The sequence below is a fragment of the Dipodomys merriami genome, unplaced genomic scaffold, assembly GCF_024711535.1.
Source record: "Dipodomys merriami isolate MVZ:Mamm:240054 unplaced genomic scaffold, mDipMer1.0.p SCAF_8, whole genome shotgun sequence".
NCBI lineage: Eukaryota > Metazoa > Chordata > Mammalia > Rodentia > Heteromyidae > Dipodomys > Dipodomys merriami.
Genome location: NW_027206401.1, coordinates 1,708,645 through 1,965,099, shown reverse-complemented (window position 1 = coordinate 1,965,099; position 256,455 = coordinate 1,708,645). Strand labels below are relative to the sequence as shown.

The window sequence follows — 256,455 nt, the reverse complement described above, 5'->3', positions numbered from 1 at the left end:
CCGAACACCTATTTGTGCTAAATCTGGGAACACGTCACGCTCGGTGTGGGCTACCGGGTCACCTGCTGGCATCTTTAATCGCCTTCAGGTGAGGGTCCTGGCCCCAGGGCGGCGGCAGAGCGCAGCTGAGGCGCTGGCTTTCCAGGGCTGTGTCTGGTGGAAAGCAGGGACCTGAGGCCGAGGCTCCTGGGCAGCTGTAGGCCCTTTCCTAGGCCTGGGCGCGGGGCCTTCACCACGTGGAGGTGCGAGCACGGGCGGGCCGGCGGGCGGGCCGGCGGGCGGGCCGGCCTGGCTGGGCTGCCAGCACCCACACCTCAGCCAACGCCCCACAAAGCAGCCACACACCTCGAAGAACAAAACAGTTCTTCACAAGGCCATGGACAAGATGGATGCACTAACCATTTATTCCAAGTGCATAAAAAATACAACACTTTTTTTGGTCATCTTAAGCTTAACGTTCCATAAAAGAATCTAGGGATTTAACTTCTCTCTTCTCTGGGTCTTTCATGAATGCCTTGGGAGTCCACTAGCTGCCCCTGGGGCTTTCCCGTCCTGGCAGAGTCTGGAGAGCTGTCCAGCTTCCCATCCCCGCAGGACATCCGAGACCATCCATCAGCGCCGGCTCACGGGCTAGAGTCCTAGAGTTCTTTTGGCGCATGCATTAGGGCTCTGTGCCCGGGGGCCCCATGGCTCCTAGGCCATGGCTGGGGGCGGGGGCAGCGGTGGGGTACCCGTGGTAGAGTGGGCTGTTCAGCCTGCCTCTGAGAAGGGGGCATCCCCAGGCTGAGACCGCCACACTCTCCTGGAGACCCTGCTTTCAGACAGAGGAGGGTTTTAGGGACTCAAATGGTCCATTAGCGCTAGACCCTCCCACACCCAACACGCCTAGTTTCGGTGGCATGTCCTGTTTTCTACAAACCAAAGAATCCTCAAACCAATTTTCCTTCCTCTCACTGTCCGATGCTTTTCTCGTGTGTGAAGTTTCAGGTGCGCGGGGCTCGGACCTCAGTCATGGGACGGGGTCCCGGGCCGTTTCCTGGCAGTGGGCGGCGGGCAAGGGGGGGGACAGGTGCGTTGCGCAGGTGGATGGCGTCTGGGCTGAGTGCATGTTGTAGACGGATGTAGGAGCTTCTCGTTCCAAACAGCTGCGGGGCGGCGCGGGAACCGTGCACGGGAAGGGTGGGGCACTTGGCACACCCGGTGCCAGCTACCTGCTGGCCGGGGCGGGCAGCACAGGGGCACCCCCCATGCCCCAGGCCCCGCATTCACCCTCACACCTGGACCATGATGTGACAATCCTGACTTGGGGTGTCTCCTTGACGGCAGATTGCAGGGGTGTTTTCTGGGATGAGCCGTGGCCGCTTTGGCTGGACCTGGAGGTGGTCAGCCCCGGCTCTCTCCTCCGCTCGGGGGCTGCAGGGCAGGGACAGCAGCCTCCATGGCCTGTCCCTTCCGGTCTCTTCCCTGGTCCTGCTGTCCCCAGCCCTGGCCTTCTCAGAGGTGCCCGCTGCCTCCGCGTCCGCCCTGAGTGCAGCCACCGCCCTGGGTGGAGGCGGTCCCCTCCACGGCCCCTCCCCCCCGTGACTTGGTGCACAGACCCTTCAGGGTATTTGGCTGTTTTAGGGTCAGGCAGAATTTACCGCCATGGACTCTGAGTGTGTGTGGCTGGCTGGGGGCACGGGGCCCCCGCAAAGCGCAGAGAGCCAGCCCAGCCCCCCCTGCAGCGGGGAGCTCAGCTCCGATGTCCCCATCCTTCGCTGTTCTTTTCTCATCTCCTGTTTTCCTAGCCAGTAATTCTGGGTCCACTGTTGGTATTTTCTCTGGCCCTCCAAGCTCCATCTGTGTGAGTTGCGGGGGGAGGGGGGGAGAGGATGGGGGGGTGGGAGTGGGGGTGGGGTGTGGAGGCCCTAACTCCGCTGCTGTCAGTGCAAACAGATGTCTGAAGAAGGTGCTAACAAGGTCCCAGCCTCAGGAAGTGTGCTCCAAACAAGCAGTCAGAGGATCTAAGTGGGCTCCCTCTGGGCTGGCCACCTGTGGAGAGGGCCAGCTGTGACAGGACAGTGCCCCAGGGACCAGGTATGGGGTGACTGGCCTTGGTTCCCCAGGGGGCTCCCTCAGCCTCGGGGAGGGGGCACACTGAGTGGCACAGTGGCGGGTGAGCGAGGCCCTTTGTTTGAAGTGTCAGCTTCTCCCGTACCAGTACCAGCACCGAGTGTGTCCTTTGTCCCTGCCCATGACGCCACGGTGACGCCAGGGGCCACAGACAATGATTGTCTCCCAGCTGTTTGGCTTCATTGTCCCCAAGGGGCACTGCGGGTAGCCAAGCAAGGCCACACTCCAGAACAAGCCAAGGGCTAGACCTGAGGGTGAGCAGTCAACGGGACCACCCACCATGAGCCCAGCCCGGCCTCTGCTGGGGGGGGTGCGAGGGGGGAACACAGGCAAAGAGCAGATGCAGCCCACCCAGTCTCGTTGTGGAGATCCAGGTCACCTTGCGCCTTGTCGCGGGACAATTCAGCAATGGATGAATTCAACAAAACTGCCGCCGCTTACATACGTGACACAGACAGAGGGGGTCCCATCTTCTACTGACCCCAATGATATATTTTTTCTCTACAGGAGCTCAAAGATTTAAAGACAAATTACAAGGGGCTATGTCTGGTGGTACATGTCTGTAATCCCAGCTATTCAGGAGGGAGATTAGGGAGATCACGGTTCTAGCCTAGCCAAACCAAAGTTAGCACTAGAGCTACCTGAAAAACAAAACTAAAACCAAAAAAGACAGAGGTGGAGGTAGGCATGGCTCAAGTGGTGGAGCCCCGAGGGAAGGAGGAAGAAGTTACATTTAAGTGATCATCTTACTTAGTGATCCACTAATTCTAGCTGTTATTCAAGTGGATTCAACTTCTGATTGGAGTCACCTGCCAGTTTGAAACTATTTTAGGCAAAAGCAAAGTATTTTAGTGAATGCACGAAGGAGACGATCTCTGTCCCTGAGCTTTTAACAATAAACATGAATTCTATGCAAACTGTTCTTGGTATGTGATATATCTTTTTAGGACTATGTTGCATACAGCTTCATGAAAAGTTGCAATCCTTCGACAGCTCAGAAGTCACTGTCCAAGATCTTGAAGTGGTTTGGATGTGAGGTGTCCCTCTGGCTGGTTCCAGAGGGGCACTCTGGGGGAGGGGCCTGCGGGAGGGAGGAAGGGAGTCACAGGCCCTACCTGCCGGCCCTGCTTGGTCATTGATCCTCTCTGCTGGTCTGTCGGGGTGAGCTCCGTCACATGCCTTGATGGACCCACCTCTGAAAAAAATCTTTGTTCCTTTTTAGTGTTTTATGTCAGGCATTCTGTCACAGTAACAAGAAAACATACTTATCAGATACTATTTATATTAGAATTCTTAAAAACCTGGAGACTTTCCAGTAGTGATTAAAAAAGAAACCAATTAATCCTTGTGGTCCCTGGAGTCCCAGTGTCCTGGGGGAAAAGCACCCTCGTTTCCACGCTTCCCCAGGAAAAAACACAAGTCATCAAATTTCTTTTACTTAAACATTAAGAAATTGCAGCACAGTGATTTACAAAATGTTCTCAGGACATCGCGACATCAATGAAGATAAGCCCTCTCCACCAGGCACAGCGGCATTCATCAAAGCAACATCAACAGTCTCATCTCTGGCTGAAGAGCCAGGCAGAAGAGCTGCAGCGAATGAATGCCTGGAAACAATGTGCTTAGCCTTGAACGCAGCCAGTAGGAAAGGCACAGATAAAAGAGCAAGAAAAGGAGATCGAAACAGAAACAGGCAGGGACAATGGACAGAGGTGGAAGAAGGTTCCAGAGCCGGCTGCTTTGGGGGTCCACCATGAATGAAGCCTTGCTCCCGTTGCGTCTGTCTGAGTACCCAGGGCAGAAGCGTGGGCATCACTGGCTGGTGCGGGCCAGGTCAGGTTGGTCTGTTCCCTGGGGCTCAGCCCCAGCTCCGTCGCATGAAAATGGAGTCACTCCACGGGGTATTGTGGGTTTTTTGGTTGATCTAGCTTCCACTGAGCTAAATACCCTACACCTCACTAAAGTTGTGCCCAGAACATGAGAGAAAGAGAGAGAAAGGCGGGGTCGGAGGCCGAGAGAAAGCAGAGTGAGAGGCAGTGAGGGGGAGCCAGAGAGCGAGACAAGCCCACCACAAGAAAAGGACAAGCTTTTAAAAAGCGTAAGGCTTCAATTGAAGGTGTAATTAAAACTTGCTACATTAAAGTCTAAAGATAATCGTTAAAGTGGTTACTGACGTTTATAAAGTAAGTAAAAAAGGTTGAGGTGACATGCTATTCTTCTGTGGCCCCCAGCTCCCATTGTGCTGCAATCCGCTCAAGAGGCCTGGAAGAAGCGTCTAGAAACCGCTTCCAGCTAGTAGAAAAGGCATGGCTCCTGAGACAGTTTTACCGTTTATTAAAATAATAAACAGAAATTTAAAAATCATCATTTGCGGTTTCGGGCGCCACCTGTCCGGGCCGTGCCAGTGTCACCCACGGGCTCCCTTCTCCTGTGTCTCGGGCTGCTCTCCCTCCCTGCCCAGCACGGGCGTCGTGTGTGCGCGTGTGCTTGTGCACGCGTGTGTGCCTGTGAGGGATGTGTGTGTGGACGTGTGTGTGATGGATGTGTGCATGTGACGGACGGGGGGTCACTGTGTCCACAGCGGCAGGTGTGCCCTGGCGTGGGTGTGGACACACCTGCGTGCAGGGCCGGAAGTGTCGAGGTCCCCCGGGTGACGCCAGCCCTTCCCAGGCCACACCCGGTGCAGCCCGCGCTCCATTCCTGGGCTCTCCAAGACCCAGCGTGCTTCTGGCGTCTGGGAGGACGGATCACTCTCAGCCCCGGGCTGCGGGGTGGGCGGGAGGCTGGGGCGGTAGGGGGCCGGCCTCATGCCCACCTGCGGCTCGCCCGGCCCAGGCCACGGTCCCGGGGTGCCCAGGTGCGGGGGGCCGCGGTCCCGGGGTGCCCAGATGTGGGGGGCCGCGGTCCCGGGGTGCCCAGGTGCGGGGGCCGCGGTCACAGGGTGCCCAGGTGCGGGGGGCCGCGGTCCCGGGGTGCCCAGATGTGGGGGGCCGCGGTCCCGGGGTGCCCAGGTGCGGGGGCCGCGGTCACAGGGTGCCCAGGTGCGGGGGGCCGCGGTCCCGGGGTGCCCAGATGTGGGGGGCCGCGGTCCCGGGGTGCCCAGGTGCGGGGGCCGCGGTCACAGGATGCCCAGGTACGGGGGGCCGCGGTCACAGGGTGCCCAGGTGCGGCAGCGAGCCCAGGCGCCCCGCGCGGCCCCGCGCCGCCGCCGCCTCCACGCCGCGCAGCCACTCGGTGCAGCGGCGCACCAGGCCCTCGTCGGGCGGCGCCTCCCGCGGCTCCTCCTCGTACTCCAGGTCGTCGTAGCGGCGCTGCTCGTTGAGCAGCGACACCCGGACCACCGGCCGCGGGTCGTCGGGCCAGGGCCAGGCCCGCAGGGCCCCGGGCAGCAGCTGAGCGCGGGCCGGCGGGCGGCGGGCGCGGGCCGGCGTCGGGGACGAGGCGGGGGCGCTGGCGGCGCCGCCCCTCGGCGGGCCGGCGGTGCCGGCGCGGGGCGCGGGCCCGGGGGGCGAGGGCGGCCGGCCGGGCCGCGCCTGCTGCCGCCTCTCCGGGTGGCGCCTCCGGAGGACCGGGGCGGCCTCGAGGGCGAGGCTTAGGGAGAAGCGCGCGGGGTCTTCGGGCTCCGCCCCGGCCCGCGCGCCCGCGGACGCCGCTCCCGCGGGGCCCGGGCCGCAGCCGGCCCGCCGGGGCGCCGCGCAGGTGGCCGGGGCGCGGCTGGCGCGCGCGGGGGGCGGCGGCTGCGTCCGGGCCGGGCCGGGCCCGCGCCGCGCGGGCGGCCGCTTCAGGCTGGCGCAGGGCCAGGAGCTGGACAGCGGCGTCCCGCGCTCCGGGGCCCGCTTCCTCCTCTCGGCGGCGGGCGTGGAGGACGGCGAGGGCGCGGCCGGCGCGCAGGGCCTCGGGGGCGGCGGCCGCGCGGCGGGGACCCCGGCAAGGACCCCGGGGGCCGAGGCCGGCGACGGCGGCGGCCTGCGCGGGAAGGGCATGGCGGGGCGGCGGGTTTCAGCGGCGCCCTGCGGGGAGACGGGCGGCGTCAGCGGCACCCCCGCCCCCCGGCGCCCCGCACCCCCACCCCGCACCCACCTGCGTCCGGCCGCCGCATCCCCGGCTTCTCTCGCCGCTGGGCCCGGGCGCAGGACTCGGGTGAAGGCGCCCCCACCTCGCCTCCGCGGGCAGCGCTCCTCCCGGCCTGGTCCGAGGAGGCGGCCCCGCCCGGTCCGCACCCGAGACGCCGGCGGGACGGCGGGAGGAGGAGCCGCGGCCCCGGCCCGCCGCGCGCCGCTGTCGCTGCTTCACAACCGACTGTTGAGCCCGCGGCCCGGGGCGCAGGGGCGAGGGCGGAGCGGGCCGGCAGGGCCCGGGACCTGGCCCCCCCGCAACCCCGGCTCCCCGCAACCCAGGCCCCCCGCAATCCCGTCCCCACGACCCCGGCCCCGCGACCCCGGACCCCGCAATCCCGTCCCCACGATCCCGACCCCCCGCGACCCCGGCGCCCCGTGACCCCGGCCCCCCCGCAACCCCGGCCCCGCGACCCCGGCCCCCCGCAACCCCGGCCCCCCGCAACCCCGGCCCCCCACAACCCCGGACCCCGCAATCCCGTCCCCACGACCCCGACCCCCCGCGACCCCGGCGCCCCGCGACCCCGGCCCCCCGCGACCCCGGCCTCCCGCGACCCCGGCGCCCCACGACCCCGACCCCCCGCGACCCCGGCGCCCCGCGACCCCGGCCTCCCGCGATCCCGTCCCCACGACCCCGACCCCCCGCGACCGCGACCCCGGCCTCCCGCGACCCCGACCCCCCGCGACCCCGGCCCCCCGCGACCCCGGCCTCCCGCGACCCCGGCGCCCCACGACCCCGACCCCCCGCGACCCCGGCGCCCCACGACCCCGGCCTCCCGCGACCCCGGCACCCCCGCGACCCCGGCGCCCTGTGGCTGGGCCAAGAGCTGCGGGGACGTGGGGCGGCCCGGCCCGCCGCGGAGCCCCCCTTCACCGCGTCACCGGCGAGGCAGATGGGGGAGGCCGCGGCCGCTTGGCTGCAGCGGCGGCCGGAGCGGGCGACCACCTTCCCCCTCCAGCCCCCACGTCCAAACGCGGGCGGCCAGCAGCCCCGAAGGCGCAGCGCCACCGCGGCGGGCAGCGGCCCGTGACGGTGGGCGGTTACGCTGCGGGGTCTGCAAGGAAATCCACGCCCACGGGCCGGCGAGGCCCAGGCTCGCGGGGGGCCCAGGCGGGCGGGCCGCCGCAGCGTGTCCATCTCCACACTCACTGGGACCCGTGACCACCCCAAACTCGCGGGGGGCACAGGCGGGCGGGCCTGGCGAGCGCGCCCCTCCCCATACCCACTGTGACCGGTCACCGCCCCAGAATCGCGGGGGCACAGGCAGGAAAGCCTGGTTGCAGCGTGCCAGTCACGGCGCCCACTGATGGGTGACCGCCCCAGACTCGCGGGGCGCACAGGCGGGTGGGCCTGGCGAGCGCGCCCATTACCGCGCCTGACACGGCCCGGCCCGCATGCCCACCCCGGGGAGCAGAGCAACACCGGTAAGCCTGGGCACAGGAAGCACGGGCAAGGGACGCGGGGGTGGAACAGTTCTCACCAGAACCTCTGGAGTTGGTTTAGGCCCCCCCCCCCCCCGCACCTCCCACCCTCTGTGGGCTTCACCCTCTGTGGCGCATGCCAATGGTTCCAAAACAGACCTCCAGGGGCTCTCTGGACCGCGGCAGGGCCTCGGGGGCGGCTGGCCTCGGTGGCTGCCAGCAGAGCATGTCTAGGAGAGAACTCGGGGTACAGGGCCAGATGTGGAAGCAGAGGATGGACATGTGGCCGCGGACATGGACCCCACAGCTGGTATCGGGACATTGGGTCTGGTGTCCCCGGTGGGGTGGGTGGAGACGGTGTCGGAGGCACGGGTCAGGGCACTTCTGAAGGCATGGTGGTTAGGGGTGGTGAGTGTGTGGCTGTGGAACAGGAAAGGCTATGTACTAGTGATCCATGGTAGCAGCCACCAGTGTGTCTCAATCACACCCCCATCTCCCCCACTGTTTCACTGAGAAACTGGCATACAAAGGCAAGCCTCCCCGCGCCCCCCCCCCCCATCACCCGGCAACAGAAACAACCCCAGGCCAAGTCCAAAGGCCCACAGGACTGCTCAGCTGAAGAGAAGGAAGTGTTGCTGGACGGACAGACTTCCTGCCCCAGCTCTGCAGCTAGATGTAGGCATTAGCCATGCAGAGGTCAGAGTTCACTGGGTGATGCTCACACGGACCAGCTTGGGGATGAGGCTGCACATCCTTCCCTGACAGTCCCCGCTTAGGGGATGGGGGCCAGGAAGACAGGAGCCTGCTGCCCTTGGGGAGGCCACAGAGTGCCCAGGACTCTGGTCCCCAGGGTGACGGAGTGGGTTTTTCTAAAAGACCTTCCCACCTTCTGGCGCTGAGAGGGGCAGGGCCCCTGCCCCCACCCTGCTCCTCAACACCTTGTAAGCTACAGGTTGGGGGGGGACTGGGAACGCAGCCATGCTGCCAGCTGCAGGCTGGGGCAGTGCTGTTGTAGGACCCGCCACACCCCCTGACAGTCACAGCAAGGTGACAAGGTGACCAAACCTGCTCTCATAAGAGGTGATTCTCAGAGGGGCCATTCCAGCATCAAGGGTTAAACTTGTAACCTACCTCTGAGGGAGTCTGCCCCGCCCCGCCCATAGCACAAAGCCTACAACTGTTTGAGGATCAACAGTGAAACCTGAGATCTGGGACCTCTAAACACACAATTACACACCACTACCTGCTGCCCAGAGGCCCCCAACTTTCCCGTCTCAAAGGGGCTGACTGGGACCACTCAGGAAACACAAGTGAAAGGCTCTCTTTTTTTGATGATTGTCTTTTTTTTTTTTTTTTTTGGGTCCAGTTGTGGGGCCTGAACTCTGGGCCTGGGCGCTGTTCCTCAGCTCTTCAGCTCAAGGCTAGTGCTCTACCACTTGAGCCACAGCGCCATTTCCAGCTTTTATTTTCTGCTTATGTGGTGCTGAGGAATGGAACCCAGGGCCTCAGGCATGCAAGGCAAGTGCTCTACCACTGAGCCACCTTCCCAGCCTGATGATTGTCTTCTTTATGTATGGTGTAATCACATGCATAATTCTGGGAGGTTGGGGAGGGCACAGAACTGGAGGGAAAAAGTGCAGCAGTGGGCTCCCTGGACGCTGATGGAAGAGGGTAGAGACGGGAGGGAGGGGCGGGCAGGAGGAGGGAGAAGAAGACACTGCGCAAAGCTAGCTGTCCCCGCGGGAGCACATCACCTGAGTAATAACAATGAAGAATGTAAAATCAAACCAGAGGCGGATACGCAGAACTGTCCACCTTGCTCATCTGTCATTTAATTTTCAAATTTCAAAGATAACAGTATCACAATAATTATTCAGTCAAGAATTTTCCTCCTCATGATTCTATCAGACTAAGTGTACATTACAGCAATGACTTTTCATACAATAACCCTTCAGACATTTCCAAGGGCCGACGTGAGAGACCCTGATTCAATTCCCAGTACTGCTCCAAAAAAAAAAAAAAAAAAAAAAGCAGGGTGCTGGTGGCTCATCCCTGTAATCCTAGCTCCTCTGGAGGCACTCAGGGACATCGGCCAGGCCCTGAGTTCAAGCCCAAGACTGGCAAAAAAAAAAAAAAAAAAATGAATAAAACGCTTACGGGAACATTTCAGTCACTAATGTATCAGTAATCATTCATACACTCCTATGTCCAGACCCAACCAACACAAGAGGCAATCACAGATACAGATCCGCACTGCCCGAATGGACATCGCCAGGCTGAGTGCGAGGCCCCACCCCACTATGTTCAGGTCAACCGGCCATCACCACCTGTGACCAGGAAGTTAGCCATGATTGGGTTTTTGCTTTTTTTTGTTTTTGGCAGTTGTGGGGGGTTGAACTCAGGGCCTGGTCACTGTCCCTGAGCGCTTTCACTCAAGGCTCAGGCTGTAACACTTTGAGCCACAGCTCCACTTCCAGTTTTTGAGTGGTTAACTGGAGGTAAGAGGCTCATGGGGACGTTTCTGCCCAGGCTGGCTTCGAACCATGATCTTCAGATCTCAGCCTCCTGAATACCTAGGAGGTAGCAGTGCCCAGCCAGCCATTATTCTTTAGAAAACAAAAAAAGTTAAATCTTCCTTTCATGAGGCATATGTAATGCATACAGAAAAACTTCAAAACATCCTATTCTTCATGCTGTTTCTGAACTTTGATTCGATTAATTAGACATGATACGGTGATAGTCATCTAATCTGAACTTAATTTTTGCCTGAATCTGTCTTGCTTCCTTGGCTAGTGCTCAACCACCTGAGCCATGCCTCCAGGCCAGCTTTCACCCTAGAGCTCCTCAGACCAGCAGCAATGTGGTGGCACCAGTCCATTTCAGTACCTGCAGCCCCCTCCACCGGAGCTCCAAGTCCCAAGTCATCGTCAGGTGTCTTGAGGTCATAAGATGTGCTGAGGTTTCACCCTAGATCAGCCGTCGCTGCAGAGAATCATGTCCTGAGCAGCCACGGCGCTGGACTCCACATCCTAAGCGAGGGTTCCCTCCCTCACTGTGCTCTCCGGCAGCCACCACGGGTCTGGACACTCACGTGTGACCTGTTCACACCGTGGGCCAGGACAGACGGTGGACGGCCATGCTAAGGACTGGCCCTCTTTAGACGGGCTTGGAACCCCCACATACAACAGCTACAACTAGAAGAAAAGTGGCTGGGGATGCAGACTGCCAACACAGCCTCTCCCCACAGGGGACCTGGGCACTGCGTCTCCAGGGGAGGGATGGAGCAGACTCAACCAGATGAGCGTCTGGGTGCTGTTAGGCACCCCGTCCCACTGCCCACAGCACTGGAGGCCCCAGAGCAGCCAGCAACAAGGGGACAAGTACGAGCCTTGTGTGCCTTCTCTGTCTCTTCGTGTCTCGGTCCCAAGGCCATGCGCACCCCATGGTGGACGTCTTCTCAGCATTGCTCTGTCCTGGCATGACCCTGAGCCAATACAGAGTACGCTGGCGACGCCCCCAACCTGTGCTCTTAAAAGCAGGGGTCTTTGTGAAGACAGGTCTATGTGCTCTGCGCACATGACCCTCAGCAAGGGCACTGTGTGCCACGTGTGTGGCCTGGACTGCAGGCTTGCCAGCTGACCCCTGCCCCTGCTGCTGGGGGTCAAGCTGAGTCCAGCCAAGGAAGTGGGCAAGGCCGGCAGACAGCATTTGAGTTCCAAGAATCTGGACAGGAGGCTGGGAAGGTGGCTCAGTGGTAGAGCGCTTGCCTTGCATGCCTGAGGCCCTGGGTTCAATTCCCCAGCACCACATAAGCAAAAAGAAAAAAGCCGGAAGTGGAGCTATGGCTCAAGTGGTAGAGTGCTAGCCTTGAGCTGAAGAGCTGAGGGACAGCGCCCAGGCCCAGAGTTCAGGCCCCACGACCGGACCCAAAAAAAAAAAAAAAAAAAAGAATCTGGACAGGAATGAACGCAAGAGGCATTTCTCAGTGGGCTTGCAGCTCAGCTTCCTCCACCTCCAGTGTTCCTGCAGGTGCCCGGTCAGGGCAGGACGAGGTGACATGGGGCTCGTGGAGTGAAGAAGCCAGCTACAGCGAGACCGCAGTGGGGTCCCGGGAGAGGTGCCCTGCCCCCTGCTGTTGCAGTGCCGAACGCCTTCATCATGCTGCCATCCTCACCTGCTAGCTGTCCAAGGCGATTTCAGGATGTGCGCTCTGCAGTGACCACCTCTTCCTCTGCCCGCCTGTCCTGCAGTCTCATCCTGCTGCAGCTGAGCTGGGCCTCACACCCGTGGCTCCTGGGAACCTATCTGCAGTGCTCCTGCCCGGGCCCAAGCAGGACCACGCATGGCGCGGTGAACGCTCTGCATCGCGTTTTCCTGCACCAATGCAGAGGATGCCGACCGGCAGGATCCGGAGGCCATGGTACTCAGGGCAGGACGCTGGATGTCCTGCCCCTCCAACCACATTTGAACCTTGGTGACACCAAGCCACCTGAACTCCCCACGGAGCCCGGCACCGCACTCACCTCCATGGTGATGAGAAGGGCAGCCAGCTGTGGCCAGGTCACTCCCGCCTCACTGGGCCAGTGAGCTGCCAGAGGGGCCCTGCACTGCGGCGCCTGCTCACCGGGCGCGCGCTGCTCCTCACCCCTCCTCTGCTGCCACTGGCCACACAGGGCCAGGCGGGGTGGGGCACCAGGACGCAGCGGCCCCCACTCCTTCCCAATTGGGAGCCGACAGTAAAGCTCCAAGGTCATCTTGACCCCCCGTGATTGCTTGAAGGCACGTACAAGAAGCTGGCTTACTTGAAAGACACCAGGTGCCGGGATTGCTTTGCTATGTCTGCAGAGTCTGTTTACTTTCAACCAGTTGACCTTGTCTTGTTTTTACTGCACTCTGTTTTTACTGAAATTTTCCTTGTTTTTCTGGACTATAGTAACCTTATGCTACTTCTTGACTTCTAACAGTATACATTAGGGAAAGTTAAAAGTAAAAGGTGCTACAGTCTTGAGCTGCAGACCTCCCGACCCCATCCTTTGTCCTGTGTCTTTTTTTTTTCTCATCCTTGCCCTAAATCAGGATTCCCTTTCGTTGCTGGCAGGCTCCGGCATGTCCCAAAGCCACCCTGGCCCCTCCCTCCTCCTCACCTGCGTCCCCTGGCCCCTCCCTCCTCCTCACCTGCGTCCCCTGGCCCCTCCCTCCTCCATCCTCTGCACTTGGTGGCCTGGCCTCTGCCCCCTCCTCCCAGGCCCTTACCGGGTCTCCTCGTGCGCAGTCCTCAGGGTATGGCTGACACAAGCCCTGCACCTGCACCGTAGTCTACAGAGATTATAAGAGTACTTGATACTCACTTTTATTAAACTGAACCACTTAAAATAAACTTAATTGTAAAAATTGTTATTTTTCCAAGAGTGGGTTTATTTTGAAATTGTAAAGATATATATTATTTTTATTACATGTAATAAGCAACTTTAAGATATAAAGTTTCACATTTTTAAAGTTAAAAAAAGTCTTAAGAATGCAGACATTTAAAGAAAACCAAGTAAGCTGAATGCACCCTGCAGCACAGATCTGGCTCTTAGATATTCACACCTCAGAAGCTGTTCTGGGAAAAGTATCTACAACTGGCAATGATTAGGCGCCTCCTATCTTTGGAAGCAGGTTGACAACACAGAGTGAATGCAGGCCACCGGCAGGAACGGTTTAGGTTTGGAAGCAGGTTAACGACACAGAGTGAATGCAGGCCACCGGCAGGAACGGTGTCGGTGGTGCGTGTGTTCACCAGTACAGGAGAAGGTCTTCAGCTCCAGAGTGCTGGCTCTGGAGGGACTGACAGCTCTGTTGGGAACTGTGTACTTCAGACACAGCACGTCCACGAGCACTATCTCAAACACAGTCTATCAGCACGCCAGTGCTTCCGTCCTGTAAAAGCACGCTAGGACACTCAGCTTAGGAGAGAAGAGCAGCACTTAAGAACAGCATCCCTGGAGAGGAGGAAGGCAGGAGACAGTCACATTCCTCAAAAGCACAACTGCAGGGACAATCGGACACTACTGGGATTCTGATGAACTACACAGGTGGTATCTACAACTTGAAAGTAAAGCTGAGGCGGAGGTATTTGTACTGAGGCTTGAACTCAGTGCCTGGGCACTGTCCCTAAGCTTCTTTTGTTCAAGGCTAGCACTCTACACTTGAGCCACAGCACCACTTCTGGCTTTTTCCGTTTATGTGACACTGAGGAATCGAACCCAGGGCTTCATATATGCTAGGCAAGCGCTCTATCACTCAGCCACATTCCCAGACCTGCCAATTCTTGAATGGTATTTGTCTCTAAAATCTTTACCATCACATTTGTTGATCAATATAAATAAATAAATTCAACCTGGGCACTGGTGGCTTCTCACCTATAATCCTAGCTACTCAGGAGGCTGAGATCTAAGGATCTTGGTTTGAAGCCAGCCCAGGCAGGACTTCAGTTAACCACCAAAAAAGTGGGAAATGGAGCTTTGGCTCAAGTAGTAGAGTGCTAGCCTTGAGCATCTGGACAAAACCCATATCCTGAGTTCAAGCCTCAGGACCCACATGGAAAAAAAATCAAAACTAATCTAGTGAAAGCATAGATTTTTAAAAGAGCTAATGCACTGTACACTTGCCTACATACCCATGTTTGACCCTAGCCTCAACACTGTAGTCACAGAATCAAACCAGGTGCCCATCAATGGTCAGTGGATAAGGTTACTGTGGTATATATACACAGTGGAATATCATTCACCCATTAAGATATGTTTGCAGGAAAACGTTGGAACTGGAGATCATCATGGTAAGAGAAAGTTGAACACACATGTTCTCTCAGATAAGCCTGGCTGTGCCAGCTCTGTGCATCCAGACGCTGTCTCTGGCCCTCCCTTACTCTCTTTTGTGCTGGACTGGCCCGACAGGGGGCACCCGGGAGAGCTTCCTCATGGCCATGGCCTCCAGGTGAGGAGGCAAAGTTCCCCAGGAGACAGAGTGCACCATGGCGCAGGGCTGCTTGCCTCGTGGTGCCAGAGCAGAGAGAGATTTTGAAAGCAACATATTTATCATGGACTCCTATGAGTTCCAGAAATATTAATCAATGAGAAATACCGATCGAGGTGATAAACCACCTTTCATAACTTCTGTATGTTTACACTATTACATAAAGAATACTCATTAAAAAACCAAACAAATCCTTTTACCCATCAATAACATCTGAGACTTGTTCTGCATGTCACAAGTTGCTCTCCAGGGAGGACTGGGGGGGGGGGGCGGGTCATGTCTCACAGGAGGTGAGGAGACCCAGGCCACTCCGAGTGGCACTGCAGGAATTGTGACAACACCTCACACACTTGTTCTGCAGCTTTCCTACCTGTACACTGCAGGAATTGTGACAACACCTCACACACTTGTTCTGCAGCTTTCCTACCTGTAGGGGACTGTTTTTATTCTCCTTGTAACTGTTCATCAAAAACAATTACCCATATATGATGGAACAAAGAGGTACTAATTTCCTTCATTGTTCTTATTTTGTATACAATTTTGCCGTGTTTTAAAATATACATCATATCTCAAAATTCCAGAGAAGCACAGCCAAGTCTCACCAGAATCTTTTCCCCAATCTATCAGTCTTAAGACTAGAATTAAGTTTTGTTTTTACTCTACTAGTCTGGAAAGAGAAAATGACAGTTGCCTTTCAACATACAGACTATATACGTTTCTGCTGGCTAATAACATTTATGTAGCACCACATTTTCCTAACACCTCCCCAACCCCATTTTTTCAAAAGCAGAATTTGTTGCATTGGAGCTGCGTCCTGTTACTGAGCTGAAGAGCACAGGAGGGTCCACATCGTCCTGACTGACTGCAGGGCAGGAGTGGTTTACAACCTCCCTCACGTGTGTCCAGATTTGACATACAGTGCTTTTCATCTCATGCAAAAAAAAAAAAAAAAAGATTAATTCCATTAAGTAAGAAAAGTCAACTGAACGAAATACTATTTAAACCCAGGTATCTGTATAAACACGCTGAAAGGACAAGAAGTAAAGAACTCAAACAAGCTCACCGTGCATAGGGGATGTAGGACAGACTGTACCTGCAAGAGATTCAGTACATTGTCAGCTGCTCTGCACCAGCACCCCTGCAGCCCAAATGGCAGTGCCTAATACCATCACAAACGCAGTAAGACCCAGACAACAAGCCATAGCAAGCCTGCCCTCCCGGGCAGGTGATCCACCTCTGACCACCCGCGTCCCACCCTTTCAAGTATGCTTGTTTTTGAGACGGGTCTTACTTCCTGCCAGGAATGTATGTGCCTGGACCACAGTCCCCCTACTTTCTGCTTGCTGCCACAGCTGGGATGACAGGCGCCTGCCACCATGCTCAGCTGCTTGAGCTGAGACGCAGTCTCATGGACTTTTCTGTGTAGGATAGCCTCAAACCACAGGCCTCTCAATCTGCCTCCTAAATAGTTAGGAATATAAGTGAGAGCTACTGGTGCTAGACCTACATTATATCATTTTTCCCTCCCAGCATGACACCCGCCCTCCTGGACCCCACCTCCAAAGGGCAGAGGCCGGCCCTACACCAGAACTCAGACCTCACAGCAAGTGTGGCCTAAGGCACAGGATTCAAATCCCCGATTCTAGGGCTTTACAGGTTACAGGCATGCCAGCCATTTTATCTTTCTAAAAGCTGTTTTAAGAAAAACACTTACCACGTCATGGACAAGAACTGCAATATGCAGAATAACAAGGCCAGTCCCTTCATGTTCCACTAACAAGAGCAAAAACAGAATAATGCATGTAGACTTAAAATAATACTTCCTAGAATTAAGTCCGATTTTTCCCCTTCAAAAAGAAAATAAATTCAGCAAAGAAAAGCATTTCTTAAATTTTAGTATGATACACTCTAGAAACTCAAATGTCCAGGAAGTACATTTCCTTTCAATAACCATCTATTCATTTAAATATTGCAAAACACGTGACCTTAAATGTGTCTGAACAGCTGTGCAGAGGCCGGAGGCAGTAACTTCTTGGGTCAGGTCTTGAACTCACCTAAGCCTTCCTAGCCTCTGCTCCCCTCAGACCCACACCGGCTGCACCGCCCACTACCTGACCTCACTCCCTCACCTACAGTCCTGCTCCCCTCTCTCAGCTACAGACTTACCCCAGCTCCTTCTCTTGACTTATTTTTGAAAGAAAAAGTGCCTAGAATAGTGTAGTTTCTATGAGGCTTTAGCACAACCTAGTTGACAACTTCTTTGCATACTTCTTTTCTGGTACCAGATCAAACCCAGGCCCTGCCCTGCCAGGCAGCCCACACCACTAGCCACTTGCACAGACCTAGCCTTTTCTTTGGTTATTAATTTCTTCATCCTTGATATTTACAAACAGGTTGCTAGATTATCCCCAAAAGAAACCAATGTTCCTTCAGTATGTACTACAATTATTTAAGGATATTATTCTAAAATTATTGTAAGAAAATAAAGTCTATATGTCATGAAATTAAAATTGGTCCAAACATAAAAGCCAGTATATTTTGACAGAATATTTTTAAAATAAATTATACACTTTATGTACAACACACACACACACACACACACACACACACACACACACACACACACACACACACACACACACACACACACACACACACACACACACACCATTAAGCCCCTTTCTTCTTCTGTGGTGCTGGGGATTGAACCCAGGGTCTCACCCATGGGCAGGCAGTTACTCTAGTACTGAAATGCATCCCAGCCCTTGCCTTTCTTTTTCCCAGTGTACAATCTGGTTGCTAGTGCAAGAAGTGCCCAAGGCCTTTTGGAAGCAGGTAAGTACAAACACAGGCAGATCTAATGAAGAACCCGAAGCCCCAGTTAGTGACACGGGCTGTCATTATGTCCCATCCCCAGAGACTAAAGATGCGGGTCCAGTGTCCACAAGTGGTCCGTGGCTGAGGCTCTCTGTACCCTTCCTACTGGTCTGCTTGGTTCCCTGCCTTCTCTCCCCCAGGTCTGAGCACCCTGTCCCACCTGTGCCTGCCCTACGGTGGCTCAGGAGCCCACGGGGGAACCCAAGGGAGGACACACATTAGCACACCGTGAGAAGCACCAGCCAGAGACAGCACAATGCTGTTACACTCACACACGGCACCGTCCTCTCCATCTAGCCAACGGGTTGTCCGTTTAACTTGTGACCCCTGGGAGCCTTATAAAATAAGACGGAGCTATTTTGAAGTGATGACACCTCAGGAGGAAAGTAACAGCTGGCAGGAAGCCTGCACAGCGCACACTACTTACCCACAGAGCAGCACACAGGGTAAAGACCAGGCACAGCTATGGAGGAAAGACAACAGACAGGGTGAGTGGTCAGAGGCCCTCTACAAGCCGAGTCAAAGCACACAGCTATCCTGCATCTGCCCCAGGGGACACACTGGGGTGGACTGTCCTGCATCTGTCCACGGGAACTCACTGGGGTGGACTGTCTGTCCTGCATCTGTCCACGGGAACTCACTGGGGTGGACTGTCCTGCATCTGTCCACGGGAACTCACTGGGGTGGACTGTCTGTCCTGCATGTGTCCACGGGAACTCACTGGGGTGGACTGTCCTGCATCTGTCCGTAGGAACTCACTGGGGTGGACTGTCTGTCCTGCATCTGTCCACGGGAACTCACTGGGGTGGACTGTCCTGCATCTGTCCACGGGAACTCACTGGGGTGGTCTGTCCTGCATGTGTCCACGGGAACTCACTGGGGTGGACTGTCTGTCCTGCATCTGTCCACGGGAACTCACTGGGGTGGACTGTCCTGCATGTGTCCGTAGGAACTCACTGGAAGAAAATCTAGTTCTACCAAATACCCGATTGTTTTCTCAAGTGCATGACAGCAAACTGAAGCTTGGTGACTAGTGTGTGGATTAAGTGTGCAAGACTTGAAGAGTGTTCAGTGACGCTGCTCTTATTACAGATGCTTCTGCTAACGGTGGTCACTGTGCCCCACGCCTGTGAGCTCACTGCAGCCCCCTGCACTTGGCTGTACAAAGTACGTGTAAACATGCTTCACACAGAAAGCCTGTGCACCCCTCCATGCCAAATGCTCCCCCCTGACCCCCCCCCCCCCCCCCCCCGTCTCAGGAAGCAGGAAAGGCCGGGTCAGAGGCTGCCTGACCCATGACCTGGAGAGACCTTGGCTCCATTACAGATTCTGTGTAGACCCTGTCACCTTTTTAGCATGAGACATGCACTGTCTGCTTGCTTAACGGTCTGCTACAATGAAAACTCAGAATGTGGATTTTCTGCCATACAACAGAGCAGGAGCTGGCTGGCCCAAGAGGGAAGCTGGTCTCCACCATCGCTCGAGCAACTGTGCCGTCCGACTCCATTCTCCATGAAGCCCGGTGACAAGCCAGGATCACGGTGGATCATCATGCCCCTGAGATTTAGGGAGGTATTTTGTACCTCCAGACATCCTGACAGACAGCTTCCAAGGTTAATGATAAATGCCAGAACATCTTAGAACAAATCTTAGTAAAGTATCATTGGAATGTACACTGCCAGTAGAAGGTAATTTACTAATAATCCAGGTAAACATACTGATACATAAGCTAACCTATGTAAAATAACTACAAGAGCTATCAATACACAGTAATAACATTCACGCTGAATAAAGACATAATAAATAAAATGTCAAAAAGGGAAATTTTTTTTCTGGTGAGAAAATGTCTGGCAGACAAGCTAGTGATAAACATTTTTTACCTGCAGGTTAATGTTGTGTATAGTTAATAGTAAAATAAAAACTAAACTGCTAGTACTGCTATGTATATTATGGAAGCATCAAAATGCCTCCAGACAAAAGAAATCGAGTAAAGAAGCAGAGGCATGATGACAGGGGAAGAGAATGGGGCCCCCTCCTCATGCCCACCTCACACAGAACACTGACAAAACAACACCCACACCCTGCCATGAGGAAAACCTTCTAACCACAACCATAAGCCTTCTCGCCGCACCCCCAACCCCAAGGTAGAGACAGCACTTAGAGTCAGGACAGAGCCCACTGTGTGAAGAAGAGCTGCTTCAAGGTATTGACACAGAAGCCACATGGTCAGGATGGCTTGTCAGGCAGGACAAAGCCAGAGGACCCCTAGTGCCAGCTCACCTGAGACAGACGCAGAGAGACCGATCAGAGCAACCTGCCGCCGTTCGCCGTTCCCTGCTTCCCCCAAGCAGTACAGACAGGCCAACAATCTATAGGTCTTAATGAAAACACAGCCAGATCCTAGCAGCTCTTGCCTGTAATTCCAGCTACTCAGGGGGCTTGAGATGAGATCGTAGAATCACAGTTTGAAGACAGTCCAGGCAGAAAAGTCAGTGAGACACTTATCTCCAGTTAATCAGCAGAAAGCTAGACATGGAGCTATGGTTAAAGTGGTAGAATGCTAAGCCCAAAAAAGGAAAGCTCAGAGATAGTCTCCAGCCCTGAGTAGTTCAAGCCCCAAGACAGTACCAGAAAGAAAAAAAAAAAAAAAGAAAAAGAAAATACATTCAGCTGTAGTTACACATGGCACTGTACCACCCAAAATCTTTAACACACAGCCTTGAGACACATCCCTTTTTATTACATTGTCTTGAGCATGATAAGATAGCAACACTCATAAAGTGGTAGTAAAAATACATTAATAAAAGTATTTTAAGGCTGGGTGCCAGTGACTCACACTTGTAATCCTATTTAGACAGCTGAGATCTGAGAATCACATAGGAAGCCAGTTAGAGCAGGAAAGTCTGTGAGACTCTTATGTCCAATTAACCACCAAAAAGGCTGGAAGTGGAACTGTGGCTCAAGTGGTAGAATACTAACTAGCCTTGAGTACAAAAGCTAGGGACAACACCTAATCCCTGAGTTCAAGCCCCATGACTGCCCCCCCAAAAAACTTAAAAACCCCAAAACCCATAGCATTATTTACTTACAAGCATGATAACTGTTGCAAGCAACCTTGTGGTTTCAAACATCTTCTTCAGCTGCTTCACGGGTCCCATCAGAAAGCAAGTACTATGGGAAACAAATAAATAACCGAGAAGGGCTCTATGAATCCCTGAGACTATGCAAAAATAGACCACCTTTCAACCAAGAAGCTATGCTAGTTTACTTAATAAAAATCTTCCTCCAGAGACCTTCCCAGACTCCAAAGCCTCGATCATAGCATTCTCGGCTTCCAGAATTATAAATAAATGTTGGTTCTTTATGAACTGCCCCCTCTTGAGTACTGTGAAAGCAGTGGGCTGGGGGGCCCACTGTAGGCTGGGGACCCACTGTCCACCATTTTAGGAGGAAGCCTGTCCCCACCTGGCAATATGGTACAGTGATGGCACCAGCAGCTACCTCTTGTGGCCCAGCCCAGCCCGGTGCACAGCACCTACTGCCAGTGTAAGCCCTCTGCCATGGTAACTGGCACACAAAAGAGGCCAATCACTGTACAGAATGAACAAACTGCTGAATCTGCAAGATGTAGGGAGCAAGGTACTCATTAGAAGGCAAGTCTGGCAGCCAAAGATATATACATACCTGGCTAATGCAGAAAGATTCCCAAGGGTGTAAAACATGGCAAAAAGCTTTATGTTGGGAAGCCACAGCAATCCAGTTCCCTAAATTAGACATTACAGACACAAGTAAGTTTGTATTGGCTACAAACACAAACGTGTTACTGCAGCAGCAATACACAGACTCTGTGAGAAGTATGTTTAAATGCAGATACTTATAGTAACATCAGTTACTTCCCAATGGTATGTACTAACTTGACTTTTTTGCCAACTGGCAAGAATATACATAAATGAACTGCAACTTTAAAACTGTCTTTGTAAATCTTACTCCTGAAGTTAAATGTTCATTCTGACTGGCAAATTAAAACAGGCCATAAACACACCTATCTCTGCCTTGCATTCTCTTATCACACACTGGTTTTTAAAATAGAATTATTTCAACCATTCCCCATATCCCCAAAGAACAATTTCTACATCTATTTATTTTATTATTTTTATCTATTTATTTATTTGTTATTTGGTTGGTCGTGGGGCTTGAACTCTGGGCCTGAGCGCTGTCCCTGAGCTCTTCAGCTCAAGGTGAGCACTCTACCACTTGAGCCACAGTGCCACTTCCGGTTTTCTGGTAGTTAATTGGAGATGAGTCTCACAGGCTTTCCTGCCCGGGCTAGAAAGGTCCATCCTCAGACCTCAGCCTCCTGAGTAGCTAGGATTATAGGTGTGAGCCACCAGCACCCAGCTTAATTTCTACATCTTTTTTTTTTTTTGGGTCCAGTCATGGGGCCTGAACTCTGGGCCTGGGCGCTATCCTTCAGCTCTTCAGCTCAAGGCTAGCACTCTACCACTTGAGCCACAGCGCCACTTCTGGCTTTTTTCTTTTTGCTTATGTGGTGCTGAGGAATCGAACCCAGGGCCTCAGGCATGCAAGGCAAGTGATCTACCACTGAGCCACCTTCCCAGCCCAATTTCTACATCTTTTTAAAAATCAGTCTCTACCCCTTTACGTCAGGTGGTATGTTCCATCAAAATAATCTAACAGCACGTTAAAGTAGACTGCTTTTTAGTACAGAATAGGATTAAATCTAATATAAAACAAAAATTTTGATCAACGTAAAGCCTTAACTCACAAGGATAGAAAAGAAAATGCCAGCCACGAAGCATATCACAAAACACTTCAATCTGGTGCTGAAACTCAGGGATGTGGAGTCCAGGACCTTAGGAAAGAGACGGACAATTGAGAATGTGTTCTTAACTCAGCATTGGAGAATCTGATTCTTCAAGCTCTGGTAAGGCAAGCTTTAGTTTAGCTTATATTCAATCTTTTGTTCTGCACACAGCAGTGTCACTTCCTGGTTGTAGGGGCTTGTTGTGGCCTGGGTGTCAGGTGACACTGGAGGTTACTGACACTGTGAGGTCTCATTCTAGTACTGTGTGTGCTTTACCACACACTCACTTGCTACCAGGCTTCACAGGATTTGTGTGACACGGTACAGAGTGAAGGTCCCATGCACGCAGGCACACTGGCAGGCAACGGCTGCTGGCTGCTGGGGCTGGGCAGGGCACACAGGGCTCAGCAGACACCCACAGCCTGGTGAGGGAAGCTGGAGGGAGGGGTGGGCGACACGGAGCAAGGACATGGCTTGAACTGGAAGTGAGTCTGAGTCTGCAGAGCTGGTGAGGCCCAGCGAACCAGGCCCTGAGGACCCTCCCTTCAGCCATGCACTGGACCCAGGCTGGGACAGCGGGACGGCTGGACAAAGGCTGGGGACAGCGGGACGGCTGGACAGAGGCTGGGGACAGCGGGACGGCTGGACAGAGGCTGGGGACAGCGGGACGGCTGGACAGAGGCTGGGGACGGCGGGACGGCTGGACAGAGGCTGGGGACAGCGGGACGGCTGGACAGAGGCTGGGGACGGCGGGACGGCTGGACACAGGCTGGGGACGGCGGGACGGCTGGACACAGGCTGGGGACGGCGGGACGGCTGGACAGAGGCTGGGGACAGCGGGACGGCTGGACAGAGGCTGGGGACAGCGGGATGGCTGGACACAGGCTGGGGACAGCGGGACGGCTGGACACAGGCTGGGGACGGCGGGACGGCTGGACACAGGCTGGGGACGGCGGGACGGCTGGACACAGGCTGGGGACAGCGGGATGGCTGGACACAGGCTGGGGACAGCGGGACGGCTGACAGAGGCTGGGGACGGCGGGACGGCTGGACACAGGCTGGGGACGGCGGGACGGCTGGACAGAGGCTGGGGACGGCGGGACGGCTGGGTGATGACCAGAAGCAGCAGCAGAAGACAGGACAGCTGGAGGAGGGGCCTGGACAGGAGCGCAGCACAGCTTCCAGTCTGAGCAGTTCATCCAAACCAACTCAAGGCGGGAGCTGGGTACTCCTCAACCATGGTAAAAACAGTGTTTGAAGTAATTTATTCTAGCACAGTATACAAATTCTAGCCACATTATGTAGGAAAAAGTACAACTCACAATGCATGCTTTATATACAGTGAAGACTAAGTGGAAACGCTCAGATGACTTAGTGTGCTACTAGTGCATACTTGTCCCTTTTAGCCTAATGAGGCTAAAAACAAATGTTTGAAAAAAATCTGGAAATATACAAGGACTTCTATTCCCCAAATATAAATTTCTACCCTATACTACCACATACACTTAAAAAATAAAACCGCAAATGTGGGAAGAGTTAACAATGACCCCCCCTTTATAACTGATATAAGCCAATAAATAGATAAGACCACAAGCTTATGATATGCATTAGAAGAGAAACAGAAGGGGGGGGGTGCAGAAGCCTCAAGCGGCAACACCTTTGGTTCCACCACCTACCTGAGCAGCCAGCTTGGGTCCTTACGCAGCATGAAAAGCAGACAGAATGTAAGTGCTCTAGCTGAAACACAGACCACTTGGAACATCTGTAAAACTGCTGGAATTCACCCATTCTGATTTCCAGTAATGTCAAAACTGATTATCTGGTTTAAAATATGGAATAAACTTTCCTATTACCTTGCCCATGTAATTTTAACCCCTCTGTATGGTATTTTCACAATAAATGAAAAAAATTAAAAATTAAAAAAAAAAGACCTAAGTTGCCTGGCACAAGTAGTTCACGCTTGTGATCCTTATCAGGAGGCTGAGGTCTAAGGATTGTGGTTCAAAGCCAGCCCAGCACAGGAAAGTCTGAGAGACTCTTATCTCCAATTAACCACCAGAAAACCCAAGTGATACTGTGACTCAAAGTGGTAGAGTACTAGTCTTAAGGAGAAAAGCACAGGGACAACACCTAATCCCTGAGTTTAAGCCCTAGGAGCAGCATGCACGCACACGCGCGCACACACACACACACAAAGACATAAGTTTTGTCAGAAATAATATACAGTATGTATACTTTAATAATACAGAACAAAATAAACCCTAAAATTTTCACTCAGCACTTAATAAATGATCTGGTCCATTTTAAAAAACAGGACTGTTAATTAGCTTGATTTTGCTATTCTACAACCTCTATCTATAAAAACATTGTGTATCATAAAGTATGTGTCCAATTTTATTTGCAACTAAAAATCGAAGTGGCTCACCAGTGAATGGAAGTATACAATGATGAGATTGCCTTCACTTTTCCTTCTTCTACAAACCTAAATCACCCTATTGTTCCTAAGTTAAATGAATGGTGCCTTTTCAATAGAAAGTTTATTTCTTTCAGCAACAGAACAGAATCGTCCTCTGTATAACAGAGATCTTTCTCCTTCTATTTTGATCTTCCATGAGGTAACCTTAAAAAGGAAAGGTTATGACACATGATTTCCATTTGCACATAATCAATCTACCAACAGACGACTTGTGCCCTGGGCACAGAAACAAATCACAGATATTCACGATTCCTGAGAAAACTCTAGAATGCTTCCAAATGCAAGGAAGCCTAGACCAGACTAGCTGGCGGTCAAAACCCCTGACCTTCCAGGTCTGCCACCAAATGTGCCACTGCTTCTCCAGCAGGAGGAGGAAACCAACCAACTGTTCGTCTCTTAAGTTAGGTCTCAGAGTAAAAATACAGACACATTAAATGACCACCTCCCCTCCAAAAAGAAAAAGCCAGAGGAAGAGCAAGTCCCTGGGGGCAAGGTCACCCTTTGAGCTTCTTCTGCCCTAGTGTATGCCCCAGTGCCTGTCCAGGCCACGTGCGCACGCGCGCACGCGCACACACACACACACACACACACACACACCATGGATGAATGAGGAGATCCACCTGGGCATGTCCATGAGCGGGCCCCAGGACCGCTGCAGTGCGCCACGTGGAGCCCAGGCCACTGCCAGCAGGAGAAAGGATCACATTAAATCCAGTATCCCCTCCTTCCCTTTTCAAAATAGTAGTAGCATTCAGAAAGACAAAAAAGCAGGAAAGCCGTTCCACACTCACTGCCCCCTTTCCCTGCTCTCCCCTTCCCCGCTCCTCCTGACCTCCACACACTGGAGACACTCAGAGGTCACATCTCTTCTACTTACACACAGCACAGTCACTCCCACCTCCTGTGGACCAGGGGCCGACTAACATCTCAGACACAGCATCTGGACCAGGCATCTGAGTGATCCAACCATATCCCACCCCCTGCCCCGAGGGGAGGGCTGCACTTCCATCCCGAGATTCACGCCCAACCCCAAGAAGGCAGCTTTCTGCTTCACAGGTTCAACCTGTCAAGAACTCACCAGCCGGCTCTACCGTCAAGCCACTGACAGACCGGCCAGCTGTCTTGACATCACTGACTCACGCCGCCCATCAGGCACCTGGTACAGAACCACTGCACTGATCACGCATTCAGCCTCTGCAATCCTACCCTTGCTCTGCAGGTTCTCTTCACAGAGCAGCCAGAGCAGTCCTTTAAGACCTAACTCAGTAGCACTTGTGTATACTTTTGCTGAATTTGGGAACAAAGATCCTCAAAAGTATTTTGCAAAAGTTAAAAGAAGTTATTTGGCACTGCAGCACTCATTGCTCAGTAGGAGTCGTGCTACACATAAGAAGGAGCGTCACCAGACTTGAGAAAGGGCAAAGGGAATGGCGACTGCAATCGGTGAGTTGGTAATTATAAACAGTGTTCACATGTTCCTTGTGGCTCACGTCTATAATCCTACACACCCAGACTGAGATCCGAGGATCTCAGTTTGAAGCCAGCCCTAACTACCAAAAAATAAAGCCACAAGTGGAGCTGTAGCTCAATTAGTAGAGCATTAGCCTTGAGTAAATGAGCTAAGGGACAGTGTCCCTAGCCTGAGTGCCAAGACCCAGGACTGGACATGCGCACGACTGTGCGCGCGCGCACACACATGCATGCATGCACATGCGCGCGCACGCACGCGCGCACACACACACACACACAATGTAGATCACAGCCAGCTGTGACACATCATAATCCTAGCCCAGTTTTATATAGCAAAACCCTGCTTCCAGAAAAAACAACCACCTCAATATGTATGTGTGTGTCTATGCTGAACAAATGGCTATATCTCATATATATTATATATAATGATAGAAATCTCAGCTACATTGATTGATTCAGTCTTCCAAATAATGTGGTTTGTAATTATGAAGTCTCTCTGATCTGTGACCAATTAATGAAGGTGTGTGTGTGTTTGGTTGCTGTTTTTTGGAAGTACTAGGGATTAAACTCATGCCCCCTGTTTGTAGGTAAGAGCTCTACTACCTAGATTATCCCCATTGCCCTATTCCCACCCACCCCCCTTTCTGTGTGCCCATCTGAGGCTTGAACTCAGGGCCTGGAGACTGCCCACAAGCTTCTGTGCTCAAGGATAATGCTCTACCACTTCGAGCCACAGTGCCATGTTAGGCTTTGCATTCCTCAGATCTCAGCCTCCTGGGCAGCCAGGATTATGGGCATGACCACCGAAGCCCAGCTCCCACACCCTCTTCATAGGCTTCTTAAGAACAAGATGTCTGGAGTTGAAGGTATGTCTTACTGTGACTAGTCACATGTGTTTAAGTGTAGGAACTAGAATGTTATCAGACTAATGTAAAGCTCTTTAGTTTTGAGAACCACCACTATACTCAAAACTCAGGACAAGTCAGACACTGGCGACTCATGCCTGTAATCCTAGCTACTCAGCAGGCTGAGATCTGATGATCACAGTTCAAAGCCAGCCAGGGCGGGAAAAGCCATGAAACTCTTATCTCCAATAAACCACCAGAAAAAAAAAAAAAAACAACGGAAGTGGCACCTTGGCTAAAATGGTAGAGCACTAGCCTTGAGCTGAAGAGCTGAGGGACAGCTCTCAGGCCCAGAGTTCAAGCCCCATGACTGATGACAAAAACAAAAAACAAAGAAACTCAGGACATTTCTTCCCACTCTCAGCAAAGACAGATGAAAATCCTTCCCCCGGCCTTCAAGACAGACAGGGCAGGATAGGAATTCAGCTTTCAAACTGACCAAGCTTCGCAGGCTAGACAGACAGACAGAAAGACAGCCCCCCCCCCCCACACACCCCAGCTCAAGCCACCCTGGCCTCCTTGCTCATACACACACCACACATACCTTGATCCAGCTACCCTGGCCTCCTTGCCTAGCAGCCTTCTTTCCAGACTCTCAGGGCTCCTAGACCACTACATACAGTATAGTAACCCCAAGCTCTACAACCCAGCTCTAACTTCCTTGTGGCACTTTTCTGCTGGACAAGTTACAGACTTGTTTATAAAGTAACTGGTCCCAGGGGTCAAATGTCAATTGTGTGATCTGCCCAATGAATGAATAATCATCCCAGCCAAAACCAGCCAGTCACTCTGATCTTTCTCCTCTCAGGGCATTGAGTAGCCTGGCATATCACCTTCACATTCTCAAGGCCTAGAGTGACACCCGACAGCTCTTCCCACGGCGGAAATGACTCTCACAGGCACTGTCCCTGCAGTGGCTGCTGACCACAGGTTGACTCAACACTTAGAATATGGGCCGTAGGACTAAGAAACTAAACAAAACATTTAAATTGAACTTAAATTAAGGTTACCTGTGGTCATGGCTGGCGCAATGTAAAACACAGATCTACAGCATAACATGGAGCACAAAATAGCCACTAATAAAATGTCACTGGCTGAATGTCTGACAGCTGAGACTCCCAGCTTTCTGTGTTAATATTACAAGTCATAGATTCCATCACAAGTAAACACTAGTCAAAAGGCTACCGGTGAGAAGTGCTGATTATGATGCAAAGAAGGAAGTAAGGAAAGTGAAGGAGGAGGGCAAATAAAACCCCCTCTGGGGATACAACTCAATCTTCAGGGTGGTGTCTGACACATGCATATAATAAAAATGAAACCCTTACGAAGCAGTTCTCGCTCCACTCCTATTTCCAAGAGGAAGTAAGCCTTATCGAGTCTTGGGCAAAGTGCAAGCACAGGAGTTGAAGCTATTTTTATTTTTTATTTATTTTTATTTTTGGGTCCAGTCGTGGGGCCTGAACTCTGGGCCTGGGCGCTGTCCCTCAGGTCTTCAGCTCAAGGTGAGAGCTCTACCACTTGAGCCACAGCGCCACCTCTGGCTTTTTTTTTTCTTTTTGCTTATGTGGTGCTGAGGAATTGAACCCAGGGCCTCATGCATGCGAGGCAAGCGCTCTACCACGGAGCCACCTGCCCAGCCCGCCGCACAACTTTTCATTACGTGACCCCTTCACCGCATGTCCTCCCGGGGTCTCCAGGGCGAAGGCCGGCCACGCACCGGGTGCAAGAACTGGTCCTCGGCAGCAGGTATGAGGGTGGCTGACGCACGCGTGCAAGCGACACCCCGCGGGCGGCGGGTATGCATGGCCAAGGTGCAGCCCAGTCCGGAGGGCCGAGAGCCGGCGGGCGGGCGGCCGGCGCCGCGCCGCCCCACTCCCCCGCGCCCCGCCGCCCCGCTCCCGCGCCGCGCCCCGCTCCGCTCCCCGCCCCGCAGCGCCCCGCCCCCCGCTGCGCTCCGCCCCGCAGCGCCCCGCCCAGCGCTGCGCTCCGCCCCGCCCCGCAGCGCCCCGCCCCGCTCGCCGCACCGCGCTCCGCCCCGCCCCGCAGCGCCCCGCCCCCCGCCCAGCGCTGCGCTCCGCCCCGCCCCGCAGCGCCCCGCCCCGCTCGCCGCACCGCGCTCCGCTCCGACCCCCCCGCCCCACGCGCCGCGCCCCGCAGCGCCCCGCGCCGCTCCGCGCACCGCGCTGTGCTCCGCCCCGCCGCGCCCCGCCGCGCCCCGCCCCGCCCCGCTCTGCGCTCCGCCCCGCCCCGCAGCGCCCCGCCCCGCTCCCCGCAGCGCCCCGCCCCGCAGCGCCCCGCCCCGCTCCCCGCGCTGCGCTCCGCCCCGCCCCGCCCCGCAGCGCCCCGCCCCACGCGCCGCTCCCCGCAGCGCCCCGCCCCGCTCCCCGCAGCGCCCCGCCCCGCAGCGCCCCGCCCCGCTCCCCGCGCTGCGCTCCGCCCCGCCCCGCAGCGCCCCGCCCCACGCGCCGCTCCCCGCAGCGCCCCGCCCCGCTCCCCGCAGCGCCCCGCCCCGCTCCCCGCGCTGGGCTCCGCTCCGCCCCCCCCGCCCCACGCGCCGCGCCCCGCGCCGCTCCGCGCCCCGCCCCGCCCCGCCCCGCCCCGCCCCCCGCGCTGCGCTCCGCCCCGCCCCGCAGCGCCCCGCCCCGCAGCGCCCCGCCCCGCTCTGCGCTCCGCCCCGCCCCGCAGCGCCCCGCCCCGCTCCCCGCAGCGCCCCGCCCCGCCCCGCTCCCCGCAGCGCCCCGCCCCGCTCCCCGCGCTGCGCTCCGCCCCGCCCCGCAGCGCCCCGCCCCGCTCCCCGCAGCGCCCCGCCCCGCTCCCCGCGCTGCGCTCCGCCCCGCCCCGCAGCGCCCCGCCCCGCTCTGCGCTCCGCCCCGCCCCGCAGCGCCCCGCCCCGCTCCCCGCAGCGCCCCGCCCCGCTCCCCGCAGCGCCCCGCCCCGCAGCGCCCCGCCCCGCTCCCCGCAGCGCCCCGCCCCGCTCCCCGCAGCGCCCCGCCCCGCTCCCCGCAGCGCCCCGCCCCGCTCCCCGCGCTGCGCTCCGCTCCGCCCCGCCCCGCAGCGCCCCGCCCCACGCGCCGCGCCCCGCAGCGCCCCGCGCCGCTCCCCGCACCGCGCTGCGCTCCGCCCCGCCCCGCAGCGCCCCACGCGTCACCGGGCGGAGGACGCGGCGAGGCCTCGGGGCCTGGGCTCCGCAGGGCTGACCGGCCGCGGGGCTCGGAGACTGGGGCTCCCAGACGACCCGCAGCGCCCGGCCCCCCACGCCCGTCCTTCCCGCCAGCCCTCGGCCCCGGCTCGCTACCTGCGCGGTCAGGCCCAGCTCCTCGTCGTCCTGGCCGCTCAGGACCCGCCGAAGCTTCTCCATGGCCCCGTCCGCGGGCCGCCCCGCCGGCCGCTCGCGCCCACCCGGAAGCCCGGAGCGCGAACCTCGGCGCGCAGACCGGAAATCCGGGGCCGCTACTTCCGGCGCGCGCGACGGCTTCTACCCGCCCCCTCCCTCGGGCCGCCGGGCGCGGAGAGATGGAAACGGAGCCGCCTGGGCCCCGCCCCGCCCCGCGCCGCAGCCCACGGCGGGGAGACGCCTGGGTCCCGCCCCACCCCGCCGCCCGCACAGCCGCGGGGCCCCGCGAGCCCGGACGCGCCGAGCGAGGGCCCGCGCTTCCGGTTAGTGCAGCCGCGCATGCGCTCCGTGCACGAAGCGCTTCGGTGTTGCCCTAACTCCAGTAACGGCTGGAGTGCCTCCGGGTGTGGGTGGCCCACACGAGCGGCCGGGCCCGGCCCGCTCAGCGGGGCGGAGGCGCGCGGCCCGCCCCTGAAGTAGGAAGGCCGAGTTGACGCACGCGCACGGGAACATACACGGACTTGTCACCGCGGTCCAAACGTGCGCGTGCGCGCGTGCGCGCGCGGCGCTGGGAACCGGGCCTTGCAGCCCCGCCGGAGCCACCTCACCGGCCCGTCTGTGTTCTTGAAATAAGGCCTTGCAGACGTTGCCCCCACCGGCCTCAAACTCATCCCACTTCTGCTTCCTTGAGTAACTGTGACTTCGGTGTGCACCACTGTGCATTGCGCGTCCATTAATATTATACGAGCCCAGAACACAAGTCATGGAATAGGATTCCTAAAGCGTTACAGAAGTGAAGCGCTAATTTTAAGGTACATCTCTCCCTCCCCTTTCCGTAACTCTTAAGGTCACGTTCACCTGCCCCCGGTCCTGTATTCAGAACTGCAGTGTCCTTAAATGCAGGTACCTAGCAAACTATCACTGTATGGGATAATAACAAGAATTACAACAAAGAATGTTGTGTGGGCCTTTTATACTTCTCGTACCCTAAAAGCCATACTTGGGATTTCCTCAAAAATACTTCACTCAGGTTATTGGAGACTTAATCCTCCTGGAGATAGGAAGTGTTTGGGGCTCAGACTCTGGAGCTGGAACCTAGTTCTGTCCTGGGACAAGTCTGCCTCAACTTCTACTTCATTTGAGTGCTTATGTATGTGTGAAAACAGTTCCTCCATGGCAGACCTGTTTGAGGACCAAATGTGATGATAGCCTGCAGGCAAGCCTCTCCTTATTTACTGGTTCTGTGTTTACAAATGCACCCCCCCACACACACACACTAAAATTTGCCTGAGTCAGTCAGGCACTTCAAGGTCATCTGAGGGCTAGAACACTTAGGCTCTTACACGTGGTGGTTGGAAGATGCATGCCTTTGGTTGTCCACAGGGAGGCTCATGGCCTGGCAGCTGGTTTCTATTAGAATGAGCAAGCAGAAATAGAGCAAGGTGCTAGCCAGCAGTTCTGCAACCTTAGTTCAGAAGTAACATATCACTGTCACCATTCACTTCAGGTGAGTCATGGTCTAGAGCCACTTCGGGGCAGTGGGCAGGTGGTGGTGATGGTGGGGAATCACACAGTATGAATGTGGAGAGGGAAAGGGCTTGGGCCATTCATGGGCTGCCTGCCACAGGGGTGCTGCCAGGTTGTCAGCAGTGTCTTCCTGAGGCAGGATCAATCTGGTGTATGAGTACAGTGTCTAGGGGCTTGGCTAATGTTTCTTGCACTGAGGATGCTCGGGAAGGTTGAAGGGGGATACAGTGCTATTCTGCATCGGACTTCAGGCAGAGGAAAGCTTCAGATCCATCATGTCCATACACAACCACAGCTCTTTTAATTTACAGGTTCATTTGACCTCATGGTAACTCTTGCTTTCTGATTTAGGTTAGTGGTTTTTCTAGGCTCAGCAGTCAGTTCTGGACCTTTTTACTTCCTCCAAAGTTATGGAATCCTCTAGTTGTCAGAGTGACTGTCACCCTTTTCATGAACTTCCACAGCACTTTTAACAGTTGCTGGCAAAGAGCTTCTAAAAAGGTCTTAGAATAAAGCCAATCAAAGGTTTAAAACAGAGGAATCATGAGATAAAAACGTGACAAAAATATTTTTGAGAAAATTGATCACTAATTTTCTAATAAGTACAAAGTTCCAGGAAAATTCCATTATTCAAACATTACATCACATTTGTTTTTGTATCAGTGGATGTTCCGTGCCAATTCTCTACCATGAAACTTACACTTCCTCAGACCGTCCACAACTCACTCTAGTGTCGCCCTCACCTCTCTTCCTCTTTGGCACCAGTGGTTCTTTTGAGGCAGTTTACTTCCTCCTCCTCAGCACTGCCCCCACCCCAAGCAGCAAACGAGGAGGTGGGATGGAAGAGGAAAGAAGCAGCAAAAGTGAGGCTTCAGCTCAGAGCTATCTGTAGGCATTTGACCTGGAGGGAGGTCTTCTTTGCTAGCCTGTGTGCCTCTAAGTGCTGTTGCAAACAAGCCTCTCATTTGTTCAAATTATGTGTGCAGATAAACTCATGTGGGCAGAGTAAAGGTTCTCAACAAGGCAGTCTTACCTTTCCTGGGCTATTTGGCTCATTTACAATCAATGATGGAGAAGGAGCCCCAGGTGTTTGGTGCGTGTGTGGGGCTGCTAGGCTTCCAGAGGCTGCTCTGTGGCACTGCTTTAGAAACACATTCTCTGGGGCTGAAGAAGCCCAGCATGGAGGCGAGGTGTGATGCCATCCCCATCAGGCCAGGGTGGTGTCCTGGGATAGAACCACACCTCAGCAGCCGGCAAGGAAGTTCTCCACCGCTACACTTTAAAGGGCATTTAGTTGTGGTCTGCGTTTTGACTTTGAATAAAGATTTCAAACAAGTTCCCCAAGAGCTCAGGTATGCATGTAATTAAAGTCCACCACAGGAAAATTAAACACAGATTCATTTGAGACCAAAAGAAAGTCCACTTTGCTGAGTGTAATGGCTCATGCCTGTAATCCCGGCTTAATTGAAAAATGGGATCAAGAGGTTAAGGCCAGCCCAGACAAAAAGTGAGACTCGTGTAACCATCAAGCCAGACATGTTGCACTCATCTAACATCCCAGCTGTTCAGGACACATCTCCTAAGGACAAAATTATAAGACATCCAAACATATTTATCTGTGTTACTGTCTGGGGTAATAGTTATTACTCTAAACCTTTTTCTAGGGTAAAGCCAGGGAGAATAAAATGCCTGTTTTTAAAAAAAATGATGTCATTTGGTTTAAGAGGAAGGGGTTCAATGATAAAGCCAGACATTAAGCAGAAACATCCAGAGGAACTGTGCTTTATTCTTGAAAAGCACTGAAAGGGCCAAAAGCAGAGTCCTGTGGAGCAGACATGTGCAGGGTGGCTGCGACCCATGGAGCTGGGTGTGCTGGGTGGCTGTGCCTGGCAGACCAACATGCACATCCCTCACAGCCTGAGCTCCTTGGTGGGGGTCTCCTCTGAGCCTTGGGCAGTGGAGTAGGGAGATGAGGGGGCATCTTGTGTCAGAGAACGTGGAAGTTCTCCAACATCAGTAGGATCTGGGCAAAGATTATCTGGCCAAAGGCATGACATTTGACCAACTCCCGAGTAAGCTCAAGAAGCAAACTTCCATAGCATCATCTTATCCCTATGAAAACTCATGAGTCCATCAGTCATGCTCAATGTAGAAAAATATTCAAAATAATCACTATAACTGAAACAGCCACAGCACCAGATCCATAACTTAGTTGGATAGAAAAATATTGAATAGAGCCTTTAAGTAGGCCCGCGTTTGTAAGCTGGTTCCATGAATGGAGCAGAAGCCACCACTGAGCCAGCCCTGATAGAAGGCGTTACAGGGGTGGCCTGAGATGCACCACCCTTTCTGAGTACCAGAAACAGACAAATGAGGTTCTGCGCCTGTAGGCGAACAAATATTGGCCAACTACAAGTCAACAGTCAGGTAGATTTTGACCTGTGGCAAGCTTTCACAAGGAAGAGGTCTGGGACTACTCTTTTTGCAACCACCAAAGCCAAAACAGAACCTTGGGAGCCTAGGCTTCTAAACTGGCTCAAGTCACTTCTCAGGAGTCCTCCTCAGGGTAAAACCAGGACTGTGATACTCAGCCTCTCCAGACATTTCAGCAGGCACCATGCTCTCAGTCGGGAAATGCCAGGATTGACATCAGAGCTGTGCTGCCTTTGCTTGTGATGGTGCAGTCTTTTAAGACTTTAAAACAGAAGTCATTATTTTTGTGGCTACTGTCTTCCCAATGATCTGATAAAACGTCAGTGTCCCCAGGTACTTGCCCACTTGCGCTTATTTTCTCATTACTGTCTGTAAATTCTGCATATTAGGTAAGAATATTAAAAGACAGAAACAAATCATTGCACTCGGCCTTAAAGAGGCAGCGTTGCATTAGGACAACACTGACTAGGAATAAGGCTGAGAAACCTTAGGGAAGGGGCTCTGGGCCAGCTGCAGATCAGAGAATTACAAAACAAGAGCCCACTGATTTTTCCTCCCTCCCACCGGCGGCAGCTGTGGCTGCCTGGAGAGACTCCTTGAACAGGCGTGTGCGCATGGGCCAGGCCTCACCAGGCAGTCCAGCATGCTTGTTTGTGCAAGAAGGCTTCTCATCAGCACCTCTGCCCCCAAACTTATTAGACCAAGGAAATGCCTGTCAGGGAAGCTGCAGGCACACAAACCAACTGAGCCTGGAGTACTGACCACTGGTACTGGGGACATCCTAGAAGTTAGCCCTGGAGTACTGATCACTGGGGTACTGGGGACATTCTAGAAGTTAGCCTCAGTTCATTTCAGTCTTCATACTGTTTGTTATTGGAATGAACGTACTCCTTAGGTTTAAAATGACTTGGGGGTGATTTAAAAATTTAAATATACACGGATGGGCTTATAAAGCTAACAGGTTTCCATCATGCTGGCCCTTGGTTTGTAGTTTCTACTCCAGCCATCACTACTTCAACCCCAACCCTCTTGTAATGGGATTACACTGCCCTTAGTGAGCTCCAAAAACACAGAAAATAGTAAGGAAAGACAAGACAGGCAAGACAGTACCTAAGCACTGGGACCAGGGTTTTCTAGTCCTTGGGATTAAGCCACTGCTCTCTTGAGTCAGACCAGAAGTTCATTGGGCATTGCTAATCGAAAGCGATCAAGGACAGAAAAATACCAAAGCCAGCCCCGGGGAGCTGCTAACTCTTTGCCATGCTCATACTCAGTACACAAACCAGAAGGGCAGAAACTGGCATAAGGTTTGAAAGAAAGGGAAAGATTCACAACCCTAAAGCCTGACTGACTAGTGTGGGGAGATGGGGAGTTGGGAGGGAGAAGTCAGCTGGGCAGAGAAGCCCAGGAGGTCACTGCTGTTCCATTCTGTGTCCTATGTGTGAGAAGTAACTAAAGGAGAGAAAACAGTACAACGTAATAAACACCCATGGCTCCTCTTGGCTCCTCCACTAGGGTCTCTGCCTTATGAGCCTCTGGGAGCCACGTGTGGGCACTACTCCTGCCAGTCTGCTTGGCCACAGCCCCAGATGCAATCTGGCAGGCAAGGAGGGGGCCAAGGGCTGGCCGGGCCCGCAGAGTCTGTGCCCCACGCCTCCCGCTATAGAAGGGCCGCTTGCTTCACAAGACCGAGAGAGAGAAGATATGTGTGATGGGGCACAAGCAGTCTGACAGTGGGGCTATGGAGGTTTCCAGAAGAATCTACCCCTCCACCCAGCTCCTCACTTCCTCTAGTCACTAGTTCTCTTTTTCACTTGTCAGTGAATTTTGCAATTTCCTAACAAATATAGCAAGATATTTAGCCTTAAATAAATATTTAAGTCATTTATTGCCTTTACGTTACAGCATCTCAGTATACACACTGCATGAATAAGAAGGTACTTCTCAACATGGAATTCAGATTTTAGGTATATGGCCAGCTGTTGGGTGTCTAGGGTCACTGAAGTCAAGAATTCCGAGTACCAAAGTGTTAGTACTTACACAATTTTGTTTTTGTTGATGTCGATTAAGCAAATCCCAAGAGAGGTATACATATAGTACTCATGAAATCCTCATCAGGCATGATTAAGTCAGCTCCCTTTTTGGAGCTGAAGAGAAATAAAGCATTCAGCACTGGGAAGGCAGAAGAGTGGGGGTGAGGGAGTCTCCACCACCTCTACACGATGGTGTGAGAGAGCAGGAGTTGGGCACTTTCCCCTTGGCAAGGCCATTTCCGTGCAGGGGATCGGAGACACGCAGTGGGGGCTGGGTGCTGTCCGGCAAGAGCAGTTCCATGGTTATGCAGAGGCCTTTTGACCCATCCTGGAAAAGTTCAGAGAAACTGTTGAGAAACAAAATTCCACTGTGTCTTGTGGAAGACACTATGATGCAACTTTTTTTGTGCCAGTGGAAGACACCATGATGCAATCATGGGTCTTGTACTTGGCAGGGTCTCAAGCTTTTCTTTTTGCTCAAGACTAGCACTCTACCAGTTAAGCCACAGCTCCACTTGTGGCTTCTTCGTGTTTAGTTTGAGATAAAAGTTTCATGAACTTTCTTGCCTCGGCTTCCTGAGTTAGCTACGCTTGTAGGTACAACCACCAGCTCCTGGCTGATCATGAACCATTTGTTTCAATTTTTGATTTTATACAAATGGTTAAGGTCCTACCTCCTATTAACTACCATGCTGAAAAAACCCAGTTTCCACAGGCACTCACACTGCAGCTCCCCTCCACCACGTAAGCCGTCTCAGCTTCTCACCAACTCCTCCACACAAAGCAATGGAATTATTATCATTATTATTTTGGGGGGGTCCGGTTGTGGGGCCTGAACTCTGGGCCTGGGTGCTGTCCCTCAGCTCTTCAGCTCAAGGCTAGTGCTGTACCACTTGAGCCACAGTGCCACTTCTGGCTTTTTTTTTTCTTGTGTGGTGCTGAGGAATTGAACCCAGGGCCTCATGCATGCAAGGCAAGCACTCTACCACTGAGCCACCTTCCCAGCCCCCAAGCAATGGAATTCTGCTCACTGGTATTGGATGAGCCGTCCTCCCTGGATGAGCTGGGCCACCTCATTGGTGGCGTGGCACGCAAACAGCAGCCAGTTTCGAGGCTGAACTTTATAGGCAAATCTCATGAACGTCAGAGAGTAACAACAGAGCGCTGCGGAAAAAAATACCAAATCAGACAGCTGAGGATCCAGGGAACGCGGGCTAATGGTCCACTGTAAAGATGGAGCCTCTTGTGCCAGACCCTGGCACATGACAAGAGGCACTGCCACCACCTCTGACAGCGGCAAGCCCACGGAAACGCTTCTTACCATGTATGGGCGCAATGTTAACAGGAATATTCTGGCCAGTTTTCCCCCCTCCCCCCTCCTTCGAGTTACTTACAACCTGTTCTCTAAAACAAGTTCTGTTTATCCCTTCAACATTGGTTTTAGGTTCAAATGTTGGGGTTTCAAGTACACTGGATAGGTTTCCAAGTCAAGTTTCGAACAGAAACGTCAGGCTGTCCTTGAGACTGATTCAGACCACCCTTTTTCAGCAGAGTGCACTAAGTTTGGAAGGCACCAATTGTTATCAACTACTTCAATCCCGATTCTACTCACCACAGAGAGGGCGCTCCTCAGCACCACTCTTCTTTTTTTTTTTGGGGGGGGGGGTCTGGTCGTGGGGCCTGAACTCTGGGCCTGGGCACTGTCCCTCAGCTCTTCAGCTCAAGGCTAGCGCTCTACCACTTGAGCCACAGCGCCACTTCCGGCTTTTTTCTTTTTGCTTACGTGGTGCTGAGGAATCAAACCCAGGGCCTCATGCATGCAAGGCAAGCACTCTCCCACTGAGCCATCTTCCCAGCCCGATCACTCTCTTCTTTAAGTGACATTCTCATAGCAACTAGAGCATCGGTTTCTACCAACTGCCACGCCCACGGGAGTCTCCACCTGCGTGACCTCCTCCCCAGCTGTGTCCTCACCAAATGTCATCCGCCCGCTGATGATGTCTGGAGACTTCTTCATGTCATTGATGGCAGCAATGGGGAGACCCCAGTTGGCTACTGGGCCCCAGAAGTGCTACAGCGAGGGGCAGGGAGAGAGAGGAGGAAAAGTCAGGTAGAGGATGGGCAGCTGCCACTCCTTTCCCTCAAACAGTATGAATATGGGAAATGAACCTTCATGTGCACAGATTGCAGGCTTGCTGGGTTAAGTTTTGGATGGTTTTCACAAGTGAGCCAGCAGTCCAACATCTTCTGACACAATTCTCTCTTGCTTGGTTTAAACCTTGTTAGACTCATCCTCCATAATGCATTTAAATCTAGCAACTGTATTTTTTCAAGTTTTCATTAAGTTGGTGATTAATAACTCAAAATGTAGACCCTAATTTGGATATTTTCTGGAGCAAGTAACTTAGTAAATTATTTTTGCTCAGAGGAATTACATTATGATCAGAGGACTTGGAAATCTGAGCCAGGATCGCAGATGATGAGAAATTAAGATTGGAAAATATTTTTGAAAGGCAAAACCTGATAGTAAAGATATGGACCAACAGTTTTTCATTACACAACTATCCCCATAGTAACTTATCAAGATAAAGCTGTATTTGAAGAGCAACTATGTCCATTTTCATTTAACTGCTAAAATGAAACAAGGCTAATGACTTGTCCATTAGATCAAAATTGTTTCTTTATGTAGTTTGCAAATATTTTAAAATCGGAAGGAATCTCCGCATTGTTGACTAAATGCCCATTTTAGTCATGAGAACTCTAGCCACTGAAAATGGCTGACACTGGATGTCTTCCAATAGTGTTTAACATAGATCCAGACTCTGGATTTATTGAAATGTATTTTGAGACTTGCTTTTTATATTATTGACTGGGGTTCATTAAAACCTGTTTAAAAATACTGAGAAGTGGAAACACAAGAAAAGTAAATGAGAATTAAATTTGGCATGAAGTAAAAATGTTTTGAAATGTTTGTTTGACATGCTTCAGTATAAGCCAGGAGGCCCAAGATTTAAACACCTCTACCAGTGTTCTCATTTAGCCAGCACAGTGAAGGGCTTTGAGAGTCAAACTGGCTATTATCTGAGTTACATAATTAGCCAAGGAAGGCCTTCATTCCTTTTATTTCAATGAGATATGGCCCTTTTTTCTTATTCCTCAGATCTCATAAGAAGAGCACCTATGAATTTTTTCTGCTCACCCTATGATGGTCACTCCCTTTTCACCTCTGTGTTTCCATAGTGAACTTCCCTCCTCTGCTTTATCTCCCTATTTAATCTCAGATCCTACTCTGCATGGTGGTCTCCATATACAGACCCATCCCAGAGCATGAGGCGCATGCATCAACACAGGTTTATCTAGCGCCAGGTTCACAGTCTTCCTGCAGTGGTGACAGGCAGTGGCACTGAGCCTGGAATGGACAGAAACACTGTGCTCACCGTGCTGTGTCGTCAGGAAGCACCAGGGATCACAGAGGTTCCGATCCAGAGACATAGGGGAAGAAAAAAGACCATCAGAGGCTTCCAGTAGCTCTTAGCACTCACCACTCACGGTCCACTAGCAGACCTCAGCACTGGTCAGGGACATTTTGAGAGTTTCAAATATCACATCTAATAGCAACTTTGACCTAAGGAAATTAAATCTTAATTCCATTGAAAATAACCTTCATCTTTTTTTTGTGGAGGGGGGAGGGTCTGGTCGTGGGGCCTGAACTCTGGGCCTGGGCGCTGTCCCTCAGCTCTTCAGCTCAAGGCTAGCACTCTACCACTTGAGCCACAGCGCCACTTCTGACTTTTTTCTTTTTTCTTATGTGGTGCTGAGAAATGGAACCCAGGGCCTCATGCATGCAAGGCAAGTACTCTACCACTGAGCCATCTTCCCAGCCCCCCAAGCTTCATCTTTTAAAACAGAGGTATCCAGTAAAAATATAAAGCCACACACACACACACACACACACACACACACACACACACACACACACACACACACACACACACACACACACACACACACACACACACACACACACACACTACAACTGGGTATAGTGCTTCACACATATAATCCCCAGCACTCAGGTGTTGGGAGCTGAGGAAAAAAGATTGTTTGAGGCCAGCCTGGGCTACATAGCAAGTTCCAGACTAGCATATGACAAACAAACAACAAGAAAAATATCTCACAAGTCATGTGGGATTTTAGAATTTGTACAAGTCACACTGAGAATAGTAAAGAAGTATCAGGGGTTGGGAAGGTGGTTCAGTGGTAGAGCGCTTGCCTTGCAAGCATGAGGTCCTGGGTTCAATTCCTTAGCACCACATAAGCAGAAAAAGCTGGAAGTGGTGCTGTGGCTCAAGTGGTAGAGCACTAGCCTTGAGCTGAAGAGCTGAGGGACAGCGCCCAGGCCCAGAGTTCAAGCCCCATGATCAGCAAAAAAAAAAAAAAAAAGTATTAAATTTATAATAGGTCAAAATGTTTTAATTTGAACACACAATGAAAGCAATTGCACATCTTTAGTTATCTGCACTGATTCTCACACCCTGCACTCTCAGATGGAGCTGTGCCCTGTGGCTCTTTGGCTGATAACAAGACCTTGAGGGGAATCCTTCTTGGCAAATGCCAAGTTGGGAGAGGCACAGGCTGCTGGGTTTTAATAATGATGGGCTGGTTTACTTAGCAGCAGCAGGTTACGCCTGAGAGGTGTGTTACTTCTGTTTTTTTCTGTGTCTCTTCTGTGTTACTTGTCTCTTCTGTGTCTCCTTGTGTCTCTTATTACTTCTGAACTCCCTACAGTGGTACTTGGTATCTACAGTAACGGTTGAATGAGTTATGAGAGCTTTCAATGCTTTCTTCCTGAATGTTAAATGTCTGATTAAAAACAAACAAACAAAGGGGCAGGGAATGTGGCTTAGTGGTAGAGTGCTTGCCTAGCATGCATGATGCCCTGGATTCCATTCCTCAGTGTCACATAAATAGAAAAAGCCGGGAGGGGTGCTGTGGCTCAAGTAGTAGAGTGCTAGCCTCGAGCAAAAGAAGCTCAGGGGCAGCACCTAGGCCCTGAGTTCAAGCTCCAGGACTGGCACGTCCGCATGTGTACACACACACATGTACACGTATGCACACACATGTACACGTACGTACGTACACACACACACACACACACACACACACACACACACACACACACACAGAAGCCAGGTGCTGGTGACTCACACTTGTATTCCTAGGTATTCAGGAGGCTGAGATCTGAGGATCATATTTAGAACCCTGCCTGGGCAGGAATATCCACAAGGCTTATCTCCAACTAGCAAAAGGCTGTAAGTTGAGCTATGGCCCAAGTGGTACAGTGGCAGCTAACAGACAGTGCCCAGGTCTTGAGTTCAAGCCCCTAATCCAAGCACATACACCAAACAAAAAAAAAAAAAAACAAAAAAAAACCACTGCATGATCTAGGTTCTACTTTAAGAAAACATCCTTGCATGTATACCAAATAAGTGTGTGGATACATGTGTACATTTACCTCTATTCTAACAAACTTGATTAACTCAGTTCTTAAGACCTACCTCAAAACTGTATTGTTCATTCAAATTTAATCTTCCTAATCAAAAGTCCAAGAGGAAGAACAAGAAGAAAGTCAGAGGGAAAAAAAAAACTATTTTGTTAGTGATTCACAATAGGAAAGTTTTTTGTTTTTGTTTTTGTTTTTTTTAAGAAAAAGAGGGCTGGGCATTTGGACAAGAAGAAAGCTTGAGACACCAAAACCCAAGTGTCAGTTTGGGGTTTAAGGAGAATGCTAATGCCTTCAGCAATGGTTTCAGACACTCTTCTTACCTTCTTTGCCCGCATCTCCCTGCTCGGTTGTTTCCCACACCTTGTGTGCAGCCTGAGCATCTCCCGCCCTGTAACTTTAGACCACTGAAAGTCTAGTGATGCTGCAGGTGGACAGGACCAGCCCTGACAGTCTCGATACCTCGATAGTCTAGTTTACAGAATTCCTTACTGTCATTTCATTTCATTTTGACCAGCTAAGTGTCAGGCCAAATTACTCTGTTTTTTTTGTTGGTAGTGGTGATTGTGGGGCTTGAATTTGGGGCCCAGGCACTGACTCTGAGTTCTTTTGCTCAAGGCTAGTGCTCTATCACTTTGAGCCACAGTTCCACATTTGGTTTTCTGGAGGTTAATTGGAGATAAGAGTCTCACAGACTTTCCTGATGGGAATGACCTTGAACTGTGATCCTCAGATCTCAGCCTCCTCAATAGCTGGGATTGCACGAGCCACTACTGTCAGGCAAGAGTCTGACTTCCTTTTCTTTTTTTTTTTTTTGGGTCCAGTCATGGGGCCTGAACTGTGGGCTTGGGCGCTGTCCCTCAGCTCTTCAGCTCAAGGTTAGTGCTCTACCACTTGAGCCACAGCGCCACTTCTGGTTGTTTTTTTTTTTTTTTTGCTTATGTGGTGCTGAGGAATTGAACCCAGGGCCTCATGCATGCAAGGCAAGCGCTCTACCACTGAGCCACCTTCCCAGCCCGAGAGTCTGACTTCTTAACGTACTCTTCAGTGAAAACCAAAAACAAAACCCTTGAACAACCAGCATTTAAAACCCAAGCAGTAACCTACTTCAGCAAGAAAAATTGTCTTACTCATAAAATGACTGAAAAAAGTTTATAATCCACGTGAATTATTTTTCAGCACAGTTGCTGAAAAACTAAGCAAACTTATTATTTAACTCTGGAAGCACTTTAGTGTGGGAAATCTTCACACTCCTTCTATAGGCGATAAAGCAACGCAACGCATTGCAGGTGCGCAAGATGTATGAGCTAGTGATGAGGAGAAAGAAAGACTAGAAACTTTTTCTTTTTCTTTTTTTTTTTTTTGGTCCGGTTGTGGGGCCTGAACTCTGGGCCTGAGCACTGTCCCTCAGCTCTTCAGCTCAAGGCCAGTGCTCTACCACTTGAGCCACAGCGCCACTTCCGGCTTTTTTCTTTTTGCTTATGTGGTGCTGAGGAATCGAACCCAGGGCCTCAGGCATGCAAGGCAAGCGCTCTACCACTGAGCCAACTTCCCAGCCCCACTTTTTCTTTTTCTAAGGGAGAAAAATGTTGACATTAAGAGCTTCCAGGAAGTTCTGATGTCTGCCTACAATGTGGCCTCAAACACTGTGTGACAGCCCGATTGTGAGATCCTGCTGATGTCAAGAATGGTAGAGAAAACAAGGCTCATGTCACAACCCTTTGCACCTCACCCTTAAGATGTTAACTTTCTTTGTAACAGTGAGCCTTTACGTGTTTCTGCTCTCAGGAAGCTGAAGTCTAAGGATCACAGTTCAAACCCAGCCCAGGTAGGAAAGTTCCCATGCGACTCTCCTATCTCCAATTAAACACTCAAAAGCCAGAAGCGGTGCTGTGGCTCAAGTGGTAGAGTTCTAGCCTGAGCACAGAGAGGCTCAGGGACAGTGCCCAGGCCTCGAGTTCAAACTCAGGGCAACTGACACACACAAAAAGCTTCTGCTTACAAAAGCCAAAACAGAAGGGTAGATTAGACATACCATGATTTGGCATTTGCAAGTATTTCCACATCCCCATGTAATCTCACTTTTAGCTTTCTGGACACTCCAACAACAGAGACTACTGTCATTTTACAGGTAACTAAAGCCTGTTGGGAGTGACTTGCTGGGGCCCTAACTAGGAAGTTATTCTTCTAGTCCCATTCTGCTGTCTCTGAGCTTTCTCGGCACCATCTTCCCTTCTTTTCCTTAGTTAACCAAGTGTAATTCCATTAACATGGGAGAAAGCAAGTATAAAAATGTTTGAGAACCAGGTGCCAGCGGCTCATGCCTCCTATAATAATCCTACCTACTCAGAAGTCTGAGATCTGAAGATCTTGGTTAGACGCCAACCTGGATGGAAAAATTTGTGACCATCTCCACTAAACTACTATCCCCCCAACAACAACAACCAGAAGTGGAGCTGTGGCTCAAGTGGTAGAGTGCTAGCCTTGAGCAAAATAGCAAAATAAGCTCAGGGACAGTGCCCAAGCCTTTAGTTCAAGCCCCAGGACTGACACCAAAACAAACAAATAAATAAATGGAAAAACAAGTGTCATAAGAGATTAATTTTCTTAATCTTGAAAGTAAAAGGTTGGACGATGTAGTCTGTTAAATACATTAAAATTGAAGAGAACGGGGTGCATCTCTGTATTCTCCCTGTAAGAGAGGCCTGTCGGGTGTCAGGGGGGTCCTGGCCAGGCCCGAGAGCCCTTCTTTTGGAAGGGCGGGTGAGGCGCTGCGCGTCCTCATCTGATCGCTTAGGGAGCGGACGCTAGCCTCACAGCCGGCCGAGTCCTGCCCTTAGCCCCAACATTATCTGAACGCAAGGCGCCTTCGCCCGACGCCCTTGGGCGGTGGTCGCGGGCTTTCTGCCTTCCTGGCCTTAGCTGTCCACCAGGGCTGAAGAGGGCGAGAAGAGCAACCTCTCCGGTTCTCGGCCCCCCGTCCCCCCCCCCCCGTCTCCCCCGTCGTCCCCTCCGTCCCCCCCCACCGTCTCCCCCCGTCCTCCTCGTCGTCCTCCCCGTCGTCCCCTCCGTCCCCCGCCACCGTCGTCCCCTCCGTCCCCCGCCACCGTCGTCCCCTCCGTCCCCCCCACCGTCGTCCCCTCCGTCCCCCCCACCGTCGTCCCCTCCGTCCTCCCCCCACCGTCTCCCCCCGTCCTCCCCCTCCGTCGTCCCCTCCGTCCTCCCCCCGGGGCGTCCTCCTCGTCGTCCTCCCAGTCCTCCCCCTCCGTCCTCCCCGTCGTCTCCCCCGTCCTCCCCCGGGGCGGCCTCTCCCGTGTCCGCAGCCCGCGGAGGCGGGGGGGGGGTAGGGGGCCTGCGCGGGCTCGTCGGGCTCCTCCCGCCACCGCGCCTTCCGCCGGGTCCACGGCGACCTGGTCCACGGTCCTCTCCTCCCGTTCTCCGCGTCCTCCGCGCGAGCGGCCGCATCCCGGCCCCAAGCCCGCCTCACCTCATGAGGTAGTCCCGGAAATCCTTGCTCCGGACATAGTCCGCCGCTCTCCGCACCAGCGCCCCGGCCATGGCGGAGACACAGCTGCTCGGCCCCGCGGCGCCGGCCCGGAACGCAGACTCCACCGTAGACCCTCCGCGGCCCGCCGCGAAGCTCCAGGGCCCGCCTCACGACGCTCGGCCACGCCTTACGGCCGCCCAGCTCCCAGCCTATGGGAAGGCGCAGCGCTGAAATAGGCGTCTCGGATTGGCTCGCACCGGCCACACACCTTCCCCGCCCCTCGGCGCGACGCGGGGCGGGACCAGCTGTCGGAAACGGCCGGAGCGGGCGGGGATTGGCCAGCGGTTGCTAGGCCCTCGCGGGCGCGCGCGCGAAGGCCCCTCCAGTCCAGTCCGGGGCGGACCCCACGTCGCTCGGGCTCTCGGGGCCGTCGCCCCGCCCGCGGGCCCCAAGGTCACCTTGGCGTCCCGGCCCGCCCTTGGCGCGCCCCGCGCTGTGGTCGGGGGCGCTGGTGATGCTAGCCGAGGGGCCTGAGGGGCCCGGGCCTGTTGCGGCTCAGGACGGACCCCGACGTGGCGCAGTCAGCGCGCAGGGCCGTTGGCACCGAGGCGCCGAGCCCCGGACCGGCGCACGCGCACGCGCACGGTCGGCAGCCCCGCTGGCCGCCGCAGCCGTTTCCCGTCCCGCTTGGCGCCGGCTCTGGCGCCCGGGCTCTGTGGCTCGGCGGGGCGGGGGGCACGGAGGTAGCCGGACCGGCTTGCGCAGGCCGGCCCCGGCCCAGGCCAGCGTCCCCGGGCGGCCTACGCGGCCGGGCGGGCGGAGGGTGGAACCCGCCCGCGACCTGGGGCCCGCTGGGACGGCCCCACGCCGCACCGGGCGCCGCGAGCTAGACGCGGGGCCCCACGCGAGGAAGGCAGCTCAGCACCGCCGGACAGACCGCCGGGCAGACAGACAGGCGCGGAGCCGCCCAGCCTCCCGCTGGGACCGGGAGCCCTGCGGGCGGGCCTGGCCGGTCCGGGCGTCCCCGGGGCGCACCTCGCTTCCTGTCCACGCGTGCCCCCGGGCGCACCTCGCTTCCTGTCCACGCGTGCCCCCGGGCGCACCTCCCTTCCTGCCCACGCGTGCCCCCGGGCGCACCTCGCTTCCTGTCCATGCGTCCCCGGGGCGCACCTTGCTTCCTGTCCACGCGTGCCCCCGGGGCGCACCTCGCTTCCTGTCCACGCGTGCCCCCGGGCGTACCTCGCTTCCTGTCCACGCGTGCCCCCGGGGCGCACCTCGCTTCCTGCCCACGCGTGCCCCCGGGCGCACCTCGCTTCCTGTCCACGCGTGCCCCCGGGCGCACCTCGCTTCCTGTCCACGCGTGCCCCCGGGCGCACCTCGCTTCCTGTCCACGCGTGCCCCCGGGGCGCACCTCGCTTCCTGCCCACGCGTGCCCCCGGGCGCACCTCGCTTCCTGTCCACGCGTGCCCCCGGGCGCACCTCGCTTCCTGTCCACGCGTGCCCCCGGGCGCACCTCGCTTCCTGTCCACGCGTGCCCCCGGGTCGCACCTCGCTTCCTGTCCATGCGTGCCCCCGGGGTGCACTTCGCTTCCTGTCCACGCGTGCCCCCGGGGCGTACCTCCCTTCCTGTCCACGCGTGCCCCCGGGCGCACCTCGCTTCCTGTCCACGCGTGCCCCCGGGGCGTACCTCCCTTCCTGTCCACGCGTGCCCCCGGGCGCACCTCGCTTCCTGTCCATGCGTCCCCAGGGCGCACCTTGCTTCCTGTCCACGCGTGCCCCCGGGCGCACCTCCCTTCCTGTCCACGCGTGCCCCCGGGCGCACCTCCCTTCCTGTCCACGCGTGCCCCCGGGGCGTACCTCCCTTCCTGTCCACGCGTGCCCCCGGGCGCACCTCGCTTCCTGTCCATGCGTCCCCAGGGCGCACCTTGCTTCCTGTCCACGCGTGCCCCCGGGCGCACCTCCCTTCCTGTCCACGCGTGCCCCCGGGGCGTACCTCCCTTCCTGTCCACGCGTGCCCCCGGGGCGTACCTCCCTTCCTGTCCATGCGTGCCCCCGGGGCGCACCTCGCTTCCTGTCCACGCGTCCCCCCGGGGCGTACCTCGCTTCCTGTCGCTGTCCACGCGTGTTCCTGAAGCTCCTGAGATAGCACACAGTTCACATAGCCAGAGCTGGAAACAACCGGTGATATCTCTGGCAGGTACACATGCTTATCTTCACACAAGGCCAGTTCCACGTCTTAGCACTGAGTTTTCCAATGACTCTGTGTGTGTGTGTGTAAGATGGACGAAGATTATTTTTTTCTTTTCTAGTCAACCCCAGCTCAGGCCTGGATAGCTTGCACCACATCATTTCATCTCTCAGTGATCATTCATTCTTCATCACCCCCCTTTCCCCCCCCACCACATCCTTGGACGGCACCCGGTGCCAGGAGGTGCCTGGGGCCAGCTGAACCCAATAGATAAGGTTTCTGCTGTGCTCACATTCCCACAGGAGACACAGGTGAGGAGAGAGAGGGAATGGGATCCTGTGGACTGGAGAGATGGAGTGGAGCTGGGGCGTGTGGGGTGGCTCTAGTCAGCAGGGCCATGGGAAGCTCCTGGAGAAGGTGAAAATCCTGATGGGCCTATGGAGGGTGGGGAGGGAGGGGTGGAGGATGGGAGGTTAAGGCCCGGTGTGGATGTGTGTGCAGCCACCTGTGTACACACACACTGCACACTCCTCACCCACCTGTGTGCACTCACACACACACTCCATCCTCACCCACCTGTGTGCACGCATACACACACTATCCTCACCCACCTGTGTGCACACATACACACACTATCCTCACCCACCTGTGTGCACACATACACACACTATCCTCACCCACCTGTGTGCACACACACACACTATCCTCACCCACCTGTGTGCACTCACACACACTATCCTCACCCACCTGTGTGCACTCACACACACACTATCCTCACCCACCTGTGTGCACTCACACACACACTATCCTCACCCACCTGTGTGCACTCACACACACACTATCCACCCACCTGTGTGCACACACACACACTATCCACCCACCTGGTGCACACACACACACTATCCACCCACCTGTGTGCACTCAGCCAGGGGTTAAGGCCAGGTGTGGACGTGTGTGCATGTGGTCAGGGGTTAAGGCCCGGTGTGTGTATGTACACAGGTGGCTGAGGATAGTGTGTACACAGGTGGGTGAGGATAGTTGTGTGTGTGTGTGTGCACAGGTGGGTGAGGATAGTGTGTGCGACTGCACACAGGTGGGTGAGGATAGTGTGTGGTGTGTGCGACTGCACACAGGTGGGTGAGGATAGTGTGTGTGTGTGTGCACACAGGTGGGTGAGGATAGTGTGTGTCAGTGCACACAGGTGGGTGAGGATAGTGTGTGTGCACACAGGTGGGTGAGGATAGTGTGTGTGTGAGTGCACACAGGTGGGTGAGGATAGTGTGTGTGTGAGTGCACACAGGTGGGTGAGGATAGTGTGAGTGCACACAGGTGGGTGAGGAGTGTGTGTGAGTGCACACAGGTGGCTGAGGATAGTGTGTGTGCACACAGGTGGGTGAGGATAGTGTGTGTGCACAGGTGGGTGAGGATAGTGTGTGTATGTGTGCACAGGTGGCTGAGGATAGTGTGTGGTGTGTGCGTGCACACAGGTGGGTGAGGATAGTGTGTGTGTACACAGGTGGGTGAGGATAGTGTGTGGTGTGTGAGTGCACACAGGTGGGTGAGGATAGTGTGTGGTGTGTGAGTGCACACAGGTGGGTGAGGATAGTGTGTGAGTGCACACAGGTGGATGAGGATAGTGTGGTGTGTGTGAGTGCACACAGGTGGGTGAGGATAGTGTGTGGTGTGTGTGTGCACACAGGTGGGTGAGGATAGTGTGTTCGACTACACACAGGTGGGTGAGGATAGTGTGTGTGTGTGCACACAGGTGGGTGAGGATAGTGTGTGGTGTGTATGTGTGCACAGGTGGGTGAGGATAGTGTGTGTGAGTGTACACAGGTGCGTGAGGATAGTGTGTGCGACTGCACACAGGTGGGTGAGGATAGTGTGTGTGCGACTGCACACAGGTGGGTGAGGATAGTGTGTGTGCGACTGCACACAGGTGGGTGAGGATAGTGTGTGTGTGCACACAGGTGGGTGAGGATAGTGTGTGTCAGTGCACACAGGTGGGTGAGGATAGTGTGTGTCAGTGCACACAGGTGGCTGAGGATAGTGTGTGTGTGCACAGGTGGGTGAGGAGTGTGAGTGCACACAGGTGGCTGAGGATAGTGTGTGTGAGTGCACACAGGTGGCTGAGGATAGTGTGTGTGAGTGCACACAGGTGGGTGGATAGTGTGTGTGAGTGCACACAGGTGGGTGAGGATAGTGTGTGAGTGCACACAGGTGGGTGAGGATAGTGTGTGTGAGTGCACACAGGTGGGTGAGGATAGTGTGTGTGTGTGCACACAGGTGGCTGAGGATAGTGTGTGTGTATGTACACAGGTGGGTGAGGATAGTGTGTGTACGCAGGTGGGTGAGGAGTGTGTGTGGTGTGTGTGAGTGCACACAGGTGCGTGAGGATAGTGTGTGTGTGCACACAGGTGGGTGAGGATAGTGTGTGTGTGAGTGCACACAGGTGGGTGAGGATAGTGTGTGTGTGAGTGCACACAGGTGGGTGAGGATAGTGTGTGAGTGCACACAGGTGGGTGAGGATAGTGTGTGTGAGTGCACACAGGTGGGTGAGGATAGTGTGTGTGTGTGCACACAGGTGGGTGAGGATAGTGTGTGTATGTGTGCACACAGGTGGGTGAGGATAGTGTGTGTATGTGTGCACACAGGTGGGTGAGGATAGTGTGTGTGTATACAGGTGGCTGAGGATAGTGTGCGTGTGTGTGTGTACACAGGTGGGTGAGGATAGTGTGTGGTATGTGTGTACACACGTGCGTGCTGCTTGTTGCTGTAGCTGGTCGGGCAGTCACCGAAGGCGGAGCCGGGCTCTGGGGTGTGTGCTTTGTTAGGGCTTGTGGGGCCCGGTGGCCAGGCCCAGGGCCGCCCTCGGGTCACCTGTCTAGCTGCACCCCAACTGGACACCACCTTCTGCCAGCACCTGCCCCAGTCCACACACATGCTCCACACTGAGCACACGCCCCACGCTCCGGGCCCACCCTCAAATGAGCATCGCACAGTATGTACATGTGTGCTCAACTCACATGGCCACATGCATGAACACATGCACACGGTCACATGCGTGCTCACCTGTAAACATGAACTTACCCACACATGCATGTGTGTATGCACACACGGCTTCCAGTGTGGAGCGACTGTGCTGCGTCTCCGTTCCCCACGAGACGCGCCTGTGTGCACATGCACACAGTGGAGCAGCCGGGGCACCGTGCCCGCACCGAGGCCTGCCGCGTGGGGGCAGGAGGGCGGCAGGGGTGGAAGGCAGCCGCAGGAGGAAGAGCCAGGGGCTGGCCTCCTCCTCAGTAATGACTGAGCGCAGAGTTCTTACGCCAGAAAAACAGTACGCTTCAGAAAACCCATGTTTATTCAAAAAAATCTCAGAAATCTGGAAAGCATAATAAATATCTGTACAGTGGCCACCCCTTTCGCACACAACACAGAAAGCGTGGACGCCAAATGAAGTGTAAACCTGGCTGCAGAGCTTGTAAACAAAGTGGGGGAGGAGGAGAGCGGCAGGAGGAGGTGGGGAGGGACTGGGCCTGGCGGTTGTGCCCCTTGGCCCACCAGGACCAGGGCACACTGTACCCCAGCCCTCCCGCATGCTCAGGGACCAGCGGGCCCCAGCGGGCCCCTCTCTAGTCTAGGGGTCTTAGGCCTCCTAGGAAGGCAAGGGGCAACAAAGCGTGTCAGAAAGCGAAGGAAGCGTGAACATGTTGTATCGTGTGCTTCACAGAACCGGAAAGGCAGCCGGTAAACCCGGGCAAACATCTACAGGAATAACACCGTGGGACGAACAATACTGAGCACTGCCATCTTGAAAAAGGCTCACACTTTGCCACCCGCGAATACATCCTTTAAAATCATGTACAAGTCTGACCATCATTAATGAGTGGAAGCCTCCCATTTTGCCTACTTTGGGGTCGGCCTGGCGGGGCCCTGGGTGTGTGTATGTGTGCATGTGGGGGGCCAGGGCCTGGCGGGGTCCTGGGTGTGTGTGTTTGGGGGATGTCAGGGTCTGGCAGGGCCCTGGGTGTGTTTATGTGTGTGTGTGTCAGGGTCTGGCAGGGTCGTGTGTGTGTGTGTGTCAGGGCCTGGCGGGGTCCTGGGTGTGTGTGTTTGGGGGATGTCAGGGTCTGGCAGGGCCCTGGGTGTGTTTATGTGTGTGTGAGGTCAGGGTCTGGCAGGGTCGTGTGTGTGTGTGTGTGTCAGGGCCTGGCGGGGTCCTGTGTGTGTTGGGGTGTCAGGGTCTGGCGGGGTCCTGGGTGTGTTTGTGTGTGAGTGTCAGGGCCTGGCGGGGTCCTGTGTGTGTGTGTGTTGGGGTGTCAGGGTCTGGCGGGGTCCTGGGTGTGTTTGTGTGTGTTGGGGTGTCAGGGCCTGGTGGAGTCCTGGGTGTGGGTGATCAGGGTTCCTCCCAGCACAGGCTGCCCCTGGCAAGCAGCCCTGTGTGTGTGTGGCGGCCCTGGGTTAGAGGAGTCTGGGGCGGGCTGGGTTTCCTCTGGGGGCGGAGGGGGCCGCGCTGCGGGGGGGGCTCGGGTGCAGGTGGCCTTCACAGTGGATGCAGGTGGCCCTCGCCACATACCCCTGCTTTCTAGGAACAGTCAGCAGCACCTTCACCCGCAGCCGGCCAGCCGGCCTGACGCGGGTGGGCGGTCCACGGGGATGGAGCTGGGCCTGGCAGCCTCGCGGGGCCCTTTGGCAGGACATAGTTGTGGGCAGGCCCACAGACCAGCCTGGGCCCACCGCCCCGCGCCTCCTTCCTCCCCGCCTCCCCCTTTAGTGGGACCCACAGCAAAGGCGGCCTGCCCGTGGGCTGGACAGGGACCTGGGTGCTGGGGAAGCCAGCTGGGCCCAGGATAGCCAAGCCCTCAGCTCTTCCTTTTCTCCCTGATGGTGCCGGGCTGCAAAGGCGGGACTTGCCTTGCCGGGCTCGTGCCCTCCCCCCCCATGGCACCCCAGCCCTTTGGTTATTTTCTTTTCTCCTACATCATGAGCAGAAATGAAAGAAGTGGGACCTAAATCTCCAACCGATCGCGTTTCCCACCGAGGGCCGCGGCTGTGGACGGGCTGGTCCCCGCGGCATGTTCCCTTAGCCTCATGGAACAAGGACTAAAGCTGGCAAAGTAACTTTGTTTTGGGCTGGGAAGGTGGCTCAGTGGTAGAGCACTTGCCTTGCATGCATGAGGACCTGGGTTTGATTCCTCAGCACCACATAAGCAGAACAAAGCCGGAAGTGGCGCTGTGGCTCAAGTGGTAGAGCGCTAGCCTTGAGCTGAAGAGCTGAGGGACAGCGCTCAGGCCCAGAGTTCAGGCCCACGACCGACCAAAAAAACCCAACAAAACTTTGGTTTAAGGTGCCCAGAGTTCAGGCCCACGACCGACCAAAAAAAACCAACAAAACTTTGGTTTAAGGTCTGAAATAATTAGATCAAGCTAAGGACTTAGTTTCCATACTGCGGTACTTTTTTTAAGGGGCAGAGGCTGGGCCCTAGAGTGACTTGAGCTGGGGAAAAGGAGCGGCGTGTCTGGTGTCTTTCTGGCTGGAGAGACCCACCAGGCCGCTGGGGTTCTCAGGGCCTCTAGGGATGTGTCCCAGAGCTGCTTGTGACCACCGGCCCCTCCCCAGCCCTGGGGTGGGGGAGGGGGCTCACCTGCCCTCAGGAAGTTCCTACTCCACTCAGCCCTGCGCCACTCCACTCTCCCGTGCACACACAGAGCAAAACACTGAATACCACAGAAACGCCTCATACAAACAGCTACAGAACAGAGACACAAAATACGCGCAAAACCACACCACCACGGCATCGGTCCTGTCCACAGACACAGAGTCCCCGGCCTTGCCGGGGAGAGGGGTCTGCACACAAAGCCCCTGGCCTCTCCAAGGAGCGGGGTCTGCACACAAAGCCCCCGGCCTCTCAGGGGAGAGAGGGGTCTGCACACAAAGCCCCCGGCCTCTGCGCTGCCCTGCGGACCAGAAACCGCAAGGGTGCACACCAAAGCCACCTTTGGTGTCCTGGCCAGCGGCAGAGCCCTGGCTCCCCAGAGAGATCCTGTGTGTCTGTGGCCGAGGGCGGCCACAGGCCTGCGGGGCAGGGGGCCTCCGGAGGGAGCCCAGCATGAGTGGACCCTGGCCGGCACTGGCCGGCACTCGGCTCCATGGGAGGCTCTGGGAACAAAGACTGGGCTGCCCTGACTTGGGGCTCCCTCTGGGGAGGGGTGGGCGCTCTTTGGATGATCTGGGGCAGGACCCTTGGTGCGGGCCCGTGGCGTGGCCTCTGGGGCCTCCAGCTGCCCCGTGCGCCCGGGCCTCGCGGAGGGCTCTGCGGTCACCTGGCCGGGACCTGGCTGGCCGTGGTCCTGGGCCCCGTCGCGGGCTTCACGCCCGGTGGGCGTCTCCTGACAGGGAACACCCAAGCCTTGAGGGGTCGCGCCCGCGGCACGGTGCGGTGACTGCGGCCATTTGGTTTTGCTGGGAGGAAAGGAGAGCAGGCGGCAGGTCCACGTGGCGTGGCCTGGGGTGTCCAGGCCAAAGGGGCACAGAGGAACAGCGAGGCCGGCCCAGCGTTGTGCGTGCCTGAGGTCACCGGGAGCCCACAAGCCGGCCGGGCGCGGCGCCTGCAGGGCCGAGGACGCTGGCAGCGTGACCGCAGCGGCTACAAGCGCGTGGAGGTCAGTCTCTTCATGCCCCTGCGCTGGGCCAGGCCGGAGGACAGCACCGGCTCCAGCCGCGGCGCTTGCGGCGTCCTGTTCAGGGCAAAGTAGGTGGCCGCCATCGCACCCTGCAAGAGAGGGGGCGGGCGGGCGGATGTGGAGCCCTGCGCCTGGCCTACGGCTGCAGCCCCGCCGTCCGTGCCTCCGTCTCCCCAGGAAAAGCGTGGAACCGAGGGCCCCCCAGTGCACGAGGACACGGTGAGCCGGTGACCACGAGTGCCAGCTCCCCCTCCCCCAGTGGGCCTGGAGGGCACGAGGGGTGTGTGGAGCCCTCGGGTCGGGCAGCGTCTGGGGACGGGGTCACACCCAGCCCCTGGCTGCTACAGGTTGCCAGGGCGGCTGCAGGCCGACTTCACTCCCAGGGCGCACCTTCACCAGGTGGACGTCCTGTCTGCTCAGCTGGCTTTGGGACAGCAGCTCTCTGTTGACGATCCACGGGTGTTTCAGGACTTGCAGGGTGGTCAGGCGCTGCTGGGGGTCCACATGCAGCATCTTGGACACCATGTCCTGTCAGCGGGGTTGGGGGGGGAGGGGCACAGGCTGCTCAAGGCGCTCGGCAGGACATGGTGGGGCATGGGCTGGGAAGTGCTGTCCTGGCGGGGCATCTGCGGCTGGGAAGTGCTGTTCTGCGGCACTTCTCTGTGCGTTGGGGCAAGCAGAGGCTTTACAAGTTTGTGAGCATGCGAATGTGAAGGGAGCTTTTAAAACCTGGGGTTTGGAACCCAGGGCTCTCTGCGTGCTTGGCGGGTGCTCTACTACTTGAGCCACGCTTCCACTCTTGAGTTTTGACTGACTAATTGGAGATGGACTCTGTGGACTTCATCTGCTTGGGCTGTCCTAGAACTGTGGTCTACTGGATCTCAGCCTCCTAGAGAGCTAAGATGATAGTTGTGCACCCCTGGCACCTGGTTATGAATGACTTTTAAGTTTTAACTATTATAACTATTTAGCAGTTGTATCAATTTGCCTTTCATTCCATGTTGTACATTCAAAGGGAAATTAAATGGGCAAATAGCAAACGGTGCATGTAAAACACGAAGTACTATTTTAATATAAATGACCGCCTTCCAAGGGGAGATGCTGACATAATAAATACTGTACAGATGCACAATGTGTCTGTCTGTCTCCTGTAGCTCTCTTTGGAGAAAAATGAACAAATAAATTGGGACATGTCACCATTTGCCATTTTTCGGCGGTGAGGTACAAACCCTCTCTCTGGCCGCTGCCCAGAAGCCATGGGTAGCTTCCTCTTGCATGGGGGGAGGGGAGGAGGAATGGAGCGGCGCTCACCTTGGCCGCGTCAGAGATGGAGTCCCAGTTTCCCCCGGAGAGCGCGTACTTCCCGCTGCCAACTCGGGCCAGGATCTCCTCAGGGGTGTCGTCGGGCCCGTTGGCAAAGGGGGTAAAGCTGCGTGGGGAGCCATGGTGCTGTGAATACCACCATCGTGGGGCCTTCCACCCAGGCCAGCCACCCTGCATGGAACACTGAGGTCTCTGATGTTCACGGAGGCCCAGCCCAGGAGAGCCGGCCCCAGTCCCCTAGCTGCATCCCAATGCCGGCATGGCTGGCAGGGGAGCACTGCGCTGAGGTCAGTGATGGGTTAGGGAGCACTACACTGAGGTCAGTGATGGACAGGGGAGCACTACGCTGAGGTCAGTGATGGGAACAGGGGAGCACTGCACTGAGGTCAGTGATGGACAGGGGAGCACTACACTGAGGTCAGTGATGGACAGGGGAGCACTGCGCTGAGGTCAGAGATGGGAACAGGGGAGCACTGCGCTGAGGTCAGTGATGGGAACAGGGGAGCACTACACTGAGGTCAGTGATAGGTCGGGGAGCACTGTGCTGAGGTCAGTGATGGGCAGGGGAGCACTGTGCTGAGGTCAGTGATGGGAACAGGGGAGCACTGCGCTGAGGTCAGTGATGGGTCGGGGAGCACTGCACTGAGGTCAGTGATGGACAGGGGAGCACTACACTGAGGTCAGTGATGGGAACAGGGGAGCACTGCGCTGAGGTCAGTGATGGGAACAGGGGAGCACTGTGCTGAGGTCAGTGCTGGGTCGGGGAGCACTGCGCTGAGGTCAGTGATGGGAACAGGGGAGCACTGCGCTGAGGTCAGTGATGGACAGGGGAGCACTGCGCTGAGGTCAGTGATGGGAACAGGGGAGCACTGCGCTGAGGTCAGTGATGGGAACAGGGGAGCACTGCGCTGAGGTCAGTGATGGGAACAGGGGAGCACTGCGCTGAGGTCAGTGATGGGAGCAGGGGAGCACTACACTGAGGTCAGTGCTGGGTCGGGGAGCACTGTGCTTAGGTCAGTGTTGGGTTGGGGAGCACTGTGCTGAGGTCAGTGATGGGAACAGGGGAGCACTGTGCTGAGGTCAGTGATGGGCAGGGGAGCACTGCGCTGAGGTCAGTGATGGGAACAGGGGAGCACTGCGCTGAGGTCAGTGATGGGAACAGGGGAGCACTGCGCTGAGGTCAGTGATGGGAACAGGGGAGCACTGCGCTGAGGTCAGTGATGGGAACAGGGGAGCACTGCGCTGAGGTCAGTGATGGGAACAGGGGAGCACTGCGCTGAGGTCAGTGATGGGAACAGGGGAGCACTGCGCTGAGGTCAGTGATGGGAACAGGGGAGCACTGCGCTGAGGTCAGTGATGGGAACAGGGGAGCACTGCGCTGAGGTCAGTGATGGGAACAGGGGAGCACTGCGCTGAGGTCAGTGCTGGGTTGGGGAGCACTGCGCTGAGGTCAGTGATGGGTCGGGGAGCACTGCGCTGAGGTCAGTGATGGGAACAGGGGAGCACTGCACTGAGGTCAGTGATGGGAACAGGGGAGCACTACGCTGAGGTCAGTGATGGGTCGGGGAGCACTGCACTGAGGTCAGTGATGGGAACAGGGGAGCACTACACTGAGGTCAGTGATGGGAACAGGGGAGCACTACGCTGAGGTCAGTGATGGGAACAGGGGAGCACTGCGCTGAGGTCAGTGATGGGAACAGGGGAGCACTGTGCTGAGGTCAGTGATGGGCAGGGGAGCACTACACTGAGGTCAGTGATGGGAACAGGGGAGCACTACGCTGAGGTCAGTGATGGGAACAGGGGAGCACTGCGCTGAGGTCAGAGATGGGAACAGGGGAGCACTACACTGAGGTCAGTGATGGGTCGGGGAGCACTGCGCTGAGGTCAGTGATGGGTCGGGGAGCACTGCGCTGAGGTCAGTGATGGGTCGGGGAGCACTGTGCTGAGGTCAGTGATGGGCAGGGGAGCACTGTGCTGAGGTCAGTGATGGGAACAGGGGAGCACTGCGCTGAGGTCAGTGATGGGAACAGGGGAGCACTGCGCTGAGGTCAGTGATGGGAACAGGGGAGCACTGCGCTGAGGTCAGTGATGGACAGGGGAGCACTGCGCTGAGGTCAGTGATGGGAACAGGGGAGCACTGCGCTGAGGTCAGTGTTGGGTCGGGGAGCACTGCGCTGAGGTCAGTGTTGGGTCGGGGAGCACTGCGCTGAGGTCAGTGATGGGCAGGGGAGCACTGCGCTGAGGTCAGTGTTGGGTTGGGGAGCACTGCGCTGAGGTCAGTGATGGGAACAGGGGAGCACTGCGCTGAGGTCAGTGTTGGGTCGGGGAGCACTGCGCTGAGGTCAGTGTTGGGTTGGGGAGCACTGCGCTGGGTCAGGAGCCTGAATGCTCTGGCTGGTCTGAGCCTACGGGAAGTGCACAGTGCCCTCTTCTCGTGTTGGTGTCCTGTGGCCGCGGAGGCCGAGCGTGTGCACCCAGCCCGGGGATCCCGGGCGCCGCGCACCCCGGGGCACGTTACCCTGCCAGCATGGTGTACAGCAGGATGCCCAGGCTCCAGACGTCGCATGCCGCGTCATAGCCTTGCCGCTTCAGGACCTGGGGGGGAGACGGATGGGGTCAGCGTGGAGCTCTGGCCCTCAGGGGGCCGTCTCCGAGGATGCAGCGGCCCACCGAGACACAGAAGGCAAACATGGCGCCTGCCACACAGCTTTAAGACTGAAGATCTACACATAAAAATCCAGGTCTCCCATCTTCTCACTCTGCTTTTAGTAGGATGAGGTTTGAACTCAGGACTCTGTGTGTTCTAGGTAGGTGCTTCACCACTTGAGCCACGTCCTTTGCCCTCTTTGCTCTTATTATTTCCAAAATAGGGTCTCTCGTTTATGCCTGGTCAGAACTAGACAGTCACCCTCTTGACTTCTGTGTCCTGAGCAGCGGGGGTGAGAGGCATGGGCCACCACACCCAGCTTTTTATTGGTTGGTTTGCATTGACCTCAAACCCCATCCTCCAACCCCAGCCTCCCGAGTAGCTCAGATGGTGGCCTGAGCCACGGGCCCAGCTCCATGCTGGCCCTGTCAACCGAGCAGTTCACTATCTACCGCTGTCCCCAAACAGCCCTCCGGCCTCTGCCCTGCTCACCACCACCCCCAACCCGCCAACCCTGTTCTACCCTGGGTTCTTTTCATTAAAAAGAAAGTAAGTGGCTATAGAAAGGCGCTTCACTCAACATGCCAGACTTTGAGCACAGTGAACCCTGACCACGGCTGACCCACGCCTCCCAGGCCCTCCACGCCCTCGAGGTGCGTGTGCTCCGCGTGGGCTCCACCTCGGTGCCCCTGAAGCTGAGCACCCCAGAACCCCAGGCTCCGCCTTTGTGTGCCCAGCCTGCCCAGCTGGGGAGCCTCAGCATTCCCTTTCTTTTAAAGATGAATAGAGCCGGGCATGGTGGCTCACGCCTGTCATCCTAGCCACTCAGGAGGCTGAGATCTGAGGATCCCAGTCTGAAGCCAGCCTGGGCTGGAAAGTGCATGAGACTCTTATCTCCAATTGACCACCAAAAGGCTCAAAGTGGAGCCGTGGCTCAAGTGGTAGAGAGACAGCCTTGCACAAAAAAAGAGCCCAGTGAGAGGTCCCGACCCTGAGCTCTGGCACACACAGAAGATAAAGGCTGGGAAACATCCTATTGTGAACAGTATTCCAGGTGTGTGCACACACGCACACATTCCGTTTGCAAACCCCTCCACTGATGGAGACTGCCACTTCTACTCCGGGACGATGGTGGCTGCTGTGGCGATCGGCGGACAGACACCTCACCCCTCAGGACTGGAGCCCGAGGGGAGCGGCTGAGGGTCACCGTTATGCGTTTGGGTTTTTGATTCGTTTTTTATATTTATTTTTGTTTATATGGTTCTGAGGAATCGAACCCAGGGCCTCATGCGCGCTAGGCACGCACTCTACCATGAAGCCACCTTCCCAGCCCTAATTTTTCTTCTTTGAGATTTGCCATGTCCCTGAGGTTGGACCACTCGAACCTCTGAGGTCCAGTGGCCCTAATGGCTGGGACTACAGGTGTTTAGCATGGCGCCTGGTTTTCCTCTGTGTGTGTGGAGTTTAAAATGAGGACTTTGTAATGCGCCTTGGACCACTCGGGGCAGTGGAGGGTTGTGTGCTGATGTGTTGACAGCTGAGGGGGCAGCAGAGACCATCACAGACCCCCGTGGAATGGCGGCGTGGCTTGGACGTGGGTGGGTAGCCTCTCATGAGGTGAGGCCTGTCCCCCCCGCCCCGCGCCGGCGCACCAGGGCCTTCCCTTCCCCACAGCTCTCAGCGGGCATCTCCAGGCACAAGCTGGGCCAGCCTCTCACAGAGCAGCTCTCAGACCCCGGGAGGGTCCGCCCTCCTCGGTCAGCAAGGCCCCGCCACCACTCAGGTCCTCCACTCACCTTTGGTGCCCGCGAGACCCAGGCGGGTGGTGGCAGACCCAGAGGCCAGACCTCAGGGCACGGGAGGAGGGGGCGGCGGCAGAGGCCTGAGGTGGCCCCTGGAAGGTAGGGGCCCAGCTGCAAATCACTACGGAGCCCCAGTAGACTTAAACCAAGCCTCAGCAAGTTTGGCTTTGGTCTGACAAAACGCTCAAGTGAGAGCTAACAGCACAAGACGCCCCCGGCCTCCAGCCCCGGGCACAGGCAGGCCCCGGCACAGGCAGGCCCCGGCCTCCAGCCCCCGGCACAGGCAGGCCCCGGCACAGGCAGCCCCCGGCACAGGCAGGCCCCGGCACAGGCAGGCCCCGGCACAGGCAGGCCCGGGCACAGGCAGGCCCCGGCACAGGCAGGCCCCGGCACAGGCAGGCCCCGGCACAGGCAGGCCCGGGCACAGGCAGGCCCCGGCACAGGCAGGCCCCGGCACAGGCAGGCCCGGGCACAGGCAGGCCCGGGCACAGGCAGGCCCGGGGGGCACAGGCAGGCCCGGGGGGCACAGGCAGGCCCGGGGGGCACAGGCAGGCCCCGGCACAGGCAGGCCCGGGGGGCACAGGCAGGCCCGGGGGGCACAGGCAGGCCCGGGCACAGGCCAGGTCAGCCCCATGCCTAGTCCAGGTACCTGCGCTCACTCCTAACAAGGAAGCAGGTTTCCCAGTGGAAACGAATGCTGCTCGCAGCTGAGCAGGACTGGCGGGGTCCCGGGACGGAGCCCCCTCCTCACAAAGCCTGTGGTCGTTTTTTCTGGGGTCGCGGTTGCAGTCACCGGCTGCCCGCAGCCCCGGCTCCCGGCTCACCTCGGGGGCCACGAAGTTGGCCGTGTAGCAGGGCGTCATGAGCAGCCCGTTCTCCGCGCGCAGCTGCTTGGCGAAGCCGAAGTCGCAGATGCGGATGGACTCGGGGTTTCCGGACTCGTCCACGTACAGGATGTTGCTGGGCTTCAGGTCCCGGTGGACCACCTGGAGGCGGCAGGCCGCGCGCGCGGGGTGAGCAGGGCGGGCCGGAGCCACCCGGGGCTCCGCGGAGCCTCGCCGCCCCCCGGGGGCCGCCCCGAGTCCGCCTGGCGCCGGCCGCTCCGGCCGCGTTCCCGGCGCACGGTGAGGCCTCGTGGCCCCAGCATGCCACGGGACGGCGACCGTGGAACGCGGCAGGCGGGCGACACCGCGACGCGGCACAACGCCCTCCAAGGGGGCAGCCGTCACGGCGTGGCGTGCGTCACGGCGTGGCGTGCGGCCTGGCCTTCCGCGTCACCGTGTGGCATGCGTCACGGCGTGGCGTGCGGCCTGGCCTTCCGCGTGGCTCGGGGGCCGATGCTCCTCAGGAGGAGGGACCCGGGAGGGGACAGCCTCAGCGTGGCCGCGGGGCCAGCCTGCAGAGCCCCCTCTGCCAGCGAGGCCGAGACCGGCCCCAGGCTCTCTGGACCCAGCGAGCGCCACCCCTGCCGTCAGCGGGCTCCTGGGGACGACCGCTCCCCAGAGCTGGCCGGGCGGGCTCGCTCTGCTTCTAACGGCCGTGGCCTGGGGGGAGCGCCTCACGCCTGGCCCCCCTCCCGGGGCCCCTCCAGTGGGCCGGCCTCCCGCCGCCCCGGCGCCCCGGCGCCCCGGCTGTGCGGAGCGCAGCGTGGCCGTGGCCGCGGCCGTACCCCCTGGGAGTGCAGGTAGTCCATGGTCTTGGCGATGGTGCAGAGCACGTCGCTGGCCTCGCGCTCCGAGAAGCAGCGCTGCCGGAGGATGCGGTCCAGGAGCTCCCCGCCGCGCATCAGCTCCGTCACCAGGTACACGTACTTGCCGTCGTCGTAGACCTGGGGACCCACGGGAGGGCGCGGGGCCTCAGGGACCTGCCTGTGCCCTCCGTGGGGCACGGGGGGGGGCGGGCGAGGCGCGCGTCCCTGCCACGGAAGCGCGCCGTCCGTCCAGCCACGCTGAGCAGCTCTGCTCAGGAGGAAAGCAGCCGAGACTGCTGCCGCCTGTGGTTGTGCAAGCCGGGCCCGGGGACCCCCCACGTGAGACACAGGCTTAGCTGTGAGGAAAGAGGCGGGAAAACTGCCCCCCCATCCCCAGGGGCCGCCGTGGGGTGCTGAGGCTTCCTGACTGGCTGGATGAGGCCGATTCCCGCATCCTCCCGCATTGCCAGGGACAAGGCCTGGCGTGCCCCCCGAGCGGCTGGAGACTTCCCAGCCAGGGCTCAGCGGGGCCTGGCCCCGGCCCTGCCCTCACCGCTCACCCCTCACCCTCTGATCCACGTCTGCATGGTTGACAGGGACAGCACTTGAGACTGGTGGCTCAGGTCTGCACACCGTGTGCACACCGAGTGTGGCAGCGAGGCGTCCCAGGCACACGCCCGGGCCCAGCACTCATGACCTTTCCACGTATGAACTGTGCAGGGGACCGCGGACAGCGTGCAGGAAATGCTCACTAAACGATGTGTGTGCACGCGTGTATGCGTGTGTGCATGTGTGCAGGGCACCGCGGACAGCATGCAGGAAACACTCACTAAATAAACGACGTGTGTACACACGTGTATGTGTGTGTGAACTGTGCAGGGCACCGCGGACAGCGTGCAGGAAATGCTCACTAAATAAACGACGTGTGTGCACATGTGTATGCGTGTGTGAACTGTGCAGGGCACCACGGACAGCATGCAGGAAATGCTCACTAAGTAAACGTGTGTGCACACGTGTATGCATGTGTCCATGTGTGCAGGGCACCGCGGACAGCGTGCAGGAAACGCTCACTAAGTAAAGGATGTGTGTGCACGCGTGTATGTGTGTGTCACTGTGTAGGGCACCACGGACAGTGCAAGAAACGCTCACTAAGTAAAGGATGTGTGTGCACGCGTGTATGCATGTGTGTGAACTGTGCAGGGCACCGTGGACAGCGTGCAGGAAATGCTCACTAAGTAAACGATGTGTGTGCACGTGTGTATGCGTGTGCGCATGTGTGCACAGCAGGCGAGGGGTAGGCCCCTGTGCATGGTTGGACCACTCACGTCTTTGAGGGTGATGATGTTCGGGTGCTGGCCGTACCGCAGCAGGATCTCGATCTCTTCCGACGGGTCTCTCTTACTCTTGTCGATGATCTGCAACACACAGCACGTGGCAGGATGTGCCACTGGCCTGTGGACTGACCATACCCCCCCCCCCGCACCCCACAGGGCTCCACCCCCCCCAGCGCCCCACAGGCCCCCCCCCCCCCGCGGGCTCCTGACACACCTGGGAATCCCGCCTAGTCCTAGTCCTTTCTTTTACTTCTTCTTTTTTTGCCGGTCCTGGGGCTTGATTGGACTCAGGGTCTGGGCGCTGTCCCTGAGCTTCTTTTGCTCAAGGCTAGGTCTCTACCACTTGAGCCACAGCGCCACCTCCTTTTCCTGGGTAGTTAATTGGAGATAAGAGTCTCAAGGACTTTCCTGCCCAGGCTGGCTTTGAACTGCGATCCTAGACCTCAGCTTCCTGAGTAGCTGGGATTACTGCCTGAGTCAGTGGCACCTGTGGCGCTTCAAGGCACCACGAGGCTGGGTGAAGAAGGGTGGTGTGGAGAGGTCACGCAGACACCAAGGAAGCCACAGAGCCCACAGGCCCCTTGGCTGGGCGTCCCGAGCTCTCCAGCCACCAGAGGCCTCTGCCTGGGCCTCTGAGTTGCACACCACCCACAAAGTGAGCCCAGGTGTGTGCTGGGATGGAGCCCAGGCTGGATGGGCCTCTGGGCGGAGCCACAGAGAAGCCCCTCCGTGGCCAGCTGTGCTGGGAGGCAGATAAAACGGCTCTGCCCTGGGAAGACGGCCGGTCCTTGGCAGGTGTCCCAATGTCCTGGGGTGGCTCACACTGTTGCGCTGCCTTCCCTGTGCGTTTGGCTTCTGTGTTGTGGAGGGCGGTGGGGGACAGGACCCTTCCCTGGGAAATCACATACATGGCAAACAACACAGGGCAGAAGCAAGGTTTCTAGAAGCATCTTCCTGACAGTGATTTCCCAGCCTGGGCTTGGCAATTTGAGAAGGGTAAGATATAGCCATAGACTTAAATTTAGTGGATGTTTTTCTCCAGAGATTGGGTGACAAAGTGACCTATTGTTAGCACACGTCCGCTTGGTCCCCAGGAAGGAAGAGGACGCAGTGTGTGGAAGAGGAAGCGTTTCCCGGAGGTGGGTCCAGGTGTGTTAGGAGCGTCCTTGCCTGACCCCTGCATTACAAGTGGGCAGGGATGCCAACGGCCACATTGTTTCCTGTGCATGTACCCATGACCCTGGGAAAGGGAAAGTGCAAACCACCTGGCTTCACATGGGCGGGCTGTGCCTGGTCGCGGGTGGGGAGCTGCGGGGTGTCCCGTGTGAATGCTGAACATTGAGCAGCCATGGGAATGCATGCTTCCTCTCTTTCTTCCTTCCCCTTTCTTCCTTCCCCTTTCTTTCTTTCTTTCTTTCTTTCTTTCTTTCTTTCTTTCTTTCTTTCTTTCTTTCTTGTCAGTTGTGGGGCTTGAACTCTGGACCTGGGCGCTGTCCCTGAGCTCTTCAGCTAAAGGTGAGCACTCTACCACTTGAGCCACAGCACCACTTCCGGTTTTCTGGTGGTTAACTGGAGATAAGAGGCTCACCGACTTTCCTGCCCAGGCTGGCTTTGAACCATGATCCTCAGGTCTCAGCCTCTTGAGTACCTAGGATGACAGGTGTGAGCTACCGATGCCCAGCTGGGAATGCATTTTCTATTCAGAAACATGAAACTCGAAACTCTTCTGCAAAGCACGTGGGACACAGGGGCTGGCCTGTGAGCTCCTCACACCGCGGGGACACGGGGGCTGGCCTGTGAGCTCACCGCGTGTGCTGTCCTCACACCGCAGAAAGCTCTTGCGTACAGCGATAAGTACATGTGAATAACAAGTTTTGAAACACAGCTTCTCAGGGCCTGTCAAAGACATCTGAACGACTTTTTAAGACTGTAGCGAACGTCCACATGCATGTAGCCACGCGTGCAGGTACTACACGCTGGCACACGGGGCTGTGCTGCTGAGGACCCACCCTGAGCGCACGGTGAGTTTGATTACATCAGAATAACCATTACATCTGGCAAAGCCATTGAATGGTCTGGCTGAGCGTCCCCGAGTGTCTCACGGGCCATTGCACACCGGCGGGCCTCGTGCCTGCTGGGGAGCGAGGGGGCAGCGCCCAGCGCGGTCACAAGGGACACACAGGGCTCGGAGGAGGAGGCCCAAGGAGCGGAGGACTGGGGGCTGGCCCCGGGAGCAGGGGAGGACAGGCAGGCAGGCTTCTGCCCTGTGTCCTCCAAGCCCCGCGGCTCTGCTTCCTCACCGGGGAGCTTCCTGGAAGCCTGTCTTGGGAAGAGTTCTTCACCGCGGGGAAGTGAGGAGGAGGGGCACGGGGAAATGGTGATCTCCGAGACCATGTTTGGAAGGAAGTCTCACCACAAGCAAGCCAAGGCTGGGACAGGCTCTTCCGCCACGCTCCTGGCGTTCGACCAGCCCTCACCAGGTCTCCTCTGGGCCCTCCGGCCACGTGAAGCCCACACACCTACATCAGCCCGATCCCCTGGGTTTGATCTAAGAAACACTGGGCGACGGGGCTGCGCAGCCTGGCGCAGACCTGGTGAAGCGCAGGTGGAAGACAACGCGGCCCCTGGCGCCGCAGGCCCTCCCCTCCTCACCCCTCTCCTCCCTCTTTCTTTTTGGCCTTTGTATTTCTCCCTGTCCTCGTCTTTCTCTCTCTGCCGTCGGCAGCAGTGGGCGGGCGCGGGCAGACCCACTCTCCGGCACAGGCCAGGCACCCTTGCGCATGGGAAGCCAGTACAGCGTGTAATGGCTTGAGAGGTCTATGAGACACAGCCCCCTGGAAAAACGACACAAAAGGTCCCAGTGTGTCCTGGTGGAAAGAAACTTAAAATTCCCACGCCAATCAGTCCTAACAATACGTTGTTAAAAACAAACAAAAGGAGGTTCTCGTCAGGCCACGCGTCTGCCTCAACCTCCCTCCCTCTCTGGTCGAGCCGTTCCATACCCAGCCTGGGAAGAGCAGCCACATGTGACACTGCGTGAACGTGGGCAGCCGCGTGTGGATTCAAGTCTCCTCGGCGGTCGAGCCGGGCGTGGTGGCCAGCGCCATCCTGGCAGTTACGAATATGAACGGGCGGCACCTGCCGCGGGGGCGTCCGAGGATCCGCCGTTGCTGATCTGCTGCCCGAGCGCTCTAGGGCCCGGGTGTCTTCACAGGCCGCGCTCCCAGAGAGGACCCGGGGCCCCGCCTTGCAGACCCTGGGGAGCCCTGCAGGCGGGCGGGCGTCCCTGGGCCCCCAGGGCGCGTCGGCAGATCAGCGCCAGAGGACCAGACAGAGCAAGTCTCACCGAGTCCCCGTTGGGGCTGGTGCCACTGTCTTCTACAGCGTCTGGCGCTGCTGAGCAGATGCACGGTGAAGCCCAGCGGGCAGGCGTGAGGCTCGCCCGCCATGAGCAAGCGTCCAAGAAACCCACGCAAGCTGGGGAGGAGAAGCAACTGGCCTTGGGGACGCGGGCCACAGGACCCGTGGGAGGTACGGGTGAGAACCAGCGTCTCCTACAAACCAGAGGGAAAACCACATGCAGACACAACTTCTTCCTTCCTTCCTCCTGCCGCCTCTCCCTTTTTTTTTTTTTTTTGCCAGTAGTAGGACTTGAACTCAGGACTAGGGCGTGGTCTCTGAGCTTTTCCACTCAAGGCTGGCCTCTACCACTTGAGCCACCCCTCTACTGGTGTGTGTGCGTGTGGGGGGGAGGTGAAGGCACCACCGGGCTCCTGGGCAGCAGCAAACCGTCCCCAGGATGCTTGACCTGGGCGATCCTTCCTCGCAGTCCAGGCGCCGGGCAGGCCGAGCAGAGCAGCGTCACCCAGGTGCACACACTCCCTCTGGCTTGAGAAGCTGAAGGTGATTTTGTGGAGAGCGCTGGCTGTCTTCTTTGCTGCTGAGTGGCTCCAAGGCCGGTGTGGTCCGCGGGGCAGGCCTTGCCAGCCCGCACGCACGTCCCGTGAGGCCGTGGCTTCCAGCAGCAGGTGGAAGGCTGGCTCTGCCCTGTGTGCAGAACCACGATGGCTGGGATTTATTCCTGCACCCGTCCCACGCTGGCTGCCTGGTGCTCTCCTCCTCCCTGAGTGGCAGGTCTTCCTGCAGATGTTTGGGAACAGGCTGGTCAGGCAGCCAGGGCTCGGTGGCACAGGCGTGGGCCTGGTCTCTCAGGGTCCTTGGGAGACGGGTGGAGTCTCTTGTCCAGCAGAGAAGGTATGGTATGGGCCGTTACACACTAGACTTCCATTGCAGCAAAAAGATCTAGCTTTAATCCACATTCAGTCAACCAGTAAACGCTGGAAGCTGGCATTTTGGATTCCCAGATGAAATATTCAATCCAGCATCAGCCACAGAGGCTGAAGTTACTACGTAGAGATGACTGAACTGGAATACAGATCCTTCTTCTCTTCCTTCTTCTCTTCCTCTTTTTTTCCTCTTTCCTCTTCTTCTCCTCCCCCTCCCCTACTTCCTATTTTCTCCCTCCTTTGTCTTCTTCCTCTTTCTTCCCCTTTCCTCTTCTTGGAATAGTTGGGTTTGAGCTCAGGGACTCATGTTTGGTAGGCAAGTACTCTACCTCTTGAGCCAAACCTCCAGCCCTTCTTTTTCTCCTTTTCCAAATAGAGTCTTGATTCTTGCGCAGGACTGGCCTGGGACCATGCTTCTCTTTTTTTTTTTTTTAAAGAGAATTATAGATTTATTTCTTACATAAACACAAATGCAATGAAATACTGAGTCCAGTGATACATTAAAAAGATCATATACAAGTTGGTTTGTTCACAAAGATGCAAAGTTAGTAAAATATATGCAAATCAACAAATGTAATAGTGTGTGTAAATAAAAGAGAAATATCACATGACCATCTTAACAGATGTAGATAAAACCTTTGACAAAATTCAACAATTTATCATGAAGAGCCAGGTGCTAGTGGCTCATGAGAACTGAGTACCACAGTTGGAAGCCAACCCAGGAAGATAAATCCATGAGAACCATATCCCCAATTAACCAGCAAAGAGCTGGAATGGGCCAAGACTCAAGTTGTCAAAGCACCAGCTATGAGTGGAAAAACTGAGTGAGAGTGTAAGGCCCTGATTTCAAGAACTCATACAGGCACACAAGAAATAAAACAAAGGGAAACAAAGAAAAGAGAAAGAAAGAAAGGAAGGAAGGAAGGAAGGAAGGAAGGAAGGAAGGAAGGAAGGAAGGAAGGAAAGAAAAAAGAAAGAAAGAAAGAAGCTGGCACTGGTGGCTCACGCCTGTAATCCTAGCTACTCTGGAGGCTGAGATCTGAGGATCACGGTTCAAAGCCAGCCTGGGCAGGAACGTCTGAGATTTTTATCTCTAATGAACCATCAGAAAAAAACTGGAAGAGGTGCTGTGGCTCAAGCAGTGGTAGAGTGCTCACCTTGAGCAGAAGAGCTCAGGGACAGAACCCAGGCCCAGAGTTCAAGACCTATGACAGACAAAGGGGGTGGGGGGTATGTGATGGAGTGAGGGAATGAAAGAAGAAACTGAAGCCCAGTACTAGTGGCTCACACCTATAATTCTATCTACTCAGGAAACTAAGATATAAGGATCAAGCCAGCTTGGACAGAAAATGTGAGAGACTCCATTTTCAATTAACTGGAAAACTTGTTAGATTGGAGTTGTGACTCAAATGGTAAATCACCCGCTCTGAGAAAAATAGTCCTGCGTTCAAGCCCTGGTAACAGTGCCAAAAATACATAAATGGATTAATTAACTAATTAACTAATGGCTAAAGCTCTTAATGTAAGACCTAAATCTTTTTTTCTTTTGCAAATTCTTTATTGTGATTAAGTGATTACATAATTTCACAGTATTGTGGGATAGTAATGCTTAGTTAAAGTCACAAACACATTCTAACTTTCATGGGGCAAATTGTCTATCATGGTCTATAAAGTTAATGAGTCTATGAGCTTTGACAATGCAGTTATTTCTTCCACATTGGGTGATATGTACATTTCTTTCCTTTTGCATAGTGTCAGCTGTTCCTTCTTTCCCACTCGTTCCCTCCCTCCCATCGCTGCCATTGAGTTGTTTAGTTTGTTTTGATCAATGTCCGGTGCCGCTGATGGGTCCCCCTGTTATATATTTTTCCCTGATTCCCTCTAGTTCTGTGTCCTCCTAGTTTCCCTCTGGTGTGCACATATATACCATATATGTGATCAGCAGACCATGCTCCTCTTATTTACACTTTCAGATTAGCAGTAGTAGGTGTGAGCCACTGAATCCGGCATAACTTGGTTGAGATGAAGGAAGATCTCTCAGACTTTTTGCCTGTGCTGGTCTTGAACCTCGTTCATCCTGATCTCAGTTTCCTGACAGCTAATACTGCGGGTTTGAACCACTATGTCCAACTTTGTTTTCTTAATTGGTTCATCTTTAGGTGACGCTGTCCTCCTCCTCTCCTTTTCCCTCTCTTCCTCTCTATCTTGCCCTGGCCCAACTCTACTTCCTCAAAATACTGGGTGCTCAAAGCCGTCCTCAGCATGCATCATACATTAACTGCTGGCAGCAGTCATCCCACACGAAGGACTTAGGGTAAACATTCCCGACTTGCCACACCATTCTTTAATGAATAACCTCAAGTCAAAGCAAAGTGAACTCCACTGAGAATGACCTCAGGTCCTAGCTCTCCAGCAAAGGACAGCGTGGAGGCTGGAGGCGACCCTCGGCTTCCTTCCTGCATGGCTGCGTTCACACACACACACACACACACACACACACACGCTGCTCATGGGGGCAGCCACTGTGCACACACACACACACACACGCTGCTCACGGGGGCAGCCACTGTGTACACACACACACACACACACGCTGCTCACGGGGGCAGCCACTGTGCACACACACACACGCTGCTCACGGGGGCAGCCACTGTGCACACACACACGCACACACACACGCTGCTCACGGGGGCAGCCACTGTGCACACACACACAAACACGCTGCTCACGGGGGCGGCCGCTGCGCTCACACACACACACACACACGCTGCTCACAGGGGCAGCCGCTGTGCACACACACACGCTGCTCACGGGGGCAGCCGCTGTGCACACACACACACACACACACACTGCTCACGGGGGCAGCCGCTGTGCACACACATACATGCTTCTCACAGGGGCAGCCGCTGTGCTCACACACACACACGCTGCTCACGGGGGCAGCCGCTGTGCTCACACACACACACACACACGCTGCTCACGGGGGCAGCCACTGTGCACACACACACACGCTGCTCACGGGGGCAGCCACTGTGCACACACACACGCACACACGCTGCTCACGGGGGCAGCCGCTGTGCACACACACACACGCTGCTCACAGGGGCAGCCGCTGCGCTCACACACACGCTGCTCACAGGAGCAGCCACTGTGCACACACACACACACACACGCCGCTCACGGGGGCAGCCACTGTGCACACACACACGCTGCTCACGGGGGCAGCCACTGTGCACACACACACACACACACACACACGCTGCTCACGGGGGCAGCCGCTGCGCTCACACACACACACACACACACACGCTGCTCACGGGGGCAGCCGCTGCGCTCACACACACACACACACACTGCTCACGGGGGCAGCCGCTGTGCACACACACACACACACTGCTCACGGGGGCAGTCGCTGTGCACACACACACGCTGCTCACAGGGGCAGTCGCTGTGCACACACACACACACACACGCTGCTCACGGGGGCAGCCACTGTGCGCACACACACACACACACACGCTGCTCACAGGGGCAGCCACTGTGCACACACACACGCTTCTCACAGGGGCAGCCGCTGTGCTCACACACACACACACACACGCTGCTCACGGGGGCAGCCGCTGTGCACACACACACGCTGCTCACGGGGGCAGCCGCTGTGCACACACACACACACGCTGCTCACAGGGGCAGCCGCTGTGCACACACACACACACACGCTGCTCACGGGGGCAGCCGCTGTGCTCACACACACACACACACACGCTGCTCACGGGGGCAGCCGCTGTGCACACACACACACACGCTGCTCATGGGGGCAGCCGCTGTGCACACACACACACACGCTGCTCACGGGGGCAGCCGCTGTGCACACACACACACACACACACGCTGCTCACAGGGGCAGCCACTGTGCACACACACACACGCTGCTCACGGGGGCAGCCACTGTGCACACACACACACACGCTGCTCACGGGGGCAGTCGCTGTGCACACACACACGCTGCTCACAGGGGCAGTCGCTGTGCACACACACACACATGCACGTGTGCGTGCACACTGCTCATGGGGGCACCCCCTTACCTTCACGGCGTACTCAGCATCCGTAGCCTTGTGCACACACCGCTTGCACACAGAGTAGGAGCCCACTCCGATGTCCTCCTTGACCTCGTAGCCATCAGTGAAGTGGACGTTGTTCCCGTGTAGCTGCTGCAGGGAGACGGGCGTGAGGCTGCGCACACAGCACTGGGCACAGACCGGTAACTCGGGGACTCAGAGATTCAGGCTCAGGAGTGAAAGGGTTCCTGTGCCCCAGGCCGCAGTGCTATTCAGAGAAGGTTCCAGATCAAATCCCTGCTCCCCAATCCTGAGGCCCCCCCAATCCTGAGGCTCCCCAATCCTGAGTGCTAATATTTGGTCTGTAGGAGGTCTTGGTGCATGCACAAGCCAGGAGGGTCTAGAGGGAAAAGGCAGGGCACGGGTGGCCGTGGGGTACAGGGCACAGGTGGCCGTGGGGTACAGGGCACAGGTGGCCGTGGGGTACAGGGCACAGGTGGCCGTGGGGTGCAGGGCACAGGTGTCCGTGGGGTGCAGGTGTGGGTGGGGGTGGGGTGCAGGTGTGGGTGTCCGTGGGGTGCAGGTGTGGGTGTCCGTGGGGTGCAGGGCACAGGTATCCGTGGGGTTCAGGTGTGGGTGTCCGTGGGGTGCAGGGCACAGGTGTCTGTGGGGTGCAGGTGTGGGTGTCCGTGGGGTGCAGGGCACAGGTGTCCGTGGGGTGCAGGTGTGGGTGTCCGTGGGGTTCAGGTGTGGGTGTCCGTGGGGTGCAGGTGTGGGTGTCCGCGGGGTGCAGGGCACAGGTGTCCGTGGGGTTCAGGTGTGGGTGTCCGTGGGGTGCAGGGCACAGGTGTCTGTGGGGTGCAGGTGTGGGTGTCCGTGGGGTGCAGGGCACAGGTGTCCGTGGGGTGCAGGTGTGGGTGTCTGTGGGGTGCAGGTGTGGGTGTCTGTGGGGTGCAGGGCACAGGTGTCCGTGGGGTGCAGGTATGGGTGTCTGTGGGGTGCAGGTGTGGGTGTCCGTGGGGTGCAGGTGTGGGTGGGGTGCAGGTGTCTGTGGGGTACAGGGCACAGGTGTCCGTGGGCTGCAGGTGTGGGTGTCCGTGGGGTGCAGGTGTGGGTGGGGTGCAGGTGTGGGTGTCTGTGGGGTGCAGGTGTGGGTGTCCGTGGGGTGTAGGTGTGGGTGTCCGTGGGGTGCAGGTGTGGGTGGGGTGCAGGTGTGGGTGTCCGTTGGGTGCAGGTGTGGGTGGCCATGGGGTGCAGGTGTGGGTGTACGTGGGGTGCAGGTGTGGGTGTCCGTGGGGTGCAGGTGTGGGTGTCCATGGGGTGCAGGTGTGGGTGTCCGCGGGGTGCAGGTGTGGGTGAGGGTGGGGTGCAGGTGTGGGTGGCCGCAGGGTACAGGCGTGGATGGCTTCGGGGTGCAGGTGTGGGTGTCTGTGGGGTGCAGGTGTGGGTGAGGGTGGGGTGCAGGTGTGGGTGTCCGTGGGGTGCAGGTGTGGGTGTCCGTGGGGTGCAGGTGTGGGTGTCCATGGGGTGCAGGTGTGGGTGGCCGTGGGGTGCAGGGCACAGGTGTCTGCGGGTTGCAGGTGTGGGTGGCCGTGGGGTGCAGGTGTGGGTGGCCATGGGGTGCAGGTGTGGGTGGCCATGGGGTGCAGGTGTGGGTGGCCGTGGGGTGCAGGGCACAGGTGTCTGCGGGTTGCAGGTGTGGGTGGCCGTGGGGTACAGGGCACAGGTGGCCATGGGGTGTAGGCGTGGATGGTTTGGGAGTGCAGGCGTGGGTGTCCGCGGGGTGCCTGGTTCTGATGTCTTCTCCACGGCAAGTGTCTGCATGGAAGACCTGGGCTTGGGAATGCAATCCCGGGCCCCTCACCCAGGCCCTGCCTGCCCTCAGTGGAGACACAATGCCCTGCAGAGCTGCGGGACATGTGCAGGGTGCCAGCACCTCTCCATAAGGCCCCAGGAGGGAACCGGGGTGCCCCCTCCCCGGGCACTGGCAAGCACACCAGCTCTTCACTCAGCTCAGTCCTCAGTTCTCGGTGTTTGGGGTACATTGCGGGGAGAACTCTTTCTAGAATGGTACTTTCCCTTGACCTTCTTCAGACCCATGGGAGGCCCCGCCCTCTCTCTGCGTGACCCCAGGCCCCTGGCACAGACATCACGGTGACTGTGCCTGGGGACTGTCCCTCTCCTGGAGGAGGGTGACAGCTCAGATCACCATGGCAACAGTTGGGAGCACGGGAGTGGGGACACGTCCGCCTCCGCCATTCGCCCCCCGGCACCCAGCACCTTTGGGTGAGGGGTCCAGCGTGGCGGCCAGGGCCCGGTGACGCCGGCGTGGGGTGGTCAGGGTTACCTGCACAATGGGATGGACTGGGGCCGCCTGCGTGTCCTGCTGCAAGGGCTCCTGGACCAGGCTGGAGGCCACAAAGCTGAATCCGCGAAACAGGTGGTGAGCGCTGGCACTCGGAGGAACACCGGGGGAGTCTGCGGGGGGGGGGGGGGGCACAGGGCTGTAGACGTGCACGCGTGCACGCGTTCCATGGGTGAGTGCACGTGTGTGTGCAGGCAAGCAGTGGCAGAGCTGAGTGGGCACAGGGCCTGTAGATGTGCACGTCTGCATGCGCTCTGTGTGTGTGTGAGCGCACATGTGTGCAGGCGTTGAAGAAGGTAAAGCAGTCACGTGGAGAAGGCTCAACCTTATTGAACCATTTACTTTAGGTGGTGCCAGTGGTCTGGGTTTAAGGGGCAAATATACCTAGGACAACAACTTCAGGGTAATCACCCAACACATCTCACTGTATGTATGTGAGCTTTGAGATAGGGTCTGGCTGTGTAGCCCAGGCTGGACTGACATTCACAGTCTTCCTGCCAGGTGAGAGCGGGAAGCGAGCGCTTTTCTGAGCTGTGGGTTTTGTAAACTTTGTACAAGTTGCTCATTGCTTGGCTGACAGGCAGCTGACCAGTTTCGAGACCATCATTTACAGCCAGCGTCCGTGGTTTACACCTGTCATCCAAGCTACTCAGGGGGCTGTGAGCTGAGGATTACGGTTCGAAACCAGCAGTCAGTCAGTGAGGGCAGTGTGTGTGCAGTCAGTGTGGGCAGTGTGTGTGCAGTCAGTGTGGGCAGTGTGTGTGCAGTCAGTGTGGGCAATGTGTGTAGTCAGTCAGTGTGGGCAGTGTGTGCAGTCAGTCAGTGTGGGCAGTGTGGGCAGTCAGTGTGGGCAGTGTGTGTGTAGTCAGTCAGTGTGGGCAGTGTGTGCAGTCAGTCAGTGTGGGCAGTGTGTGTGCAGTCAGTGTGGGCAGTGTGTGTGCAGTCAGTGTGGGCAGTGTGTGTGTGCAGTCAGTGTGGGCAGTGTGTGCAGTCAGTCAGTGTGGGCAGTGTGTGTGTAGTCAGTCAGTGTGGGCAGTGTGTGTGTAGTCAGTCAGTGTGGGCAGTGTGTGTGCAGTCAGTCAGTGTGGGCAGTGTGTGTAGTCAGTCAGTGTGGGCAGTGTGTGCAGTCAGTCAGTGTGGGCAGTGTGTGCAGTCAGTCTGTGGGCAGTGTGTGTAGTCAGTCAGTGTGGGCAGTGTGTGTGTAGTCAGTGTGGGCAGTGTGTGTGCAGTCAGTCAGTGTGGGCAGTGTGTGTGCAGTCAGTGTGGGCAGTGTGTGTGTAGTCAGTCAGTGTGGGCAGTGTGTGTGCAGTCAGTTAGTGTGGGCAGTGTGTGCGGTCAGTCAGTGTGTGCAGTGTGTGCAGTCACTGTGGGCAGTGTGTGTGCAGTCAGTCAGTTTGGGCAGTGTGTGTGCAGTCAGTGTGGGCAGTGTGTGTGCAGTCAGTCAATGTGGGCAGTGTGCAGTCAGTCAGTGTGGGCAGTGTGTGTGCAGTCAGTCAGTGTGGGCAGTGTGTGTAGTCAGTCAGTGAGGGCAGTTTGTGCAGTCAGTGTGGGCAGTGTGTGCAGTCAGTCAGTGTGGGCAGTGTGTGTAGTCAGTGTGGGCAGTGTGTGTAGTCAGTCAGTGTGGGCAGTGTGTGTGTAGTCAGTCAGTGTGGGCAGTGTGTGTGTAGTCAGTCAGTGTGGGCAGTGTGTGTGTAGTCAGTCAGTGTGGGGAGTCTGTGTAGTCAGTCAGTGTGGGCAGTGTGTGTGCAGTCAGTCAGTGTGGGCAGTGTGTGTGCAGTCAGTCAGTGTGGGCAGTGTGTGCAGTCAGTCAGTCTGTGCAGCTGTGTGGACAGTCTGTGTAGCCTGTGTGTACACTCTGTGCAGCTGTGTGGACACTCTGTGCAGCTGTGTGGACAGTCTGTGCAGCCCGTGTGGACGGTCTGTGCAGCTGTTTGGACAGTCTGCATGGACAGCCTGTGGGACACTCTGTGCAGCCCGTGTGGACAGTCTGTGCAGTCCGTGTGGACAGTCTGTGCAGTCCGTGTGGACAGTCTGTGTAGCCTGTGTGGACAGTCTGTGTAGCCTGTGTGGACAGTCTGTGTAGCCCGTGTGGACAGTCTGCATGGACAGCCTGTGGGACACTCTGTGCAGCCCGTGTGGACAGTCTGCATGGACAGCCACTATGGACAGTGCACTGGCCCTCACTAGCTGCTATTTGGACCCTGTCCTTTCTGCTCTCTGGCCCTCAGGTCAGCCATGGAGGAGGAGGGGGAGGAGGAGGAGTTCTCAGGGCGTGCTGGTGGAGCAGGGTGGCGTCCCCAGCCCTGACCTCTGCCCAGCCCTGGAAGGTGAGTGTTCGTGACTCCCCACCAAACTCGTTCTGTGCAGGGGAAGGGCTGAGGTTTCCACCTTAGCCGCTCACCTTCATGCGGCTACACTGCACACTGGCAGCCCTTCGGAGTGAGGTCATGTGGGGTCAGGAGGGGTCCCAAGCCCATGGGAACAGGAGGAGGCTCTCCTCTGTTTTCACACAGAGAACTCCTGGGGACCGGGGTGGGGGACCACAGACAGGGACCGACCCTGCCAGCGTATCAACCTTGACCGTCAACTCCAGACTGAGACTGCCCTTGAACTTCGGCCTGCGGTGTCTTGCAGGGCAGCTCAGATGACTCGGGCAGCCGCCATATGTAAAGAGCAGGAGAAGCCGGGCAATGGCGGCTCACGCCTGTCATCCTAGCTACTCAGGAGGCTGAGATCTGAGGCTCACGGTTCAAAGCCAGCCTGGGCAAGAAAGGCCATGAGACTCTTTTTTTTTTTCTTTTGGTCCGGTTGTGGGGCCTGAACTCTGGGCCTGAGCACTGTCCCTCAGCTCTTCAGCTCAAGGCTAGCGCTCTACCACTTGAGCCACAGCGCCACTTCCGGCTTTTTTCTTTTTGCTTATGTGGTGCTGAGGAATCGAACCCAGGGCCTCAGGCATGCAAGGCAAGCGCTCTACCACTGAGCCAACTTCCCAGCCCGGCCATGAGACTCTTATCACCAACAAAAACCACTAGAAAACCAGAAGTGGCACTGTGGCTCAAGTAGTAGAGCACTCGCCTTGAGCTGAAGAGCTGAGAGACAGCGTCCAGACCTAGAGTTAAAGCCATATGACCAACCAAAAAACAACAACAACAACAAAACAACAACAACAAAAACGAGTAGGAGAGGATTCACTGACATCACACAAGGATGGAGGTGAGTTCTGATGAACAGCACGGCCCCCGAGAATAATCTTGGCCACAGCGCGGAGCTCAGCTGCGTGCTCACATGCTTTGCTGAACCCCCACCGGGGCTGTGGCTTCGCAACAAGCTTCCGCATGAGTAAGAAATACAGTCACAGCCCAAATGGGTGTGGGAGTGCACAACACCCTGATGGCATCCCCCTGGGAATGGGGGGGGTCCCCAAACCAGAGGACACTCAGCTGGGTTGGGGCGGGGAGCGCCAGCTCCTTACAACCACCCCAGGGGTAACAGGGAGGCCCTGCCGGGCACACCTGCCCGCACACACCTGCCCTGCCAGGCACACCTGCCTACATACATTTGCCCGCACACACCTGCCCTGCTGGGCACACCTGCCCGCACACACCTGCCCGCACACACCTGCCCACACACACCTGCCCTGCCAGGCACACCTGCCCTGTACACACCTGCCCTGCCAGGCACACCTGCCCGCACACACCTGCCCTGCCAGGCACACCTGCCCGCACACACCTGCCCACACACACCTGCCCACACACACCTGCCCTGCCAGGCACACCTGCCCTGTACACACCTGCCCTGCCAGGCACACCTGCCCGCACACACCTGCCCTGCCAGGCACACCTGCCCGCACACACCTGCCCACACACACCTGCCCACACACACCTGCCCTGCCAGGCACACCTGCCCGCACACACCTGCCCACACACCTGCCCTGCCAGGCACACCTGCCCGCACACACCTGCCCACACACACCTGCCCTGCCAGGCACACCTGCCCGCACACACCTGCCCTGCCAGGCACACCTGCCCGCACACACCTGCCCGCACACCTGCCCACACACACCTGCCCGCACACACCTGCCCACACACACCTGCCCGCACACACATGCCCACACACACCTGCCCACACACACCTGCCCAGCCAGGCACACCTGCCCGCACACACCTGCCCTGCCAGGCACACCTGCCCGCACACACCTGCCCGCACACCTGCCCACATACACCTGCCCGCACACACCAGCCCGCACACACCTGCCCGCACACACCTGCCCACACACACCTGCCCGCACACACCTGCCCACACACACCTGCCCTGCCAGGCACACCTGCCCGCACACACCTGCCCGCACACCTGCCCACACACACCTGCCCGCACACACCTGCCCACACACACCTGCCCGCACACACATGCCCACACACACCTGCCTGCACACACCTGCCCACACACACCTGCCCTGCCAGGCACACCTGCCCGCACACACCTGCCCTGCCAGGCACACCTGCCCGCACACACCTGCCCGCACACCTGCCCACATACACCTGCCCGCATACACCAGCCCGCACACACCTGCCCACACACACCTGCCCACACACCTGCCCGCACACACCTGCCCTGCCAGGCACACCTGCCCGCACACACCTGCCCGCACACACCTGCCCGCACACCTGCCCAGGCACACACCTGCCCACACACACCTGCCCTGCTGGGCACACCTGCCCACACACCTGCCCACACACACACCTGCCCTGCTGGGCACACCTGTCTGCACACACCTGCCCTGCCAGGCACACCTGCCCTGCCAGGCACACCTGCCCTGCCAGGCACACCTGCCCACACACCTGCCCACACACACCTGCTCACACACACCTGCCCTGCCGGGCACACCTGCCCACACACCTGCCCCCACACACCTGCCCTGCCAGGCACACCTGCCCACACACACCTGCCCACATACACCTGCCCTGCTGGGCACACCTGTCTGCACACCTGCCCACACACCTGCCCGCACACACCTGCCCGCTCACACCTGCCCCCACACACCTGCCCACACACACCTGTCCTGCCAGGCACAGCTGCCCACACACACCTGCCCTGCCAGGCACACCTGCCCACACACACCTGCCCTGCTGGGCACACCTGTCTGCACACCTGCCCACACACACCTGCCCGCACACACCTGCCCTGCTGGGCATACCTGTCCGCACACACCTGCCCCCACACACCTGCCCACATACACCTGCCCTGCCAGGCATACCTGCCCCGTACACACCTGCCCTGCCGGGCACACCTGCCCCGTACACACCTGTGGGGGTCCTGGCGGTGAACTCGGGGTCGAAGTGGAAGGTGTCCTCGGGCCTGCCCACCGCTGGCTTGAAGGGAGGCTTGATTTCCTTCCGGTACAGCTTCTGCAGGGAGAGCAAGACAGGTGGGCCGCCAGCCACCTGGGGGCCGGGACCACGGTGCAGAACGGGGTTCGGCTCTCCCCCGGGAGCAACTCCACACCTCGGCGCCCCGGTGTGTGAGGACGGCATGTCAGTGCCATCCGCCTGCTCCGGGCCGTCAGGGGACAGTGCAAGGCAGAGAGCATGCCGTCGAGCACACATACAGAAACGCTACAGTGCAGGGCAGGATGTGGGATGCGCTAAGTGGTTTTCATTGCAGGACAACAGCTTCAGCTTCTCCTGGGCTCTGACATTTTCTTTCTCTCCTTCCTTCCTTCCTTCCTTCCTTCCTTCCTTCCTTCCTTCCTTCCTTCCTTTCTCTCTCTCTCCTTCCTTCCTTCCTTCCTTCCTTCCTCTCTCTCTCTTCCTTCCTTCCTTCCTTCCTCTCTCTCCTTCCTCTCTCTCTCTCTCTCTCTCTCTCTCTCTCTCTCTCTCTCTCTCTCTCTCTCTCTCTCTCTCTCTCTCTCTTCCTTCTTTTTGCCAGTCCTGGGGCTTGAATGCAGAGCCTGGCCGCAGTCCCTCAGCTCTTCAGCTCAAGGCGAGCATTCTACCACTAGAGCCACAGCACCACTTCTGGTCTTCTGGCAGTTAATTGGAGGTTTATGGACATTGCTGCCAGAACTGGCTTTGAACCGTGATCCTCAGATCTCAGCCTCCTGAGCAGCTGGGATTATAAGCGTGAGCCACCAGTGCTGTAAGACTTTTGTCTCTAAGAAAACCCCTAGAAGTTGTCCTGCCAGTCCCCTGGGCTGGTGACTTCAGGGATGCCACCTTGGAGCCTGCCTTCAGCTGGCGGGGACTCTGAAAGGAAGGTGCAGGGCGACTATGCAGACAAGTCAATGCTATCATTGGTATCTGGAACATGGAAAGTCTTGGTAACGGCGCATGCTAAGCAGTTCTGTGGCAGTCCTGGCCTGGGATGGAGCCCTGCCCACTGCCCCACCCCGAGGTGGTTATTTTCTGCCTATTCAAGTGCCATTTCGCCCAGACCCCACAGCGTGTCCTGGACACCTCCCTGATGCTCTGTCCAGGCGAGTGGCCAGCATTTCCAATGAAGTGACACGGAGTGGTGGGTCATACTTCCGCGCCCCCCCCCCCAGCAGGCTCCACTGGTCAGAGCTCCAGATGGGCCCTGCCAGCCTCCAGCCTCTGCCGCCGAGCAGGGAAGGCCAGACCAAAACATGTGCCCAGAGAAACAAGGACCCCCACCTTATTTGGGCTTGACTGCTTTCCAAGGATGGAGAGATCCAGAGCAGAAGCCCAACGACTATTTTCACGAAAGGGACCTTGCGGTAGCTACCCCAGCAGAGACCCGGAGACCCGCCTCTGCCCGCGGCCGAGAAGCCGCTTCGGCCCAGCCCTGACCTGCCAACCCGTTCTACCGCAAGACATCTTTGGGGAATGGGGCAGGGCTTAGAGACTGGGCAGGGCCAGGGTCAGGAGGCCGAGGGCAGATCTCCCAGTGGGTCCTCAGCCGCCCTGGGTCCGGCCTTGCTCTGCACCTGGCTCTATCCCTAGTCCTGTGATGGGAGGCGTCCTTCAGGGCAGGACACAGGGGCCCTGTCTGAGAAATGCCCCTCTGTGCACCGATGGGGGCGGGAGATGGTGGCCACGGGAGCCTGCTGCGGAGGCTGAGCAGCGGTGTGGTGGCTTTACGTGCGTGTGTGTGCGTGTGTGCATGTGTGTGTGTGTGTGTGTGTGTGTGTGACTGTAGCCAAGGCTGCGGTTCCAGCCTGGGGGCTGTGTTCCCTGAGGCTCCGTACCTGTGGGGCAGAGAGGAGCAGCAGGGCAGGGGAGGGTAAGCACCCTGTGACTGTGCACTCAGGTGAGCACTGGACTGGGAGCCCCATCATCATTGTTAAAAATCTTCTGAGATTAACGTATAAGTGCAGAAAAAGTAACCCCCAAGTGTGTGTCGGGTGGACCTAAAGGGAAGGGCTCAGGTGGGGCAATGGGGGAGGCTCCCCACTCCCGATTTTGGAGCCTGGGAGTTCCGGAAGCCTCTCCGCCCTTGGCGCCCAGCCGCTGGCAGTGTCTCCTTCAGAACAGAGCCGGGCCTGTGGATCCGAGACCCTGGGAGTGGTGCTGGGGCACAGGCCCGCCCTCCCCGGCGGACAGGGCACCGGCAACCAGGCTGTGCCTCTCAGAGCCCGCTCACGCGCCTGCGGCCTCCTGCCTCCCAGTCTGGACCGGCGGGCTCGGTGCGCCGAGGGCTGCCTCCCCCGCCCTGTCCTGCAGGGACCCAGTGTGACTTACATTCCAGTCTATGGTGACAAAGAAAGGATGGCGCTTGGTCTCCTCCACTCCATCCACGCCAGCACCTGCAACAGAGCAGAGATGGTGCTCAGAACAGACCCCAGGCCGAGGGCTCGACCTTCGGAATATAGAGGCCTGGGAAGGAGCCCAGAGCTGCAGCCTCCTCCTGCCCACACGGACTGACACCAACTTACCTATGGCCACCTCAGGCCCGGGGCCCCATCCAACCCGGGGTGGCCTGGGGCAGGGTGTGGGTGAGGGGTGTGGGCCATCAGTTCTACAGAGACTCCTGGCATTGGCTTGAAGCTGTCAGCTTGAGGGACAGGCTGATCACACGGAAGAGTCAGGGCTCAGAACACAGAAACTAGGATGGGCATCAGGACAGGGCCACAGAGGCCAGGATGGCTCACACCAGGGCCCAGGATGGCTCACACCAGGGGCCTGGACGGCTCACACCAGGGCCCAGGACGGCTCACACCAGGGGTCTGGACGGCTCACACCAGAGGCCAGGACGGCTCACACCAGAGGCCAGGACGGCTCACACCAGGGGCCAGGACGGCTCACACCAGGGCCCAGGACGGCTCACACCAGGGCCCAGGACGGCTCACACCAGGGCCCAGGACGGCTCACACCAGGGGCCAGGACGGCTCACACCAGGGGCCAGGACGGCTCACACCAGGGCCCAGGACGGCTCACACCAGGGGTCAGCACACCAGGGGTCAGCATGGCTCACACCAGAGGCCGGGACGACTCACACCTGCTGCTCTCCATGTGCATTTTCCAGAACTTGCCTGTCTGGAAGCAGTGGCACGTCCCAGACCCCTGACAGGCCCTGCGGTGTGCTCTGAGAACACCATTGCATGAGCTGGCCGTCCCCTTGGCTTGGTGGGGTTTCTGTACTCTTCAGCAATCTAACTCCCCCGTCCTCTCCCCCTGGCCCTCCAGGGGCAGCCCTGAGGGCTGGGAGTTGTGGATGCTCACTGGGGCAACCTGGGAACCTGTCCACTTGGGAAGGAAAAGCTGGGAATCTGGCCCAGCAGCGTTTATGTTCTTTGTATCTTCTCCTGCCTTGCTTGAAAGTGAGGAGTGAAAAAGCACGGGTCCTGAAAACCACCCTCCACCTCCACCTCCTTCAGTTTCTAAAGTCAGCGTGGTAAGCTGCTGTGACAACAACGTTTAGAAATTTATATACTAGAGCCTGGCATAGTGGCCCATACCTGTAATCCCAGCTACACAGGAGGCGGAGATGGGAGGATTGTGCATGGTTTGAGGCCAGCCTGGGCAAAACAGTGAGACCCTTACTCAAAACACAGACGGCATGCCTATAATCCCAGCTACAAAAGAAAGTTATCAATACAGTATAGACTGCCATCGGAAAAGGTATTCACTCAAGGCAGGATGAGCAGAAACACCACCTTCTTCCTGCCCAGCCCTGCAACGCACTCGGCTGCAGCTGTGCCACGTGGCTCCAGCAGCACAGGCCGCGTTCCTGCAGAGCGCACCCCGAACGTCCCAGCCCACATCAGCAGGCGTGGGCGGCGCCTGCCTGGTCCTCTCGCTGTGCTTCCTCTACTCTGAGATGCCTGCATCTCAGCGACTGGGTTGGGCCAGGCCTGCCTGAAGTACCAAGGCACGGACCTGGAGGCTGGCGAGGGGCGAGGGGGGAGCAAGAACCCCCAAAGTCTCCCAGTAGTAAATGGTTTTCTCTAAAACATTTTTGAAAAATGACAGCAGTGTCTCATGTCTATAATCCCAGCCATTCAGGAAGTGGAGATCTGAGGATCCCAGTTGAAAGCCAGGCCAGGCAGGAAAGTTCATCTTCAACTAACCACCAAAAGACTGGAATTGGAGCTGTGGCTCCAGTGGTAGAGCACTAGCCTTGAGTAAAAAGCTCGGGGACAGCGCCCAGACCCTGAGTTCAAGCTCCAGGATGAACACACAACAACAACAACAAAAGAGATGTTAACATGACAAAGCGACAGCCATGGTGTGCACAGTCCAAGCACCTCCAGGTGTGAGGAGAAGGCAGGTCTGCAGCACCCCGCACTCTGAGCCCTGGGCAAGGGGGCTTCCCACCTCCCGGGGACCCCTCTCCTCACCACACATTCTGGCCATTCTGACTAGCGCTTCTTTCTTTCCGGCAGAAGCTTTCTCCCTCTGCAGGCCGGGCCTTGCCCTGCGTGGCTGCAAAGACCCGCTCAGCCCGTCCTGCAGGACAGCTGGGGGGCTCTGTCCGGCACGTGTGGGGTGTGTACCGGAACCCAGCGCAGCGCGGCGGGGGCAGGAGGATGGAATGCCACGGAGAAGTGCCATAATAGTGTCGCTTAACCTCCCCGGAGACACCCGTGACTCACACACAGCAAAGAGCTTGCCCTATGGCGTTTTTGAAATCACGCAAAGGCTCTGTGTGTGTCAGGCCCTGCGTCCCTCGTGTCCCTCATGGCCCGCCGTCTGAGTGACCCAATGAAGCTGGGCTGGAGCTTGGCCGGAGCAGGAGCTGCCCTCCTTACCACCGCGTCCCAGGGAGCGGACGGCCCCCGACCTGCCCACGGGAGAGGCTGCTCCCCCGACCTGCCCACGGGAGAGGATGCCCCCTGGCCCTGACCTGCCCACGGGAGAAGATGGCCCCCCGGCCTGCCCACGGGAGAGGACGGCCCCCCGGCCTGCCCACGGGAGCGGACGGCCCCCGACCTGCCCACGGGAGAGGATGCCCCCTGGCCCTGACCTGCCCACGGGAGAAGACGGCCCCCCGGCCTGCCCACGGGAGAGGACGGCCCCCCGGCCTGCCCACGGGAGAGGACGGCCTGCCCACGGGTCCCTGAGGCATGGCTGCCCACCCCAATGGGACGCGCACGGAGCCTTACCCAGCCGGTTGCAGGGGTTCCGCTTGAAGAGCGCTCTGAGCAAGCTCTGGGCCTCCGCGCTGAGAAACTGTGGCATCCCCAGCTTCGCCCTGGAAGACACGGCGCGCTCAGCACGCGGGACGGGAGACCAGCGGGGACCAGCGGAGACCGGCTCCCCGCAGCCCGGCCCTGGCCCACACCCCCATCTCAGGACCGTTCACACTGGAAATCCTCAAGGACTCCAGAGGGGTCTGGGTCACGGGCCAGGGTCACCATTCCTCCAAGTGGGGTACAAGCCAGGTAACCCAGCCACACCCCAGCGTTCCGACTGGTGACCAGCGGGAGAAGGCCTTTAGCCGGAGGACGGCGTGGCCAGGTTCTGGCCGGTTCCACCCTACTCCTCGCTGTGTCTGTGCCACGCTGTGGGGTGCCAGGAGGACAATGGGGAATGGATGACCCCCGAGCCCTGTGGGATCCCAGACCCCGGCACGGTTCTGACCCCCTCCTCACAGGCGGGCTGCAGGCTGCTGGGGGGGGACACTCTGATGACACGGCATGAAGACCCCCCTTCCCATCCCCCACCTCCCGCCCACACGCAGAGGCCAGCCTCCCGGGGGGCACCCCACTCACTTGAGGATGAGGGCCATCGTCTCCTTCCGGTCCTTCCCCTGGAACGGCAGGGACCCCGTGAGCATCTCGAACTGCGGGGCGGGGCAGAGAACAGGTGAGTGCTCCCTGCCCCTCCTCCTGCCGCTCAGAGTCCCCGTGGCCCTGGTGGGGGGCGGGCGGTGGGAAGAGGCCCGGCCTGGCTGGGGGAGACGGACGGTGATGGTTTAAGAATAGACACACAAAATTAAATCAAGGCTGTGATGTCTGACTGGCGGATGAGCCTCTCTGATACATCTGCTTGAGCGTCTGTGAGCTGATCACACAAATCTGAATCTCCCTTCACACGGGATTGCATTGGCAAAGGAAATCCTCCTGTCTTGGTCTCCCCTCCCCCCACTTTCCTCTTCTGTGGTCTGCGGACAGTGATCACCGCTGCTATTTCCAGGAGAGCCCCGGCTGTGTGGACGGGAGAGCCGTGTATGCACGCCGTCCGCCTGCGCCGCGGGCCCTGCCACGATCGGGCGGTGCCACGCACACGCCTGTTCAGCCATTTCTTTTTGGTCACGGCTGGGACTACGGCTCGGGGCTCACCCTGCCTGCTGCTCCTTCCCAGTCCCCGCCCTTCTGCACAGTTCTTTCCTCTGGGACTCGGTCCCCGTGGGAGGGACCGCCGCTGGGCCAGGCGTCCAGGGCTGCTGTGACGGGGCGGGAGGAGGAAGTGACGGCTGGGGGGGCTGTCTCTGCAGTTGGCATGCCCATGGTACTTGGTTTCCTTTCCAGCCCCTGAAGTCCTGTTGGAAGGGATCCGTCTGGTTTGCTGCCCTGGCGGGCTTCGTGCTGGCGCATCTCGGGGCTCAGGGGAGCCTGGGCTCTCAGGAGGGGACAGGGCCTCTCTGGAACTGCACACAGGGCCTTGAACCTGGCCCAGGGCCAGCAACGGTGAGCCAGGCTTCCCGGGGGAGTCTGGGGCATGGAGGATGGCCTCAGGAGACCCCCTCCCTCACCCTACGGAACACCTGTCCGCCAGGGGCTCAGAGACGGGAGCAGGACTATCTAGGAAAAAGCACCTATGGAGAGGGCAAAGGCCACGAATTCTCATTCACATCTGTGTAAATTGGCAGGTGGCAGGAGAGCACCGTGAGACCTCCTGGGTCCACTTGCTCTTTGCCGGCGTGAAAAGTGACCGGGCCAGCCATCCGACACCACTGCCGCACGCCTGGGGTCCAGGCGCAATTCCCGGTGGTGGCCTTGGCGTTCCTTGGTGGGGCAGCGGCCAGCGCTGGCCCCTCCCGATGCCAGGTGACCATCTCTCACCAGGAGTTGGATCTTTCCCCAGTGGCCCCGGGGCGTCACCTCTGCTCAGAGGGCCTGGCAGCCCGGGCCGACACCGCCTGGCACGGGCAGAGGACCGGACCTGGGGGGGGGAGTCCATGGTAGGGGGCCCCGGCCTGTGAGGGGTGAGGTCACATGACCTCGTGTTGGCGGAGTGACCAGAAGCTCATTTAATGACAGCTGTGCGGCCCAGGCTCACCCCTTGTCACACGCACAGGATGGGTGGTGACAGACAGGCCCTGAGGTGCCGTGACCCAACCACTGGGGTTACATCTGGAGGGCTGGAGCTGGCACACCTCCAGGGCCTGGGCTGGAGAGGGGAGGGGAAGGAGAGAGGAGGGAGGGGGAGGGAGGGAGGAGGGGGAGGGGAAGGAGAGAGGAGGGAGGGGGAGGGAGGGAGGAGGGGGAGGGGAAGGAGAGAGGAGGGAGGGGGAGGGAGGGAGGAGGGGGAGGGGAAGGAGAGAGGAGGGAGGGGGAGGGAGGGAGGAGGGGGAGGGGAAGGAGAGAGGAGGGAGGGGGAGGGAGGGAGGAGGGGGAGGGGAAGGAGAGAGGAGGGAGGGGGAGGGAGGGAGGAGGGGGAGGGGAAGGAGAGAGGAGGGAGGGGGAGGGAGGGAGGAGGGGGAGGGGAAGGAGAGAGGAGGGAGGGGGAGGGAGGGAGGAGGGGGAGGGGAAGGAGAGAGGAGGGAGGGGGAGGGAGGAAGGAGGGGGAGGGGAAGGAGAGAGGAGGGAGGGGGAGGGAGGGAGGAGGGGGAGGGGAAGGAGAGAGGAGGGAGGGGGAGGGAGGGAGGAGGGGGAAGGGGAAGGAGAGAGGAGGGAGGGGGAGGGAGGGAGGAGGGGGAGGGGAAGGAGAGAGGAGGGAGGGGGAGGGAGGGAGGAGGGGAAGGAGAGAGGAGGAAGCATCAGGAAGGGAGAAGAGGGGAGAGAGCTGAGAGGGAGGAAGAAGAGGGGGAGGGGAAGGAGAGAGGAGGGAGGGGGAGGGAGGGAGGAGGGGGAGGGGAAGGAGAGAGGAGGGAGGGGGAGGGAGGGAGGAGGGGGAAGGGGAAGGAGAGGAGGGAGGGGGAGGGGAAGGAGAGAGGAGGGAGGGGGAGGGAGGGAGGAGGGGAAGGAGAGAGGAGGGAGGGGGAGGGAGGAGAGGGGGAGGAGGGAGGGGGAGGGAGGGAGGAGGGGAAGGAGAGAGGAGCGGGGAGCCAGAAAGGAGAGGGGAAGGGAAGGAGAGAGGAGGTGAGCAGCAGGGAGAGAGGAGGGGGAGGGGAAGGAGAGAGGAGGGAGCGGGGAGGAGGAAGGGGTGGGCCCAGGGCTAGGACCAGGCCCACTGCCATGGAGGCCACCTGGTCCCAGGCACCTAAACCCTCAGCTCTGTCAGGGAAGGAAACGGGGTCTGTGGTGGATTAAAAAATGCTCAACTAAAACTCTTTACCATGGAAATCAACCTGGACCCTAAAACCTTCATTACATCTGCACGGTGAAACATACAGGCTTGGCCTTTACTATAGTTACATTCTGATTGGAATCTCAGATCCATTTTCATCTTCTTTCTCCCCCTCCTCCTCCTTTTCTTCTCCTCCTGCTCCTTCTATTCTCCTCCTCCTCCTCTCCTCCTCCTCCCCTTCCTCCCCCCTGCTCCTCCTCCTCCTCCTCCTCCCCCTCCTCCCCCTGTTCCTCCTCCTCCTCCTTCTCTCCTCCTCCTCTTCTTCTCCTCCTCCTCCCCCTCCCCCACCACCTTCTCCTCCTCTTCCTTGTGTTTGGCAGTAATGGGAATTAAACTCAGAGAACAGCACTCTAGCACTTGAGCCATGCCCCATCCCTCTTGCCTTTAGTTTCTTTTCCAGATGTCTGAGGCCAGCTGGGGCCTCAGACTTCCTCTTCCTACCTCCATCTCTGGAGTAGCGGGGATTATAGGCATGAGCCACTACACCCAGTCTCAGGTTCATTTGCTGATGGTAGGCACTGGGGATGGGCAGGAGGAGGTAGGGGCTGTTGGGAACTTTACAGAAGCTCGCTGTCTCCTGTGCCAAGAGCCCAAGGCTGACACGTGCCTTGGAAGCCCCGTTTTCCTCCCTCCTTTCTGAATCCCTGGACCAAGCTGAGGTGGGAGGGCCAGACGGGGAGGAGTGCATCTCGGGGAGCCCCCACCCCAGGACAGGGAGGTGCTCCCCCACCCCAGGACAGGGAGGGACAGGGAGGTGCCCCCCCCCGCCTCCTCGAGCCATTACCATGAGCACACCGAAGGACCACCAGTCGGCGCTCTGCGTGTGCCCGCGCCGGTTCACCACCTCGGGCGCCATGTACTCGATGGTGCCGCAGAAGGAGTAGGCCCGCTTGTCGTGGTCGATGGCCTCCTTGCTCAGGCCGAAGTCTACGTGCGAACAGACCACACAGCCGCTCTGTGCCAGCCTGGGCTCAGAGCCACCTGTGCACGCCTGGTCCCTCGGGCCGCGCGGCTGGCCGGCCTGGCCCCCCTCCTCCCTCCCCCTCCCTCCCTTCCTCTCCAGCCCGGAGCCCACTCAGATGCTCCGGGAGGGGCGAGGGCGGAAGCGGTGCTGCTTCAGAACACGGTCTCTGTCTGTGAGGCGCTTGAGTGTGGACGGGAGGCGGGGTATCAGGGCCGGGCCAGCCGTGCTGTCACCCAGGCCGGGGTCCTCACAGGTGACGTGGCAGGTGTCAGTCGAGGTCCTGCCACGCAGGACGGGCCCCAGCCACGCGGAAGGGCAGCTCCTGAGGGCCGGCAGGACAGGGAGTGTGGCCTGCGGCCATCGTGGGACGAGCCTGTGGGGCTGTGGCCGCCAGGCGGAGGTGGCAGGTGCCCTGGGGCCTGGGGGCTTGCTACAGCAGCACGGCGAGCTCCGCCACCTCAGGCCGGCGGCCAGGCGGCCGGCTGCCGCCAGTGGGGTCACTCCGACCGGGGCTTCAGGAAAACAGCTGGGCCAGAGGATGCAGGCCAGGAGAGGCGGAGGGAGGAGCCCCTCATGGCTGACCCGGCCAGCATGGGCTGGACGCCCCGTGGTGGGCCCTGAGCCAGGCATCCGGGATGCTGAGCACAGGTCCTGAGAGAAGTCTCGGGCCTGGCGTGGCTGCGGGAGGCGTGGGCAGAGGGCGGGCTCAGGTGCCCACGCTGGGAGGCCCAGAGCCCAAAGCCAGCAAATGAGCAGGTGACCAGGCCTGAGACGGCATCGTGGAGGAGGAACGTTTTGTTTGGTTTTAATTTATTTTTACAAACCTGTGATCTTAATATGCCCCTCTTCGTCCAGGAGAATGCTGAAAGAGGGAGAGACCACAGAGCTTCAGAATGAGGCCGGCCGGCCAGTGTGCCCAGCTCGGCCTGCCCCAGTCCCACGGGCCGGCCAGTGTGCCCAGCTCGGCCTGCCCCAGCCCCACGGGCTGGCTGTGCTCAGCTCAGCCTGCCCCAGCCCCACGGTCCGGCCAGTGTGCCCAGCTCGGCCTGCCCCAGCCCCACGGGCCGGCTGCGCCCAGCCCGGCCTGCCTCAGCCCCACGGGCTTGCTGCGCCATCCTGTGCGGGTGGTGGGTATCTCTGCCGCCGCCCTCCCTGCCGCTGGATGAGGAGAGGGTCCCAGGAGGAAGCCCCGCACTGCTCCACGTGTAGACAGAGCAGAATGGGGGTGACCAGGGAGGAGAGGGGTCAGAAGCTCCGTGACACAGCGAGAGTGGAGATAGTCGCAGCGATGGTCGGTGACGTGACGCTGGGACACGCTGGATACCATGGCGTGCGACGGAGCCCTGGCCAACGCCGGCTCGTGCTGTCTGCCTATTAACGTGATTGCAACCTCTCTGCTGTGGGGGAGGATGGCTACCTCTCGGGGGGCAGGGAGGAGGGATGACACGCCACACTTAAAGAAGTGAGTGGTTCCACTCAGTCTCTGCTCAGAATCAAGCGGCTTTCAAGATCCAGTCCCTAACAATTTCAATTGAACAAAAAAACCCTCACTCTTCCTCCTATTTTGAGCCATTCGAATCACTATGACTTCTATAAATGAGCACATACTTCCAGCCCAGCAGACACACAGGGTCACGGGGGTCTGTCCACACCATGTCTGCAGGGTCACAGAGTCTGTCCACACCATGTCTGTGGGGTCACGGGGGTCTGTCCACACCATGTCTGTGGGGTCACGGGGGTCAGTCCACATCATGTCTGTAAGGTCACAGAGTCTGTCCACACCATGTCTGTGGGGTCACGGGGGTCTGTCCACACCATGTCTGTGGGGTCACGGGGGTCAGTCCGTATCATGTCTGTAAGGTCACAGAGTCTGTCCACACCATGTCTTTGGGGTCACGGGTTGTTCACCTAGAAGGCAACCTCAGAGCAGTGCAGGAGAGCAGACCGACGAGGAGCACGTGCTGGCATCTGTCCTTAGGCTGTGACCACTCTGCAGAGGATGTGGCTGGGGCTGCCTTGGTGTGCCCACCAGGAACACGCCACCCAGGGCAACACGCCAGGAACACACCACCTGGGCAGGACGCCAGGCAGCGCCTGCCTGGGGCAGGTCTGGCTATGTCTCTGTGCACAGCCTCGTCGAGCTGTGAGTGAGACCGTTGGTAGTTATCTCAGGATAACCTGGGGACCCTAAAATGCCTCTGTGTCTCCTGTGTAAGCAGATCACACTGAGTGTACATGTCAGCTCCATGCAGAGGGTGGAAAAAGAAAATCTGCAATGGAAGGGCACCATTTTGGCGGGTGCTGATGCTTTATGTAGCCAAGATCAGCAAAGTGTGCTAGAGCTAAAACCATGATGGACTTCCATCTCCAGAGACACATAAGATCCTAGAGCTAAAACCATGACTAAACTCTGAAGACACATGGATCCTAGAGCTAAAAACCATCAATTACTGTGATGACCATCTCTGAAGACTCACAGCTCCTAGAGCTAAAATCAGGACTGATCTCCATCTCCAAAGACACACAGATCCTAAAGCTAAAATCATAACTGATCTCCATCTCTGAGGACACATGGATGCTGGTGGGACCTAAGGCCACAGCCTCACAGCTGACCTCTTGGGAAAGCTGAGGTGGCCTCAGTCTGGCTAACACGGTGGGCAGGGCCCCTGGGTGTGGAGAGGACAGGGGAGAAGAGGAGAGACCGGTGGCCCGGATGAGAGCTTGCCTGACACCTCTGGTGGCAGAAGCCGGTGGGAAATGGGATCAGAGCGGGGGCCAGCTCCGGCCAGGTCAGCATGATCCAGAGCTGGGCCTGGCCATCACAGCTGCCGCCGACGGGGTGAGAGCAGCCTGGCGACCCTGTGGCCAGGTGCGGGGCAGAGCGTGGGCCTGCGGCTGGAGCCCTGACGGCGGGGCGCCCCCGCGGCGCTGCCCACACAGCAGCGCGGGCCCCGGAGGACCTCTCTGCTCACTTACTTCTCGGGCTTCAGGTCTCTGTAGATGATCCCCAGGCTGTGGAGGTGGTCCAGAGCCAGGGCCAGCTCCGCCAGGTAGAACTTGACGTCCTCCTCCGTGAACATCACCTGCAGGGAGAGGCCCGGGGGCAGCTTGTTACGCTGCCGCTGGTTTTGCAGACACTGCAGGGGACCGGGACTCAGTTCTGGAAGGAGCACTTGCAGCCCTTTGCCAGCTCTCTGAGTGGCTGACCCGCTTGCCTGCCTCGGGCCCGGCCCAGCCCGCCCTGTAGACCGTTGGCTCTGGAGTAACCCTGTGCTTACCTCCTGAGCTCATAGCCTCTCAACTCAAATAGCTAAGCCACACCGGGGAGGCGACTCTAGGCTGGACAGCGGCCTTGAATCTCATCGCTCTCCCTTCCATAAGTTACTGCTCTGCCCTTCCTCCCCCCAGGCTGGCTGATGCAAACCTGCAGCCTGGAACCTGCAGCAACTCCTACCAAACAAGCACCGGGCACACGTGCCCAGCCTCAGGCCACCAGGCCGGTGAGGTTTCCCGAGTGTGGGGTAGGTGCCAGTGACTCTCAAAGGCTGGGTTGACCCGGCCTGGCGGGGGCGGGGACTGGACAGGAAGGCCTGGTGCCTGGAGGGGGGGGGACACCCGGGAGCCCACGCAGTGCACGGGCTGGGGGGGCGAGGCGGCCCTGTCCGCCGGCTCCTGACCGCATGGGAACGTGCCTCCGGCCATGTCAGCAGGAGGGCGAGCCCCATCAGAAGGCACTGCCTACAGTCACCACAAGGTGTCAGCACACACACTCCAGTTCTCACCGCCCCACGTTCTCTCTGAAAACAGACATGAAGAGTGGGAGCTGGGTGGCCAGGTCGCCACAGGCCTCCAGGGGCCTCGTGGAGGGACAGCCGCTGAGCCCCGCCAATCCCTGCGCCGGCGCCCGGCACTGTCTCTGCTGTGCTTTTCTAACCTGGTTCACATACTCGGTGCCTTGCTTAGAGCCAAATTCCCCTCCTCATGCTCATCTATGTGCCGGGGTCACAGTCACCCGCATCCAGCGTTGGTTCCCGTGCTGGGGTCACATCCCTGGGCTGGTGTTCATCCACGTGTAGAAATAAAAGTACCCACATGCTGGACACCATGGGCCCCGCACAGGGCCCTCCGGAGCCTGGGGTCTTCCTACACCCCAGTCTCAGGGCGCATGGCAATGTCCCCAAGTCCACGACAAGCCACTGCCCAGATGTGAGCTCCTGGGGGGCACACGTGGTATTGCACTAGGCTTAAAACATCACGCTGCAGGGTGGACGTGCGAGGAAAGTTTCTTCACGTTTCCAAGATGTGTGTGTGTGTGTGTGTGTGTGTGTGTGTGCGCGCACACACGTGCCCGCGCCCACAGTGGCCCTGCCACTTCTTTGGCGTGCAGGGAGCCACGCAGAGTGACTGAAGGCGGTGTGACCGGAGCTGGCTTCTGCAGCCGATGGGCAGGGGACATGCTGGGGGGACGCCGTGTGGGTGTCAGCCGCACACCGGCGGGCACCAGTCACCAGCCAAGCCCCGGCACTCTAGTTTCGTCTAGAACCTGGGCCTGATTCCTCCACCCAGCATCCTCCCCGATCACAAGGAGGCGCGAGTCCCCTTTGAGCACGGACCGAGGAGCCCCCCAGATCAGGGAGAGTGACCTATGACCCTGCTTTAGTGAACTGGAGGTCTGGAGGGCTGAGGAAGCCAGGCAGGGGGCTGGAAGCCCCCTGGACAGCAAACAGAAACCATCACGTGGCAAAGAACACCAGACGCTACCCTGTGTGTCTCCCCAGCCCGCCGCCTTTGGACGGAACTCGGGATGAGCAGATCGCTCGCTCGGGTTTGCTCGTTCTAGACAGACATTGTGGGGAAGGGGGCGCTCACCTCTTTGGAGAGCCGGGTGAAGAGGTCCCCTCCGCGCAGGAAGTCCAGAATCAGGTAGAGTTTCCCTTCTGTCTGGAAGGCTGCGGATAGACACGCGTCAGCTCTGCAGGGCCACCTCTCTGACAGTGTCTCTGCGGCCCCCAGGCCTGGTCTCTCTTTGGCTCCAAGACTGTGATCCTGCAGGGCTGTGGCTTCCGGAAGGCACCGGCCCCAGCCGGAGGCAGCTCGCAGGAAAGACCAGCGGAGGAGAGGCGCGCTGAGTTCTGTGTCTCGCTTTTGTTGGGGTCTGGAGACCTTCCTTTTCTTTCTCTTCCCCCCCCCCTTTCCTCCTCTCCTCCTTCCCTTCCCTTCCCTCCCTCCCTCCTCTTCCCCCTTCCTCCCTTCCTCTGGCATGCAGGGACTGAATGAACTCGTGAGGACCAGCAGTGAGGTGGCCAGGCCAGGCCAGTGAGGTGTGTCCGCCATGACAGCCCAGCCCAGACGGGCTATCGTTTGTCACGTGCTCTGACACAGGGGCCACCGCCGGGAGAAGTCCTGGCATCTCTGTGCTCCTGAGGCCTCTCACTCTAAAGGTAAATGCTAGAACCACTATAAATCCTGAGACCTGGAAACCCGGGGCGGGCAGTGTGGCCACCTGGGGCCCTGTGACACCGCCTGGTAACACACACATTCTGTGTAAAAGCCTCTGCGCGTGCCAGTGCAGGCAGTTTCCAGTGAGACACAGACGTGGCCTGCAGCCACCCACGGAACACACACCCGACCTCGGGCCTGCGCAACTCATGCTCTGGGCTATATGCACGGGCGCCCCGAGTCAGGGCTCCCCCATCCTCCCCACTGTCCCAGTGACCCAGGGTCCCTGGCCCCTGGGCCAGCAGCTTGAATTAGCTACTGAATGCCAGAAGTGGAGGGGTGACACCAGCCTTGATTGAGACATTGTGTGTGTGTGTGTGTGTGTGTGTGTGTGTGTGTGTGTGTGTGTGTGTGTGTGAAGGTCCTGAGTTCAAGCTCCAGTACTGGCACATGCACACACCCATATGTACACACACACACACGCACACGTGAGAACTCACACACACACACACACACACACACACACACACACACACACATCAAGTAACACTTCATTCTGAACCAGCACAGAACTATGGTATAGCTCACTCTAGGTCAGGAGACATTGGTCCCACATTACCAAAGGTGATAATTCAAACATAAGGAAGACATCTTAGTCTTGTAGGGGAAGCAAATAGAAAAGAGATAAAGGCCAAGAGCCTTCAGCCTCACAGAGGTCCAGAATCTATGACACAGGAAAGATTTTCTGCTAAAATACCTTTCCCGTGCCCCTTGCCCGGGAAGGCCACCCGCGCCCTCCTCCTGCCCGCCCGCCGCTCACTCACCATAGTGGAGCTTCACGATGAACGGGTGATTCACTTCCGCCAGGATGTCTCTCTCCATCTTGGATCTGACTCGGTCTCGAACTGCAGGACAGAAACCAAAGCTGGTCAGGGTGGGATCAGGAGTTCAGAGGAGAGACCGGCACTGGAGGCTCACACCTGTAACTCCAGCTACTCAGGAGGCTGAGAGCTGAGGATCAAGGCTGGAACCCAGCCTGAGCCGGAAACTCCATAGGAGTCTTATCTCCAATTAAACACCCAAACTGGACAGTAGTGGTAGAGTACTAGCTTTGAACTTAAGGACAGTGCCCAGGCCCTGAGTTCAAGCCCCAAAAAATGGCACCAAAATATGTTTAGTGGATCAGAGAATAGGAAAAAAGTGGATAAACAACTCCTTCAGCCTTTTATTGCACATGTGACTTGCAGTAGTATAATGATTAGCCCTCCACTTAGATTTAACCATTATTAACATTCTGAGATATCTGATTCTTCAGTATGACTCTGCCTCTGTCTGTCTGTCTGTCTCTCTTTATGTCAGTCGTGCGTCTTGAACTCAGGGTCTGGGCACTGCCCTGAGCTCTTTGAGCCACCGCATCCACTTCTGGCTTTCTGGTGGTTAATTGGAATCTCATGGGGACTTTTCTGTCTGGGCTGGCTTTGAATTGTGATCCTCAGATCTCAGTCTCCTGAGTAGCTAGGATTACAGATGTGAGCCACTGGCACACCGCTTAAGTCGTTTTTTTAAAAGACTATCTCAAAAAGAAAACCTTAGCCCCCCACCAAAAAAAACCCTACACAGTGAAAAAATTCTCCCCAAATATCAAAACAAAAACAAAAATCACTTGGAAGATAGCGTATGGAGGCCAGAATTGTACCTCCTGAGGAGCAGGGCCGGTCACTGTGCTGTATAAATGTGGCCATTAACTATATACCAAGCCGCTCACTGGGAGAATGAAGCTTAACCACAGACGTCTACCTAACATTCAATCACAGTTCAGCCCTGCTGGCTCTCCCTGATACCGAAAGGCCGGAGCAAGTCCTGGACCAGGGCGGCGGCCCTAACATTGTCAGACCCAGACCTCCATGGAGAAAAGGACCAGAGATGCACAAGGCCAACCTCTCCCGGACCTGTGTGTGCACACGCACGTGCGTGCACCCCTCACCAACTGCACTGCCACCAAATGTCGGTGACATCACTTGTCTCAGGAAGGAGGCAAAGGGGTGAGGGGAGACTTTCCAGACGGCACAGGGAGACCAGCCGGCCGGGCTTGGCTCCAGCCCTCACCGGCCCTGGGCCTCAGCGAGCTCCGTGCCGACTCACGATTCTTGTGCTCGGACGCCACGATAGAGCCGGGGGTGGCTCCAGACACCAGCAGTGTCTGAAGGGCCTGGCAACGGCCGCTCACAGCCGGCAAGAGAACAGTCCCGCTGCACAAGCAGCGGGCAAAGCTGCCGACCAGAGATCAGACAGGCCCAAGCTCCTGTCCAGGCACCTGTGTGGAATGTTCTTTCAACACAAGCGGGCACGGCACTTGGATTTGTTCCTTGGGCGCATGACTTAGAATTGCTGCCTGCAGTCACTCTGTAAGTCACGCACACAGACGCTGCCAGTTTCCAGAGCTTGAAGATCCCGAGCATCCTTAAGTGGCACGATTCCAGGTGAGGCCGGGAGAGCGGGAGAGGGCGGAAGGGAGCGGGTGGAGAGCCAGCGCGCACCCGTCTACTCCCTGACACCGCCAGGAAATAATCTGTCACTTCTTTAGAGAAGAACGGGAGGGGTGTGGCTGCATGCCAGGCCACTCAAAGGAGGGCTGAGCTGTCAGTGACGCCCGTCCCCCCGGCAGAGCCCAGCCACTGTCACAGCGTCCCCCTCCCTGCACGACGCGCGTCTTGAGAAGCACTCTGACGTTTAAAAATTATTTCCACAGCTCTGCTGCCCCTCGTTTAATGTTCCCTTTGCAACATGCCTTCACCATTCAACACATGAGACGCAGCCGCCGGCCCTGGGCTGAGGGCAGGGCTGGGCCGGGGCTGGTGCCCGCCGCGCTCCAGCGCGTTGCTGAGAACTGCTAACCGGCCCACAAACGCGCCGCGGTGAAGGTGGGACTGGAGCTGTGGATGCTGGGGAGTGGGGGCTGACGGGACACAGAGGTCTGGGACTGGAAAGGAAATGCTCCTTTGAACCCACTCTCTTCTGCCTGTGAGGGACCTGGGGCGAGGTGCGCGGGAGAGCCAGGCGGCTGCCGTGCACGCACAACCGCGATGTGACCCTGGGGCCACACACACAGCTCTGCACACACAGCTCTGCACACACAGCTCTGCACACACAGCTCTGCACACACAGCTCTGCACACGCAGCTCTGCACACACAGCTCTGCACACGCAGCTCTGCACACACAGCTCTGCACACGCAGCTCTGCACACGCAGCTCTGCACACACAGCTCTGCACACACAGCTCTGCACACACAGCTCTGCACACACAGCTCTGCACACGCACACACAGCTCTGCACACACAGCTCTGCACACACAGCTCTGCACACGCACACACAGCTCTGCACACACAGCTCTGCACACACAGCTCTGCACACACAGCCCTGCACACACACACAGCTCTGCACACACAGCTCTGCACACACAGCTCTGCACACACAGCTCTGCACACGCACACACAGCTCTGCACACGCACACACAGCTCTGCACACACAGCTCTGCACACACAGCTCTGCACACACAGCTCTGCACACACAGCCCTGCACACACACACACAGCTCTGCACACACAGCTCTGCACACACAGCTCTGCACACACAGCTCTGCACACACAGCTCTGCACACGCAGCTCTGCACATGCACACACAGCTCTGCACACACAGCTCTGCACACACAGCTCTGCACACACAGCTCTGCACACACAGCTCTGCACACACAGCTCTGCACACACACACACAGCTCTGCACAGGACAGCTCTGCACACACAGCTCTGCATACACTCACAGCTCTGCACACACAGCTCTGCACACACAGCTCTGCACACACAGCTCTTCTGGTTTCTTCTAAGGAAAATGAGACTGCAATTGGATTTCTGGAGATAAGTTTCTATTCGTTAGTGTGAGACCATCGTTGAAAGCTAAAACACTGCCGGGTGTCAAATGATGTTTAGTTTTCCAGTTGACTTTGAAAGGAACACGAGGAGATGGAAAATATTCCTTTCTTTTTTGTGTATAGGGCTCAATTTCACAATATGAGAATGTGAAGCTAATTATTCTAGAATAGTTATGTTGTAAATATTACTAAAAGTCAAGTATGGTTTGTTTTTTGGGGGGTTGTTGCATACTTGAATGCAGAGTTGTGTTGCTATTGGTAATACTCAACTACAAACTCAAGGGTGTTAGTGGACTAGAATGCCCTGAGACTTTGATGTTTGTAGGAATTATAGGAACAACTCATCAAGACGTTAGATCCAGGCTCTGCTCTCTGAACTATAGCACACTAGGTCCGAGTTCAGATCAACCCAAACCCGCAGGGGTGAGACCCGGCCCCAGCGGCCTGCGCCCTCAGCATTGGCATTTTGCAGACATTGGGCTGTGCTGACGTCAGGACGGTTTTCTTCTTTAAGGAGAGAAATCATCCATCCTCTACATCTTACGTCTCATCTACCTGCTGTTCTCAGCCCCTTCCTTGAATAACTAAGATGGCTGCAGTCTGTATAGACTTGCTCCACGCATTCACCCCCTTACGTCGTTGGCTGTCTATAGATTAATTTCGCCAGCTAGGGAGCCAATGACGTGCAGGAGGAGACGGGCGTGTCCTTCGACCTCCCGTGGCCCTGTGCTGTAAGACCACGTCAAGTGTTTCTGATACCGTCTGAGTTTCACAGGGCCCTCTGGTCGGCTGGGTGACCGCCAGGCAGGGGAGCGCCCGGTCCTGCGGCTCCTCGGTGAGCCTGCCAGCAGCAGCAATCCCGTCTGCACAGAAGGCCCCGTCCGTCCTGCCGGCCTCCAGCTCGGCCCCTCCTGCTCCCACAGGCTCCTCCCGCTGCAGCCCTGGCGCCAGGGCACCTTGCAGACGGGGCCTGGGGGCTGCGCCTCCTGGTGGGAGTCACCGCTGTCCGCTCTCACTCATCGTCCATGCTGGGTACACGCAGCCGTCCTCCGCCATTCAGGGTGTGGTTCTCTCCCTCGACGCAGGGGGCACGGGGACCAGGGTGGGGCAGCTGCCCGGTGCTGCGGACGGGTGGGAGGCAGGCCATGCGGCTCACCTCTACCGGGCCCTGTGCTCACACCGTGCTTGGAGGGCGGGAGCCGGGAGGCGGAAACCAATCATCGTAGGCCTGGATGTCCAGCTGCCAGTGCTGGGGACATGTCTATGATGCCCAACAACCCAGTCGCGCTGGTGTTGGGGCTGCTGTCCTGACAGCCATGCACACAGGCCCCTCCTCCTTGCCACGCTCCTGCCTGCAGGGCGCTGTGTGCGCTCTTCTCTGAAGGCCGTGGCAATCGCGGAGATATTTCAGTACCCGGGGAAATGTTTGCACTGTTTGACATCGATCGGGGAGTCACGTGCTCCACACGCTCCTGCAGAGACAAGGGTGTGAGGGCCCCTCACGGGAGGGCCGGGTGCCCGTGTCACCTACCTTTCAAGGTGGCTTTCTTAAGGACCTTCATTGCGTAGAGCTGGCCGGCGTCGGATCCTGTGACCTTCCTCACAAGGAACACCTGACAAACAGAAGACATGGCGTGCATCACTGCCCAGACTCCAGCCCATCATCCCTCCGACTGACAACAGGGCCCACAGGGAGGTCTAGAGAAAGGTCACCAACAAACACCCACAGAGACGCAGGGCTGGGGACACTTGGACAATTCCCACGAGCTCCGTCGGTCCTTTGCTGGGCGGATGCTGTGGCGTGAACACCACTAGGGTCTTTCTTTTCTTTTTGAGACAGGGCTCAGGAGAACAGAGCCTGTCCTGGCAGTGCCAGGCCTCTGTTGGTGTTTGGGACGCGTGTGCCTGTGTGCGGTGTCCCCACGGCTGGACACACCCGGGGGGGCGACTGTGCCCCCGCGTGTGCGGGCTGCCATGCAGGCTGTGCTGCGCGGAGCCTCGCTGGGGCCCCGCCCCGCACACAGTTCTGCAGCCCGGGAAGTCCCTCACATGGAAGGACGCCCCTTGGGGCAGGTGTGCTGGGTGAGGCCACCCTCGGTGGGGTGGCCAGCTTCCTAACAGGCAGAGATGGGGCAGCGGTGGTCAGGAGAAAGGGTTTTCCAGGGGGCCCTGACACAGAGCCACCTCTGCCTTGTCCTCTCTCTTCGGGATGGTATCCTTTGGGCCTCGGTCCCCAGTTCCCTTCTCCACCATAGCAAAGGTCAGTACACAAGCAGCAGTTTTAAGATGTCTGGGAAGGAAGCTAGGCGTGTGTCCCTAATGCTATTTGTGCACTTGTTTTCCAAGGAATGGTTCATTTTCCTTTCTCAAGCTTCAGGCTCTGCAGGGTGAATGGGGCATCGGGCAGCCGTGCTCCTCCTGTCCGGAGTTCGCTGGCTCCCCGGCAGCGTGATCAAGGGCGGTTCGGTGCAGTTTGGCTGCTGACTGAACCGGGGCCCTAGGCATGCCTCGCGGAGCTGGGGGCTCTGGCTCCCTCGCGGAGCTGGGGGCTCTGGCTCCCTCGCGGAGCTGGGGGCTCTGGCTCCCGGTGACTAGGCGCCTCCTGGGCCTTGGACAGCCACCATGTGGCAAGAATCACACGGCAGCCGGGCCAGCCAACCACAGCGGCAGATCTTCCAGGCCTGAGCAGCGCAGCTTTGCGCCCTGGGGACCTAGGGCTGGGCCTCAGGAAGGCCAAGGGGAGGGACCTGGTCTCTGTTCTCAAATCCTGCTTCATGCAGCATTCTTCCGCTTGTTCTCCTATACTTCTGGGCACCAGGGGCGCACGCCTGTAACGCTAGCTACTCCCTACACCTCGGATTAACGGGAGGCATCTCTTAAGCAGGCTCTGTAGCTTTTGTTTTTTGGTGATGGCCACTCACATTGTGAAAGACAGTAGTCTGTATTTCCTAAACACCACTGAACCACATTTAATAGCCATTTTCATAGGCCCCAAACGACAGTAATCCACATGGGTATAACATAAGTGTAATACAGCATCATAGGATCCTGTAGTATAATAGGATAATATAAATACAATATAAACACACATTTGTCAGTCATTGGCATGTGGGAAGAGAGAAAAGAAGAAGACACTCCACCTTATAAGCATGACAAAGGTAAATACTGGGTGCGTTTCTGTGCCCACACAAGTCGAATTGGCCAGCACAGGGCTTCGTCTGGCAGTGAGGGCAGAGAGATTTGTGAGGGTGCACCTGTAGCACACAGCGTGTTACGTTGAAGCGCCAGGACTGCTCTGCTTACTCAGGGGTGCTGGCTTTGTGCTGTACTTCAGCCCTTCCTTTCAGGAACCCAGAGTCAGAGCCCTTGTTAGCGGCTAACACTGGTGACGCAGAGAGATTACATGGCATAAATCATCGTCACCATAACTGAAAAGTGCCTCCTCATATCCCATTACACAGATGGGCAGCACACCAGAGGAAAAGCCAGTGCTCAAGAGCTTCTGAAAGGAATCAGCTCTTATTTCTGTAGTTTGAAGGAAGAAAAAAAAGGACAGAGTGATGTCTTACTTAATCTATAGCACAATTATGTACGTTAACTGGTATCATTCATGAGTAGGGAAACCAAGGCATTGTGTAGCTGACATGCAGGAGAGGGGAGGGGCCAGACTACAAATCCCAGCCTCCAAATCCCAGCCTCCAAATTCCTCGGCAGCATCATAGGATCAGGTCAGCCGAGCACGAAGGCTTTTCTTCTCTTTTCTCTTACTTTTTCTTTCTTTTGAAAATACTGTAGCGGCTGCTCTTCCAAGGATCATTGGCTCAAGGTCCATAATTTCCCCTTTGGTGATGAGCCTACACCCAGGAAGCTCTCAGAGAGCGGGGAGCGTGGACGGCTGACCGCGGCCAGTGCGGCCTGTGAGGACAGAGCTCCATCTGGGCAGCTCCTGGCAGCGGACGGGGGCACCTGCGGCTTTCATCCCCAGGTTCAGCCCAGTTTCCTTTGTATTTAAAGAGACCTGCTCAGCCAATCAGAGTTGAGCTCACCTTCCCGTAAGATCCTTGTCCTAAAACCTTGAGCAGCTGGAACTGGGAGGGGTCTGCCTTCTCAAACCCTTCCTTCACATGGAGACTGATGTCGATCTCCTTCACGATGCCTTCCTCCTGCAAGACAGCAGCGATGCTGGTGAGAACACAGCCGGGCCGCAGTGCCCGGGCACACCCGCCCCACCGCGACTTCCGGCACTGGATTTGGAAAGCTGGGGCACCGGACGGCTGTACAGCGTCATGGGCCAGCCTGTGCTGTCATTTCTTTTCTCCCGGGCATTTTGACATTCAGGCTTTCTGGCCCTGGGGAAATCTCCAAGTCCTCTGGGTGAGATGCGCCCTGCTGCTCCACAGTGTGGGTGAACGCTCAGCGGGGAAGGGCACAAAACCTCCCCGAGGGCATCTTGAACTCAGCATCCACACTGCCATGGCCAGGGCCACGGACAGGTTGGCTCACAGCTGTCTGTGCACACACAAGCCTAATTCTGCTCCATCGAGTTAGTACACCGCTCCGTGAGGCAGGCACATGGCTGCTCCGCCAGCCCAGAAACAAGACTCCGGGTTCATCGCCATCACACCTTGACTAGCATCACTGCCACCAGAGTCAGGACGACCAGAATCACTGCGCGTTCACATCCTGGGAGGCCAGAGTCTCTGCGAACTCCCGCCCGGGAGACCAGAGTCACCCTGCCCCGGGAGACCAGAGACCAGAGTCACCGCGAACTCCCACCCAGGAGACCAGAGACCAGAGTCACCTTGAACTCCTACCCCGGGAGACCAGAGTCACCCTGCCCTGGGAGACCAGAGACCAGAGTCACCGCGAACTCCCACCTGGGAGACCAGAGTCACCTCGAACTCCCACCCCGGGAGACCAGAGTCACCGCGAACTCCCACCCGGGAGACCAGAGTCACTGCGAACTCCTGCCCGGAGGACGGAGTCACTGCACATTGGCATCCCAGGCTTCCTGTCCCAAAGCCAAATCGCTCCCTGTCTTCCCAACGCCAGTCCTTAGGAGTAGAAAAGGGAACATAAGGTGGGTTTTTGCAAGGGATCCCTGGATTCATCTCTGTGCTCCAAGAGGTGATTCCCAGGCCACCTGCCCGTGTCCCTTTCACAGGGGCAGCTGGGCCCTGGGCAGGTGTGAGCAGTGTGTGGGGTCAGCCAGGCAGGTGTGAGCAGTGTGTGTGGGGGCAGCCAGGCAGGTGTGAGCAGTGGGGGGCCGCCAGGCAGGTGTGAGCAGTGTGTGTGGGGTCAGCCAGGCAGGTGTGAGCAGTGTGTGTGGGGTCAGCCAGGCAGGTGTGAGCAGTGTGTGTGGGGTCAGCCAGGCAGGTGTGAGCAGTGTGTGTGGGGGCAGCCAGGCAGGTGTGAGCAGTGTGTGTGGGCAGCCAGGCAGGTGTGAGCAGTGTGTGGGGGGGGCAGCCAGGCAGGTGTGAGCAGTGTGCGGGGGCAGCCGGGTGGGTGTGAGCAGTGTCGGGGGGCGCAGCTGGGCAGCCTGGGTGGGTGTGAGCAGTGTCGGGGGGCGCAGCTGGGCAGCCTGGGTGGGTGTGAGCAGTGTAGAAAGCGCTGGCTCGGGATCTTCCCAAAACGACCACTGGAAGAACATGCACCATGTGCTTGGCCCACATCCTGTCTGGTCACAAGATCAGGCGGTGTGGCTGGAAGAGTGTGCACAGCACGGAGTTCCACTGAGGACTGACTCTGAAGCCATGCCCTGCCTCCCCGCTCAGCCCTCACGCGAGCGCTTGCAAACGGAAGCACAGCAGCCATCCTTAGTTGTCATCTTGAAGACGTTCGATACTTGTGAGTCTTATTATTTCACCTCCGCTGTCACTAACCTGGAAGCCTATGGAAATAAGGAGCATGCAGCTTTTCCATTCTGACAGGTAAAGCATTTTCTTTTTTTTGGGGGGGGGGGTCCATTCGTGGGGCCTGAACTCTGGGCCTGGGCTCTGTCCCTCAGCTCTTCAGCTCAAGGCTAGCACTCTACCACTTGAGCCACAGAGCCACTTCCGGCTTTTTTCTTTTTGCTTATGTGGTGCTGAGGAATCGAACCCAGGGCCTCGAGCATGCAAGGCAGGCGCTCTACCACTGAGCCAGCCCAGGTAAAGCATTTTCATTTCTACATCTTAAAGGGTTATTTGCTGGTTTGTAAAAACAGTGTTTTCTTAATAATGATGTCACATGATTACATCCAAAATTATTTCTCTGGCCAGCTTACAGGTTTGTAGGAGCTCACTTATGAGACACAGAATTGTAATTCTTTTGCTTTGTCATTAATTTCTATAGAAGTTCATTTCTATTACCCTTAAGGAGTTATACAAAGGGTTTTCAATTCAATATGTCAGTTTGTGAATACAATAGGTCTTGACCAGCGTTGTTACTCTTGAATAATCAGGTAACAGTATGGAGGACCTGGACACCGAGGGACACACCTGGACCACAGGACCTCTTAGCCACCAGGTGCTGCAGGTTTTATGGTGAAATCTCCCAACTTAGAACAGGGTAAAAAAACAAACCATCTGGTGCCCCAGGGCCCTGTGTGTGAGCCTGTGTCTACAAGGAAGACGGGCAACTGACTTCCCACCTAGAAAATAAGCCAACTGCTCAACTCAAACAGGGCCCAAAGCCCAGCACAGTGGCTCACACAGGAAACTAGGTACCCCAGAGGCTGAGGTAGATTGTGGTTTGACGTCAGCCCAAGCAAAAAAGATGCTGAGACCCAATCTCAACCAATAAAAAAGAAAAAGTTGAGTGTGCTGGTAACACACCTGTGATTTCCAGCTACAAGGACTACAGTCTAACCAGCCCAGGAAAAAGGAAGACCCTAATCAAAAGCTAACAAAAGCAGAAAAAAAGGGTTGAAGGAATGGCTTAAGTGGCAGAGCACCTGCCTAGAACAGGAGGCCTAATTCCACCCCCAGTACTACCACAAAACACACATCCCCCAAGCCCTGTGAACAGACGCTCCTTTCCTCCCCTGGACCAACCCACGGAGGGGAGGTGGGGGTCATCTGTTCTTTAACTATGAGTAGAAATGCCCCACCCCCCGCCGCCATTGTGGGGCCTGAATTCTGGGCCTGGGCGCTGTCCCTCCGCTCTTCAGCTCAAGGCTAGCGCTCTACCACTTGAGCCACAGCGCGTCCAGTTTTCTGGTAGTTCACTGGAGATAAGAGTCTCATGGGGACTTTCTGCCCAAGCTGGCTTTGAACCAAGATCCTCAGATCTCAGACTCCTGAGTAGTTAGGATGACAGGTCTGAGCCACCGGCGCCCGGCTTTGTCACAAAACTTGGGTTGGGCCAGGACCGAGCTCTCCTGGGCGGCGCCGAGGGTGAGGCGAGGCCTGCGGCCCTGTGGACTCTCCACCTCCCTCCTGCAGCAGTGACACCGCACCACCCAACCCTGCTGCTCCCCGAGGCCCAGCGTGCGAGCAAGAGCCCCCACACTGCTGAGCAACGTGACCCTCCCGCCACCCACAGGCCCAGGGTGCAGCGATGGAGAGCAGATGCCCGGCCCACTCTGTTTCTGAGCGGTTTCCAGATCATTCCTTGTCTTCAAGCAGCATGCTTTGAAGGCCGACAGCCCGCAGTGTGGCCCTGCCTGGGGACCAGCCCCGCAGGGGGCTGAGGCCCCCCGGCAGGGCCGGGAAAGCGTGGGCGATTCCACGGCCTGCGAGCAGCTCCACCGCCACCCCCGCTGCTGGGAGTCGCCTGGCCTGGGACACGGCCTCACACCCTCTAAACATCAGAGCCGACGCCAGGCCCTGCCCAGCTTCCCACACCCACCGCACCTCTCCCCCAGAGCCACCTGGAACTGTGCTCTAACACTTCCAGCCAAAGGTGTCGACAGGAGTCCCTCAGCATTTTGTGTGTGGGTTCTGGCCGCCCAAACTTCCAGAGCAAACATGCCAAAGCGTACCCACCCTTCCCTCCGGCTCCCTCCTCAAGGAGATGGCGACATAGTTCAGCCCACCAGACTTGTTTTCAGCATCATTTCCAGCTATTGTCCTAAAAGGCAGCTAGTAGTAGAGCATTATTCCTGGTCTTTGAAGTCGTATTTTCCTTTTTTATCTGGAGCTGCACACAGATTTCACTGCTCCCTCAGAAAAGTAAAATCTGTCCTTAAGCCGGATGATGTATGGCGCCAAACCGTGGATTTCCAGCAGCGTTTGTGTGAACAGTATTTTTAAAAATAACTTAAGAGTTTTGGGAGAGAAGCTAAGCACCATGAGCAGGTGATAGCTCCATAAGCAAAAATCCTAAAACTTGTGTGATGTGAGAGAGACAAACTAGAGAGATGGTTTATCTGACGTCCATCCATGATAGCGCGGCCTGGGTGCCCAGTCCAAATGGCTGCCTTTCACGATGGTGCGTGGGCCTGGAGTCCCTCAGCCGGTGACCTGGGGGCCTCACAGACACCCGGGGAGCCGGCCGAGGCCGGGCCCGCGTGCTCTGTACTAGATCGTCTGTCTTTCCTGCCTCAGAGTAAGTTCATGAAAAGAAAATGTAAATTCAAAGTGTGAAAGAGTAATAACAGAGACATAAGAAATAGAAATTGGGTGAGCATTAGCTTTATTTCCAAAAAGAGAGTTCGCTGGAGAAACCACTGAGTCACATGCAGGAAATGAATTCCCAGAACGACAGGAGGATTCACCGGAGGTGGGTGAGAGCCGTAGAACGAGGCTTGTCTCCCTGACCACGGGCCCATCCCTGCTGGGACCACCCCTCCCCAGCCCCCAGACCCCCGGGCCTGAGCAGCAGCAGACAGGACTGAGGGGCAACGGCTGCAGAGGATCAGAGAACGCAAAGGGCCAGTGCCAAGACCGCACAGACATGGGTGCCACATTCTCAAGATGCCAGCGACAGAGAGCAGGGTGTCAGGGCTGGAGGTGCGACACACTGTGCGTGTAGCCCCCAGGTCACGCCCAAGGCCAGGCTCAGAACGGGGCCCTGCAGAAGCCGCTGTTCACGGCAGGAGGCACGGACTGAAGCGCTCGCCACAGCCCCGAGGTCGTTGTCTTTGCTGCACACAGTTTCAAAGCAGGAGGCAATCATGAGGGAAAGGCTTTTAGAAACCCGTTCTGTGTGAGGTCAGGCAGGACACGGTGGTCACGTGCAACAGAGCCAGTCCTCACCAGGACGAGACTTTGGTGGGGCCCGGGTGGAGGAATGCCAAAGAAGTGAGCTCTTCTTTCTGGACAAAGTGGCTTGGAGCCCTGGATAGGAGGGACTTCCTGCGTGATATTCCATCATCCCTACTCACCCACCAGACGTGGTTTTGGTCCTGAGTGGCAGGCCAGCACCTCCCGTGAGCCCTGGCCAGTGGATGCAGGCTGGCATCCCGGCAACGACCACAGGCTCCGTCAGCCCTGCACTTGAGCTGAGGCGCTGGTCCGTGAGGCCCTGGTGTCACTCTCCTGGGCACACACTGGGAGGGTTTAAACCCCTCAGGAGGAGGATGTACCTGGCTGCTAAGGCACACTTACACTTTTCAGGGAGCTACCAACTCTCTTGGAATAAGCCAGACTGATCTGAAAAGAATAGCTCTCACTGGTGGTCATCACCAGTAGCCAACCCGCTGGGCACAGCAGGAAGAAACCTCAGGGCTTCAGCTGAGCCAGTCTCTCTGTCTGTCTGTCTGTCTGACTGTCTTCCTCAGCCTCTGTCTCTTTCTCCCTCTCACTCTGACTCCCCTGTGCCAGGACTCCGACATCACCTCTCACTCTTCCTGCCGTTGGGAGACACCGAGGCGTAGCCCAACACGGGCACTGCTTTAAATGGATCGGCAGATTTGTGTGTCGGTAAGCTAAGTAAGATCGTTTAAAGAGACAACCAGCCCACCATCATCTGTTGTTGTTGTTTTTTTTTAATGCTTGCTAATTGCTCTTTCCCAGAATGACTGCTTTGGGACATTAGTAAAAATTCCCCGTGAGTTTTGCAACCGTATTCTTGGGTCTTACCCAGAACTTTGACCTAATTCTCAAAATTTTCAGCAAAGCTAAGTAAGTCTGTTCATGGGAAACTGGTAACATAGCGCAGAATGGCTCTGGCCACGGGCTGTGTGAAGTGGGGTATGTGTGTGTGTGTGTGTGTGTGTGTGTGTGTGTGTGTGAAGTGGGGTGTGTGTGTGTGTGTGAAGTGGGGTGTGTGTGTGTGTGTTTGTGTGTGTGTGAAGTGGGGTGTGTGTGTGTGTGTGTGTGTGTGTGTGTGTGTGTGTGTGACTCTAAGGGGAACATATAGAATGTTCTAGTATATTTCTTGGAGGTGGTTCATTGAATCTTTGATACAGTTGCTAAGTTCAACTTCCAGCCATTCTTCCCACGGGGTGACGTCTTGTTCTCATTATAGTTTGAACTTCAAAAATAATGCTTACCCAGGAAGTTGCTGTGAACTCTTTTCTCACCATTGAGAATACCGAGTTTTTCACTAGGCCGTGAGACACCTCTTGTTTCATTCTCAAGCCTGTCACTCGCGCGCGGCCAGGCTGCCAGGCTGGTGTTCTTCAGCCCAGGGTGGCGTGAGGCTCTGCCTGCGCCGTGGCCTGCCTGGTGAGTGCTGCGGTTGGAAGAGATCCTGCGGGGGGGGGGGGGGGGGAATCTCTCGGCCTCCTCCTCACAGCCCGTCTGGGGGCGGAGGCCACGGCCCGCGAGGTGAGGCACGTGGTGATGCAGCGCTGCAGGGAGCCAGCCATTCTCACCAGATTCTGCCTGCAGCTTCTCCTGTCCTGAATGGAGCATTGTCCCCCAGACTCCATAGGTCATGTGTGCAGCCAACACCATGGTAGAAAAGCTGGAATGTTCCAGACTTCCCATACAGCTGGGCAGGCCCAGTGTCCAGGGGCTCCAAGACTTAGAAATACGCAGAATGCATATGCCCAGGCTGCTACACGAGGAAGGCCCGGGCTTTATGACAAGTCAGTCATTGACAGTCTGGTACTGAAGAGGACGGGAGGGAATCACTGCATAAGCCTTTTCTCTATGGCAGTAGAGGGCTGATCAAGTGAACCCAGAGAGCACCCCGATAAGTACCGTGCGAAACTCCCGATCCTCTGGCAGGGGCCACACACGTTGGGACGGGGGCCCGGGACCGTGCGGGGGGAGGGGGGCAGGCGCCGCACTTTCCTTCCAGGAGTGCAGGGGTCTGCCCCGGATCCCACTCTTCCTGCATCCCTGTGAAGCCCGCCTTCCCCCCCCCCCCCCCGAGTCTGAGCTCTGAAACGCACTGGGCGTCATCACGGAGTGACAGTGTCATCAAGAGCGACAGCACCCCTTCCCTCCCCCCCATTCCTCCCCTCCCTCTGGTGATGTCAGGAACCCACTATTGACAAGAGGACAGCAGCGTGTGTGTGTGTGTGTGTGTGTGTGTGTGTGTCTACAAGTGTGTGTGTGTGTGTGTGTGTGTGTGTCTACAAACAAACAAAAGCTCCCTGAATGTGTTACACCATCTCTCAGCTTCACAGAGAAGCCCAGACTTTGGGCATAGTAGAGATGTAACACAGGAAAGTCAAGTTGCTCCCAAGCAAACGTCAAGAGGCCAAAAATGAGGCTTTGGCTCCTTCTGTCGGAATTGTACACAGCTGTCTCTCTGCGGGGCTGCACCCGCCCTGTATTTCCAGTAACAATCCACAACACATGGGGCCCTAAACTCACGGCCCAAACACTCGCTCAACAGAAAAACTAAAACCAGTGAGAAGAGGAGACTGAATGCCGAGAGCCAGCGGCTCACACGCGCGTGCGCGGAACTGACCGGCGGTCAGGGAGCCGCAGACCGGGAGAGGACCAGAGGCAGGAGACGCAGCATGGCAGGCAGGAGGGGCCTGTGGGTGCTGTTCAGGACCTCCGCGGATTAGGCCAGGCCCACCCAGCTGCTTCCCTCAGCACGCCAGCCGGAAAATGCACCCCATCCACAGACACCAACACCTGCACTGCGAGGAGAGTGCAGACAAGTCCCACGGCCGGGACACATGAACGCACGAAGGGCAGGAGGCGTGTGTGTGCTGAGGCCGTGTGAGGAGGGCGGTGGAGGCCCCGGCTCTCCCGCAGGACGTGGCGGGGCAGCAGGGCCGGCGTGTCCACGGGCGTGTAGTCACGGGAGCTGCTCTGCTCTATGAAGGGAAAAGCTGCACGGAGGAGCAGAGGGCCCGTGGCACCGAGTGGCAGGGCTGGTGGGAGTCCGTCAGGAGGAGGGTGGGGTTCCCAGTGCTGCCCAAGGCAGAGCCCTGCGGTCACCCCACGGGCTCAGGGCTGGGGGAAGGCTGTGCTTTTCAGTTGAGCTGGGAATATTTTCCCCCCATTAAGGTAAAGGCCTATGGGCCGCTGTGATCCAAGGCCTCACAATGCCCCACCCTTCCATGAGGTCTGGGTGAGGAGAGAAGCTTCTGGAATGGGCAGCGAGGCTCCAAGCACTACAGGTCATTCTGTAGCAGGGCCCAGGAGAGGAGAAGAAAAGGCCTGGCAGCCCTTTTCCACACGCGGGGCCGGGGTGCACGTGGAGACAATCTTGTACGTGAGGATGCACTTTGGAATTCTCAGCCCTGCACCAGCCACACACGCAGACCTTCAAACCCTTCCTCAGCGCCGGAAGTCTGCGATGGAACGGACCTGAACGAGTGGAAAGCCACTGGGCTGAGTGGCCGAGGACGTCTCATGAGTGGTAGGTGACATGGCTCGGGTGTGGGAGCCTGCACCGAGTCCACTGGACACCCACGGAGCCCTGCTGCGTCCAGTCACTGGGCGACCTGGCAGGTGCCGTCTGGCGGAAAGGGGAAAGTCCACGCAAGAACAAGCCACCGCCCTCACAACCACAACACCGCGGGTCGGCTACAGTACCTGAGACAGAATAAGAAAGGAGGCGGGCTGTGTGGGGAGAGGCGGGAAGGGCACTTGAACCCGGCCGGCGGTCCTGAGGCCCCCCAGGGAAGCACGCGGGTGCGCCACAGGGGACCTGGCCTCTTGGGCTGGCTTTCCCGAGCCCGCGGACCTCACCTTCTGTTGGGATTTTTCTCCCAGTGCCGAGTCTTCCCTCCTGGGCGCTGTAATCTGGGCCTCGCATCCGGGACTCCTTAGCCCACACCTGCTCTGCCCGGCCCCTCACCCCAGCCCTCTGGCACCGATCTAGCCACCAGCAGCTCTGGCCACAGGCCCTGGACTCCCGGCCCGGCCACGGCCCCACAGCCAGGTAAAAGGCAGGACCCCCGGATGGAAAGTCCAAACAGTTTACATGTTTCAACAGTGTGATGAGTTGGCGCTTCTGTCATAATTTCTTAACATAAGGATTAAGAGTTCTAATACCTGTTATAATGGTGTCTTTAGACAAACCCTCATGCGGGACACCAACTGTCACATGACCTCTGGGCTCCCGTCTACCCCACACGCCTGGCACACGCCAGGCCCCACGGGGCCCCGTCTACCCCACACACCTGCCACACGCCAGGCCCCACGGGGCCCCATCTACCCCACACGCCTGGCACACGCCAGGCCCCACGGGGCCCCGTCTACCCCACACGCCTGGCACACGCCAGGCCCCACGGGGCCCCGTCTACCCCCACGCGCCTGCCACACACCAGGCCCCCGTCTACCCCACGCGCCTGCCACACGCCAGGCCCCAGGGGGCCCCGTTTACCCCACACGCCTGGCACATGCCAGGCCCCACGGGGCCCCGTCTACCCCACACGCCTGCCACATGCCAGGCCCCATGGGGCCCCGTCTACCCCACGCGCCTGCCACATGCCAGGCCCCACGGGGCCCCGTCTACCCCACACGCCTGCCTGAGTGCTGTGACCACCATGGCCACCAGTGCTCCTGGGTTCCGAGTCCTGGCCCACTCCGGGGGTCACGACACGGGACGGGGTTCCCAGCTTCCCAGAGTCGGTCATAGCTACGGTGTGAGGACGTGCGTGGCACCGCATGCCACGCGCTTAGCTCCCTCCTCAGCATCACCCTGGGCACCGGCTGCATCCGCACCTGTCCCGTGCGCTTGCCTCTGCCTTGTGTCCAGTCACGAAGAGTTTCTAAAGAAAATGAGGACGGGAGCTGACGAGGGTCTGGATGCGTTTTGGGCTCCTTTGCAGCCTCCCTCTGCAGTCTGAGCTTCATCTGGAACGTCTGGCCACGTCCCTCGGCCATGGGTGCCTCTTCTGATGCAGTGGCTCCGCCAGTTCCTGGCAGGCGGACGGCAGCAGCTGGCTCGGCGGAAGGTCACGGGGGGGGGGGGGGAGGGAAGCCCGGGCACCTTCTGGAACGTCCCCAGAGCCGAGCCCCGTCCCTCCCCGCCAGGGTCCCGCGACGAGGTGCGGGGCAGGTCCAGGCCCTGGGAAGGCTGGCGTTGGATACCAGGCCCTTTGCACAGTTGAGCTGCCAGAGCGCCATCCTTGGTGCTCAGAGGCCTTGGTAAAGGCCGGAAGCCAGAGAGCAGAGCAGGCCACCACCCGGCAGTCAAGGGTGGGGCAAGGGGCTTGCAGGCTTGCCCTCGCTGAGCTGTGAGGAGCTCAGTGAGGTGAGCAGCCTCCTTCGCTTCCTCGTGATCCGTGTGTGCGTGTGTGCATGTGTGCACGCATGCACAGTCAAGGGTACTGAGGTTTGAACTCAGGGCCTAGGCATTGTCCCTAAGCTTTCCCACTCAAGGCTGGGGCTCTACCACTTGAGCCACACCTCTGCTTCTGGCTCTTCTGAGTGTTAACTAGCGTGGTTCCCAGTGCTTGGCCCCCAGCTCCCCCTGGCTCTGCCCCTCGGGACCCAGCGTTTCTGGGCTTGTGCTCTCTTGTGAGGCTTCCCGCCACGCTCAGCTGCCCCGCTGTGCGGACTGCCGGCCTTCTCCAGGGCGATGCGGCACCGGAGCGTGGCTAGATGCTTCTGCACAGAAACCGCCCGCCCATCTCTGAGCGATTTCCTGGAGGAGCGTCTTCCCGGCTCTGGGCAAAGCCGGAGCACATTCTGACTCTATCCCATCCTGAGTGTTAGCCTGATGTCTGCACAAAGGATGAAAAGTTCTCAGAAGAGATTGCTTTCTTTTGTAGGTCTTAAAGCTCAGAAAAAAGTACCAAGTAAGAAATCATCACTTGAAGGAAAGCTCCAGAAATCGTGCGTAAACCCAAGGACAAGGATTTTCAGCAAAGTCTGATCTAGGAAGTGCTGTGCAACAGGATGGTGAGTTCTGCAGTCCCTGATTCCCTGGGGCTCCGGACCCAGGGACACGGGCCTGTCTCACCCACGCGGGGCTCCGGACCCAGGGACACGGGCCTGTCTCACCCACGCGGGGCCAGACAACCCTTCTGCCACAGCCCCCTACCACACAACCATTCCTCTGACAGCACCACAGCTCCACGGCCAGACCTGACCGTGGTCACCACGTCTTCAGGCTGGTGACTTGCACCTGCCAAACATAAACCGCTAAACCTCCCCTGGCGCCAGGACTTCCAAGAGCAGTAAAATCACCACCGCTACTTAACCCATGACCCCTACAAAATGAAATGAGCGTAGGTATGGTAATAAGGACTACAAATATAGCTCAAAGCACATTCAGCATACTAACAGCATAAACCAAAACGAATCCATTAGATCTAATTATAAAGGATTTGATGCAAAATACCATGCACAAATCAAATCCATTCCTATGACTCAAAATTAGCAAGACAGTGAACTCAACAGGAAGCCAGATAGCATGAAAAGAAGTAACTATTCACTGTGTACTCTTAAATATTTAATGGTAAGTGTTAAAATAGTTAAATAACAACCAGTTGGTTACAGAAAAGCAAACCAGAGCTTTAGAGACCCTGTGGTAATCAGCAGCCGGAGGGCTGATGCTTCAGACTCAATCCCAAACTCAACGTGCTTCTGTAGGAACTCAAAAATGGGAAACATTTCCTCAACTGAATAGGAAATAAGGAACATAGAAATTTGGAGAAAGTTAAGCCATTTCACGGTGAGCACATTTTGAATCCAGGTCACAGCAATGTGTACATGCACAGCGCTGGGTGATGGGTGAGCCGGGCATGGTAGACTGAGGGCCGGAGGGGCGGGCCACGGTGGGGCTGGCCACGGCGGAGGGCCCAGGGCCGCGTCCACAGGCCCAGGCGGCCAGGTGTCAGGGCTGCACCTCTCACCCAGCAGACGGGACATGAGTCTATCTCCAGGTGGCTTCAGCGACCAAACACCCTCCGAGTGGTTTAGGACAGACACACATGTGTGGAAAACTTGAGAACGTCCACAAAGCCTCCCCAGCTTCTGGATTAGGAAAGAAGTAATGCCAACTCAGAGGAAGGAGCAGAAAACCTTCAACCATCGGACGAGCGTGAACCTTTCAAAGCTACGTACAAAATGAAAAGGCCAGTGACAAATGCGAAAAGTATCTGGAACTCAAACAACAGAGGGGAAGTGAGGGGGGAGGTGGGGCAAGGGAGGGAAGAAGGGAGAGAGAGAGAGGGAGGGGGGAGAAGGAGGGGGAGAGGGAGAAGGAGAGAGAGCCCGGTTGCAGTTTACACACGAGGAAATTAAATATCCAGGAGATTATTTAAAATAACTTTTTAAGTAATTACACAGGGCTAGGTAGCTGAGGAAGTTGTTCCCCTCTCTCTTTAAAAAAGATGTTGAGGATGAAAACGCACTGTCGCAGATGACAGGGTAGTGACGGCCGGATGAGCTGGGTGAGGAAGGAAAGCTCCAGGCTCCCAGGACCAAACTGCACACGATGGTTTGTTTATTGTTTTAGAGCCGGCCCTAGAGCCTAAACTCAGGGCTGGGTGCGGGCCTATGCCTTTTTTAGTTTTATTTTTTAGCTCAAGGCTAGTGCTTTACCACTTGAGCCACAGCTCCAATTATGGCTTTTTGGTTGTTCACTGGAAACAAGAATCTCATGGACTCTCCTGCCCAGGCTGGCTTTGAACCGTGATCCTCAGACCTCAGCTTCCTGAGCAGCTAGGATGACAGGCACCAGCCAGTGTCCAGCTCAAAACTACAATCTTGAAACAATGATTTTGTGTTCAGGATTTCTGGGAAAATAACAGAGCTAGATGTAAATATTTAGATGGGAAGATGCCATCTCAGTATTATTTATAGAGAGGGACATGTATTCTATATCACTTATATAAAGTAAAGGTATGCAATACCCGACTGCATATAATTAATGAATTTAATGGTGCAGGACTATACTTAGCATACTTGGCTTCTTTTGAGGAAAAAAAAAGAGAAATTCTTCTGATTTACATTAATTTCATTACAAATTCCTATGTAGGTACAGAATAAAGGAAGAACAAAAATATCCCAAGGTGTTTAATATTTATATCTGAGTGGTGGGTTTCTGAGTCTAACTTTCTTCATCGTTTCCTGTTGGAGATGATCCGATACAGATTCTCCCGCATTGGTTACTTGATACATACTGGTAAATGGAATAAAATTATTTCCAAGTTCCAACATAAGCATATGCAATTATTAACAGCGTATTAGGAAACCAACACAATGATACAAAATAAAAATCAATGAAGAGCCAGTGCCCCGGTGGCATTTTCCTCCGCAGCAGACGTGGCTGGCAGCCGGCAGGATGGCTGAGGCGGGGGACGCGCCACCTTTGGCAGGGAAGTGCTTTGCCCTGGGACTTTTCCATATAACCACGGGAAATGGTGTAGAGGTGGCCGTGTGCTTGGGGAATCAGCTGACAATGCAGCGCGGTTCTCTGTGAAATGGAGGCTCCCCAGCTCATTCTGGATGCCCCACCCTGACAGGGTGGTCTGGCCGGGGTGGTGCTCGGCAGCAGGGGCTTCCTGACACGGTGGAGGGGCCCCGCCAGCTCACTGCCTCCGAACTGCACTGCGTTCGCTTCTGCCCGGGCCTGTGAGCTGGGCGTGGAGGGCAGGTGTGAGTGGCTGGTCCTGCCGGGCTCGGCACAGATGGTGAGTTAGGAAACCCAGTTAGATAGCCCGCATTGGTAATGCACCAGAAACGCTAACCGGACCCAGCTGCACACAGACACAAGACCCCTCACCAGGATGGAGTGAAAGCCGGGATTGACGTGGAGCAGAAGAAGGGGACGAGGCGGGTGGCTGGAACCCCGCAGAGGATAGAACTAGGGCTGGGTCAGGCTGGTCCATAGCCCTGGGGGGCTGGGTTAGTCTGGTCCGTAGCCCTGGGGGGCTGGGTTAGTCTGGTCCGTAGCCCTGGGGGGCTAGGTCAGCCTGGTCCATAGCTTGGGGGGCTAGGTCAGCCTGGTCCGTAGCCCTGGAGGGTGAGGTCAGGCTGGTCCATAGCCCTGGAGGGCTGGGTCGGCCTGGTCCGTAGCCCTGGGGGTCCGGGCTACATCGACCTAAGGGCTTTTCAATACTTCGAGCAGTTGTTTATGCTGTTCAATACCAGCCTGTAGTTGCTTCCTAGTCTCTGTGTTCAGGCTCTTTTTGAGTAGTATTATCGCATTAAGCAATCCGGGGGCCATGCTGTGGGCTGTTTCCGCAATGCCTGCCACCTGACAAGCGGTCCTCTGCCCTTCACGGGGCAGTGTCACCGGGAACGGGGCCCCTGGAGGAGACAGATGTGTTGGAGGCTGCTACCCCTGGGCTCCGCGAGGCCCTCCTGCAGCGATCGTGGAAAACCACCCTCACTGCGTGGGCTGGTTACAAGAAGCTCCTATTTCGAGAACATGTTTAAATAAAAACGTTGCCAAGCACAAGGCTGCCCTGGAGATGGCCAAGGCCCACGCAGGACCCAGCTTCCGGGTCACAGGTCAGGTGGGGAGGTGACGCCGGCCTTCAGGTCGTGAGCTCAGTGCACCCAGCAGGGAGAGGCCGGTTCCGGGGGATTCCGTGTGGCTGTATCTGGTGCCTTCACATTCATTTCCTTCTCCTCTTCCTAAGATGCAAAGAACGCGTTTCCGTCTCACTTTGAGAGTGAGAATGGGCGCCCCGAGTCCAGCGGGAAGAATGGACTCGTGGTCACAACAGAAGCCGCCCTAGCTGTGTCTGCGGCCCTCATGGGGCACTGGACATGGGCACGCCTTGTGTGCCCATCGCTCCAGTATCCTGGGCCCTGGGGCCCTGCCCCTGGCTCTCACGGCCCAGCGGGGTCCTCACCGCCTGCCCCTCTGGGCCGTGGAGCCCCAGATGACCTCACGCTGACCCAACATTAGACACCTTCATATCTCCCGCACAGGTCTGTGAGAAGCCTGGGGTTTCCCTGGTCTGTGCACCCTGTGTCTGTATGTGAGTAACAGAACAGAGCAGCCCTGGCTTTCCTCCCCCTCCCCGCTCCCCACCCTCTACCCCATCCGCCATCCCATTCCAGGTCCTGGGGACTGCAGGGCTGGAGGAGGGCGGGGCCTGGGGGTGGGGCCTGGGGGCCGGAAGGGTCCACAAGTGCAGACATTGGATATTGAAGTGGTCAAAGGCCCAGAACCCATATCAATGATTATGTTTTCATAATCTTTAAGTCGTTGTAAAAAGGAATAGCCATTTAACAGAGCAGTTTATCAATACAATATATCTTAATCAATGTTCCCATACCAATTATTTTTATGGAAAGATACAGATACTGCCTAGGACTGTTTATTGGAAAACACACTCAAAGATTGCGTCTACTGTGAATGTTATTAGATTTACTCATTACAAAAGCATCCACTCAGGCCTGCATGGAGGGCATCACACAGCAGCATCCTGGTCCCCTTGTCTCTCCTCAGCCTTGCTGTCCTAAGGATGGAGAAACGGTCCCTCAGCCTTGCTGTCCTAAGGATGGAGAGATGGTCCCTCAGTCTTGCTCTCCAGGATGGAGAGACGGTCCCTCAGCCTTGCTCTCCAGGATGGAGAGATGGTCCCTCAGCCTTTCTCCTAAGGATGGAGAGACGGTCCCTCAGCCTTGCTGTCCTAAGGATGGAGAGACGGTCCCTCAGCCTTTCTCTCCATGGCAGGACTCTGTATTTTCCACAAACCCACAATGAAGTTGTGGCTGCATGTTCAGGCGAAGAGAGGCTGATTCAGGTCTTTGGGGTGCAGAATTTCATGGTGAACATTCTCCTCCTATCTCTTTACTGAGGCTTGAATTCAGGGCCTTGTACGCTTGCTAAGCTTTTTCCTCAAAGCTAGTGCTTTGCTGCTTGGGCCACACCTCTACTTCCAGCCTTTTGGTGGTTAATTGGAGGTAAGGGTCTCATAGACTTTTCTGCCTGGGATGGCTTCAAATCATGATCCTCAGATCTCAGCCTCCTGAATAGCTAAGATTATAGGATGAAGCCACTGGTATTTGGCAATTTGGTATTTTAAGCAATTTATGACATAATAAACACATATGTCTTATCTTATTTTGGAGAATAAAATATGCATCTATTTGCTCTATTGAAAAATGTGATCTGGACACCAGTGGCTCACGCCTGTAATCCTAGCTACTCAGGAGGCTGACATCTGAGGATCACAGTTTGAAGCCGGTCTGGGAAGGAAAGTAAGTGCATGAGAATTTTATCACAAAGCAACTACTCAGAAAAAGCAAGATGTGATGCTGTAGCTCAAGTGGTGAGAGAGTTAGTCTTAGGCAAAAGAGCTCAAGGACAGCGCCCAAGTTCAGTTCAAACCCCAGGACAGGAAAAAAGAAGAAAAAAGGAAAATGCACCAAAAACTATACAGTAGGGGCTGGGAAGGTGGCTCAGTGGTAGAGTGCTTGCTTTGCATGCCTGAGGCCCTGGGTTTGATTCCTCAGCACAACATAAGCAGAAAAAGCCAGAAGTGGCACTGTGGCTCAAGTGGTAGAGCGCTACCTTGAGCTGAAGAGCTGAGGGACAGCACCCAGGCCCAGAGTTCAAGCCCCATGACCGACAAAAAACAAAACAAAAACCATAAAACCCCAAAACTATACAGTAACAAAATTTCTGTTATTGAAGATGTGAGCTGCAGGTGCCGGAGGGTGCAAAGGGGTTTCTGTGTTAGTTGCTTTTTATCGCAGTGGCAAAAGCCTGAGGTAATCCACTTAGAGGTTTGTTTTGTTTGATCTGTTGGGAGGTGTCAGTTCACGGTTGCCTGGCTCCACGGCTTTGGGCCTGTGGTAGTTCAGTTTAGCATGGCGGGAGCACATGGGGGAGAAGGTCTGTTGGCTTCATGGCGGTCAGAACGCAACGGAGCGAGAGGAAGGGCTGAGGTTCCGGGTCTGAGAGAGGGTGGGGCTAGGGTTCCGGGTCTGAGAGAGGGTGGGGCTAGGGTTCCGGGTCTGAGAGAGGGTGGGGCTAGGGTTCCGGGTCTGAGAGAGGGTGGGGCTAGGGTTCCGGGTCTGAGAGAGGGTGGGGCTAGGGTTCCGGGTCTGAGAGAGGGTGGGGCTGAGGTTCCGGGTCTGAGAGAGGGTGGGGCTGAGGTTCCGGGTCTGAGAGAGGGTGGGGCTAGGGTTCCGGGTCTGAGAGAGGGTGGGGCTGAGGTTCCGGGTCTGAGAGAGGGTGGGGCTGAGGTTCCGGGTCTGAGAGAGGGTGGGGCTGAGGTTCCGGGTCTGAGAGAGGGTGGGGCTAGGGTTCCGGGTCTGAGAGACGGTGGGGCTAGGGTTCCGGGTCTGAGAGAGGGTGGGGCTAGGGTTCCGGGTCTGAGAGAGGGTGGGGCTAGGGTTCCGGGTCTGAGAGAGGGTGGGGCTGAGGTTCCGGGTCTGAGAGAGGGTGGGGCTGAGGTTCCGGGTCTGAGAGAGGGTGGGGCTGAGGTTCCGGGTCTGAGAGAGGGTGGGGCTAGGGTTCCGGGTCTGAGAGAGGGTGGGGCTAGGGTTCCGGGTCTGAGAGAGGGTGGGGCTAGGGTTCCGGGTCTGAGAGAGGGTGGGGCTAGGGTTCCGGGTCTGAGAGAGGGTGGGGCTGAGGTTCCGGGTCTGAGAGAGGGTGGGGCTAGGGTTCCGGGTCTGAGAGAGGGTGGGGCTGAGGTTCCGGGTCTGAGAGACGGTGGGGCTAGGGTTCCGGGTCTGAGAGAGGGTGGGGCTAGGGTTCCGGGTCTGAGAGAGGGTGGGGCTAGGGTTCCAGTCCCTTTTGGGGTCACGCCCCCAGCAGCCTCACACCCCCCGCCCCACCCTTTAGAGCTCTGCACCTCTCAGGGCACCACTGGTTGGGCCCAAACTCCAGCACATTCTTTGGGGGAGGGCGGGTGTTCCCAGTTTCAAGCGTAAAGAGGGTCACGCACACAATTGCCATCTGGAGTCCAGCTTTCAGAGTAGGAAACCAAAGAACAGAACACATCTCAAGTAGTAAAAGCTACGGCACACACCCGTAGAATAACACGTTGGTTTCAAAGGGTAAATATTTTTGGTAATATAATGCAGATAATTATTTAAAGATGTAAGAAGAATAACTCACTGTATTTTTGTATCCTCCATCATTTTTCCTACTTTAAAATCCATCCCTGATCTTAAGTGAGTTGTTCTTACTCATAATTAGTTCACTTGGGCAGAACAAAACTCAAGCATAAACACAAATTGAACTCGGAAAAGCACATAATTATATCAACATCAATTCTAATTAAGATGGAGCAATTTGGTAAGTTTTTGTCTACATTTGCATGTTTTTCCAAGTCTCAAATTACACATAGCTAATTAGAAGAACTACCAAATGGCTTTGTGCGCTTGGAGGGCAGAGCCCATGTTTGCCCGGGTCAGTGGGCACGCCCGGGCTGTGTGCTCTGTGTCAACACGGTGGTGTCGGAAGGAGCAGGGACAGACATGTGGAGCATCGGCATTTCTACCCTGAGCCCTGCCTCCAATCTGGCTTTTTGCTGGTTAATTGGAGACTTATGGATTTGTTTCTGCCCGAGCTGGTTTCAAACCATGATCCTCAGATCTCGGCCTCCTGAGTAGCTGGGATTACAAGAGTGACACTATCCTTTTTAACCTATGACAAGATTCCACTCCACTTTACTTCTGTGAATCTTGCTAAGAATCTCCCTAATTCTGGAGTGCAGAGGCAGGAATTGCTGTGGAAGGAATCGTCCTTGAGGGCCAAGGCACTCTACACGCTGGTTTTCAGCCGGCTGGGGGGCTGAGGCGTGTGTCCCTCAGGTGGCAAGGCCCAGTGACCGCAAGGGGGAGGCTGCCCAGAAGCGTGCTAGCGTGCCAGAGAATGGAAGGCAAGGCCTTCGCGCGCCACAGCCCACAGCTGTGGGGGCCTCTGGCAGCCGCAGAGGACGCTGAGCTGGGAGAAGCCTGGGCCCGCGGTCCGCTGCCGCCGCATCCTCCACCACATCTCACGGTCTGCGGCCCCGGGGTCCTGGCTGCTGCCGAGCGGTGGAGCAGCGCACTTCAGCACGCTCATCTATAGGGACGTCCCTGGCCAGTGGTGACCAGATGCTGCAACCCAGTGTCCAGAAAAGAGCTGTGTCCCAAAATATCCCCCATGGCTCCGGCAGATGAGCTCTGCCAGGAAGCAGGGCTCAGAAATGAAAAGGCTGGCCATTTTTGAGGGTATCTCAGCTTGAGGTGCCATAATTAACACCCAGCCTGGGCAGCTCAGCCACACACTCGCTCTTCAGGGCGAGCGTCCACGGAGGCTGAAGTCCAAGGTCAAGGCACTGCCAGTTGGCTCCCTGGCTCCCAGGAGCTGTTTTCAAACCGTGCTGTCACAGGCTGAAGAGAGACGGCTCTGCCTCTCCCTCCTCCTTACAAGGACGCGTCCCTGAATCATGCAGCTCAGCTACTTCCAAATGGGCCTACCCCAGCTAGTCACACTGCGGTGTGGCTACATCGCGTGTGTGCGTGCGTGCGTGCGTGCGTGCGTGTGTGTGTGTGTGTGTGTGTGTGTGTGTGTGTGTGTGTGTGTGTGTACATCCATCGTGATTGCATTATCTCATTCAGGGGTAAGGAGGACTAAGTCAATAAAAACGTACACTTTATAATACTCTTTATAGCTCTATTACACTAGTCGTGTCCTGGAATGACATTAAAAAATGGAACATACCTGGGCACTCTCGGGATACGGAAGGGCTCTCTGTTTCTAAAGTTACTGGCAGTGCACCCCACTTTCTGAGTTGTCTGTGGTCTTTTCTACAGTATTTTACGGCAGTTTCAGTAAAAGCAGGCAGTTGGGCTTCTCCGTGGAGTCTTCAGGACCCGAGTGGCCTGAAGGACCCAGAAATGATGGGCAGGGCCATTTCTCTCTGAGATCACGAGTGACTTGTTTGAAGAGATGTTTTCCAGAAGCTTAGAAACATTCCGTGCAACTCCGGGTCTCCAGGCGATCTCCACCTCCCAAGATGCCGTGTGGCGAGATGGCGGTGGAGCACCGGTGTGTTTGGCCCTCCCGTGTGTGGGGTCGCATGACTCCGAGGACGCAGGCCTTTGAGTCCACTTCTGAAGGAAGATGGTGGCCAGCGAATTTCACTTTCCTCTCAAGACGCAGCCCCGGCTGGCGGGAAAGGCCGTGGGCAGCCGGGCAGCCCCGGGGCACAGCAGCTCCCTCCACGAGCTCAGGACCGGGTTCCTCAACACTGCTTCTCCCTCGTTTGGAGAGCGAGGAACGTGGGACGCTCCAACATCAATACGTTTACTGTCTTCATGAAACACATTTATTTTTTGTTCGTTGTGGGGCCTGAACTCTGGGCCTGGGCGCTGTCCCTCAGCTCTTCAGCTCAAGGCAAGCCCTCCACCACTTGAGGCACAGTGCCACTTCCGGTTTTCTGGTGGTTTATAGGAGATAAGAGTCTTACTGACTTTTCTGTCTGGCTGGCTTTGAACCATGATCCTCAGATCTCAGCCTCCTGAGTAGCTAGAATTACAGATATGAGCCACCGGCGCCCAGCTCTGAAACACATTTATAATGAGTGCAATTCAATGCTGAAGAAAAGCTCAAATATGACATCAGAAGATGACATATTTGTATTTTTTTAAACAACGAACTCCATGTTTACAAGAGAGAAATAAGACACAAGGGAGGTGTCTTCTGCACCGTTTTTAAGGACTGCTAAGGGGCAGCCACTCAGGAAGGCAAGTTTCTATTCAGGTGAGGCCCCTGGCATGTCACCACAGTGGAACTTCCTGCATGAACCCGAGTGGGCTTGCGCCAGGCTGGCCTCCAGCAGCTCCTTCCTTCATCAGAACAAGAACCCTGCCCTGCCCTGCTCACCGCAGGCCCGGGCATTGGGAACCACTGAGGTGCCGAGGTCCGGGGAATCCGCCTGCCACACCCTCTCCGACGGAGCCCACGGAACTTAGACAGGAAGACGCTGTCACTACTAACCTGGAGTCATGCCCGTCCACCATGCCTACCCCACAGAACAGGAAGGGCAGAACTGGGTCCTGAGGCCTCAGCCCCGAGGTGGCAACTGTGTGACGGGGGAGGGGGTCTCCACTGCTGCCCCGATCACACACGGGGGCTTCTGGGGCTCAGGGGAAGAGCTGTCCACCATCAAGGGGCGCCGTGCTGCCATGCCCAGATGCCACAGCTGCTGGCCTCCTCCCAGCCCCATGGCCAGCAAAGACCCCTCGTGCACACATTGTGCTGAGCAATGCTCCAGGGCCTGATGTCCAGGTGTGGAGGAGGGTGGGGGGAGGGGCCGTGTGGGAGCTGGGCAGCCTCAGGGCGCAGGAGGAAGGGCTCTTGGTCTGGGTGAGTCACCGCCCATCTGGCGCAGGAGACTGTGGCTACCTGCTCCGGGGCAAGTGTTTTACAAGACTGCCCCAGGCTTTCTGGAAACAGATGGTCAGAATGAAGTCAAAACACTGGCACTGGGGCTGCAAGTCAGTTCATGCTGAGCAGTCGGTGGGAAGAATGTGTCAGCTCCATCTAGAGCTCGAGAAGATGCCCGAGTCCTCCCGAGTCCTCCCGGGTCCTCCCGAGTCCTCCCGGGTCCTCCCGAGTCCTCCTGAGTCCTCCCGAGTCCTCCCAGGTCCTCCCGAGTCCTCCCGGGTTCTCCCAGGTCCTCCCGGGTCCTCCCGAGTTCTCCCGAGTCCTCCACACCAAGAAAAATGAAGAGTGGGAAGAACCCGGCACAGAGCCATGACCTCGTCACACCGGAGTGAGCACTGAGCCCGTGGACTCGGGGGCCTGATGCGGCCAGAGCGGCTCCCCTCCCGAGGGCCCACGGGCTGCCCCTCCCATCTGAAGTCAGATGACTTGGTTGCACTTCATGGCAACGCCCCATCAACAATGTCACCCCGCCTTCTGTCTTCGGTTTCATCCCTGCCTCTTTCAGACATGGAGGCAAGCCCCTTCAGCCGCTGGCTTTTATCCCATTCCCCAATTCCCATACCAAGTTCAAGTAGAAAGGGGCCCGTGTCACCTGTGTCTCCCATGTGTCTTCCCAAAATACAATGGATAGAGTCTGCCATTCTTACAAAAAAACTTCCCAGAACGCTTAGCCCCATGCAGATCATAGTTGCTAGAAACATTTTCAAAAATCTCTCACTCAGAAATGAACATGCAGCAGCCTTCACCCGTGAGCAGAATGGCAGCCCCATCTCAGTTGGAGAGACAAGGTCATAGACACAAGGAGGCCAGAGGAAGGAGGCCCTGCTGGCGAGCAGGGGTGGAGGTCTGCTTGTGAGAACACGCAGGCCCACACGGGGCGGGCCATGCCGCTCAGCCTCTGCGCATCCCGCGGGTGCCACCTGTGGTGTGCGCGGTTCCTGCCAAACGGGCAGATCTGAGCTGCCCTTGCCGGGAATCCACACCAAGGGCACGCGTGGGCCTCAGGGGAGAGGACCTGCTCGGCCCCTGTGGCGCACCCTGACCCCGCGTGCTATCCACACGCCTGTTATCCACGCCGTGCTGTGACCACGGCGCTCCCTGACCCCACGTGTTATCCACGCCGTGCTGTGACCACGACGCTCCCTGACCCCACGTGTTATCCACATGCCCGTTATCCACGCCGTGCTGTGACCACGGTGCTCCCTGACCCCACGTGTTATCCACACGCCTGTTATCCACACCGTGCTGTGACCACGGCGCTCCCTGACCCCGCCTGTTATCCACGCCATGCTGTGACCACGACACTCCCTGACCCCACGTGTTATCCACGCCGTGCTGTGACCACAGCGCTCCCTGGCCCCACGTGTTATCCACACCGTGCTGTGACCATGGTGCTCCCTGACCCTGCGTGTTACCCACACTGTGACCACGGCGCTCCCTGACCCCGCGTGTTATCCATGCTGTGACCACGGCGCTCCCTGACCCCGCCTGTTATCCACACGCCGGTTATCCACGCTGTGCTGTGACCACGGTGCTCCCTGGCCCCGCGTGTTATCCACACTGTGACCACGGCGCTCCCTGACCCCGCCTATTATCCACGCCATGCTGTGACCACGGCGTACCCTGACCCCGCCTATTATCCACGCCATGCTGTGACCACGGCGTACCCTGACCCCGCCTGTTATCCACGCCATGCTGTGACCACGGCGCTCCCTGACCCTGCATGTTATCCACACGCCTGTTATCCACACTGTGCTGTGACCACGGAGCTCCCTGACTCCACGTGCTATCCACATGCCAGTTATCCATGCCGTGCTGTGACCACAGCGCTCCCTGACCCTGCGTGTTATCCATACTGTGACCACGGCGCTCCCTGACCCCGCCTGTTAGCCACACTGTGCTGTGACCACAGCACACCCAACCAATGCCATCTCCAAAACAGGTCATCAGTGATGGAAACCCGCATGGACTCAGACACGAGAGTACCTGCTGCCCTGTGACAGCTACACCTAAAACGAAGGCCAACGTGAACACAGAAAGGGCACTGCCGGGCAGGGAGGGTAACCGATGGAGACACGTCAGCACTATCATGATTGCTTACGGCAACATCACCATATCCCATCATATATGTGTCTGAAAATGAAACCATGAAGCTCTTCAAAGATGGTTAAAAATTAAAAAGGAGGATTAATAAAAGGAGCAACAGAGGGGGCACGTATGATTAAAGTGCATTATGTGCAGATATGGAAATCACAACTATCCTGACATATGCTAATCAAAACGGAAATGATAAATAAAATCTCCCTGGCCAGGCAAGCATGAAGAAAGAATAGTAGTGGGGAAGCCCTCTCCCTGCAGAGGGGAGAGGGAGAGGCGACACAGGGGACCGAGGGCGGCCCAGGGGCCCTGTGGGGAGGGTCACAGGCCAGGGAGAGCCCGGCGGGACCACGTCTGCGCTGGAGCTGTGCCCGCTCCACACATGCCGACATTGCACGCTTCCACGTGACCTCCTCTGGAAGGAGGGCCACCGCGGCGTGGCACAGTGGGGGAGAGGGAGACACACTGGCTGCGTCCCCCTCGGCCCCCCCTCCCCTCCGGACCTCCCCGGACGTGTCCTGCCTCCAGCAGCCCTTGGACGCTCTCCGGGGCCTCCAGGGCTGAGCCTTCTCACTGTGCTCACTTTCTGGGCGAGGCTGGGCGGGAGCAAGCTGCGGGCAGCAGGCGCTGTGAGATTCCTGTCACATCAGCCCCTTCCAGCAGCCCCATGGGCCTGCGAAGGGGCGGCGGGGAGAAGGGCGGCGGGCAACACTGAGAACAGCTTCTGGCTGACAGAGGACGCAGACCCGCCATGGGACGGGACACAGAGGACAGAGGACGCGGACCCCGCCGTGGGGACGGGACACAGAGGACAGAGGACGCAGACCCCGCCGTGGGGACGGTGACACAGAGGACAGAGGACGCGGACCCCGCCGTGGGGACAATGACACAGAGGACAGAGGACGCGGACCCCGCCGTGGGGACAGTGACACAGAGGACAGAGGACGCGGACCCCGCCGTGGGGACGGGACACAGAGGACAGAGGACGCGGACCCCGCCGTGGGGACAGTGACACAGAGGACAGAGGACGCGGACCCCGCCGTGGGGACGGGACACAGAAGCAGCAGAGGAGTCAGGCCCTTCACAGTCAATTGTCCCGAAAGACTGAGAGGTGAATTTTCACTGCAGTCAGATCTCAATGTGTGCTTCCGGAAGCCCACGCTTGGAAAAGGCTTGTTAAAGAAAATCAAAGACGAATGGATGCACAGGCAGGAAACCCTCGGCTACAGAGAAGGCGCCTTCAAGAAAACTGGCATTATTTCCTGGGTCCGAAGCCAGGCTGCTGGCGCGGGGCAGATGCAGAGCTGGTGGTCACCGGGGCTGGTGCGGAGCCTGCCTGAGTTTTTCCCTCCTTCTATCATAAACGTGATAACACATCGTATTTCAGTAGTCAGAACATTTGCCTTTAAAAAAAAGCAGTGAAAAAGAGAACGTGCCATCCCAAACACATGGCGCTTTCAAAGATCGGTCCAGACAGCTCTCATTTCTAGGAACGCCCAGCACCGGCGGCGGACCGGGCAGTTTCTGAGCACCAAGGACTCCAGAAACCTCCACATCACAAAAGCCCGCTTGCCTTGCCAGGGCCCACATTCTGAGACACCAACCTAACACCAACGGTCTTCAGGGAGAACCTGTCCCTCGGGGACCCGGGGGGGGGGGGACCCACCCGCGCTGCTCTGCGTGAGGCGGTGCCCTAGCCCCGCACCAGCCGGAGGCCTCAGCCACAGCCCCCAGCGCCCAAGCGGCTCTCAGAGGCTCGGATGGAGAAGCCAGGCGCTGGGTGTGGCATCCTGAAGTCTGACCGCGGCGCAGGAGGAGGCTTTCCCTGGGTGTGTGAGCTGCTCTGATGCCAGGAAGTGAGGGAGGCGAACGGATAGTCCTCCAGCAGGAGCAGGGAAGAGGGGGCCCAGTGCATGCCGGGAACGGGCCCCGTGCGCCGTGCGGCCGTCCCGGCCTGGCTGCTTTCCCCGACCACCTCGCAGACCCCGCGGCCTGGCGACAGCGGCGCTCCTGCAGGTGGTGCGTTTCCTCCGGCCGGATGTTGGGACGTGCATGCACCTGCCATGGGTGGGTGGGGGGCACTCTCGTGGCACTGAGGCACGGGCCGCTCTCGTAGAGCCCTGATGACTGAAATCGTCTTCCCCTTTCTGTGCAACATGAGGCAGAAAGTAAACAAAGCCTTTCTCAGGAGGAAGGGACAAGAAAGAAAAAGAAGGCTCTGTGCGGCCCCAGTGGAGCCCACCAGTGTTTGTTGACCATTTCCTCCTGGTCCTCCAAGCCCGGGGGCGGGGCGGAGCCCCATGGAAGGCACCGGAGCCGGCAGACTGAGGCTGCTGGTGTTCACCAGGCTCGGGAACAGCTCTCAGAGGCTGGGGTGGAGGGGATGATGTGCAAAATGGAGCCTGGCTTTCTACAGTGTGGCTGGACAGGGGACAATGAAGTAATAAGAACAAATCCAGCTGTATCGGGAACGAATGGGATTCTTGGGCGGCTCTGGTGGGAGGCTGGGGCCGGGTGACCCTTTGGTGCAGCAGCCTGGAGCCTGCTTGTGGTGAGCTACGTCCCGGTGGTTGATGTAGGCGAAAGCACCAAACACGGCGCTCCTTAGAGTATCTGCTTCCTCCACATCCCGCCCCGGTGCGTCAGGAGAGGAAGCCTGCGTCCTCCGGGAGATCAGAGGCAGGAAATGAAGCCATGTCCAGGCTGCGAGACTCTGCAGTGGTCCTGGAAGTGGCTGGGGCTTTCTTTGTGTGAACATATCGTGTCCCTCTTTCCGGCCTCCCTTCTGTCCCCCCAGCCCTGCATGCCGCCCCCCTAGATATGACTCCTACCCCCAGTCAGACAGCTAAGCTCAGGAAGGGGTGGCAGGCAGCGGCTGCAGGGCAGGGCAGCTTACATGGACACAGGTACAGGCTCGGGGCTCAAATCTCTCCAAGTGAGTAGAGTGTCTGCTTCAAAGCCAAGCTGTCCTCAAACTGGAGATCCTCCTGCCTCAGCCTCCTGCCTGCATTTCATCCCAAGTGCTCACTGAGGGCTCAGAGTGGAGAGCCAGCCGGCATGTGTGGTACATGGCACACTCTCCCGGTGAGGCCTAGCAAACCGGGGTCCCAGGCTCAGCGTGGAGGACGGCGATCAGGCAAAGGTCACTAGAAAGGGCAGTTTGAGGACACCTTCCAGAAAAAGCTTGATGAATAATCATTAGAAGAGTTACACAAAAAGTAACCTTCCTGTTGCTGTCGTGAGCGGGGTGGGGGTGGGGGGTGGGGGGTGGGGGGGCGGGCGGGAGAGGGTGGTGAGCACTCACGTCTCCGTACACTGAACAAAACCGCGGAAGCAGTAGCTGCTGCAACCAAAGGAGAAGAACTGCTCAGGCCGTGTCCGCCCCGCGTTCCTGACCGGCTCGAGCCGGCCGGCTCCAGTCCACATTTTTACTGGTGCCTGTGTGACACGGAAGCTCTGTGGTGCTGAGGGGGACAAAGCTTTTGCAGGATGACAGGATACACAGCGCTAAAAATATCACAATGTACAGAGCCGGATTTAACCACAAAAATAACAGAAAACAGCAGAACAAACGCAAAGTCTTACTCTCCCTAAACTACAACCCCGTGCGTCCCACAAAGCCAATACAAATGGCAAAGGGGGTGCCTATGGCCAGAAAGCCTGTGGATAGACACCAGTTTAGGGAAATCACTAGGAAAAGATGGCAATCAAGAAGGAGGAAAAAGGAAGGAAGAGTTGAAAATATATATTTGGGGGGGGGTCATGGAGCTTGAACTCAGAGCCTAGGCACCGTCCCTGAGCTCTTTTTTGCTAGCATGCTACCACACTGAGCCATGACACCACTTCCAGTTTTCTGGTGGCTAATTGGAGGTAAGAGTCTCACAGTGACTTTCCTGCCCAGACCGGCTTTGAACCATAATCCTGAGGTTTCAGCCTCCTGGGTAGCTAGGATTATAGGCGTGAGCCACCAGCACCCAGTAAAAATATTTTAAGGGTGACAGATCCCAGCTACTGGGCCGGCTGTGGAGTGCTGAGATGGCCACACACAGATTATTCAAGGTAAAGAGAGAGGTGGGACAGCTTCAGGCCGATTCTTCCACCTGCAAGCAAGCCATACACTCAGAGATAGAGCACGTGAAGTGCCCGGAAGGTCATGTAAACCACACGCGTGCTCGTGGCTCGTGTCTACAACATAAGCCCGTGTGGCTCACCATGGGCACTAAAGCACTTGGCACCCAGTCTTATTTAATGGGAAGTAAGTTCATCTAGTTAGGTTAAAAGGTTGAGCCAAGGACAAGCTGCCTTTGAGAGCTACCCAGAATGCCGTGGGACGTGGAAAGCTCTGGTATTAGTGAAACAGAACAAAGATGGTGCAGGAGGAGAGACTCACTACACTTGACACCAGACTTCTACAACCTGGCAGCTAGCACACCAGGGGGTTTGGCACAGGTTAGAACGAGAAGGGTCCGGAGGACGTGGACCCTGCTGGGCACAGAGCTGGCCTCGCAGGGGCATACAGAAAGGAGAGACTGTGAAACTGAGTAGCTGAGAAAATAGGTTTTGTTTGAAAAAACAAAATGAGTGCTTTTCCATAGTCTATATGATGCCAGCCACTAAGTAGCGAGTGATCAGCATGGTGTGTGCATGCCACACAGTTAGGAAGGAGCAGAGGTGGGAGAGTCCACTCCATGGCCCACCCCAGGCGAAAGTGCCAGTCCCTGCCTGAAAGAGAGGCAAAGCTTTACGAAGAAAAGAGGGGCGCTGGAGGGGTGGCCAAGGGAAGAATGTCTGCTCAGCAAGCAGGAGCCCTGAGTTCCAACTCCAGCACCACCAAAAGAACACATAGGTAATAAAATAAACTTTTATAGCCTAACAGATTGCTTTCATGATATTAGAATAAAGGAAGATTTCTTAACTCAGAAACAGAAAAAATGTACCATAAAAAAGAACTAATAAGTATAGTTACATAAAAGTTTAAACTTTGGTATAAAAAGATTAAAAACAGGGCAAACGAATGGTATTACACAGCACACGTAACAGACATCCCAAACACAAAAGACGCTGTGCGCCGTTCCACAGAGATAAGGAATGAGAACGTTACACAGCGAGCAGAGCGGAGAGAAGTCAGAACTGCCGAGGACGCACCACAGCCCCCGACCACACTGGTTCCCAGCAGCAGCAGGGCGAGGGAGAACACGGGAACCCGCCCCACGTCCACTGAGGTCAGCCTCCCCCACGTCCACTGAGGTCAGCCTCCCCCACATCCACTGTGAGGTCAGCCTCCCCCACGTCCACTGTGAGGTCAGCCTCCCCCACGTCCACTGAGGTCAGCCTCCCCCACGTCCACTGAGGTCAGCCTCCTCCACGTCCACTGTGAGGACAGCCTCCAAGCCCTGCGGATGGTGAGTCCAGCGATGTGTGTGCAGCCGGGACAGGCCATCTGGAGGGAAGGAAGCCGGTGGCACTCAGCACCATGGAGACAGGTTCCACAGCCATCCGCTGTGTTCCAGGGCGCACACCTTCCACAACGTCCCAGCCTCACCCTGAGTGGGGACTGAGAGACGACAACAGCTCACAACAGCGGCTCACACCTCACAATGGCTCAGACAATGAGAGATAACCAGTGTCTCCCAAGGGGGCTGGTGAGTGAACAGTGAAGCAGGCAGAAAACAACGCACACAGACGCGAACAGAGGAGCGAAGCCACACTCACCAACACAGCACAGACTGCGCCCTACCACACGTGGCGTGTAACATGGAAACGCCAAACTGGTGCTCAGGATATACAAAATAAAGCATGAAGACATAAACAGGGGTGCCCAACACCAAATGGTCAGCTGTTCCGAGAACTTGACTTCTTAAGCTAAGTTTGTATTGGTTACGCTACTTTGCATTTGCCCAGAGCTGCCTGGGATACTGTGTAAGAAGGATCCAAGAAGGACGCAGGCCTCCAGCCTGGTTTGTGGAGCTAAGCTCGCTTTCTGCAGGACAGTGACCATCAAGGGAGCGCCCGGGTGAGCCGGTGGGCGCGGCCTGGGGGCCCGGGAACCTCTGAGCGACTGCTGGAAGGTGAGGGATGCGAGGTCCTGTGACCTCCACCGACAGCGCCAGGCTGCTCTAAAAAGGCTTTGGTACGGTGGGGAACTGGGATACCAGGAGCTGAATGTTCTAGATCTGGAAAGGTTCTTCTGCCTCTGGCTCTGGGGGGCCGGCATCACCGAAGGGCCATCCATGGCCTGCTCTCTGAATCAAGCCTTCCTTCTCTCCTAGCGCTCTGCTGTTTGGAGTGACAAAGAGGTCCTGGTTGGGATGCCGGTGACTGCTCTGTGAAGACACTAGACGCACAGGCTGGTGCGACCTCACAGCGGGGCCTCACGGGCCGTGGCCTGGCCTGCGTGGGTTCACGGCCAGCCAGACCCGGTCACGCTGACGCTGGCCCTAGGAGAGTGGTCCCTGGTGCCTGCTGATACTGAGCTGCCTAACCGGTGGGGGCGGCAGCCTCCTGTCCACAGCAGCGGAACCCGGGCTCCGTAAAGACTCCTGAGCGCTTCAAGTCTCCTGGGATGCACTGATTCAGAGCACAGCATGCAAAAAAGACATGGTCCAAAATGGCGTTGCCTGGGGTACCAACACCACCTAGCCATCATGGAAAACAACTGCGCAGCTTAGAACCTGGATAACTTGATTCATATGGTGAGAACAAGAATTTAATAAATTCTGTATCCACATGAATTTGATTTGATGATATAAAAATAAGCAATTCCTAACTCAAAATGTTCACATCTAATTTAACTCAATGATCATTGGCACGTGCGAGGGAAAGAAAGCAAAACCCTCTAAGAATTTCTGGTTGATGAATTCAGGATTTTTTTCTCTGAAAGGGAGGCAAAATCAGGGTAACTCTGGAATCTCAAGGAAAGCTAACAACTGCAGGGGCCGTAGGTGGGCCCTACACCGTTGGGGAAAGGGCTTCGCCACCGTTGTCCCAGAGCTGGAAGGATGGAAGGACTTCTGTTTTCTGCCCAGTGTTAGAGGGAGGGCTCCAGAGCCGCCCCCCACCTCACAGAAGCCCAGGTAGGAGGTCAACAAAGAGCCCCCCCACACCAGGCCTCCCACCCGAGACCTATTCTCCAGGGCCGTCCTTCAGACCCTCCTCCCAGGGACAATGATGGCAAAGACCCTAGACAGTGGTTTTCTCAGTGGAGCTCTCTGGGACCATGGTGATGATGCAGGGGCCCCACCCAGACACAGACCCGTCCTCAACATTCTTCCCAGACTCAGAGATCCACATCAGGTGTCTGGGGACAGGGTCCCGGATGACAGAAGGGAAAGGCCTGGCTGGATCCCTTCTCAGGGAGATCACAGAAGGGACTGCAGGCTGACTGGCCCTCACTGGGCTGTGCCATAGCGCTGCCACGGCCACCGTGGGTCACAGCGTCCCACAGTCCCACACACAACCCGGGAGCACTCGGACATGGGACAGTGTAACTACCCAACATCTACTGTGTTCAGAAATGCTTTGTGCCTGCAACAGCTTATCAGTCTGTAATTACTGAAGACGGAGACTTTACCAACTAGAACGCTTCCAAGCCTCCAAATCTTGCATCTTTGTCTGACGAGCAGGGTATTTACTTCAAGATAAAGAGAATCTATTAATTTTGAACAACTTGTTCTTTTTGTATGTTTTTTGGGGGGGTAATTCTTACACATTTTGTTCTTGTTTCTCCACCTCCCCCATCTTCTTATTATATCTCTTGTTTATTTCAACGCAGTACCTTTTACCACCAAATAACTTGCAAGAAACATGAAGGCTTGTTGGTAAATAGCGTGACAACCAAGTTCTGCAGTGGTTATAAAAGCTTGGGAGGATCCGGCCACCCTTTTAGCATGAACTTAATAAACGATTTAGTAGATGTAAGAATAACACGTCATACATTGTTCTTTTCACTCTGGGGTACCTTGGTGTCTCTGGAAGTAAATGCAGTGGTTCTCTGCTTCCTCCTGGGTGGGAAAAAGATAAACTACCCCCCACAGACAACTGGCTGGCACAGGCAGGGAATGAATGTGACTTGTGGATCTGAGGGACTGGATGGTCATGAACTATAATGGAAAGAGTTCATGGTGATGGACACAGATAAAATCCCTCACATTTGTGTTACTGGTATCAAGCTACCAAGCTCTTCATTTAATTTATCTCTGAGCTGGGCGCTGGTAGCTCATGCATGTAATAGCCTGAGATATGGTGATTGCAGTTTGAAGCCAGCCCAGGCAGGAAAGTCTGTGAGGCTCTTATCTCCAATAAGATACCAAAAATCCAGAAGTGGAGCTATGGCTCAGGTGGTAGAGTGCTAGTCTTGAGCAAGAAAGCTCAGGGACAGTGCCCAGGTCCTGAGTTCTAGCCACAGGACCTGCGCACGTGCACATGTGCGCGTGCGCGCGCGCACACACACACACACACACACACACACACACACACACTTCTCTGCAGAAGACTATGATCAAAAAGGATGCAGAGAAATGAGTATGCATCCTAATAGCACCTGGGGCTCATGGGTGTCTTCATCTTTTGAGTCACATCCCTTCTAGTAACGTGTCCAAATGCATTGCTGCTGGGCATAGCTCACATTGGAGGCCCTGTGCTCAAGCCCCAGTACTACCAAAAATGAGAGTAGTGAACCACAAACACACAGAGAATACGGAACAAGAAAATAATGTTACAGTGTTTCAACAACAGTTACGCTACCAATAAACCTGCAGGCACTACTTAGTGTCAGAACTGATTTGTTTAAAGAATGAGAAAGTCATGTAATAAAATTCTACTTCTGAAATCCACTCATGCCCATGGTGCTCTCCTTAATCTCTACTTCCTTAAGTTACTGTCTACACATTCTGGATGTCAGTCTGGAGCCATTACAAGAAAGAAATGCAGGCAGGAAAGAATGAGAAGCAAACCTGCTTCACTAAGCATCCAGCAAACACACTGAGGGAACAAGTACATGTGCGAACAAACGACACATTTGATTTCCTTTCAGTAAATGAAAGAAATCGCATCTGAATTTTCTCAGCATGGGGAAGGCACGCGCAGCAAGCGCTACGTGTTCCTTAACTACCAAAAATCTGCACACAGGCCTGGGCCATCCCAGGCCCCGCCCTCCCAATGGACAGAACACGAGTGCGGCTCCACCAGGCCCCACTCCAAGGCCTGCTCTGTTCTTTCTCTTCCAATTGTTCACCATCTTCAGACATCTGGAAGCAAGGACTTTGCCTGTGGGCCTTGGAGAAAGGCCAGGGCCATGGGGGGCGGGGTCCCAGGGGGGCGGGGTCCCATGGGGGGCGGGTCCCATGGGGGGCGGGGTCCCAGCAGCACCGAGTCCCTGGGGACTCTGGGGTGGGTTCTCCCACCTCCGGGTGAGAGCTGTGGGCACCGCGTGTGGGAGCAAGGAAGAAAAGAGCCCACGACCACACCTGTCCTGGGACTGTGTCCAGTGCCTTGCTCACACCTGTCCTGGGACCATGTCCAATGCCTGGCTCACACCTGTCCTGGGACCATGTCCAGTGCCTGGCTCACACCTGTCCTGGGACCATGTCCAGTGCCTGGCTCACACCTGTCCTGGGATGGTGTCCAGTGCCTGGCTCACACCTGTCCTGGGACCATGTCCAGTGCGTGGCTCACACCTGTCCTGGGATGGTGTCCAGTGCCTGGCTCACACCTGTCCTGGGACCATGTCCAGTGCCTTGCTCACACCTGTCCTGGGATGGTGTCCAGTGCCTGGCTCACACCTGTCCTGGGACCGCATCCAGTGCCTTGCTCACACCTGTCCTGGGACCGCATCCAGTGCCTTGCTCACACCTGTACTGGGACCATATCTAGTGCCTTGCTCACACCTGTCCTAGGACCGTGTCCAGTGCCTTGCTCACACCTGTCCTGGGACCATGTCCAGTGCCTTGCTCACACCTGGCCTGGGACCGTGTCTGGTGCCTGGCTCACACCTGGCCTGGGAAGGTGTCCAGTGCCTTGCTCACACCTGGCCTGGACCGCTGTGTGTCCTGCTCCCTCGGTGCACAGGGGGCGTTCCAAGCCCACAGCCTTTCCTGGGGTAAAGACGGAGCCCGTGGCGGGGCCCTGGCAGTCACAGCAGGCTCCTGCCAGAAACACTTCTCAGCCTGGGGGTGGGGCGGCGGGTCCCCGGGTCCTAACCCCACATCCTGACGGGTGAAAGAGCGAGACCCGCAGCAGCCGGGCAGCGCTGCCACCCCCGTGGGGGCGGGGTGGGGTGCGCCTGGGGTGCGGGCCCGTTCTGCCCGCAGGCGTGGGCTGCTCCCCGGCGCCTCCACACCCCGCGTGCTGGTTCTCTCTACCACTGCCAGCCGCCCCCTTCCTCAGCCTTCTGAACCCCATGCTGCACCGTCTGCCCGGATCCGCCCTTCCCCCTCTCCTGTCTCCTCCCCGCATCCTGCCGCAGCGAGCAGCCCGCGGGCGGAGTGGGCAGAGCCCGAAGGGACGGTGCTGGCCATCGGCACTCAGCTTTCAGCCTTGCCTACATGGCGGCTCTGCGGGGGAGGCCTGGGTGCAGCGCGCGCAGGGGCCCAGGGCCCGCGGGGCAGTGGGGATGACGCCGCCAGGAGCGCAGCTCCTGGGCCAGCTCCTCGTGGCTCCGGTCTGTACCTGCAGCTGCCAGTGACACGCGGACCCGAGGAGCGCCGGGCCGCTGCTGAAGCAGTCAGGGGTCAGGGAGGCAGATGCACAGAACCTCACGGAGACGCGGGGCGTCTCCATGGAGCTGGGCGGAGGACGGCCCGTGCTCCTGGGTGTGGGCCGGTCAGGGCCGGGTCAGGATGGAGGGCTGTCCTGGGTCCACCCAGCCCTGCTGAGTGCTACGCCGCAGTCCCAGTTCATCTCTTTGCCCTTCTCCTGCCTGCCCCGGTCTACTCCCCACCCCATCTTCCAGAAGGATCTCCATGATCCATGGATGATGGGTTGGCGGGAGCCAGGGCCCCGTGTGTGCTAAGCTAGCACTCCACACACCAGCTACTAGAAGGATCTTCTCATGCTGAGACGTAATCCCATCTCTGCCAAATAGGGCTTCCTAAGGCTTTTAAGGTAAAATGGACCCAGGAGGTCCCGCAGCCCCGTGCCCTCCTCCTCCCTCCCTGGCATGCTGACCTTCTACATCAGCCAGGCTCTGGCTTGGGGCCCGGCCTGTGCGCCTCCCACACAGCACCCAGTGCTCCCTCGGGCTCCCTGCGACCCCCGCTGCCCAGGCTCGCTCGGCACCCCAAGACGGTCCCTGCGACCCCGGGCCTCCCCAGACTGACCCGCCCGCACTTGCGTCCTGTTGGCTCACTCCTGTGGTGCTTTTCTCCCCAGTGCTTCTGGAGACGGTGATGGTTTTCCTGTGTAAACCTGGGTTTGTCTCATCTCCTCGTCACCACGAGGAGGGAGAACACGTTCGGGCCTGTTCACCCTGGGATGGTGCGCCAGGGCTCTCCCCAGAACCAACGCCAATGGGGGCGGAGCTGGCCGGGGGGGGGGGGGCGGCGATCACACGGCAGGCCCCAGGAGAGCCCTGGACCTGGATTGCCTCAAGGCCTTGCCCTGTCCGCAAGGCCCTGGGACAGCCAGCTGACAAACAAGTGCTGGGCAGGCCTGGGGGCTGGTGCCGACCTTCCAGACCTGGGGCTCTGCTCAGACCCCATCCACCCCACAGGAGGCTGCATCTGCTCCAGGCCCTGCCCGCCTCTGAGTCTGGGTGCTGCTGTGAGGCCAGACCACCGCCATGGTGTGCATTCAGTCTCCGGCAGCTTTGGAGGTTGGAGTCCGAGCTCTGCTCCACCCACGGGAAGCTGTGGGTCAGGGCCCCTCCCTCACCAGCCTGGGTGCATGGCCCCTTCTTCCATCACATCACTCCAAGGCGGGTCTTCCGAGGTCGGCCTCCTCCCTGCTTCTGCGAGGACACTGCACGGAGGCCCTGGGCATCTCCCACCTCGAGGTACAGACGCGTGCACAGCCCCTCCTCGCACGCCTGATGATGCTGCAGCCTCCAGGGGGAACCTGTGCTATCTTTGGGGGCCATTCACCAGCCTTCTGCACAGACAGGATAGCAGCTGGGACTTGGGAAACTCCAGGAAGGGAGGGGGCTGGATGTGGGCCAGGGTGAGCCTCGCAGATGGGACCCCAACACAGCAGGAAACACTGGCATTGTTCATTAGTGCCCTGCCGCAGGATTCTGTTCTAATAAATTAACAGTGCATCCTGGCTGATTCACCTGACAGGAAACAAGCCCGTGTGTTCCCCGGGGACTGCGGGGGGGGGGGGGCTCCTGACGCCCCGCAGGGGCCTGCTACTCATGCTGATGTGACTTCAAGTGCACAATGTGTGGGCAGAGATTGCAAGAGTAAAAAGGGAGCCGGGCAAAGCAAAGGAGTATGACAAGTATTGTAAGGCTTTTTTTGAAGATGTCAGATATGTTGCTTCTGCTTCTTCTCAATAGAGAGAATTGGGTGAAGGCTGGGATACATTTTCAGATCGTGCTGGCACGAAGCACAGACCATCTGGAACTTTACAAAGCGGAGACCTACCTGCCTAAAATGTAAAGTCAGGATGCAAACACCGATTGTGAAGCCAAGTGGGAGAAGGCCCTAGAACAAGGTGGCAAATGCTTTCCATCTGTGCCCCCCCATCCTTCCTGGGTGATCCCTCTGACCTGACGGACACTTATGGATGCTGTGGACTGCAGAGGCACACACGGCTGCACACGAGGGTTCTTCCTGCCCTGGGGCGGGTGTCGGGAAGGCCCGTGTACTGGCTTCCAGCCCAAGCTTTGGATGGATAAATGGAGGAGGTAATATGCATGGAGGAACAGAGGAGATACTGTGTACGGAGGAGCAGAGGGGGTACTGTGTATGGAGGAGTGGAGGAGTACTGTGCATGGAGGAGCAGAGGAGGTACTGTGTATGGAGGAGTGGAGGAGGTACTGTGCATGGAGGAGCAGAGGAGGTACTGTGCATGGAGGAGCAGAGGGGGTACTGTGCATGGAGAAGCAGAGGGGGTACTGTGTATGGAGGAGTGGAGGAGGTACTGTGCGTGGAGTGGAGGAGGTATTGTGCATGGAGGAGCAGAAAGGTACTGTGGATAAATGGATTGAGGGGTACTGTGGATGGAAGGGTACTGTGGATATACATTGATGGAGGGGTACTATGGATAGAGGGGGACTACAGATGGAGGAGTACTGTGGATATATGGGTGGAGGAGTACCACAGATGGAGGGGTACTGTGGATGGAGGGGTACTGCGGATGGCGGGGTACTGTGGATGGTGGGGTACTGCAGATGGAGGGGTACTGTGGATACATGGGTGGAGGGGTACTGCGGATGGAGGGGTACTGCAGATGGAGGGGTACTGCGGATGGAGGGGTACTGCAGATGGAGGGGTACTGCGGATGGAGGGGTACTGCGGATGGAGGGGTACTGCAGATGGAGGGGTACTGCAGATGGAGGGGTACTGTGGATGGAGGGGTACTGCGGATGGAGGGGTACTGCAGATGGAGGGGTACTGTGGATACATGGGTGGAGGGGTACCACGGATGGAGGGGTACCGCAGATGGAGGGGTACCGTGGATGGAGGGGTACTGCGGATGGAGGGGTACTGCGGATACATGGGTGGAGGGGTACTGTGGATGGAGGGGTACCACGGATGGAGGGGTACCGCGGATGGAGGGGTACTGCGGATGGAGGGGTACTGCAGATGGAGGGGTACTGTGGATGGAGAGGTACTGCGGATGGAGGGGTACCATGGATGGAGGGGTACTGTGGATGGAGGGGTACTGCGGATGGAGGGGTACTGCGGATGGAGGGGTACCGCAGATGGAGGGGTACTGTGGATACATGGGTGGAGGGGTACCACGGATGGAGGGGTACTGCAGATGGAGGGGTACCGCAGATGGAGGGGTACCGTGGATGGAGGGGTACTGTGGATGGAGGGGTACTGCGGATGGAGGGGTACTGTGGATGGAGGGGTACTGTGGATGGAGGGGTACTGTGGATGGAGGGGTACTGCGGATGGAGGGGTACTGCGGATGGAGGGGTACTGTGGATGGAGGGGTACTGTGGATGGAGGGGTACCGCGGATGGAGGGGTACTGTGGATACATGGGTGGAGGGGTACCACGGATGGAGGGGTACTGCGGTTGGAGGGGTACTGCGGAGGGACCAACGTAGGTGATCTGGCCCCTGGGAGAGCCTAGTGCACGCACACAGACACAAAGAACTCCGGCGGGGTCACTGCCCACAAGGCACCGCAGCTCCAGTACAGTGCCTGTCAGTGGCCGGCCCACGTATGACGGTTGCTATGCATTCCTGTGGGGTGTCTCCTGCCTGTGTGCTGTGGCATTGTGTGTGGGCCGGGAGAACAGGGTGACAGCGTGACCCCCCCCCACTACGGTGTGCCCTTGCTGCATGCAGGCCCTCGCCCTGACCGCCGCTCCAGCTCTCCTGGCCCAGCCCTGAAGGAAGATGGCACTGCTTTACGAAGGAACTGGGTCTCACCAAGGCTGCGCTGGGGACCACGCCAGCCTCCCACAGATGAGGAGCGGCTGAGCGAGGCCTCCACTGCCACGTCCCTGCCCTGGGCAGGTGTCATGGGCACAGATGACCTGCCTGGCTGCCGGAGAGAGGATCAGGCAGACCTGGGCCTGCCCAGTGAGCCACCCGCATGCCACCGCCCCCTCCTGACCCATGCCATCCAAGCCCTGGCTACCTTCACACTCCTCAGCACAGCTCAGGAGGTTTCCCGGCAGGTGCGTGAAGCTCCTGGCAGCACCAGGTGCTAGAGAGATGGAGACAAACCCAGTGCCATCTTGTGCCAGCATCTCAGGAGGAGGGAGAGACTCGCTGGCATGGAGGGAGGGGAAGGGCAGGGGTGGGCCAGGCTGGGCTGGGTGGGGGGTGTGGAGGTGGGAACACACGTGGGAGCCCCCCTCCCGCCCCCGTTCCCCTGATTCCAACCCCTGTCTATCATTTGCAGCACGCACAAGCTCCACCAATGGCGTTGCAGACACACCCTTCTCCCGCCCGCCCCCTCATCCCTGCATAGTGCCTCAAGTCTGCGGCTGGCTGGTGAGTGTGGGAAGACACAGGTCTGGTGTTGGGGTCTGCGGGGCGCGGGGAGCATCTCCATGTACAGCACTCTTGCATTAGCCGGCCCACACCTCCAGACTGAACACTCTGCTCCCTGCCCGGGCAGGCTGGGCGAGAACTCCCTTGAGCCACAGGACGCAGCTCGCGCGACACCACAGGCGACCTCCTGCTGATTCTGGGGTGCCCTACAATGAGAGGTCAGCTACAAACACTATGGAATCCAGGAGCTCAGCTGTCCTGTGCCGTAAGGTGACAGACAGCAAACCAAGCAGAAATCTAGAAGCCGAAGGTGTTCTAAAAATAAGTGCTCTCTTCCGGTTTTGAGTGTTGGTTTTTCCTCTCTGAGTCCCAACCCGTCAGTCACGTTGGCAAGTGTGTGCCTTTGCAGGGCGCCACGTGGGCCGTGGGGACCCCCTCCCCCTGTTCCCTGCCTGACCGGGAAGCCCCAGCTGCGAGGTGGAGGAGGGGGTCTGCGCCCCCAGGCCCCGCCAGGCACTGGGGCCGCCGCTAAGGCCCCTCTGGCTCTGCTCCCTCTCTCCCCTTGGTGCTCAGGAGGAGACTGCAGGATGCTCTGGATGGGAAGGTGCCCTCGGAAGCCAGCAGACCAGGGACGGCAGCTCCCGAATGTGCACTTAGCCTGGGCCACAAGTGCCCCAGGCAGGCCTGGGCGGGAACAGTTCTACCCCAAAGAAAGCCCTTCAAAGTCCAGCCTCGCGGCGCTCTCTAAGAGGTGTAGCCAGGATAGTGCATGGCCAGGACTGGGAAGGCTGGGCGTGGCTGCGGTGCCCGCTCTCCCCCGCAGGCCCAGGCTTCCCAGAGGCTGGACTCTATGGAAACCACGAGACAGGAGGGGTGGGGCCTCCCGGGGCACGCCACGCCCCGCCCCTCGGGGAGCCAGGTCCCCCGGCCCTGGTATGCAGGAGCTGTGAGTAGTGACACTCACTCACCAACACACACTGGAATCTTACTAATTTCACAGAGCAGATAGATGACGAGGAGGAAAATCAATTCTCCTCTCCTAGAAGCTAGATCCGTCTGCCAGCACCCGTCCCCTTCACAGACAGCTAGCCCAAGTGAGACTGTGAGCTCCCACGTATAGGGATTATGTTTGGATCTTGACAGGGGCGAAGATGAAACCTTCTTCAGAGTCCCCTCTGCAGGGCTGCGTCTCGGGAGAGCTGGCTCTGTGGGGACAGGGCTCATCCGGATAGATGTGTGCCCAAAAGGGACCAGGGGAAAGCAGGGGGTGTGAGGGGGGCTCAGTCCTGCAAGGCCCTCATGAGAAGGTCTGGCAGGGGCCGCCAGCTGGGGCAGTGTCGCCGGAGCCCAGCCCAGCTCTCCTGGGATGGGCCACGCGGCCTAAGCCTCGGCGATGGTCACCGCGGGGCAGCCCAGCTCCACACGCACACTGCTGAGCCTGGGAACCTGGGGCCGGATGGAACGGCTCTGACTTGTCACCTCCAGAATATGCAAATGACCACCTAAGAACAGGTACGCAGCCCACGTCAGGCTGGTCTGCGCCTGCACTGTAATCAATCCCAGGTGTGCCGTGACTGCAGTTACCCTCCCTACCCCGGTGTGTGGTTCCTTGTGTTTAATTATAGCTACACCACCACTATACTGCCTTAGCAGGCAGCGGCCTGGAAGCAGCGGTGATGACCGGAATTTCATACCAAACACATTTGCATCGGACCCATTTGCCTGATTCACTGACACTGCAGCTTACCAGGCTCTCTGTTGATCATTTCTCTTTCTTTGAGTTCAGTTTAATAGCTTTTAAAGTAAAAACATACAAGCAGACAGAATGCCAGGAAAGAATGCCACAGAGCATGGCTGGGTATGACCAGGAGGCAGAAGCAGATCGTTCTAGAAAATGCTCCTAGTCTTAGCCTCGCTGGGCTATGTAGCAGGCACAGAGCCTGGCAGCAGCCATGTAGAGTGGTTCTGGTGGCCACCCCACGTCATCTGAAGCAAGCTCACCCGTTTCCCCTGGTCGGAGGGCAGCAGCCTGAGGGCAGAAGCTATGCCCACAGCTGGACTCCCTTGAGTTCCGCCTGTGCCCAGGAAGCTCCCACCCCCCCCCTGCAGCCGGGGCCCTGGGGGCCAGCTCAGAGTTTAGCCCCCAGCGTCCGCCCGCGTGCTCATTCCCCATGCCTGAGCAGCCATTCACCCTGCAGGCCAGAAACAGTGGCTCCACTGGGAAGCCCGCAAGCCAGATATGCGCGCAGATGCCACAGTTTGATTGATGGCTCTCCGGTAGCGTAACTAGCACCCTGCTCCAGGCAGGGCAGGAAGGCAGGAGGCACAGAGGCCAAGAAAGAAAAAAGGGGCAAAAGCACCACCATTTTCACAGGTTTGTGAATAAGCAGAATGCAGAGGGGAATGCAGAGATAAGCGCATCAGAGACACAGTGACCGCATGGAAGAAAGCAGCCGCTGCCAGGCAGGTGCTACACTTTTACTTATTGTCATTATAAAGGTGACGTACAGAGGGTTACAGTTACATCAATCAGGAATGAGAACATTTCTTTTTGGACTACGTCTCCCCTCACTCTGCTACCTTTTTCTTTGTGAGTGTTTCAACAAAGGAGCAAATAAACTAAATGAAATGTTTTCTTCCTCATTCACCAACAACTATCTTTTACTTTTTTGGTGGGAGGAGGGGTCTGGTCGTGGGGCCTGAATTCTGGGCCTGGGCGCTGTCCCTCAGCTCTTCAGCTCAAGGCTAGCGCTCTACCACTTGAGCCACAGCACCACTTCTGGCTTTTTTCCTCTTTGCTTATGTGGTGCTGGGGAATCGAACCCAGGGCCTCAGGCATGCAAGGCAAGCGCTCTACCACTGAGCCACCTTCCCAGCCCCACAACTATCTTTTAGTAGTAATATCCACTTCTAGCGCATCCTCAGCATAACAGATCATCCAAGAGAGCCCTCTGGTTGGGTAACTTCTCTAAATCAACCCTTACAGTAAATTAGCTCTTCTCTCACTTTTACTAATTAAGAGCATGTTTTGGAGGAGACCAATCCTGCCTCTGGAGAGAATATAAACCAGGCCCTGAGCCTGCACACCACACCTGGCACATGAGAAAGCTGTGGTGGGCACCCTGCTCCGTCCTGCCCAGGGGGACTGAGAGCCTTTTCTTGTTCTGAAGGCCGCCTTGGCTCGGGCCGCAGAGACCCCCCCATGGGGATGGATCTGTGGATCAGCACGGCTGACTCGAGGGGCAGACGCGCTTGATAAGAGAAGGGAATATTGCCATCCTAGCCAGAGCACAGTGCCACCTGAGCCAGCAAGGCCCAGCCTGCCCCCTAGACAGCTTGGGATGTCCTTGGAAACTGAATGCCTCTTGGCCTGCCAAAGGGCACAGGGGCAGTTACCAAGCCAGGAGCTCACCACCGAATCACCTGAGCCAGGGCGAGCTCAGGTTTATACACCAGCAGCAGACACTGAACAAGATGAAAAACATCAGAAAATTCAGGACAGTAATTCACCAATATCACCTGCTGCCAATCACTGATTGACTCATTTGATCATCTGGAATCCAAAGAAAGTCTCTATCCAGCCTCACCCATTAGCACCCTATGTGGTGGACCTTAAAGAGAAATCTTAATGAGTGCCTAGGAGCAAATCCAACAACAATTTCTAACTTCCAGGTAAGGTTTCCTAGGGAAAAAAATTTAGGCTAGAGAGCACATTCCAAAATATCCAACAGGACAATTCTCTTCTTAAAAAATTACAACAGCCCCTTTTATGCCTCACTAAATACATGGTAAACTCTGACAACCATACAAACAGAAGTGGCTTCCATCAATAAGTCTGCAAGTACCTACTCTGCCCTGAAGAACATCTCTTAGAACCTTTAGGAAAGAAGTGTGGGCTTCCCTGGGCCTCCTCTTCTTCATCTATACACTGGACCACAGAAAGAGGCAGGGCTGTGGTTCTTAGACCAGGCCACTAATCAAGATCCCCACAATCTGAGCTTTCTTGTGGGTTCTGGAAGATACTGAGCCAGATCTCCTAGGGCAAGGCATGAACTCTATGCAGGGTACCCAGCTTCCCTTCAGATACCTTCGAACTGACTAGAGCAATTCCATTGGCCTCCCACAGTGAACTTCATTTTAAGCAGTAATTCATGAACTGTTTCCAAGAGTGACCAAGTTGCCTTCAGGGCACAAAGTTTATCAAATGTTGGGTTCTAGAAGCGAAACAGAATTGAGATTCTCCTGGAGGTCCGTTTAATAAGGATGCTACTCTTACTTTTCTGCTTATGTAATTAGATTCCGAGCTGTGAAAACAATTTTTTCACTGTCTCTATATTTTAAAGCAAATTTGTGACAGAAACAATAAAAAAAGGTTTCTTTTTGTACAGTGTGTTCTTTCCTTCTTTGTCCCAACAGAAGAAACACATATCTGTGCTGTACTTTATGTCCTATTTGTCAGCCTCCAACTGTTGACCTCCACAGGTCTTACATTTTTGATGGTGCTTCTTGTCCTATGAGAATCTGCTGGATGGGCAGATTCTCTAGGGAAAAAAATGTGGAAAGGTACCTGGGAATTTTCTAGATGGAAGTAGAGTCTACCATTGAATAGATTCCCCAGTAAGCAGAGCTGCCCTGACGCTCAGTGTCTGTTTTGGGTATTATTTTGGACCTCCAATGCCCAGAAATAGCCCTGATCTATGGCAGATACATACACTTAATTTCTCAACAAAGATGCTAATATCTCAGAGTTTGTTCCTCCATACAAAAGAATGAAATAGTAGAACATGGTCACAAGCATCAAACGAGAAAACTCGTGGATGCATTTGGTTAAAAAAAAGAGCATCGCATTAACACAACCTTCCTCAGCCCTTCTTCAGCTCCAGGGCAGGACCCGGCACACAGGGAAAGCCCGTGGTTGCTTGCTGAAAGGATCTATTTCTTTCTAGCCACCTTGATCACTGGCATATATGATGACGTAGGTTGGTTGTCTACACATTTTATTTTCACATTAAAGATATATCCTTCTTTCCACAGGCCAGTTCTCCAGGCTGAACCCAAACCCCAGCGGGGTGTTCCTGCACGCAGGTTTCTGGACTCCAGCATGCCCAGAATAACACCTGCAATCTACTCACACAGGTAGTCCTGCCCTACCGCAGATACTCCACAAACAATTTCCCAACAAAGATCTCAGCAAGGACAGTAATAATAAGGGACATGAGCTGCAGAATAAACAGCACTGCAATAAAATAGGAAATAAAACCAAACCTGAATAAAGGCCAATGCTGTTTTAGGTTTTGGTCCTTGTCAACTTTAGATTTCTACAATGCATGAAACCTAGAAAAATGAACTTTCACTGAGTTTCTTTCATTGGGTTGAATGCAAGCCCCCTTGTCTTGTGTTTTGTTGTGGTTGTTTTGGTCTTTTCTAGCTGCTCTATTTCCCCCAGAACTAAGGACCCAAATCAGGGTCTTGCACTCTCCAGGCAAGTGCTCCTCCACTGATCTAAATCCCAAATCCCTATGGTTCCAAATCAGTGTCTTACTCCCTGAGACCCCACCTGGCATGTTCAGCTCTTAGCTCATGACCCTAAAGCAGAAAGAAACCTCTCAGCAAGGCATCCCCTGGCGCTTCTGTGACTCTTCACAAGCCTTACTTTCGGACCTCTTGACCTTTACAGATGCTCTGCCTGTCTCCATTATCATGGCAGCTGGGACAAAGAAATCCAGATCTTGTGACATTGTTCCAAATGAACAAGGAGCCCCGACTCCGCTTGGGCCAGCCCTGAGGTGCCAGGGAGCAAAGTCGATGACATCCAGGTGGCATGGTCCATCCGCCCATCAAACCACCCCTTCTTTCCCTTTCACCAACCAGGATTCAACAAGGTATCTACACACTGGGGTGAAGAGAACTGGATTTGGTTGTCGAAATCGAAGTGCTACCATGCCCTGCAGACTTTGGAACCCAGAGAAAACTAGATGGGGACAGAGAAGACATCGTCTTTTCAGCATCCTCTGGTTTTCAGGACAAATGGGTGCCAAAGCCCAGGCTGCAGGGGTTCGTGCCCAGCACCCCACTGCGCAGCCTCCCCGCTGCCCTGTGCCTCTGCCTCCCCTCCCGCCAGCTCGGCATGGATTTCAAATACTGGCATCTACCTTGCCTGGTACTGGCCTGTTAGGCGGGGCTAAAATAGGCCAGATCAAAGTTGTGTCGCTATTGAGGGGGCCCAGGGAGGGGGCAGGGAGGGGGGTAGAGAGGGGGGCGAGGGTGGGAGACGGGGAGGGGGCCGGGAGGGTAGGGAGGGGGGCGGGGGTCCGGGGAGGAGTCTGGGGAGGGGGACGGGGGTGCGGGGGGAGGCCGGGAAAGGGGGTCCGAGGAGGGGGTCGGGGGGTACGGAGGGGGGCCCGGGGAGGGTCCGGGGGACAGGGCGGGCTCTCCCAAGGCCTCCCTGGGGCCCCTCTGAGCGGCCTGACCGCGAGGCAGCCCAGCTGCGCGGACCCCGACCTTTCCTCTCAAGCAGCCCGACGGGGCGGGCGCGCCCCACCTGCGCAGACCCACTGGCAGAGCCCAGCGAAGTCCGACGCACCGTTCGCAAGCGGGGCTTTAGGAGGCCGGACCCGCGTCCCCAACGTCCCGCCCCGTGCCCAGCTGGCTGACCGGGACGGGACGCCGAGGACCGGGAGGCACGGCGCCTGGCCGCGCCTTCCCACCCCGCGCCCGCCCCGGCCCCGGCCCCCGGCACCCCGACCCCCGGCATCGCGGCCCCCGGCCCCCCGGCATCCCGGCTCCCCGACCCCCGGCCCCCAGACCCCGGGACCCCCGACCCCCCGAGCCTCGGCACCCCGGCCTCCGCCCCCCGGGTCCCCGGCATCCCGGCTCCCCGACCCCCGGCCCCCAGACCCCGGGCCCCCCGACCCCCGGCCCCCCGACCCCCGGCCCCCCGACCCCCGGCCCCCAGACCCCGGGCCTCCCGACCTCCGGCACCCCGGCCCCCGGGCCCCGGAGCGGCGCTCACCTCGAGCCGACTCAGGCTGGAGCTCTTGGAGCGCGACTTCTTGCGCAGGTACACGGAAAAGAACCTGCGCACCGTGAACTTCTTCATGCCCAGGTCCATCGCCCCGCGCCCAGCCGCGAGGAGCCGCAAGGCCGGCGGGCGCGCATCCCCGGCTCATCCCAGGCGCGAGGTCGGGGGCGCGGGCGGGCGGGCGCGCGGGCCGGGAGCCCGGCGCGGCGGCCCCGGGCGCGGACGCGGGCTGCGGGCACAAAGGGCAGGCCGCGCCGGCCACCGGCCGGGCCCAGGAGCTGAGTCCCGCGGCGCCTCCACCTCCAGCCGGAGTACCAGCAACCGGCAGCCCGCCCCGCCTACGACCACGCCCACCTCCCCACCCGCCAATCAGCGCTGCCCTCCCTGGCACGCCTACCTCCACGCCATCCAATCAGCCCTGGCTACCCTCCGCCACAGGCGCTCACGCTTCCCCTTTCCGAGCGAGTACTAGTTCCCGCCCCATCCCCGCCCATCTCCACCTTTGCCAATCATCGTCCCCCGCCCTGCCCAGGGGTACCCCGCCCTCGTCACTGCCTCCAATCAACGCCCGCCGTCCTCCGCCCCAGGGGTTCACTCTCCCACTACGCTTTCCCTACGAGTAGCTCCCTGTAGCCCCTCCCTCCACCGGCACGCCTGCTTCCCCGCCCACTGCCGCCGCAGCCAATCAGCACGAGCGCCGGTCACACGCCTAATGAGCCGGCCCCGGACCGCTCCCCGCGCCCCGCGGCGGGTGCGGTTGTGCCCGGTCCCGGCTCTCCGGCTCCGGCCTTGCCCACCCTTGTCTGTTTGAGGGTGTCACGCTCCTTCCATGAAAACAAGCGTGTTCCCCGGCGTCCCCTTCGGCGGTCAGCGAGCTAGCGCGATGAGCACCGCACCCTCGGTGCCCCTTTCGGGTCTCTCTGCCCGGGACCGCAGGCCCGGTCACCCCGGTCACCCCGGTCACCCCGGCCACCCCGCTCTCCGAGGCCGGCGCCCCGCCCGCCCGGGGAATCCGCTGCCGGTGACAATGGAGGCGTCACGTGGCCGGGGCTGTGGCCCCGTCTGGAAAGCCCGTTTCCCGCCGCAGAACAAAGACTCGCTGCGCCCGGTGACCCGGGCCGGGGCCGGGCTTGCAGAGCGCCGCCCGGGGAGCCTCCGGCCGGGCGCGGGCGCGGGGCGCGGGGCGCGGGGCGCCGGGGCGCGGGTGCGGGGCGCGGGTGCGGGGCGCGGGGCGCGGGGCGCGGGGCGCCGGGGCGCGGGTGCGGGGCGCGGGGCACGGGGCGTCGGGGCGGGCAGCGCAGCGCGGTGCTTCCCCGGGGCCGACCTGGGGCCGCAGGCTGTCCCCGCAGCTGGCCATCCGAGGCCGACCTGGGGCCGCAGGCTGTCCCCGCAGCTGGCCATCCGAGGCCGACCCGGGGCCGCAGGCTGTCCCCGCAGCTGGCCATCCGCCCTCCGCCTTCTGTGCGGCATCCACACTTGGAGTGTGTTTAAAGGGGGAGCGGAGCGCCCCGCGTTGTAACGGCTCCATCTGGGGGCGTTGAGTCAGAAGCGCTGCTCCTTCGCAGTGCACATGGCAGGCGCCGCACTCGTCCTTTTCATCCTCCCGGCGGAATCACGCGTTGCCTCGGGGCTTGCGGTGGGCGACGCCCTGCGATGCGATCGTGGATGGCGCGGGCGGCAGCTCCGAGCTCCGCCAGCCCTGGTTGAGGAGAGGGGCCCCGGGACCTCCCGGGGTGCGCGAGAGCCTGCCTTTTCCCGAGGACACCAGGCTCGGAGGTGGACAGCAAGAGTCCAGCGTCAGGGCTCGTCCTCTTCCGTGCCCGGTGACCCCGGGCACGCGGGCCTCTAACGGAATCACGAATGAAACCCACCACAACTCCCTCCCCCAGACCGCGAGGCTTGTGGGAAGGCGCAGCGATGTTGGGACCACAAGGAGCCAGCTGTCACTGTAGGCCATAGACAAACACCGAAAAATGTAGGCTCAATCATGACCCCAAAGGCCAGGGGTGTGGAGTCAGATGCACAATGCAAAGTAATCAAACTCACTACGTTTAGGGAAATAAATGCAAAAAATGCAAATACGATAGCCTAAGAGACTATAAATGCGACAAAGCAAATGCAAAATGAAGGAAATAATTCTTGGAATGAAAAGATTGTAGTAACTGACAGAAACAAGGTACTGATAATGTAAGTGTTCTGTTTATTAAAGAGCACGTTATGGGGCTGGGAAGGTGGCTCAGTGGTAGAGTGCTTGCTTTGCATGCCTGAGGCCCTGGGTTGGATTCCTCAACACCACATAAGTAAAAAGAAAAAAGCCGCAAAAAATAAATAAATAAATAAAGAGCACGTTAGACACTGCTCACAGCTCAAAGAAGGATCTAGAAATGCACTACAGGATGAACCTCCAGCAGTACAGGGTCTTCAGTCAGATTTCTGCCCACTGCACTGAGCACGGCCTGATCTCTGCAGCAAGCCCCTGGTCATGGTGGCTCTCCAGGCTGTGACTCTGCCCCAGAGGACATTTCAGGTTTGTACTTCCAGGTGAAGGGCTCCGGGCACCTGGTGGGTTGAGACCCAGGCCTCTGGAAATGGCACACGGCACAGGTCAGGCCCGCCAAACACATCTTCAGTCTGTTCCTTCTGCTTAATATTTCTGAGAACCTTAAACTGCCATTGGGCTGAGGTTGAGAAGGTGCTGAAGGAAGAGGAAGTCCAGGAGGAGGAAGAGGAAGTTCAGGAGGAAGAGGAGGGGGGAGGGGGAGAGGAGGAGAGGGGAAGGTGGGGGGAGGAGGGGGAGGAGGAGAAGGCGGAAGAGGAGGAAGATTCTAGGAAATACCTGACAGGGTGTTGCTAAAAATGCCAGTTCCATTAGCAGAGGCTACCTGTGGAATTGCTCCACCAAGTGTGAAGAGTGCAAATGAAGGTGTGGGTTTCACACAGAAAAAAACATAAGTAAACGGCTGGGAAGGAGCGAGTTTTCATCTCTAGTTTCCTCCTGCTGTGGTGCCAGCCGCCTGCTGTCGGCTCCTCTGCAGGGCCTTCTCAGCGTGGGCTGAGGTGCGGCTCCGAGGTAGAGCACCTGCCTCACAAGCACAGGAAGCAGACTTGGACATCCACAGCGTTTGGGACGCTGTTCAGGTCTAGTAGGATCAGGACCTCAGTGCACACAGAGGCCACACCTGGGGAAACTGTGGGTGTAGGGTGGGAGCTTCGAGGTCCACAGTTCCCGTGGGTGCTTGCCCTGCCCTCTCCCGTCAGAGGGCCACTGAGGCGGCTGGTACTGGGTGTTCAGAGAGGCAGGGTCTGGGCTATATCCCACAGTACATTTGCAGAGTCAATAAGGGGGAAATCCTCTTTTATCAAAGCAGGGCTGGTCCCGGGATCTTGAGTGAATTTCTGACATCTGTAGAGAATGCCGGGGAAGTAGGCAGAGAGGTCAGACAGGCCAGCTTGTGCTGCGCTGTGTCCTACATGGCAAAACTCCAGGCAAAGCAAAATTCCTATACCAGCCTGGCCCCTGAGTCCCATCCCAGGTAGTTCTAGAAAGTTCCCGATGGCTGGCACCCAAGGCCCAGGCAGGAGCACACACAGCAGCTCTGGAAGAATGCGCATTAGACACAGCCCAGGGCTTGAACCACAGACGCATGTCAGGAGCCCGAGCTGTCCGTCTCTGTCTACTACATGCCCGAGAAAAACGAGCTTTGAGCACAAATTAGTGGTGATGACAAATCTCAGATCAGACTGTAGAGACTTACAGAAGCCAAACTTTTGAAAAAATCACATAGAATATGTTCATTTAATACCATCGGAAGAAAGAAAAAAGGGACAACTACGGGCTATAAACTGGCCAGGCATATTTGTAAAGACAAGTAAAACTGAGGCTAAAATGGTAACTATTTTAATTACAACCCCATAGATGAAAAGCAGTGTAGAGAAAGGCATAGGAAGAGTGGACAAAGGAAACAGTGGCTTGTAGGTAAGTGAATGACGATCAGAAAGTCAAAGATAGGAAATTGGAGAGTGTGATTGAGAGAGGAGAAAACCAGCCTGGTCCTGAGCCTTGGAAGGGGAGGGGAGGAGAGGTTCAGAGGTGAGACTGTTGAGAAATTTTCAGAATTGATAGAGTGCAACAACCTTCATATTTACAAGGACCTAAAAAGCCAATAGAGGATTAAATTTTTAAAGAATTCTTTGTACCTACATGCTTCATATTAAATGTAGCAAACACCAAAACATAAAAACAATCTCTCCAAAGCAGAAGACAGATTTTTCTATAAATGAATGTTAATTAGATTGTCAGTTACCATCTCAACCGTAATAGTAGAAGCCAGGGGAGAGTGGCATGATCTCTGCAAGGAGCTGCGAGAATACACTGGAGAAGGGACTGACCTTGCGATTTTTTACCCTGTAATAAAATTTTTCATGAATAAGGACAAAGTAATTATTTCCTCATGAACAACCTGAGGAAGTTCTCTACTGAGAAAATCTTATGGGTAATACAAAACACACATGAACTCGATAAAATGAAATAAAAAGTGCATAGTTTCTGGGTTGAAGTCAAATTAGAAATGGAGGCTCAGTTTTAAGAGATTGTATTTGCAGAAGAAGAAGGGATAGAGTTTAAACCTTGTCTTTGGCAGTTAGAGATAAAGAGACTGATTAGCTGCAGCTCAAGTGTAAAATATACATGTCAAAACTCCTAGAGTAATCAACAAAATGAATATAAATCCAATGTGAAAATCCCAAACTAGCAGAGGCAAAAGTATATGAGTGGAAAGAGAACAAATTCTAAGAAAGAAACGGAGCAGAACAAGAAATACACAGGTTGTCAGTCAGCAGTGTCCACATGTGGCTGTGCATCAGAGAGCTGAGACTCCTTCAGGCCCAGCCCATTCAGCCTGGGACCTGCTCTGGGTGCAAGTGCAGAGAATCACGGATGGGGGTGGGGGGTGGGGGTGGGGGGATGGGGACTGGGCTGAGGTGGCGCTGCCCTCAAAGTCAGCAACAGGCTTGCTTACGGTTAAAAGCCCGGTCCCCCCTCAGCAGGCCTTGGCTGGACTCAGCTACAATGGGCCTGCACCCGTCTGGGCCACTCCACTTTGAAAACTAAGACCTGTGGGCAAATGTGGAGGCCACAGCACTGCCTGCTCTCTGTCTCGGATCCTGAAGGCCAGGTCTCCTTCCAGGACCATGAGTAGTCTGTCAGTAAGACAAACTCTGATTCTATAGCTTACACAAACTAAATGGTATATATAATTATATACATACATACACATGCATTATATACATACAAGGTGCATAGGCTAAATTTTCCAGTAAAAAGACAGAGTGTCAAGCTGGTTTCAAAATAAATTTGGTTATGGAGACATCTCTAAAACAGAAACATGGAAAGTTTTGAATAAAAGAAAAAAGCCGGCACTAGTGGCTCATATCTGTAATTCTAGCTGTTTAGCAGACTGGAATCTAAGGATCACAGTTCAAAGCCAGCCCAGGCAAGAAAGTCCATGAGACTCTTATCTCCAATTAACCACCAGAAAACTGGAAGAAGAGCTGTGGGAAGTGGTGGAGCACTAGCCCTGAGTTCAAGGCCGTAAGTTCAAGCCCCAGAACCAACACACATGCGCACAAATGCACACATGCACACACACACACACAAGCATTGCAAAATGGAAAAAGGACCATGCAAATAGCACTAAAAGAGAGATACACAATAATATTGGTGTCATATAATGACACAAAATTCTTTGCCAGCTGTGAGAAAGTTACATTTGATGAAGTTTTCAATTCACAGGGAAAGTATTGATTTCAATTTGCACGCACCAAATAACACAACATCCAAATATATTACTCAAAAATCAACAGAACTAAAGTCAGAAATTGACAAATCCACCAATCACTTGAGGATTTTTTTTTTTTTTTTTTTTTTTTTTTGTCGGTCATGGGGCTTGAACTCTGGGCTTGGGCGCTGTCCCTGCGCTTTTCAGCTCAAGGCAAGCACTCTACCGCTTGAGCCACAGCGCCACTTCCGGTTTTCTGGTGGTTTATTGGAGGTAAGAGTCTCACGGACTTTCCTGCCAGCGCTAGCTTTGAACCATGATCCTCAGATCTCAGCCTGCTGAATAGCTAGGATTACAGGTATGAGCCATCAGCGCCTGGCTACTTGGGGAAATTTTTAACAGATTTCCCAAGAAATGAAATACCTAGCAGGAAAACCAAAACCAATATTTGAATGCTTAAACCCTAACATTTAAGAAGTCTAACCATAAACATATGTTATGTATTCTTCCCAAATACACATGCAGCTAAAAAAAAATGATCATGTTGTAATCTAGATCATGAAACAGAGATCAATACATCATCTAGAAAATCATCTCACCAATAATTGCTACAATGCAACCAATCCTTCTTGCCAGCCTTCAAGGGTGATTGTATCATTCAGCACTGAGTCCTCCTTTGGCTCACGCTGGGCGCGTCCTGAGACTCCATGAGTCAGGCCAGGCGGGTCTGACCTGCTCCAGAGGGAATATTCACACTGGGGTGCCCGAGGCACTGTGTGTTTGCTCACGGCTCCCAGGGTGCCTCCACTGAGAGCGGCCGCAGCCTGGCAGCCAGGGTCCCTTCCGCTCCGTGGACCTGGCCCAACGGCAAAGCAGGGCAAAGGCGCAAAGCAAGGCGTCCTGCTCTTGCACGACAGCACAGACTTCAGCGTCACCTTCAAACTTCACCTTCACAGGTGCCACTGCGGAGGACAGAGAGATTCTTCTCCTTACTAATATACTCGCACGCTGGCCACGAGCCGTGAGGGCGACAGGCTGGCCAGAGCGGCTTGGGCCTCGGTCCTCAGAGCCTGGATCTGTGCTCGTGATGAAGTGTCTCAGTGGCTCATTTGTTTTGTTGGGAATTTCAAAAGATGCATGCTTTGTTTGTTCCACAAGCTGCTCAGCTGTGGGCTGTGCCAAGGTGGGGGGACTGGCTTTCCCAGTGCTGTTTTGGGGTCTCCTGTAGGAATTCACTCCTCATACACCCCTGCCGAGAGGCTGGACCACCAGCGTTGGATCTGAGTCCGGATGAGGATGCAGGAGGAGGGGCATCTGTGGGCTGCAGGAGCAGACAGGTGGGGGAGGGGTGCAGGGTCTGTGTCACCCTCTTGCCCTACCCCAATTTTAGGGTCAAGAAATGAGGTTTCTTTACAGGCTTGCGTCCTGAAGTGGGCTTCAGACACAGGGAGACGCATAGAGACCACAGTCTCTGTCCCCCGTGGATGCTGTGTCTGCATCCACGCAGGCCAGGGGATCTAGAAAGCAGATTGGTGTCTTCATTCGTTCATTCATTCATTTGTTCATTCTCCCTCATCCCCCTCCCTCTCCTTCTTCCTCACCTTCTTCCCCCTTCAGTTTGGACCTTGCAGAGAACTGCAGAACGTTTTCTTACTGAGTGGGCTGCCAAGATTTGAGGCCGGAGCCCAGAGGCCCAGGGAGACTGCATCGCAGGCCATTTCGGGGAGACTCTTCCGGCACCCACAATGATGTCTTGGCCCAGCTCTGTGTAAAGGTATAAGGGCCTGCCTCCTGGGACGGATGGACACGTGCACAGTGCGATGGGACCACTGACCAGCTCTGGAAAGAGTCCACCATCACCGGGAAATGCTGCCCGGGCCCGGGCCACCGCGCTCTTCTCCTCAGTGACACGCGTCTACTTTAGCTCACAGTTACATCTTAATATATATCTCTCTTTTCTGGGGGGAGTGTTAAAAGTAGAACATACCCTGCGTCTAGATGACCATCTGCAGCCACTTGCACAATTCAGCGAGCGCGCTGCCGTGTGGGCAGCAGCCCGGACGCGCTCATTCCCGTGCCCAGCGTTGTGTATGCGGCTCTGCGAGTGGCTCCCGGGACCCTGGGGAGGCTGTGGGGTGGACCTGCTCTTCGCAGGTCCCGGGCCTCGCAGCACATCTCACGTGCCCACTGGGTTCTTTGCGTGCTTGGTGTAACATTTTGTCACTTGTAGTCTTACAGAGGACAGAGGAAAGCCAAGGGAAGCTGTAAGTGCTTCTATTAGACAAACATTTCCTGGAAGCACCAAACTGTCACTTTGTCACGTCGAAACAGTGGTGGCGGCTACCAGGGTCTCAGCCAGAAGCTGCTTCCCGGTGGCCCAGGCCCTTCGAGGGGCACAGCCTCCCTCTGCTCCCGCTCTCTCAGAACACCCACAGGGGCTCGGTCCATGGGCACGTTACCCTCTACTTTCCCCTTCCCCCTCTTCAGAACCTTTCTGCAGCGGCTTTATAAGCTGTCCTTGGGAGTGTGTGCCAGCGAGTGTTGGCAAAGGATGGCCAGCAAGGTGGAAGAGAGTTACACATTTCCTAATCTTCCAGGGGGCGGGGCGGGGGAAGGGGCCACCCTACCTTCCTCTCTGGGGAACTGAGCCTAGTTTTCCAGGTCCTCTCCTTTCTCCTTCCTGTGAGGGGCTGCAAGCTGGGCACCATTTTCCCACTTAATTGAGCTGCTTTCTACCCTCGCCGGATACGGTTCTCTGTGTCACTAGAACACAATGTGCATAGCCGCCGGAGGGTGACAGTCCACTGCAGAGAGACCCTGGCTCCGGCGTCAGCGTGCACGCGGCCTGCCCGTCCCTGGGGTGCAGGACGGCGTCAGCGTGCACGCGGCCTGCCCCGTCCCTGGGGTGCAGGACGGCGTCAGCGTGCACGCGGCCTGCCCGTCCCTGGGGTGCAGGACGGCGTCAGCGTGCACACGGCCTGCCCCGTCCCTGGGGTGCAGGACGGCTCCACCCCCTCTCAGCTCAGCAAGGCCCTGGCTGGGGGGAGGTGCTGGGGTTTGAATCCTCCTGGGACTTTTGAGCTCAGTCTTGATGGGTGTAGCATAACAGAACCTTTCTTTAATTAAGCAAGCGAGCACTATCATTAAACTCTCAGGTCATTGATTCTGTATCAGGTGAACAGCTCAGCCTGCTGGCCACCCTGCCAGGACACCTGCCTCAGTGGCACGGGCCAGGCTGCGCTGTCCACCACTCTGCTTGCCTCTCCTAATGACTTCTATTTTGTCAGCGCTGAGGATGAACACAGGACCTCCCACCGGCCAGGCAAATCCCAGCCCCTCCTAATGTCTTTTCTTGGGAGGTCAATAATTTCTGACCGTGTCATCCTTTTTGCTAAATTGGTGACACAGTTCTTGAATCAGAGACTCTATGACAGCCTTAGCACCTGTGCCAGCCCCCTTCTCCTGGAAAGAGCCAACTAATGACCTGATCATCTCCTCTATAACCAGAACTACAGATGGAAGAGTAAACCCTACAGACGTGGTATTCCTCCAGAAAGCCCCAAATAGGATCTTATTTGTAGCTATTGGCTTGTTCTGTGAACTAATGAATGGAAAGGAGAAAGGAATGAAGTCATACGTCAGAGGGACTTGAACCTTAAGGAGGAGGTAAGTAGTCGGAGCGAGAACAAAAGTAAGCAAGCAGAGGAGCTACATAACAGACACATTGGGACACATTAAATCTCAGACAGGCGCCTCTTGCCTTACAAAGTGTAAGAAAAGCCTGCTCATCAATATTTATGTTTTATTCAAAATACCAAATGTTCAAATTGTTGCTATGGTGGATTTTTGTAATGCTCTGCAAAAATCAGAATATGCCTCACCTAACGCCCCCTCCCCCACGCATCATGAGGCTGGTTTTCCTGACCCCCACACTGGGAGGAGGGGGCCCCACTTCTCTACTGTGAACCAGAGAAGAGGAGATCTTAGGGCACACTGCGCTGCTATCTACAGGGAACAACTCTCTGAGCGTATTGGCCAAGTCTTCAAAACACACCTGCCCCTACTTCAGGGCAAGAGGTCTGCTCACTTAGAAGGGAACGCGTGCTTCCAAGCTGTTGACAGAAGAATGAGAAGCAAAGGCAGAGCAACGCAGCACAGCCGCCATCACTCCCCGAGGCCCGGGCACCGGGACACTGCGTGGCAGACGCACCTTCGGGCGTGGAAGCCAGGCCTTCCCGTGGCTGCGGGCTCCCTGTCCACACGGAGCAAGCACGCGTCATGTGAAAGCACGCAGACATGCACTCACGGGTCCCGCGAGGTCGCGCCAGGCGCGTGGACATGGCTCTGCTTCCCACACACCCGGGGCGGCAGGAGGGTATTGTTCGGGCCCAGTCATGGGAACTGAATGGGATGACAGGGAACTCACTAGCTCCCACAGAGGTCCAGGAGTTCACGTGGCTACGGAGGTGGCTGGCAGGTGCCCACAGCGTGACGCAGGGCAAGGTTCTGTGTGACATGTCTCCACATCCACAGCAGCTGCCCAGGGCGTGGTGTGTTTGTCCTGACACTGGGTGCGATGGTCGCAGGTGAGCTGGCTGCACAGTTCCTCAGTTACTTATCTGGGGAGTAAAAAGCCACCCCCAGGGGATCCTGAAGGGCATGTTGCTAAGACACACGGCTCGGTGGTGCGGAGCCGGGGAGGAAGGGACGCCAGCCTCCACTGATGGTGGACGGCAAATTCACGCAACCACTGTTGGATGTCATGGCAAATTCACGCAACCACTGTTGGACGACATTCTGTAGATGCCTGATAATGAGAATAATCGATCCTCTGATCCAGCAACCACTCTTGATCATTTATCCAAAAAACTGTACATCAGGACCCTCTCAAGACACCTGCAAACCCATGTCACTGTGGCACTCTTCCTAACAGCCATGCTAGGAACCAGACCAGATGTCCTACAGCTGACAAATGGATAAAGAAAAGATAATATATTTACTAAATTTTGTTATATAGTATATATACCATATGTTATATTATAGTACATATCATATACATACATACATATACACACACATATGGAGTTCTACTTATCTATCAGGTTTTCAGGGAAATAGATAAACCTAAAAAAAAAAAGTCAGGCTCAGAGAGACAAAGCAAAGGGTGCAGTTTCTACTCCAATGTGAAGTTCAGACCCCCAAATGTAAACAGATAGGAAAACGCATACAGGGACATATGTGTAAATACACAGTCAAACTGACTAAAGTATGTTAAGCATAGAGGTAGGTTCCATGGTATAAATCTGTTGAATAATTGATAGACAGCTTAGTACAATAAATACCAGCTGAAGTGTCCTGACTGGTGTGGAGTGGGGATAGTGTGAGAGCGGGCTGGCGGGGGGGGGGGGTAGAGGGAGGGTGGGTTGGTGGGAGGGGGGATAATGGGAGGGTAGGCTGGTGTGGGGTGGTTTGAGGGCAGGCTGGAGGCGGGGATAGTTTTAGGGTGGGCTGGCAGGGGGTAGTCTGAGGGTGAGGAGATGGATGGAAGAGGAACGGTGGGAGAATACAGACGGTACTCAGTGCACATACTTGAAAACAGAACCGGGAAACGTGGGGAGATGGGCGGGGAAGGGGGTGGGAAGGTGGGGAGGGCAGTGGAGAGGTGACTGCTCAAGATGCACTGTGCACACAGATTGACGCGTTACATGGAAAGCTCTCTGTACGATTTGAAGTTGACAATGGAAAGGAGAAAAACCGTGTGCTTTCTGTAGAAAGGAGCACGTGAGTTTGCCACCTGAGGCACCAGCAGCCACTGAAGAGCTGGGTGCTCTGGCAGCTCCGTAAACCAGTGGCAGCCTAGGGCTTTGCAACATGGGACAAGTTCACCGTGGCTGGAAGGAAAGAAGCGTGCAGTATTCGCTCAAGTACTGTTAAATGACCACCATCAGTCGGAAAAACAAATCCTGTTTCTGTTCAAGGCTGGAGCAGTGAGGAGCAGGGGGTGGGGGGAGTTGGTGCCCACCAATCAGGCCGGGCTGAAGATGTGCATGCGGGAAGCACAGCGTCTCAGGACTGTAAGAGGCAGACCTGAGAGCAGGCGCACTCAGAGACAGGCCCAGGGCCTTTGCAGAAGAGCCGTAGCTCTATCGACCACCCTCTCTAGTGACGGTTGGAGGATTCGAAGTGACCTGTGGACGCACCCAGCAGAACTCAAAGCTGGGAGCAGGGCTGAGCACGACAGAGGGCCCAGAACAGTCCTGGAGAAAGAAGGGAGGCACAGTGCGGCGGTGCCCACAGATGGCTGTAGCATCGCAGCTGCAGACACGGGTGGAACAAAACACATAGCTCCAGTAACGCTTTAAAGAGAACAAGGAAGCCAGGTGCCGGGCTCATCCTGTCAACAACTCAGGAGGCTGAGATCGAAAGATCCGGGTTTGAAGCCAGCCCAAGCAGGAGAGTTGATGAGACTCTTACCTCATTAACCACAAAAAGCCGGAAGTGGAGCTGTGGCTCAAGTGGTAGAGCACTAGCCTTAAGTACAAAAACTCAGGGACAGCACCCAGGCCCAGAGCTCAAGTCCCATGTCTAACAACACGGGAGCAACAGCTACAGGGAAGTCAACTGCACGGTGACCCCTGGGAGGGGAGGGGGGGTGGGCGCGGGCCTCATCTCCTGCCTGACCTCCCTTCTACAGACCCCCCGCCTGGCAATCCGGGCTGGGTGGTCCGTCCACCCCTCCTCATCTGCGGCTGCACGTGACAATAACGAATGCTCCTCATTAGAGGCTGTCTCTGACTGCAGAGTCATCAGCTGAGAAGACAAATCGGACAGATGTCCGAGATGTAATTACGAGGGAGCAGGAAGATAAACAAGCCAGCATGCTAAAAATATCACAAAAGTGCTGTTCAGTCCTCTTAATCAAATTTGTGTGGGATCACTCATTATGTCTTTAATAAACACGGGCTGACAAATTCATCTCCCTGTGAGGGCCCTCCCTGCCTGCTCCCTGCCGGCCTCACACAGGGACAGAGGCCGGGGACAGGCGGGAGCCGTGTGCCATCCACACAGGGACAGAGGCCGGGGACAGGCTGGAGCCGTGTGCCATCCACAGGGACAGAGTGAACGGCCAGGAAGGTGGTATGGTTTCGCTGCTCTTGGGAAGGAAATGCCATCCCCACATAATGACCCCGGCATCTTCCACCTTGGTGTGGGTGAGCGTTAAGCTTTGCCCCAGAAACCGGCCATCTGTGCAGCCAAAATGCATACTATTTTACTGCACGCTTATTTGAAGAGTTGTCTTGTCTTAAAATATTTTCTGGAAGATGGCTCCTGGAGCCAAGGAGGCTCAAGTCCCTTCTTGCCGCAGAAGCCATGGCAAAGGCTCTGAAGGCCAAGAAGGCAGTGCCGAAGGGTGCCACGGCCACACACAGCAAGAAATCACGCACCTCACCCGCTTCCAGTCTAAGGTGCTCCTGCTGGGGAGACAGCCCCAGCATCCCTGGAGACCGCCTGGGGGGAAACAACCCTGGCTGCTACACCACCATGGAGCTCCACCCCGACAGCAGGGTCAGCCATGAAGACCACCAAAGACGCAGCTCGCTGTGCTCAGTGTGGATGCCAAGCCCAACCAGCACTAGATCTAACAGCTGAGCATGCGCCCGATTACACCTGATGGGGGGAGGGGGGGAAGGGGGGAAGGGGAGGAAGAAAGCCTACCCCAGTCGGCTGCTGATCAGGGTGCTTTAGATGCTGCCAGAGAAATTGGAATCATTTAAGTGGAGACCAGTTGGCTAAGTCTAAATATACACTTTATTTCCACCATAAAAAATACCTTCTGGTTCTGTTTATATTATTTTTCTATTTTTTGAAATTACATCTCAGCCTTTCCTCATTTTCCTATTTGAGTTTGCATTTTTCTAATTGTGTTCTAAGATTTTTGGGGGGTATTATGGAAGTATTTGTCTGTCTATCTGATATCTTTTCACCCTTTACATGAATTTTGAGAATAACCTTTTTCATTGTGAGATGGGGTAAATATTCAACTATATATTCTTCCTCCTTCTCTTCCATTCATTTTAGCTTTATTTACTTTTATATTTTTATGGTACTGGGGATTGAACCCAGGGCCTTTCACATGCTAGGCAAATGCTTCTAGTAGTCATGTTATTCCCTAGCCTCCTACCTTCCTTTTGTATTTTATGTATTTATTTATTTTTGTCAGTCCTAGGGTTGAACTTGGGGCTTGGGCGCTGTCCCTGAGGTCTTTTGCTCAAAGCTAGCACTCTACCACTTGAGCCGCAGCTCCACTTCTAGCTTTCTGGTGGTAAACTAGAGATAAGACTCTCACAGATTTTCCTGCCCAGGTTGGCTTTAAGCCTCTCAGCCTCCTGAGTAGCAAGAATCACAGGTGTGAGCCATCTGTATTTTGATTTTTGACTTTGATTTTGTTGACTTTGCCAGAGCTGACCTTACACTGTCCTCTGCTTCTCAGATAGCTAGGATTATAGGTTTGAGCCATGACATGAAGCTATTTTTAGTTTTGATGATTTAGTTATTTTTTACATAACTCTGATCCATCCAGGCTTTGTTTTGGGTACAATACAAGGTAGGACCTTCCTTGCCCATACTCAGTTTCCAAGGCATTCCACTGAGTTCAATGAATGTCCCACTTTTGGCACTTCTTTTCTAAGTCCTTAAGCACTAAGAAATGATTTAGGAGGCTTCAGCACAGACCAACCATTCAAAGTTTGGGAGTCCTGTGACTCCTGTGTAGTGCATTTTGAGTATGTCATACTAGGTCCATGTTCGAGTATGCACAGCCCTGGGCACACTCCACGTTTCCATGTCACAACCTGTGCACCACATAGCCCCCATGTCACCATCACCGACAATCCCAACCAACAATCCCAACCGACTGCTGCAGTGTGAGCAGCGGTCGCTTGGAACTCACGCGCTCAAGTCCTCATGTATTGGAAACGCAGCAGCGTGCAGTTCTTACAGATGGCATATACTTCTCCAACGAGCACCTCCGATGTTGGCTCAAGTCCCAGCAGGTATCCACACCGCTCCCGCTTCCTTAGACAAGCCATTTCACCACGTATGGTCAGAGGAGGAGGATGACACTCCCATAGAAAGAGAGAGAGCCACTGAAAACCTGGGCGGGGGAGCAGACCCAGGCGGGGAGCGGGGCCCAGGCAGACCCAGGCTGCCGCTCTGGCCCTGGTGCACTGGTCTCTTGCATCCTGAAGGGTATCACGGCCACCGTTGCCAGCATGGCACCTGCAGCCCTGTGCGCTGGGTGGCCGTGGCCCCACACCTCGGCACCGGTCAAGCCAGAATCCTGCGCGCAGGGCAGGCCCTGCCCACGCCTCCTGGGGCCTCAGATGGTTTGTTGATGTGAGTGGCCTGGCTTTGGAGGAAACCACTTTCCCAACACCACTTTCCTCCCAGGGGAAGACAGGTGCTCATTCAATCACGCCTGCCCTGGTGAGCGCCACACAGAAAACCCAAGGTCGGGATGCAAGGCAGCCATGGAACGAAGCACCACCCAGGAGCATCTACGACCCCCTCACCTCCGGGCGGGGCAGAGACCTCCGGCTGGTTCCGAGAGCGCTACAGAGGGACCCCGGGCCTTCCCCAGAGGCCTGAACTGACTGGGATCAGGGCAGCCAAGCCAGGACCCGAGCCGTGTGTACCAGCTAGTAACCCACAGAAGCAAGACACAGGACGATGATTATTTCTTATCATTCCCAGGATCCCAGTGACCACGGCTGGGCGGAGGGTTCCACACCGTGTTCTCGGTTCCATGGCTGGGCAGAGGGTCCACACTGTGTTCTTGGTTCCACGGCTGGGCGGAGGGTTCCACGCCGTGTTCTTGGTTCCACGGCTGGGCGGAGGGTTCCACACCGTGTTCTCGGTTCCACGGCTGGGCCGAGGGTTCCACACCGTGTTCTTGGTTCCACGGCTGGGCGGAGGGTTCCACGCCGTGTTCTTGGTTCCATGGCTGGGCAGAGGGTTCACACCATGTTCTTGGTTCCACGGATGCAGACGAAGGGCCTAGGGCACAGCCGCACAGCCAGCACTTCAACTGCTTCTCTTCAATTCTTTTCTTGATTTTGATGTGCCTGATCTGCGCTGTTGAGTGTGAAGGAGAAGCTTGTGTACTCCGCTGCAGGATGTGCTAAGCCCGGATGGCGGCGCCGCCGCCGTGGGGAGAACAGGCTGACGCCCCGTGTCCGGGAAGGGAGGGCAGCCTCTGAGGACGTGGGGGTGGCCGGCCCATCTGCCCTGGGACAGGAAATCTGGCTGCGTGTGCCCTCCATCCCTCTAAGGCCCCTCTGAGCCGTGAGATGCAGGCCGCAGCCTGTGGCCAGCCGCAGTGACCTCCACCTGACTTTGACCCTGGCTCTGACTGCAGCCGCTGCAGGCCTGGGCAGCCCCTACCCCCACCCTGAGCCAGGCTTCCCTTCCCCACCGCCCTGCCCCTACCCCCAGCCAGGCTCCCCTTCCCCACCGCCCTGCCCACACCGCTGCAGCCTGAGCAGAGGATTGTGGAGCTGCAGCCCCAGGCAGTGCTGTGCCCTCCTGTGGACAAAGGGCGCCTTCTCCCCGCGCCTCCCCCCAGCTCTCCCAGCCTGCCTCCTTCACATGAACAGAGTCCATGAAAGCTTCCTTTCAGGACCAGAGGGAGCAGGTTGCAAGGCTGGGGTTCTCTGTGCTGAGGGTCACGTGTTGCCCACGGCTGGCAGTCAGCTTCTCTGCAGCAAGGGGGAAGGATGCCCACAGGAAAGCCATGCGGGTTCTTGCCGCCTCCCACTCTGACAAGGCCTTTGCTTCATGGGTCTCTGGGTCCTTCTCCTGATGCTGCAGATGCCCCTCCATCTGGCTTCTCTGTGTGAGGGGGAGCTGGGCCCCAAGGTCTCTGGGAAGGCGAACAGGCCAAGAGTTTTAAACTCTGACCCCTGAGGCGCTCTCCATCTCCTGGCCATTTGCTCTAAGGGCAGCTTCGGTCTGCCACACTCACCCAGGGTGCTTGTGCCAGTACTCGGCTCGATCATCGCTCACCAAGCCGTGGTCATCATCTCCACATGAATGCCCAAGGAGCCAGAGTCTACCTGCACAGGTGTGTCAGCGGACACCGGAGGCCTTGACCGTTTGTTCTCTTAAAGGGGGAGGAGCCCCGCTCTCAGATTTCTGCAGATCTCAGACCAGAAAGTGGAGCTCTTCACCATAGACCCCAGTGAGCTATTATTTTCAATGGAGAAAGTCGCGGAACGCATTCCAAAGGGCGTTTGTGGATAGTGGTGGAGGTGCTTGTAGATTATTTTGTAGAGTTTTTGAATGCATCTCTTATTACAATCCCTCCCAGAGAATGAATTTAAAAACAGCACGTTGCCACGCAGACACGCGTTGAGGCGCTGACACGCGTTGACACGCAGACACATGGCTGGGGCTCTGGGCCACTCCCTCTCGGGGGACAAACCGCGTCCCTCTCCACCCACAACACAGCCCGTGGGTCAGGACACGGGCCAGAAACCTCTGCGCTGCAGCTCACGTTCTCCTGCCAGCCACACGCATCCTCACGGTGTGGTCAGCAAGGGGAGGTAGAAAAGGAGCAAGGAGGAGATGGGCTCAGAAGCCCGTCTTTGCTCCTCCCATTTCGGTGTCTCCTGCACAGTGGGCACCAAGTGCATAGCAGACATATGCTGACTGTGGCTGGTTTTCCAGTTTGGCAGAAGAGTTTAAAACTCTAGGAACCGTGCAGAAGTTAAATGTCTGTTCCTCAAACAAGGATTTTTATTTATCAGAGGAAAATGTTCTAAATCGTGTCATTAGTAGATGAAAACATATTTGTTTACAGTACATATTGATCCTATAGGATTCAGTTCACACTATAAAGCGTGGTTGGCTGGCTACCAGCAGTTACAGGTAGGAAATAGCAAGTCTGCAGATCGAAACTGCAAACAGATGATTTAGTGGGAGAGGCTTTTTAAGTTACAACACACAGGAAAAATATTTTCGCCTATATTAGCTATTGCAAGTAAGAACATGGAAACCCAGGAGACACGGGAGAACAAGCAGGGGTAGGCAGGGCCAGCTAGTCGCCAAGGCCTTCCGTCCACCAGGCACCAGATTTCCTGCCCGTCTGTCCTTCCCTCCTCCTCCTTACCCCCTTCCCTCCTCCCCCTCCCTCCCCTTCCCTCCTCTGCACGTGTTACCAGCCTCTAGTCTCTCCTGCCTCCCTCGTCCACTTCTGCCTTCTGAAAAGCAGAGAGGACCAGAGAAAATGAAGGAACAGAGGCTAAGAGGGCACAGGGCAGCGGCAGCGTGGGGCGCAGCGATGTGTGCAGAGTTCAGGGGACCCTCAAAGCTGGGGAGCCACTGGGCTGACACACATTCTCCTAAGACAGAGACACCCAGCATCCACTTCCACTGTTTTTCCAAGCACAAAGGTCCTGAGGTATACCCACTGGCTTGGGGTGCAAATTAGAGACGAGTCATGGGTCCCGTTCTGAGCTCTGTGTGGACGCAGGACGCAGGCTTCTCACCAGCGGCCTCGGCCTCCCCTGCACCTCCCCCAGGGGAGGGATGCCCCTTCCCCGCAGCCTGGGCTGGCCAGAGCGCAGGGGGACACCGGGTGAGGACCTGGCACCTGGCACCGGGGGTCTCCAGGGCTCCCACAGATTTCCACCTACGATGCCACCAACTCCAGTGTCCCCACGGGAACCCCTCATTCCTCAGCTGGCCCCCTCCCGATTCCCGCCATTCACTGCCCCCCCCCACGCCATCTCCCCAGGACGGGGAGCCTGGGGGCCAATGCACAAGACAAATGCGCCATACGAGCCTTGTTTATCAGAAGGGTTCTACTTATTATTTTTTTAGTGCTGGTCCTGGGGCTTGAACTCAAAACCTGGGTGCTATCCTTGAACTTTTTTTCACTCAAGGATAATGCTCTACCACGTTAGTCACAGCTCTATTTCCATTGTTCTGTGGTTAATTGGAAATAAGAGTCTCACAGACTTTCCTGGCTTCAAATCTCGATCCTCCAGATCTCAGCCCCCCAAGTAGCTAGGATTACAGGTGTGAGCTACTGGCTCCTAGCTTGAACTCTTTTACAACCAACTTTTTAAGGCCAAACACTCCAAGTTTAGAAGTAAAAAATAAACAGGAAAAGGAGATTGAGGCATGGCTGGCGTGGCTGTCGGGGAGGGCCGGGCAGCCGCGGCTGCTGGCACAGAGCCTGGCACTTCTCGGCTTTCGCTGGGGATCAGGCTTCCTAGGGCCAAGGTGACCCCTGATGGCCACAGTGTCACCCGGGCAGCAAAGGCCATCGCGTAAGGCAGAAACACGCATCCTGGTGACGGGGAACGCTGAGTGCGGCACACAGGGCTCAGAGGTCCAAGTGGAGGCTGTCAGCTTCACACACCGCACACAGTCCTCATCTCTGACCAGAGCAAACATTGCAAAGGAAACACACCTCCAAGCAAGCAACAAGGCGCAGCAAATAAAGCATTGATTCCTCAGGGTCAATGAGAACTTATGGACCGTATTCCCTGGGGTCTAGAAACCTGGAATGTTACTACTGTAACAGTTGTAAATCAAGCTCAGATTCTTAGTTTTTCATAATAATTCCATATGTATGAAGTTGGGTTCTATGATTCAGACAATTCCAAGAGTGTCCTACTGTCCAGGACATCAACATCCACAGCCAAATGGAGCAGCGTCCTGATCATTCAGTTTTGTCCTCCGTATCCTGATCAGTGTGGAGCCGTGTCCTCCCTGTCCTCTGTGTCTTGATCACCATGAGCCGTGTCCTCCCTGTCCTGATCACTGCAGAGGTGCGTCTGTGCCCTGTGCACCTCACACGCAGGCCTCAAGGATGATCTGGGAAGCCTCATACCGGGTCTGCCGGGTTCTCCACTAAGGAAGGACTCGCACGGAAGAGGAAAACAAGCACAAGAGGCTGCTGAGCTCCCGAGTCCAGGCAGATGGCAGCCGCCCAGGGACAGCCACTCCTCAACCTGTGTCCAGCGCGGCCCGGGTACAGTCACAGGCAGGTCACAGGCCAGCAGTTCTCCCTGATCTCATCAGGATCTGGATGCTGATGCTGCAGGTGGAGTCCTGGCCGGTCCCGGGGGCGCACGCAGGGCACCGCCCATGCCGAGTCTATCCGCAGGGCTGCTGCTGTCAGAGAAGCACGGTGCCAAGCGTGCACAGAGCTGGGCACTGAGAGCAGGCCCGTGGCTCCCGCCGCAGGCCGCCGCCGTGCACAGTCAGAACAACACACAGGAGCACCACCTGCGATTCCTGCAGGACAAGCTGAGGTCAGCCGCTCCGAGGAGAAGGAGCAGGCGCCTGGAACCGAGGCTTTTAAAGACTAAACATCTGATGGAATTCTTTTGACTTTACCATTGAGATAGTTTGCGGAATCAAATGAGTCCTGTCACCGGTATTTGCTCAGATGTGGCTTCTTCAGCTTTGACTTTCTGTGCTAAGGACGTTCAAATACGTTTGCTTGGCAGAACTGACGCAGGCGCAGGCTCCTTTTCATGGTCTCTAGGCTCCAGCTCCGAGGAGGGTCCCACAGAGCACGGAGCCAGGTCACCCTGAGACACCGGAAGCAGTCCCCACCGAATCGCCGCTTCCTTATGCTTCACAGAACGCAGAGGAAGGGCAGGGAGAGCGTACGAGACAAAGGCTGCTCACCTGCCTCTGAGCTGGGAAACCCAGCGTGGGATCCAGAGTCCGCAGAACCACAGACCTGGCCTGTGAAGGGATGAGAAAATCGCAGACAGAAAGACAGCACTGCGACAGTGAAGTCAGGAGAAAGCAGGCACTGGGCTTGGAGGCAGAGGCCCAGAGGGGCGGCCTTGCCTGTCCACCGTGCTGGCCGCCTGTGAAAATGGGGAACAGGGAAGTCAGAATCTCCGTCTTCACAAGGCCCTGGATCATGCTTGAGTCCTTCACTCTTCAGCTTGAAGCTCAGCCGAGCTCACTAACACCACACAGTCAACCTGGAAGAGACCTAGGGGAGGCTCATTGAGCAGTTTGAACTGCAAAGGTGTAGGACATGGGACAGGGAGCAGGTACGCAGCCCTGACTCAGCACCTGCAGCATGCGTGCACTCAAGGGCACACACATGCACACACATGTGCACAGGTATACACACAGCTGTGTGCACACACATACACATACACACACGCATGGAAGAGAACCTGGAGATAAACCGAGAGATGAGATCTATGGACGTCTGGTTCAGCGGCAGCGCAGTTGAGATAAGAGGGCCAAAGTCTATGGGATTCGCAGGAAACAGAGAAGACTGAGCTGAATGAGGGGAACAGACCACATGGCTCGTGCAAGGTCCCAAGCAGGCCGGGGACCGGTCCAGAGTGTGCCAGGCACTCTGCACTTTACTCCAGCCTGGGTTAGCAGCCCTCCCAGTGGCCAGCTGGCCGGACACCCTCAATCCAGATGCTCCTGATGCTCCTAGCGCAGAGTCTGCAGCTCTGAGTCCAATGCCTGCCTGCCTGCCCTGCTCAGGCTAGCACAGTTCAGCAGCCAGCCTGGGGAGCTGGGGAGACCCAGGGGTTTCCGCAGCACAGGAGGCCCACGGGGCTGGAGACGGACCCAGCCACGGTGACAGTGTGCCCCTTGCTCGCGTCCCGTCTCCTGAGGACAGCTCAGTTGGTCCAGCACAGCTTCACCTGCAGTTCCAGACCTCCTTGGAGGAAAAGGGTCCCAGTGGCTATGAACCATGAGCCACACTGGTTTGCAGAAGATGCAGCTGCCTAGAGGGGTTGTTTGCTCTGGCTCTTAACTTGGCAGTTTCTTCCAAGCGACCTACATTGCCTGAGAAAGAGTGTACTGAGACACAGCCTCCTTCTCCTGGGCCTGGTCAGGGGGCAGAGCTAAGTGGTTCCGAGGGTGAAAATGTGCTTCTTCACGCTCTCTTCTGTGCAAATAGCCGATGTCATCCAAATATATCACTGGGCCTCCCGGCTAAGGCGCTCTCTGAGGCCACTGCTTCCCGTGGGCGTGGCTGGTCCACTGTTGGACACTCGCGGAAGATGCTCTGAATCGCTGCTTCTGTGATGACAACACCCCTTTCCTGGCCCCCAGGCCGCACATGCTCGTGTGCTGTTTCCTGGCCTTACACAGAACTTGGCCTGACTTGGCACTAAGCCAGCCAGTGGCCAGCGGGGAGGTGGGCCTACTGGGGGGGGGACCAGGGCTGTGTGCATGGTGGAGATGGGTGAGTGTGTGCCCCCCCCCGGGCAGGGACACGCTTGCAGAGTGCTTGTAACAAGCACAAGAAGAGTAAACGAGACTGACACTAAGCAGCATTCAAACCAAGCATGGCCAGTGACAATTTCTAGAGTTCCTAGAGCTAGCTCCCAGAATCAGAGCCTGGAGCTGCATGCCGGAGGTTTTCCGTCTCGGCTGGCCCTGTGAGCAGTGTGACATGTGTGGGGTAGGATGGCAGGAGGACAAGGGGGAGGCGGGGAGGGGAGGGGGGTCACACTCACAAGCCCGGCGCCCTCCCCCTGCGTCTCTCCTCACACCCACTGCCTGCAGGGCAGGCGGCCACGCCCTCCTCCCACGGCCCAGTCTGGCTTTGCATCCCACAGGATATAGCTACATTCTTCCACACAGCATTGCAGCCCAGAGCTAATGCAGAGAAGACAGACGGATTCCCATGAAGACCCACCTCACAAGCTCTCGGGACGGCCTGGCTGCTCAGGCCCAGAGGCCCGCGCGGTGGTCGCGGACATGGCTTCAGCGTCTCCAGCCTGGGCTTCCCTTCTGCACACAAGGCATACCTTCTCTCCCCAGGGCTGGAGGGAGCTGGGTGAGCCTGCCCCAAATACCCCAAGGCACAAGGCTAGTCAGCACTGGCGCCTGAATCACCAGGTAAGGCCTGTGCTTTGCTCATCTCCTGTTACCTCAGTATAACACGCAAATGAACTTTCTACTAGGCAAATGCTCTTCCTTGAGATCTGATCTCGGAGCCTCTTATGAGCAGGTGCTTAGGCTTGCTGTTTGGCACTGTAGGCTTTTTTTTTTTGAGGGGGGAGGTCAATCATGGGGCTTGAACTCTGGGCTGGACACTGTCCCTCAGCTCTTCAGCTCAAGGTGAGCACTCTACCACTTGAACTACAACGCCACTTCTGGTTTTCTAGTGGTTAATTGGAGATAAGAGTCTCATGGACCTTCCTGCCTGGGCTGGCTTTGAACCGTGATCCTCAGATCTCAGCCTCCTGAGTAGCTAGGATTACAGGTGTGAGCCACCTGTGCCCAGTGGCACTGTAGGCTTTTATGGGAACACTAATTTCATGAAAATATGAAGTAACTAATTAGCTAATTGGGTCCTAAACAATATGGTGCACAGCATCTATGATAGTCCAGGGTACACACACATGTGCACACATGCACACTCACGCACACTCACATGTCACTCCCTGATGGGGCGCAGAGCACAGGCGGAGATGGCCCCCTGCATGCCAGGGGCTCACCACCACCTCCCCGTGCAGAACAGGAAGCCACACACGCCCACACGTACACACAAGTGAGCGGGGGTCCAGTGGACACATCCACATCTAAGCCACCCCAGGAAAAACGAATGAGGCAGATGGGTGGAAGACAAGCATTCAGCTGTGTGCTAATAAAAACGTTAAGAAGTGAAGGGAAAGATGTCCAGCGCTGCCCATTATTACCAAAACGTGAGTGAGCAATCCATTCACCTGAGTGGCTTCCAAAGACTGGATCCATCTCAGACCAAAGCCAACACCAAAACCCTGCACCTGCCCCAGTGGTCTTCAGCAGGGAAACCACGGTACTTACTACCAGAATCCCGTAGACTCTGGAGAAGGCCCGGCGCAGCCAGGAGAGCATGCTGCTCCGGGGGAAGCAGCGGAGTCCACTCCTCAGGAGCCGTGCACATCCAGGAGCAAGCTTCCAGCGGTGTTTACCAGCCCCAGGCCACGCTCGAAAGTCAGCCCAGGGCAACAAGCAACTGCTGGAGGCCCGACGGAGCCAGACCACATTTAGCAACGGACTTAGCCAAACCCGTGGGGTCATGGGCTTAATATAGGCTTCTCCTGGTGGAGGTGGCGAGTTTGGGGGTGCGCTTGCCAGCCTGCAGGTCTAGCTGTCTTAAGAGAAGCCCAAACCAAGAGATCTCACCACGCAGCACCGTGGGACTGTGGATCCGTCTCCAAGTGTGTGGAAAGCAACTCCTAAATGACCACTAGTGTTGGTGTGTTTCATTCTTGACTATGTTGGCAACCCACAAGCTCTGGTTTCCTGACCCCTGGCAGGCCCCATACCGAAGACACCCGAGCCACAGAGAATGCAAGCCTGGTAACCGGAGGCAACGGGCTAACCAGGACACTGCCCCGGCTCCCTGGCCCCGTGGCCCCTCAACCACGGCTGCACTCAGATCTCTGGCTGAAGTGCATTCAGACAGCTCCCCAAACTTTGTAGTAATGATAGGCCAAGCATGGTGGTGACTGCCTAGAATCCCAGCTACTTACAAGCAAGAGACAGGAGTGTATCTGTTCAAGGCCTGTCTGGGCAAAGTTAGTGCAAGATTGCATCTGAGAAACAAACTGGGAAGCCAAAGAACTTGGGAAACGGCTCAAGTGGAAGAGCATCTGCCTCTCAAGGGAGGCTCTGGCTTCAACCCCAAGAGCCACCTAACGAAGAGAAACATGGAAGGGATGAGAGCCCGTCCCATGAGCGGCCATCCGACTTTGAAGGTTCTCCGCTGCCGGTCATTACTGTCTCCTGCTGGGGCAGCGGGCGGCCTGTGGGCAGGAGACCTCTCCTCTGCGCATCATCGCACAGCAGCGCTGAGGTCAGGAAGCCCATGAAGCGAAAGAACTTCCTAAAAAGTGAGCTGCTCAGACATGTCTGACTCGGCCTGACCATGCCGCCAGGCCTTGCCCTGAGCCAGACCTGACCACGCCGCCAGACCTCGCCCTGAGCCAGGCCTGACCACGCCACCAGGCCTCGCCCTGAGCCAGACCCAGACCTAACCACGCCACCAGGCCTCGCCCTGAGCCAGACCCAGACCTAACCACGCCACCAGGCCTTGCCCTGAGCCAGGCCTGACCACGCCACCAGGCCTCGCCCTGAGCCAGACCCAGACCTAACCACGCCACCAGGCCTCGCCCTGACCCAGACCACACCACCAGGCCTCGCCCTGACCCAGACTCAGGCCTGACCACAGGCAATTAGCACCCACTTCTCACCCAAATTTTGATGTGTTTACAATGAATTATTTATTTTACTACAGTTGCTATTAGTTGAGCTGTAATGCTTAGGCTTCATGAACAAGGATGCCCACCCAGTCTGCAGCTACTCCAGGTCGCCCTGCACACAGCACTTTAAGTTCTCTGCTCTTTCCCCAGGCACATAAATTTATTTCCATTTTCTCTGGCGATTCTTTCTGTTCCTGTTGTTCCCTTTTGTCCTTCAGAAACTTCTATCACTCTGATTTCCCACTGGTCCATGTCCACCAGCTCTCAGCCCTTCTGCAGCCCGGGTGTCTGTGTCCAACAAGCCAGCCTCTGGTCTGAGACGCTCATCTAGACAATGTCCGTCTCGCTGTGCGCCACGTCAGTGCCTCCCACAGACGTACCTCCTCACAGACGCATGGTATCCGTCCCACAGGTGCAGGCCAAGACCAAAGAGCCACCACTTCTGCCTGCCCTGTTCGTGCACACTATTGCTAAGACCCATTAGTTTTACACATAAGCCTTTCTCTGACTTATCTATTTCCTTCTGTCACCTTTGCACCTGTCCTTGCCCCAGCTGCTGTCATATTGGATGATGGCATCTCCTGGACAATGTGTCAGTTTCCTCCCTGGCCAAAGCTAGCTTCCCGAGACCCAGACCTGAGAGACCTCCATGCTCTGCGTAAAACACCAAAACATTCACCCAATATCACATCTCACAGAGAAGCTAGAATCAGAAGCAAGGATGCCCACCAGTATCATAATTCCCCTTGCCAACAACGTGTGGTGAAGAGAGAAGGGAAGGAAGGAGGAAGAAGAGAGGAGGAGAGGGAAGAGGGAGGAAGGAAGGAAGAGGAAGGGAGGAAAAAAGAGAGAGAGGGAGGGAGGGAGGGAGGGAGCGAGGGAGGGAGGGAGGAAACAGAACTAAGTGGCACGAGTTCTGAAAACAAGACTGAAAAATCCTGACTGGCACATGACACGGCCTATATATGGATTCGCAACAGAATGGAGCAAATTAAAACTAATAAGAGTTCACTGATGTGGACAGATTTTAAATCAGCCCCAACGCTAACAGATTTCTTTATGCCTGATGGCACGGATGGAATGACTGTGCTCTCTGAATGTGCTAGAACCATCTCCCCAGGAGACGGGATGTGGGGAGGTGAATAGGTCTTCAGGGCGGAGCCTGGCGGAGCAGATGGGCTCCGCGTCCTAAATACATAAATAAATATAAACAAGGGCCCGGAGGCTGCCTCCCCTCGCCAACCGTGACAGCACGCCCCTGTGAGCCGGAAAACAGCCTGCCACACCCCAGATCTCGGACACCTCCATGCTGGATGTCCAACCTTGGTTTTGTGAGAAATAATTGCTGCGTACGAGCTACCCAGCCTGTGGTATTTCCTTATAGAAGCCCAAAGGGATTAAGATGCCCCCAGTAACCGATGGAGCTTGGATGTTAAGAGTGTCTCAAATGCTTCTGTGAGTTCACGAGAGGTCCGGGTGACGGACGCGGCGATGAACGCGGAAAGACGGGTAGCCCAGTGAAAAGCAGGCAAGTTACGAAAGCGGTTCAGAGCAGGAGACGAACGAAAAGGGCTGCCCGGTGTGAAGACGTGTTTTCCCAGGAGACATAACCAGAAAGAAGAAAATGAGGACGCGGCGCTTTCAACCACCTCCCTGCACCATCCAAACCCCGACGGGACCACACAGGCCCGAGGCCCCCAGGGCGGCAGCTGCCGCCACTGCCACTGGGTGGGGGCGAAGAGGAAGGCGGGCAGTGGTCGCCCTCCCACCGTGAGTGCGACCACAGGTGTCCACGGGGTAAGGGCGGTCAGCAAGGACAGGAGGCCAAGTACAGCCAGGGGGACTCGGTGGGAGCACCCAGGGGCCTCGATGGAGTGCTGTGGGCCCTACGAGAACTTCCAGGCTGGAAGATGATCGGCTCATCCTAGGGAATATGTTCCACCCAAACTAGAACAAGGGCCAGAATGGGCAGCTGAACAAGGGGCGAGTGGTCGTGGGGAGGGGACGGGCAGCTGACCACGGCGAGGGGGAGGGGGAGTGGCCGGGGGGCAGGGGCGGACAGGAAGCCCAGGCTCGGGCACCGCGGCCCTGCTCAGACGAGGCTCCTCCTGTGGCGGGACCACTCGCACGGCAAGCAGGCGGTGTGGGGCCCTGTGTGGATGCAGGTGACGGCCCAAGGCCCCACCGCCAGCGGGCACAGAGACAGGCGGGCTGCGGCGTCTCTCCAAGAGTGAAGGAGCTGAGGAGGTGATGGAAGGGAGATTTTTCAAGAGTGGTGGGGATCCATTTCCAAGGTGCATGTGGTTCTCAGCGAGAACGCCTTCTCACTTTATGAAGAAGCAGGTGGAAAGGAACCTTCTGGAAGCAATTTTCCTGGGGTGTTGAAGTTCAGAATCAGATAGAAGGAGGTAGCCGAAGAATAAAAATATCCTGACTTCGCTTTCAGGATAGTGAATAAAGTTCTGTAAGGAAGAGATTAAGTGGTGCAGCATGAAGATAAAGGTTAACTACGTAAGAACAAGTTTAGACACAAAGGAAGGAGTCAGCATAAAGAGCCTATCTTAACAATCTGTCTGGACCCTAGAAATACATTATTTTATAAGGAGGAGATTGATGATGACTCATCCTAAGAACAGAGAAGAACTTTTCTTCTAATACTGTACAGCCACAGAAAAATGGAAAAATCCTCCAATATAAAGGTACATGTTGATATTTAAATTCATACTCAGTTCATTGAAGAGGTTGTCCTTTGCTGGACCTAGAGAAAGCCAGATTTAACAACGTGAACCCCAGTCTCCGTGTTCTTGTTTGTGGGGCCCAGCATGTACCCCGGTCTCCAGGCTCTTATTCTGGGGGGCCCAGCATGTACCCCAGTCTCCAGGCTCTTGTTCTGGGGGGGCCCAGCATGTACCCCAGTCTCCGGGCTCTTGTTCTGGGGGCCCTGCTAATTCATGCTCAGTGTCAAAGTGAATCCTCAGGAAGAAGGTTACTTGAACTGCACATAGAAAATTCCCGGAAACGCTCAGCACCAGCCACACCAGTGTTCACCTTTGTGAGACCGTAGAGAGGAATCTCGTTGTTAATCATTTAGGGGCAGACGAAGGCCCTGTTTTGTACAACTTCTTACAACCCCCCACCCTGCTGTGATGCCAGAATAAAAGTGGGATGACAGAGGTGCCAGGCCTGACTTTCAGAAGAGAAGGGCATTGAACACAGGTGTGGTGGGAGGGCGCCGGCCTGTCATCCCAGAACTGGGACCAGGAGGCAGGAGGCTCGTGACTTCAAGGCCGATCTGGGCAATACACCGAGACGTTGTTTCGATGCCTCCCCTCCCCTCCATGAAAAGCATTTAATGTACCCGAACTGTGAGCTATGGATGTAGGCCCCTGGGGTAGACAGAGCACGGCACTGCTCCACCCGCCACTGTTCAAGGAAGAAAAGGAACAATATGACATGCAAACCATGGGGAACAATGGCTCATGCACTGTCCTCACACTGTTCCCTGACAGCTGGTCATTTCCCTCCCCTGGTTTGTCTCAGTTTCTTCCTGCCTGAAAAAGGACAGTAATTGATTGGGCTTTGGTTTGACTCCTTGGGTTGTTGTAAACATATGGGGCATACTTACTGCTTTTTAAATTGGGTAGTAATAAAACTGATTTTCTATGGAAGAATAACAACGATAGCACTGGAAACCAGAAATAAAGTCAGGGCATACATTCTGGCTGAGAAGGTGGCTGAGTGGTAGAGCGCTTGCCTTGCATGCCTGAGGCCCTGGGTTCGATTCCTCAGCAGCACCTAAGCAGAAAAAGCTGGAAGTGGAACTGTGGCTCAAGTGGTAGAGCGCTAGCTTTGAGCTGAAGAGCTGAGGGACAGCGCCCAGGCCCAGAGTTCAGGCCCCCCCCACAACTGGCAAAATAAAAATAAAAATAAAAAAAATAAAGAGGTGAGAGGGGACAGTGGGATTTAAGGTTGCTTTGTGTTTTATCTTAATCTCAAATCATATCCCCTCCCCAACTGTTACTCTTTATACCACCAATTTTTCATGGAAGTCAAAATATCAAAGGGAAGTCTAAGATGCTATGGTACAGGTGGGTAAGGAGGATTAGTTGATGACAAAGGACAGAGAAGGAACGGATGAAGTTAACTCTGAGCATTTATGTTCCGCTGCTCACGTCTGTGCCTGTGCGGTGCCCACGGCTCCTGGCTCCCGGGGAGAATCAGTGTGTGTTCTTTGTCCAGGACAGCGTTGCTAATCGCCAGGAAGTGGTTTTCAGATAAACACTTCAGATCCAATTCGCCCCTGACTCATCACAGCTGAGAACTAATTAGGGGCTGGAAAAGTCTCTCTCATGCAGAACAGCAATAGTTCTAAATGGAATGGCATCGTTACAACCTTGAGAGGGCTTCGACCTTCAGGTCCGCCATGTCTCTGGGTGAGCTGGGAGCTTCCGGGCAAGGTGACATCCAAGTTCCCAGTGGAAGCCTGATCTAGTCATGTGACCTAACTTAACCGGGCATCACACATCAGCTGTGTCTCCCTTCCCACCAGTCTCCTGGCTAGCTCCTGTAAGAATACATGCATGAGCTGGGCGCCGGGCACCGTGGCTCACGCCTGTCATCCTAGCTACTCAGGAGGCTGAGATCTGAGGATCATGGTTCAAAGCCAGCCCGGGCAGGGAAGTCTGTGAGACTCTTATCTTCAGTTAACCACCAGAAAACTGGAAGTGGCGCTGTGGCTCAAGGAGTAGAGCGCTAGCCTTGAGCTGAAGAGCTGAGGGACAGCGCCCAGGCCCAGCGTTCAAGCCCCACAACTGATAAAAAAAAAAAAAATAGTGGGCTGGGAAGGTGGCTCAGTGGTAGAGCGCTTGCCTTGCATGCTCAAGGCCCTGGATTCGATTCCCCAGCACCACATAAGCAAAAAGAAAAAAGCCGGAAGTGGCGCTGTGGCTCAAGTGGTAGAGCGCTAGCCTTGAGCTGAAGAGCTGAGGGACAGCGCCCAGGCCCAGAGTTCAGGCCCCACGACCGGACCCAAAAAAAAAAAAAAAAAAAAAAAATAGTGCATGCCTTCAAAGAATGCATAGCCAACTCTCTCCACATTGGAGAGACTCAGATCCGTGTCACTTTTTGTGTTAAGCCTCATTTCAAATACAGAGGACTCAAAGTCACCCGGTAGCCATGGTTTTAGTGGCACTGTGTGACCTGCTGCAGAACATTCCGGCGTTTGGTCTCAACATCGTGATTTTCCCAGCACAGGTGCTTTGTTCGGTATTCGCTCACCTGTATAATTCCTGGTAACATGGTGTGTTCACTCACATTTGCTCTGTGATGCGTGCGCGTGTGTGTGTGCACATGTGTGTGTGGTGCCCGTGCGTCTCCTCTCCCTGAATCCTGGAGGACCTGTGCCGTGTGTCCTCCCTCCTACCCAGGCAGTGAGGCAGGCAGCACTTGCGGGCCTCCGCTGCGGCAGCGACGGCCCTGGACCCCCGTGAAGGACACGAGGGGTCGGGGTGGAAGGCAGCGGGCTGAGGACCTCTGCACCAGGGGCCGTAGGGTGGTCGCCCCCTGAACTTGGTTCTGCCTCACATATCAGCAATCCCGAAGCAACAACGGGCGCAGAGATGCTCCAGTCCCAAGGAGGTGGCACCAAAGTCCGTGCTGGGCCAGGGAACGGAGAAGGAGCCAGGACGCATCCAGACAGCAACCGTCCACACCAGCTGAGGAGGCTCCACCTCCTGCCACGGCAGCGGCCACGACTCCACCTCGCGCTCCGCAAGGCCGCGCTGACACCCTATGGGGTGGACGTCCAGTGCGTGGTGGACAGAGAGGCGTGGAACCACTGTCCCGTGGCCACGTGGGCAGTCCTCCCCTGGGGTCAGTGAGGCCACGTGGGAATCCCGACCCCTCACCCACTAACGACCCCCACTCCCCGGGGGCAGCTCAACACAGAGCGGGTTCCCGGGAGCCCCGCAGGCCTGTGAACGCAGATGGCTTGCAGCAGACCTCAAACCCGGGCCCCAGAGGCTCCGCTCTCCATGACCAGAGGTTCCCTGGAAGGGAAGAAGCAGGGGACCAGAACACAGGAGCAGAGTGTGGACGAGACCCTCCTCTGGACAGGTAGCCTGTGTCTGGGTGTGGCTCACTGTCCCTGGCCAGGAGCACAGTAAACACTATTCACAACAGCCAAGCTGTGGACGATGGATGAGCGGATCAATACAACGTGGTACCTGTACACAATGGAATTTTACTCAGCTGTTATGAAGAAGATGATTATGTCATTTGCAGGGAAATGGATGGACCTAGAACAATCATGTTAAGTGAGGTAAGCCAAGCTCAGAGAGACAAATGGCCTGTGTTCTCTATCATAAGCAGAAGCTGGATCTAAAATACACCAGCACATGATAAATGATACAGGACTCTAAGCTTCTCTCTCTCTCTCTCTCTCTCTCTCTCTCTCTCTCTCTCTCTCTCTCTCTCTCACACACACACACACACACACACACACACACACTAAAGGAGGATACTCTTTTAGGGAAGGAGCCCAAACCTGTATCTTCTCTGAACATTTAAAATACTATTTATCAAAAATTTATCAAAATTAACTCCAAGAAATGGAAACGTGGACTTCCTGTTGTTAGAGTCCAGCCAGCAGCTCTGCATTTCCTGGCAGCTAGGTGACTTCTGGCAAATCAGAACCTCCCAAGGCACACCGGGCAGCACGCCTGCAGAGGTGTGTGAGTCCTTTGGGTGTTTGTTTAATGAAATGGGCCCGACTGAATGAGGGGGGAAAGACCCCAAGCATTTCCCAGGTCTGGAGAGAGAGCTTTTCAGGAACCGTGGGCGGGACTCGTGCAGGGGCTGCAGGAGGACGGACACAGGGGTCAGCTGCTCTGTTGCTCCTTGCTTTCCAAGGACCAGCTCCAGCTATCTGGGTCACAGCCCCGGGCAGAAACAGAGACGCTCATGCGTGATTCCAAGGAAAGACAGGGAGCAGAAATGCCCAGGAGGAGCTGAAATCATGAAGGAAACAGCCAACGAGAGAGCGACAAGTGCTAAAAGCAAAACCAACCCTTGTCAGCACAACCTTCAACTCAGAATCATTATTCTGCGCATACAGAACATGAGACTGGGTCTGGCAAAACCTTCAAAGTGACGCTAGTGGCAAAGAATACACAAATCCTGGCTGCAATGTCATGGCCGGTTTTGACCATGTGGTTTCATAGGTAACTGGTGTCAGGCGGGGATGGACCGGCTCATTCCTGCATGAACTCAGCCAGGGTAGCTAGCCCCACCCTCCTTCCTGTACTCTGCTGCTGCTGCGCCCATCCGTGCCGCCAGCACCCAACTCGAAGCCTCTTTTATAAAGCACTGGATAGCAGAGTGATGGAAGGGAAAGAAGCAACAACAGATCCAGGAGTCTCTAAGAGTTTAGGATGAAGTGATTCCTGACAGAATGGAAAGAAGGGATTAGAGGAACAACCGACCATTTCAAAGAAATAGAGCCTATCACGCACCCCACTACCAGGAGTATTCAACAAGTCAAAGTACTCAAGTACTGCTGAGGTAGGGGTTTTCTGAGGGCTACAGCTTTTCTAAGTATGAAACCATGAGGTTTTGGGTAATACATTAACTGCCTGAGACCAGTTCTGCTCTCTGCACAGCACCGATACGCTACTGGGCTCTCCCAGTACGGTGAGCAGTGTGGCAGGGTCCTGGGCAGGTCAGGGGTGGAGATGGAGAAAGTTTGCGGGAATGGCTCAGAAGGTCCCAATGAAGTCTTTCGAAGCCCAGCCTCATCCCACCTGGAGCCAACTGCCTGTTGTTAAAGTCACACAGAACCTCAAGCTTAGAGATGGGCGATTCCTCAGGGAAGGAGAGCGAAAGACACCTTACAGTGGAAGAGTCCTGCAAGGCTGAGCACACAGCCGGCGAACCAGATAATAATGCCGTGAGTCTGGGGCGTCGGGGGGCTCCTGGGTTTCCGGGTGCCTCTGGTGGTCATGGTTCTAAAGCACGCCCGGGGCCCCGCAGGAGACACGCGGCTGGCTGCAGAGCGCGGGACATGCGTTTTCCAGCCCCGTGACCTGGCGTGCTGGGACGCTGGGGGACGCGTGTCTGGCTTTGAGTTGCGTGACCCTTGATCGTCTTTCTCTGCAGTTCCAGAGATGCGCATGCCACCGCACCACATGGGTTGCATGGCTGGAATCGGCTGCAGGATGAAAGTTCTTTCGTTTCCTTTGCTCTCCGCCCCTGCAGCATCTTCTGTGTGTGCTTCTGCCTGGGGAGCCAAGCCCCCAGTGTTGTGTCCTGTGCTGTAGCCACTGGGTTCCACCCACGATTCTCCACTTTCCGCCTCTCCACCTTCGGGGTGCCCCGTTCTTCCCTCGAGAAGCCACCTGAGCCCCCAGGCCCTGGCACTCTCCCCCTCCCCCGCCCCCGCCCCCTGGCCACCAGGATGACTGTACCTGGTGCCACAGAGAGGCCTGGGTTCTCGAGGAGGACAGAGGAAGTGTTCTGCAGAGATCCTCACCTGGCCCCGGCGCCAGAGCTGACACCGACACCCAGGCCTGAGGGGGTCCCGAGCCTCTGGGGCCGGGCCCGGGGCTGCAGCTCTGGGATGAATCCTGCACTCACTAGCCTTGGGGTGCAGATAACTGGCAAGCCTCTTGCTGAAGTTCCCGGGGGATGCAAGGTGCTCCGACTAAAGCTCAAATCTGGTGCTATGTTGGAGAACTGTCTCTGCTACCCAGAATGTCTGAAAGGGCGTGCGTGTGTGTGTGCGCGCACCTGTGTGTGCACGTACGTGCATGAGAGTGTATGTAAAAATGAATATGTGAGGGTAGGTGTGTGTACGTTGGAGTATGTAGGTGTGAACGTGAATAAGTGAGTGTCTGTGCACATGTGTTTGTGTGCATGGGGTTGTGTGCATGCATGCGTGTACACACGTGAGTGTGCCAGTACCAGGGCTTGAACTCCGGGCCTTGTGGTCTTGCTCAGCTTGTCCTCAGCATCTCTCCTGCAGGAATACACCATTACTCTGCTCAGAGCAAATCGTTGCGGCGTAATTAGGAGGTTCTAGCAGTTGGTTCTTCTCTGTGGCAATTAAAGCACTCAGCATTGTTCATGAAGAGCATTAAGGAATTGAATGAACTTAAACACAGGCCCATGAAGCCTGGCAGGGAGCCAGTGGCTGCGTCCTCTCCCCGTGGCAGCACGCTCTATTCAACGTGAATGGACACACGTGTGCTGCCCGCCTTGCTGGGCCTGGCCCAGGCGGGCGGAGCCGGTGCTGGGAAGTGCCCTCCGGCCAGGCAGGCAGAGCCCTGCGGTCTTCATAAAGCTTCTTCTCCTCCAGGGCATTTCAGCGTTTTAGGACTCTACCTCATAGCATATTAAAGAAGCCCACCTTTCCCGTGGCAGCCTTTGCATGCACAAATGACAAAACCTGCAGATTTCGTGTTCGTCATTCTCCTGTTTCAGCAACTGGTGAAACATAATTAGGACGACCGGTCTCCATATCAAGACACCCAAACTTCGTTTCTCTGCCCCGAGGTGAGCTTTTCTTTATATCAGTCCACGTGGCTCACGGTGAGACCAGCACACCAGACTCTGCTTCCCTCACATGAGAGCGGAGGCCGGAGCCGTGCTGTTAGCCACGGCGCAGAGCTGTTTCTGCAGCAGGAGAAAGGCTGACAGGCCAGCCCGCAAAAGCAGATATCATAGACTGAAACACAGAAACAGACGCAGCCTGGCTCCAGGGAGTGTCCTGAGCATGGACCCCGCAAGGCCCTGCCCCGGAGCCCTCCAGGGACATGCTCCGGAGACAGGAGGCAAGGGGCCCCCAAAGCCCAAACTGCTTTCTTAGAAACGATGATAGAGCCGGGCACCGGGGGCTCACGCCTGCACACCCAGCTAATCAGGAGGCTGAGATCTGAGGACGGAGGCTTAAAGCTGGCCTAGAAGTAAAGTTGGGGTTGGGTATCACACAGGAGCATTTCTGTGTGTCTGCCCAGGGCTGTGACCCAAAGAGCAAAGTCCAGGGGCCACCTAGCCGCCTCACAAAGCACGCTCACCTCTCCCACACCCCAGCCGCGGTCACGTGTACACTTCTACGTGAAGACGAGAGCGCACAAGGCCACACAGAGAGGCAGTGACCTGTGCCAAGAAGACAACCAGTGTTCACTCAGAGCCTGCGAAGTTCCCACAACGCCAGCAACCAGGACGGCCACTGAGGAATCATCCCGAGATGACCACACCCCTCGGGGCCACTGAAGAATCATCCCAAGATGACCACACCCCTTGGGGTCACCGAGGCCACGCCCCCGAGGGCCCAGGGCTCCCAGTGCACACAGCCCCACACAGCAGAGGCCAAGCACTTGCAATGCCGCCTCACTGGGGACGTGTGGGGAGAAGCCGGTGAGAGGGGACGCAGAGGGAAAACGCAGCCCCTCAGGACAACAGTCGCAGGAGGTGGCAGATACGTCTAGCACCCCAGACGCCGTCTAGCACCCCAGACGCCGCGTGACCACACCGAGGTGCTCGGAGGGAGCGTGTCTAAACTCACCGGCCGCGGTGTTCACATTTCCTTTTTCCCTGGATATTTCTCACGGTGTCATTCCATATTCAAACACTTCTAAAGCCGAGGGGAAGAGGGAAAGGAGGAGACAGGACGTCTGGGGTGTGTGAGTGGACGGCTTGTGCACCGCTGCAGGCCAAACGCACCGCCCTGAGAGTCCCTGAGGGACAGGTTTGCAGCCGGAGCACCCACGCGGCCCTGGGGTCTGAGCCCGGGTCCTGGGCAGTCCCTGGTTCGTGCGGAGGTCTCCATGTCTGAGTCGGCACTGAGATGAGGCCAGCAGGGAGACATATTCCTCAGGCCGGGAACCTCGGCTCCCAGAGCCTCCGTGGTCTCCGGGGTCAGCTGCATTTCTGTAGCTCCTGGAGAGGCCCTGGCATCCTGGCGTCTCCCACGGGAGCTGTCACCCCAGAAGCTCCTGAGTTTTCTAAGTGCTCAGGGACCTGGCCCTGCACAGCACCCCACCCCGCCTCAGGCCTGGGGTATGGGGGAACAGGGAGGACGCACCCAGCCCCTCCCACGCGGGGCCTGGGATGAGGGAGGCTACCACGCTTCTCTGTGCATCTCCTCCTGGGTCCGTGGAGCTACTTCACTGCCCTCTGCGGGACACACTTTCAAAAACGATCCATCCAATCTTTATGGAAGCCCAGCAGGGCCAGGCCCTGTTCTCAGGGCAAACAGCCCTGCCTGCGCGTCTCTTGCCGTGCATGCAGGCCGGGGTCCCCGGACCTCTCCTGCGGACATGGCTCTTTCTGGTCCTGATAGAACACAGCACGGGAAGCAGCAGCAGGATGGGCTGTGGTGTCTCCCCCAACTGCCGGTGGCCTAGATTTAGTGTCTCCTCCACGGCACCCAACAACCCGCCACACAAACCGATGCTGGAAATTAGGACGGAAAATGAGCGCCATGAAGAAATGGGATCTGTTTACTGGTGACGCAGGGATCATAGGCCCCAAAATGCACGTTTAAAACCAGCAAGAACATTGAGTGGAGGCAGCAGCAAGAACACATAGGTCACAAGTAACACAATCATCCTTCTGTAGGAAAAACAAGCTAAGCTCCTATACCACACTGTGTAAAATAGCACTCACTACAACACCTTACTACGAGAGGGGAAAGTCTTCATGTTCATAAGTAGGAATGGTTTCTTACACAAAATATAGGGGGTTATGAACATTAATCAGTGTGGCTACCTAAACTTTACTACAAAGAAGTACCCATGGGCAGTGCAGGCAGAGGCTCACGGGGGTTTGCAGCATCTACGAGGAGGGACCGAGGTCCAGAGTTTATGACTGAAGGACAGATAGCACACGAGGACATGAACATACACACATCAGACACAGGAAGCCAGGTGAGACCGTGAGGGTCGCGTCCCTGTAGAAACCAGTCAGGGGCACCTGGAAATAGCCAGCAGACTGCCACGGCTGCCCTTCTGACTCGCCTCCGCCCTGCATTTAACTGCGGGGATGAACTCCCATCCCGACCCAGTCGCTGACAGGGCCTCTTCCAGCCTCCGAGCCTTTCCCCGTGTAGTGTCGCCGCCCGGGCCGTGCACTGGTGTTGCGTATCCTGTCTACCCGGTTCAGCGGTTCGTGGCCGCTAGCTCCCTCCGGACCTGGGCTTCTCCTTTCCCTGTGGGACCGAGCAGCTGCACTCCTGACTGTGCATTAGTGAGGAACACCACAGAACAAGACCCCCGGCCCAGTACCTCAGGAAAGTTCTGGATGAAGGAGCAGAATCACTCCGCTTACAAATGCAAGGACAAAGCCATGTTCATCACACAAGCTGGGACCAGAGACACCAAGACGTAAGTCGCACAGCAGGAGAACTGGGACACCAGGGTCAATGCTGTTGCCAAGACTCCTGGTAATGAAGGGGGACAGTGCCCCAGAGCCCCTTCCGCATGCTTCCCAGAAGCGCACACAGCCCGGCAGCCGGGGTGCCCGCACCGGGCTCGGCCGCTGCTCCGGCCTGCGGCGGCCGGGCCCACGGTGGACCCAGCCCCCGGCGGCCTCATGTGTGTCCCACACCGACCCGCCCCACAGCAGTGACAGGAGGGCTGTGAGATCACCGCCCTGCGTAGACACTCACTCAGCCCCGGGATGGGACCCACGCCGCGTCCCACACCGTGCCCCACGCCGCATCCCACGCCGGCCTCCTCGCTTCCCAGGCAGCTGGCAGTGACCCTCTAACACAGACGTTGCCCCTGGCCGGCCGGGCTCAGAGCAGCGTGGATCCCAACACCGGCCCGCAGCCTGCGTCCTCGGTTGCCATAGCGACAGTGTTGCTTTGATCTATAAAGCATCCATTAGCGCTGCCACCCTAGGGACCCTCCGGGCTCCAGGATGACATGCGGGCCCCACACACTTGCAGACCCCTGCAGGCCCGGCTGACTCACAGACTCGTGACCTAAACAGCAAACCAGGCCCCGCCACGGCCCTTCCCTCGGCACGAGACCCAGGGTGAAAAGCTCCATCGTTTGGACATTCCTTTTTAAGTTTTCAAGTCCCCTCTGGCCCCTCAGCCTGTCCCCCGCCCTCCGGGGCCTCTCAGGGACCCTGAGGGTCACGGCCACAGCGCTGGGAGCTCCGAGGCTCCCCGACCCCTGGATTTCCACGCACCGTTCTGCCTCCCTGGGCCCATGTGTGAACCCCCCATGCCGGCACCGAGGGCCCCTCCCGCACAGCCCTCCATCCGCGCACCTGGGTCCTCCTCTGCAAGCAGTCTCTGGGGACGGCCGCCACCGCGGGGGACGGGCGGGGTGTCTGGCTGTCCCCGGGGGAGGTGGAGGCGCTGAGGCGGACTCCCCCCGGGGGAGTCCGAGGCTGAGCACGGACGCCCCGGGCCCGCCCTGCCGCGGGCCGCTCATGGGCCATGCGGGGCACACTCCGTGGCCGCGCAGAGGCGTGGCACGGCTGCCAGTGCACCCGCACACGGGAGCCGGGCTCTGGGGGAGGCAGGGACAGGGTCCCGGGGGCATCCTCCTCGTCACGCAACACTCGCTCTATGGCAACAGCCTCACGAAGGCCCACGGCCTCCACCAGCCGCCGCCTGAGCGTTCCAGGGGAGCCCAGGCCAGAAACGCACCAGCCCACCCCCAGGCCAGAAATGCACCAGCCCCCCCCCCAGGCCAGAAACGCACCAGCCCACCCTCCCCAGGCCAGAAACGCACCAGCCTCCCCCAGGCCAGAAACGCACCAGCCCACCCTCCCCAGGCCAGAAACGCACCAGCCCACCCTCCCCAGGCCAGAAACGCACCAGCCCACCCTCCCCAGGCCAGAAACGCACCAGCCCACCCCCCCCCCCCCCACCCAGAGGGCCCAAGACGAAGACCGGAGCAGGAGTGCTTCTAGAACCCCAACTCAAAACTGGAAGTAGGCATGATTCAGCCATGGAGGAAAAGGCCAAGAGAATGAGGCCGGAGTTCGAGTCTCAGTACTGGCACACACACAAACCTAAATTATGAACATATATTAAAACATATACAGGAGGATACGCGTTGTACACAAACATCGTGCCTAATGCAAGGCACGGACAATGCTGTAACTCTTCCAAACAAACAGCTCGTCATGTAACAAAATGAATACAAGAGGCTGGAACTGCGTCGTTGGGAGATGAGGTTAAGAGAGGGAAAATAGACAGATGGAGGTGGACGGGTGGGCAAAGGCTCAAGACAGTCCATGTCCACACATGGACATGGAGCCAGGTAACTTGAGGAGAGCGTTGGGCGGGAGCAAGGGGAGAGGATGGAAGGGTGACGCTGGTCACGCCTGGTACTCAGCTGGACATGTTGAAATGAAACCCCTTGGACAACTACTTAACAATAGTGGGTTTTTTTTAATATTTGTGGGGGAAAAAGAGAACTTCAGCTTCAGTGAACGGGCCTGGTGGTGTGTGCTGGCAGCGGCAGCGCGTGGGCGGCTGAGGTTCTGAGCGAGAAGCCGATCTGGATTGCATAGCAAGTTCTAGGCCTGCTGAGCATCATAGTGGGACCCTGCCTCAAATGAAGCTCTCAGCTTCAAGCCCACGAACCGGGACCCACGCTTAAAGAGACAGTGTAGAGCAAACTGAAAATAAATCGTAAGAAGCCTGAAAGAGAAAGCTCCTATCTCATGCCCAGTAAAATTGCAAGGAGCTCATGACTTCGGTAGCCAGTGTAGGTGCAGGGGATCCAGATGGTTATTAAATACTTGAGTTAATTCAGGGGTGACAGGAGGGAAATCGTGGCGGGGCTATTAGATGAGGACAGTTCTCGGCATGGAAGGTCACTCTTCCACAGGAAGGCTGGGGTGAAGCGCTCACCAGTCTCCCTGGGGGAAGCAGGGTCAGAATGCGGGTACACACCCTGCCTGCACTGTATGCTTGTTCTCCATCACCCCCGGCTCAGTCATTTTATGTTTCTAGGCAGTATCGGGGCCAGACGGGTGACCCCTCTTGCAAGCACTGGTGGATCTCCGGCGGGGCCTCCAGCCTTTTGCATTCTGTGAGTGGACGGATGACGCCGGCCCTGCTCTGTGCCTGGCTACTGGCTGTGCGCTTGGTGAGCCCCGCCCACCACAGGGAGCCATGCACTCTGGGGTTCAGGGGCGCCATGGCTCAGCTGCCCCCCTGTAGCTGGCACTAAAAACAAACTCCTCTTTTCCTCCTCTATTTCTGCAGGCCGCGCAGCACTTGCCGGGCAGAGGCCAGCTGTCTGGCCCCTGTCAGTCATCAAGGTGGCCGTGTCTTTCTTGTTCACGGCTGAACCTAGACCTGGCTGGCACCCACAAGCACCTCTGAAGCAGAGTGACGCCAGTCCTGGTCACAGCGCATGCTCCACGGACTGCCCACCTTCAACGCAACCCCTTGAACTCAACTTCAGAAAGCGAGTCACCATAAGGACACGACACGTCTGCTGTATGTAGAATGCTGTTGGAATTCATTCTTGTCTTCTGTTGAGCATAAATGTCATGTCTTCAGATAAAAAAAACTCCCCTGTCTCTGTTGATCCTGCTCTGCATTCTTCCCCATCATAAGTCCAAATGCAGATCCCAGACAACTCAGGAACAGCCAGCAAAGCATAGAAACCCAAGCACAGGAGAAGGCAGGAACGCGGCAGAAGCCCATTCTCACTTAACCTGCGTTCATGTGCAAATGCTGCGGCTGAGCAAGGCATGAGAGGACGGGGCTCTGAGAGTAAAGCCGTCACACTATACCCGCAGGTGCAACAGGAAATCAATACACTCCGGAGGTTCAGACAAGGGGTCACTGGGGGATGAGGGAATCTCATGAGAAGCCCTGCCACACGCCTGAACCGTGGGAGAGATGCAGGCCAGGCACCCATAACTCAGCCCCCAAAAGACAAGGAACGGGCTGGGAAGGTGGCTCAGTGGTAGAGTGCTGGCCTTGAGCTGAAGAGCTGAGGGACAGCGCCCAGGCCCAGAGTTCAGGCCCCACGACCGACCCAAAACCAAAAGACAAGGAACTGAAGAACTGCAGCTGTTGGAATTTCTGCCTCTGCTGCCCTCGCCCGTGCCGACCTGCCCCAGAGGTCAGCCCCGGGAGGCCATGGCCTCTTCAGAGGTCACCCGGTGCCATGGCCCTTAGCTGTGGCAACTTCAGTGCCAGCAGAGCCGGGAGCGTGGGCCTGGTGGCCGGTGGGGCAGAGCCGCCCTCTCCTCTGGGAACCTGTGCCCCACGACCTCTGCCCTCTGCTGGGGAAGACACAGGACCGTCCAGCTTCACCACAGCCCACGGAGGCCCCTGGAAAGCGCACTGACTTCTACCTGGCCACGGCTTCTCTTACTCGTACTTGGCCTTTCTCCACCACCCTACGGTTCAGGCCACGCCACACAACCAGGCTGCAAAGTGCACGGCACTGTTCTGGGCTGCTGCTCCTGCTTCTTACTGCATCCTCCTTGTGTGTTCCAACACATGAGCTCAGGCTCCGTGGCAGACCCGAGTGTGGGCAAATGCTGCCTGGCTTTGGCTCTGCTGTGGTGGTTTTATTTTTTCCCCACCCTGCCTGTTTGCTACTCGGTAGGAAGTTACTGCCCCAAATCCAAGCCATTCCGCATCTCCCTTCCTATCTCCTTCTCAACACAGCCGCTTGCTTCTTCTCCGTCTTGTGTTAAGGATGTTTAACTGTATTCAGTCTCGGGGAACTGATGGGCTGTCAGGAAGCACTGCTCTGTGGGAAAGTTGTCGTTTTCTTTTTTTTTTTTTTTTTAACAAAAGCAAGCCCCACACAGAGGCTGGCCATGGGACAGAGCAGCCTGGGCCGGGCCGTCCCACAGCTCTGAGGCCTAACCGCTCTCACGCCACACCTGCAAGGGTAGAGACAGCCAGGCAGATGCTATGAGCTGAGGAGCATGCTGAGCTCCCACACAGAGCACGCCCCCCCCGCCCCCACGGCACAGCTTTGCCGGCAGGGAAACCAAAAAGAGCAGCCGTTCATGGGGAAGGTAAATAAACACTGTGGCCTGTGCCCAGGCCGGTGCTCACACCTGCAATCCCAAGTCGGAGGATCCCAGTTCAAAGCCAGCCTGAGCAGAAAAGTTCATGACACTCTTTTCTCTAAGGAAGCATCCAAACAAGTCAGAAGCGGAGCTGTGGTCCAACTGGTAGAGTGAAGAAACAGCACCCATGCCCTGAGCCAAGCCCAGGACTAGAACAGACAGACAGACATGGTGGGTTTTTGTTTGTTTGTTTTAATAGGCCAACTAATGCACAGAGATTGCGCCAGCATGACGCCCTCACTGTGTTGTTCAAATCGCACCCGAGCCACAGAGAGGCAGGCACACACAGCACACCTGAGCCACCGGGAGGCAGACACACACACAGACACACAGCACACCGGGGCACACTCACCCTGGGACAGGTTACCGCACCGGAGGAAAGCAGCTACTTTCAATTTTGTCTCAGCGACTTTCAGATACTTCCTCCTCACAGCCAACACAGCCCGCGCCGCACCCTCCCGCACCACCCTGCCCGGTGCGAGACGCGGCCCACTAGAGGCCTGTCCCCTCTTCTAACCCGAGAGCCAGCACGTGCCGGACGACCTAGTTGGTGAAGGAGAAGTTTGATGGCGGGACAGAGGACAGGTCCGTTTATTTTGAGTTGTCCTAAATGCGATTCCATTCAAACTTCCCGGAGAACACAAAGCTCATTTGCCCAGGACACAGAGCCTTTGAAAGTGCATTAGCCAAGCCGCACGTGGCTTTGATCTCTGGCTGAGGGGTCGTGTGGGTGTTGGGGACCCTGCGGTATGGTAGAAGCCATGCGTGGCTTTGATCTCTGGCTGAGGAGTCATGTGGGTGTTGGGGACCTTGTGTAGAAGCCGCTGCTTTATAGTGGGATGTAATCACGGGTGGACAGAGTGTGTCATGGTGACCACACCGAGACCGTCCTGACCGCGTGGCTCGCTGGCCTCCCAGGAGCAGCTTTTTAATGACGTTATTCTGTTTGTTGGCCCCGCCCTTGCATGGGTCCAGCGGCCGCCCCGCCAGCTCGGCAGCCACACACTCAGACCGGACACGACAGTGCCAGCTGCAGGCTGACCACCCACCCCGCGCCCACCCTGCACCCAGCCCGCGCCCACCCTGCACCCAGCCCTGTACCCACCCCGCGCCCACCCCGCACCCAGCCCGCGCCCACCCTGCACCCAGCCCGCGCCCACCCTGCACCCAGCCCTGTGCCCACCCCCCGCCCACCCCGCGCCCGCCCGCGCCCACCCTGCGCCCACCCCGCGCCCGCACCCACCCTGCGCCCAGCCCGCGCCCACCCCCCGCCCACCCCGCGCCCGCCCGCGCCCACCCTGCGCCCACCCCGCGCCCGCACCCACCCTGCGCCCAGCCCGCGCCCACCCCCCGCCCACCCTGCGCCCACCTCGCGCCCACCCTGCGCCCAGCCCATGCCCAGTCCGCGCCCACCCTGCGCCCACCTCGTGCCCACCCTGCACCCAGCCCACGCCCACCCTGTGCCCACCCTGTGCCCACCCTGCGCCCAGCCCGCACCCACCCTGCGCCCAGCCCGTACCCACCCTGCGCCCAGCCCGCGCCCAGCCCGCGCCCACCCTGCGCCCAACCCGCGCCCAGCCCGCGCCCACCCTGTGCCCACCCCGCGCCCACCCTGCACCCACCCTGAGCCCAGCCCGCGCCCACCCCGCGCCCAGCCCGCGCCCAGCCCGCGCCCAACCCGCGCCAGCCCGCACCCACCCTGCGCCCAGCCCGCGCCAGCCCGCGCCCGCCTGCGCCCAGCCCGCGCCAGCCCGCGCCCGCCTGCGCCCAACCCGCGCCAGCCCGCGCCCACCTGCGCCCAACCCGCGCCAGCCCGCGCCCGCCTGCGCCCAACCCGCGCCAGCCCGCGCTCAGCCCGCGCCCACCCTGCGCCCAGCCCGCGCCCAGCCCGCGCCCACCCTATGCCCACCCTGTGCCCACCCTGCACCCAGCCCGCGCCCACCCTGCACCCAGCCCGCGCCCAGCCCGCGCCCAGCCCGCGCCCACCCTGCACCCACCCTGCGCCCACCCTGCGCCCAGCCCGCGCCCAGCCCGCGCCCACCCTGTGCCCACCCTGCGCCCACCCCGCGCCCAGCCTGCACCCAGCCCGTGCCCAGCCCGCGCCCACCCTGTGCCTAGCCCGCACCCACCCCGCACCCACCCTGCGCCCAGCCCGCACCCACCCCGCACCCACCCTGCGCCCAGCCCGCGCCCAGCCCGCGCCCACCCCATGCCCAGCCTGCGCCCACCCCGCGCCCACCCCGCGCCCACCCCGCGCCCACCCTGTGCCCGCACCCATCCTGTGCCCAGCCCGCGCCCACCCCATGCCCACCCCATGCCCACCCTGCGCCCAGCCCGCGCCCACCCTGCGCCCGCACCCACCCTGCGCCAAGCCCGCGCCCACCCCGTGCCCACCCCGCGCCCAGCCCGCGCCCACCCTGCGCCCAGCCCGCGCCCACCCTGCGCCCAGCCCGCGCCCACCCTTCGCCCACCCCGCGCCCGCACCCACCCTGCGCCCAGCCCGCGCCCAGCCCGCGCCCACCCCGTGCCCACCCTGCGCCCAGCCCGCGCCCACCCTGCGCCCAGCCCACGCCCACCCTGTGCCCAGCCCGCACCCAGCCCGCGCCCACCCTGCACCCAGCCCGTGCCCACCCTGCACCCAGCCCATGCCCAGCCCATGCCCAGCCCACGCCCACCCTGTGCCCAGCCTGCGCCCACCCTGCACCCAGCCCGCGCCCAGCCCGTGCCCACCCTGCACCCAGCCCGCGCCCAGCCCGCACCCACCCCGCGCCTAGCCCGAGGCACTGTCCGGTGCTCCCTGCTGCACCTGAGCTCTGTTTGCAGCCCCCAGACCCAAGCCAGGACAGCACCCCACGCTGCCCGGCCCTGCCCACAGAGCTGCGGGCGTCAGAGATGGAGCGGACATCACCTCTGCCTGGGAGGGGAAGGGGAGGCTGTCACCCCCACCCCAGGGCTGTGCTTGGAATCAGAAGCTATGGCACTGCCAGGTGTACACAGCCTGACCTCCCAGCCCGGGGCTGAGCCCCTGCCAACGTGAGTGCTCAGTGACTCCCAGTCCTCATAGTCCACACAGCCTGTCCTGACTGGCAGAGCCCGAGAGACCAAGGATCTGGCTGCACGCAAGGAAAAGTGCAGTCCAGCCAGACCACGAGAGAGGCCGCAGGGGAGGGGGCCACCACACCTCCCCCCCCAAACTCCCCTTCGTCTTGCACAACCATGCTGACCCTCAACACAGTTTACAGCCTTTGTCCATCTTCACATTTAATTCTCAGCATCACCGGGGCCACAGGTGTGTGCGTGTGTGTGCGTGCATGCATGCTCCTGTGCGTGTCCATGGGCAGCATGCTGGGCACAGCGCCATCTTCCTCAGCAGAGCTGGTCTGGGATTGCTGTGGCCTCCGTCCCAACTGCCAGCTGCAGGTGCCATCCACAGGGGCCACAGCTCCCCCGCTCCCTCACCCCCCCTTCTGCACACAGTGGGGGCAGGAAGGACCAGCGACACTCAGGAGGGTGGACCCAGCCCGGGACCCGGCCCGGGACGGAGACGTGGGAGGGAGGCCCCCGTGGACAGCAGGGCAGGGCTGACCCCGCATGTGCTGATGCGGTCACCCCGATGAACGAGGCACGGCCATCGTTTGAATGTTGAGGACCCGCCCCAGACTGCAGCACCACAGGGGGGTCCGCCATGGGCAGAGCCGGTGTAGCCCCCTTGTACAACTAAATAACAACAACAATCATAATGACAATAATAATATAGCGGGACCTACCGCAGGGCTGTGGATTGGATGAGCAGAAAACGCAGGTGATTTCCGGGGTCGTGGGGTGGGGGCTTCTCAACGTTAGCTGGGGTCATGGCCCCCTCTTCTCATTCTGCTCCCCAGTGCCAAGGTGCACAGCGGAACCGGGGGCTCCTGCCACCATGCCACCACGCCATGTCACACGCCACCATGCCACATGCCACCACGCCACCATGTCACACACCACCATGCCACATGCCACCATGCCACATGCCACTATGCCACCATGCCACCATGTCACACGCCACCATGCCACATGCCACCATGACACACGCCACCATGCCACATGCCACCACGCCACCATGCCACACGCCATGTCACACGCCACCATGCCACATGCCACCATGTCACCATGCCACACGCCATCATGTCACATACCACCATGACACACGCCACCATGCCACATGCCACCATGTCACACGCCACCATGCCACATGCCACCACGCCACCATGCCATGTCACACGCCACCATGCCACATGCCACCATGTCACACACCACCATGCCACCATGTCACACGCCACCACACCACATGCCACCATGTCACCATGCCACCATGTCACACGCCACCATGCCACCATGTCACACGCCACCACACCACACGCCACCATGCTACCATGTCACACGCCACCATGCCACCATGTCACACACCACCATGCCACATGCCACCACGCCATGTCACACGCCACCATGCCACATGCCACCATGTCACACACCACCACGCCACCATGTCACACGCCACCACACCACACACCACCATGCCACACGCCACCATGCCACCATGTCACACGCCACCACACCACATACCACCATGTCACCACACCACACGCTACCATGCCACCATGCCACACGCCACCATGTCACACACCACCACGCCACCATGTCACACGCCACCATGTCACACACCACCATGCCACATGCCACCATGTCACACACCACCATGCCACCATGTCACACGCCACCATGTCACACGCCACCATGCCACATGCCACCATGTCACCACACCACACGCCACCACACCACATGCCACCACACCACACGCCACCATGCCACACGCCACCATGTCACACACCACCACGCCACCATGTCACACGCCACCACACCATACGCCACCATGTCACCACACCACACGCCACCATGCCACACGCCACCATGCCACACGCCACCATGCCACATGCCACCATGTCACACGCCACCATGCCACCATGTCACATACCACCACACCACACGCCACCATGCCACCATGCCACACGCCACCATGCCACCATGTCACACACCACCATGTCACACACCACCATGTCACATGCCACCACTCCACCATGCCACCACACTACATGTCACCACATCACACGCCACCATGCCACACGCCACCATGTCACACGCCACCATGCCACACGCCACCATGCCACACGCCACCATGTCACACGCCACCATGTCACACTCCACCATGCCACACACCACACACCACCATGTCACACGCCACCACGCCACCATGCCACACGCCACCATGTCACCATGCCACACGCCACCATGTCACACGCCACCATGCCACACGCCACCATGCCACACGCCACCATGTCACACTCCACCATGCCACACGCCACCACGCCACCATGTCACATGCCACCATGTCACACGCCACCATGTCACACTCCACCATGTCACACGCCACCACGCCACCATGCCACCATGTCACATGCCACCATGCCACACGCCACCATGCCACACGCCACCACGCCACCATGTCACATGCCACCATGTCACACCACCACGCCACCATGCCACCATGTCACACCACCATGTCACATGCCACCACACTACATGTCACCATATCACACGCCTCCATGCCACCCTGCGCAGCCGCCTCTGGCCATCTCAGGAACGGTCCACCCAAGGATGGCAGCAGCCGCCTCCCAGCCGTGCCCCTGCGCTGGTGACGTCAGGGACTGGCGGGTATTGCAGGGCCGGGGGCCGGGGGGGGGACCCACGCTGCGTTCCTCCATACCAGAGAGACGTGGCTTCTGTGGCTTCACCCTCGATGCGCAGCCGGCCCGGAGGTCGGAACCCGCCCCGCCTCGCGGTTGCTGACCCCAGGCTTTGCCAAGCATGGGCGGGGAGCACAGGTGCGAGGTGTGTGGACAAGCCAGCGGCCTGTGCCAGGCGCATAAGCCGCCCCCATGGCCGCACGGAGCAGACCCCAGCCTTGACTTGGGGTCACAGTCCATTCTGAGGTGCAGTCGGCCTGGGCATCGGCAGCAACGAGTCCAGGACTCACCAACAGCAGACTCCGGGTGGCTCAAGGCTCGTGGTGTTTGCCATCACCTACACACACACACACACACACACACACACACACAGAGACACACACACACACAGACATACACAGATACACACACACACAGACACACAGAGACACAGACACACATGCACACAGATACACAGATACACACACATATACATGCACACAGAGACAGATACACAGACACAGATATACACATGCACATGCACAGATACACACAGATACATACACACAGAGAGACACATACAGACACACACAGATACACACACATACACAGATACACACATGCACACACACAGACACACAGATAGAGACACACACAGACACACAGATACATGTGCATGCACACACACAGACACACACACACAGACACACACACAGACACACACACACAGATACACACAGACACACAGAGACAGAGACAGACAGACAGACACACACACACACACACACACACACACACACACACACATGCTCCTTTGCAGGTTGAAGCATCTCTAGGTTACTTAAAATAACGACTCTCATGTAAGAACTGTGTGAATAGTTGTTAGACTGTGTTGTTTAGGGAATAATGACCAGAAAAACAATGTTCCATACAGGTGCAGGGTGTTTTGCTCTTGTTGTATTGTGTGTGTTTCCTGTTCCTGGGTTTGGAACTCGCGTGCTGCCCTGAGGGAGGGCCGTGTGCAGCCGTTTCCTCCCCGGCCCACGGACGGCTCTGGGACCGGGACTCGGACAGGACTGGGGTTCCGATGAGGACTGAGTAATGAATAGGAACCCCCAACTTTGAGTGGAACACACAGGATTGCCGTGAGTCCCCCTGGTGCTTTGTCTCCGCGCCTGTGATCTGGAAAGCGCAGGAATGAGCAGCATGAGTTGTCAGCCTGGCATTTAGACACAAACCGAAAGCCTAAAGCATCCTGCTCTTCCCAGCAGGCCCAGGCGCCAGGCTGGAGAGCCCCAGCAGGATGGGTGGGGCAGTGGGCATGGCCAGCGGAGATGGGAGCCCGGCCGGCTCTCCTGCGTGGGAAGGGCGGTGGGTCAGCTCCCTCCCAGACCCCAGCCTGGACCCCCATCCCCTGCCAGCCAGGACTCAGAATAACCAGAATGGCCAGAAGAAGGGAGAGAGCTGCTCATACTCAAGCCTCGAAACTCAAATCTAAAAGCTCCTTTTGAGACTCACAGGGGTGTCATTACTCTCCAGACCCTGCCTGCCCATCCTCTGTGCCAACAGCCGCCTAAGGGTGCTGGGAAGGAAGATGTTTGAATGGGGTCTGTGTCCTGCCACCCAGGCCAGTGCTCAGCTCGAAGCCGAGCTTCAAAGGATTATATTTGAGTCATCAGCTCTTTCATTTGCATATCAAAGTATCCAACAAAACAGCAGATTGTTCCACAACTATTAAGACTCACAACCAACACAAACACTGGAGCCAGCCCATCCCCCATGCCTGTGGGGTGCTGGCCAGCACTGTCCAGGGTGGTCAGGCACTGGCCACCTTGTGGCCAGCCTTCAGCAAGACACATGGCCGCCTTGCAGGCCAGCACCAGTGAGACGCACGGCCGCCTTGGCCTCTACTACTTCCTGACACTAATTCACAGCGGCCACACTGGTTCCTGGGCAGTGCACCGCAGGAGAGGACGGTGCTGTCCGCAGACCAGTGAACAACACAACTTCATGAAACGGGTGTTCAGAACGGAGCACTGAGAACAGCGTGGGGCTCACACAACTCCCGTCTCTTCCCTAAAATTTCCTTTTACAGAATTGAGTAACAAACAGTAACAGCAAGCCAGAAAGAGAGGAGATTTAATTAAACTGTAAAAAAGAGGAAACAAACGATGGCTGAGCCCACAGAACCCCCCCAGCTGCCTGCAGAGCCGCCCCGCCCCGCGGGCCCACGCGGCCCCGGCAGCCACGTCCACACCAGGACGTGCCGTGGGGCCTGCACACCACACTCAGACAACGGTCAGTGGTCAGCAGCCCTTCCGTTTGATGAAAAGTCTCTACAGAGCGAGAGAGCCAGAGAGAGCCAGCAGAGGGGATGGCAGTCTCCCTCTGCTCCATGACGCGGGATGAGCCTGACGTGTGTGTGCATGTGTGTGCAAGCACGCGAGCTAAGTGTGTGCTCTGTCACCCAGCTAAACTCCCATCCTTTGTTCGTGGATTGGGACATCGGCCATCACATGACTCGGGGCAGAGCCGCCGTGTGGCTGGGCCCCTCATTCTGTTACAACACGGTCTCCTGGTGCCTGGCCCCAGAAAGTGTTCTAGAAGCACCATGCCAGTGGAAAGTGCAGAGCCCGTGGACGCCCCATGCTGACTCCCCTCATAACCCTGTGTGGGCCATGCTGACCCCCAGCAGCGCCCACGTCCACCCCGTTGCTCCTGACTGATCTAAAAATGCCTCTGAACAGCTGAATAAGGGGTTCTTGATACCATTATAGTTATCGAGTCCTTACCAGACTCCGTCGGCTTGTGGTTAGTGCTGCCCGTGCTGCAGCCGAGTCTCAGGGCATCCCAGGACGCTGGTCCTGCGGCCAGACTCTCGCCTGCACCCATTTATTGAAAGGCTCAGAATGGGTGAGCCCAGCAGGGGGAAGGGACAGCCCCACCGCCCTCTTCTCAGCAGCGATGCCCACTCAGGGCCGCGGGCAGAGCGCCCCAGGGCGGTCCTCCCTGAGTGCTCCCAGGGCTCCCAGCTGGCCGCGGGCAGAGCTCCCCAGGGCTAGGCTTGGTGGACTTCCATGGCTTTAGCTCACAGGGCAGAGCCCTGCTGTACAAAGCCACCATTGCACAACTAACGCTTTATGGTTCCCCTAGAACGTCAGAGGGTTTCCGTTTCACTGAGCAGCTTTCCATCTTCTAAACACACATTATCACCGTGCGCTTTGCCAGGCTCTGGGCAGTATCAAATAACCAAAGAAATGGAGAAAGACTCCACACGTAGCATTTTTACAGGCCGTAACCCACGCAGCACGGCAAGAAACGTGCACACGGATGTCTCTTACCTGGGAGGACTCGGCTGGCTGTGTCTCCACCGAGGTCTGGTCCCCTCTGACCTGCAGGAGCGGAGAGAGAAGAGAACCATGAGTCTCGGGCGCCGTGCAGGACCCAGACCTCCAGCGAGACAATGCTGTGGACACCAACCAGGCCTGCACGCCTTTTGCTTCTGAACATAAATCTCCACATGGCTTCAGGGAGCTGGAGGAGTTTCTCTAGCTGGCAGGAAGCTCTTTAGAGAAGACCCAAAGAAGGGAACTTGCCACTTTTGTGCAACTTTTATAATTCGACGAAGGGAAGTGTGTCTCCATCACTGATCTCTAACTGCAACGGACACCGGTCACTCGTGTGGGTTTGGTGGCCGCAGGGCATGCTGAGCACGCTGTACCATCCCCCCCCCCAGGGTCCCCCATGGCACCCAGGATTTCTGTAGCCACTCAAACCCCCAAGTTTAACCTTCACTGCAGCATGCAAGCACACACTGGGTTGGAATTCTAGTTGTGCCTAGCCGTCAAGGCCCACGCCGAGGAACACGCCGTCCAGGACTCCGTGTTCAGTTCCCAGCCCCTCTGGCCCAGGGGCTTGGAGACCGCCGGGAGACAGCCTCCCGGTGCGCTGTGACCCTGGAGGACAGAAGCCACACCCCGCCCCATCCTCTGGCACACACCTTCAGGGCTAGCGTGGCTGTCGCTTTTACACCACCCAGGGCTTTCCCCAGCATGTCTTTCCTGTGTTCCTAGGCTCAGACCCATCAATGAAACAGAAAAATGCCCAAATTCAAACTCATCTCCCTTGCGCCCCATGAACAGCCATCATTCAAATGCCAGAAGCAGAGGGTTAGGGTGATCGTCCGAATGGAAGAGACAGTCAAAGGGAATCCAGTCCCCTGGCTGCTCTGAACTGGGACAAGTCACCAACATCACAAACTTTGGGGTGTGTCCTCCCGGCAGGAGAGAGAGCCACGTGTTGGTGGTTTTTACCCCAATGCTGAACCTCCGTGCATATCCAGTACTATGGGTTATCACCCCTCTCTGGCGTCCACACTTTCCCTAGTTCTTGGGCCAGGCCAATGGCTCTCCCATTGGGAACAGCTGGGAGCTGTACGGCTTCCTTCTGGGCACAGAATCTTGGCCCAGGAGCCCTGGGATGCAAGTGAAACTACATGATGTTGAATCCCATCTGCCCAGGAGAGACCATAGATGGTTTTGGAAATGTTCACACCGGACTGGAGAGTCCATTCTGTACCCAGCAGCATCTGAACCTTATTTTGCCAGTCTTAGGGCTTGAACTCTGGGCTTGGGTGATGTCCCTAAGCCTTGGTGCTCTGGGCTAGAGCTCTACCATTTGAGCCACAGTTCCACGTCCAGACTTTTGTGGTTGATTAGAGATAGAAGTCTCATAGACTTTCCTTTCTGGGCTGGCTTTGAACCACGATCCTCAGATACCAGTATCCTGAATAGCTAAGATTACAAGTGTGAGTCGCCAGCACCTGGCTTTGGATTTTATTTATTATGGAGATATATAAATTATTTTGTATAATTGGGCCACATAATCAATTTCAAGATTCTGTCATTTTGAACTTTCTTGGAAATTACCAAGCTGTTAAGTGTCAGTGTTGGGTATCCTGGCAGTTTAGGAGATTACCAAGCTGTTAAGTGTCAGTGTTGGGTACTGGCAGTTTAGGGTCAGGGCCGGTTCTTGAAGGCCCTCGATGGTTCTGAACCCCACGCTGGACCTCTCCTCTCAAATGTGCACAGCCCCTCCCCAGGGTCACCAGAGCACCAGCCAAGTGTGGCTTTTGAATTTCCAATCTGTGCCACGAGGTGGCAGCAGACGACACAAGACAATACTTCCAGCCAGCAGTTGAAATCCTGGAAATGTGTTATTAAGCATGAAAGGCAGGCTTGCATTTCCTTTCTGGCTAAGGAAATCTCTTCAAATATTTATTGGCCATTTGTTCATAGCTTTTTTTTGCCAATCCTGGGGCTTGAACTCAGGGCCTGGGCTTCTTTTGCTCAAGGCTATCACTCTACCACCTGAGCCACAGCAACACTTCCAGATTTTAGTGAGGAATGGAGCTCAGGGCTTCATGCATGCTAGGCCAGCACTATACCACTAAGCCACCTTCCCAGCCCAGTACATAGCTTTTTGAGAACATGTTCAATGTATTGATTTCTGTTCCATTTACAATTTTTTTTAATGCTTAGCATTATGTTTTTGTTGTTATTATTAACTCTGTGTATCCTGGATTTTAATCCCATCAGACAAATAGTTGATTTCTCTGTGTTCTATGCATTGTCTCTTTACTCTGGGGAATGTTTCTGTGCTGTGCAGAGCTCGCAGTACCCAAGCCATGGGCTCAGAACAGATAGCCCTCAGTATGAACAGATCAGGAAAATGTGGAATACACTCATAATGGAATATTGATTATTCCACCACCAAAGAGAACGAAATGATTTCATTTACAGAACACAGATGGAACTTGGGATCATCTCTTAAGTGACACAAGCTAGGGTCAAAAAGATATCACATGTTTTCTCTCGTGGGCAGAATCTAGATTTAAAAGACATGAAAGCAGGGGAACAAATGATGTGTGGTTTAAAAATGTCACAATAAAAGCCACTGTTCTGTAAAATTAATGCTAAAATAGAAATTTTCTAACCCTTGGAAATGCTACCATACATGCTTATGTATGGTCCTATGTATAGTCCTATGTATGAGCTTAATAATTTAGCTCTAAAAGAAACCCAGATTGTGCCTTTTGTAGCCATGTATGCTCGTTGGGCAGGGCTCAGTGAGGGCCCACTATCGTGTGCACAGGAGCTGGGGTCTAATCCCGGCTCTGTAAAACACACATCTCGATGGTCAACTTGGTGGGTGGAGGCTCTCCCAGGAGATGGTGAGGTACGTTCTGGGGAGTCTCTGAGCCACTGTCACGGCAGACTGGGTGGCAAGGCCCCACAGCAGTCCTCGGGGCACGGAAAGCAGAAATGCCATTGGGATTTCCAGAGGAAGAAAGGAGCTTGGAAAAAACGAGGCTGAGAGCGCAGAGCTGCGATCTAGCTGTGGGCGCAGCTGTAAATTCCCTCCGTCCACCTGTCCTCACTCTGCTCCCTGGGACTGAAGCCCAATGCGCCTGAGGAAGGAACAGCCCGTCTCCAGGGCACATTCCTGGTCTGTACACTGGCCTGCATGCCTGACCTGCACACCTGACCTGCACACCTGGCCTGCACACCTGACCTGCACGCCTGACCTGCACGCCTGACCTGCACGCCTGACCTGCACACCTGACCTGCACGCCTGACCTGACACATGACCTGCACACACCTGGCCTGCACGCCTGGCCTGCATGCCTGACCTGCACGCCTGGCCTGCACGCCTGACCTGCACACCTGACCTTCACGCCTGACCTTCACGCCTGACCTGCACGCCTGACCTGCACACCTGACCTGCACACCTGACCTGACACACCTGATCTGCACGCCTGACCTGCACGCCTGACCTGACACACCTGACCTGCACACCTGACCTGCACGCCTGACCTGCACGCCTGACCTGACACACCTGACCTGACACACCTGACCTGCACGCCTGACCTGCACGCCTGACCTGCACGCCTGACCTGCACGCCTGACCTGCACACCTGACCTGCACACACCTGACCTGCATACCTGACCTGCACACCTGACCTGCACACCTGACCTGCACACCTGACCTGACACACCTGACCTGCACACACCTGACCTGCACACACCTGACCTGCACGCCTGACCTGACACGCCTGATCTGCACGCCTGACCTGCACGCCTGACCTGCACGCCTGACCTGACACGCCTGACCTGACACGCCTGACCTACATGCCTGACCTGCACGCCTGACCTGCACGCCTGACCTGCACACCTGACCTGCACACCTGACCTGACACACCTGACCTGACACACATGACCTGCACACACCTGACCTGCACACCTGACCTGACACGCCTGATCTGCACGCCTGACCTGCACACCTGACCTGCACGCCTGACCTGACACACATGACCTGCACACCTGACCTGACACACATGACCTGCACACATGACCTGCACACCTGACCTGCACACCTGACCTGACACACCTGACCTGCACGCCTGACCTGCACGCCTGACCTGCACGCCTGACCTGCACGCCTGACCTGACACACATGACCTGCACACCTGACCTGACACACATGACCTGCACGCATGACCTGCACGCATGACCTGCACACACCTGACCTGCATGCCTGACCTGCACGCCTGACCTGCACGCCTGACCTGCACACACCTGACCTGCACGCCTGACCTGCACACGCCTGACCTGCACACGCCTGACCTGACACACCTGACCTGACACCTGACCTGCACACACCTGACCTGCACACCTGACCTGACACGCCTGACCTGCACGCCTGACCTGCACGCCTGACCTGCACGCCTGACCTGCACGCCTGACCTGACACACCTGACCTGCACGCCTGACCTGCACGCCTGACCTGCACACCTGACCTGCACACCTGACCTGCACGCCTGACCTGCACGCCTGACCTGCACGCCTGACCTGCATGCCTGACCTGCATGCCTGACCTGCACACACCTGACCTGCACACACCTGGCCTTGCATGCCTGACCTGCACGCCTGACCTGCACACACCTGACCTGCACACCCTGCACACCTGACCTGCACACCTGACCTGCACGCCTGGCCTGACACACCTGACCTGCACGCCTGACCTGCACACATGACCTGCACACACCTGACCTGCACACCTGACCTGCACACATGACCTGCACGCCTGACCTGTACGCCTGGCCTGCACGCCTGGCCTGACACATGACCTGCACACACCTGACCTGCACACCTGACCTGACACATGGCCTGCACACATGGCCTGCACACGTGCCCTGTGTACTTGGCCCTTACCTCTGGTCCTGCTGCATGAGCTCCTGCCCACGCTCACCGCAGCATGGAGAGCCGGGCTCTGGGATGGGGGACGGGGCCTCTGATGCACCGATGTCAGCACAGGAAACATTGGGCAGGACCGTCTTCTGATGTCTGAAAGTGCTCCGCTCTGGGGCTGAAATTCAGGCCCCAAAGCGATCTGAGTACTCAGCTCCTCTTTGTACAGACCATGTGTGTGTGGGGGGGCAGCCCCTGCTGGATGGCCCTGGATCCGGAGGTGTTTTCTTCCCACTGCTGGGCGAGTAAAGATGCAATCCCTGCATAAATGTGTGCTGGGCCTAGCGAAGGGCTTCACACTACACTGCTTTCTTGTTCTATTTGGTGCTCTACTCCTTGAGCCATGCCTCTATCTGGCACTTGGCAAGTTGTTTGGAGATGGAGTCTTGCAAACCTTTCTGCTTCACACTACAGTCCTCCAGTCCCCAGCCTCCTGGGGAGCTGGGACAGCAATCACCAGTCATTGCCTCCCTGGCCCCATTTTACTACTTCTTTTTATTTTTGTCGGTGGTGGGGCTTGAACTCAGGGCCTAGGCACTGACCCTGACCTTTTCTGCTCAAGGCTAGAGCTCTATCATTTTGAGCCACAGCACCACTTCCAGTTTTCTGGTGATTAGTTGGAGATAAGAGTCTCACAGGGCTGGGAAGGTGGCTCAGTGGTAGAGCGCTTGCCTTGCATGCCTGAGGCCCTGGGTTCGATTCCTCAGCACCACATAAGCAAAAAGAAAAAAGCCAGAAGTGGTGCTGTGGCTCAAGTGGTAGAGCACTAGCCTTGAGCTGAAGAGCTGAGGGACAGCGCCCAGGCCCAGAGTTCAGGCCCCACGACCGGACCCCCCCCCCCCAAAAAAAAAGAGTCTCACAGACTGTCCTGCCCAGGTTGGCTTTAAACCATGATCCTCAGATCTCAGCCTCCTGAGTAGCTGGAATTACAGACATGAGCCACCAATGCCCAACTGCTCCATTTTACTTCTTATATTTCTCAGTTACAATAGTTTGTTTTAATTACCCATCTGCATAGTAATAACAATGATAGCAAGGAAACAATACTTAGATACTTGGGATTACACTTAAGATTAATTTCAGTCCATAAACATTTTACTGCAATATAACAGTAATAACTGTAATACCTTTATGGTTAAAAAAAAAGACATGTCTACCACCCCAGCAGACTGTTCTAAGGGGTAGGTATAATGGGAGAGTGAGCAGCAGAGCCTCAAAGAATAATTTGCCTGCTCAGGGAAAGCATGTTCATGTGTTTTTGAAGGATGACGGATGGCAGGTTGTCAGGTTGCCATGGTGATGAGATTTCCTGTAAACACGAGGAATGAATGACACAGGGTTTTATTTTAAATGTCAGTGTTTGTTAAATGCACAAAGACGTAGCCCGGTACCTGGTGAAAGAAACGACTTCTAGATGTGTGATCTTGGCCAGTGGATTCTAAGAGTGCCCCACCTGCCCGCCCACCGGCCAGCGGTCCCAGGGACAGGCCAGGGGACAGTCCGCACCCCACCTCTGCCGTCCACACCATCACTGAGATGTCCTCATTTACATAAAATTTAGAAAATCGCTCCTAAGCTTTCCCTCGCTGCATTTCCCGGCCATCTTTTCAACGTCCGCTCTGACCGCTCCCTGCGGAGGAGCGGAGAGGCCGGCGTGGCCCGAGGCGTGTGAGGGCCGCTGCGCCGCGCCCTCTCCCGCCTGCGTGGACGCCGCGCCCAGCGCTTGCTCAGCTCTTCCACCTGCTCCGTGACCCCCGGCGACAGCGCTTAAATGGGAACCTATAAAAACCCTTGGCTCCATGGCTTTTGAGCTGTCAGGTTTTGAAAGTGCCTGGGAGTGTCGTTGTTGACTTTCTTCATCCATTTTTGAAAGTCAAGCAATACAGTGTAAAAGAATAAATACCCCCAGCACCGGCAGCTCACGCCTGTCACCTTAGCTCAGGAGGCTGAGATCTGAGGATCGCGGTTCAAAGCCAGCCCGGGCAGGAAAAGTCCGTGAGACTCTTATCTCCACTAAACCACTAGAAAACTAGAAATGGCGCTGTGGCTCAAGTGGTAGAGCCCTTGCCTTGAGCTGAAGAGCTCAGGGACAGCGCCCAGGCCCAGAGTTCAAGCCCCATGATAGACCAAAAAAAAAGAAAAGAAAAGAAAAGAACACAATTAGAAGAGTTATATTTGTTACATATGTGATTATAGCTAAAACTAATCTTAAATTACAATGACAGCATAATCATAAATCAGTGAGAATGAGTTCATAACCCTACACTGATGCCTCAGGGCCATACAAAGAGAGCTCAGGGGTGCAGCCCCCTGGGGACGCGCCACAGAACCTGTGTGCGGACAGTGCCTTGGATTCGCGCTTTCTCTCCAACGCTATTGTCTATTCATCAAGAATATTCAGTATTTTCCAGAAGCTCCCTACAGGAGCTTAAAATTCTTTTCCCTCTTTCAACACATCATCTCCCATCTCTCTTTTAAATCATCTGCATACCCACCCTCGTTAGAAGCACGATCCAGATCTAAAAAGTATCCCTGGTCATTCTAATGGAAGAAAAAGAAGTGACTGACATCGCAAAAGGAAACACACCAACGGCCCCTCAGTCAGGGTGGGCAGGCCCAGCGCCCTTCCCTCCCGCGCATGCCGGGACGTCAGCAATGGCAGGAGGAGCAAGGGGAGAGGTGAGGACAGCCACCCAGGCCCAGCCTCCGCCGGACGGCGCCAGCGCGGGCGGGCTGGCGTCTGCGAGGCTTGCGTTCCCAGAGGCCTGGGCGGTGGCCTGCTGCTCCTTTGGGCCCATGTCGGCTCTGGCTCTGTGATGAGCCGCTCACACTGGCGCTTCTGGAGTAACCTGTGCACAGCATGTTGGGCAAAGGAATCGCGCCTCTGCCCCCTGGGGTCCTGAGCCGGGCACAGGGCAGCACCCGGCCCGCCCACCCCCACTGCTGCCAGACCGCATCACCCCCTGGGAGAAGAGACTTGAAGAACACTTGTACATTTCTCCCACGGCAGTTTCCCCCCACGTTTTCTGGGATACAAACAGTGCAGACTGGCTGCCTGAACAGGAACTAGCCGTGCATACCCAGGAGCCGCAGCGCACACGGACGGGAGACCTTACACTCATACCGTGCCTGGTCACTGACAACTTCCCACATTTTTTGTCTGTGGGCCCCACAGGCAGCCTACGACACCCGGAGAAAGAGCACACAAAACTCAAGGACAGAAGAGAAACTGATCTCCAGCTCACCATCTGACTGGAGACAGAGTGCAGTGTCAACAACCAAATTCACAAAGCACACAGAAAAAAGTGTACATCGTTCCTAAGGAAAAGTAACTAACCAAAGCACTCATCCTCAGACATCCACTAGCTGGAGTTGATGAACTCAGGGCCTGGTGCTTGCTAGGGAAAGGCTCTGACATTTGAGCCATGCCTCCAGGGCTTTTTTGCTTTCAGTTATTTTAGACAAGGTGTCATGGGTTTGCTAGGCTGGCCTGGGCTGCGATCCTCCGCTGGCGGCCTTTTACCAGCTGGAACCACAGGTGTGCACCGCCACGCCTGGTTGGTTTGTTCAAGCTTAGTCTCACTTCTTGCTCAAGTTGGCCTCAAACTGCAATTAGACCAAGAGTTTAAAGCATGAACTGCGATCAGACAAAGTAGCCAAACCAAAGCTTAATATCGCAGAACTAAAGGAAGACGTGGAGAAAGCCAGCGTATGAGCCATGCGTTCACAAAATAGAACTATCCATACACACACAGAAAACTTAAAGAAGCCAAAAGGAAATTCTGAAGGAGAACATTACGATAACTTAAATTTAAAAAAATAAATCACCAATGTAATCAAAGGCAGATTCGAGTAGGTGAAAGAATCAACACATTGGAAGGCAAGAAATGAGAAGAGGAAGAAAAGGTATTGGGGAAAATGTGTGTGGGGACCAAAGACCTGGAGGGGCCTCATCAAACACAGCACATGTGCCGTAGAGATGAGGGAGGAGAGAGAGGGAAGAGTGGAGACAGAATACACGAGGAGGCAATGGCAGACCGCTTCCCGTGCGTGGTGGAAGTCACGTACATAAACATCCAAGAAACAACCATGCGTGGAGAGCCCCGAGGCTCGTGGTGGACACATTATAAACAAACTCTTGAAATGCAAAGTCTGCTTTTAAAGCAGCAAATGGGAAGTGACAGGAAACACACACACACCTAATAGTTGATTCTTATAGGAAACTCGTGGTCAGAAGGCAGTTGGTTATTATTGTTTAAAAAAAAAAAAACAACTGAAAGGAAACCAACCAAGAATCCTACATCTAGCCAAACTGCGCTTCAAAATGCAATCAGGAATGAAGACACTCCCAGATAGCATCTGGGGTCACTGTTCCCGCCGGGGCGGCCTGGCCACGCTGCTGTGGGATTCTGGGGTCCTGAAGGTTGAGAGGCAGACAGGGCAGGTCTGAGCGAAGAGAGATCGCCCCTCCTGAAAGCTGGCTTTGCGGAGGGTCCAGCTGCTCTGCTGGACTCTGTGAATGAGGAGAGCCGGCGACAAAAAGGGAACCACATTCAGGACTGAGAAGAGAAGAGGGCGCCGAGAACCACAGAAGAGGAACAGGAAGGCAGAGGGGGCTGGGAAATGTGTGCATGGCCCCGGCGGGAGCAGGGAAGCCAAAAGCTCTACCCCAAGGTTACTGATAATAAAAACAGGTTTTAAAAGTCCCTGAGCTAGCCAGGCGCCCGTGGCTCACGCCTGTAATCCTAGCTATTCAGGAGGCTGAGATCTGAGGATCGAGGTTCAAAGCCAGCCCAGTCCGTAAGACTCTTATCTCCAATAAACCACCAGAAAACCAGAAATGGCACTGTGGCTCAAGTGGTATAGCGCTTGCCTTGAGCTGAAGAGCTGAGGGACAGCGCCCAAGCCCAGAGTTCAAGCCCCACGACTGACAAAAAAAAAAAAAAAGTCCCTGAGCTGACAAGGTCAGTTTATGGGGGAGGGGAGCACTGGGGTTTGGATTCAGTCCTTGGTGCTCTGCCCGTGAGCCGCTCCCCCGCTCCTGTCTTGTGCGGGCTCTTATGGGGACAGGGCCTTGCCTGCTGCCCGAGGACGCCCAGACGGCACCCTGCCTGCTTCGGGCTCCGAGATGTGGCTCGGACGGCAGGCAGGGGTGTGCGGCCACACCCAGTGTCTCCCACTGTGATGGAATCCCATGGACGTTCTGCCCCGGGCTGGTCTGGAACTGTGGGCTCCCAACTCCTACACAGCCAGGATGACAGAGACTCACACCACGTGCTCAGCTTCAGAACTTTTCTCCCTAAGTTGGCCTCAAACCACAATCCTCTCATCTTAGCCTCGTGGGTAGCTAGGATTTCAGGCATGTGCCACCAGTACCTGCCTCCAATGCCGCCTTTTATGTAATCAAATACATTGAAAGCAGACTCTCAAAATTGTATCTGTATAGGGCAGGATGATTCATAACGGTTAAAATGTATTAGTAATTCAACCGTCAGTTGGCAAGATAAATAACCAGAATGTGGTACACAAGCACAAGGGAATAGTATTCAGCCTTGACAGGGAAGGAAATTATGACAACACGCAGGATCCCTCAGGACATTGTGCTGAATGACAGCCATCGCCATTTTAAAGACCAATGGTGTCATTCGTGGGAAGTAGATAGTCAGATGTCAGCCCAGAACGGGTTTCAAGGCTGAGTGGCGGAGCCAGCACTTCACAGAGTTCCCTTCAGTGAGAGACAGCAGCTCTGTCTCCGTGATGGTGAGCCCTTCCCCTCTAGCCGCCGGCCGTGGTCCTGCGCGGTCAGCTCAGCTGGGGACGCTATCGAGCGCGGCCGGACAGTGCGCGGCTGCTCAGCATGCGGAAGCTGGCTCGGTGCGTGGATGTCAGCGTGCGTGTGTGCGGGCCAGACACTGGCTTGGGTGCGTGGATGTCAGCATGCGTGCGGGCGGGACGCTGGCTCGGTGCGTGGATGTCAGCATGCGTGCGGGCCGGAAGCTGGCTCAGTGTGTGGATGTCAGTGTGCGTGCGTGCGGGCCGGACACTGGCTCGGGTGTGTGGATGTCAGCGTGCATGTGGGATAGACGCTGGCTCGGTGCGTGGATGTCAGCGTGCGTGCGGGCCGGACACTGGCTCAGGTACGTGGGTGTCCATGCGTGCGGGCCGGACACTGGTTCGGTGCGTGGATGTCAGCGTGTGTGCAGGCCAGTCACTGGCTTAGGTGCATGGATGTCCGTGCATGCGGGCCGAACACTAGCTCAGGTGCGTGGATGTCAGCGTGCGTGCGGGCCGAACGCTGGCTCGGTGCGTGGATGCTCTGGTTGCTGTGAGCCTCCTACCGCCACCCTTGTCCCCTCAGAGCCTCAAGGTCATTAGAGGGCAGAATTTGAGTCGAGCCCGGCCGGGGGGGTGTGAGAACCCGCGGCTCAGTCCCGCTCACGGTGTGCACAGAGCCCTTTCCGCCATTTCTACAGAGCTGCCACAATTTTGGCCTTTTGTTAGCAATTTCCATCATTCAAAACAGACTTCTCCAGAAACAGCCCCGGCTCGGCCCCATGAGGCCTCTGCTTCCCCAGACTCCAAATGGATTCCTGTGTACACCTAAGAGTGGACGTCAGCAAACCATCTCTTCCAGAAAGCACGGAGGGCGCGGCCGCCTCGGCCCTGGGAGGGAAGCTGGCTCTGAGTGGCCAGGGCGCCGCCGGGCCGGCCGGGCGCAGACTGCAGCCCGCCCCGTCCAAAGCCCGTCATCCTGAGATCACCGAGACCGGCGCCCTCCTCATCCCGCTCCCCCCCTCCCCTGCCTGACTCCCCCTCCAGCCGCACTGCGCCTGCCTGCATGTGGTCCTGACCCAGGGCTGATTCAAGGAAAGCCAGCGTTTGCCTGACCCCACGTGGGAAAGGCGTGTGCGAACCTCGACCTTTGACTCTCAGGAGGTTAGAATCAATGCTCACTGAATTTTTTAAAAACCTTGTACATGTACAGAAATTCTTTCGCACCTTTTCCATGCAGGAAGACATTCCCTGACCTTCTACTTCCCCCTGACCTTTAAGGTCAGTCCCGAGCGGCCTCTCTGGCAAGTGTGAAGCGGTGCAGTGGCAGCTGTGGTTCTGAGAGGAAGGAACAGAAAGTCGGCCCTCTGACTGAGCTGCCATCCACGTCCTGCATGGAGTAATGCTAAAATGCACTCAGCAAGCAATGACACCGCACATCATGTGTCCTTGCGGAAACCTGTGGGGTTTCTCCAGGCGTCGGCGTGGAGACAGTCATTAGGAGGGGGAGAGTGGGGACCAGGGTGCAGGCGGCCGTGGGGGGGAGGGGATCCTCACCCGTCCATCCGGGAGGGTGCAGGGCAGCCTGCCTGGCCGCCCCATGGCGCTCAGCCTTCCTCCACCTGCCGCCACCTCCACAGGGGAGGCCTGGTTTGTGTGTGAGAGCGACATCTGCTCTCCTGTGTGCATGAATGCGTGCATGTGTGTACATGCATGCATGTATTGCAGGCATGCATGTGTGTACATGCATGCATGTGTGTATGTGCAGGTGTGCCCGTGTGTGCGCATGTGCAGATGTGTGTGTACGTGTGCGTGCATGTGCAGACGGGTGTGCATGTGCAGGCGTGTGTGTATGTGTACGTGAGCGTGTGCATGTGCGGACGGGTGTGTGGGAAACGCGTCTAGCTCCAGCTGTCCTGCACCCCTTCTCGGCAGCTTCACACCTCACTTCGTAAACAATGTTAAGCTCACAACGTATACTGCTTGAGAAAGAGCCTACTTGTCTGCATGCTTTCCGGGAAGCTAAGCGGGTCACTGACAACTTCCCACATTTTCTGTCTGTGGGCCCCATGGAACACCACGGAGACACGTGCCCATCCCAATACCAGCAGCCCCAAGATGGAGCCTTCCTGTCGCCGGAGCCTGCCCTGCTTCTAGCTGAAACTAACCGTGAGCAAACTCAGAGCAAAGGAGACTCGTGCATTTACTTCCAGCCATCCAAACGACTCAGACTAACTGTGAGCCGCCTGGAGCCGCTGCTTCCTGAGCTTCGGACACTGCGTGGACGCCGAGGGGCCCAGCTCTTCCTGTGCCCAGACCACCGGCCCTAAGAAGCCACACGGGGCACTCACGGGGCTTACATGTGTTCCTACGGTGGCCAGCACACAGGTGGATAAGGCCTGCGTTCTCAGCAGGCGACCCGCGCACTCGCAAGAAGGGGGGGGCCCACAGGGGACTCAGACCCGACCCACCTGCCTGGCCTCCTCCAGCCAGGCCTCCCTCAGGGCTGCCTCCACAGGACCAGTGACCCTGGGCACCATGCTGCTCCAATCTCACCTACCTCCAACAAGATGACGGGGGGTGCATCCTGTGTGTACACTTGTTTTCTGAGTTCCTTTTGTGATGTGTTGAGCTGGTTTCCTGAGGCCGCCAAAACCAAGTAACACAACTGAGTGTCCTGAAAGTACAGTGCACACTGCTTGGATTTCTGGAGTCTGAAACCCGCAGCTGGGCTCCCCGGAGATGGCCCTTCTCGTGGCCCTGCAGCTTCTGCGGTGCTGACGCTGGGTCTGGACCTGCGGAGCCTCCTGCGCTCATGGCCTGCACCCCACTATCCGCCCGACACCCTCTGTCAGCGGCACTCGAACGCGCTCTTCAGAGACTGGTCAAAGAAGGCCGTTCCTCTCTCCATATAGCATTGCGTCACAGCGCCCAAGCCCACCCACAATGCCTAATAGAGCAATATCCATCTTGTACACAAAACTCACTGGACATTTGGTCTCAAAGAAATCTGTAAAAACCGCACCTGATCTGGGATCACATGGAGCACTAATCCTGGAGGTGCTTCTACCCAGCCCTCGACACACCGGTGTCAAATACTGAGCACTAATCCTGGCCAGCCCTCCACACAGGTGTGTCAAATACTGAGCACTAATCCTGGCCAGCCCTCCACACAGGTGTGTCAAATACTGAGCACTAATCCTGGAGGTGCTTCTACCCCAGCCCTCGGCACACGTGCGTCAAATACTGAGAAGGATTTTGTCCTGCAGGGACCCTCGTGGCGGGTGCCTGGCAGTGTCTTCAGGACCCAGTGAATCATAAGTAAATACTTATCAGCCTCTTGTTACTGAGTACCACACTATCCCCGGGAATGCACTGGCAATTACAGTAATGAAATAGCCCTGCTAGGTGAGGCGCACACCTAGCCCTGCGTGGGAGCAGGGCCGCCTTACAGGTTCTGTGTGTTTAAGGTGGCCCACTAAAACCAATTATCATTAGGAACAGTGTTTAAATGCCAGCTATACTAACCACAGAAGAGCAAAGACGGAGTGTTTGTTAGTGTCACCGGGGAGTCACTGGAGCTCTCTGGCTCGGCGGTGGACGCGCGGCTAACGCTGAGGCTGGAGTGCGTGGCGGGGGTTCCCACGAGCCGCTGAGGCGTGGGAGAGCCGGCCTGCTGAGAGGGGGAGGGGCAGGCCCACGGACGTCCTGCCACTGGAACGCGTGGGCCGCGTGGGGCGTACGAAGGCAACCGCCAGGCAAAAAGTCACATTTACAGACACAAGCCGGGATTTAAGAACCACTCAGGGAAGCAGAAATCTCTCCATCTTGCAGGGCCTGCCTCAGGTCCTCTGGAGCCCAGGCGAGGAGAGAGCAGAGACTCCTCAGCAGCGAGCTGAGCTGGGCAGGCTGGCGGCACGGGTCACCTGCAGAGCTCTGCGGTTGCCAGAATACCTTTACAACACAAATGCCCTGGAACCACATTCAAGCGGGGAGGGGGGGGCACACGCCACACCCTCACGATGGCGTTTGGCTGTAAGAAAGCCACCAGGAGCGGCCGATGCAGGGCCCCGCCCACTGTGCCCAAGGAAACTCCTTCCCAAGCGGGTTTCCCCACACACCGGGGCCTTGGTGACACTGTCATGTGCCTGAGCTGGGTGGACACCCAAAGCGTGCCCGTGGAAGGTGGAGGGGAACTGGCCTAAGAGAAGGAAGGGTTTCGCCACAGCCAGAGACCGCACATTTGTTAGATTTGCATCTACAGCACCTTCGTTCTGACAAATAAAAGGCAAGGAAGCTAAATGAAGCTCACACATGGCATGAAGTGCTCTGGACACAGCTACAAAGCACACATCTGTAACAGAGCACTCAGAGTTAGGAGATAATGCACTGGTACTGATTCTTCTGAATATGACCAAAAAAAATCAGCAGGTATGGTAGCACACACTTATAATCCCAGCTTCTCAGGAGGGATTCTACTCAGGAGGAGGAAGATAATAGCAAGACCCTGCCTCAAAAGCAAATGCAAACAGAAGGGCTGGAGGCAGAGCTCACGTGGTGGAGGACTTGTCTAGCAAGCATAAAGCTATGGATTCAACCCAGTAACACACAGAGACAGACACACACACACACACACACACAGTCCAATAACTACACCTCAACTTCTAAAACAGGAATGTTGATATCAGTTACTTGAGATATTTTCACTAAGATGTTAAAAATAAGGATAGAGCCGGGTATCAGTGGCTCACACCTGTAATCCCAGCTACTCAGGAGACTGAGATCTGAGGATCATGGTTCAAAGCCAGCCCAGGCAGGAAAGTCTGTGAGACTCATCTCTAATTAACCAAAAAAATAGCTAGGGGTGGAGCTGTGGCTCAGGTGATAGAGTGCTAGGAAAACTCTAGGACAGCTCCCAGGCTCTGAGTTCAAGCCCTAGGACCAGCACTAAAAATAAAATAGAATGAAATAAAGTAAAGTAAGTCTGGACCTCTTCCACAACCTCTGATGAGCACGGTCTCCTGCGCACACGGTCCTGCTTGTCCCTGTGGTGCCGACTTGCTGATGTAGGCCACACTGCCAGGCCCTGGAAGAGTCCTGGCGCTCTTGAGTATTGTACTCATGTACAAAGTTATCAGTCTCAGCTGGGAACTGGCAGCCATGCTTTCTCTCTGAGTGATTCTTTGAGAAAAATACAAGGTAAAAGATAAAAACAACTTGGTTTTGTTTCTAAAGAACTTCCTGTGCTGGACCAGAAATCTCCTCATTACCTTACTCATGTAACTGTAACCCCTCTGGAGGGGTGTATTTACAATAAAATGTAAAAAGAACTTCGTGCATGCGTTACTCCGTGAGAAGTATTCAGTCCAGCTGTCTCTCAGACACTGATCATCATGTGGTCAGTGGGGAAAACCCCAACGTTAAAACTGCTGTATTAGTCCACACATTCCACTCCTAGGACAGGAGAATTGTCTAGAATCCAGCAAGGCCCTCCCTGGTGGAACACCAACTTGGACAGACACCGGGGCTAAACATGGGCCAGAAAACCAAGACATTTTCCCTCCGCATATGCCTCCCCTCTAGCGGGTAGCTCACCGGTGCTTGCCCCGCCGGGATCACTCAGCAGCGCTCCCTTTGCCTTGCCAGCTGCACGGCTTTCAGCCGCTCCCTGCTTTTCCTGTGTGCTGCTCCACACGGGGTCTTCTGACCCACCCATCACCATCTGAAGTCACTCGCAGACATCGGGACACCTCCGCGCCTGGTCGTTCAGCGCTTCAGTCAGGGTGTTCCCGGGCCTCGTTAGTGCTGCAATGTCCCCCAAATTGAATTATCACATCGATAGTATACAATTTGCCGTCTGCACTCCAGTCTCTCCAGTTGTCTCCAGAACATTGTAGCTTTAAGCAGAACCCCAGGTCAAACCGTGGCTTGCGTGTGTGACCGTGACTGTCGGGTCCGTTGAGTGTCAGACGCAGCTTCTCCTGGGAGGCGCAGTGCGCAGGCCGACGCACATGAATCTTCCCACCTGTCTCCTCGTGTTAGGGTACAGACTGGGCAAGAACCCTGCGCAGGTGGCGTGCATTCCCTCTGCCCCACGCTAGGGGGCAGCGCTGAGATGGCACAGATCCACAGATCCACGGATGACGGTGCTGCCCGGAGCCCCCGGGACGGGGTGCTGTGTGAGAACTGACACAGTCTTCTGTTCACAGCCATGGTCCACGGCCCCTGTCCATGGCCCGTCTCCTGTGGGGCCTATGCATGTGGTTGTGCAAAGCCCCGCTTCTAGTGGCCCTGATACTTCAGCCCCCCTCCTGGTGGGCCTGCCACGTGTTGCCAGCACCCGGCCCCCGTGCCTGGCCGCCGCCTCTCACCCTGCTCCCCCCACCCCAGGCCCCCACTCCTGAGAGCTCTTCCTGACCCCCTCTACCTCACCTCAGGTGGGCTTATGCCTGGCCTGGGGTTCACACAGCACCTGACCAGCCAGGGCTGGACCCAGTCTAGCCCGTAGGTTCTTCACTGGAGTTGGCAGGGAGTAGGTGTGGAGGGCTTGCTTTGGGGAGCGAGGGAGAAGGGCCTCGTGAAAAGCCGCTCGCCTTCTGGCCGGACACCCTCTGAAGTCAGCGTTCGTGAGTCTGCGTTGCTCCAGGAGGAGCTCCAGACATTGCAAGCACAGCTCGCTCGTAACCTTGCAGGTATTTACCTATCACAGCAAAGCACTTTTCTCTCGATATTGGCTGTAGGAAGCAGGGCTCATTAAATTTTAAACTACATTTTCCTTAAGAGTACATTGTCTTCCTTCCAAAAGGTAATTGACCCATGAAGGACCTCAGTTATGTTATGAACTATAGCCAATTATTATGTAAAAATTGTACTCTTACTAGTTCAGGAACACTACCTGCAATCAATTCTCCTGACCTAAGTTTTGTGCAATGGGGAATCACTAAGAATTGCTCACAGATGAATTTACAAGCACAACATAAATGAGCACTTTATCCCAGGAAGCTAAAATATCAGGAGTCGGTGATAGGTGGTGGCTGTTGATATGTGGGCACAGATTCAGGGTGACTGTATTTGTGCTCAAAGGCCAGCAAAGTTGGGACAGGAGATTAAATGCACTCATTAAAAGAAAACAGTAAGACAGGAGCCATGGTTCAGCAGTAAAACACCTGACTACCAAGTATAAGACTCTGCCGGGCGCTCGTGGCTCACGCGTGTCATCCTAGCTACTCAGGAAGCTGAGATCTGAGGACTGCGGTTCAAAGCCAGCCCGGGGAGGAAAGTCTGTGAAACTCTTATCTCCAATAAACCACCAGAAAACTGGAAGTGGCGCTGTGGTTCAAGTGGTAGAGTGCTCGCCTTGAGTGAGGAACTCAGGACTGTGCCCAGGCCCAGAGTTCAAGCCCCATGACCAACCAAAAAAAAAAAAACAGACTCTGAGTTCAAGCCCCAGTCTTTCATAAATAAATAAATAACAATATAAATGCTAGATAAATTAGACAAATTTGAGGTGCTAATGAATGAATGAATTTTGTGCCAGTACTGTGGTTTGAACTCGGGGCTTAGGCGTTGTCCCTTAGCTTTTGTGCTTATAACTGGTGCCCTATCACTTGAGCCATCGCTCCACTTCTAGCTTTTCTTTGGTGCTTATTTGGAGATAAGAGTCTCATGGACTTTACTGCCTAAGCCAGCTTTGAACCATGATCCTCAGATCTCAGCTATCTGAGTAGCTAGAGTATTAGGCATGAGCCACCAGTACCTGGCTGAACCGTTATTTTGAAAGATGTGACCACATATAATAGAGAAATCCTTTCTCGGCATGTTCTGCTGTGCCCTAGGCTCTGGAGGCAGCTAGATCACCCGCAGCGGGTGCACACTGGAGAGCTCTGGCTATGCGTGCTGGCCCCTTTTCTGCTCAGGCCCTGTAGTGTGTGGTCATGGGGGGCAGCTCGGTGGACAGGAGGTGAGCCAGAAAGGAAGACGTGTTCCTGGTAAGAGGACGTTCATCACCCCCCTGCTGCAAGTGAGAACACGGCCCTTTCCTGACCACAGTGTCCTCGACTCCTGGCTATGTGCTCAGGATGTTAGCAACACACAGAGTCCAAAGACGAAAATAACACTCACTGAATAACAACAATTAAAAACAATTTAAACAAAGTGAAAATACTACCTGCTGGATAGACACGGTGGCTCACACCTGTAAGCCCAGTACTTGGGAAATTCAGGTAGAATCACGAGTGCGAGATGAGACAGGGTTACTTAGCAAGATCTTGTTTGAAAATAAGATTTAAAAGGACTGAGGCTACAACTCAGTGCTAGTATGTTCTTAGCACACACCAGGCCCCAGCTTTTAGTGCTGAAAATAAAATTGCCACAGACAGCACACTTTACGTCTTTGTTCCAGCAGCCATTTCTCCAGTGTCTAGAGACCACGTTGGTTGTCACAGCCATGGTATGCCAGGGACACTACTCAGCACCTGACAGTGACATCTCACAGAGGCACCTGTCAGGAATCACCCTGGTACAAAAGGCAGAGGTGCTGAGGCTGAGAACTCAGAACAGTCTCTGAATCTCCTGGCCATCACAGGGCCAGTACTGCACCCTCAGTGCCCAGCAGCTATGGGCACCCTAGGGCCCATGGGAACTTCGAATGAATGCATGGAGAATGAATGACGCCAGTGGAAAACCCTGGCTGTGTGATTGTTTGACCTTCTGCAGTAATCCTAACCAAAACCAAAACAAAACAGGAGGAATGTGGATGTGTACTGACCTTTCTGCTTGCTGGGGTCCTGTTGTCTACCTCTTGGAACGCACCCTTTAGATCTGCTCCCTCCAGCTAGCCCCAGGACAATCTGACTTTATAAAAGTGGAGGGTGAGGAAGGCATCTTCAGATGAACCATGTCTGTCAATTATACTCATTTGTCCCCCACGAGAGTATTAGAATATCAATTAGTTAATATTCAAATATATGAAATATCACTGCATGGGCATTTAGTCAACCGTCACCCGGTATCTTCTGGATGGAACCAGCCAGCAGCCACCTCTGTGTGTATGTGTGTGCGTGTGCGTGTGCATGTGCATGCATGCATTTGTGTGAAGGTGTGTGCATGTGTGTCCCTGTGGAAAAGAGGTAAAGGCCAAACTGCTCTGTGTCCAGCCTGGCCTCTTCAGCGGGCCCCCGATGAGGCTGGTGCCCCAGCTCACCCCCTGTAGGCACACCCCCTTCCCTGGCAGTGCTGGAGGCCTCTGCAGTGCTGGTCCTCCCCTCTGTGTGGCCTCCAGTGGGAAGCCAACATCCATCAACTCCACCCACGAGGCAGTGTTGCAGACTGTGGCTCACAGCTGTGGCACAGATGAACAGAAGTGTCACAAAAGTCCTCTTCTCTTCTAACTGCAGCTATGCCCACGGTCCAGATTCTGTCTCAGAGCAGGACAGGGACATGCATGTGGGCTGCTGCAGAATGCAGGGGCAAGGGGCTGGACCTGGAGAACAGAAGCAGAGGCCAAATGTGCCCTTGACAAGCATGCAACTGGCAAGCAGGGTCTATCAAGGGAAAGACTTCAACTCCTCACTACCAGACGCTGCTGTACATGAAGGTCATCTGCTCCCACCCCACCTGGGTGACGAGGTCCCAGGTTTCAGTCCATTCAGGCACTACAGCAAAGATACGCAGGCCAGACAACTGGCTTAAAGGCCGCAGACAGTGCTGCTCCCAGCTGAGGGCTGAACGTCTGAGGGTAAGGCATTGGCAGGTTTGGTGTCACAATGAGACCCAATTCATGGTCCACTATGGGAGCCCAGAGCATTCAGCAATACCATCCGTCCACACAGCCACCCTCAGGACCCAATCACTGTCACACGCACCTCCCCCATCACCCTCTCCTCAGAGCATGACACAGATGGGGCACCCCACAAAAACAGCGGAGCCCTCTGGCTGGTTGCCACCTCCCCTCCGCCCTCACACACAACACTGAGTAGAACATAAAGTCAACTGGATGAGTCTGAAATCAACAGACGCAAGCACCACGGTGAGTCACTGTAAACACCTTGGACATAAACAGATGTTCTCTTTTGGGAAATTTTCTAGGTTGGTGAGTATTTTAATTTTTACTGAAGAAAACAAAAGCTGTTTGTTGTTTTTTAAAGTGGTTGGAATAACTAGAGCATGGAATATTTTTTTCACATTTTCTCAGCCCTCTAAATAAACTCTAAGTCAATATTTTAATCTAGAAATCTATACAGTTTCTGTTTGTTTTGAGGAGATGAGAACACGTCCCCGCACATCAGTTATGTTTAAGATGTGAAATCCTACTGCGGACCATCAAGTGAAGTTACGTTTGTAGAGCAGCTGCTTTGTCCTGAGCATCATGTTGGCCACAGGCCTCAGCAGGGCCAGGCCTTGTCTGCAGTCACATGCATCATCTATAGGATCCAAGGATCAACTGCCACTCTCCCACCCTAGTAACTGCAACTTGGTGCATGCAAATGCCAGGTGGAGTAAATTGTTTCTGTTGGAAGATCTCAAGGAAAGTGTTCTATCTGTGTGCTTCTCTACAAATTAGAATGATCCTCGAGTTAAGCAAGAGCCATTCCAGGGCTCAACTTGAACTACACTGCTGTGGTCTGAAAACTCTCCACCAACCTCTGTCCTGCCATTCTCTGAGCTAGGTATAGACACTCCAAAACAAATGCAGAAGAAGCTCAGAGTGACTCAGAAGTGGGCTTTGTGTGAGGGATTATGCAGGCACTCTGGTTCATGCATACAGGACAAACTACCCTCACTCCATGACACTGTGTATGAAAGGCTGTATTTTTGGGCTACTCTTGCATTTCAATGTTTAAACTAATAAATATATAAGTAACGATGCTTCCACCTTTTACTTTGACCTCAGAATTCAACTCCAAGCCCAGGTTCCACATGGATGCAAAGTAGAATGCTGGCTAGCAAAGCCAGGTGGGGCAGGGGTGGGAGATGCAGCCAAATGCGTCCATCATGGAGGGTGGGTAAGGACTATTGTTAATAATGTCATACTGCGTCCATCATGGGGGGTGGGTAAGGACTATTGTTAATAATGTCATACTGCTTCCATCTTGGAGGGTGGGTAAGGACTATTGTTAATAATGTCATACTGCAGGTTTTTGCCAAGAGCAGATCTAAAATGTTCTCACCAAGAAAAAAAAATGAATACATTAGAAGGCTCTGTGGAGGGACAGAACAATAATTACCTAGCCTGTAGGAGGTGGTTTGCTGAGAATATGATATTCCACATGACGCTGTCCATCTTAGCTATATGCAACTTCAGTTTAACTAATTTTGAACTGTAGGGAATCAGCCAGAACCCATTTTTGTTCTTGGTTTACTCTCTTACCTTCATTTTTCTGTCATTTTGACCTGGATTTTAGTTTTAGTTTATAATGTTAGAATTTTTAATAAGATTCCTCAGATTCCTCATGGAGTGTGGCTTGAGCAGAAATACATGTATAATGCAAGAGCACAAACATTCCCTTAGCACAGGTATCAACCATCCAAATCTTCCTGAGCCCCATACCTGAAGTCTTAGCTGGATATGGTGGTACTGGGGGACAGGACAGGTGCTGCCTGAGGGCTGGTCCCTGCATCCCCATGCTGAGGGAGTAGGACCCTCTGGTGGGAGGGGAGGGCAGAGGAGCTGTCAGCCTTCCTTCCTCTCCCTCTTCCCAGATTCTACCTGTCCCATCTCCCTGCAGGCACAGAATTCCAAACTCTTCCTCCTTTTGCTCTCCCTATTTGTATTGGAGATGTAGTGATACAGTCACTTGTTGCTCAGTTGACAGGTATACTTGAGGCCCTTCAGTAATTTCAAATGGTGTGACCCTGGCAGAGTGTGCTTACAAACTAAGTTTTAGGCTACATAAACTCATCAGATTCTTATCTCATGTATGGTCCACTCATTAAAGTGCTACATGGGACATGACTGAATTTCATTGATGAGAATATACTATATAACAATTTAAGAAGGCTAGAGATTAAAATATATTCATAATACCATAAAACAGTTTTGTAAAACTGAATATCCACACATAGAAAACTAAAGTTAAATCCTATCTTGTTTTGGGATGAGTGTTATGCTGGCTTCATGGAATGAGTTTGGTAGTGATCCTTCCTTTTCTGTTTCATTGAAGAATTTGAGTATTGGTATGAGTTCTCCTTTGAAGGCCTTATAGAATTCAGCCTGGTTTTCTTGGGTGGGAGGCATTTTATTGACCTTTCAACTTCATTACTTGTTATGCATCTACTTAATTGGCTCAAATCTTCTTGGTTTAATTTGGGTACATCAATGTTCTCTAGGAATGCTTCCAATCCAAGATTCTCCAATTTGTTGGCATAAAGGTTTGCAAAGTATTCCCTTATAATAATCTGAATTTTACTTGTTTCTATTGTGATGTTCCCATTTTCATCTCTATTTTACTTATTTGTGTGTGCTCTCTTTTTTTTAGTCACAAACTGACATGTTCAATTAAAATCCCTTTATATAGGTACCTAAAGATTTTTAAGTGGCTTGTAATAGGTAAAAGACCTAAATACAAAATCTATTAAAGCTATAAAGCTATGAAAATCTTCAAAGGAAATTAGGAGAAGGCTGCATACCCTTAGATTTAGAGATTACGTATGCGTGCACACACTCATGCGCACATGCACGTGTGTGCACACGTCTTTCCTGGGGCTGGAACTCAGGACTTGGGCACTGTGCTTGAGCTTTCTTGCTCAAAGCTAGAGCTCTACCCCTTGAGCCATAGCTCTACTTCTGGCTTTTGGGTGGTTAATTGGATATAAGAGTCTCACAGCCTTTCCTGCTCTGGATGGCTTCAAACTGTGATCCTCAGATTTCAGCCTCCTGAACAGCTAGGATTATAGGCATGAGCCACCGATGCCCAGCTGATTATTTATCTTTTTCAATATGACATCAAAGGTACTACATCAAAGGCAACAAAGGAAAGAATTAGATAAATTGGACTACATCAAAAATTTTAACTTCTGTACAAAGGACTAGCGAGTGAACAGAGAACCCACAGAACAGTACAGTAGACAAGGGGATGATATCCAGAATGTATAAAAATAACTCTACAACTCAATAACAACAACAACAATAACCAGATTAAAAAATAAGCAGAGGATTTGAGAAGTTTCTCTCAGGAAGATGCACATATGGTGTATGCACATGCCCAACAGGAGCAGAAGCACAAACTCACCCAGACCGACATTTGCACCTGTTCTGTGCCTCTACACAGCCCTCTCACCTCCCCCACCCCTACTGACCAAAAGACTTGTTCTAAGCACAATAAGAGCAAAGAGCCGAGAACCAATGCTATTGCCTTCCTCGACCTCTGCCCTTTTCCCAGGGTAGGTCTTCTAACCAAGGAAGGGCTGCCCCTGTGGCAAACTTCTAGTTCACACGTTCCTATGTCCAGAAGAAGCTGAAGGAGATGGAGTGTCCATGTGTGAGGGTCACAAAACGTGACCAGTGAGAGGAAACTGAGGCAGAACCTGGTTGGGATGGGATCTTCCCCGCCAGGAACGTAGGGAGAAGAGCTGGGTTTGGGGGCAAGTTTCAGTCACAGCGTCATTGACAAGCTAACCAGGAAAGCAAGACAATCATGAATCATGGTTTCCTATTTTCAAGCACTTTTAATTAAGAGAAATAGGAGCTGGAAAAGAATTGTTGAACCAAGGCTTCATCTGCAATACCTTGAGGAACAAGTTTTATTTATCATTTTCACATTAAAATGTCTCATTACAAAGAAATTTTGCCAATATATTGAAAACAGATTGCTGTCTTACGTAGGAGCAATCCTATTTGCCTAACTAAGATGTTTAGCAAACTTTTCCTCCCAGGAGAACACAAATAATCGGAACAGCAAACTGTTGTGGAGAGCTTGCTATGTGCCGGCACTTAGCCACCACTTTCCCGGCACCTCCTCCGCCTCACTCACGACCATGGAGCAAGGCGGTCCTCCCTCGGCACCCTGGCACTGGGACCAGGCCTCCGAGATTCTAAAAACACAGATGCTTTAGTCCCTTGTATAAGATGTGGCATGTGCACAGAGCATCTACCACATGCTTTAGATCACTTCTAGATTACTTACATTAACTAATTCAATATAAGGCTAGACAAACTCTGTTACACTCTCTTATTTAGGGAAAGATGGCAATAAAAAATGTCCATATGCATTCAGCGCAGATGCTATATACTGTTTTAGATATTCTCTCTGTGGTTGATAGCACCCATGATGTAGAACCATCATAGATGATAGCACCATGGATGTGATTTAACAAAAGATAACAAGGATGCTCAGAAAAGCCAGAGGGGATAGATTCACAGCCAAGGACCAGATGAGACAGTTCTTTTGTACCCAATAAAGGAAAGTATCAGAAGCAAATATCAAATGGCCTACATCCTATATTAATGGAGCCCAAATCAATGGCATGTATGGTTCAATATGGATTTTTTCTTAATTATTATTCTTTAAGCCTCCAGAGTCAGATTCATTGAAGTATGATTTACCTATGAGACAATTTACATCAGTGAATTTCAGCAAATTCATATGGTCACATAATCACTGTGACAAGCAAGGCAGCACATTCCTCATTCTGTGTCCCTTTGTGGCCAACTTCATCCCAAAGTCCTCAACCCACTGGTGGACATGTGTCATGGTGTGAATCTGTGATGCGCAGTCTTCAGAGTCTGGCTTCTTTCTCTTGACCTGACAGTTTTCAGGTGTACCCATGCTGTTCGCTGAGTCTCTGGTGTGTTCTTGTTATTGCTGGAAAGAATCTTGTTTCTAGATATGTAATTGCTTCTTCTGTTTAGGAGCTGATGAATGTTTGAGCTGGTTTTTTGTTTTGCAAAGTTGCTGTGTCATTTTGCACTCCCACCAACCACGGAGGTTTGGGGCCGGAGAGGGCACTGGCTCCGGGCAGCTGTCCTCCTTCCGCTCTGGACAGGGCAAGCCTTGCCCGGGCCCGGGCTGCCCTGACCCTGCCACCTGCCACTCCGTTCCTAGCTTGTCACACAGTGGGAGGTACCCCCCTGGGGTGGGGACTTCAGCTCGCTCTTGCTCTCCAAGGCTTCAAGTTCTGCCTCCCTGAGCTGGGTGGGCTGGGCCTCCCACTGCGAGTGGGTCACTGCGGGGCCCGCCCTCTCATCCACATTGGCAGTGGCTGCAGTCTACCTTTCCACACTCACAGAGAAGTCCCGCGCCCCTCCCGGGGCTGGCGGGCCTCGAGGATGCTCTCCGGCAGTTCAGGAAGAGCTGGGGTTTCATAGATGCCCCGTGGACGCCTGGCTCTTCACTGTTCACACCCCAAGCAGAACTGAGTACCACGCTCTAGTGTTGTGCTGGTTCATCATTTACTTTTTTGCTAATAAGCTATCAAAATATCTTTCTCTACAGAATGACAATAAAGTTTCATTAAAAAAATAGGAACTATGAAGCAGAATTTTCCCTAACTCACAATGAGCTTCAGAGCTAGGTTTTATTTCTGCATTAGCAGCACAAAATGTAACCGGCTGCCTGAGCAAGCCCTCATTGGCCAAAGCCCCGACCCCAAGCTCCCACGTGATAATTTCTGAGACACAGGCTGAGCTCCGGCCTCTGAGGCCGCAGGCCACGGCCAGCAGCTGCTCAAATCAATGTCCCCTACAACAGAGCTGCGATGAAGCTGTGATTGACTTGTACTTTTCAAGGAAGTACAACAGCGCAGGAGGTCAGGTGAACTGCAAAGTGGACATTCTCAAGGAAGTGCAGTGGCCGTGGAGGTCAGATGGACTGAAACATGATCGGTCTCCATGTGGACCTCTGGAAGGGGTGGTCCAGGAGGCTACGGTGAAGCATCGGTGGCCAGTGCTGTTGGCGATGGCCTTGGGTGGGATACGCCCTCCTTGTTGAGAGTAGCACTCTGACTCTTCAGGAAAGAGATGTTACAATTTATGTTTTCCCTAAATGTACTTCGGGGAAAACTTAACTGAAACCCATGTCCTGTGGGTAGCAGCGCCACGTGGCTGGAAGCAGTGTCCCTCAGCTGAGCAGGTGCAGGCCGGAGCCCCACCTGTCTGCGGGGGACCGGGGGACGACACATGGGCAGCCCCCCGACCCTGGGCACCAGGATTACAGGACCATCCACAGCTGGTGCACAGGGGCTCAGAGCGCGCTGAGCCCACACTGGCTGAGCGATCTTTTCATGTTCAGACAAAGTGTTCTGAGAACAGTGCACTGACCGATCTGTTACCAAAAGAAAACAAAGAGGATGTCAGGGCTGAAGAGCGAGCGCTGCTAACCTCCTCCGCATGTCCATCGGAGATGAATGCCACTCCAGAGAGAAAGAGACATCTCCAAGGACAGATGTCTGCACATGGAGAGTCAGACATCCTGTCTTCAGATGCCTGCAAATCACTGCCATTTCATGGACTGCAAACACACCTGTCCCTCCATTTCCACCCCAAGAGATGCTGACGTTCCTGGAGCCAATGTTATTCCCTCCCTGTGGTGAGCTCAAGCACACAGCCAATCCGGAGCCCACACGCATGCAGGCATGTATCTCCCTTCTCCAAAACGCCCTGTGTATACCACCTTTTCCTAGACTCTATGTAAGGACTGAAATGTTTCTGGTCTGCTGGATAGAAAGGAGGAGAAACAGAAATCCAGGCAGACTGGCCCTTCCATTGTAACTCACACAGCAGCAGCTGTTGGAGCTGTCACAGCAGGATAAAACACACATGCAAGGTAACAGCCTTGCAAGATAACAACCAAGCAAAATAACAGCCACGCAAGATAACAAGCATGCAAGATAACAGCATAAGATAACTATGCAAGATAAGAGGCATGTAAGGGTACCCTGAGAGGTAACAGCCATGTAAGATAACAGGTATGCAAGATAACAGCCATGCAAGACAATGAGTAGGGCTTGGGAGATTGCTTTATTAATCTTATTTCAAAACTATTAACTACCTCTCTAAGCCATAATTGCATTGCTTTTAATTGCTCTATGAATTCTCAGACTTCATTATTCATCTTGTCTCATTGCTATTCAAACCAGCTGAGTCTTTTTCTGATTTTTTTTGTAAGGGGAACTATGAATCTCTCTGGAGCTGAGAGTCAGCGAGGACAATGTGCGTGCTTTACAGGTAGCTGTTGAGGGCTCAGCTGACGGGTGATATTTCACCTGTCCAGGGCCCTGATGATGCTCAGGCTGGTTCCCGCCTTCTGGCAATCTCTTCCCAGCCTCCCTCCTCCAGAGAGCTAGTCACCGCAGAAGGCCACCATGGCCGGTGCTCAGGTGATTACTAAGGAGCTGCCCTTTGGTACAATGGCTACTTGAATTTGGACTGTGTGCCCAGCTCCAGGTCCCTCCCCGGGCCCTGGCTTGGACCGCGTGCCCAGCCCCGGGTCCCTCCCCGGGCCCTGGCTTGGACCGCGTGCCCAGCCCTGGGTCCCTCCCCGGGCCCTGGCTTGGACCACGTGCCCAGCCCCGGGTCCCTCCCCGGGCCCTGGCTTGGACCGCGTGCCCAGCTCCGGGTCCCTCCCCGGGCCCTGGCTTGGACCGCGTGCCCAGCCCCGGGTCCCTCCCCAGGCCCCAAGCTGGTGCTGACTCCTGTTGTCCTGTAAGCTTGCACAGACAGCTGTCCTTGGCAGGCAGAACCCCAGGGACCCCGCAGGGCTCTCCTGCCCAGTGTTGCCTGGCAGCGCCCCCACCACCTCACTTCCCATCCTGCCATCCAAACAGTACTGGGAGGCACATTGCCCAGCTCAGCCTCCCAGGAAGGAGGAGAAACATAGTAACACTTCACTGCCTTCCTGATGCTGCCCCATCAGAGAGAGACTGGTGTCTGCAGATACACAAGCACCGCCCTGGATCCAAGCGACCGGGAAACACACAGGACCAACACTAACTAGCATTCCTACCCGGCTTTCTGTGAAATGACAATTCACCTACAAACCGCCAGGGAGTCCAGTGTCAAGGGGCACCGGAGCTGTCCGAAAGCACAGGGCTCTTGGAGCTGGTGTGGCCCCGCGTCTAGGGGTCTGCTATCTACCTAGGGGACAGCTGAGTCTCGGGCACACGGCCACTGCCCCCATCACCTCCCTTCCTGCCTCCCTAGCCCTGCTGCGGAGGGGGATATCTGGGCCCAAGTATGGCCCTCTGAGGTTCCCTGACCTGTGTCACGTCCCACCGGATACGAAAGCACCCCGCGTCCCTGCGCCGCGCAGTGCGGTGGGCTGCGTCCCCCGCCACAGTCCAAATGGGTTTCCCAGACCACGGGCTGCGCTCACCGCCAGCTCACGGCAAAGTGATTCCATTAGCACTGCAGGGAGGCTCCATCCTCCCTGCGGGCCTTCTGGGGCCCCCGGCTCACACAGCCATGTCCCCGGCTCCACATGGCCGTGTCTGGGCCGCGTGTGATCCATCGTGAGCTTCAAACGCTCCTCCACATCCTGACTTCACAGAGCCCCACAGCAGGACTCAGGGCCTGCACGTCACCCCTGGATTCTCCTTCCGTGCCTGCGATGCCTGAGCTGAGCCCTCCAGAAGTCTCTCCGGAGCCCGCCCCGGCCTCCCGCGGCGTCCGCGGGCTGGCGCCGGGGTGCCCCTCAAACGACGTGCCAGGGTACTCGGACTGCGTCTGCGAATTTCTGCCACCACTCCCAGCAGAGCCTGACCTCTCCGAGGAGGAAGTGTTTCCCTCCACAGCCGTGGAGAAGAAACCCAAGGCCATCACCTTGAGCCCTCTCCAGTCCCTACACCAGCCCTTGCAGTTCCTCATGTATAAACCGGACACAGCCTGGACACGTGTCCCCACCACACAGACCTCAGGTGGAAAATATTCACACACCAAGGCCCCAGGAATGCTCCCAGCTCCAAATGCATGCCACAACACAGACACGGCCCCCCAGAGTGTGCACTGCCGGGTGCAGTAGCCCCCTACCTTCCTGGGACAAGCCTCCCTGCAGGCCTTCAACACTCCACATGGTGTCTGGCCCACAGGTTATGATTTGAGGGGCTTTTTGTCCCTAAATGTCCTTGGAATTATCACACGTGTTCACATATGAGAGACATGAAACTTTCTATACTCAGTTCAGTGGTCATGAAATTTCCTTTCACCTGGGAGCTGGTGGCTCACGCCTGTAATCCTAGCTACTCAGGAGGAGGACTTCTGAGGATTGCAGTTCAAAGCCAGTGTTGGGGTGGGGGTGGGGTGTGAAATTCAAGACTCTTATCTCCAATTAATCACCAGAAAACTGGAAGTGAGGCTGTGGTTCAGAGTGATAGAGCGCCAGCCTTGAGCAAAAGAGCTCAGGGATAGCACCCAGGCCCTGAGTTCAAGTCCCATGACAAAGAAAGAAAGAAAGAAAGAAAGAAAGAAAGAAAGAAAGAAAGAAAGAAAGAAAGAAAGAAAGAAAGAAAGAAAGGAAGGAAGGAAGGAAGGAAGGAAGGAAGGAAGGAAGGAAGGAAGGAAGGAAGGAAGGAACCCCTTTCACCTGAGTCCTAAATGCTTAGAAAAGACTGCAAGCCGTCTTGACTCTGAGGTCAAGGAAGATGTACAAAGGATGATGTGATTCTGGCAAGTGTCCCCCAACCACCGGGGCGTCCAGCTCCTGGTAGCGCTCCCCTGAGCACTGCACGCCACTGCCCCAGTGCCATCAGATGCAGCCAGCAGTGAGAGAGGACTTCCAGAACATTCCCATTGGTCTCACAACTACTATGAATGCACCCAAATGTCAACACCACAGTCCTGCACAATACCCTAAAAGTTGTTTGCCATTCTCTTTCTGTTTAGTAACAATTAGAAAGGACAGCAAGCTGTGTATCATTTGGACAAGGTAAACAACAGGAAATAATCATTTCTACTATTTTATAGTCCATTACCAAAATTAAGTTTTTAAAGTGATCAGTTGCTTTTATCACATCCTTATGATGCGTGTACATTTCCATTTCCATCCAAAATGTCAAGGAGAAGACAACTGGAGGCCAGGAAGTCTTAAGCCATAAAACACCGTTCGTGCATTAAAAAGTTTTTGGTTACTTGCATAAGGACAGTGGGCATGTTGTGCACGCCTCAAAATCCATCGGCTGCATCCTCCCCAGGGGATGGAGTCACCACGCAGAGATTTTGGAGGTGATCACAAGGGCAGGTCCCATGAAAGGAAGTTGTGTCCTTAGACAAGCAATGCCCAGGGGGGCCTGCTAGTACATGCCTACCTCTCAGGACTAGCAAGGCAGAGGCAGGGGAAGCTCAAGTTCAAGGACCGTCTGGGATTCATAGGGACAGCTCTATCTTCTAACAAAAAAAATAATTTTTGAAAAAGAGACCATTCCACCATGTAAAGAACATGGAGGTGGCTGCTGATACACAGTGAGAGAGAAATGAACACCAGTTGCTGATAAGCCACTGGGCGCTGTTGCCTTGTTACTGTAGCCCAAATGGACAAAGACATCAATCTTGTTTCTCAGCATGAACAAAATGATCAGTCTGTATTGACTCCAGCCACAGAGGCCGCTCCTGTGTAATTAATTACCTTGTTGACATGACCACAAGAAACGCACTTCCACCAGCAAGAGCCGTCGATGTGAGCGTGGAAGTCCACTGCCGCCAGCGCCGGGGCCCGCTTCCTGCTGCTACACTTGCCTTCCTTCTCTGCCCTGTGATCCCAAGGCTAGAGCATCCAGCCTTGTCAGGAAGGTCAACAGGCCCCAGGTATCTCTACCGTTTGACCTCTGTGGCACTGTCAAAGCCTACTCTCCAGAGAATGGCAAGGCACACAGCCAAGCCATGTTTTCTGCAAGCTAGGGAGAGAGAGAGCAGAGCTCCAAACGCTGATCGGCAACAGAAGCACAGAGCTGAAAGGCAGCCAGCTGACTGAGGTGGCTTAATGGCATTTTCCTTATTTAACCAATATATTATGTCATCTGATCATAAGATCTGGCGGCACGGGGCGTAAACCCCCACTGCTGTGCACAGGCGTGGAGGAGCAGCTGCAGGTCTCGGCATCAGAGCAGGGCCCTTTGTAAGGCCAGCAGGGTGGCAGATTTTACAGCTTGTATGGTTCTGGGTGGCAGGTGGCCGGGTAGAGAGAGGCCCTGGATCCTGCTGCCTGTCAGCATGCTCCAACTGCCCTGGGAGAATCTCCTTCTGACTGGCAGAAACAGAGCTGTGGAGCTAGGACTCCTTTGCCCAGCTTCAACTCCGCTTTGGAATTTAAGCCATGCACAAAGCCCTTTTGCCTTCAGTATTTTTCACATGTGGTCTTATATTCATGCTTGGTCAGCCCTGGATCTCAATTCTTCTAGTAACGCTTCTCACATAGCCGGGGTAATCGATGGGACCAACCTCACTCGGCTTTTTTGTTGGCTGAGATGGCGTCTCATCATCATCATCATCACCATCATCATTATTATTTTGCCCAGATTCGTCACAAGCCCCATTTTTCCCAACCTCTACATCTTCAATTGCTAGGATTCCAGGCATGAGACACTTTGTCTATCTGGAATTCAGCTCTTTAATGTTGGATGTCACCTGAGATGAGTTCTTGTCACAAAATCTCATCTGCTGTGTTACCACTGAGGCTAGGACAATTTAGCTGCACTAAATTCGTGTCAGGCTTCCGTCACTGGGTGAGGAGCAACTTCCTACAAGGCAGGAAGCTGGAGAGATGCCAGCTGGCGGCCCACTCTCTCCCTTTCCCATCTCATTTCCTCCTCATACGGAGCTCTGCCAGCAGGCCCTTCTCTCCCTCTCTTCCAGCCCTACCACCTCCATCCCCTTTTCTCCTTGGCCTCAGGGCCCCTCTCCCTAACTCTCAGCAGAGCCCCCCTCCCTGGCCTGCCCCAAAAGCAGCGTCCCCCCAATGAACCCAGAACCCCGTGGCTCGCCTACTCACTCTAACAGACCAAGAGCTGCATTCGGGACCCTGCGTGGACTCATCTGAGACTTGTCTGTCCCTCCTGGGTATTTGCACACCTGCCTCAACTGGACATGGCCACCAGTGTCCTCCTCAAACTAGCCAATCCAGTGGACTAGGTTCTGTCGCGGCCAGTGGTTGTCCTCTTTGTACTGGAACTGTTCCTTTGGAGGAATTTCTGACTACAATACACATGTAATAACGCTTCCATTCAAAAGGTAATACTGCTCATGAATTTAAATTTTCTGTTGCTTAAGAACTTGTGAACATACCACGTGCTCCTCCCAAAGTCCATCTGCTGATACTTGAGCCTGCAGGGCTCGGCGTGTGTGCAGGCCTCGACGTGTGTGCAGGGCTCAGCGTGTGTGCAGGGCTCGGCACGTGTGCAGGGCTCAGCGTGTGTGCAGGGCTCGGCACGTGTGCAGGGCTCGGCGCGTGTGCAGGCCTCGGCGCGTGTGCAGGCCTCGGCGCGTGTGCAGGGCTCGGCGCGTGTGCAGGGCTCGGTGTGTGTGCAGGGCTCGGCCTGTGTGCAGGCCTTGACGTGTGTGTGCAGGCCTTGACGTGTGTGTGCAGGCCTCCGTGTGTGTGCAGGCCTCCGTGTGTGTGCAGGCCTCGGCATGTGTGCAGGCCTCGGCGCGTGTGCAGGCCTCGGCGCGTGTGCAGGGCTCGGCCTGTGTGCAGGCCTCGGTGTGTGTGCAGGCCTCGGCCTGTGTGCAGGCCTCGGTGTGTGTGCAGGGCTCGGCGTGTGTGCAGGTGTGTGTGCAGGGCTTGGCGTGTGTGCAGGCCTCGGCCTGTGTGCAGGGCTTGGCGCATGTGCAGGCCTCGGCATGTGTGCAGGACTCGGAGTGTGTGCAGGCCTCCGTGTGTGTACAGGGCTCGGTGCGTGTGCAGGGCTCGGCGCATGTGCAGGCCTCCATGTGTGTGCAGGGCTTGGCGTGTGTGCAGGGCTCCATGTGTGTGCAGGGCTCGGCGTGTGTGCAGGGCTCCATGTGTGTGCAGGCCTCGGCCTGTGTGCAGGCCTCGGTGTGTGTGCAGGCCTCGGTGTGTGTGCAGGTGTGTGTGCAGGGCTCCATGTGTGTGCAGGCCTCGGCCTGTGTGCAGGGCTCGGTGTGTGTGCAGGGCTCGGCGTGTGTGCAGGCCTCGGCCTGTGTGCAGGCCGCGGTGTGTGTGCAGGCGCGTGTGCAGGGCTCGGCCTGTGTGCAGGGCTTGGCGCATGTGCAGGCCTCGGCGCGTGTGCAGGACTCAGCGCGTGTGCAGGCCTCGGCGCGTGTGCAGGCCTCGACGTGTGTGCAGGGCTCAGCGTGTGTGCAGGGCTCGGCGCGTGTGCAGGGCTCGGCATGTGTGTAGGGCTCGGCATGTGTGCAGGCCTCGGCGTGTGTGCAGGCCTTGACGTGTGTGTGCAGGCCTTGACGTGTGTGTGCAGGCCTCGGCGCGTGTGCAGGGCTCGGCGCGTGTGTAGGGCTCGGCATGTGTGCAGGCCTCGGCGTGTGTGCAGGCCTTGACGTGTGTGTGCAGGCCTCGGCACGTGTGCAGGGCTCGGCGTGTGTGCAGGCCTCGGCCTGTGTGCAGGCCTCGGTGTGTGTGCAGGCCTCGGTGTGTGTGCAGGCGTGTGTGCAGGGCTTGGCGTGTGTGCAGGCCTCGGCCTGTGTGCAGGGCTTGGCGCATGTGCAGGCCTCGGCACGTGTGTAGGACTCGGAGTGTGTGCAGGCCTCCGTGTGTGTACAGGGCTCGGTGCGTGTGCAGGGCTCGGCGCATGTGCAGGCCTCCATGTGTGTGCAGGGCTCGGCGTGTGTGCAGGGCTCCATGTGTGTGCAGGGCTCGGCGTGTGTGCAGGGCTCCGTGTGTGTGCAGGGCTCGGCGTGTGTGCAGGCCTCCGTGTGTGTGCAGGGCTCCATGTGTGTGCAGGGCTCGGCGTGTGTGCAGGGCTCCATGTGTGTGCAGGGCTCGGCGTGTGTGCAGGCCTCGGCATGTGTGCAGGGCTCGGTGCGTGTGCCTGTGGAAGGGGTGAGAGTACAGCAGGAGCCCTGGGGGAGGTGTGCATGTGCTTGTGCTTGTGTGTGCGCTTGTGTGTGTGCTTGTGTGTGTGCTTGTGCGTGTGCTTGTGCGTGTGCTTATGCTTGTGTGTGTGCATGTGCTTGGGCTTGTGTATGTGCTTGTGTATGTGCTTGTGCGTGTGCTTGTGCTTGTGCGTGTACGTGTGCATGTGCGTGTGCTTGTGTGTGCGTGTGCTTGTGTGTGTGCTTGTGCGTGTGCTTATGCTTGTGTGTGTGCGTGTGCTTGGGCTTGTGTATGTGCTTGTGCATGTGCTTGTGCGTGTGCTTGTGCGTGTGCTTGTGCGTGTATGTGTGCGTGTGCGTGTGCTTGTGTGTGCGTGTGCTTGGGCTTGGGCTTGTGTATGTGCTTGTGCGTGTGCTTGTGTGTGTGCTTGTGCGTGTGCTTGTGTGTGCGTGTGCTTGTGTGTGTGCTTGTGCGTGTGCGTGTACGTGTGCGTGTGCGTGTGCTTGTGTGTGTGCTTGTGCTTGTGTGTGTGCGTGTGCTTGTGCGTGTGCTTGTGTGTGCGTGTGCGTGTGCTTGTGCTTGTGCATGTAGACACAAATTCCACCAAGAGAACCATTCACCTGCCACTACTTCCACGCTTCCATTCCCACCCACGCCACCCTCCAGGCCCCATAACCCCAAACAGTCAGCTAGAGTCAAACATAAACGCTTACTTCTTCTGCGGTGTCCTCGGCGGCGGGATCTGCGTCCAGGCCAGGATCCTCCTCGCCGGTCTGACAACAGAAGCACATGAGGCACAGTGAACACCGCGTGGCTTTGCAAGCGTCTGTCCCCAGGCAAAGGGGGCACAGAGGACCAACACCAGCACCCTGGGAACCAAACCACGCTCCCTTGCTCCTGACCCACGTACATATCCACATGTCACTGCAGGGTGCTTCGTGCCAGCATGGCCAGAAAGGCAGTGCACACTCCTCCCTGCAGAGGGAACGAGTGCACAATTCCCAGAACAAGGGGAGAACTCAATTCACACAAGCTTCTACGAACAAGTACGGGAGAAGGAGATTTATATGGTGCTCAGAGACAAAAGCAACATGGAAACCATGACACAGAGGCATTGCATGTCCCACCAGTTGTGCAAGGAACAAAATCAGTGTTGGCATCGCACAGGAAGGAGTCATTCTCAGAGAGAGTAAAGACCCCCTCCCCCTGAGTGTCTGTGTAGCACAGACAGGGGAGCCTGGAGCAGGCCTCTGCTTCCCATTTAATGAAACAGGCAACCAACCGCTCTGGCTCTGCGCACATCTTTCCTGAGATATGAAGCCGGTCTAACAGCACCTACTGCTTTCCTGTGTGCAGAGCTCAGTGAAATGACACCCACCCAGAGCCAGCCCAGTGCTAGCCGTCACCAGAGCCCTAGGCCACAATGCACAAGGCCACCAACATTCCAGGTTAGCTACCACCACTGCTAACCTAGCATCCAGCCGGCGTAGCCTCTCAGCCTGACTGTGAGTCACCAGGAAATCATGATGGCCTTGTATTACTTTCAATGCATTGTGACATCCCAGAAAGTAAAGCCATGCTTGCTCCTCCAAAACCCGAGCTGGACAGACCAGCAGTACCTGGTGGACTGAGCCGTACCCGGCCTCTCTCATCTTTCCCACTTCCCCCCATAGCATGTCCCTGGCCATAAACACCTGCTGACAGCAGGCACCTCTCAGCCCTGCACATCTGAGCTGCGCCCATGAGGGAAACAGCTCAGACCAGGCACTCCTTGCTCCTCCTTTCCCTTGTGCCAGGAGGAGGGGGCTGGAGGCCTCAGGCTTCCCTTTTCTGGGAGGAAAGATGATTCTTATGAACAGTATCCGCTACCCCAGTTCAGTGGCCCAGGCCTCTAGGCACCCTGAGAGAGCGGAGGGAGGTCAGATGAAAGGAAGGCAAGGGGGGAAGGGAGGGAGAGAATCCAGAAGCTCTGGCTCCTAGACTCTGACACAGTTGGGCAAATTTTGGAGTTAAATTTGGGCAAAAGCAGATCTCTGTTGGAACTGAGATCTCCCAGCAAAGATCTTATTTTCAAAAATGGGGATGGGAGGGAATAATTGAAGGAGAGTAAGGGAAGAGGTGACAGTGTCCAAAAAGAAATGAACTCTTTACCAGGTTTGTGTAACTACGACCCCTCTGACCATCACCTTTACAATAACCATTTAAAAGGGAGGGCGTAGGCGCCATATTCACACCGGGTTTTATGACACACAATTTGGACTTTGGGGAGCCCAGCTTTCCCCTCCTTGCTGGGAGAGTGGTTTTAATGCCACAGATGGTCGAACCTTAACAGCACAAGCAGCAAAAGCAGCCCTGGACATCTACATTTCGGCTTGGGTTTCCTCAAGAACTTGAAATCACTTTAGGAGGAATATAAAGTTTTCATCCTTCTGTGTGAAGACGCTGCTTTTTCTGGGCTCTAATAACTAAAATTGATATCACTCCATCTTAAATCTACCTATTTCTCCAGGGTTTGCAAATCTGAAAAACTTGCTCTGAAAGCCAGTCTCGTTTGCTTCAGACAGTCTTAGGAAGTCACAAAAACACTTCCAACCTGCCCTCCTGCTGGACCAGCAAACCCAATGGGGTGGGGGCAGGGATGGAACAACTCTGCTTCATGATTTTTTTGGAATTTGCAAGCAGATTTCCAGGGTCAAGATCCATTTTCTTCATAATACGGATCTCTGTGGCTAGTCCATTTCCCAGTGAGCTTCAGAAATACTTAAGACTTGCACTGTTCCTGGGGTGTCGAGGGGTGCTAGGGAGTCCAGAGTCACCGCAGAAGACAGAGCCTTCTATGCCCCCCAGCGCCCCCCAGCAACTCCCAACCCCATCCACAGCTAACCGAGTTCTGGGCTCAGCATAACCCAGCTTACATCTCCCGTCTGCACAAGCAGTGAGGTTTGGACCCCCAGGGAGCATCAAGGGAGCTCCGGGAAACAGAAAGAACCTCTTCCTCCAATTTCTAGAAAAGGCAAATCTCTCACAGGGAAAAAAGAAATAGACAAATAGACTTAAGCCCTGAAATGAAGGACGGTGTCTAAGGCCTCGTCTCCCACACTGAGGCAGCCGAGGACCCCGGCAGCCGGCAGCCGCAGAGCCCACCCCCCACCCCGCCCCTCCCCTGCTCCAGTGTCTAGACTGTTCCCCCTGCAGTGCGGGGCCGTGGTGGAGCCATGGTCTGTACCAGGATCCACACTCCCTGCGAAACACCAGCCAGGGTCTGTGAATTTGGCCTTCCAGAAAAGTCTTCATTACAAAACATCACGTAAGTTCCCCTCCGTGGAAGAATCCCTCACGCCACTGACAAACCATGTTGCACGACAGTCTTGATGTGCACTCTGTGTTTGTAAAAGTACATCTGATTTAAAACAGCATTGGGTGTGTAAATACGATGGCGGGGATGGGTGAGGATTTGGGAGAGCTTTAGTAAGCTGTGAAATTAGCCACTTCTCAACAGCACTTGAAGTTGTATCAGCACAGCACAGGCACCGCTAGGGATTTAGTAGCTGTGCCTAACTTTGGGGAACTGCCTTTTCTCAGAAAAAAAAAATTCTAAGTGTGTAATTGAAATGGAACAGATTAAATTCCTGGGAACAGAGGTCTCCACCTCCCTGCGGAGGTGCACCAGGCACATGGCCCACACCTGAGCAGCCCCAGTGAGCTAGTGCCCCTGGCATGCATGCATTCATTCATTCATTCATTCACTAGTGAACCCAGCATCATTCACCATCCTCCCCCGTTAGTCTGAACACACGGGGGCACCTCTGCCTGCTCCTCACAGCACAGCTCAGGCGCCAAGCCTTCGGGTCTTATGCCTCCCTGTGGTAAATGAAGTCTAGAACTCAGAGCCACTTGTTGAAGGGAAAGCAGTTGGAGACAGACACGGAGAGGAGCAGCCTGGTGGGCGGGCGGTGGGGACAGCAACAGGGTTTCTACTTGTGTCATTCATGTACCGACAGTGCACATGACAGACACCATGTGTGCACCAGGAGCCGTGCCGAGCCGTGCACCACCTCACCGGTGCCGCTGCAGGCTCCCCGGCTGCAGGGGCTCCCCGGCCGCGTCCCTGCACGTGCTGCCACCCCCAAACCACGGAGAAGTGCCGCCTCCTGCAGACTCACCTCGATCTCCATGGGCTCCACCTCTATCTTTTTCCATAGCTCCAGTAACTGTGCGATCGGCATTTTGAAGACAAACTTTGCTTTTCCTCTGCACTCAGCTTGATAGTAAGAGAGAAAATAAACAGATTCAGAAAAGCCCAAGCAGCAAGCAGCCACACACTGAGGGTGGTGGGCCGAGGCTGGAGCCGGACACGGGAAGGAGCCGGTAGCACCCTGAGAATCAGGTGCTGGGGAGGACGCGGGGCGTCTTCTGGGTGGCTGCCGAGTCCTGTGGTCCCCTGCCAATCCCGACTCCAGCGGGGCTGCGGCAGGAGGCTGGCGGCGGCGGGAGGAGGAGGGAGGAGGAGGCTGTAGCTGGAGTCTGTCCTGCGGCTGGCAGGAGGGAGTCAGCTCTTCACTTCGTGGCGACGCTGGTCCCTGCCTCCTCCTTACGCCGCAGCTCCGCTCCCTCCCTCACTATTTTACCTTAATTGGCTCTAAACGAGGGTGAAAGTTGAGTCTGAGGATGCTGCTGCCATAGAAACTGCCTGGCAACGGAGGGCTGGGGAAGGAGGGACTGGAGCGCAGGTCTGCCCTCCCCGCCGCACCTCTGCAACAAGATCAGCACTCCCCAGACCCACTCCACTACCCCTCTACCCACCCAGGAGCTCTCCCAGGCCCACCCCTCCCCCCCAGCATCTCACCCACACCCACCCCTCTCCCTACCCCCCCAGGAGCTCATCCACGCCCACCCCCTACCCCTCTACTCCCTCCCTAGGAGCTCCCCCCTCCTTTCTGGAGGCTGCTCAGGCTCCACCCAGCAGGATTGCTGGGAGCAGGACAAGGACTTCTGGGGGGACAAATATTCATTCAAACACCTGACATCAGTCACAGGGTCTCACTCAATTTTTTTTCCACCTAACTTGCTCATCAAAGCTCCATTTTATAGATGAGAAAATCCTGAGGCTCAGAGAGACAGCATGCCCAAGGACACACGCCGTGGGACCGCAGGAGAGGGGTTGTGAGCAGCTGGCTGGGGTCGGTCGCCCCCAAGGAAAGGACAGTGTCCAGGAGCGGACGTCCAGCCCTGCGCGCCTCGGGAGCCAGGGCCTCTCTTGCCCCATTTCTGTCTTGGGGAGAGAGACAGCTGCTGGGGGAAACCCAGAACATGTGACTCCTTCCCTCGGGAGCTGGTGGTTGAGTCTAATTCAATTTAATCTTGCTCTGGGTGCAAGACTACACACCTCTATAGCCAATGCATTTATCTTTAAGAAAGATTGCCGGGAAAATCGCTTACTCCAAGTATCCATCTTTGTCCTTTTCATCTTTATAAGTTGTCCAATTCATTATTAAGAAAAAGACAACAAAAGCCAAATCCCAGATACTTCCTGTTTCGTGGCAAAATGAGTTTCAAGTTCAGGGAAGACTCTGTACAGAGTTGATGCACAGTCACTTTATCTTTCAGCAAAATGAGGCCAGTGAGGAGCTGAAGACTGATCCCACTCAGGATTAAGAATACCAGCAATGTCACTCACTTTCGCCTGGGACATGCACCGAGCAACAGAGCAGGGTGAGGGCGACCCATGTGCCAACTGTCATGAGGTCATCACGTGGAAGGCCACAGGCTAACAGACAAGTGAGGCGTTTCTTGTAATAAACAAAAGAGCATGCTGAAGACATGTCAAGAATGTTTAGCCTGACCACTGAAAACTGCAGGCAAAAGGCCACTGGGGAGGAGATGGGATAGGATTCTTAGTGGGCATCTGCAAAGCCCCCGGTTTCTGGAACTTTCCACAGGTGCACACTGAAGGAAATACTGGTCCTTTTGCTTAGGGAAGGAACATGGATGAGGGAGGAAGTTTGGACAGGATGCTGGAGTAGAATGGTGTCTTGAGAGATCTGAACATCGACAGACTTCTGGGAGATGCTGGGTTAAAAACTTTGTGAGAATCAGCTGTCAGGGTACACAAAAGAGCTGTCGTCCTGAGGTGTGTGTTGGGGATTGCTGAAAGGAGGTTCGTGAACTCAGCATGGCCTCTCTTTGTAAGCCCTGCGAATGTAACACTGGCTCATGCCCGAACCTCCCCATTCCCCTTTCATAGGTGAGGCAGGGCAGTTTGAGCAGGGATAGTGGGCAGGGCTAGACAAGACCGTCCACCACCAGGGATCTGGGTCTGCAGGACTGCAGTCTCCTTGTGCAGATTATCCAGAAACAAATGCTGAGAACACCTCCTAAACGCTGTCTGTGCACAGGCTGGGCCTGCAGGGCGGCAGGAAGGGACCTGGAGACAGGCCACCCGGGACCCAAAAGAAAACTCTCAAGTGGAAATATTGATCCAGGAAAATCTTAGCCCCGTTATAAGGCGTGTGTTGGGGAAGATGAGTAGTTGTAAGAGAAATGAAGGAAGTGATTTTTCTTGAGAATTACCTCTGCACTCCCCGGAGGATAAGAATCCCAGCAAAGGAGCACAGAAGTCAGGAGCATTTGGATACAAGTTCAATCCCAAGAGAACGGGGGCCACTGGCTGAAGAGAAACAATACCTCTGAAAGGGATTTCCAAGAAGCCCTCTGCACAAGCAACAGATTGCAAGAAAAGAAAATAGCAGTTGAAGCACCCTTTTGAAAATGGGCCTTTAATGAGCCAGATTTTATCGACTAAATGCAACGGGAACGGCTGGAGTCCCAAGTCCCAGAATCACGGTGACACAAGATGGGTGAGCTGGCATCAGACTCGCTCAAATGCTCTCCGGGAAGCCTGCAGAACAGCGGAAATTACTCTGCCTGTGTGCACTGATCGCTCCCCCTCAGCCTCTTTTCTTTTAGAAGGGAAGGACCGAGGGACGGGGCAGAGGGACCTCCTCACCCGAGCTCTCTAACGGGAAGAGGAGAGCTGGCTCTTCCCTGGGACCAAATGGACACGTTGCTGCCGAGTGCTGGGCCCCCTCTGACAGCGCAGCTGTCTGCATAGCCCGGGTTCCCCATCTGCACGGTGCTCTCCACACAGCCGCGGTGTGACTCAGGAGCAGAGGGGACAGATGCAGTGATGTGCAGTCCATCCGGGGCTCAAGATGGTTCGGTACCCTTGACCTCCACTGTTGACCTTGACAGACATCCTTACCAGCCTGGTGTTGTGTCCTGGGCTGTTACCTTGAGACACCCAAAGGACTTGGTGAAATAAATTACCAATTTCACTTGACCCTATTTCCACACTCTGTGTTTCACAAAATTTGGTTCTCTGAGAGCCAAACCCATGGGCTGGATCTCCCAAATCCTAGTGAAGGAGTCTTACCCGACCCCACCTGCTCCTGTGGAGGATGGGGTAAAGGAGGCCTGGCTGATGTGGGGCGGGCCCTAACCCAATAGGACTCCTTTAAGAAGGAGACCACCACGTAAAAGCGAGTCCCTGATGCCAGGGGCCAAGGAACCAAGCGGCCTGGAGCAGACCCTGGGGTCCCGAGGGGCCCGGGCGGTGCCCCCTGTGCTCAGACCTCCAGCCTCCTGGCCGTGCAACTGCATTGCTGTTGTTCAGACTGTTCCAGTCAGTGCCCCCTTGTCACATCTCCTCCCCGCCCTGCAGCAGAGAGAAGGCAAAAACATAACCATAAATCGAATAGCACTGCAGTGCTACAGTGCCCCGATCAGGGACAGGCTCAGGCAAACGCGTCTGCAGGGAGATGCTGCTGCCCCACCGCCTCCCTCCGCAGGGGCCGTCCACACGCACCAACGCCATTGTCGCCGCCACTGCCCTGCTGGCAGAACCGCTGTGGGTCCAGAAAGACACAAAAGGGAGCCGGGCGCGGAGCGGCTCCTCGCAGGATGCTGTCAAAGCCCATTTCCAACGCAACGGCGTCGTGACACACTGCACACAACAGCAGCTTTTCCCCTGAAGAAATTATTCACAAGGAAGGGGGGGGGGGCCGAGTACAGTGTGAACAGCCTCTCTTCATTATGAGAAGCAAATGATAAGCTAGGAGAGCGTTTTAAAAGAGCTTGCTGTTCCCAGTGAGCCTTGTGCAGTCATGCTGACCCAGGCTGCCACGTTCCTGCCACGGGCGCAGAGGCAGCCCTCCTCTGGGGAGCCGCTGGCCGGCATGTGAGGGCCCACCACCACGAGTGGCGTGCTTAAGGGAGAATGCACACACATGCACACACGCTCAGAGCACAGACAGCAGAAACGATGACACAGTGTCTTTGCTCCCAACTCGCCCGTGTTCTATGCCCACATACCATTTCCAGAAATTAGCACAGAATCTTATTAAAAAACAAACAAAAAGCAAACAACAACAAAAAGAAAACACGTCGAGGCCTGGTGCCCTCCAGGGTCCTACTAACTTGCTGGTCCTGCAGAGAGGCCCCGGTGAAGGCTGTCCTCATTCTAAATGCTGCAGGTGGCGCGATGGTCAACTACGCAGTTCTCAGGGATTGATCCAATTCCATCTCAAGCCACACGGATTTGTTCTAGGATTATTTCAGCTCCATACTGTAATCCTACAGCCGTGCAGCTGACAAAGCGTGGCCTCCCTGGGAGATGCCAGCCTGCCCGGGCCAGGGGAGGCACAGCACTGATGGGAAACGCCAGCACTACCCATCCAAGCCCTCCATGGGAATTCACTGAGCAAGCATGGCCTGTGATTGGGCTGCTGAAGCAAACGGAACACATGTCTCCACGTTGCTTTAAACTGGTTTTCTATTGAACTCAAGTTCTTTTGAGACTAGAGATGTGTGTGTATGCACAGGTGTGTCCATGTATATGTGTGTGTCTACAGTCTGAATGTGAAAATGGAAAGTTGTCGGGTGCTAGAGGCTCATGCTGTAATTCTAGCTTCTCAGGAGGCTGAGATCTGAGGTTTACAGCTGGAAGCTAGTCAGGCAAGAAGTCCATGTGACTTGTATCTTTAGTTAATCTGCAAAATGCCAAAGTAGAGCTGTGGCTCAAAGAGTAGAGTGCTAGCCTTGAGCGAAAAAGCTCAGGGAAACCCAGACCCTGAGTTCAAGCCCCAGGACTAACACACATGAACATGCAGAGAAAAAAAAACAATCCAGTGCAGTGGATTTGAGAAGTGACAGGCATCAAGGGCCAGACCAGTGCACGTGGGTTTTCTTCATTAACACTTCTATGTTTTAACCATGGTCAAGCATCTTTATTACAAAAGAAATGGCTCATCAGTCACCAAGTTCAGAAAGAAGAGGACAAGAAAATACATAAAGGGCTTAAGAGTATAAGTAGGAAATGTGAGACTGCTTCACGTTCACTGGAACAAGTCGTGATGATTGGCATTTACAGTAGAATATTAGGCACACAAATGGCACTTGTTAAATCCTCAAAACCACAGTATTTACTTTCTCAGAGATAAGTAATGAGTAAAAGCATGGTATTTAGAGGGATCTTCAAGATAATCTGTGTTGTAAGAGCTCAAGGCCGAGTTCCAGCCCCACTAAGTACACACACAAAAACTAAGAAACAAAGATAAAGATTAGCTTTGCAGCCAAGAGAAAAAAAAAAGATAATTTGTGACATGTGATTCTCCCTTAGAAGAGTTTCAAATGTGGCAGCTCAGAATCCATAAGACAATTAGGCTTCTTAAGACTAGAAATTGAAACCAAGAGCCAGTGCCTCATGCCTATAATCCTAGCTACTCTGGCGGCTGAGATCTGATGATCACAGTTCAAAGCCAGCCCAGGCAGGCAAGTTTATGAGGCTCTTATCTCCAGTTAACCACCAGAAAACTGGAAGTGGTGCTGTGGCTAGTAAAGCACTAGCCTTGAGCAAAAGAGCTCAGGGACAGTGCCCAGGCGCTGAGTTCAAGCCCCACAATTGACACAGGGGGGGGGGCAGAAAAAGAAAAAGAGAGAGAGAAAGAGAGAGAACATTGAAAGATTGAAAGGACAATTTCTGATATTTCTACTGGAAGGTGTGAATTTCAAAATCCAAGACCACCACATCCAAACACAGAAGCCCAACCCTGGCTCTTCTGTTCACAGACACAAGACAGTTGTAAAATTCTTATTTTTAATTGTTGGGTATGGTGATGGCACCATGTTATCGTTTTCTGTTGTGCGATGCTTGAATCAGGGCAAAAACATAGATCGTTTCTTTACAATAAAATCTTTCAGAATTCTTTTTGTTAGCTTTTAAAAATGTACAGGGCATTATCATTTGAGTTAGTTTGTTTTCTTATCCTCGAGCCCTTGACATTATCCTACATCAGGTCTTTTAAAAAGAAAAGACTTGGTGCTTGCTTACCTTGTTAGGAACTGTAAGAAAAGACCAGACGAGGCAACCCGGACTCGCAGCCTGGCAGGAGAGCGCATCCTGGGGGCGTCTGGTTTGGTTCTTAGGTTCAGCAATGGCTGGGACAGAAAAATGGTGAGAATAACTTTCTGCATCTTGTTTGCTGAGCTTTGAAAGGAACTGTACAAATCAAAACCATGGAAAGGTAAGCTTAGAAGGAGACGCCTGCAAAACTATGAGCTTCCACACAAATTCTTCCCTTGCATTTGCTCTGTCTGACCACTAGGAGAATTCCTCTTACAGAACAGGTCAATGGGAGACAAAGCCGTGGCAGGCCCCAGAGCCTGTGAGCTGCCCAGAGGCAGAGGACGGGCCACAGGAGCAGCTGCACCCGTAGACCCCCAGGAGTCCGTGGCTGTGGAGTCCCCCTCAGCCTGAACACAATTCCAAGAAAACCAACGTTGAGGGCTCATCATACCTGTGGTTGGGCCTCCCTCACGGGCTACAGGAAGGTCTTCCAGGTGCTCACTGGCTCCTGTTCAGTTACTCCGGGCCTAAAGCTGCCTCCAGCAAACCTGGCCCGTGCACAGGCTGCAAGGGGTGCTGAGTGCATGGCCCCAAAAAGTCTCTGGGGTCTCCATCCACCACAGCGGCTGGGCCTTCACCCGTCAGACCACAGCCAATGAGGCCAGTTCCCCGAGGACCCACGGCCGTGTCTGTGGGTCACTTCCGGTCACAGAAAACCATCGCCCGCTTTGCTGCTCACTTGTCCTCCATTCTCTCCACGTGTGGGTCTGCCTGTGCTCTAGTAATCACAGCTGAGCCTAATGAGCTTCATTTTCCTTATCACAGTGGCTTCTTGGGTAACAAAATAACACGTGGAGCCGGGCGGGCGTGGACACCTGGACCATGAAGACATGACCGCTTTGCAGTTCCTCCCAGCCGCGATCCTATCCCCAGCATCCAAATGCTGCAGAAAGGGATGAGCTCCTCCAGCGAGCCCCCAGCGCCTCCCAGGGCCCCCAGCTCCTCCAGCGAGCCCCCAGCGCCTCCCAGGGCTCCCAGCTCCTCCCAGGGCCCCCAGCGCCTCCCAGGGCCCCCAGCTCCTCCCAGAGCCCCCAGCTCCTCCAGCGAGCCCCCAGCGCCTCCCAGGGCCCCCAGCTCCTCCAACGAGCCCCCAGCTCCTCCCAGAGCCCCCAGCTGCTCCCAGGGCCCCCAGCTCCTCCCAGAGTCCCCAGCTCCTCCAACGAGCCCCCAGCTGCTCCCAGGGCCCCCAGCTGCTCCCAGGGCCCCCAGCTGCTCCCAGGGCCCCCAGCTACTCCCAGAGTCCCCAGCTCCTCCAACGAGCCCCCAGCTCCTCCCAGAGCCCCCAGCTCTTCCCAGGGCCCCCAGCTCCTCCCAGGGCCCCCAGCTCCTCCCAGAGTCCCCAGCTCCTCCCAGGGCCCCCAGCTCCTCCAACGAGCCCCCAGCTGTTCCCAGGGCCCCCAGCTCTTCCCAGGGCCCCCAGCTCCTCCCAGGGCCCCCAGCTCCTCCCAGAGCCCCCAGCTCTTCCCAGAGCCCCCAGCTCTTCCCAGGGCCCCCAGCTCCTCCTAGGGCCCCCAGCTCCTCCAAGGGCCCCCAGCTCTTCCCAGAGCCCCCAGCTTCTCCCAGGGCCCCCAGCTTCTCCCAGGGCGCCCAGCTCCTCCCAGAGCCCCCAGCTCCTCCTAGGGCCCCCAGCTCTTCCCAGAGCCCCCAGCTTCTCCCAGGGCCCTCAGCTTCTCCCAGGGCCCCCAGCTTCTCCCAGAGCCCCCAGCTCCTCCCAGAGCCCCCAGCTCCTCCCAGGGCCCCCAGCTCCTCCTAGAGCCCCAGCTCTTCCCAGAGTCCCCAGCTCCTCCCAGGGCCCCCAGCTCCTCCCAGAGCCCCCAGCTCCTCCCAGGGCCCCCAGCTCCTCCCAGGGCCCCCAGCTCCTCCCAGGGCCCCAGCTCCTCCCAGTGCCCCCAGCTCCTCCCAGGGCCCCAGCTCCTCCCAGGGCCCCCAGCTCCTCCCAGGGCTCCAGCTCCTCCCAGGGCCCCAGCTCCTCCCAGTGCCCCCAGCTCCTCCCAGGGCCCCAGCTCCTCCCAGGGCCCCCAGCTCCTCCCAGAGCCCCCAGCTCCTCCCAGGGCCCCAGCTCCTCCCAGGGCCCCCAGCTCCTCCCAGGGATGCTCCTGGAAGCCAGAGAAGCTGTCCTCACGGCGCTTCCTGCTGGTGACTTCAGCTGGTTATGGTGCAGGGTCAGCTGTCCTTTTCTATAAAGACGCTTGATTGAAACAAACCAGCACACCTACCCACTTGTTTATTTCATCCAGCTTTTTTTTTAAGAAAAGTTTTTAAATGCTGGCTTGATTTCCTTTAAAACCAGCTTTGTGTCTCACGCGTTGAATGTTTTTCTTCCCTGCAGCTGATTACCACAGCCTTTTAGATGGCACTCCTGTCAGCTGATGATAAAAATAGATGTTTTCCTGGTCGGTGCTGTGGACGTTTCTCTGTATGTGGGACACAAATCTCTGCTCTTTCTTAAGAAATGCATCTACGGAACTGCAGAGCCAGAGGACGGGCAGGGGTAGATGTGCGTGTCTACCTCTCTGACTTCAGGTCACGCGTCATAGCTAGCTGGCAGCCAGATCAGAGGAACATGGTTGCTGTGGACACAGAGGGACTGCAGAGGTGGTCAGCTGGGGGCTGACTGGCACCATTTCCCGAGCCCCTGTGCCTGTGCGCAGTGGGGCAGAGAGCAGAGGGGACCACACTGCCTTCCTCCTTGGGGTCGGCCTCTCTCCCCAGTAAAACAGAGTCTTTAAGGCACATGACTATGAACGATCCCTACAAGCATCACCCTGAGGGGGGCCCATGCTCACCTGGAGCCAGTGCCCCTTCCATCCCCCATACCCCTCCAGCCCCCCTGCCCTCTCCGTCTTTCCCCATCCCCCTCCATCCCTCTCCACCCCCTCCATTCCCCATCCCCCTTCTTCCCCCTCCATCCCCTATCTCCCTCCTTCCCCCATCCCCCATCCCCCTCTCCCTCCTTTCCCCCATCTCCCATTCTCCTCCACCCCCTCCACCCCCTCCGCCCCCATCCATCTCAAGCCAGTGAGGGTCCTACCTCCAACCGGAGGAAGCCACACCTCGCGCGCTCGTCCACGACCCCCGAGAGCTGTCAGCAGGTGCTCTTGAAGCAGCAGCCCCAGCATTCCACCTGCTGTCCTCTCCTGCCAGAGAACCTCAGGAGTTAGTGAGGACGGGTGGGCAGGGCTCACCCAGGACAGGCTGAGGAGCGAATGCGGTGACTTCAGGAGGGCTTGGGCCTCGACTTGTCCACGTAACCCTGGGTCGTGCGCACACTGCCTCAGCTGTCCCTGGTGTAGCCTCAGACTGGGGTGTGCGGCCTGTGTGCTGTCCTTGGCCAAATGCCACTTCTGTCTAGACAGGCCAGCGGCTGTCACAGAAGACAGACCGGAGGTGGGCTGATAGACAGGTCTGAGCCTGGGGTCCTGCACCATCGCCGCTGGGTGTGAACAGGAGACAGCACCCGCTCCCCATGGAACACGTGACTGGGTAGGGGAAAAGCCTAAAGTCACCCCCACATAAAACTGGAAGACTGGAATTAGTACTGTAACATAGAAGTAAAGGTTTATGGTGATCACTTTCTAGTCTCTTATGTAATGTAAGATTTGAAGACGCAAATCCATATCTTCATTATCATGAATATATGAATTCTTCCCTTTTTTTGCTTAGAATCAAAAACTTCTAGCTTTCTCCCTATTTGGAGTCTCTTTAAACATGAAATCTAAGCATTATCCATATATTACATTATGTGTTGGAGGGGTCATGGGAGAGGAGTCCTGGGCTGAGGGTCAGTGGAGAGGAGTCTCACCAAGCTTTGCTCTCGGGACTGGGCTGCCAGTGTAGAACGCAGAACTCCAGCTGGCCTCGAATGGCAAGTTTTCAACCTCTACCCACCTTGTTATATTATTGTGGGTCAGAAGTGTCTATAAAAGCAAGGCTGTTTTATATCATCATTAATTATACAAATATTAATTTACTATAAACAAAGGAATACTCGTCCCTAAATTGTTGCTGCTTCTGGAGATTTTGTTGAATTCTTCCCCAGCCAAGGTAGACTGGTACAGGAATTACACAATGTTACACAGGGCCACAATGTTCAGGGATGACAGCCCTGCAGACACAGCTTTGGGCCAATTATACAACACTTCTCTCAACTCCACACTGGGCCTTGTTAGGCCTTTGTAACAATTACCTCAGTGTGGCCCGCCCTCCTTCTCGCCTGGTCCCTGAGGTTTGCCTCCACTTCATCTTCTTCCCACCTAGAATTAAGCGACCTGATTCCAGAGACGTTGATCTTTCAACTTTCATCTGTAATGCCTTTGGAGTGTCTGGAAGTTTGCTGAAGGAATTAATAATACAGATTAGTAATGTATAAAGTGCTAAGAGCTGATTTTTATCACAGATTGTGCAATCCTCTTGAAGGTGGTACTGTGTGGTCACAGGGATGGATAAAAACAGGTCAGGTGACAAATCATAGACAAAATTGCAGAAAGAAAGTGTCAGGGGTTAACTGGGAAAAACTTCCATTGAGACCCAGACTGGAAACCTAGAAAGAGCCAGAATAAGCTGGTGGCCTAGGCCTGTAATCTCTACAGTTGAATGCTGGCACTGAAGGATCTGGAATTTAAGGCTAGCCTGGGCTACACAGCCAAGACCATGTCAAAAGCAAAAGAGGGAAGAGAGCAAAAGGGGGAGAGAGAGAGGGGAAAGAGAAGAGAAAGAAAAAGATAAGATAAAAAGGCAAAAGATGGTGGCTTATGCCTGTAATCCTAGCTTCTCAGAAGGCTGTGGTCTGAGGATCGCAATCCAAAGTCAGGATGTGACTCTGATCTCCAATTAACCACAAAAAAAAGCCAGAAATTGAGTTGTAACTCAAGTAGTAGAAGGCTAGCCTTTACACAGAAAAGCTCAGGAACAGCACCTAGGCCCTAAATTCAAGCCCCTGGACCAGCACACAAAATAACACAAAATAAAACTAACAAATAAAAAAAGCAAAACAGCCGGGCACCAGTGGCTCACACCTGTAATCCTAACTACTCAAGAGGCTGATATCTGAGGATCAAGGTTCAAAGTCATCCCGGGCAGGAAAGTCCATGAGACTCTTATCTCCAATAAACCACCAGAAAACCGGAAGTGGCGCTGTGCCTCAAGTGGTAGAGTGCTAGCTTTGAACTGAAGAGCTGAGGGACAGCACCCAGGCCCAGAGTTCAAGCCCCACCACTGACAAAAAAAAATAAAAATAAATAAAAGACAATCACCACAAGACATACAGAGAGCAATATACACTATGCAAAAAATGAACTAAGCAACTCATGGGCAGTGACAGGATGGGGACATGGGGGAAAGTAAAGGGAGGGGTGACACTGTCCAGGAAGCGTTGAACTCATTACCTGACATATGGAAGTGTAACCCCTTGAACAACTCCTTAATGATAACGATACAACTACCTAAAACATATACAGAGGGATGAAAGGATACTTTATAGTGTTTAAAATACCTATAGGGAAATGTCATGAATCAAACGAATTATGTTAAAAAATATTAGTAAGTTTCATTTCACCCCCTGAGAGACTAAATGTAAAAGTAACAACCACCATCCAGGAGCAACACACAAAACCACTGGCCGGGGCTGAGCGGCTGAGCGGGCAGGCCTGGGAAGGTCCAGGAAGCGCCCCTGGACTTGCCTGTGGGGTTTGTGGCGCCGGGGCTGGAGGGTGGGCTCGTAGTCCTGAGGGTCTGCTTGACTCTGGGGAGGGAGTGCAGCTTGAATCAGCTGTTGAACACCAACCGGTGCAGTCTAGAGAAGTAGGTGGTGTGAGAAAAAAACATTCACACACCTAGTGTCAGAGTGTTAGAGTGAAAACATGAGTGGGCGCTGATGCCCCTCGGCTCCAGGCACACAATAGTCTGAGTTCTTTCCCTGTGCTCTTACCTCAGCGGTAGACTGGTGTGCGTTTCCTCTCCCCAAGATCAAGAAAAAGCCTGCTCTATCTTATTATGCGTGGGGGGGGCTTTGGGGGGCAGGGGGTAGGCGGGAATAGATGTGGCCTCTACAATGTCGCCCAGGCTGCCCTCCACATCCCAGCTGCAGTGGACCCTCCTGACTCAACCTCCTGAGAGGCTGGGAGCACAGTGTAAGCCTAGTTGTCTTGCTGCTTTTGTTCATGATGTCCAGATATTCTAGATAGTAAGACAGAGCAAGGCTAAAAAAAACAAATAAACAAAGATATAAAAAAATTGGTTTCTACAATAGAAAATCTGAAAGAATCTCTACAACAATTACTGCAATAAGTGAATTTACAATGGTGCTACATGGGTCAGTAGGAATGATGTTGAAAATGAACTATACAACTTATGGGAGGAGAGAGGAGGGAAAAACTGGGAGAGAACGAAGGAAGGGGTGACATTGTCCAAAAAGAAATGAACTCTTTACCTGACTTATTAAACAGTAATCCCTCTGTACATCACCTTTATAATAACAATTAAAAAAAAAATGCCGGGGCTGGGAAGGTGGCTCAGTGGTAGAGCACTTGCCTTGCATGCATGAGGCCCTGGGTTCAATTCCTCAGCACCACATAAGCAAAAAAGAAAAAAGCCGGAAGTGGCGCTGTGGCTCAAGTGATAGAGCACTCGCCTTGAGCTGAAGAGCTGAGGGACAGCGCCCAGGCCCTGAGTTCAGGCCCCACGACTGGATCCAAAAAACAAAACAAAAAAACAAAACAAAAAAAAAGGTTAGAAAAAAAAAAACCCAATGCCACTGTCGAGTAAATACACAAAACTCTAATTTTTATATATAAGCACCATAAATAATTGAATTACATTTAAAACAATTCCACTTATAACATCAAAGCACATAAAGTACTTTATAATAAATTTAAGAAGAGATTATAAGTTCTTCCTAAGCTGAAAACAACAAAACATTAATAAGAGAAACTGAAATAAACCTAAATAAACAGAGACTATTCATTGGAAAACTCGGTGTTATTAAGCTGCCAGTTCTGCTCAATTTGATCTATCTATGCAACTCAATAGCAGTTAAAAAAAAAAAAAGCCCAGCAGAAACGGAAATTGATAAGCAGATTCTAAAATTTATATGGAAATACAAAGTACTTAATTTATTCCAAAGAAATTCTTTAAGGGAAAAACCATGTTAGAGGACTTAATCCACGCGTCTGCGACAAAGCTGTACTAATCTAGACAGGGTGGCACAGGCCCAGGACTGACTGACACATGGACAGGATGGAGACCGGCTGAGAAACCTGATTTACAGTCACCTGACTGCCATCAAAACCTCTAAGCCGTCCAAAGGTGCAAAGACAAACCTCCAACAAATGGTTCTGAAGAACCCAAATCTCTAAGAAGAAAAGGTGACTTGAGCTCATCCTAATGTGACATGCATGCACAACTGGCAATCGAGCAGAGCTGAGCCAATAAAACTGTTGGAAGAAAATACATGAGACAATATTTGTGGCTAGAAGGTAGTCAAGTGTTTCCCAAACCGGGATAATGGTGGAGCAAGGTGTATGGCCTTCGGTGTTGCGCCTTTCCTGCGGTCTCTCTCCATCTCACAACTGGAACCGAAAACCACTAGGTGGGGGTAGGGGTGAGGGGAGGAGGGGAGGAGGGAGGTTCCCCTGCACTGTGGGATCATAGCTAAATCTTTTCTTGTCCTTCCTACCTATTGGCACTTTCTGAGCTTTCTTCAAGAACTATGTATTCTATAATAGTAGAAGAGTTAGCATTTGGCAGACGCATCGACGAGGATGCCAGCATGGGACTATGCATGAAGCCAAGGCCAGAACAGCCAGAGAAAGACAACAGAGCGGCAAAGCAGTTTACGTGTCCGCTGTCCAGCAAGTCCTCTACCATCGGAGCTCACTCTTGTCAAATGGAAACATTTAAAGGTCTTTCCTCTGAGCGGTGGCCACGTCTCTGAGATTAAATACACAGGTGGGAAGGGGAGAAACAGGATGTACTGTGGCCATTCTCCTGGCCTTGGTCTCTGCAGAAGGCTGGAGCGAGCAAGCGTGACTGGGATACAGTCACCAGGAGTGTGGCATCCAGAGGAAATGGGGGCGGGGGGGTGAGGGTTGGCAAGGGAGGCAGGCAAGAATCAAGACTCAGCCCGGGCAAGGTGAGCTCCTTCCCAGGCCAGAGCCCATGCCTTGAGTGCAGCAGGCTTCCTCAGGGAGGCAAAGCTGCCTGCCTGCCTGCCCGCCTGCCCGCCTGCCCGCCTGCCCGCCTGCCCGCCTGCCCGCCTGCCCGCCCGCCCGCCCGCCCGCCCGCCCGCCCGCCCGCCCGCCCGCCCGCCCGCCTGCCTGCCTGCCTGCCTGCCTGCCCCTGCACCATCCACCGAGGTTCAACCTCCACTCGGTGAGGGGCGGCTTCAGCTAGGAGCAGACCCCGAATTTGCCCCTCCTGGGTCCTGGGCCTTGGCACTCAGCTGTGCACTCAGCACCTCCCACTGCCCCCTAGCTGTCCTGCTGCTCCTCTCCACCTGTTAGCTGCCGTTCTAGGGGGCTGCGAAGGCACCTTCTGTATATGTTGTAGATGTAGACACATCTGCCTGGGAACAGCTGGAAGGGCATCACCCTAATTGGGGCCCTGGCACAGGACAGCTGCTCAGCCGATACCTGCCTGCCCTCTCTCCCCTCATCTCGGGGGTCAAGTGAGCCACCAGCAGGGCACCTGAGGGATTTGTTTCAGGGACCTCTTGGTCCTGGCTGTATAAACTCCCGAGACATCAGGAGGAGGGAGAGGCAGCAGAGACAACAGCCAGAGCCCAAGGGGGCAAAGGAGCAACCGGAGATGCCGTGTCTGACAGCTCCTCCCAGGCCCTCCCCAGCTGGGAGCCGCCGAGAGTAGCTCCACAGCTGCTCAGCGAAGGAAAGGGATGCTGGGTAAAGCGCAGGAGCCAGTCTCTGCTGGGCTGCAATTTAAGGGGTGAGAAGTGTGCGTCACTTCCAGTCTCCTGGAGGTCACGGTTCACCCAAGTCACCTGGGCCTCCTGCTCTGCCCTGGCCTGCAGCTGGGTGCAGCAGGCCGCCCAGCAGGAGGTAGTGTGCATTGCAGCTGGGGGTGTGCAGATGCCTTCTCTGGGCTGGGGCGAGGATGCCGGCCTGGTCCTGATGGGCAGGTACAGACCCCCGCCGCGCCATGCCTGGCACAGAGACTCACAGTGTCACCTTAGGCCCTTTGTGCTTTATGCTACTTGTTCACACAGTGGACAAGTAGATGTGCAGGCAAGCTGGGCAAACAGATCTGTGCCATCGCTGAAGGGTGTGGCCATGTGTGTGCGGCTTCTTGGTGCCCAGCTACTGGACTCCCACATACGCCCACAGCAGACCGGCAGGGGACCTGGGGACTTGGCCCTCCACGTGGATGTTCTAACGCCTTATTCTGAAAACCAGAGACAGCAACAGCAGGTTTTGTTTACTCAAAAAGTAAACAAATATTTTTGGTGGCACTAGGATTTGAACTCACACTTGCTAGACACCCTGTCTCTCCTTTTTCTGAGGTAGGGTCTCCCTTTTTGCCCAAGGCTGCCTGAACCTCTACCCTGCAATTTATGCTTCTGTGTAGCTGGATTGACAGGTACCACCACAGCCTCTAATTGCAATCTTCTGTATCTCAGCCTCCTAAGAGGCTAAGATTACAGGTGTGAACGGGGCCTCCCCGTGCCTGGCTTGAGTAGTATTGAATGCAGCAGCAGAGAGAAGAGGGATGTGGTATGTGAGGAGCCCGTACTCTTCCAGTATCCTGTGTCCACAGTCTGCTATCTGCAGCTGCTCTAGGAAGAGGTGCAGCTATTCTACCCTTGTGGGAGCCCTAGGCCTTTCAAATAAAGGGGTGAACTAGTGAATGGATGTCTGAATGAATGAATGAAGGCTGAATGGAAGGCAATGGGCATGGTTGAGGAGAACAGAAGGTGCAGACTTCCTGCTGGGTGAATCAATACCACGCCCACAGCAGTCTGCCACTGTCCCTCCTCCCGTCCACTCTCCCTCCCCTCCCTCCCCCCCCCCCCGCCCCCCGCCGTCCTTCCTCCCGTCCCTCACGCCCGCAAGTGGATTGCTGTGTGGTGACTCACCTAGGCATTCCACCGTGTCATCAGTGGCTGTGTCTGACCTCTGGGCCGCTATGTCCTACCCAGCAGGCACTGCAGCCCTCTCCTCCCACACAGCTGGCGTCCGGAGCAGGCACGCCAGATCTGCCCACTGTGCCGTTCCCTGCCTCCCACGTGTGCAGCCTGAGTCCTCTGGCTTCTTTTGTCCCCATCCCTCTTCTGTGGCTGCGTGGTCCGCTTTGACCCCTCTCCCTGCCAATGCCTGCCACCAGGCCCAGGTGACAGGCTTCATTCAGCCTGTTTCCAGTTTGGAAGCCGGGCTTTGATAATGCAGAGCATCCAGCAACTTCCCACCTTCCACGGAGGCTTCGGACCTCTTCCCCGCCTAGGTTTACCCAGGCGGGTCTCTGTGCCCCCACGGGAGAGCCTGGCCTGTTCCCTGCCACCCACCCAGCTCCACCCAAGGGCCAGCAATGCCGTCCTCCCAGGCTAGCTCCCTGCCGGCACCTCTCACCGTGGTAGATGCTGAGCCCGAGACGGAGGCTGCCTCTCCTGCTGCTGACATGCACAGGGAATGGGGCCCTGTGGGCACTTGGGGGCCCTCTTGGGCCCGGTGTGGACGAGACGCTGCCTGCTCTTCATGCTTCACTCGGCCACCGCCTCCGGAGCCTGTCACCTCTCCTGCCCTCTGGAAGCGCTGTTCTGCTCCTCCTCATCAACCTCGACGTCAATCACCTTCCCGGTGAAAATCAAGGGCACAGTTCTTCAGCTAAAATCTTACTCCTAAGCAGATTTTAAGAGACGTGACTTCACTCGCTTCCTGGCCTCGCTCTCAGGAACTTTGTCCTAGCCCTGACGCGGGCAGAGGCCTCTCCCTTCTCTGTCCTCCACAGCGCCTACTTCCCAGCACTGGGACACTGGGAATCACCACTCCGTGAGCAGGAAACTCAGTACCCTTAACTCCAAAATAACCCTTGACTGCTCCTTTTCTGTTATTGATAAGCATAGATTTCTCCAGAAACACAACAGTTGGATATAACTTTGGGGCTTCCTCAGCTTTTTTTTGGACGGTTGTGGGGCTTGAACTCTGGGCCTGGGTGTTATCCCTGCACTCTTCAGCTCAAGGCAGGCACTCTACCACTTGAGCCACAGCACCACTTCTGGTTTTCTAGTGGTTTATTGGAGATAAGAGTCTCACGGACTTTCCTGCCTGGGATGGCTTTGAACCAAGATCCTCAGATCTCAGCCTCCTGAGTAGCTAGGATTACAGGCGTGAGCCACCAGTGCCTGGCTTCCTTGGCTTTCTTTAGTGCATATCTGTAGCTCAACAAACCCCTCCAGGAGGGAGGTGGTGGGTGGCTGCCTCGGGGTCTGTCCTGGGCCCCAGACATCTTGACAAAGCCATGATGCAGGGGGGCAGTAGAGCTCTGGCGGGCCAGGGGTCTGGGTCTGAGATCAGCTTGGTTGAGGCTTGCCAGGGCTCTGGCACATGGCACAGGCTCCTCGGTGGCCCATAGTGGCATCACGTCTTCTTCCCTGCTGTCCAAGGACATCAAGGACATCTCTCTCTCTCTCTGCTCCTGAAGAGAGAAGGCTGCCTGCTCGCTCATTCTTCCTCCCGCCACCCTCCCTCTTCCGGGGCAGGCTGCTCTGCTGCCCCCTGACACTGCTTCCATCTTCCTGGGGGGAGGGGGGAGGGCACACCTTCCAAGCTGGGTGGAGACATGTGGTCAGAGTACAAGGCAGGAGGGGGAGCTATTAATAAAGGTGTTATCACAGCACCCACCAACACAGGGTAAAGGAGCCAACTGGCCACTCCAACTGTGAGGGGCAAAAACCTCTCACCTCCATCCCTCAGCCCTGGATGCTTGCCCGAGGCCAGCGGCTGATGGCCTGCCGGACATGTCCGTGGGAGATGGGAGGGAGGAACAGAGGAGCACCCACAGCTGGTGTCTGGGGCGTGGGAGCTAAGCACTGGTCCTGGGAGCCCCGTGGGACGGGATCACTGCCTGCACCCCACACCTTCTGAGG

General features: G+C 56.1%; 5 protein-coding genes across 12 annotated transcripts; 1 reads left to right on the top strand and 4 right to left on the bottom strand.

Moving 5' to 3' along the window:
* Positions 1-4,430: 4,430 nt before the first annotated feature.
* On the bottom strand, positions 4,431-7,365 carry Prr18 (proline rich 18). Its single transcript, XM_070010803.1, has 3 exons — positions 7,102-7,365; positions 6,193-6,411; positions 4,431-6,122 (listed from the first exon to the last, which is right to left on the bottom strand). The coding sequence occupies exons 1-3, from the start codon at positions 7,363-7,365 to the stop codon at positions 5,262-5,264; spliced, it is 1,344 nt and encodes a 447-aa protein (XP_069866904.1). The 3' UTR covers positions 4,431-5,261.
* A 5,675-nt stretch (positions 7,366-13,040) lies between these two features.
* On the bottom strand, positions 13,041-30,684 carry Sft2d1 (SFT2 domain containing 1). 3 transcript variants are annotated; one of them, XM_070010375.1, is made up of 9 exons: positions 30,512-30,684; positions 22,327-22,413; positions 21,225-21,304; positions 20,630-20,711; positions 19,821-19,917; positions 17,968-18,003; positions 16,378-16,436; positions 15,727-15,756; positions 13,041-13,630 (listed from the first exon to the last, which is right to left on the bottom strand). In XM_070010375.1, exons 1-9 carry the CDS (start codon positions 30,572-30,574, stop codon positions 13,616-13,618), a joined length of 549 nt encoding a protein of 182 aa, XP_069866476.1. In that variant the 5' UTR covers positions 30,575-30,684; the 3' UTR covers positions 13,041-13,615. The 3 variants fall into 3 exon arrangements, with proteins under 3 accessions (XP_069866476.1, XP_069866477.1, XP_069866475.1); XM_070010376.1 differs by lacking the exon at positions 19,821-19,917 and having other exon boundaries at positions 30,512-30,680; XM_070010374.1 differs by lacking the exons at positions 13,041-13,630; positions 15,727-15,756; positions 16,378-16,436; positions 17,968-18,003; positions 19,821-19,917 and adding an exon at positions 19,985-20,140 and having other exon boundaries at positions 30,512-30,662.
* Positions 30,685-36,379: 5,695 nt separating this feature from the next.
* Mpc1 (mitochondrial pyruvate carrier 1) lies at positions 36,380-45,690 on the bottom strand. Its single transcript, XM_070010378.1, has 5 exons — positions 45,534-45,690; positions 39,981-39,984; positions 38,518-38,614; positions 37,575-37,707; positions 36,380-36,871 (listed from the first exon to the last, which is right to left on the bottom strand). The coding sequence occupies exons 1-5, from the start codon at positions 45,602-45,604 to the stop codon at positions 36,847-36,849; spliced, it is 330 nt and encodes a 109-aa protein (XP_069866479.1). The 5' UTR covers positions 45,605-45,690; the 3' UTR covers positions 36,380-36,846.
* A 5,385-nt stretch (positions 45,691-51,075) lies between these two features.
* On the bottom strand, positions 51,076-244,903 carry Rps6ka2 (ribosomal protein S6 kinase A2). 6 transcript variants are annotated; one of them, XM_070010339.1, is made up of 25 exons: positions 244,756-244,891; positions 244,290-244,396; positions 238,066-238,163; positions 234,616-234,675; positions 199,230-199,280; positions 102,197-102,313; positions 99,682-99,763; positions 95,051-95,131; positions 93,657-93,736; positions 91,764-91,870; positions 89,612-89,649; positions 88,608-88,750; positions 85,084-85,154; positions 84,475-84,563; positions 81,611-81,675; positions 79,216-79,318; positions 73,896-74,026; positions 71,576-71,701; positions 63,196-63,285; positions 61,850-62,008; positions 61,005-61,166; positions 58,250-58,326; positions 55,720-55,837; positions 54,799-54,936; positions 51,076-54,497 (listed from the first exon to the last, which is right to left on the bottom strand). In XM_070010339.1, exons 3-25 carry the CDS (start codon positions 238,126-238,128, stop codon positions 54,372-54,374), a joined length of 2,277 nt encoding a protein of 758 aa, XP_069866440.1. In that variant the 5' UTR covers positions 238,129-238,163; positions 244,290-244,396; positions 244,756-244,891; the 3' UTR covers positions 51,076-54,371. The 6 variants fall into 6 exon arrangements, with proteins under 6 accessions (XP_069866440.1, XP_069866439.1, XP_069866442.1 ...); XM_070010338.1 differs by having other exon boundaries at positions 244,290-244,891; XM_070010341.1 differs by lacking the exons at positions 234,616-234,675; positions 238,066-238,163; positions 244,290-244,396; positions 244,756-244,891 and adding an exon at positions 199,369-199,413.
* A 356-nt stretch (positions 244,904-245,259) lies between these two features.
* On the top strand, positions 245,260-246,117 carry LOC138819344 (uncharacterized). Its single transcript, XM_070010802.1, has one exon. The coding sequence runs from the start codon at positions 245,260-245,262 to the stop codon at positions 246,115-246,117; it is 858 nt and encodes a 285-aa protein (XP_069866903.1).
* The last annotated feature ends 10,338 nt before the right edge of the window (positions 246,118-256,455 follow it).

Coding starts and splice junctions, on each gene's coding strand:
- Mpc1 (XM_070010378.1), bottom strand. CDS start 45,604: ATGGCCGGGGCGCTGGTGCGGAGAGCGGCGGACTATGTCCGGAGCAAG. Junction 37,708..38,517: donor CAGCGGGCGGATGACATTTG/GTGAGGACACAG, acceptor TTTTTTCCGCAG/CGCTCTGTTGTTACTCTCTG. Junction 36,872..37,574: donor GGACGGCTCATCCAATACCA/GTGAGCAGAATT, acceptor GAACTTTTCCAG/GATGGGTCAAAAGGCCTCTG.
- LOC138819344 (XM_070010802.1), top strand. CDS start 245,260: ATGAGCTCCTCCAGCGAGCCCCCAGCGCCTCCCAGGGCCCCCAGCTCC.
- Sft2d1 (XM_070010375.1), bottom strand. CDS start 30,574: ATGGAGAAGCTTCGGCGGGTCCTGAGCGGCCAGGACGACGAGGAGCTG. Junction 22,414..30,511: donor AGCTGGGCCTGACCGCGCAG/GTAGCGAGCCGG, acceptor CTCTTTCCTAAG/GTCCTGGACTCCACATCCCT. Junction 15,757..16,377: donor CAGTTCTTGTCCATGACGTG/GTAAGTGTTTTT, acceptor AATCTCTTGCAG/GTACAGTCTGTCCTACATCC.
- Rps6ka2 (XM_070010338.1), bottom strand. CDS start 238,128: ATGCCGATCGCACAGTTACTGGAGCTATGGAAAAAGATAGAGGTGGAG. Junction 61,167..61,849: donor ACTACCTGCACTCCCAGGGG/GTACGGCCGCGG, acceptor TGCCGCCTCCAG/GTGGTCCACCGGGACCTGAA. Junction 54,937..55,719: donor CCATCTCTGACGCGGCCAAG/GTGAGCGCCGCT, acceptor CCCCGCTGACAG/GACATGGTGTCCAAGATGCT.
- Prr18 (XM_070010803.1), bottom strand. CDS start 7,365: ATGGACACGCTGCGGCGGCCCGCCCGCCTGGGCCCCCCGCGAGCCTGG. Junction 6,412..7,101: donor TCTGCCTCGCCGGTGACGCG/GTGAAGGGGGGC, acceptor CGGGCTCAACAG/TCGGTTGTGAAGCAGCGACA. Junction 6,123..6,192: donor GATGCGGCGGCCGGACGCAG/GTGGGTGCGGGG, acceptor GTCTCCCCGCAG/GGCGCCGCTGAAACCCGCCG.